This window comes from Grampus griseus (genome assembly GCF_964374135.1).
Source record: "Grampus griseus genome assembly, chromosome: 2".
Taxonomy (NCBI): domain Eukaryota; kingdom Metazoa; phylum Chordata; class Mammalia; order Artiodactyla; family Delphinidae; genus Grampus; species Grampus griseus.
The window spans coordinates 95,708,096-95,996,453 of record NC_139018.1 but is presented as its reverse complement, the minus strand read 5'-3'; the positions used below and the strand labels follow the sequence as shown (position 1 = coordinate 95,996,453).

At 40.5% G+C, this 288,358-nt stretch overlaps 4 protein-coding genes across 8 annotated transcripts; 1 reads left to right on the top strand and 3 right to left on the bottom strand.

Moving 5' to 3' along the window:
• Positions 1-3,125: 3,125 nt before the first annotated feature.
• MAPK6 (mitogen-activated protein kinase 6) lies at positions 3,126-38,875 on the bottom strand (the record flags this gene model as incomplete). Of its 3 annotated transcripts, XM_082649278.1 has the most annotated exons (7): positions 38,731-38,875; positions 17,748-17,970; positions 16,790-17,020; positions 14,633-14,777; positions 12,122-12,286; positions 6,526-6,727; positions 3,126-5,474 (listed from the first exon to the last, which is right to left on the bottom strand). In XM_082649278.1, exons 3-7 carry the CDS (start codon positions 17,012-17,014, stop codon positions 4,373-4,375), a joined length of 1,839 nt encoding a protein of 612 aa, XP_082505404.1. In that variant the 5' UTR covers positions 17,015-17,020; positions 17,748-17,970; positions 38,731-38,875. The 3 variants fall into 3 exon arrangements, with proteins under 3 accessions (XP_082505404.1, XP_082505403.1, XP_082505405.1); XM_082649277.1 differs by having other exon boundaries at positions 16,790-17,970; XM_082649279.1 differs by lacking the exons at positions 3,126-5,474; positions 6,526-6,727; positions 12,122-12,286 and having other exon boundaries at positions 14,628-14,777; positions 16,790-17,970.
• A 32,798-nt stretch (positions 38,876-71,673) lies between these two features.
• On the top strand, positions 71,674-120,883 carry LEO1 (LEO1 homolog, Paf1/RNA polymerase II complex component). Of its 3 annotated transcripts, none has more exons than XM_082649044.1 (12): positions 71,674-71,765; positions 84,819-85,574; positions 88,150-88,254; positions 92,189-92,283; positions 93,254-93,399; positions 94,118-94,202; positions 104,216-104,310; positions 104,853-104,987; positions 106,086-106,221; positions 107,599-107,728; positions 111,182-111,279; positions 120,647-120,883. In XM_082649044.1, exons 1-12 carry the CDS (start codon positions 71,708-71,710, stop codon positions 120,749-120,751), a joined length of 1,944 nt encoding a protein of 647 aa, XP_082505170.1. In that variant the 5' UTR covers positions 71,674-71,707; the 3' UTR covers positions 120,752-120,883. The 3 variants fall into 3 exon arrangements, with proteins under 3 accessions (XP_082505170.1, XP_082505169.1, XP_082505171.1); XM_082649043.1 differs by having other exon boundaries at positions 107,599-107,785; XM_082649045.1 differs by having other exon boundaries at positions 107,599-107,785; positions 120,651-120,822.
• A 19,124-nt stretch (positions 120,884-140,007) lies between these two features.
• Positions 140,008-224,688, bottom strand: TMOD3 (tropomodulin 3). Its single transcript, XM_082647214.1, has 10 exons — positions 224,536-224,688; positions 185,334-185,527; positions 180,351-180,507; positions 160,507-160,629; positions 159,099-159,188; positions 155,306-155,436; positions 153,464-153,571; positions 149,823-149,966; positions 147,863-148,007; positions 140,008-143,023 (listed from the first exon to the last, which is right to left on the bottom strand). Exons 2-10 carry the CDS (start codon positions 185,457-185,459, stop codon positions 142,989-142,991), a joined length of 1,059 nt encoding a protein of 352 aa, XP_082503340.1. The 5' UTR covers positions 185,460-185,527; positions 224,536-224,688; the 3' UTR covers positions 140,008-142,988.
• Positions 224,689-240,457: 15,769 nt separating this feature from the next.
• TMOD2 (tropomodulin 2) lies at positions 240,458-287,031 on the bottom strand. Its single transcript, XM_082647215.1, has 10 exons — positions 286,929-287,031; positions 273,849-274,043; positions 272,227-272,383; positions 267,312-267,434; positions 264,927-265,013; positions 258,694-258,824; positions 257,008-257,115; positions 248,165-248,308; positions 242,528-242,672; positions 240,458-240,603 (listed from the first exon to the last, which is right to left on the bottom strand). Exons 2-10 carry the CDS (start codon positions 273,972-273,974, stop codon positions 240,569-240,571), a joined length of 1,056 nt encoding a protein of 351 aa, XP_082503341.1. The 5' UTR covers positions 273,975-274,043; positions 286,929-287,031; the 3' UTR covers positions 240,458-240,568.
• Positions 287,032-288,358: the final 1,327 nt, after the last annotated feature.

The window sequence follows — 288,358 nt, the reverse complement described above, 5'->3', positions numbered from 1 at the left end:
CAAAGCCAAGAACAGACGCACTGAAGTGCATCATTTGAAAAGCAGTTTTGTTTCAACCATGTCAGCCCCTTCCTCAAGCCAGCACCGCTCATGCTTGGGAGGGAAAGCCCACTTTGAAGCTTCTCCTTTGGGAGGGGCAGGGAGGACTAGAACAGTCAATCAATGTTCCAGGTTTTGGGGGGCTGCCCAAGAGATTGATCGCAGTCTGGCCTGACTCAAAGCACCCCTTTGGCTGCCTGGGGGCTGCTGAGAACAAAAGAGAGCTCAGGGAATTGGTGCAGCACCAGAGAACCTGCAGTACCTGGGACAGACATCGGACAAAGCAAGAGACGACAACCTCCTGGAAAAGAAACTTAGCTGGGGGATGAGGGGTTGGTGGGGTGCGGGTGTAGCAACACACACAAGTACCGAGATTACACAATCCCATAAAAGGTTTGAGAATCTCTAGCTGGGACGATTGGTGAGATTACTCCCCAGTACAAGCCTGTCTGTAAAGATAGGTAGAAACAGCTGTTTTTTCAGATGCAAAAATCAGAACAAAAAATAACAAGACACATGAAGAAACACGAAAACATGGCCCAAAGAAATAAATCCCCATATACTGAAAGGAAATGAAATGGAGATCTATGAATTACCTGACAAATAGTTCAAAATAATCATCTTAAAGAAGCTCAATGACGGGCTTCCCTGGTGGCGCAGTGGTTCAGAGTCCGCCTGCCGATGCAGGGGACACGGGTTCGTGCCCTGGTCTGGGAAGATCCCACATGCCGTGGAGCGGCTGGGCCCGTGAGCCATGGCCGCTGAGCCTGCGCGTCCGGAGCCTGTGCTCTGCAACGGGAGAGGCCACAGCAGTGAGAGGCCTGTGTACCGCCAATAAATAAATAAATAAATAAATAAATAAATAAAGCTCAATGTGCTACAAGAGAACATAGATAAACAACACACAAAATCAGGAAAACAATGCATGAACAAAGTAAGGATACAACAAAGTTTAGAAACTATAAATTCACAAGAGGGGCTCAACAACAGACTTGATCAAGCAGAAGAATCAGTGAACTCAAACACAGTTCATTTGACATTATCAAGTCAGAGAAACAAACAAAAAGAACAAAAGAAGAAAGCCTAAAGGACTTATGAGACAAAATCAAGTGGACAAATGCATATTACTTAGTAAAAGAAGCCAGTCTGAAAAGGCTACATACTATATGATTTCAATATAACATCCTGGAAAAGGCAAGACTATGTACGGAGAGTAAAAAGATCAGTGGTTGTATTGGTTTTGGGGCAGGGCGGGAGTGGAGGAAGAATGAGTAGGCAAAACACACAGGATTTTTAGGACAGTGAAACTACTCTGTATGATACAATGGTGGACACATCATTATACGTTTGTCCAAACCTACAGTATGTACAGTATCAAGAGTAAACCCTAATTAATGCAAACTATGGACTTAGGCTGATACTGTTGTGTCAACGTTATGTTCATCAATTATAACAAATGTACCACTCTGGTGGGGGATATTGACAATGGGGGAGCTGTGCATGTGTGGGGACAGTAGGTTTATCAGAAATCTCTGTACCTTATGCGTAATTTTGCTGTGAACCTAAAATTTCCCTAAAAAATAAAGTCCACTAAAAACAAACAAAAAAAGGCTTCAAATCAACAATCTAACTTTACACTTCAAGGAGCTAGGAAAAAAAAAAAAACTAAACCCAAAGTTATCAGAAGGAAAATTAGAACAGAAATAAATGAAATAGAGAATAGAAAAGATACACAAATTTAACAAATGCTTAGCTAGAGTAAGAGGAGTCAACATAAATCAGAAATGAAAGAGACAGAAATTAAAAAGGGATCATACGAGACTACAATGAACAACTGTATGCCAACAAATTGGATAACCTAGAAGAAATGGATAAATCTCTAGAAACATGCAACCTGTAAGAGTGAACTGTGAAGAAATGGAGATTTAATCAATCATCAAAAACCTCCCAACAAAAAAAAGCCCAGGACCACGTGGCTTCACTGGAGAAGTCCACCTAATATTTAAAGAAGAATTAATATCAATCCTTCTCAAACTCTTCCAAAAAACTGAAGAGGGAATACTTCCAAACTCATTCTGAGGCCAGCATTATCCTGATGCCAAAATCAGACAAAGATCTAAGAAAATAAAACTACAGACCAATATACCTGATGTACACTGATATAAAAATGCTAAAAAAAAATACTAGCAAACTGAATTCAACAGCATGAAGAATTAACATTATAAACAGGTGGGATTCCTGGAATATAAGAATCAACCAACATATGAATATCAATGTAATATAGCACATTTTCAGGATAAAAGACAAAACTCCCATGACTATCTCAATTAATATGGAAAAAGCATTTGACAAAAATTCAACACCTTTTCATGATTAAAAAACTCAACAAAATAGCAACAGAGGGAAATTACTTCAACATAATAAAGGCTACATATGAAAATCCACAACTAACATCATATTCAAGGGTGAAAAACTGAAAGCTTTTCCTCTAAGAGCTTGCCTTTTTAAGGTAACCTGAATTACATTTAAATTCACAACGATATTCATTGAAATCACTGAATTCATTGAAAATATATGCATTTTTAAAACCTTTGTGAATCCACATGAAATTAATAAATAGGTCAGTGGAAAGGTAGAAGTCCAGATATTAAGAGAACTGGCTTTGTACAAAACATGAATGGAAGACAAAACAGAAAAGTGAGGTTAAAGGAAGAATGGTTATATTTGGATAGGTAAATGGGTAAGTTCTTGAGCAAAGGAAAGATGGTGTATTGTAGAGCAAATACATTTAAAGGAGCTTCCTCCAGCTGCATAGTTCAAAGCTTCCACACACATCTTACATAATAAGTTTTGAAATCTATGAAGGCCTTATTCTATTTTAATGTGTGAGGTTAAGTCAACAAGAGATTTTTGTGTGGAGATGAAGAGTTTTCTTTTAAGTCTTTTAGCCTAACATAGTTTCAACTGTAGCCACAATTCAAAGATGCTGAAAAGTGGAACTAGATGAGATTCTGCTAGTGGTTTTCATTCTAGCAGGTAATTATTTTCATTACCTAAAGAGTTAAACAAGAGCCATATTTGCCGGCCATGATTTATTTGTCCTTTTTCTTCAAACAGGATAACCAAAGATACAGACAGTATTCAATAAAATAAAATAGATGAAACAAATTCTAAGAGACTGCAATGCCACATGCTACATTTAACCTAATTTTATTCATGCTTGCCTTGGGATGGGGAATAGATCATTCAGTAAAAACATACAGTAAAAACAAAATATGTCTTATCATGTACAACTTTTAAACTACAATAATGATGTACCTTAATTACGTCCATGCACACAAGTCTAACATTACAGTTCTTTTTCTTAAAATAAACACAATTAAGACTTCTAGGAGCATTTTATAATAAAGTAATTCCTAATTTTTCTTTGTAGATAGATCAAGCACCTCCAAAATACAAATTCCTATACACAGTGAGCGCTTTACTTAAAATGAATACTTAAGTAAATTAAGTACATGGACAGCCTTAGGATAAGCTGACATTATATATTCAGCTAAGTAGGCAACAAACCATAGTGCCAAATGGAAAAAGTGTATTTGCAAATAAATTTCAAAAACTACGTTAACTTTTTATAATTAAATACAGAAAATATACTGATTTGCTAAAATAAATAAGATGTGATGTAGTAACACTTCACTATAAAGAATGCATACCAGAACATTTATAAACGGTGAGTGAATCTTATTTAGTTTACTACAATAAACGCTGGCTAAATAGAAGTGCATATTGTGAAGCACTATGGGTGGTATATGTTTTGCCACATACTTTTGTTACCTTGAGGTAGATAACACATGTGTACCAAATTCGGCATTCATTTTCAGTTGCTGCTGGTATCATGTGTTTTTAAGAAATGTGTACAGTATGAAAAACTTGAAAATACTCATGAATGAAAAATGTTTTAGGAAAAAAATAGATATTTTCATGCAACTATGTACAGTCTCACTGTGTAAATTTCAAGGCAAGATTTTTGTTTCCTGTAAAACAGATCATTGTTCTATGAGAGAATGTTTTTTCCTTGTCTTAGTGCATTTCTTTTGTCTCCTCCTGCATTGCATTATTTTGCTCTATTCTTTATTTTTGTGTGCAAACGACATGCCAGTTAAAACGAAAACCATCTCACATGTAGAAAAAAAGTCTGGATTTTAAAAACCAAGAAAATATCCTTTCTAAATGACACCATCTGATTCAAGTAAAAAAATGACTTAAACACTAGTAATAAAGAAGACAAAACACATTTCATGAAGAATACAAAAAGAAATGTCTGCTGAGTGTTTTAGTTCAGATGTTTCAGAATGCTGCTGTATGTTTTATGAGGAATCTGAGGGGAAGATTTCATAGCAGAAGGTGTTAATGTGGCCTGTATTGACTTAAGTGGTGACCCAACTGGACTGTGAAACTGTGGGATGCCTATGGATTCAAGCTGCTTGTTAAAGAGGAACTCCCCACTGTTGTTCAGAAATCCTTCCTCATTTCCTCTCTCCCCAAGCTTCCCATCCTCTACCGGCTCAGTTTCTAGCATTTCAGTATCCTCTTTCCTGCTAAAGAACTTGTCCAGGTAACTGGTGTAAGTGTTTTCCTTTTCAATTTGCTCATCCTTCCTTACCTCACAACAAAACTGATTTATGAGAAAACAGTCCTCCCCACCTCCCACAAACTGGCTATCCCAAGAAGACTGGTACAAGGCTTCTAATTGAGCCAAATTGGCCATTCCTTTCTCCTGTTTTTCTCGGCTTACTGACTTGGATATCAAACTTTTCAATTCTAGTTGGGACACTGAGCTATTCAAGTCATTTAATTTGTCAACAACATCAGTAGGCTCATGTTGTGAACTAAGTTGAATAGTTCCTGCAATAAACGAATCAAAGTCAAATCCCTGATTCTTTTCCCTTTCTTTTTCAGCCAGTTGCTGTGACGCTTCCTCTAGAGCTATCTGGGCTTTAACCAATCCATTCCTTTCACATTTTGACTTGCCTTTCTTATCAGATTTTTCTTTGCTTTGTTCTTTCCAATTGGAAAGATCTATAATAAGCTTGGGTTCATAGTAATGATTAACTTCACTCTCTCTCCAAACTAAGTTATCTAAGTATGATGATGACCTCGTTTTGTAGTTACAAGTATGGCTACACTCCAGATCACAGTATTTGTTTTCATGATGATCTGAGTATTGCCAACAAGGCTCAGTAGAGTAACTGGTGTCAAAAGCAGGATCCTCCAAATACTTTTCACGATCTCCATCCAAATATTTTCGAGGATCGACTTGTACTTCTTCTTCATCAGTGACATCGGACAGAGCTCTTGGGTCAAGCTGAACTTCATCAATATCAAAGTTGTTATGTATAGGCCAATCATGCTCTGAAAACTGACAATCATGGTACCTGAAAAACATTAATACATTAGTCTTAGTCCAGGTGTATGATTTCATTTTCAAATTCACTGCGTGCCTTTTAGATCAAAACACTGTGCGTGCTAGGTCTATGATGGGATAACAGGAGTGTTAAGTCATGAGCCTTCCTCCAGGAATTTATAATATATAATCTTAACGGATAGGTAAGCTCTGTTACTATATAAAGCAATATGAGGCAATATTTGGTAATTACCAATAAAGTATATAATTATATAAAATGCATATAAACATCTGAGTGGCTGATGTACAGTTCAATTCTAACACAGTTTCACACACACAAAAAAATACTTTATGGCCACAAAATGTAGATCTCTAATTTCAATCAGGTGTCATACAGATTTTCACTCTACTGGTAATAAGGCAGATAAGGACTTGATGGAAATCATCACCATGAATAGAAAAAACAAAAAAACCCAACAAGTATCCATGTATATGTTTTACTGAATGTGGTATCCTCTTACTGACACATTACAGTAAGGTGACCACACCATGCTCAAGTAGAGGCAGACTGAGACACACATGAAAACATGGGGGGTTGAGGAGGAGGGACTAGAAAAGAGATTAGATAACTAATAAGTATGACAGAAAATGTGGAGACTGGAAAACATCCGGGTATGTGAGGAAAGAACTATACACAGATGGTAGAAATGTTCATGTGGAGAAAGAAAATGGTTGGCAGATGTGTGTAAACATACTCTCAAACACCTCAACATTTTAGGAGTAAAAAAAATGCAACAAGTGAACAAACTAATTTCGACATTAACTACTTCTTGTTCCAAAGTAGCATTTAATTTTTCCCATTATGTATATCCTAAGCAGTAATTATTAAATATTTAAATCACATAAAGGCTATTCAAAGACAGCAGTAAGTTCAACAGAAACCCAAGACCATTTCTAAATTTCTAAGACTTTTACATTGTCTTATCATTTATAATTTAAAAATAAAACTCACTATATTATGGTTCATTGAAAATAAAATAATTTTCAAAAAAAAATCTTTTTCTAATTTAGAGTCAATTTACCTTTCCCAGTTATAAATGTGACTATGAGTTTCATCCATAAGCAAAATATCATCAACTTCATCTTCAATATGAAAAGGATGACTTGAAATTGGCTCATCCATTGGAAAAGAGTAAATGCTCATGTAAGGATGGGAAAGCGCTTCTTCTGCTGTCAACCGATCCATGGGGCTGAATGTCAAAATTTGTTCCAGGAAATCCAGTGCTGCAAAACAGAGGAATAAAACACCTTAACTATACTGGAGGTCCACCAACCCATAAAGAACAAAAAGGGATTGTACAATTAAAAGGTAAGTTAATTTAAGTTTTGTCAGAGAAATAAAACTAGCTTTCCTGATTCACTGATTGAAAAGACACGCGTCCAAGAAACAAAGTAAATATTTGAAATATACCCCAATCTCATATTATGGCCAGTTATAAAGAAAAAGGAATATATTAAGTTGAACCATGTGAAACTTTCATTTTTGTCAGTCAAAAATGGTCAAACAACAGCAATTTCATATGGCTCAACCTAATACATACGTCCTAATTTCAGCTCTGCAACTCACTAGCTTAGCTGAATTACTAGCTAAGCGGAATTACTAGCTATGTGGAACTGGACAGGTTATTTAAACTTGCTGAACTTCAGTTTCTTCATGTGTAGAATGGATATATAGATAGATGTCTTACAAGGTGTAAAAATTAAATGTATAGTGTCTAGTGCTTAATATAAAGCCCTTTCTTCCCCTTATCTCACTGACTAGCTGTTGTACTAATTTGTTGATTTCTGTTTCACATCAATCACACTACAGCATATCACACAATGCACTTGATCATTTTAGGGCTATGGTGGAGTTACCAGAAACCCAATTCTTCCCACTCAGTCTTTTAGGCCTTCCTAAGCTCCTTTCCCAGCCTGAACCACTCTGTCACCAGCCCTCCACCACCACACACTTGTATGCCTTAGGACTGACATCAATCTTCAACTCTGAATCATTCCTACCTTCCACTTTCTCCATTTCCTAGCCATACAGTGCTGATAAAAACTAGATGCAAAATCACATGTATATCTAGCTTTCTACAAATTCATACATACTGTGGAATTTCAATTTGGCCTCTGCTATTGCTTAGCAATGTTCCTCACCATCTCTTTTTTTTTTTTTTTTTTTGGCGGTACGTGGGCCTCTCACTGTTGTGGCCTCTCCCGCTGCGGAGCACAGGCTCCGGACGCACAGGCTCAGAGGCCATGGCTCACGGGCCCAGCCGCTCTGCGGCATGTGGGATCCTCCCAGACCGGGGCACGAACCCGTGTCCCCTGCATCGGCAGGAGGACTCTCAACTACGGCGCCACCAGGGAAGCCCCTCACCATCTCTTTATGCTATCTATCTTTCCATTATTCTCAACAGATAAACCTACTTCACATTTATCTCAATCCCTACTTCTTCACTATGGTCTATCACACATCTACTTAACCTTACTTTCTGTCTCAAAGGAAAAGTTAGCTAGCCCTTCTCTCTAAAACTAAGCTGCACTCTAGAAAGGATGCTATTCTCAATTCCCAATCTCTCATTAACATGAAAAATAGCTGACATTTATATAGCCATTTATATTTTCACCTTTTCTCCACTCCTCTCTATTATATTACCCTATCTAGGAAGTCATTTCATGATACAACAAGCTGTTGTTCTTGGTTCTCCTGCAAGAGTCAGTCTTAGGCCAGGGCCCATGTGTCTCAAGGCAAGAGACAATCTGAGGCATAGAGTTATGAATGGTTGACTCAGCATAATCACCATCCTTGGAAGGAAATATATCCAGCTACACAAGAGGAATATACTCTAAAATCCCTAGCATTTGGGAACAGTAGATAGCAGGTAGAAAGAGGCAGAGGTAACAAAGTAGTCAGGCTGATGGACTTCCCTGGTGGCGCAGTGGTTAAGAATCTGCCTACCAATACAGGGGACGGGTTCAATCCCTGGTTCGGGAAGATCCCACATGCCGCGGAGCAACTAAGCCCGTGTGCCACAACTATTGAGCCTGTGCTCTAGAGCCCACAAGCCACAACTACTGAGCCCGCATGCCACAACTACTGAAGCCTGTGTGCCTAGAGCCCATGCACAACAAGAGAAGCCACCGCAATGAGAAGCCCACACACCGCAAGGAAAGAGTAGCCCCTGCTTACCGCAACTAGAGAAACCCTGTGCGCAGCAACAAAGACTCAACGCAGAAAAAAAAAAAAAGAAAGTAGTCAGGCTGAGCTCCCAAATGTATGCAAAGAAAAAACATTTCCATCATTGTTGAAAATGCTATTGGATAGCACTGTTCTGGAGGAAATCGGTCTATTTACTACAATGGTGTTGAAGTATGCTAAGATATAGAAATAAGTGGTAAATCTTTCACCACTCTTATTCAACATAGTTTTGGAAGTCCTAGCCACAGCAATCAGAGAAAAAAAAGAAATAAAAGGAATACAAATTGGAAAAGAAGTAAAACTGTCACTGTTTGCCAATGACATGATACTATATATAGAAAATCCTAAAGATGTCACCAGAAAACTACTAGAACTAATCAATGAATTTGCTAAGGTTGCAGGATACAAAATTAATGCACAGAAATCTCTGGCATTCCTATATACCAACAACAAAAAATTCAGAAAGAGAAACTAAGGAAACACTCCCATTTACCATTGTAACAAAAAGAATAAAATACCTAGGAACAAACCTAAGGAGGCAAAAGACTTGTACTCAGAAAACTATAAAACACTGATGAAAGAAATCAAAGATGACGTAAACAGATGGAGAAATATACCATGTTCTTGGATTGGAAGAATCAATAATGTGAAAATGACTATACTACCCAAAGCAATCTACAGATTCAATGCAGTGGCATTCTTCACAGAATTAGAACAGAAATTTTTACAATTCGTATGGAAACACAAAAGACCCCTAACAGTCAAAGCAATCTTGAGAAAGAAAAATGGGAGTTGGAGGAATCAGGCTCCTCAACTTCAAACTATACTACAAAGCTACAGTAATCAAGACAGTATGGTACTGGCACAAAAACAGAAATACAGATCAATGGTAAAGGATAGAATGCCCAGAGATAAACCCACACACACTTATGGGCACCTAATTTACAACAAAGGAGGCAAGAACATACAATGGAGAAAAGACAGCCTCTTCAATAAGTGGTGCTGGGAAAACTGGACAGCTACATGTAAAAGAATGAAATTTGAACACTACCTAACACCATACACAAAAATAAACTCCAAATGGATTAAAGACTTAAATGTAAGACCAGACACTATAAAACTCTTAGAGGAAAACATAGGAAAAACACCCTTTGACATAAACCACAGCAAGATCTTTTTAGACCCACCTCCTAGAGTAACGGAAATAAAAACATAAATAAACAAATGGGACCTAATTAAACTTAAATGCTTTTGCACAGCAAAGAAAACCATAAAGAAGACAAAGACAACCCTCAGAATGGGAGAAAATATTTGCAAATGAAACAACAGACACAGGATTAATCTCCAAAATATAAAAACAGCTCATGGAGCTCAATATCAAAAAAACAAACAATCCAGTTAAAAAATGGGTGGAAGGCCTAAATAGACATTTCATCAAGGAAGACATATAGATGGCCAAGAGACACATGAAAAGATGCTCAACATCACTAATTATTAGAGAAATGCAAGTCAAAACTACAATGAGGTATCACCTCACGCTGGTCAGAATGGCCATTATCAAAAAAGCTAGAAACAATAAATGCTGGAAAGGGTGTGGTGAAAAGGGAACCCTCCTGCACTGTTGGTGGGAATATAAATTGATACAACCACTATGGAAAACAGTATGGAGTTCCTGAAAAAACTAAAATTAGAACTACCATATGACCCAACAATCCCACTACTGGGCATATACCAAGAAAATCATAATTCAAAAAGAGACATGTACCACAATGTTTATTGCAGCACTATTTACAATAGCCAGGACATAGAACCAACCTAAATGTCCATCAACAAATGAATGGATAAAGAAGATGTGGCACATATATCCAGTGGAATATTACTCAGCCATCAAAAAAATGAGTTATTTGTAGTGAGGTGGATGGACCCAGAGTCTGTCATACAAAGTAAAGTAAGTCAGAAAGAGAAAAACAAATACCGTATGCTAACGCATATATGTGGAATCTAAAAAAGAAAAAAAAAAACGGTACTGATAAACCTAGTTTCACGGCAGGAATAAAGAGGTAGATAACAAGAATGGACTTGACATGGGGTGGGAGGGCAAAGCTGGGGCAAAGTGAGCGTAGCATCGACATATATACACTACCGAATATAAAATGGTTGGCTGGTGGGAAGCAGCAGCATAGCACGGGAGATCAGCTCGGTGCTTTGTGATGACCTAGAGAGGCAGGATAGGGAGGATGGGAGGGAGCTTCCAGAGGGAGGGGATATGGGGATATGTGTTATGCATATGGTTGATTCGCTTTGTTGTGCAGCAGAAACTAACACAGTATTATGAAGCAATTAGACTCCAATAAAGATCCATTAAAAAAAAAGAAATTAAGTGGTAAACTATAGAGAAAGGGAGGATGAAAGGTAAGAATGGAGGGAAATTTAAGACTGGGTATTCATCTAACGACACTAGTGGGAACAGGGTTCCTAGTAGTCTTAATGTGTTAATTCACATGTACTTAATCTTATTTGCTTTTTCCCTCCGATGATCATGAACAGAACGTGAGAAAAGCTTAAGATGTTTAGGAAACTATATATTCCTATCTTTATGATTCATGAAAGAACTATTACAATCCTGGCACCGATGTAGCTAAATACAGTATGATAATTCTTAAAGATAATGAGACACAATCAACTTTTACAAAAGATGTTTTTCATGTCTAATGCTCTTCTTTTAAAGAATGTTATCTTACTACAGATAACTATTACAGGAGTTAGACTTTTGTATCTTATTTATATCAACAAACCCTAAAGATATGTCTTATTTTGAGATATGAAATTAATTACTTTAGTGGTCAACAGTTTTGATTCTCCCCAAGTTCCTACTACTTTCAAGTCTGCACAAACTCTCACATTTAGCACCTAATATTACTAACAGTGATCTGCCAACTTTTATGTAGGAAGTTTGCTCACATGGAGTTTTGATCTCTCCTCCTTCTCTTCCTTGCTCTGAAACCTTTGCTTTCCCTGACTCAATTCCCTCTTTCATATCTAAATCACATTTATATTCACACCCACACTTATGTATCATATAACCCTCACAGAACCCCATTCCAGCTTAGTGAGAGTCAGTGATTAATCTGTTCACCTAGCGTAGACAATCAGAGGTGTAAGCTGGAAAAGTAGATGGAGTTAGAACCAGGAGAGAGGGGTTACTTTCTGGAATCTAGAAAATTATTCAGAGCAAAGAAACAGATCCCAGCCTAAGTGCCAGGCCAAAAAAGGGAAAGCCAGTGCTGAAGTTTTAGGTATACCTTAAAGTGTCTAAAGACTATTTGCGAGAATGCTACATATCTAAGGATAAAAAGCTAAAGCTTCCCTACACAAATCCTGCTTACACACAAACACACCATTACATGATGCCTACTCTTCAGTCACAATACCTTCTCGACTAATTCCCGGAAGCAGCTGAGTTAAAGGTTTGTGTGGCTCAGTCATGTCATTTCTAATGTAAACTGGAATAACGCTGAGAAGCTCCTGACGATCTTCCTCATGTACGACAGGGATAGATTCTAAAATCAGCTGCATCTGTTCAAGTTCATGTGCACCTGAGATCAAAAAAACACCAAATACAACAGGAATAAACACACTGTTTACTTTTTGGCAATAAACATTCTAAAGCTATAGGAGAGTAACTTAAATATTGTAATGAACACTGGGGGGAAAATTGTTTTAACTGAATCATTAATCAGCAGATTTCACTGCACTGAATATCATCATCAACCTGCTCAAAAAGCATATCTATTTCAATTACTGCTCACTGATATGTTTAGTTTTAGCTGCTTTGTTTCCATAAGAAATTGACTTGAAGTCTGGCCTCATATTAAGGTACCATAAAGTAGTGAAAAAAGCAATGAATTGAGATTTAAAGACCTAGAATCTAGTCCTAACTATACCACTAATTAACTCACTGTAACTCTGAGAATACTTAACATGGTGATGACTTAATTTCACTCTCAATAAAACAGAGGCCTGGACTAGATTTGTGAAACAAAAAGTTTTATAGTTATATATTAGGCTCAGTTAACATTTCAGGACCACTTAAAGAAATAAAAGGGGAAACACTTCAGGCTAAATGGGCAACTAAAATTTTAAAAAAACCATTCATTTGCTTTTCCACTTATTTCTAGAAATTCATTCAACATTCAAAATTTTTCTTGAGTGCCTACTATGAGCAAGGCACTTTAGAATACATCTATGAAACAAAACCGAGCAAGTTCCTGCTTTCATAAAGCTCACAATCTAATGGAGGAAGACAGATAATAACTCTGTAAACATTCACATCAAACGGTGACAAATGCTATGAAGAAAAATAGAGTAAGCTAAGGGGGACAGGAGCACTGTTGGGGGTAGGGTTAATTTATATTAACAACCAAGGATGACCAAGGAAGGCCTCACTGAGAAGCTGAAAATTAAGGAAGTTAGGAAACACACCATACATTCATATGGAGGAAAGGAGTTCCAGGAAGATGAGAAAAGGCCCAAAGGCCTACAGGAGACAGTGGGCTTGGGATGTCCAAGAAACAACAATTAGGCAAGTGTAGCTCAAGTAGAGTGGCTCGGGGGGAAGTGATAGGAGATGAGGTCAGTGGTACCAGAACAAAAGAGTTTACTTTATCCTGAATTTGATAAGAAGCCATTGTAGAGTTTTGAACACACAAATGACATGAGCGATGTTTTCAGAGAACTACTACACTGCTATGTGGTAACTAGACCACAGACAGCAAAGGTTAAAGCAGGAAAGCCAGTTAGGAGGTCATGCATTAGACCAGGAGAGGCATAATGGTTTACTGAACTGGCAGGAGGTGGGTAGTGATAGAGATACTAACAAGCAGTTAGATTCAGGACATATTTTGAAGGAAGAGCCTGCAAGATCTGTGCTGAGAGAAGTGAAAGATGATGCCAAGATTTTGGCCTGAGCAACTAAGAAGTGGGTCTGGTTTACTAAGATGAGGAAGAGAGCAGAAAGAGAAAGTATGAGGGAGAAATATCAGGAAGTCAGTTTTGGATAGGTTAAATTTAAGATGCCATTAGACATCCAAGTGGAGATACTGAGTAAGACCGAAAAATAAGGCTAGGACACTTACCATAGGTTAAAAATACACAGATTTCCAATGAATGCTTAGTCCTTGCCTTTATTGCTCTGTTAATATATTGAGGCCTATACTAATCAACACTTAGATCTCCCTCATGTTGCTTTTACTGGATGGATCACAAACCTACCGAAGAGGCTTTAGAAGGGAACTATCACTGAATCTTTCAAATCATTTCACTTGTTTGAGTTCTTGTTAAAATTCTCTTTAATTAAATGTTTAAAGTTTAAAGGGTTTAAGATCGAAAATTACATTATTTAGAGGTTTTTTTTTTTTAAATCCACCTTAACTAAAAACTCTCTCACGCATGTTTTTAGACTCCTTCATAGCACCAAACTCTGCAAAAATTGGTTGTTTCTGAAATATCACAGCAGTCAGGCAACAGGATATGGCAAATCAAGCAACAGGGTTGACAGGGGACACAGAAAGAATTACAGAATTTTCAACAACTGCTAAAAAATTTTACCAGGAAGTGACAAACACTGACAGAATCAGGCAACTCAGGTATCATTTAACACAAATAACCTAACAAATACTATGGATCTACAAAATATGAAATTATGTTTAAGAAGATATATGCTAAAGAACACTAGAATTCTGACTAAATTTACTGAGTGAACAATTCAGTGAATACGTAAGTTTTCTCAATTTTTTAGATATTAAAACCATTTTATCTTTTCATTTTAATATTCTACACTACAATAAATTGTTTTAAATCTTACATAAGTCTTGCTTCATAGATATATACAAAATTATTTCTCTCTGGGATAATTTTTTCCCCTGTATTTTAAAATTTCTAACCTGCAAAGAGGGTTTTACCAGTCAGCATTTCAGCAAAGATGCAGCCTGCAGCCCACATGTCAATCGCTTTCGTATAATTATTAGGAGAAAGTAAAAGACGTGGAGATCTGTACCATTTAGTAACCAATCCTTCAGAAAGATGACCCTGAAAAAGGAACAAAAATATACTTTTTACTTTAGCTGAATAACAGTACATAAAAAACATGATTCACTAAAGAATCCTTAATCTAAAAACAAACTGTAATTGTAAAATCCTAAAACAATACTGTTGATTTCTATGCCTATTTTCAAGTCTCTTGCACTTGTGAGCATGAATGGAGGTTAAACTCCCCCTGTAATGTACCATCTATAAAATTATGTTCACGTGAAGTCTGCTAACCAAAGTATACGATAAGAATTTAGTGTTAGGGCTTCCCTGGTGGCGCAGTGGTTGAGAGTCCGCCTGCCGATGCAGGGGACACGGGTTCGTGCCCCGGTCCGGGAAGATCCCACATGCCGCGGAGCGGCTGGGCCCGTGAGTCATGGCCACAGAGCCTGTGTGTCCGGAGCCTGTGCTCCGCAACGGGAGAGGCCACAACAGTGAGAGGCCCGCGCCACAAAAAAAAAAAAAAAAAAAGAATTTTAGTGTTAACTCTAGGCCACATATTCAAAACAGGTTTCAGAGGAAGAGCTATTTTTCATTTCAAGTCTCAAGTTAATAAAGGAGCAGGTATGCTTTATATCAATGAGAGAAAGGCAGGAAAGAGCACCAGAGGTGCTATTTAAAAACGCATTGCTGGGGCTTCCCTGGTGGCGCAGTGGTTAAGAATCCTCCTGCCAATGCAGGGGACACAGGTTCAAGCCCTGGTCTGGGAAGATCCCACATGCTGCAGAGCAACTAAGCCCATGCACCACAACTACCGAGCCCTCGTGCCGCAACTACTGAAGCCTGCACACCTAGAACCCATGCTCCGCAACAAAAGAAGCCACCACAATGAGAAGCCCACACACCACAACGAGTAGCTTCCGCTTGTTGCAACTAGAGGAAGCCTGTGCACAGCAACGAAGACCCAACGCAGCCAAAAATAAATTAATTAATTTTAAAAATAAATAAAATAAAAATGCATTGCCAATCTCCTTACTGACAATCCAGGAGACCTGGCTTTACTGCATACCCCATTCCTAATCAATTTTACTACTTTTCATTTATGAATTGTTTGACAGAAACAGTTATACATATATTGCCTTATTTCATCTTCAAAACAACCCTGAGAAAATGTGAAGGTAGATATTAACACAGATTAAAGAATCTGCTTAAGGTCATATAGCTTAGTTGGATGTAGAAATTAACTCAATTTTAGATAGTGTAACTTCTAGTTCAGTGTTCCATCTACAATACTTTATACTGTTATCCATAAAGAGGATGTGGTCATCCATTTCATTTTGGTACTCAATTTCTATGTTAAAGTTGTTTTTTTTTTAAATTAATTATACTCAGTGTGAGATGACACATGAAAATGAAAAGATTTGTCTGAAACATGTGCTATGGGAAGCCAAGCAAGCAGGCCTCCCACGGATGCTTTATAACCAAAGCAGCTCCATTTTTACATTTTGAACATCAGGATCCCACATATGATTTCACTTGAAAACTAAAAGACCAGAGTTCAGCTCAGAAAATTAAAGCAAGCTTTTATTTAAGGCAAAGTTACTATGAATCCTTCTGGCTATTCTTATTGTCTACTTTATGCGAATTTAGATTTCAAACTAAACTAAGTTTACTAAACAAGGCAAAACAGAATAGTATACTTGAATGGACCAAAAAAAGGCATAAAAGTTGAAATAGCAACCCCTATTACCTTCAGATAGAACCACCTTCTGCCCTAAACACATAAGGATATATCCTACTTTTAAATAAGGGAGAATTTCAGTTATATAATAAATATAAATATATAAATCAATATAATAAATACCCATACACTTTTAAGAATTTGTATTTAATCAGGATTCTACTCCACCTTCATTTCAAACACAGGGAGACTGTGAATGGAAAAAAGGTACTATGTAAAGTTTAATACAATTAACTAAAATTTCTGCCACAACACACAAAGGAAACATAAGCACTTATATCTGATGATGTATATCAGTTTAAAGGTCTGTCTCAGCTGACTTTCCACATACCTTATGGGAATAATGAGGATCCATGATCCGTGCAAGACCAAAGTCGCCTATCTTCAGCACCAAGTCTTCAGTATTAATGAAAAGATTAGCTGGTTTGAGATCTCTGTGCAGTACGTTTGCTGAGTGAATATATTTGAGCCCACGTAGCAGCTGATACATGAAAAGCCTGGCATGCTCTTCCAGTAACGGGCCCTGCTCCAGGACATTAGCCAAGTCTGTCTCCATGTACTCCTGAACAATGTAAACACTGTTCAGTTCAGTAAGAGAGCCCACATCATCTGTTAACTGGCTTCCACTAGGACCAAGAATTTCAAACACCTTCACAATGTTATCATGGTCAAGTCTTCTAATAATTTTGATTTCACGCAGAGCATGTTTAACACTCTGGGGATCGGTAAGGACAATTTTCTTGATGGCTACTCTTTTGTCACAGTCATTGTCTACAGCAGAAAAAACCAAGCCATTGCCTCCACAACCCAATGGTTTTAAGTCCATATACCTAGAGCCCAGATCAAAACCATGAATGTTCATGAGACTTTCAAATTTCTCTGCCATTCTGAAACCCTTACTATTGCCTTTTCCTTTCGTATTGTTGAACTTGTGTAAATAAGGAAGAAAGCTGGCATCAAAAGGAAAGATCTTTCAAAAAGGTAGAAAAAAAATAATTTTGCTTCCACAGCAAGATGGTTTCATTGCATATGCCAACCAGGCCCGCTGAGTTCCCCTTAGATTTAAAGCTCAAAAAGCTCTACTCATACTGAGAATTAAAAAGATTGCAGTACTCATAGTTCAAGAAAGGGGCAGCAACTCTGCAGACATTTAAAGAAAACACTCAAGAAACTCAAACGGAATGAAATGACATACTATGCACTCAGATTTACTGTGCTGAAGGATTTAACATTTAACAAAAATGTGAATAAATATGCACACAACAGGCTTCTATGAACATTCTCCTCACAGTGCAGATACATTCAGTGTTGGACTGGTCCTGAGCAGCATCATTCTAAGGTGCTGGTAAGCACTATTTCCGTTTTGCTTCTTTTCTTCCTTTGTTGCTGTATATTTCAACAGGAAGCCCTGGTGGCTGTTGGTTAACAGAAGATGTCTTTTGTTAGTGATCAGGTGGCTCCAGCTCACCACAATCACAATCAAAGCTACCGTCCATCTTACTCTGATACAACCTGGAGGATGAGAAAAAAGAAGGAAAAGAGTCACCACTGTAGGAAATGCTTTTTTTTTTTTTGGCTGCACCTTGTGACAGGCGGAACTTCCCCGACCAGGGATCAAACCCATACCCCCTGCAGTGTAAGCGAGGAGTCTTAACCACTGGACCACCAGGGAAGCCCAGGACATGCTCTTTTATTCAACTCTATAAAATGACACAACTGGGCATTTAGCTATAGGCTACTACTGGTACATTAAACTTACGTATTTATAGTCACTAAATGGAAAGATGACCCTCAATCAAAAACAGCTATCCATGTTGTAAGCAATTCACATGTGTTGGCTCAGACTCCAGATCCCACCATACTAGATTCTTTATATTATTTAGGTCATTAGCTTGTATAATTTCTTAAATGTCAATGAGCAAAGGAAGGCTCAGAATATTTTTAAAGAATTCTCTAGAATTTTTGAGGGGTAAAGCATTAGTAACATTTTTCTAAAAATATATATATAATAGCCTGCAATGTGTTAGTTTGTTAAAGAACATGTTTACTGGGCTTCCCTGGTGGCGCAGTGGTTGAGAGTCCGCCTGCCGATGCAGGGACATGGGTTCGTGCCACGGTCCGGGAAGATCCCACATGCCGCGGAGCGGCTGGGCCCGTGAGCCATGGCCACTGAGCCTGCGCGTCCGGGAGCCTGTGCTCCGCAACAGAAGAGGCCACAGCAGTGAGAGGCCCACACACCGCAAAAAAAAAAAAAAAAAAGAACGTTTACTTATTAACTCTGCCTAACAATATCTAATGAACGAAAGTGTAGCAGTACAAATAAGAAATTTGCCGAGCATGTTCTTAAATTTACATAGGAGTGAACTTAAACAGTGAATAAACCTATGAATAAAACCCATGAAATGATGTTTAACTTCACTGGTAATCAGAAAAATTACTTCATGAAGATAACATTTCAGATTGATTAAGAGTCAGCTGTTAATATCAAGTCTGGAGAGCAATGTGGAAAAACAGGAACTTTCATACAATATTGGTGAGAGTTTAAATCAGTAAGACCATCAAAGAGCAATTTGGCATAAGCAAATAAATAAGGATCATACCTATGACTTGGCAATTTTTCTTCACGGACAGGTCCCTAGAGAAATGCTTGCAAATGAACATGCAAATGTTCATTTTCTTTGTAAGGGCAAAATATCAAAAAAAGCCTAAACTTTCAACAATAAGAGAATAAATGAGTTATACTCATATAGTGAACTACTATATAATAGTAAAAAATGAAGAGAGATGGTTGAAATCTCCAAATACACACTAAATTTAAAAAGCAAATGCAGAGAGAAATGTGCATGCTGAAACCAGTTATATCAAGTGCAAAATGATGCTTTTAGGGTGCATACAGATGTAGCAAAAGTAAAAAAAACATAAGATTGATAAATAACCAATTCATAATAATGATTACCTTGAGGAATGAAGGAAGGGATAAGAATCAGGGTAGGATTACACAGCACTCTTCAACTGTATCTTTAATGTGTTAGTTCTTAAAAAAAAACTGAAGTGTGACAAATTATTAGAATGTTACAGTTAGGTGGTATGTAAATGAAGAGCTCACATTATAGTGGGGGAATACAGGCAGACAAAAATGTAAAACACAGATATTAGATGGCAATAAGTGTTGTGGAAAAATAAAACAGAGAAAGAGGACCGGGAGGGTAGTTAGGAAATGCCTCTCTGATAAAGTGTTATTGGAGCAAAGCTCTAAAGGAGGAAGTAAGGAAGTGGGTATGCATTAGGGATGCTATGTGGGAGAAACTGTTGTAGACAGAGGGACTAAGACTGGAAAGCCACTAAGGTGAGTGTCTCATGTCCCAGAAGCAAGTAGGAGGGCAATGTCGTAGCTCATGTACATGCCTATGAGCATGTAATACAGCCTAACTAACCCTTACATGGAAAGGCTTCCTGTTGCTTTAAAAAAAATTTTTTTTTTATTTTTGGCTGTGTTGGGTCTTCGTTGCCGCGTGCGGGCTTTCTCTAGGTGTGGCGGTGCGCGGGCTTCTCATTGTGGTGGCTTCTCTTGTTGTGGAGCACGGGCTCTAGGTGCATGGGCTCAGTAGTTGTGGCTCGCGGGCTCTAGAGAGCAGGCTCAGGAGTTGTGGCACACTGGCTTAGGTGCTCCACGGCATGTGGGATCTTCCCAGACCAGGGCTCGAACCCGTGTCCCCTGCATTGGCAGGTGGATTCTTAACCACTGTGCCACCAGGGAAGCCCTGGCTTCCTGTTGCTGACTTTTGATCTTAAAGCTGGTATAGGGGCATATACAGTGCTATTTTCTGAATGGGTCTGAAGAGATTGGAAATAGGACAGCTGTAATAGTCCTTTGTTCAAAGAGCTAATCGTTTAAAGGCCAGGAGAAAATTTATCATTGTATGAAATAAAGCAGTCCATTCCGAACCTGAACATGTAACAACTTACAATCACCTTCAGGTGTGGCCTAAGAACTGCTAGGACCCAAACACATCAGCTATTTCACAGTGGTGAAGCTTTCGTACAACAGAGGAATCTGCCTTTATTTTCTGCCTGCTTCATTCACATTCCTACATACTTCACATGTGGAAACACAAGGTTCTGAAAAATAAAATAAGGTAACAGCATTTGCCTCAATCTGAGCAAATGCTTCAATTCTGAGAAATCCACAAACATTAAAAATAATGTGTGAAGGAGAAACTGATGACACTAATAACTCAGAGACTAAGTAGATAAATGATCCTAATGGCAATAGCTTATTTAATAAAAACTGATTATTTACTATCCCTGAGTTATTTTAATAAATATGAGTGTTTCTTACATCTACTTAATATTGTGAAAGACGTTAATAGCATAATAGCTTTCTTTGTTTCACTATGACAGAGATGGTTTCTTCTGCATGCAAGTATTTTGTCTGCTTCTCAGAAATAAAAAAATAAACACAGACTCCGCAGACTCCGAAAAATTCTGTAGCTTATCAGTCTATTTGTAGTAAAACATTTAAAAGTTAAATTAAGGTTTACAAATAAACTTTTAAATAAAAAAATACTTCAGATTTTTAAAGGGCTTTAATTAATATTGTGTGCCTCCTCCCACTCCAATTTTTTCTATTTGTATACATCTTGATTCTTCCTGTTCCCTACCAAATATCTTAGGAAAAAATCAGTATATGTCAGGACTTCCCCGGTGGTCCAGTGGGTAAGACTCCATGATCCCTATGAAGGGGGCTGGGATTCAATCCCTGGTTAGGGAACTAAATCCTGCATGCATGCCACTACTATGAGTCTGCATGTGGCAACTAAAAGATCCTGCGTGCCACAACTAAGACCCAGTGCAGCCTAAGTAAATAAATAAATAAATAAATAAATAACAATGATTCTTAAAAAAAAATAATTGTTCATTAAAAAAAAGTATTTTTCAAAGGCTGTCCACTGTTTCTGAAATTTACATTTCTAGTCTCCATGTGAAATAGAATGTTTGTTCACACCTACCTTCTTGCCCAACATAGACAATTCCCTAAAGCTCAGTCAAGTTTTAAGTTTTTGATAAAGGTACATTTTTATGTCAGTTTAACAGACTTGACATAAGAACAGTAAAACCTCTAGGTACTCTCTTAAGCTTCTAGTTTACTAATATAGCAATCATGGGCAAGCAGAAATAAGGCTTTGCTAAAAACACCACCACTGGGACTTCCCTGGTAGTCCTATGGTAAAGAATCCACCTTGCAATGCAGGGGGCGTGGGTTCGATCCCTGGTTGGGGAACTAAGATCCTGCGTGCCCTGGGACAACTAAGCCTGCGAGCCTCAACAAGAGAGCCCACGCGCTGCAACCTACAGAGCCCCCGCACTCTGGAGCCCGTGTACCACAACTAGAGAGAGAAAACTCGCACACCACAACTAGAGAGAGAAAACCCAAGCGCCACTAGAGAGAGAAAACCCGCACACCACAACTAGAGAGAAACCCAAGCGCCGGAATGAAGAGATCCCGCATGCCTCAACAAAGATCTCATGTTCCTCAAGATCTCATGTTCCTCAACGAAGACCCGACGTGCCCCCGCCCCACGAAAAAAAACACCACTATCATCCAAGAGCACGACAGTAGGAACTGCAGCCAGATTATGAGAGAGACATCTTTACTCAGATTATGAGAGATCTCTGCTGAAGACCTCCAACCACAACTGCCCCCTTTCAATTTCAGTGAGACCAAGAAGCACTACAGAGCAGAAACAAGTGGAAGGATGAGAATGCCTCTTCAGAAATCTCAATGACTGGTCAGCATTTACAGGGGTAAAGAGTGGGTAAAAATTCATCTTGGGGAAGGCAGGAGTTTTACCTACGCTGAGAACTGCAAAGTTCTCATTATAGATTCAGATGATGACTATATTGAAAGCCTTAAGCAGACTTTACAGAAATGAGACCAATCTAAAGAAACAAGGTAATATTTATCAACAAAACTGTAATTCCACTAGACAGTGAGGACTGTACCAATAAAAAATTGGCGGGGGGGGGGGGGTAAAGGAGAATATCCCATTATTTACAATAGTGCTTGCTCAGTGAGTTGCCTCACTGTCTGTGAGTAGTACTCTTTGAAGTCCTTCAGTATCTATTAGACCAAAAGCTATTTATTTAGCACCTTTTCATCCAGGAGCTTGAAGAATAAGCTCACCTTAAACAGTAAGTTGGAGGTAATGTTATACCTCTGCATGATAAAGTAGATCCAGTAAATGTTTCCAATTCAGTCCCACTCCATTCAGCAAGTATTTGCTAATTATAAGTTATGTACTTGTCAATATACTAAGCACTGGGGATAAAATGGTAAGTAAAAATAGGCTTGGGCCCTGCCCTCATGGAGTTTATGGTATGGTTGGAGACAAACAATAAACTAACAATATGAAAAAGGAGAATGCAGAAGGGAAAAATGGTTCCAGATGGTACAGGATGGTATGAGAGCCTAGACACTGGGGGATCTGACCTAATTAGAGGTCAGGATATATGCCTATGGAAGCCCTAAAAAGCCAGAGGTCTCCCATGCTCCTCCTTAGTGACCATGAAAACAGCTTCTTCCTTATCACCTTGACCCTCATGGCAGTTATATTCCAAATCCTGATCTCTCCAATCACCTCCATCTTTCATATCCATCAGGGAGTTCCACGGGCATGCACATGCAACTCAACTGGATCAGCAGATTACTCATCAGAGCATTCTCCATCCACATCACCAACCTCTAGAAATGTCTCATTTATACCATTTTCTCCACCATCTTTCATGTTTAACCCCATAAAAGCAAAGTTCAAGGCTTAGACTCTGGAAGGATCTGTGATTCTATATTCCTTTTGCACTTTCCACACACTTCAAGGGAGGAAAGGGAAAACTATGACAGGACAGCAACTTAAAAATGACCCTTCCCACCACCTTTGCAATTTCTGCCTCCAAATATTACCCGTTCCTACCAACATCAGGGTTGACACTGCGTTTGTTGCTTGGAGAGAGATCACTGGTTAAGTTTTAATTAGCTGAATCAATGTTGTTTTGTTTTTAACAATTTGGTAAATAAAATGAAGTACAAAGAATGATTTATAAGGATGAAACTGGCTCTTTGGTTTTCTTTCAGTGATTCACCATAACATGGAAGTAAAAGCTCTCTATGTAGCCCAGGCTGGGTACCAGTTTCCAACATTTACATGCAGTTTCCTGAAGCTGCATTAGCCACAACTGTTGCCTCAAGCTCTCCTTTCTTCCTGAAATTGTCTCCTGCTTTCAGTCAGTTAGCCTACCCCTACACCAAGAGAAATGCAGGTACTCTGAGTCAAGCCTAAGTGTATGAAGTAAAGTTATAAAATGCAAAAGAAAGAAAAGACAGTAGAATAACTTCACTCTGCCCCATCTCCACATTCTACAGAAATTGGATTTTCTTTCCTTTCTTATCCAGGAACAACCTGGTCAGTGTCACAAAGTACAAAGTTTGAGGTGAGGGCCTTAAACATAAAGGTTATTTGTCCGGTTTTCTCTTCCATCTTCTATTCTGCTGCTTCTGAGGTTAAATGCTGACTTGGGTCATCTGGCCTGATCATACTCACTCAAACACCCCCCCCCACCCCACCCCCCGAGCTCTTGCCTATTTAGCTCTTTTCCAGGGTGAAGTGAGTAATTTGAGTTAACTGGCATTCAGCCAGCCTCACATCTCCTCAGCCAAAACCCAGCTGCTTTTGGAGAGAAGGGAAAGGTTGAGTTCTGCTTACATTCACCTACGACTGTCTCCTAACCCTGGCACAGAGAGGTGTTGTTATAGCAAATTCACCCTTCCCGAAGATCATGTTCTCAAGCTCTCATCGAAGATACTAAGTTTCTAGGGCAGAGAAGGCCAAAGGGTACAGCTTAACTGCTTGCTTATATACATTCTTGACAAAGCCCTCACTCCTAATGTAGGGTAGCCCTCAGAGTTACCAGGGATCCCTCTCAGGATTTAGACCTAGAGGAGGTCCAAAGTGCAAACCAGTGTCAGTGAATCATCTTAGGGACCTGGCTGGTGTGGGAAGGAGGACCTTAACACTTGAGCCCTGAAGACTAACAGGCTTTGCCTGCTCTCAGTAACTACTGTAAGCTACACAGAAGAACTCTCAAAGATGGATGATTACATAGCTTCTAATAAAATATCCAGTTTTTTAAAAACTCCTCTTCTACTCCTAACTTCTGTTCTTAAATTGTCTGTAACTTTGCCTAAATAACACTCAGCCATTTAAAAGGCCATTATAAAATAAATGTCATTGTTTACTTTGATGTTCATTTCTAGTTGCTATTTAATTTACTCTAAGTACCTATATTGGAATATTTGAACTTCACAGACCAGATAAACAAGTCAAAGAATCTCTCTAAAGACGCTTCCAATTCTAAAAGTCTATGATTTATGAAAGCACCATATAAGTCTTTTATTTCACTAGTTTTTGCTCCCACTTATTATGGTGGGATGCCCAGAATGGTGGAAATGTGATTGAAATTACTATAAACCTAACATTAAACAAACATGATCCCTTCTAGAAATTTATGGCTGGAAAATTTTTAATGACTGTAATAACCCTTCATTCTTCTCCTATCCTCTTCCTGCCTAAGCCCTCATTTCTAAGACTCCTCTCCTAACTAATGGTAAGGAAACACTTGAGGCAAATATATAAGTAGGAGACAAGTAGGCAGCCTCCTTCTTCAAGTACCTTTGGAAATCTGAAGACTCCAACCAAACAAAAATGAATATAAATTTCTGTAGTAGTAGTCAAGATAGGTTATGCAGTGTTACAGTAACCGATAACCCTAAAATATCAGTGACTTAAACTTTTAAGTCCAGCTCATGCAACAAGACCAACATAGCTGTTATCTAAACTCTTGAAGTAGCTACCATCTCTGTCATTGCCACTCAGTGTGCCAGAGGGAAAGAAGAAGGAATATCGCACTGGTGCCTAAACCTTCGTCTAAAAATGATACACTTCACTTCTACTCACATTTTATTGACCAAAGCAGGTCACACTGTCCCACCTACTTCAAGGCAGTAGGGAAATGCAATCCCAACATGGCCCAGAAGCAGAGAGAACCTAGATTGTTTCGAACAGCTTTCACTAAAACAGCTTCAATTCTTCCATCCATCTGCTACATTTTTTTTTTTTTTTTTTTTTTTGCGGTACGCGGGCCTCTCACTGTTGTGGCCTCTCCCCATTGTGGAGCACAGGCTCCAGACGCGCAGGCCCGGCGGCCATGGCTCACGGGCCCAGCCGCTCCGCGGCGTGTGGGATCTTCCCGGACCTGGGCACGAACCCGTGTCCCCTGCGTCAGCAGGCGGACTCTCAACCACTGCTCCACCAGGGAAGCCCCATCCACTACATTTTTATTCAACAAAACCTTTAGTGCTTACCAAATGCCAGGCATTCTTTTAGGCATTAAGGTACACAAGGGGTCAAAAAACAAAACAAAACAAAACAAAAAAACCTCATGGAGCACATATTCACTCCTAGAGCATCACAGTAACAACACACTCCATTGTAGTACATTCCTCCCTGTCCCACTAGGCCTTCTTTCTCTCTTCTCTTTTCTAATAGCATTTTCCTTCGTCTTTGGCCATCCACCCCCAATCTCATCTAATCTCTAATCTTCAAATCCTATCTTCATTTTCTAGGGCACCACTCCCTTCCCCTTTGTTGTAGCTGTATTTTAAAATAAAAGGTTTGGGGCCATGGCCGCTGAGCCTGCGCGTCTGGAGCCTGTGCTCCACAACGGGAGAAGCCACAGCAGTGAGAGGCCCGCGTACCAATAACTAAAATAATAATAAAATAAAATAAAATAAAATAAAAGGTTTGGAACTAAGTAGCTTTACTGACATTTTCTGATCATAGCTCCTGGTACTTAGTAAGCACCTTAAAAACTACTGAATGAATTAATGTAAATAACATATTCTACTTGATAGTAGAAAGTTTTGGACAAGCTCTACCCTCAATTTTTCAAAATCTGATCACATTCTGACCTACCAAGTGGGAACATCAGTGATGACTCCTAAATATGGTACTTTCCTTTCCATGCATTCCCGCAAGAGCCTCACCCTATGGTGAACACATAGGTCTGCCAACATCTGAAGAAAGCAACTGATTTCAACCCACTCAGACTGAAGAAACAAAAACACTTCAGCTTTGTTATAGCTCCTGGTTTGTTTTGCTGAGGTAGTGGAGAGGGACTGTGCCACTGAAATAGTATCCTATATAACCAGATGAGTAGGATTCTATAAAAAGTCCTACTAGCCTATATGACAGCAAGTAGGTATCATGAAGATATGCAAGACCCTGACATTACTCTGATTTTACTGTTCTTTACTCCATCCTAGTAGGGTCTATGGCATCTAGCACCACAGCTTTCCAGACTATACATCAAATATAACAGCTGTCACTTTTGAGCTAACCCTGGTGAGGGTCTGAAGAAGGCCACATTGTGCAAGACCACACAAAACATTTCTGGACCTCATCAAATGGAGGCAACCACATGCTTGGTTAGAGAGTCCCCAACATTTTTTTTTTTAAGAGATATCCTTTTTTTAATTTTTAATTTTATTTATTTATTTTTGGCTGTGTTGGGTCTTTGTTGCTGCACGTGTACTTTCTCTAGTTGTGGCAAGCGGGGGCTACTCTTGGTTGCGGTCCGCGGGCTTATTGCGGTGGCTTCTCTTGTTGCAGAGCATGGGCTCTAGGCACGCGGGCTTCAGTAGTTATAGCACGTGGGTTCAGTAATTGTGGCACACAGGCTTAGTTACCCGCGTCATGGGGGATCTTTCCGGACCAGGGCTCGAACACATGTCCCCTGCATTGGCAGGTGGATTCTTAACCACTGTGCCACCAGGGAAGTCCCCCCAAATTTTAAAAAAATGATTCAGATGGCATATAACTTTTCTGGAATATCTTTCCTCCTTTGTTTCTCATTTTCTCCAGACTTGAACAAAGCTTGCAAAATAAAAAATCATGTAAGTTTCCTTTCAGATTCACACTATGGTTTGGCACTGCTGAAAAATTCCTGTCTGATTTCACTAACCCCATACTAAAAACAAAAACAAAGAAACATGAAGAGATCTGAAGTCTAGTCCAGGATCTGTGGCTAAATTAGCTTTGTAATCAAAGCATCTCAGATTTCTACATCTTAGTTCCTCATCAGGAAAATGATGGAGCTAAACTACGTGATTTCTATGGTCTCTTCCAGCTCCAAAATGTTTTAAGTTTAGTGAAAGGCTCAGGATTTCCACTCCTGATTAGTATGCAGAAAGTTGCAAGACACCATCACTCTCATCCTATAAACCCTGATAAGTTGAATAAGCTACAAAATTGTAGTTTTTTTGTTTTGTTTTTAAACATCAGGGGACTTCCCTGGTGGCGCAGTGGTTAAGAATCCACCTGCCAATGCAGGGGACACGGGTTCGAGCCCTGGTCGGGAAAGATCCCCCATGACGCGGGGAACTAAGCCTGTGTGCCAAACTACTAAGCCTGCGCTCTCAAGTCCTTGAGCTACAACTACTGAGTCCGCGAGCCACAACTACTGGAGCCCGTGCACCTAGAGCCCATGCTCCGCAACAAGAGGAGCCACCACAATGACAAGCCCCCGCTCACCGCAATTAGAGAAAGCCCGTGCACAGCAACAAAGACCCAATGCAGCCAAAAATAAACAAATAAATTTTTAAAAAACACCAGAAAGGATGCAAAGAACTCTAAATAAATTAAGTTCCAGAAAATGTCGAGCTCTTCATAAGACAAGAGACCATGGCTATTCTCATTCCTGGCAAAGTGGCAAGAAAACAAGAAATTTTCCACTAACAGGACTAAGAAGAAACCAACCAAATTTATAAACAAATTTTACTAGCTGAATGTGGATTCAGGTAACAGATTAGAATTCAGAGGAAGCCCAGTTACAAGCCCCACCTGCCAATTCTTCCCCACGGGTCCTCACTAAGGGCACAAGTCTGAAGTCAAGGCCGGAAAGCTGAGAGAAAATCTCATGAAGCATATAGGTCTCCACTGTGTACAAGACAGATGCCCTCTTTTTTTTTTTTTTTTTTTTTTTTGCGGTACGCAGGCCTCTCACTGTTGTGGCCTCTCCCGTTGCGGAGCACAGGCTCCGGACGCGCAGGCTCAGCGGCCATGGCTCACGGGCCCAGCCGCTCTGTGGCATCTGCGATCTTCCCGGACCGGGGCACGAACCCGTGTCCCCTGCATCGGCAGGCGGACTCTCAACCACTGCACCACCAGGGAAGCCCCAGATGCCCTCTTAAGGTGAAGGCCAAGACAGGAATATGAGATAAACCCCTCCAAGTCACTCTGAATGTAAGGCAGATATTCTTCATTAGAAAATGGGCAAAAACATGAGTTAAATAAAGAAAACCTGAGATGGTACTGAGAAGCAAAGAAAATGTCCAAGCAATCCAAAGAGTTGGCAGCTAGGCTGAAAAGTAGAGAGCCCCAAGGTTCAGAAAGCTGACAGGGCAGAAGTATGTGATGAGAAAATGGACAAAAACTTTCCAAAACTGATAAAAGACATCAACTCACAAACCTGGAAGCTCAATGAACAGCAAGCAGGATAAATACAAAGAAACCCATACTTAGGCACATCATCAACTGTTGAAAACTGGGGAGTGGGAAGGGCGGAAGAGCAACTCTTAAAAGCAACTATAGAAAAGAGAAAAAGTATATACTAGGGAAAAACAATAGAAACAATGGCTGATTTATCATTAGAAACAATGAAAGCCAGAAGACAACAGAACACCACCTTTCAAGTTCCAAAAGAAACTATCAACCCAGAATTCTACATCTAGGAAAACATACTTCAAAAATGATGAAATAAAAACATTTCAAAGAGACAAAAGGGAAAAGAACTTGTCTCCAACAGACTTTCACTACAAGAAATGCTAAAAGAAGTTGCTTACGGTGAAGGAAAATGACACCAAATGGAACCCCAGATCTGCAGAAAGCAACAAAATCCCCAGAAAGGGTAAATAATTGGAAAATACAAAAAGCCTTTAAAACAAAACAAAACCCATGTTTAAATGTCTTTAAGAGACTATTGATTGTTTAGAGCAAAAATAATAATGTGCTGTAGCGGTTATAGCACATGTAGAAGTAAAACATAAGAGCACAATGTGCTAGAAGGGGGTAAACTGAATCATGCAATCGTAAGGTTTGCAGCGTTAGTGAAGTAGTTTATATTATTCAAAACAGACTGCGATAAATAATGAAAGGCTCATGGGTCATCTTTAAACACCTTGTCCCTTTTTGGCCATTATGTATACTTACTAACATGCCCATCAATGGGGAGTAAAGGGAAGGAAAAAGAAAACTAAGTAAATCAACAATTATCAGTAATGATTTATTTTGCCAAGCAGTTGTGTACTTTTACATCAATAATAATACAAACTAATACATTAACATTTAAATACCACAGATTCGGGACTTCCCTGGCGGTTGGGCAGGGGGCATGGGTTCAATCCCTGGCCTGGGAACTAAGATCCCACGTGCCACACGCATGGCCATAAATACATACACACATACGTACATACATACATATATACATACCACAAATTCACTGACACTTCCAAAGAAGATAGAAATTAACCATGTTACTCAAGATAAATACACATTTTATTATTTTTTCCCAAATATTTTAATTGAAATAATTTTGAGGGGCTCTACTTTCTACTTTAAAAGTATATAGTTTTTAAGAATTTAAGGACTTCCCTGGCAGTCCAGTGGTTAAGACTCTGTGCTCCCAACGCAGGGGGAACCGGTTCGATCCCTGGTCTGGGACTAAGATTCTGCATGCCATGTGGTGCGGCCAAAAATTAAAAAAAAAAAAAAAGAATTAAAAAAACTACATTATGGGGCTTCCCTGGTGGCGTAGTGGTTGAGAGTCCGCCTGCCGATACAGGGGACACGGGTTCGTGCCCCGGTCCAGGAAGATCTCATATGCCACGGAGCAGCTGGGCCCGTGAGCCATGGCTGCTGAGCCTGCGCGTCCGGAGCCTGTGCTCCGCAACGGGAGAGGCCACAACAGTGAGAGGCCCGCGAACCGCAAAAACAAAATAAATAAAAAAATATAAAAAAGTAAAAAACTGCATTATGGAGTACAGCTCAAAAGTTCTAAGTTGACGATATAAATAACATTATCTGGTACATATTTATCCTACATTATCAGCTTTTATAAAAGCAATTAATGAAAAACATTTGTATTATAAAGGAAGTCACAGCACTGAACATGAGAATAGAATTTTAATAGTTGAATTTTAAAAGAACTGAATAAACAATAGCAAGCTTAAGAACGTAGTATGTGTGAAGCATACTACTCTTACACTAAATCCTCCTAACAACACTGCAAAATGGGTCCTAAGATCTTTAGAGAATTTAAATAATGCATTAAAAATCACATATCAGTGAGAGCCAGAATTTGAACCTCAGGTTTCAAATCAAAGCCCATGACTGTCTCTCAAATAATAATGTAATTTACTGACAAGTACACTACACATTCCCCCCCAACCCTTTAATAGTACAGTATATTTCTTATAGACAGAACATTCTTCTGCATAACCAAAATATAATCATCAAAGTCAGGAAATTAACACTGGCATAGTACTACTATCTAGTACTCAGATCCCATTTAAGTTTTTACAATTGTACCAATAATGTACTTGAGAGCTAAATAAACCCAGTTCAGAATCACATGTTACAATGACTACAATGCAATCTTTAATGTACTTTTTCCCTATAGAAGTTTAAGGGAGTCAAACAAACATTTTATACCGTGCACAAAAATTTACTGAGCACTTGGCACGTGTCAGGCACTGTTTCCTGGTACAGTGGAGAATAAGACAGTTAAGGTTCTTCTGCTTCCAAAGACTTTACATTCTAATGAGGAAAGATTAACAAGTAAACATAACTTCAGATTTGGCCAAGTGCTATGACTGGGTGACTTGGAAATGGCCATCTAAGGAACTGAAGCCTGAATAGTAAGACAGAACCAGTGTTGCTAAGAGATGGGAAAAGAGTGTTCCAAACAGAGGAAAAAGCAAATACAACCTAGAGCAGGACATAACTTGGTATTCTGGAGGAAAAGAAAAGATGCGACAGTGTCCTGAGCAAAAGGAGCAGGGACTGATGGCAAACACATGAGGCAGGATTCTGAATTTTATAACTAAGAAAGCTACTGAAGGATTTTAAGCAGACAACTGGCATGGTTTCATCTCCATTTTTTTTTTTTTCCGGTACGTGGGCCTCTCACTGTTGTGGCCTCTCCCGTTGCGGAGCACATGCTCCGGACGCGCAGGCTCAGCGGCCATGGCTCACGGGCCCAGCCGCTCCGCGGCATGTGGGATCTTCCCGCACCAGGGCACAAACCCGTGTCCCTTGCATCGGCAGGCGGACTCTCAACCACTGCGCGACCAGGGAAGTCCTGTTTCATCTCCATTTTTTTTTTTTTTCATCTCCATTTTTAAAAGATGATTCTGGCTACCAGGAGGAGAATGCACTGAAGAAGATGGTCAAGTGAAAGCAGAGGCCAGTTAAAAGCTATTTCAGTAGGCCACATGAAATGATGGCGACTGAGATTAGGCTGGTAGAAATGAAGATGTAAAACAGGAGAAATCAAAATCATATTTTGGAGACCAAGAAAACGTGATGATGGATTAGATATGGTGGATAAAGGGAAAAATAGGTTTTAAGGATAACTCCTAGGTGACAATTACTGAGATGGGGAAGACTTGGAGAACAATATGGGAGAAAGAGGTCTATTTTGGACATATTAAGTCTATTTAGGTGAGAAGTCTAAAACAGAAACAAACACTTGAGAATTATTCACATATAGATACTATTTAAAAAACTAAATTGAATGAGACCTCCTATGGAAAGAATCAAGAGAAGGGGGGAAAAAAGTCCAGGACTAACCTCTGGGATATGCCAATACTTAGAGGCAGGAGAGGAGAGAGAAGCCTGTAAAAAAAAAAAAAAGTATGACAAAGTGTGAGGTAGGAGGAATACAGGAATATGTGTCCCATAAACTAAGAGAAGCAGGAGAATAGGCAGAAAACTGTGGTCAATAATACTGAACGCTGCTGCAAGATCCTTTAAGATAGAATTGGTAAATGGATATCACTGGTAACCTTGACTAGAGTACTTTCAGTGGTGAGATGGTGATAGAAACCAGTCTGGAGTTGAAGAGCAAATGAAAGTGGAGAGAGCACACAAAGACAGTTCTTGAAAATCTGCTTGAAAGAGGATCAGAGAAATGAGGCAGTAACTAGAGGAGAAGAATGTGGAATCAGGAGAGGGTTTATAACAGATTTCTATTCTATATCTGCACTGTCCAATACAGAGTCAATAGCTACACATGGCTACCAAGCAACTGAAATGTAGCTAGTATGACTGAGGAACTGAATTTTTTTAAATTAATTTTTGTTTAATTAGCCACATGTGGCTAGCGGCTATATTGGACAGCATAGCTCTAGAGCACATCTGTATACCAATAAAGATGGCCCAATAGAAAGGGCAAAATTCAAGATGCAGGCAAGAAATGAGTCCTTAAGAAGTCAAGAGAAGGAATCTAGAGCACAAGTGGAGGAATGTACAAGGGATATAACATGAATGAAGCAAGGCAGGAAGCCATGTAATCGGTGGGAACCAACAAGACTTAAAATCAGAATATCCCTTAAGTTTGGTTGGAATCTTAAACATAAGACTAAATACAGAAGGCTATAAAAAGCTAATCACAAGGGGAAGGGAAGGTAATTCAAATTTACTATCTATTAAGTGACAGGCACTTTCTAAAACCAACTACTTCTGTTACTCAGAACCAACACCTTGTAAGTCACATTTTACAAATATGAACACTTTTGCTCCGAGAGGTAAATCAAGTTCACTGAAATCACACATATAGTAAATGTCAAGATCTGGACACAGGCCACTCTGACTTACTCTAGGGTTAGAATCTTACCACTGCATAAGGTGGGAGGTTAAGAACCACTCAATGTTTCTCTGCCTGGAAATAACATAACAAATGGCAGATCAATCTGGGAGCTTATCAACAAGTGGAAAAAAGCCTGGAGGTACTAGGCCAGAGGCAAAACTGTCCCCTCAATGCTATCTGCAAGATAATTAAGGAATATTTACTTAACAGGTTATTTTTAATATTTTTAAATCCAAGTGAAAATATCTTTACTGAGACAAATGGGAAAATGCATATTCTTGCAACTTTGAGTGTCTACATTACTGAACACAGGAGTATCAATCAGATAATTGGCATTGTTTTATAATAACTACTAAAATAATATCTGGGCATATTAGAAAAGCAGGTAGTTAGAAACCTACCGTCTCTCCAATTTGTAAATGAAGAGGGAAATTATTAAATTAAGCCTAATCAGTTATTTTTTTAGGGGTGATAAAAATATTTTATATTTTAATGTTATATGAACTCTCAACTCGACACATTTGTCAAAACTTATCAAACTGTACATCTTAGGATCACGCTCACCATGCTATAAATTCATACGTATCAGTTTTAAAATAACTTGCATATTTTTCATAAGTTATCAATTGCTTTTATAACATATCTATTTAATAAGTACCTAATACTTTTCTCAAGAATCAAGGAGAAAGATTAAATTTTTTTCCTTCAAAAAATCTGTTAGAAGAAAATTATACGTTAAAAGCCTAATCAGTTATTAAATTACAGCTTAGACTATTTTAAATTTAGTGTGGGCAAAGATCATCTAAATCTGTGCTGTCCAATATGGTAGCCACTAACTTCATGCAGCTATTTAAGTATAAATTAATTAAAATTACATATAATTAAATATTCAGTTCCTCAGGTGCACTAGCCACCTGTCAAATGCTCAACAGTCACATGTGGCTAGTGGTTATCTCATTGGACAGCACAGAATAAAACATTTCTATCATCACAGAAAGTTCTACTGGACAGTGATTAGATCCTCAATCTTCCTTTTGACTTTTTTTTTCAGGAGGGCCAATGGAAAGAGCAACTCAGAAGACCTGAGTTTTCCAAATCAGTCACTAACCAGCTGAGCAACTTATGTATGGTTACTTAGCAATGCTTCCAGAAATGAATGTGCATTTGAATCACCTAAGAATCTAGTTAAACTGCAGGTTCTAACACAGTAAGTCTTGAGATGGGGTCGAGATTCTGCACTTCCAACAAATTCCCAGGTGCTGCTAATACTGCTTGTCCAGAAATCACCCTGTGAGTAACAAGGTCTTAGATTTCTCTGGGCCTCAGTTTTTTTAGCTGTCAAATGATGTAACTGGGGGAAGATAATACCCATGACCCCTCCATAAAAACTAACATTTTATAGTTTTATAGTTGTATAGAATTAAATGCACACAGATTTCTCATACTCTTGAAGAAGCAGTCTCTTCCCTGAAGTAAATGCTAGGATTCTAACAAACAATTTTCGTGATACCATTTTTTCCCCATAAAAAAATATCAAATTTAAATGAATATCAATGGGAAAATGTGATTTGCTACAGACAATCAGTCTGGGTACTACTTTTCAGAAATGGATTTAAAAGGCTGACATGTATATAAGACAAACCTTTCTAAATGCATCACCTCCACATGACAAGCAACTCCCAGGAAAAAAAAGTAACTACAATTACATTATTGTTTTCATGAAGTCTCAGTCAGGGCTCTGAGCAATAAAACCGACCAAAATTCCCATACCCCTAGCAGGCAGTGGAGTAATGTAACAGGCCCACAAAACAGGCTGAAGGAGCTGACAGTGGGAAGCCAACAATGCCAGAAAGAATTTACTTTTGAGGCATCTTCTATTTTAACATGGGCCCTAGAGCATGCAATGCAAACAAGGAACTGGATAGCAGTGGTGAGGCTCATAGTTTCATAAGGCAATACCTCATAGAAAGGAGATAGGCTAACACACCCAGTTTGTTTATAAATTCTGAATGAAGCATGACAGGTAATTACCTATATTCTCAAAACACACACACTGGAAATACATGTTCAACCTCTAAATGACAGGATGCTTTGAAAATCTATAATACTTTTAAATTTGTATTTTTAGATTTCCTTTAGTGGGAAATACAGTTTAAAGTTTGAATTAAATTTTACTAAAGCTCCCCTATATAAATCATACAACGTTCTTCCAAAATCTCTCCAAAGATCTGATTCTCATTAATACACTTTACTGCCCACAAACCCCTTCAAATAAATCACTGAGAAGATAAATCATATATACAAAGAAAAACTTGGGAGTGGGGAGTTTTTTCTCACTTTTAAAACAAACTGCTATCTCAATCTTCTTTTTTCCCTCAATCTTACTTTAAGCCAACCTGCTAAACAATGGCTTTCTACAATGGTCAAAATTATTTTATTACCAAATTTCAATGTAAGTCCTAAATTTGGAGCTGTACATTCAGCTTATCTTAGAAAAAGACTGATGAAAAAATAGTGCCTATAACAATACCTATTCTAAGTTGTCTTTATTAAAACAGCAAATTCACGTAGATCAGGAGAAAGCACTAAATATAATTCCATCAGAGTGAAATGTTCATATTAAGAGCTTTATCTGATTAAACACTGCTGTGCTTTTACAACACTTATTTAAACTACAGTAATTTCTAGATATTATAAAGATAACTTTTACATTACCAATGAAAACAAAAGGTTAATTTCTATCCACATCATAAAAGTACTATCTGTCCTTTGTAAATAATCCATAAGAAATCTCTCTCAATAATAACCAACGAACTGCTAGTATCAAGTATTTAATTGCAGCAACTAACCAGCAATTAATTTTACCTTTCCTCTCAACAAATATTACAAAATTCCACCTGCAGGATAAATGATATCCTTTTAAAATGCAATTTAAGAAGCCATTACTTTTTTACAGAAACTGTGGCTCCTCTATGAGAGAGACAATTATAATGTGTACAGGAGAATTTTAGCCTATCATTTAAAAAAATACAGTGTGTAAAAAAAAGGCCACGTAGCAGTCCGTGGGCAGGATGAGTCATCACCCAACTCAAAACTTGCAGCACTTCTAAGCTTCCTCCTACCCGACCCCATCCCCTTCAGCAATGTACCCTGAGTCAGCAAACCTTCCTATTTTGTCAGTTATGAATTCTCACGATGCTTAAATGAACTTATGCAAAATGCTGCAACACTTTTAGTACTAACATTTGTCATTAGAACATGTGCTTTTTTCCTATTGCAAAATTAACTGATCTTCAATCTTCTCTGGATTCCTTCTTAATCACAGAAAGTAGCAAACACTTTTAATCCTCTTTTGCAAATAAATGAACTGCAAAATATGGTGATATATAATGGTTTTTCTAAATAATTCTCCATTTCCCAGAGTTTTTTTCTGAACAGTAATACTTAGGTGATTAAAACGTATCCTGCTCAAATCTGGCATATTTCCTACATGACTGCAATTACTGAATTTAGGACACCAATAAGCAATTTTACCAAGTTTCACAAGGCAATTCTTATTAAGTGATGTAACACGTATATGGAAAAGGACTCCACGCTCCTTGGCACATGTAAACATGTTTGAACAACGACCCGTTAAAGAAGTGTAAAGTCTCTGCCACCCAATTAGAAATTATATTTCAAACATAAATATCTGACATTGCTAAGAAGAAACTCTAGAGGCAGTTCCCTTTCAGGGCCCAGTCCTGTTTGGTCCCTTCATTCTTCTAGCTCAGAACACTCATTCTTCTAGTCAGACCATCTCAGTTTCCCAACGTTAGAGAGAATGTGTCCAATCAGAACTTTAAATGACACGGCTAGGGCTTCCCTGGTGGCGCAGTGGTTGAGAGTCCGCCTGCCGATGCAGGGGACACGGGTTCGTGCCCCGGTCCGGGAAGATCCCACATGCCGCGGAGCGGCTGGGCCCGTGAGCCATGGCCGCTGAGCCTGCGCGTCCGGAGCCTGTGCCCCGCAACGGAAGAGGCCACAACAGTGAGAGGCCCGCGTACCGAAAAAGAAAAAAAAAAAAAAAAAAATGACACGGCTAGACAAATCAAACAATCAGAAAACTACTCTGAAGCTGTTTTCGCTCCATTTTGTCCCCTGTTAATTTTTGTTTCCCTTGACAAACCATCTTGTACCTGTAAAAAAGTTAACACTCAGACTGACTTTGGGGAGCATTTTTAGCATTGAAGGAAAGAACATGAATTTTGCTGCAAATGCTGTAGGCTTCTAATTCCACCTCACCAGTTTCCCTTTACTGGACCTTTTCCAATGAGCGAGCAAAGGAAAAAATAAAACAGGAAAGGAATCAAAAATATCCTGCTCCGGGGCGCTCCCACATAACACCTGAACCAGTCTTACTAAGCCAAGGAACAAAAGGCGGCCAAAACGCCCTTAGTTTTCAACGCACCTCACCAAGTCAGGGAAAAATGCACAGCGGAGCGAGGAGGCCCCTTTTCAGTGAACTGACAAAACTAGTTTTCATTTGGGGACCTTCATGGACCACCACCGCTCCACGTCCCGAACGCAGCTCAGACAAGGGTGTAGTAGAGGAGGAGGAAATTAGTAATTCCGATTCAGACGACTTTTTCTGTACCTCCTTTACGGCCACACTCAACTCAGGCAGAGGACTTCAGGGCTCTGAGCCGAGCCGGGTGAGCGGCGCGCTACGCAATTTGCCGAGTGCACTGGAGACTTTGCCCGGCCGGAGTCAGCTGAGGCCGAGTCACCCGAGTGGGATGGGGGAGGAGACGCGGGAGCATTTCGAAAGGCAGCGTGCCAGGAAGGCGAGACTCCGCGCCACCTCACGCTCCCGGGGCGGGCCGCCCTTCCCGGCCGCCGACCCGGGCCCGCCGGCGGGGCCGGGCCGGGCTTCGAACCCGCTGACCCGGGCGCGGGCGGCGGTGCGGTAGCCAGAAAGCGGGGCCCCGGGGCGGGCAGTCGCGGCCGGGCCCGGAACCGCGGCCGGCGAGGGGCGTGCCGGGTGGGAGGGGCGCGCCGGTCGCACTGCCGGCCCCACGCGGGGACCCCGGCCCGCCGCCCGCCGGCCCGCGCCGGCCAGGCCCGAGTTAGCGAGCCGGCGGGCGGGCCGGGGGCGGGCGGGAGACGGAACAAAAGCGCCTTTGTTGAGCGGCTGCAGCCGGAGGGTCACACACAATGGAGGGAGCCGGCTCCGCCGCCGCCGCCGGGCCCGCCGCGGCGCCCTCCCGAGCAGCCCCGCCGGCGCGCCCTGCACACGTACACACACATACTCACGGGACTTCTCCGACTCATCGAGGGAGTGCGGGGCCCACGGACAGCCCCCTGTGTCGGCTCAGGTCTCCGGCTGTGCTGGCGGCAGCGGCGTCTCCGAGGCTCTCGCTTTGCCGCAGTCCCCGCCATGTAACCCCGACCCGCGAGAGAGGGCGAGGAAGGGGGCGGGGTTTCCAGGAGCCACGCCCTCTTACGTCACAGGCTCACTCCACGGGTGCCCCCGCCCCCGCCCCTGCCCCAGACCAGCCCCGCGCGCCGGCCGGCGCCGGAATTTCCAACGTCGGTGTTTGGGTTCCGCGTGGTGCAGGGGCTGCAGGAGAGGCACGCGGGCTCGTCAGGCGTCTCGCGTGGGGTGGGGTGGGGTGGGGTGGGCTGGACTGGGCCAGGCCGGGGGGCTGGCGCGGAGGTAAACAGACGGGCCCTCTTCGCTCTACGTGCCCCAGCATTAGAGGGCGAAGTGACCAAACTTTGCGAGCGTTTACTGCGTACCTACTACGTGCAAGGTACTGGACAACCTAGAGGAATAGGCCATTGTCCCCGTCTCCGGGGAACTGGGAGGATGGACCCGAAGATATATGGGCTAGAAAACAGCAGCCATCGAACAAGGCAAACCGTTAAAGGTCAGGTGCTAAGGAAGGCTTCTAAATGAGGTTGCCACTGGTGACCTTTCAGCTAAATGAGGAGCCCATGAAACCAGAGGAGGTGAGGGGATGGCTGTTCCTTCGGAGGGAACAGAATGAGCAAAGACAGGGAAGAGGAGAGCACCTGGCTTGTTGCAGGAACTGGGACTAGGCCAGTTTGAGGGAAGTGTAGAATTTGAGCAGGAATGTACTGTGAGATAAGTGGGAAACGTAGATTGGTGCCTTCTTGGGCTCACTTGGACGAAAAACAAGCTTATTTTATCCATCATGGCTTACTGAATCCGAGAAGCCATCTAGTGTTTATGTGAATTGTATGTAGGTATTTATAAAATTAGAGACGCAGGTCAACATATTTTTTCAATGACTTATTCACCATTCCTGATGAGAACCAAACGTTTGGCAGCCCTTTATCCATTATTATGCGCATCCTGAAGCTTCAAGCACGAGGCAAAGACCACTTCAAAGGTAACATAGTGGCTTGAAATTAAGTGGTTGGGATGGAGTTTGAATGTTTTATATTTTTTATATTTAAAACAATACCATCTGAATACCAGGTGTGGAGGGCACAGTGAGTAGACAAAACCAAGAGAAAGGGGAAGGTTGTCCTAACCACAGGATTTCTTATTTCTGGATGCAGCCTTTCTGCAACAAGAGCTCCTTCCCTGTGACCATTGTACATCCCTGCAGCCCCTGCTCTAGGCTCCCCTGAGATTCCTAAGACATCTTTTCCTCCCCCATCCATCAATGTTTGATCACTAGGAGGAGGGGGTAGAGGATAAGTACTGTGCCTTCGCTCAAGGAAGTTATAATGTGTCAGCTCTTAACTTCCGTCAAAGACCACCAAAATAACCTGTTGATCAAGCAAAGACAAATGTATTACAGGAGGTAAGAGAAACCACTGTGTTGACAGAGTCTTAGTAGCATCTCAAAGAGGGAGGTCAAGAGTGGGATGGTTTCAGAGGGTCAGGATTAATTTAAGACAGGTCTTTCAATGAAAGCATGATTGAGATGGGACTAAATTTGTTATATAATCTTTTAGGATTAGTAGACACAAGGAGGGAGAGAGTTTTGAAGCAAACCTAGAAAAGTCAACAATGGTTTGATAAACGCAAGAGTAATTTTGTTGAGAAGGGGCTGTTTACCCTGATGAAGGCTAGGTCGGTTGTAGTCTGTTGTTCAGTCAAATGGACTTTGAGGAAGTTCTTGAAACTGCAATAAAGTTACTTGCAACTTCATTTTTTCAGACAAGAATTTCTTGGGATTGAAGTCATGTTTATGCAGATGTTAGGGTTGTAAAGTCATGTTGAGGTAGTCGGTTTTAGTTCTTAATCCTATTGTGCGGCTGTAAGTAGTCTTAAGTTCTCAGTTTTTCAAACTGCCATACACAGTGAAATCATTTTGGTGGATTATGATCTGCATTTTTTTCTTAATGAAATAGAGAAAATAAAACCAAACTAGAGACCATAGTCTATAACAAAGGGTAAACACTTTTGTGAAACTTTTGTTTTGGTTATGTATCATATTCCAACAAATCTAAAATGTCATCAATTATGACAGACCGTTATTTTATGTACTATGAAGAAAGCGAAAACTATCAAAATAATGATACCCTATTGCTACATCCTGATCTCAGAGATATTAAAATGGAGGAAGTACTTCTTAAAATTGTTGAACTATAAGGTATCTATAAATGTGCCAGTTGGATTACAGTGGCACTGTTTATTGCTCATTATTGCTATGAGCTATGTTATTGTTAAAAAGAGTTTGAAAGCCACTGTTGTAGTGGAAGAATGCAGGAAAGGAACAGGTAAAGTACACCATAAGGCAGCTTGAGATTAGTGCGTCCCGAACAGAGATGCAAATTACCTGCTCTTGTTGGAAGGAACAATTCATAAAGGACTGGGAACATCAGGAAAGTTCCAACAAGAAGACAGAGCATTTGAGCTGGGCTTGATTCCATCAGGAAGTATGAGGAAAAAAGAAATTTCAGAATGAGAGGGCAGAGTGTACAAAGTCATGAATGTGCTGGGCACACTTTGGTAAAAAGTCTTACAGGCCTGGGGGAATGAAGGCAAGTTAGCACCAGTTGAGAAAGCCTTATTTGGATGCCAGAACTTTTGGATTTATGCTAAAGGCAGAAGGAGAGGAATTTAGATGATTCACCTAGTATTTTAGAGTGATAATTCTGCTATGAATGGGAAGGGTAGATTAGATGAGCAAGAGGTTGGCAACAGGAAGAGGGCAGGAGGATCCATTGTTGTTTTCTGCTCTGTATCCAGTCTGCTTTACACTGGTAACAATACTCTAATGTCCTTTAAGGAGCCCTTTCCTGTATAAGTCAGAATTCTTTTTGTTACAGTGGCAGAAAACCCAATCCAAACTCTGGTTTAAGCATGAGAGAAAGTGAGAGAATGTGTCTCGATTGGGCACAGAATGGGGATGACAATACAAGTGATATTCTTGGAGCCAGATCAACTGGACTCCATGAGGGGAAAGTCTTGAATTACCCAGTTGCTCCCATTTTGCCTATTTGAGTTTAAATTCCCTCATTAGACTACTTATTTTATCTTTTTCCATTCTGATGACCATCTTCCCATGAAAATAAACTGTCAATATCTTGATTTTCAAGATGAAGGGAAAAGCGGATTTTAGAAATAAGACCACTAAGCTTGATGCCAATTCCTGGAAATTTTCTAATGTAAATCATTGAACATGATATGTTAGGGAAAATATAACAGTTAATAGGAGTCATCATGGATTCTTGTCAAGTAAATCATGACAAAGAAATACCACTTCCTTTCTTGATAGGATTATTACATTACTAAACAAAGATGTTGGTCATTTCAAAAAGTCAAGACACTTTTGTGGATAAGATTGAGAAATATGGGTTTAGATAATTGCAGAGAATTGATTCAAAGAGTGCTAATTACTGGAGTGACATTAATCTTGAGGCCTCAAATTCTCAAGAAGAGCAATGCAGATTTGTCCTCCTTTGTCCAGACCTGAGCAATATTTTTATCAATGTTTTGAGTTAAGATATCAAATTTGAGGAAGATATAGAACTCAGATCAGAATATGATGACAGAATAGTTATTCAAAATCATGATTTTTCTTTTAAAGAAGATGACATTTGGCTGCAATAAATACAAAGTGTAGTATCTTTGTTCAGAAAAATCATTTGAAAGGGGCCAGGATTTGGGGAACAGCTTGACCTGATAATGTAACTATAAGTTACAGATATTCATGCAGTGTGAGCTGTCACCGAACAACTAACAAAATGTAGACTGTGTTAATGCAAAACAGTGTTCAGTTCACGGGGGCACCAGACCTATGCTATTCAGCTCAGGATTTCTGAACTCATGTGTTCAAATATAGATACCACATAAAAAGAGCTACCTTGCATAACAAATCAGAATTCATTAGGAAGAGACATCTAGGAAGAGTGTGGAAACCATTTTTTCTCTGAAGAAAAGATGAGGGAATTGGGTCTGCTTAACGTGCAGAAAAGCAATTTGCTGAAGGCTTGTTATGCAGAGAAGAGAGTAGATTTATTCCATGTTGCACTGGAGTTCAAATCTAAGACCACCAGGAGGGCTATTACAGAGAGAAAGATTTTGAATCAGTGTAAGAAAGGACAGTTTTGGATATTGGAACTGAGCTACAGTGGACAGGACCTCCTGGTGAAGAGCGCTACATCACTGGAAGCATTCAGTCAGAAAACAATGGCCACCTGTCAGGGATGCTATAAAAGAAATTGCTGGGGGGAGGAGGGACCTGCAAAGAGGTGATAACATCCGAGGTCTTCTCTAACTATTGATAGAAGCTTCTATGTGTTGATGTTTATACTCTCAATTTAAAATGATTGCATTCCTAGACATGGTTTCTAAAAGAACACATTGTAATTTGATTTGTAAACAAAAGAACTTTCCACTGAAGAAATTGGTTGCCAAGTACAGTTGATTCTTGTTGTTTGTGGTAATTATGTTCTGTAAAGTCACTTTGAGCACTGAATTAGTAACTGCTGAACCATTGCTTCTAAGGGAAATACAGGATTACTTTCCTGCAAACCTCTGGTCATGTTTTCACCAACCAGTCAATACATAACCTTGTTTTATGTGTGCTTCTTTAAAGACATCTTATTTAATATATGTTGTTGATTCATTAACATTGAACTCTGACCAATAGCACTGTAACTCATGCTGAATGAAGCTTATCTAACACATACTTTCTCCGAAAGGCATATCACAGCTTTCTTACATTTATAGCCAGCACATCAGAACTATGCTTGGGGACCATTTTAAACAGCTAAATCACCAACAAAAAAGCAAAAAATGCAAAAAACATGGTGCTAACTAGACCACAGAAAGGACATTTGTTTATAATGTGAGAGTTGAAACAAGAAGGCAGAGTGTTGCCTCGTTCAACCTCAGTGGGAACATACACAGAGGGCAACAATTTTTTCACCACTCTGCATGTCAGAAATGCTGTGAGTATTGATTTAGGGGTTCCAAATAAATTTTAGCAAGTAGGCAAATTCGCAAGCAATCTGCGAATAATGAGGATTGACTGTAGTTAAAGATTATGAAGAGAATGTTTTCAGTCAAGATCCAGTGAAGCTGTATCTAAAGTTCAATGAGAGGCAGATCACATGAAGGTTTTTTGAAGCGAGAGACACCTGTAAAGGAAGATCAAGGGTCCTACATTTAACGTGATGGGGCAGCAAAGAGCTTACTCCTTGGGAGAATGGTAATAGCATTTATCAAGTAACGTGTTTCAGGTAAACACTTTGTAAACATTATTTCATTCTCTTAGGCTATGGTAAATAGGATTTTGTAGGAAAGCTGCAATAAACTACTTAAATTTTTTAGACAAAACCTGGCTTTCCTTGTAACAAAATCTCTGAAACAATCTGTACACGTACTTTTTATTTATTTATTTATTTATTTTTGGCTGCGTGGGTCTTCGTTGCTGTGCACGAGCTTTCTCTAGTTGCGGCGAGCAGGGGCAACTGTTCATTGCGGCGCACATGCTTCTCCGCGCGAGCTCTAGAGTGCAGGCTCAGTAGTTGTGGCGCACAGGCTCCGAGGCACGTGGGATCTTGCCGGACAGGATCTTCCCGTGTCCTGCACTGGCAGGCGGGTTCTTAACCACCTCGCCACCAGGGAAGTCCCTTCACTTTCTTTTTGAACAATGGTTATATAACTAAATATGTAAATGTACTGGGAAATACCTATTGGGGTAATTTTACAAAAATAGCAAGTAATCAAAGGATCCTCCCTGTAATTTATCTGCCTTGAAAGTCAGTATTTTGTGGAAGTCGGATAAATTTGTGGAAATGGTAGAATTAAACGACTAATACAATAGTTGTAGCTCCCGCCTGCCATACACACACCTACACGCATACTTTTTAAGAGGAGCAGAGAGATGGTGACACTCTTGGCTTTAGGGAAATATGGTCCAAAGGTTTTCTTATTTTCACTCTGTCCATCCTCCTCCTATCTTGAGAGCCCCATTAGCGTAAGGAGAACAGATGCTCCTGAGTTCTGGAGATAGTCCGTATTTTTGAAACTTGAACGCTTGAGACCACAGTCTTCTATAAACATCCTCAGTTTTTGAGAACAACCTGGGCCTCCAGCACATGACCAATGCAAATAAAAGATTAGACAAGGTGTTCCATAGCCCATCCACAGAGTGATAAATATTTTGAGTTGTGGGGGCAAAGCAGCTTTCAGTACACAAGGTCATTTCCCCTCCTTTTTGTACTCCAAAATAGTCAAGCTATCTGTCATTTGGGGAAGAAGGTAATCACTATCTGTTAACTCTAAGTAAACATGCTGAAGGTGTGTTTACATTGGTTATTCTGAGTGCTCAAGTTATCAACCAGTATATAATATGGTGCAGTAGGTCTACCTTCCACAATGTTATCTCCTTCTATTTGACATATTTTGCCAGCTGGCAGTTACCACCACTGGAAGAAACTTCCCTGAAGATGTCATCCCCAGAGACCAGTACCCACCTTGAGTCTTTTGTTTGTTTGTTTGTTTGTTTATGGCTGCATTGGGTCTTTGTTGCTGTGCTCGGGCTTCCTCTAGTTTTGCCGAGCAGGGGCTATTCTTCATTGTGGTGCACGGGCTTCTCATTGTGGTGGCTTCTCTAGTTGCAGGACACAGGCTCTAGGCACACGGGCTTCAGTAGTTTCAGCACATGGGCTCAGTAGTTGTGGCTTGTGGGCTCTAGAGAGCAGGCTCAGTAGTTGTAGCGCACGGGCTTAGTTGCTCCGCAGCATATGGGATATTCCCAGACCAGGGATCAAACCCGTGTCCCCTGCATTGGCAGGTGGATTCTTAACCACTGCGCCACCAGGGAAGTCCCACCTCTGGAGTCTTGACTGAAGCCTTCACTGTTTCTAGCAATACCCTAGGAGTGGTATTCTGAAAGGGAAATGGCCAGACCCTCAGGAGGCTTAAGATCCATCTGCCCATCCTGTGTAGCTCTGTCCCTGTGAATTCCTACCCTAGGCTACCACAGACCTCCCCCACCTTTGGCCTCCACCCCACCCCATATCCAGGGCATTATGCAGGACCACACGTTCAGAAACACCCCATGCTTGGTTTAATACTCTCCTATTGCCATCTTGAAATTCCTAATAAGTTTATCTTTGAACTCATGTTTTGTAGTGCATTTGGATGGGACAATAGAGTATGCATGTGAGCAGAAGAGAGGCGCAATGGGTGTCCACTGTTCCTTGCCACCCCATTCACATATAGCTTTCTTAGGGCCCCATAAGCACAGAATTCTGGTGGACCCAAAAGGCATTGGAGTTCAGTGAAACAAAGCAAGTGAGTATAAGGTTTGTTACATCTACAACTGAGTAACTGGGGGTGCTGATAGCTCTGAGAGGCCATGCTTTCCACTGGAACCAGAACTTGCTTCAAACGCAGAAAGAAGGCAGTGGCGTTCTAGGAAGCACAAATGATCAAGGAACCCTATTGCATCCTTTCTTGCGTTACTTCCCCATATTAGCCAACAGCCTAGGCCAAAACATTTCTTTTGTCCTTTCAGCCCTTATTTACTCCTCAGTAAGTCAAAGGTAGAGAGTGTTGGTTGAATGTGTGTATCAAGAAATGAAATAATAATCGTTAAGTTAGTTTTCTGCAGTGTTTTCCACTGCTCTGGTGAGAACAAAATATATATGCATGTAGGAGCTGCAACATAGAAATTGTGTCATTTTGGTGATTTCACATAGGAGTTAAATACTCATATTTGTATTTCAAACTCTATTTGCATCTTACAATATAAAAATTAATTATAAAAGTCATGCTGACAACTTAAATTTTTAATTTTTCCTTACTTAAAATATTAGTTATGATTATTGACTATCTAAATTAAACACCATAAGTCAAGAGAGAGAGACCAGAAGAAAGGGAAAAGGCTTTATATTTTGGTACCTTTAGCTCCATCCATTTTTTTTCTACTTTTTGAATAAGAGGCCCCAGAAATTATGTAGCCAGCTTTGAACCCCCCATCCCACCCCCCCAAAGAATCCCAACAGCCCTGCTCCGGAGATGGTGGATCAGGGAAAGACTCCACACCTGACCCCACTGTCTTCACTGACAGGGTTAGGTCAGGAGAGGTGAGAGAGTATCTCTGCCCCATGGACCAGGCATCCAAGGCTGCTGCAGTGCCCAGCTGCCCTCAGGCAGGAGCTGCATTTCCTGTAGTAAACACACTGGCTTCTGCTCATGGAGGTAGGAAGTGGGGGAGGAAGGAAGTCCTTATTCTGCTGCTGGGGCACATTTTCCCATGGAAACAATGCTGTAGGTCACAGTTCTCATCCTCTCGTAATCAAGCTGCTTGTGGCCTAAATGGGCTTCTAACAGTCAGCCTGAGGACCTACCAGTATTTGTCACATTGTTTCTCTGGGGAAAATGCATTTTCAGTTTCAAACAACTAAGAAGTCAACTTTTGGGAACATAACTCAGTCATACAGGAACTATCTTTATTTTCTTAGCTCAGAAGAAATGCTGAGAACACAGAGAAGGATGGTGTCTGTAAGACCCAGATAAACAACTCAACATTAACGAGAAGGTTATTAATAGTAATAACTTCACTTTATTCTCTGGGTGGTATGAAGAGTCCAGTCCTAAAGATTTGCAGCTTGAAGAACTTGATTGCAGGTTCACCATGGTTGATTGGTCTCTAGCAACCAACACATACCAACCAAACCCAAGAGACTGCACTATAAACCAGATGCCAATTCATAAAGAACACAAGAAAAGCTGTGCTGAGTTGGACAAAAGATTCGTCTGGTCTGGTATTCTCTGACAATGGCTGTGAATTCTATGTGTTACTGTAAACTCTAGTGTGGGGCATAGTATCTGAATATAGTGTCCTCCCAATAAAATGTTTGTTGAAAACGAAGTGTTTTTGAATATTATAATTGACCTCTATGACATAAACTTCAGAAAGGTAAATAAGAATTTCCTCCAAATATCAACTTATTTACTCCTTTTTTTTTTTTTTTTTTTGCAGTACGCGGGCCTCTCACTATTGTGGCCTCTCCCCTTGCGGAGCACAGGCTCCGGATGTGCAGCCTCAGCGGCCATGGCTCACGGGCCTAGCCACTCCGCGGCATGTGGGATCTTCCCGGACCGGGGCACGAACCCATGTTCCCTGCATTGGCAGGCGGACTCTCAACAACTGCGCCACCAGGGAAGCCCTTTACTCCTATTTTTAAAGCAACTTTCTTCTTAGGGAATCTGTTTGATTATTTTAGTTGCTCTTTTCTCTCACCTGGTATACTGACTAGGCTCTTTTTTAAGGTTTTGGGGCAGAATTAGATGCTTGACCCCAGGTATAGCTTCATTATCATTTTGTTGAATATAGGACAAAACAGTGCTTTCAGTTTTGTTTTCCATGTTTTTAGCAAGGAGGCTAAGAACTTGGAAATTATTGCTATATGACTTTAAGAAACAGTCAACAATAACTCATGGTTCTTTTTCTTGAAATAAAACATAGCTCCAAGCTCATCTTTCAAGTGTCCTTCAGACTAACAACCTAAATGCATTATCCAAAATCAGTACAGAATGAAACTAATTTGCCATACTTCTGTCCACTCACATAGCCTTGTTTATTTATCTTCAATTTAGATTGATCTGCTTGGTGTTTACTACTCTGGAAAGCTTAAGGACACCTCAGCCTAGTGACTTTTCTTTTTTTTTTTGCGTTATGCGGGCCTCTCACTGTTGTGGCCTCTCCCATTGCGGAGCACAGACTCTGGACACGCAGGCTCAGCAGCCATGGCCCATGGGCCCAGCCGCTCCACGGCATGTGGGATCCTCCCGGACCGGGGCATGAACCCGTGTCCCCTGCATCGGCAGGCGGACTCTCAACCACTGCGCCACCAAGGAAGCCCCTGTGACTTTTCTTATATGAGCCCACTTTCAAACAGTCTATGAAAAGTTTTAAGTAAGTCCCCTAGCAGTAATCCTTGAGGACTCTACTCTGAAATCAGAAAAATCCATCTGGTATTGGGGAACCAACAGTAGTCAGCAGACCTGCATACTGGCACCAGTTCTGCCACTTGTTAGGGTACAGGCAAGTCATTTAATCTTATCATAAAAATGCCTCTCCTCCCTTGCAGGTTTGTTCCAAGGATTTCATGAGATAATGTGTGTGAAAGCACTCTGAAAATGCTAAACGACTGTATAAATAAGTGGTGCTATTAATATCTCCACCCAGAAGCTTGCCTGTTTAAACCACGGTTTCCTAAAGTTAAGGCAGCTCTCTCTTTCATTCAATTCATTCCACAGATATTCTTTAAGTGCCTACTTTACCCAACATAGAACTTTGTCCCCATTTTCTGAGTAACTTAGTTAAGTAGGGCTTTTCTTCAACGTTTAGTATGTAAATTTGTAAACACTTTTTTTTTTTTTAAATGTAGCTTTCACTGTTTCTATGCTTATTTATCCCTCAAAGAATTGTGGTCAAATAGTGAAACATGAGACATGCCGTAGCATGCTGCAAAGGTAGAAGGCCAGAAGAGTCTCTGCCTGCATCTCCCACAGAAAACAGGAGTGTCTTCTATGCAGCCCAGGAGAGACGAAGGGAAAGTTCAGACAGGGTATAGCTGATGGCATAGTGAGAAGGGGAGGAGGAGGAACTGTATATAACTTCTCAGATCCCAACAATCAGTATTATAAGAAATAGATTTACTTACATGAAAGCAGCTTACGGAAATCTCCTTTAGCTGGTGGCCCATTCAGCAAAGAAAAATTTCTTCCAGTTTTAGAAGCTTCTGAAGGTTTATAAATACTGTTTCCAAAGGAAATATAAAAGGCAAGTGATTCTTGGAGAAGAGGAAAAAAGACAGATTTAAAAAAAATGATTTAGCTGTACAGCAGGTTATGAAGGAGGGAAAAGGAAGAGATTAAAATGATTCTTTCCCTCCTCCCTCTGTGACTCAGAGATTAATTTTAAAAATAATCTTCATCCCAGTATGGGAAGCTGAGCAAAGACTCACATCTTCACATTCCAAGTTCCATGATGGCCTTGGAGAGGAAAGGAGCAAAAGGAAGAGGGAGGTAGGAAACAGTTAACTATTAAAGATAATCTGGAAGAGGCTTTACCTACTCAGAAGAGGTGAGATGAAATTAAAGGCAGGTCTAGCTGTGATGAAATAGGCATTTTCTGTTATCGCCCTATTCTGAAGTATGTTGTATCAGCAAGGATGAAGCCTCAACTTGTCTTTTCATTCTTACCTCCCACTAACTCTTCTGGTGATCCATATTTTACTCATTCAAATGAATTTTCATCTTTCAACACCATTCCTCTTTCTTTGTAGCAGCAACAGAAGGCTTTTTTCTAGGTGTTTCCTAAGTCACATTTACTTTATGTAAGCATGTTCATTTTTTTAAAGTTTTTTTAAATTTTGAAAGTATTAAAACTTACAGAAAAGTTGTACACATAGCATAATGAACTTTTTTTTAACTGACTAATTTGAGAGTAAGTTGCTGGCATGACACCTGTGGTGGAAATTGAGATGCATTGACCAGATACCCTTCATGGAAGGACTTGTTGCTCAACTGTGGGGTCAACAAGCATCTGTCCACTGTCATTCCCTTAAGGGTTGGCCTCATCTGCAGAGAGCTACCTTGCCCAAGGAGATGCCCCTTTCCCAGGTGGCCCAAATCCAAGGACTGATCAAGGGAAGGATAGAGCGGCCTGACTATTTTGGCCCTGTGCAGGGCAACTTCAATGGGCCATTTCTGCTCAAGAGCTCCCAATGGGGTTAGTTGAGTTTATCAGCCTGTATCTCAGATCAACATCTTCCTCTGCCCAATTCTGTTTTCTTTCCTCCAACCCATAGACATGGATCTCAAGAGCTCGCCTTCATAATTATCCTGAACACTAAAGTCTGTCTCAGAGTCTGCTTCCTGGAAAACCCAAACTGCCACAGTTGGAGCCAGGAGAGATCAAGAAAGCAGATGATAAGATGGGGTTTTGAAGCTGGATCACTACCCGGCTGGTATGAGGACCTCATCACTGGTGATGGATGGAGCACAGATAGTCCTTGGCATAAGGTAACAGTACAGTTACTAACACTTTCACCAGTGGTGAATTGGGATAGTATACTAGTGAAAGAGAATGTATTAGTTGATACCATATATGGAGAAAATAGTAACTATAAGGACAGTGGGATTGGATGGTTATTGCTTAGCTCTATTAAAGCTCTAGGAGAAGAAAACAAAAAGCTAAAAGAGTGGCTAGCAGGCAACTGAAAGCCAAGTATGAAAGCCAGAGGGTCTCTTTGGTAAAGAGGCTTTCATAACCTGCAGAGGGAGTGCAGAGAAGGCTGAGGACCAGACCACACTAAATCATCAGTGTGGCCAAGCTCCAAAGAAGGTTAAACTACTAATAAACTAGGTCTCGTAATCCAAGGACAGGACTGTTGTTGGGAAAGAATGAGACCCTGACACATGGGATGGAGACATTTGAATTGATGCCCCCCAATATCTTATATTCCCAGGTTCCTTTTGATCCTCTGAGCCTGCAGAAGTGAGCCACCCTTTTCTACTAAGAGCCATACACGCCCCTAACTTGAGACAATGCCAGGGCCTCTTCCTGCAATACAACATGTGTCTCCTCAGGATCGTCCGCCACTAACCCTCCTGTCCACTAAATCTATAACTAGGGTTAAGTGGCAGCATAATCCAGCTGGGGGCATGCTAGGCCTGAGAAGGGAGGAAAGAAACCATATCCCAAAGGAGTGAAAAGATTTAACCAGCATGGATTGCAGGAGGTGGGGGAATACACATGGGACTAGATTCTGAGGGTACTTGATCAAGGGGGATAGAACATAAGATTCAAAAACAATTTGGGTACATTCTCCCAAAATATAAGATTTATACTCTGTCAAAAGACCCCAGGAATTGGTGCAAACTTACTAGTAAGATGGCTCCTATGAAGCATGGAAAAAGTGATGACCCATGCTAAGAGATATCAAAATGCCATAAATGTCTTGGCAGATGGTAGAGGAAAGGATTAAAACACTAAGGGAAATCAAAAATAATAAAATACCTAGGAGTAAATTTAATAAGACATATACATTGAAGACTACAAAACTTTGTTGAAGGAAATGGAAGAAGACCTAAATTAATGGAAAGATATTCCATGTTCATTTATTGGAAGATTAATCTCCAAATTGATCTGTAGATTCAAGGTAATCCCTATCAAAATCCCAGCTGGCTGTTTTGCAGAAATTAACAAACGGATCCAAAAATTCATATGGAAATGTCAGGGACCTCGAAAACCAAAACAATTTTGAAAAAGAACAAAGGTGGAGGGTTCAATTTCCAGTTTCAAAACTGACTACAAAGCTATAAAAACAGTGTGGTACTGGTATAAGGATAGACATGTAGATCAAGGGAATAGAATTGAGGGTCCAGAAATAAACCTACACATTTATGGGCAGTGGATTTTCAACAAGAATGCCAAAAAAATACTATGAAGAAAGAATCGTTTTTTCCAGCAAATGGTGCTATCCACATGCAAAAGAAAGAGTTTGGACACTTATCTCCCAAAATACACAAAAATTAACTTAAAATGAATCATAGTCTTAAATGTAAGAGCTAACACTGTAAAACTCTTAGAAAAAAGTAAGTGTGAATTTTTGTGACCTTGTATCAGGCAATGGTTTGTTAGACATGACACAAAACACAGTCAACCAAAGTTGCACTTCATCAAAATTAAAAGCTTTTGTGCTTCAAAGGACACCACCAAGAAAGTCAAAGACAACCTACAGAATTGGAGAAAATATTTGCAAATCATATTCTGATAACAGTCTAGTATCCAGAATTTATATATATATATGTAAACTTTACTCAACAGTAATGACAAATAACCCAATTTTAAAATAGACAAAAGATTTGAATAGTCATTTCTTTTTTTTTTGAATAGTCATTTCTTTAAAAAAGATATACAGATGGATAACAAGCATATGAAAATATGTTCAATATCAGTAGTCATTACAGAAATGTAAATCAAAACCACAATAAGATACCACTTCACACCAATAGAATGACTATAATAAAAAATTTTTGAAAAGAAAGAAAAAGAAGTGTTGGTGAGGTTGTGGGGAAATTGGAACCCTCATACATTGCTGCTGGGAAGGTAAAATGGTGCAGCCAATTTGGAAAACGGTGTGACAACTGCTGAAAAAGTTAAGCATAAAGTTACCATTTGACCCAGCAATTCCACTCCTATGTATATTCCCCAAAGAAATGAAAACATAACGGCCACACAAAAATTTGTACACAAATGTTTAAGGGAGCATTATTCATAATAACCAAAAGGGGGAAACAACCCAAATGTTCATCAACTGATGAATGGGTAAATGAAATTTGCTATACCTGTACAATGGAATACTGTTCAGTTACAAAAAGGAATGAGAGGGCTTCCCTGGTGGCGCAGTGGTTGGGAGTCTGCCTGTCGATGCAGGGGGCACAGGTTCGTGCCCCGGTCCGGGAGGATCCCGCATGCCATGGAGCGACTGGGCCCGTGGGCCATGGCCGCTGAGCCTGCGCGTCCCGCAACGGGAGAGGCTGCAACGGTGAGGGGCCCACGTGCCGCAAAAAAAAAAAAAGGAATGAGACTGATATATGCTACAACATGGGTGAACCTTGAAAACATTATGCTAAGTGAGAGAAGGCAGACAAAATGCCACACATATTGTGTGCTTCCATTTAATGATATGTCCAGAGTAGGCAAATTCATAGAGACATAAAGTAAATTAGTGGTTTCCAGGGGCTGTCAGTAGGGAGAATAAGGAATGACTGCTAATTGACACAGGGTTTCATTTTGGGGTGATGAAACTACTCTAAAATTGTTTGTGGTGATGGTTGCCCAACCTTGTGAACATACTAAAAACCTATAAGTTGTGCACTTCAAAATGGTGAATTTTATGTATGTAATACTATCGCAATTTTTGAAAAAGGACACAGGGAAGTGGGCATGTTGGTATAGCTATACTATGTCAGGCCAGAAAACCCACCAGATGACTCTTCCATAGGAGGACCTGGAGGATACACCATCTACCAAAACAATAAAGAATGTGCTGGTGAAAGGGCACCAGAATCACTATGAAGTTCAGTAGCGGCTCTCTTTTGCAGGCTGGACTGATGATGGTAGGCGATGCTGTTATAAAACTGACTTCCTTATTAGCAATGGAGTTAATACAACCCAGAAATAATTGAACCAGGTGGCGTCACACACGTGTCAGAAACCATGTGGATGCAATTATGATAATAAGCAGCAAGATCAAAGTGGCAACCAGGGGCCCCTGACCTGCAGAGTTATGGAGATAATTAATAAAACATGGTGTCACTTGCTGAAAAATAGATGGGCAGCCAATAAGGGTACTAATCGGTTTGTACAAGCAAAAGAAAACAAAGAGGGTGTAGGGAATGGAACTATTTGGGAGCAAAGTTTTTGAATAGTATTGAAATTAAGTTGGTATTAATCTGAACAACATTGTTATAAATTAAGATGTTAATCATAATCCCAGCAACCACTAATAACTCAAATATATATATGACAGGGAAATTAAAATGTTACATTGGAAAATATCTTTTTAACACAAAAGATGGCAAAATATAGGAATAGAGGAGCAAAAAAGCTATGGCATATGGAAAAGAAGGCAAAATGGCAGTTGTAAATCCTTCAATATAAAATGACTCAGCCAGTTGATTCCCCCTTGGTCAATGACCACACCATTTCTGGCACAATGGATACTTGAAGAAAGTGGCCATGTGGCAGACATTGAGGCTATCCTGGGCCCATTAGCATGGGTTCCCACTTATCAGTTATTGCCTCTGCCAAATGTCTACCTTGACAGCAAAAGAGATCAATGCTGAGCTCCTGATATGGCACCATTCCTCAAGGAGCCCAACCAACAAGTTGGTGGCAAGTTGACTGAAAGGTAGAATGTTTCGTTCTGACAGGAATGGACAAATATTCTGGGTAAGGATTTTTTTTTTTTTTTTTTTAGCGGTACGCGGGCCTCTCACTGTTGCGGCCTCTCCCGTTGTGGAGCACAGGCTTTGGACGCGCAGGCTCAGCAGCCATGGCTCACGGGCCCAGCCGCTCCGCGGCATGTGGGATCTTCCCGGACCGGGGCACGAACCCGTGTCCCCTGCGTCGGCAGGCGGACTCTCAACCACTGCGCCACCAGGGAAGCCCTGGGTAAGGATTTAAAAGTCTTATCTTCAGGCCTCACTCTGGGCTTAAACAATATTTGATCCACCAGCAGAGAACTTCACATAACATTGCATCAGACCAGGGGACCCAATTTACAGTAAAAAGATGTGAGAGTGGACCCATGACAATGGTATCTGCTGGTTGTATCACTTACTGCAACACCCTGAAGCTTCTGGCCTGACAGAGTATTGGGGTGCCATGCTGAAGGTATGGCTGACGTGTTAGCTGAGATGCAATGCTCTGTGAGTGCCATCCCCCTGGATACATTAAACACATTGAATCAAAGATCTTTATTTGGTGCTGTGTCCCCAACAGGAAGAATACATGGGTCTGAGAAGCAAACTATGGAAGTACGAATAAACCTGCTTATCATTATTCCTAATGACCCAATGGGAAATTTATGCTTCCTGTTCCTGCGATTCAGAACCCTGCAGGGTCAGAGGACCTTGCTTCTAAAAGGGGAATATTTCCACCCAAGGATACAGCAAAAGTCCCTTTGAACTACTAGCTTAAACTTCTGCTGGGCACTTTGGGCTCCTAGTATCCAGGGATGAGTGGGCTGGAAGTAGAGGAATCATCTTAGCAGGGGTATTAACCCTGATCATCAGAAGGGCTTAGGTCTGTTGTTATACGATAAGGGTAGGGAAGACTGTTTTAGCACTCGGATGATCTACTTGTGTGCCTCTTGTTATTCTCTTGCCTAGTTGCAATAGTAAATGGATAATGCAGCAAGGACCTGGCGACCAGGAACCCAGACCTCTCTGGGATGTGAATCTAGATCATGACGCCATAAGTCACTGAGGCCAAGAGGAGTGGTAGCTGAGAATGAGAGGAATTTAGAAAGGATGGTTGAGAAAGGAGGCTGTAAGTTTCAATTGCAGCCCCAAGACCAGCTGCAGCAGAGAGGGCTATCGTTTGTTTGTCCTACAAGCCTTCCTCTTCTAAGTTTCCCCAGGAGGAGAGGCTCATCAGAAACCTGAAGAAGCTACTCCTCAATGCGTATGAACAATTAGATCCGGGAGCCGCACAGGGAACGAACGTGGAGATGACCCACTGAGATTTCCCTTTGCAGAGGGACTTCTTGTCCCAGCTACTTGGGGCACTGTCAGCAGACAGCCTTTAGGCTTTTGGCAGCAGAGAGCTGCCTTATCAGAGTTCACACCCCTTTGGAGACAGCTTACATCCATTAACTGATCAAGGCGTGGTTTTAAAGCCCAGCCATTTCAGCCTGGTTTGGCACAATGCTGAAGGACCGTTTCAGCCCCAAAGCTCCTCATGGGGTCAGTTCAGGCTACTGGGCTTTCCTTATATGCAGCCTGCTTTTCCTTCCGTCTAAGCCTGCTTCCTTCTCTTCTATTGCACAGGTGTCGATCCCAAAGGCACTCCCTGATAAACATCCTGGACACTAAACTCTGACTCAGAGTCTTCTTCCTGCAGAGCCTGAACTGTGAAAATGCCCTGTTATCACAAATACTTTTAGTATGTATATTTTACTAGTGAATATTCATCTAGATAACCCCAGTACAATATCGAAATCAGGAATTTAACATTGATACGTTACTGTATGATCCTCATACCCCATTCAAATTTTGTCAATGGTCACAGTAATGTCCTCTGCCCAGAAATTGTGCGTTGTATTTAGCTGTCTCTTCAGTCTTCAATTTTGAACGGTTCCCTAGTCTTTGCTTTACTTTCATGACCTTGATACTCTTTAAGATTACGGCCACTTATTTTTGTAGAATGTCCCTCAGTCTGGGTTTGTCTGAGGTTTTGTGATGACTAAATATAGGTTATCTTTGGTGGAACGATTAGAGAAGTGATGCCATGTTCTCACTGTATCCTATTAGGTGGCACATGACTTCAGTTTGTCGTGTCACTGGTGATGCTAACTTGATTAAGGTGGCATCTGCCTTGTAATTAAGTATTTTGTGGGGAAGTACTTTGAGGCTATGTAAATATCCCATTCTTCATAATACTTCCTAGTTATTCTTTTTAAAATTTATTAGCCAAGGAATTCCTATTTTATTCAGTGGACAGTAACCCATTACTGTCGTTATTTTGACACTTAGACTGTTCCACATTTGGTCACTGGGAGCCTCTTCAAGTTGGCTTCTTTATTCTCTTAACATAACTCCATCATTCTTTTGCACTTCCTTGCTTGCTGCATGAGATAGTCCAAGCTTATTTTGTACTTTTCCTGCTCCAGCCCTGGAATCAGCCATTTCTCCAAGGAGCTCTGGTTCCTTCTGGCAGAGAATGGCATTCAGAAACTAAGATCTTGGCGTTAGATGTGCTCATTGCTATTGAGGTATCAACTGTTCTTAGGCCCTTTCAGCAGACAGATCTAGGGAATATATGAAATATATGTATGTATATGTATTTATGTATATAAATTTACATTTATGTTTACACAAACACATTTTACATCTATATTTCTATATCTATATATATTCAAAATCATGAGTTCACGCTGATACCTCCAATTTCAATCCAATACCAACTAGTTCATTCTAGTTTTTTCATTATTCATATATGTAACTACCATCTCTACCAGTAACAAATGTAACTCCCATTATCCTTAGTATGACTATTATATTTCATCAATCCTTCTGTGCATAAATAATCTCCTGTGATTACCCCTTCCCCCTGTGTGGACACCTCCTCACCTTGCACTGGGCTGCTGCTCTGCCTTGGGCTCCAATGCTTGGGCTTGCTTGGGCTCCAATGCCCCAAGCTGGACCATCCCCTGCACAGTCACCTTCCTCACCCTGGTCTGACTCTGACACCCTGTGCCAGATGGCCTTCCTTCAATGGATGGCCACCTTACCCAGCTTGATCTCTGCACCCACACTAGGCCTCCTTTCTTCCTCTCCCTTCCCCCTTCCCCATGTGGATAGCTATCTTACCCTCATTGGGTTCCAACGCCTGGCAACCACAGGCTAACCCTCTGCAGGGACTCCATTCTCACTATGCTCAGGATACCACACCGGTCTCCCTCTCCGTGGGGGGGACACGCTCCTCATCCCAGTCAGGCCACCCTCCACACAGATGCCCTTCTCACCTGTCTTGGGCTTTGACACCTGCACCTGGCTGACCTTTTACCCAGATGCCCTCCTCACACCTTTCAGCCACCACAGTTCCACACCCCCACCAAGGACACCAATCTTGCTTGGCTCCATGAATTGGCTTTTGGCCTGATTTGTACAGAAAGGAGAGGGAAGAGGATGGGAAGGTAGAGGAAGAAGTGGCAGACCATTAATTCATTCTTTGAAGTTCATTTTTTTAAAGTTTTATTCTATTTATTTATTTTTTGGCCATGCCGCGTGGCTTGTGGGATCTTAGTTCCCCGACCGGAGGTTGAACTGCACCCTCAGCAGTGAATGCATGGAGTCCTAACCACTGGGCCACCAGGGAATTCCCTAAAGTTCATTTTTAATAGAATCATTTTTCTGATATTCACTTCCAGTTTGGTTTGGGGCTCGATTTATTTCTTTTTTTCTTTTTCTTTTTTCTGACTAGATTTATTTCTGACGTCATGTCTGTTAAATTCATGTTTGCCAAAAGAGCCAAAGCTGCCTGCTCAGCCCATTCCTTATCTGTGATGGCCACCATCTCCTCTACCAGAACAAGATGGCTCACACAGGTCAATACACAACAGGTTGCTCACCATTCTTTTCAGTGGGGTTTTTGGGATAATATAGATATGGTTGTGCATATTTAGAAAAAGGGTATCTTGCTTTAATACTTCCAATTTCTTTTCCCTGTTTCCTTTTTTTCTCTTCCTATCAAAACTGTTAATCTTGCTAGGTCAGTTTAAATAGAACCTCAGTTGCCTCTAAATTTCCTAGACTTTTTCCCATAGGAAGATACTTCAGAGGTATCTCCAGATCCCAATAAGAATGGATTATTTGCTATTCTTCAAATATGCCCTCGGCTGTTCTACGTGTGAGCCTTTATTCATGCTGGTGCTTCTGCCTGGTCTGTCATCTCATTGCTTCTCCAAAGGTCAAAGCCCTACATCCTGCAAAGTACACTTCATGTGCTACCTCCTACCAAAGTCTTTGTAAATATCCCCACCTCTGGACCCCAATAGAACTTTGTATGTATTTATGACATAGATCCTGTTCTGACATATTATCATTGCTGGGAGACAGGAAACTTGTTCCTTAGGTACAGGTACCATTCTTTTTCATTTATTTTCTCCCTGGAGGCCTTGCACATAGTAGAGACTACACATGTTTGTTGGATTGAAACATAATCAAGGTTTCTATACTTTATATTAATTTTTCTTTTTACATAGTATACTCTTCAAAACAATTAAACTCCCTAGTAGTTTTTTCTGGCATGAGACCTAAATTTTTTCCCTCATAGAAGAGAATGATATTTAGTTTTACCATCCAAAGGACAAGAAAGTTAATGTGTTTATCTTTTTCCAATATGATGCAATAGGTTGTATTAGTATACCAAGAGGTACAATCTAATCTCAAAGCAAATTCATATTTGCCTATGCAAGCCTATATTTTTGTCCTGCCCAAATGGTACACCATTTTGACTTTTGAAATTATTAAATATTGACATTGTCCTAGAACATATGCATTACTTTGCATAGTGAATAAAATCATATTTTCACCTGCAGAGAGATGGCCTCAATTCCTCACTCCCCACAGGAATTATGTAACTACAGTAGGAGACCGACCTGCTTCTTTTGTGTTGGTCTTAGCCTGGATTCTCATAATCTGTTCCGAAGTAGGGCAGTATCAAAAATCTAGGCTGCTTTGTCATATTTTTTTCTCCATTTAACTGTTTATTGCAAGGCCAATCATTAGATTGTAAACTCTTTGACTTGGAGTTATCTTCCAAGTCTTTTGTATCCTTCTTTTGTAGGAGATGATAGCATACTGTAGATGTGCAATGAATGATTTCACCAAATTAGTCTTAGAGTGCTTGACTTCACTGGGCCGTCACTTCTAAGCTTGTTGTGTTCAGAAGCCAAAAATACGGACTTTTAGTGTTCTTCTCCTGCAAGTTCTTACTGCTTTTAGACCTCTGTTTATCCCTAGTGGCCTGATAGCTATTGCACCAAGTTTTTAGAGTTGGAAGTTTAATGAATTTTAAGACGCTCTCTCTATGTCATGCCTTGAAATTGGAAGAACTGAGTAGAGAAAGAAGGGTTGGGGACCATGAAGAGCTTTCCTGCTTAGAAAGAGAACTCCTTCTGACAGGTGTCTGTGGTAGGCTGAGTTATGGCTCCCCCAAAATGTCCATGTCCTAATCCCCGGACTCTGTGGATATTACCTTGTATGGCAAACAAACAAACAACCAAAAAATTCCAAGACTTTGCAGGTATGACTGAGGATTTTAAAATGGGGAGATTATTCTGGATTATCTGAGCGGGACCTAAATGCAATTCCATGCATCCTTAGAATAGGATAACAGGAGATGTGACACATAGGAGAGAAGGCAATATGACTATGGAGGCAGAGACTGGAGTGATGTGGCCACAAGCCAAGAGGTGCCAGCAGCCACTAGAAGCTGTAAGAGGCAAGAAACATGTTGTCCTACTGTCTCTGGAGGGAGCACAGCCCTGCTGGCATCTTTATTCAACCCAGTGAAACTGATGAACTTCTGGCCTCCAGCAATGTGAAAGGATAAATTTCTGTTGTTTTAAGCCATCAGGCTGTGTGGTAATTTGTTACAGCAGTTACAGGAAACTAATACAGTATCCTATATCTCAAATGTTTCTATATTTTCTTTTTACTGCTCCCCTTATTTAGCCTATATGTATGTATATATCCCATTTTGTTCTTTCTTTTCTTCCTGACAGATTTTTTCCTGTGGGTGTCCCTAAGAAAACAACTTTTCATACCCTTTTCAATTACTTAGATGTTGGGTTTCAAAACAATTTAATAAACATTTAGGGACCATCCACTGTGCCTCTGACATTGTTTAGAGACTTTGGGGGGACATAAAGAATAAACATAAACTCCACCCTCAAGTATCTGTAAATTAATTAAGAAACAGTTTACATAATGTTATGACCCAATGTGCGCTAAAGTACAAAGATAAATACCAAAGACAGGAAGTGCTGTAGAAATTCAGAAAAGTGAGTAACCTGTGAGGGGTATAGAGTAAATTGGGTGGGTTTTATTGAATAGGTGGATTTTGAAGGCCGGCATTTGGACAAAAGGAGAGGAGTTTAGACTTCATCCTCTGGGCAGTGATAATTCATCAAGAATTGCATCCCCACTGTTATTTCTTTTTGCAGTATGAAAGTAATCTAGGCTTTTCTTAAAACATTTCAGTGATATAAAAATTAGAATGTAAATATATCCCTATAATTCCACTACTCCTGGAGAAAAGCTTTGCTATCAACTTGACATATATTCTTCCAGATTTTTTTCTGTACATATGGTAATCTTGCTTATATAATTATTACAGAAATGGGATATGCTGTAAATATTCTTTTGCCACCTGTCATTAAAGACTTTTGAGCAAAATGAAAAGGAAAATCATATTGTAAGATGATTAATCTTACGGCAACATGTATGTAGATCTCCCTACTCTGTTCTAATTACAGTATGGACTGGACTTAGGGGAGAAATGGAAACAGAGAGAGAGAGAGAGAGAGAGAGAGAGAGAGAGAAAGAGAGAAGCTAATGGCTGTTACAATAATGTGGGCAAAAAAAATTAGGGTAATGGCTATGGCAGTAACTGACAAAGTAAGAGATTGGGAAATTTTTCTATTAAGAGTTAGGATATATATATATATATTTCCAGATCTTGGGCCACATAAATAAAAACTAACTACTCCTTTTAGCTTTGAGAGAGGGAAAAAGATGAAAGATTCCATTTATCCACATTTTAAGTTAGTCACATGCTCCGATTGTAGTAATAACAATCCCAAAGGGAAGAAATTGCTTTCTAAGCAGTGACAGCAGGGTTATGTATTTTATATATAATGATGTCTTTTGTGATTATGAAAGCATTATATAATTATAAAAGCATTTGTAGAAAACATGGAAAATATTGAAAAGTAAAACAAAGAATAAAATCACCCAGAACCCCATCACTCAGCCATAACCACCATGTACATTTTGGCGTATTTTCTTTCAGACGTTTTCCTGTGCAAAGGAATGCACATAAATGAAATTGAGGTAATACAGGATACTTCTCTGAAACATACAATTTTTACTTGGCAGTGTCATAAACATCCTCCCATGTCTTTAAATATTCTTTTAAAAATCTTTGTTTTGTCAAATTGGCATTTTTATTCATTTTTGTGTGGATTACAACAGTGGTGCAATTTTGTTGTAAAAAATGCAAACAAACACAGAAGTAAGTAAGGTAGAACATGAAAGTCTTCTCATAATCTCACCTCCGAGGGGTATAGAGATGTGCTGGAGTCTGCTCACACTGGCTCATTAAGCTAATTGTGTGCGTACATCAAGAGCTTGAAATCAGCCATGGCAGGAGTACTTACGCTGTGGAGATCGGCAAACACCACCTATCAATGATTATTTTTCCCCCCTGGAAAACTGGTTGTTAAACTTTTACCAGAACATCACTATGCTATATCCTCCTAGACATTTTCTGTATATTTAAATATATATTTACATAAACATAGAAAACATCCAATTTTCTTTTTCCCCCCAGCTTTATTGATATATAATTAATATATAACGTGTAACTTTAAACTGTATAAAGCAGTAATTTGGTACATGTGTATATTGCAAAATGACTACCACAATAATATTAGTTAACACATCCATCACCCCAAATAGTTACAATTTGTGTGTGTGTGTGTATGGTAAGCACACTTAAGATTTGCAATCTTTGCAGTTTTGAAATATACAATATGGTATTGGTTGTTTTTTGTTTTTTTTTTTTTGCGGTACGCAGACCTCTCCCTGTTGTGGCCTCTCCTGTTTCAGAGCACAGGCTCCGGATGCACAGGCTCAGCGGCCATGGCTTACGGACCCAGCCGCTCTGCGGCATGTGGGATCTTCCCAGACCAGGGCATGAACCCGTGTCCCTGCATCTCAACCACTGCGCCACCAGGGAAGCCCACAATATGGTATTGTTAACTGTGGTCACCATGGGGGGTACATTACATACTCAGGACTTAGCAAGTGGAATTTTGTACTTTTGACCATTCTCACCCACTCTCTCCTTGCTGTGTCCCCTCACCCCCAACCCTGGTAACCATCAATCTACTCTCTATGAGTTCAGGTTTTTTTTAGATTCCACATATAAGGAAGATCACACAGTATTTATCTTTCTCTGTCTGTCTTACCTCACTTGCATAATGCCCTCAAGTTTCATCCATGTTGTCTATAGCAGGATTTGCTTATTTTTTATAGCTAAATAATATTCCATTGTGCATTTTTCCACGTTTTCTTTATTCATTCATCCATTGATGAACACTTAGGTTGTTTCCATGTCTTGGCTATTGTAAATACAATGCAATGAATATGGGGGTACAGATATCTCTTTGAGATAGTGATTTCACTTCCTTCAGATACACACCCAGAAGTGGAATTGCTGGCTCATATGGTAGTTTTATTTTAATTTTTTTTGAGACACCTCCATACTGTAGAAAACATCCAATTTTCCCATTGGCTTTGGCAATCCAACAATATATTATGCCCCTCTACTTCAAAACACATTCATCTACCTAATCCTTGCTACTTAGCACTTCACTCTGTGACTGCATTATAATTTATTTGAACAATTCTCCACTGATGGGTGTTTTGATTGGTTCCAATTTCTGGCTATTATAAACAAAGTTTCAGTGAATATTTTGTCCATATATATCTGTATATTTGTCAAATTATTTTCTTGGGATAAATTTCTAGGCAGGAGATGTTGAATCAAAGAGTATTCCACAATTTAGATAGATGATACCAAAGTCCCTTTAAACGGTTTCTTATTTTTATACTCCCTTCACTGGTGTATGACAATGCCCTGAAAAACATAATTTAAATGATTGCGTAGTATTTCAGTTTATAAATGTCTGATAATTTATTTGATCAATTTCTTACTATGGTGTTTACAGTATTTCTCATTTCTATAAACAATGTTATAACAAACACCCTTGAAAATCTTCAGGTGAATCTCTTATTTTCCTAAGATAAATTCTTTGATATGGAAGAACTACAGAGTCAAAGGTAAGAATATTTTTATGACATTTTTGTACATATTATTAGCTTCAGGTCAGTATTTAGTACTTAAGTTTTTTTTTTTTTAAGAATTTACTTGATGCTAAATAGAAAAAAATTTTTTTTCTAATGACTAATATTGTTTTTGGAAATAAAATCTTATGGCTCTTAAATAACCTTTAGGCTATTTTCCATTTAATTACTTCTTTGGGATTTTAGGCCCAGGATTCTACCCTATTCCCCCATCCAAATTTTGTTTCTGTGTTAAGTAGCAGGTTAAGTAGCAGATAAAAAATATAACATATACATGTGTGTTTGCATGTTGGAAAGTTAAATGTATCCATACATATATATGAATCATTTTTTTAAATTAATTAATTAATTTGTTTTTGGCTGCTTTGGGTCTTCGTTGCTGCGTGTGGGCTTTCTCTAGCTGTGGCAGGCGCTACTCTTTGTTGCAGTGCGCGGGCTTCTCATCATGGTGGCTTCTCTTGTTGTGGAGCACAGGCTCTAGGTATGTGGCCTTCAGTAGTTGTGGCACGTGGGCTCAGTAGTTGTGGCTCGGGATCTCTAGAGTGCAGGCTCAGTAGTTGTGGCGCATGGGCTTAGCTGCTCTGCGGCATGTGGGATCTTCCCAGACCAGGGCTCAAACCCCTGTCCCCTGCACTGGCAGGCAGATTCCCAACCACTGCGCCACCAGGAAGTCCCTATATGAACCATTATTAACCTTACATAGTCGCACCCATTTAAGGTATGGGATTAACCCTACCTGTCATTTCCTTAATGAGTAACGAAATAAATTGCAGTCAAAGAAATGAAATCTTCACTGGACTCTTTAGGGAAATTTCATATTATGAAACCCAAGAAAAAAATCTAAATTTCCCCAGAAGGTACCAGTTACTTTATTTAAATGTATCATTTTATCAGTAGATACATAAAAATCAGAGTGCTTATAGCTGAAAAATATTTCCTTAATGTTTGCCAGTCTTAAAAATACTGCTCTTTTTTTAATTGGGAAAAAAGAGAAAACAAATGGATATTTCTAAATATTTTTATAAGAAGTGTTTTGATTACTATCTAAAGTTAGTGTTTTTCAAATCTCTCCTTCACACCCCAAGTCAATTTTTTGTTAAGGAAAAATTGGTGAGGGTATATGTGGGTGTGTGTGTCTCATTTTGCAGAAGGAGGTCTCTTCAGGGTATACCATCACCACCTTGTGGCCTTTTGCCATATTACTGTTAAGGGGTTTAACACCATAATGCTCTTTTGCAATTGTAAGCATGAAATACAGTGTACCTCCTTTTGGTAATCCTTCTCTGGATTAGATGAAATAAACTGAGGGCCAGAAACTGCCTGCATGTAGGGTTCCCACCCTATGGTGAGATGATATCCCTGCATTTATGTTGTGTTTTCACATGGTGCTAAAACAACCAGTTGAGTAAGGAAATCTAGTGAAGAGATGTAATGAGCAGTTTTACTGTAAAGTGAAATGTTCAGTTATCTTTTGTGTTTTGTGTTTGCCAAATCTGTTTTAGTGATTCCTTCTGATTTGTAAAAATATTGGTTGGCACGGGAGCCTGTAAATCTCCTTTTTTCTCTCTTTGGTTATATTGTTGGAGTGTTTTCTCATTTTTGTTTCAACATTCCCCCCTACCTTTAGTACTATTTTATTATGTTCTTTTTTAAAAAATGTTTTTTTTCATGCTTTTCTCTTGTAGATGATTCCTCCTTTCCCTTTGTCTCATTAATATATTTTTCCTTCTTTTCTCTCCTTCCTCATCCTGCTCATTTTCAGTTTCTTTGGTATCCTTGCTGCAGATCACTTTACTTATTCAGCGGCCTGTACTAACATCCACACCCACAACGCCCCCTCCCCCACTTGTGTCCTCCTTTCTTTGTTCCTTCTAATTCCTTCCCCTAGTAGCTGATGTTCCGGCTTTTCTAGTGCCGTGTGCACCGATCTCATCTGGTCTGCGGCTTAGGTCTTTTAAGGACACGGCTTCCTGGTAACCCTTAAACTTCCGGGAGGAACCTAAATCCTACCTATTCAAGGAAGCCAGTGCCTAAACCTAACCCTAGATTCAAGAGAAAAGGTTTCAAAAGGACAACCTTAGCTTCAGTACTAAGAAATAGTTAGTGACTCACTATCTTTCTTATTCATTTTTCTCAAAACAAGTGCCAATTTTCATAGGAAGTATACTGGGACATTTTCCAAGTTCATATTTGCCTGTCCAAACTCTCGTTTGCATAGGGAACAGTTATTCACTAGTGCTTTGGAGTTGACATTTGAATCTTATAAAAGTGAGTTAGATTAATGATACTGAGAAGAAAAAGATTGGCAAAAGGCTGTGCTATCATTTTGAAAAACAGCTGAAATTGTATTGTGAGATGTATATTTCTGTCTTTTCTTGTCCATCTTCCACCAAAATGCAAGCTTCTGAGAAAAGACACTTGGTCTATTTTGTTCTCTGTTGTATCTCCAGTGCCTAGAATAGCTTCTGGCACAGAGACGGCACTTAAATCCTCATCGGATGAGTGAATGTATCAGGTAGTCTATTAGTTTTGTTTCCATCTCAGTCTGTTCTCTCACGGAGACTTCTGTCCTCTTGTTGCAATCTGGACCAGCATCCCTCTAGGCCTGCAGGCCTAACTATCATCTTGGTATCCTTCTCCCTGTGGCCAATCTTGGGTTTCCTGCCTCTAAACCTTTTCTATTCCTTGGTTTAGTCCTTCTTTTTTGGTGGACCACATTCATCAATTGTACAATTTTTGAATAACTCTTCCAATTGCTATTGCTGTGTAACAAACAACCTCAAAACTTAGTGGCACTCTTCCACAACACTTATTTATTATCTCCTGGTTTCTGTGAGATAGGAATGCAGGAAAGGCTCAGCTGGGCACTGGTGGCCTGCAGACTGGAGCTGGAACTGCAGGAGGTCTACAGAAGCTGAGGGCTGGTCATACATCTCTATGTAGTTTGTCTGCATGGGCTAGTTGGGCTTCTTCACAGCATGGCAGCCTCAGGACTGTTGGACTGCTTACATACAGGCTGGCTTCCACTGAATCTCATTATTCTTCCCTAGTACTAAATGATAGCTTGGGGAGAATAAGATTCTAGAATGGATTATTTTCTTTCAGGACTTCGTAAGCAATTCTCCATTGTTTTATAACTTTCAGAATTGTGGAATGTCATTAAATTCCAGATCCTCTATATGTCAGCTGATTTTTCTCTCTACAAGTGTTTAGAATAATCTCTTTATCACCAGTGTTCTGGAACTTCACGTGAATCAAGGAATAGATTTGATAAACTAACTGAAGTCTTGCTTGGTTGAATTTTAAGTTCCGCTCAATTTTATGTCCCGATAACTGGGTTTCCTCCCATTACTTCATTATTCTAGCTTGAATCATTCTGTCTGCCTTAGTCTATTCTCACTATTAATAACAAAATACCAAGACTGGGTAGCTTATAAATAACAGAAATTTATTTCTCACAGTTCTGGAGGCTGAGAGGTCCAAGATCAAATAGCCAACATGATTGCATTCTGGTGAGAGCCCTCTTCCTGGTTCATAGCCAGAGACTTCTCACTGTGTCCTCACATGGTAGAAAGGGCTGAAGAGTTCTGTGGGGTCTTTTAAAAATAAGACTACTAATCCTTTTTAAATTACCTAATCACCTCCTAAAGGTCCCACCTCCTAATACCATCACTTGAGCATTAGGATTTCAACATGAACTTTGGGGGACACAAACATTCAGACCATAGTACTAAGAAACCTTTCCTGACTAACTTCCAGGGATATTAATCATTTTCTGTTTCCCATTCTTCAGCACGTGAATATAGTTTATAATTTATTTCTAAAACTTTAATTCTTCAGATGTTTTAGAGATTTGTTTCATTTCTCCCAGGCTCTTCTGTATATATGAAAAAAAATCATGTTTGCCATTATTTTTATATCCCTATAGCACCCATTGCAGGGACTCAGTTAAGGCAGATAATTGAATGCTCTGCATCTTCCAAGAAATGAGCTGCCCCGTTGTTCACTTACTGCTGTAGAGAAAGACCTCGGGACTTCTCCTTCTCTTTAGTTCAGATCAATCTGCCCCTTCTAAAAGCTAGCTCCTTCCACAAAGTACTCAGAAATAAGCCACATGATCCTCCCATGGAGTAGCAGTTTACCATAAATGGAGTGAATTTGCAGTTAATGCATTGTTTAATCAAGCTGTTGTTTTTCCTCTAAGTCTTTATGTTATACAATTTTTTTGTTTTGTTTTGCGGTACGCGGGCCCCTCACTGTTGTGGCCTCTCCCGTTGTGGAGCACAGGCTCCAGACGCGCAGGCTCAGCGGCCATGGCTCACAGGCCCAGGCGCTCCGCGGCATGTGGGATCTTCCCGGACCGGGGCACGAACCTGTGTCCCCTGCATTGGCAGGCGGCCTGTCAACCATTGCGCCACCAGGGAAGCCCCCAAGATGTTATACAAATTTTTAAAACACATATTCCTGTTTTAAAACTTGGTGTAAGCATAGATTTCAGACATTTTAAAGATATTTAGTTACCTTATAAAAGTGTTTGTACACTAATTGTGTCGTGTTATACTCTATTGTGTTAATCAACCTAGTTGAATCTTTGTTTTTTGACTGGGGGTATTGATCACTATTTTGAGGATCTTATGAAGGCAGAACATGGGAAAAAGACAAACTCTCAAAAACTGGGAAAAATGATAAAGCTACCCTGGAGATGTTTTATCCAGTTACACACTTAACAGATGAAATTCTCCATCCCTGAGAGCAAAGCAAGAGATTATCTTAATACCCAAAGTTAAATTAGTAAAACACAAACCCAATAGGATAAACTTCTCCATCTCTGGTAGTAAATGAAAAGGTGATTTTAACACTCTAAACATCAATGATAGTGATCTGGGTGTAACCTCAAGCAAGCAGTACCAGAAAATGATTGTGATTGATTTAGTTGAAATCTATTTGAATGTATTATATCCTGTCTGAAGAAAGACAACTTGAAGAGCAGTGGTCAGCACAAAGTATAGCAAAAACAAAGAACCAGAAGTTATTTGTTTTGCACTATTCATATGGGATAAACACATTAATTCTGCTAGTCAAGAATATGGTTAGGGTGATTCAGCAGGCCTCACTGTAATTCAATTTGTTAAGATTTAATCAATGCATTTTTTTTTTTTTTTTTGGCTGTGTTGGGTCTTTGTTGCTACGTGCAGGCTTTCTCTAGTTGCGGTGAGCGGGGGCTACTCTTCGTTGCAGTGCACAGGCTTCTCATTGCGGTGGCTTCTCTTGTTGCAGAGCACAGGCTCTAGGCGTGTGGGCTCAGTAGTTGTGGCTTGTGGGCTCTAGAGCACAGGCTTAGTAGTTGTGGTGCATGGGCTTAGTTGCTCCATGCATGTGGGATCTTCCTGGCCCAGGGATCGAACCTGTGTCCCCTGCGTTGGCAGGCGGATTCTTAACCACTGTGCCACCAGGGAAGTCCTCAATGCACTTTTCAAGGATAGTATTCCAAATGAAAATGAAACTGAATCACAATCAAATAGAATACTTGTTTTTCCAGTATTCCAGAAAGTTTTAACATGATCCCATCTACCTACTCTTACATCATCCACTTTATACACAATAGCTCTAGGATAACATACTCAGTCCCACTTCTTATCCATTTGAACCCTGTCAGTCACTCCTATTTGCAACAAAAATATATCTCATAACCTCCAAACTAAAAATATACTGTTGCTTGTCCAAGATCAAAACCCTCATATTGAAAACAAACCAACCAACCAACCAACCCTTACCTGGGCTAATCAGGTAAGATCTTAACACAGGATGTACATTTTTTAAAAAAATTTTATTTATTTTATTTATTTTTGGCTGCGTTGGGTCTTTGTTGCTGCATGAGCTTTCTCTAGTTGAGGTGAGCGGGGGCTACTCTTTGTTGCGGTGTGCGGGCTTCTCACTGCAGTGGCATCTCTTGTTGTGGAGCACAGGCTCTAGGTGCACAGGCTTCAGTAGTTGTGGCATGTGGGCTCAGCAGTTGTGGCTCACAGGCTCTAGAGTGCAGGCTCAGTAGTTGTGGCGCACGGGCTTAGTTGCTCCGAGGCATGTGGGATCTTCCCAGACCAGGGCTCGAACCCGTGTCCCATGTTTTGGCAGGCGGATTCTTAACCACTGTACCACCAGGGAAGCCCCAGGATGTACATTTTTGACAACTAAAAATTTAAGCTTCCTAAAAACGATCTAGTTGTTTAACATGTGCAAGTCACTTCATTTCTTTGAGCTTCTGTAAAGCAAGAGGGTTTATCTAGCACTGACCTATTATGAAAATTCTATTACTGTCAGATTTTACAAGGTACAAGTATAGCCACATTTCCTAGCAAAATTAAACTTTTTCCCGAAAAAATAAACAAGCCAATGGAACCCTCTGAATAGTGTTTCTCTAGCTGCAAGCTGCAACCCATTCGTAAATCACGAAATCAATTTAGTGGATGCACCACCTGTCAGCATTAAAAACAAGCTGAAATAGAATAAAAGAATAGGAAATCTCAGACTGCATCTTAGTAATCAGTATTGTTTTGTGAATTATTTATTTCAATTTTATACATAAAAGTGTATACCGGCTTAGGATGGGACAATTTTGATGTTTGAAATACACTGCTCTAAAGCTGCAGTTGTTAAAGAGTGGACCGAAGAAGACCCTTTTGGGTGTACGAGAGGCCCTCCCTTTCCCAATCACATACATACGTGTGTTAGGTCTGATTTTCTTCATAAGCTTCAACCAAAACCTTTCTCAAAAGATTGAATATAGAAGCAGGTATGAGAATTCATCTGTCTTCATTTGAGACAGACACTAAAGATATTTTCAAAACTAAAACAATTCCACTCAATTTTTTTTGGTTTTGTTTTAGAAAAAATACAGTCGGTTAAAATTTTTAAATGCTATTTATGTTAACCTGTTTATTATTTTTAAACGAGTTTTAAAAATTTCTGCCTTAATTACTATTACAGTAAATAGCATTAGATATAACCCACAGAAACAAAAGCACTTTGGAGTTTGCAACAATTTGAGAACCCCCTGATCAATACGAAACAAAGGACTTCAGGCCTGACTCCTGGCAGGTTTAACACGGTCCCAGGCCCACTGGGGAGCCCCCAGCTGCGGCCCGCTCCACTGATACCCAGACCGGGTGTACCCCGATGAGAATCCTCACGAATAAGAACAGATATTGACGAAAGGGCAGGGTTGCTGACGTAAGAGAGCCGAGAAGTGCAGCTTCACTGCGCACGCTATACTATGTAGCTGAAAAGCTAAAAGATTTTTAGCGAATCTTTGCGACACTGTCGCGTTTCGTTGGTTCCGTGCCGTAAAGACAGCGGCGGAGCCGCCCCCGGTGAAGACAGCTGACGTGCGCGGCAATGGCGGATATGGAGGATCTATTCGGGAGCGACGCCGACAGCGATGCTGAGCGTAAAGGTGGGGTCATCTGGGCTTGGGTGGAGGCGAGAGTGGCGGGGCTTCTGCGGCGGGAGCTCAACAGCGGTCCGGTTCCGGGTCTGCGAGCGCTCCGGCGCCGCGGGCGAGTGATGGCTCTTCCTGCACTCCTGCCCCAGCTCCCCCTGCACTCCCGGCGGTGCCAGCCTCCTCCCGGAGGGCGGGAATGAAGTGACAGACGCAGAGTGTGTACCTCGAGGTTTTTGGTGTCCATGGAGCAAGCCGTGCCTGGGAGCGTGTGGAGCGAAGGGGGCGCGGGGCAGGGGTGGAGGCCGGGCAAGCCAGCGCAGCCGGAGGAGGAACCTTGGAGTCCTGCTCTGTCCTGCCTTGCACAGGCCAGCGCAGAGTAAGGGCTCTTGTGAATGAATGGAAATTAGGTGTTCAGGAACATGGGGATGGGATGGGCGAATTTGCATAGGGGCTCAGAATGCCCTCTTGAATGAAACCAGAGCGTGGCGTGTTGGGGAGTTTGAGATGTCTGGGTGAGGAGATTGGGACGGATACCGAGGTAGGGCTGCATGTAGGCGTTACACGCAGAAGATAATGTGTCCTCCGAGAGCCTGTGCAGAAACTCTAGATAATTTCTTGAGTCGGTGGTATTAGATTGGAGAGCGTAGGAGGTCTGTGTTTGGAGAGAAGGGATGAAGGATTTGATGCAGAAATGAATTAGTGAGTGTATGTTTATGGTGCAAGGAAGTCTTTCTGGCACAGAGTGGGTATTTGAGTTTGAAATATGAATAGGAGAGATTTGAAGTCAGAAGGGGCCCAAGACCAAGTTCAGAATTCTTGCGAGTCCCCAGGCTCAAAGTAATGTAGTACCTACTTTTTTCCTTAGCATAGTGCATTATCGTGGTTGTTTTTTTCTTTCTCCAGCTTCAGTTTATTAATATTTTTTAGAGTATAGTTAAGGGAGCACCAGGTGGAAGTCTAGTGTGAGGGCTCTACCAGGATGGACATCCAGAATGTTCTTTCTAGTCAGGATGTCTGGAAGTATAGAGCCCAGTATATTCTTGTTCCACTCACTTCGCTGTTGTTTTCCTTTCCCCTTCATCTGTACTTGTCCGTATCCCGTTCACCCTTCAAGGCACAGAACCATGTGAACCCTCCCATGACTCACTTCCATGAAGTTGTTCATTCAGCATTTATAGATCCCCTGTCATGTTTCAGCTACTTTGCTAGATGTAGGGGATATAATGATGAAAAGATTGTCCTCCCCCCGCCCACCCTCAGCTTACGTCAGTGCTTAATGCATACTTGATAAATAATTGGATGGGTAGAAGCAATAGTAGAGGTACCCTGCAGTGCTTTCCCATTGCAAACTCAGGGTATGGGGAAGTGATGTATGGAGATGGTTGCTTCTCTGGGCTTCATGTTTTACCTTCTTGTAAGTCTACTGCTGCATTCTTCTCTCTTACCATTAAATTATAGAACTCTCTAGGATTTACTTCCAAATCTGTCCTTAAAGGTTGCTGTTGGTCCTGAACTTAGGATGGATGTGGCAAGGTAACTCCTGTTATATCATCATATTTAATTATTTCCCTGGGCTAAGACAGACGTAGAAAATAACTACACTTGACAGATTTCTTGGTATAACAGTGGGTAGAATTCCTGCCTAGGCCCAGTGTGTTTCTTTCATGTATAAATGTGCCAGGTCGTCTTTAATTTCTTTCAACAATGTTTTGTAGTTTTTATTGTATAAGTCTTGCACTTCCTAGGTTAAATTTATTCCTAAATATTTCATTTTGGATACTGTTGCAAGTGGAATTGTTTTCTTAATTTCATTCTTGGATTGTTCATTGCTAATTATAGAAATACAGCTGATTTTTGTTTGCTAATTTTGTATCCTGCAACCATGTGTAATATATTAGCTCTAATAGTTGTTTGGGGTGTGTGTGTATTCTTTAGGATTTTCTACATGTAAGATCATGTCATCTGTGAGTAGAGATGGTTTTACTTCTTCTTTTCCAATTTGGATGCCTTTTATTTCTTTTTCTTGATTAATTACCCCAGCTAGAACTTTCTGTATAATGTTGAATAGAAGGGTGAGAGTGGACATCTTTTTCTTTTTCCTAATCTTTGGGAAAAAGCATCCATTTCTTTACCACTACATATGATGTTAGCTGTGGGTTTTTTGTAGATGCCCTTTATTACGTTGAGATAATTACCTTCGATTCCTAGTTTGTTGAGTCGTTTTATCATGAAAGGGTGTTGAATTTTATCAAATGTCTCTTCTGCATCAATTACGATGATCAAAATTTTTTCCTTTATTAATATTGTGTTTCATTTTGATTTTTAGATGTTGAATCAGTCTTGTATTCCTAGGGTAAATTCCACTTGGTCATGGTGTATATCCTTTTAATATGTTGTTGGATTTGGTTTGCTAGTATTTTGATACTATTTTTGCATACATATTTATGAGAGATATTGGTCTGTGGTTTTCCTTTTTTGTGATTTTTTTCGTCTGGCTTTGGTATTGGGGTAATGCTGGCTTAGAATGTGTTAGGAAGTGTTCCCTTTACTCAAGTTTTTGGAAGAGTTTGAGAAGGATAGGGATTAAATTCTTCTCTAAATGTTTGATAGGATTCACCAGTGAAACCATTTTGTCCTGGCTTTTCTTTGTTGGAAACTTTTTGATTACTGATTCAAACTCTACTTGTTATAGGCCTATTCAGATATTGTTTCATCTTGAGTCAGTTTTGGTAGATTGTGTATTTCTAGGAATTAATCCATTTCATCTAAATTATCTAATTGTTGGTATACAGTTGTTTATAGTGTTCTCTTTTAGTCTTATTTTCTGAAAAATTAGTAGTAAAATCCCCACTTCCATTCCTGGTTTTAGTAATTTGAGGGTTTTTTTTTTTCCCTTGGTCAGCTTAGCTAAAGGTGTGTCAATCCTAAGTTTTTAAGGAATGAGCTTTTGGTTTCATTGATTCTATTATTTTTTCTGTATTTTGTTTATCTCTGCTCTAATCTTTATTATTTTTTTTCCTTCTGCTTGCTTTGAGTATAGTTTTCTTTTTCTAGTTCCTTAAAGTGAAAGGTTAGATTATCAGTTTGAGTTTTTGTTTTTTTTTTTTTTGTGGTACGCGGGCCTCTCACTGTTGTGGCCTCCCCCGCCGCGGAGCACAGGCTTTGGACGCGCAGGCCCAGCGGCCATGGCCCACGGGCCCAGCTTCTCCGCGGCATGCAGGATCCCCCCGGACCGGGACACAAACCCGCGCCCCCTGCATCGGCAGACAAACTCTCAACCACTGCGCCACCAGGGAAGCCCTGTTTTGTTTTTTAATGTATGTGTTTACAGCTACAAATTTCCTTTTTTAAAAAAATTAATTTATTTGTTTATTTATTTATGGCTGCATTGGGTCTTCGTTGCTGCGCGTGGGCTTTCTTTAGTTGCAGCGGGCAGGGGCTACTCTTCGTTGCGGTGCACGGGCTTCTCATTGCGGTGGCTTCTCTTGTTGCGGAGCATGGGCTCTAGGTGCACAGGCTTCAGTTGTGGCTTGCGGGCTCTAGAGCACAACCTCAGTAGTTTTGGCACATGGGCTTAGTTGCTCCGCGGCATGTGGGATCTTCCTGGACCAGGGATCGAACCTGTGTCCCCTGCATTGGCAGGCGGATTCTTAACCACTGTGCCACCAGGGAAGCCCTACAAATTTCCTTTTTAGCACTGCTTTCCCTGCATCCCTTAAGTATTGGTAGGCTTTGTTATCATTTTCATTCATGTCAAAATATTTTCTAATTTCTCTTGTGATTTCTTCTTTGCACCCTTGATTGTTTGAGTGCATTGTTTAATTTCCACATATTTGTGAATTTTCCAGATTTTTTTCTGTGATTGATTTCAGTTTCATTCTGTTGTGGTCAGAGAACATACTTTGTATTATTTTAGTCTTTTCAAATTTATTGAGACTTGTTTTGTGTCCTAAAATTATGGTCTGTCTTGGAGAATGTTGCATGTGCAGTTGGGAAGAATGTATATTCTACTGTTGAGTGGAGAGTTCTACTGATGTCTATTATGTCTGGTTGTTTTATAGCATTGTTCAAGTCCTCTGTTTCCTTACTGATCTTCTTTTTGTTCTGACCATTATTGAAAGTGGGGTATTTGAAGTTTCCAGTTGTTACTGTTGAACTATTTCTTCCTTCAATTCTGTTGGTGTTTTTTTTTTTCTTTTGGTGCATATACATATATATATATTTTTTATTGAAGTGTAGTTGATTTACAATGTTGTGTTAGTTTCTGGTGTACAGCACAGTGATTCAGTTATATATTATACATATATACATATACATATATATTACATAGTTTTTAATATTCTTTTCCATTATGATTTATTACAGGATATTGAATATAGTTCCCTGTGCTATGCAATAGGACCTTGTTGTTTATTCATTCTGTTGGGTTGGCCAAAAAGTTCGTTTGGTTAATGAATACATTTAATAAAGTTTTGGTGAAAATGAAAAATGTGTGTTTTATTTTTACTTAGAACCAAATGAACTTTGTGGCCAACTCAGTGTATATAATAGTTTGCATCTGCTAGTCCCAAACTCTCAATCCAATCCTCTCCCACCCCCACTCCCCCTTCGCAACCACAGGTCTGTTCTCTATGCCTGTGAGTCTTTTTCTGTTTCATAGATAAGTTCATTTGTGTCATATTTTAGATTCCACACATAAGTGATATCCTATGGTATTTGTCTTTTTCTTTCTGACTTACTTCACTTAGTAGGATTATCTCTAGGTCCATCCATGTAGCTGCAAATGGCATTATTTCATTCTTTTTTTATATTCCATTGTGTATATATGTGTGTGTGTATACATAAATATGATATTTATATATATATCACATATATATATGTCTCTCACATCTTCTTTATCCATTCTTCTATCTATGGACGTTTAGGTTGTTTCCGTGTCTTGGCTATTGTGAACAGTGCTGCTATGAACATAGGAGTGCATCTATCTTTTTGAATTATAGTTTTGTCCGGATATTTGCCCAGGAGTAGCATTGCTGGATCATATGGCCACTCTGTTTTTAGTTTTTTGAGGAACCTCCATACTGTTCTCCATAGTGGCTGCACCAATGTACTTTCACACCAACAGTGTAGGAAGGTTTCCTTTCTCCACACCCTCTCCAGCATTTGTTATCTGTAGACTTTTTTTTTTTTTTTTTGCGGTACGCGGGCCTCTCACTGTTGTGGCCTCTCTCGTTGCAGAGCACAGGCTCCTGACGCGCAGGCTCAGCGGCCGTGGCGCACGGGCCCAGCCGCTCCGCGGCATGTGGGATCTTCCCGGACCCGGGCACAAACCCGTGTCCCCTGCATCGGCAGGCGGACTCTCAACCACTGCGCCACCAGGGAAGCCCATCTGTAGCCTTCTTTAATGATGGCCATTCTGACTGGTGTGACGTGGTACCTCACTGTAGTTTTGATTTGCATTTCTCTAATAATTAGCCACGTTGAGCATCTTTTCATGTTCCTGTTGGCCATCTGTATGTCATCTTTGGAGAAATGTCTGTTTAGATCTTCTGCCCATTTTTTGATTGGGTTGTTTGTTTTTTTGTTATTGAGTTGTATGAGCTATTGGTATATTTTGGAAATTAAGCGCTTGTTGGTCACATCAATTGCAAATATTTTCTCCCAGTCTGTATGTTGTCTTTTCATTTTGCTTATGGTTTCCTTTGCTATGCAAAAGCTTGTAAGTTTGATTAGGTCCCATTTGTTTATTTTTGCTTTTATTTCTATTGCCTTGGTAGACTGACCTATGAAAACATTGGTACGATTTATGTCAGAATTTTTTGCCTGTGTTCTCTTCTAGGAGTTTTATGGTGTCATGTCTTATGTTTAAGTCTTTAAGCCATTTTGAGTTTATTTTTGTGTACGGTGTGAGGGTGTTGTAACTTCATTGATTTACATGCAGGTGCATATATGTTTTAAATTATATCTTCATGTTGAATTGACCCTTTTATCATTTTATGATGTCCTTTTTTGTCTTTTGTAACAATTTTTCTTAAGACTTATTTTGCCTGATATTAGTATAACTACTAATATAGTTATACTATATAAACAGTATAACTACTGTTATACTGTCCTGTGGACAGCATATAGATGGATCTTTTTTAAAAAAATATATTTATTTATTTTTGGCTGCGTTGGGTCTTTGTTGGTGCATGCGGGCTTTCTCTAGTTGCAGGGAGCAGGGGCTGTTCTTTGTTGCAGTGCGTGAGCTTCTCATTGCGGTGGCTTCTCTTGTTGCAGAGCACGGACTCTAGGCGCATGGGCTTCAATAACTGTGGCCTGTGGGCTCTAGAGTGCAGGCTCAGTAATTGTGGTGCACAGGCTTAGTTGCTCCGCGGCATGTGGAATCTTCCCGGACCAGGGCTCGAACCTGTGTCCCCTGCATTGGCAGGCGGATTCTTTAACCACTGTGCCACCAGGGAAGTCCCAGGATGGATCATTTTTTAAATTCATCCTGCCAATTTCTGCCTTTTCATTGGAGAAGTTGATTTATTTATGTTTAAAGTAATTACCAGTAAGAAGGACTTCTGCCATTTTGATGTTTGTTTTCTATGTCATGTTTTTTCTTCCTCAATTATTCTTATTACTGTCTTCCTTTATGACTGCTTTTTCTGTAGTGTACTGTTACAATTCCCTTCCTGTTTCTTTGTATATTTTTAGTTTTAGTAACTTTCTTAATGGTTACTCTGGTGACTACAATTAATCTTAATTTCTAACAATCTAGTTTGTATTAATACCAACTTAATTTCAATAGTATACAAAAACTTTTTTTCTATATAGCTTCGTCCTCTCAACTTTTTATTGTTGTCACAAGTTACATCTTTATACACTGCCCAGTGATGTAGATTTATAATTATTGTTTTATACAATTGTCTTTTAAATTAAATCTTATGAAAAAAGAGGAGTCACTAACTACAAATTCATTAATACTGACCTTTATACTCACCTATTTAGTTACCTTTACTGGTGTTCTTTATTTCTTCTTGTGGATTCAAGTTACTGCCCATTGTCCTTTCATTTCGGCCTGAAGGAGTCCCTTTAGCATTTCTTGTAGGGCACTGGCAACAAACTCTAAATTTGTTTTTATTGAGGTGAGATTTACATAACATAAAATTTACCATCTTATTTTATTTTTATTAAGGTATAATTGACATACAACATTAGTTCCATGTGTACAACATAATGATTTGATATTTATACATATTGTGAAATGATCACCACAGTAAGTCTAGTTAACATTTGTCACCATACCTTGTTACAGAATTTATTTTACTGTGATGAGAACTGTTAAAATCTACTCTCTTAGCAACTTTCAAATATGCAATACAGTCTATTAAGTCATCATGCTGTATATTACATCCCCATGACTTATTTTTTTTATAACTGGAAGTTTGTATCTTCTGACTCCCTTCACCCATTTTGCCCACCTCTCCCCCTTCCCTCATTTATTCTCTGTATCTATGAGCTTTGTTTTTTTAGATCCCACATATAAGTGATATCATATATACGGTATTTGTCTTCCTCTGTCTGCTTATTTTACCTAGCATAATGCCCTCAAGATCCATGCATGTTGTTGTAAACAGCAAGATTTCCTTCCTTTTTTCTTTGGCTGTGCCACATGGCTTGTGGGATCTTAGTTCCCCAACCAGGGACTGAACCCAGGCCCCCTGCCATGGAAGTGCCCAGTCATAACCACTGGACCACCAGGGAATTCCCAAGCTTTCCTTCTTTTTTATGGTTGAATAATATTCCATTATATATATATGTCATATTTACAGTGGCATGAATAGTATTTTATTGTATATATACACCACATTTTCTTTGTCCATTTATCTCTAGATGCACACTTAGGTTGTTTCCATATCTTGACTATTGTAAGTAATGCTGCAATGAACATAGACATGCATATATCTTTTCAAATTAGTATTTTTGTGTTCTTTGGGTAAATACCCAGAAGTGGAATAGCTGGATCATATAGTAGTCCTGTTCTTTTTCTGAAGCATTTCCATAATGTTTTCCATAGTGACTGCAGCACTTTACAATCCCACCAACAATTACAAGTGTTCCCTTTTCTCCACATCCTCTCCAACACTTGTTACTTCTTGTCTTTTTGAAAATAACCATTCTAACTGTGGTTTTGATTTTCATTTCTCTGATTAGTGATGTTGAGCATCTTTTTATGTACCTGTTGGCCATCTGTCTTTTTTAGGAAAGTGTCTATTCAGGTTTTCTGCCCATTTTTTAATTGTATTGTTTGTTTGTTTGCTATTGAATAGTATGAGTTCTTTACATATTTTGTATATTAACCCTTTATCAGATATATGATTTGCAAATATTTTATCCCATTCAGCAGGTTGCCTTTTCATTTTTGTTTTGTTTTGTTTTGCGGTACACTGGCCTCTCACTGTTGTGGCCTCTCCAGTTGTGGAGCACAGGCTGCGGACGCGCAGGCTCAGCGGCCATGGCTCACGGGTCCAGCCGCTCCGCAGCACGTGGGATCCTCCCGGACCGGGGCACGAACCCGTGTCCCCTGCATCGGCAGGCGGACTCTCAGCCACTGCGCCACCAGGGAAGCCCTGCCTTTTCATTTTGTTGATGGCTTCCTTTGCCGTGTAGAAGCTTTTTAGTTTGATGTGTCACACTTGTTTATTTTTGCTTTAGTTGCCTTTACTTTTGGTGTCAAATCCAAAAAATGATAACCAAGACCATGTCAAGGAGCTTACTTTCTGTTTTCTTCTAGGAGTTTTATGGTTTCACGTCTAAAATTTAAGTCTAATCCATTTAGAGTTAAATTTTGTATATGGTGTAAGATAGTGGTCCAGTTTCATTATTTTGCATGTTGCTGTCCAGTTTTCCCAACACCATTTATTGAAGAGACTATCCTTTCCCCATTGTGTATTCTTGGCTTGGTTCCTTTGTTGTAAATTAATTGACCATATATGTGTGGGTTTATTTCTGAGCTCTTTATTCTGTTCCATTGATTTTTGTGTCCGTAATACAGTTCGAAATCAAGGGCATGATGCCTTCAGCTTTATTCTTTTATCTCAAGATTGCTTTGGCTATTTGGGGTTTTTTTTGTTCCATACAAATTTTAGAATTCTTTGTTCTATTTCTGTGAAAAAATGCCATTGGAAGTTTTATAGGGATTGTGTTCAATATGTAGATTGCTTTGGGTAGTATGGACATTTTAACAGTATTGATTCTTCCAATCCATGAGCGTGGAATACCTTTCCATTTATTTGTATCTTCTTCAGTTTCTTTCATCAGTGTTTTCAGCGTACAGGTCTTTCACCTTTTTGGTTAAATTTATTCCTAAGTATTTTACTTTTTTTGATACAATCGTTAATGGGATTGTTTTCTTAATTTCTCTTTCATATAGCTCATTATTAGTGTATAGAATCACAACTGTATATTGATTTTGTATCCTGAAACTTTATTGAATTTATTTATTAGTTCTAACAGTTTTCTGGTGGAGTCTTTAGGATTTTCTATATATAATATCATGTCATCTGCAAATAGTGACAGTTCTACTTCTTTTCAGTTTGGTTGCAGAATATGCCATTTTTTTCTTTCTCTAGTTGTGGCACATGGGCTCCAGGATGCATGGACTCTGTAGTTTGCAGCATGCATGCTCCCTCATTGAGGCGCACGAGCTCGGTAGTTGTGGCGCGAGGGCTTAGTTGCCCTGTGGCATGTGGGATCTCAGTTTCCTGAGCAGGGATCATACCCGAGTCTCCTGTATTGGAAGGTGCATTCTTTACCACTGGACCACTGGGGAAGTCCCTGAATATGTCATTTTTAAGTGAACAATTCAGTGGTATTTAGTACCTTTAAAATGTTGTGTAGCCACTATCTCTGTCTAGTTCTGAAACATTTTCATCACCTCAAAATAAAACGCCATACCCATTAAGTAGTTACTTGCCATTTGCTCCCTTTGCTAGCCCCCACGAACCATCAGTCTGCTTTCTGCATTTATGGATTTATCTATTATGGACATTTCATACAAATGGAATCATAAAACATGTGGCTTTTTTTTTTGCTGCGCCTCGCAGCTTGTGGGATCTTAGTTCTCCAACCAGGGATTGAACCCGGGCCCTTGGCAGTGAGAATGTGGTGTCCTAACCACTGGACCACCAGGGAATTCCTAACATGTGGCCCTTTGTGTCTGATTTCTATCTCTTACCATCATGTTTTTGAAGTTCATCCACATTGTAGTATGTATCAGTACTTCATATCTTTTTAATGACTGAATAGTATTCCACTCTGTGTATATATCCCAATTTGTTTATCCAGCTGTTCATGGACATTGGGTTATTTCCATCTTTTGACTTTTAAATAGTGATGCTATTTGTGTACAAGTACTTGTGTGAGTGCCTGTTTTCAGTTCTTTTGGGTATATATATAGGAGTGGAATTGCTGAGTCATATGGTAATTCTTTGTTTTACTTTTTGAGAAACAACCAAACCATTTTTTATAGCAGCTGGACCATTTTAAATTACCACTAGCAGTGTTTGAGTGTTCTATTTCTTCATATCCTTGCCAATACTTATTTTACTTCCCCCCCACCCTGCTCTTTAAAATACAGCCATTGCTGTTGGTGTCTAGTGATATCTAATTGTGGTTTTGATTTCCATTTCCTAAAGGCTAATGATATTGAGGCTAATGATACATCTTTTCATGTACTTGTTTCATTTGTGTAACTATGCAGAAATGTCTATTTTTCAAATGGGTTTTTGTCTTTTGGTTGTAAACATTCTTTATATATTCTGGATACTATACTGTAAGTATATACATATACTTGACAGATATATGGTTTGCAAATATTTTCTCCCATTCTGTAAGCTGTTTTTTCACATTCTTGATAATGTCCTTTCTTGCATAAAAGCTTTTCATTTTGAGGAAATCCAATTTATCTTTTGTTGTTGTTGCTCATAATTCCTTCATTTTTGAAGGATAGTTTTGCTGGATATAGAATTCTTGGTTGACAGTATTTCTTTCAGCACTTTGAATATTTCATACCACCGCCTCCTGGTTTTTATGGTTTCTGATGAGAAATCAACTGTTATCTTTATTGAAGATCCCTTTGTATGGAACCTGTTGCTTTGCTGCTTTCAGGATTTTTTCTTTGTCTTAGACAGTTGGATAATGATGTGTCTAGGTGTGGCTCTCTTTAACTTTATCCTACTTGGTATTTGTTGATCAACTTGTATGTGTACGTCGATGTCTTTCTTCAAATTTGGGAAGTTTTTGGCTATTATTTCTTCAAATATTCTTCCTGTCCCTTTCTCTTTTTTCTCTTCTTCTGGAACTCCCATTATGCATAGATTGGTACACTTGCTGGTTTCTCACAAGTCTTTAGACTTTTCATTTTTCTTCATTCTTTTCTCTTTTTGTTCACCAGACTGGATAATCTCAGTTGATGTATCTTTTTTTTTTTTTTTTTTTTTTGCGGTACATGGGCCTCTCTCACTGTTGTGGCCTCTCCCGTTGCGGAGCACAGGCTCCGGACGCACAGGCTCAGTGGCCATGGCTCACGGGCCCAGCCGCTCCGCGGCATGTGGGATCTTCCCGGACCGGGGCATGAACCCACGTCCCCTGCATCGGCAGGCAGGCTCTCAACCACTGTGCCACCAGGGAAGCCCTCATTTGATGTATCTTAAAGTTTCCTGATTCTTTTTTCTTCCTACTCACATCTGCTGTTCAGTCCCTTTAGTGAATTTTTCATTTCAGTTATTGTACTTTCCAACTCCAGAATTTCTGTTCGGTTCTTTTTTTATAATATCTGTCTTTTTATTGATATTCTCTATTTTGTAAGACATCATTTTCATTGACTGGGCTTCTTCAGGGACGGTGTGTAGCCTTTTTTCATATGTATGGGCCATGCTTCCTTCTTTCTTTGCAGGCCTTATAATTTTTTGTTGATATATGGACATTTTGAATATTATAATGTGGTTACTCAGGACAGCACTCTCTTCCCCCCCCCCAGCATTTGTTGTTGCTCTTTGTTGTAGTAGTTATTGTTTATTGACTCTTTTGAACTGATTTTGTAAAGTCTGCAGTCTGTTGTGTATAGCCACTAAAGTCTCTGTTCCATTAGCTTAGTGGTCAGCTAGTGATTGGACAGAGATTTCCTTAAATGCCACAAAAAGAAACAAAAACAATAACGAAAAACTCTCAGCCTTTGCAGGTTGGCTCTGTGTGTGTGTTAGGGCATGCTTTCAACACTCAACCAGGTTGTTTACAACCTGTGTCTTTGCCTTCATTTCCTGCTTGCACAGAGCCTGAAGGTCAGCTGGAAGTGAGAGTTTAGGGCCTTCTTGGTTCTTTCTTGAGCATGTGCACAGCCCTGGGCAAGTGCATGGCTTTTCAGGTCAGTAAGAATATGTGGGTGGTGTTTTTCCTTTTCTTTTCTTTTTTTTTTCGTTTATTGTGGAAACTTTTAAAAACCCTTGTATTTTGTCATTCCTCAGCCTTTTCTCCCAAGCTTTTTAGTTAGTCTGTTGTTTGCCTCAACTGCTTTCCATTTTCCCATACAGAGGCAACTAATACATTTGCCTGTAAATGTTTTTGACCAACACTCTCAGGTAGCTTCCTTAGTAACAAGAGAGTTCCAAGTTAGGTGAGATAAAGTCAAGCCTTTTGAGCCAGTCCTTTCAGTGATCCACCAGACAGATCAAAACTAACAACCATGATTCTTTGCAAATGAGGTGCCTTCTGCTTCCTCCATTAATGGTACATGCACCAGAAATTTGGGCTATTATTGTCAAGGTACCCTTGACCAAGGGGTGGGTTGGGGGTGGGGGGGTATGTTAAAACACCCCTTTTTTCTTACTGAGACTCAGCTTTTTTTTCTTGTTAAGCATTCTCCTGGTTGCTGCAACTTTTAGTTAGTTTCCAGAGTCTGAGAAAATAGATGCTAACAGCTTTTGACAAGTTTTTTCATTGCTTTTATGTTGGGATGGACTTTTGGTGTTCCTTATTCTGCTTTTTTTGCTTACATCACCCTGTGTTTATATGATCCCATAGATTCTGATTCTGGATCAGGCTCAGATTCTGATCAAGAGAATGTTGCTTCTGGCAGTAATGCCTCTGGAAGTGAAAGTGATCAAGATGAAAGAGATGACTCAGGAAAACCAAGTAATAAGGAACTGTTTGGAGATGACAGTGAGGATGAGGGAGCTTCTCATCACAGTGGGAGTGATAATCACTCTGAAGGATCAGACAATAGATCAGAAGCTTCTGAGCGTTCTGACCATGAAGACAATGATCCCTCAGATGTAGATCAGCATAGTGGATCAGAAGCCCACAATGACGATGACGATGAAGGTCATAGATCAGATGGAGGGAGCCATCACTCAGAAGCGGAAGGTTCTGAAAAAGCACATTCAGATGATGAAAAATGGTGCAGAGAAGATAAAAGTGACCAGTCAGATGATGAAAAGATACAAAATTCTGATGATGAGGAGAGGGCACAAGGATCTGATGAAGATAAACTGCAGAATTCTGATGATGATGAGAAAATGCAGAACACAGATGATGAGGAGAGGCCTCAGCTTTCAGATGATGAGAGACAACAACTGTCTGAGGAGGAGAAGGCTAATTCTGATGATGAACGGCCAGCAGCTTCTGATAATGATGACGAGAAACAGAATTCTGATGATGAAGAGCGGCCACAGATGTCTGATGAGGAGAAAATGCAAAATTCTGATGACGAAAGGCCACAGGCCTCGGATGAAGAACACAGGCATTCAGATGATGAAGAGGAACAAGACCATAAGTCAGGTAATACATTTATGAGAACCATAATGGTTTAGTAGAAGCATTCAGGTACAGCAGGGGCTCATTTATTCTTTTCACGTTCCTACTTTTAGTACCCTGTTTTTTCTCTTCTGTCCCTCCATTTAGCCTTTTTTAACTCTATACATTTTGCCTTTAAACATTTTCCTAATCCATGTATTATTTCTCTCTATTCCCCTTCCATTTAATATATGATAGATCAGGAAGAAAAAAATTTAAAGAGGAAAGTCTTAGAGAAAGATGTATAGTGCTAAAGTAGCTAGATATCAAATAGTTAGTTCCATTTTTGTGGGTAACTAAGAGCACGCCTCAGGTGAGAAGAGATTTGCCTGGGCGAAAAAACCCAATACCATTGAACCTCCCCCATAGGGTAACTATAATGAGGTGTGAACACCAGGTTCCAGCTCACTTTATTTGAGATCCAAAATTTCATCCTCCAGAGGTAATCAGGCTCCAAGGAGTTTGCTCAAACTAATCAAATTCACAGGAAACTATAAAAATTGAATTGCAAAATTGTTTGTTTCAAGAGCATCAATTATTTCTCTCTTATCATTGTATCCTTTCCTTTGGGGGAAAATCTACATTGGATGCCAAATTATAACAATCAGGAGGTGACCTGGGGAGCATAATATCCAGAAAGTGAAAACACGGCTGGATGATCTCAATGAGCTATGATAGCTTGACATATGTGTCCTCATCCTGGGGAGATGTGCTTGGATCAGAACATTCATTCCCTAAAGACAGCAGGAAACACAGAGCTGAACTTTGGCTTTTGGACCCTGTTTTATAATAGTCATTTACACTGTTCTCCTGAAGTTAACACGTTCTCATGTAGAATATTAAAACAATTAGCCATCTTCTTTTTTTGTATTATATAAAAGTCACTTTGATTAGGTTGGAAGTCTTCCTGAAGTAATTAATATCTGGATTGCTTCATTTTTATAAATGATTGATTATAATTACATATTGATCCTGTCTTCTTAAGAGCTGCAGTATGGAGAGAGGGGGTCTTTTCCCCTGTAATACATACCTCAGGATAGCATTCAACACCACATTTTAGCATTATTTAGGAGAGGAGATCAGAAAATTTCCAGAGATGGATATAGGTCTATATAGACTATAGGACTGCAGTAAGTACTCAGTAACTAGTTCTGGGTAGAGTTATTTGTACTGTTACCAAAATCATTAAGGCTCATGCACTACTTCCCAAATACTAGCAGGCTAATATAAAACTAGGGTCATATTAGGAATCTTGTAGCTGGTCATTCTGCTTAATTCTTAACTAGTTCTACAATGGTTCTTTTTTTTTTTTTTTAACATCTTTATTGGAGTAGAATTGCTTTACAAAGATGTGTTAGTTTCTGCTTTATAACAAAGTGAATCAGCTATACATATACATATATCCCCATATCTCTTCCTTCTTGTGTCTCCCTCCCTCCCACCCTCTCTATCCCACCCCTCTAGGTGGTCACAAAGCACCTAGCTGATCTCCCTGTGCTATGCGGCTGCTTCCCACTAGCTATTGGGTTTACATTTGGTAGTGTATATATATTCATGCCACTCTCTCACTTTGTCCCAGCTTACCCTTCCCCCTCCCCGTGTCCTCAAGCCCATTCTCTAGTAGGTCTGCATCTTTATTCCCATCCTGCCCCTAGGTTCTTCATGACCATTTTTTTTTTTTTTTTAGATTCCATATATATGTGTTAGCATACGGTATTTGTTTTTCTCTTTCTGACTTATTTCACTCTGTATGACAGAATCTAGGTCCATCCACCTCACTACAAATAACTCAATTTCGTTTCTTTTTATGGCTGAGTAATATTCCATTGTATATATGTGTCACATCTTCTTTATTATAGTGGTTCATGTTTGAAGTTTACAATTAGGTAAATAATTGTACCATCCAGATATATTTGTCTCTTCCATTGCAATATTTTTACCTCTTTTTTTTTCTTCTGTAATGAGTGGTATATAAATTTAATTATAAGTTTCAGTACTGCTTTTTGCATTCTCCCAAGTTTTTCTGCTTACAGAAACCAATGTTCCTTTTATTAATTTTATTTTAAAATTTACTGTAGTAAGTTGATTTTTGTGTGTGTATGTACAGTTCTGTTAGTGTCAATGCATGTATAGATTTGTGTAACCACCACCACAGTCAAGATACAGAATAGTTCTGTCACCCTAGAAAACTCCCTCATTCTGTACCTTCTGTAGTTATATACTTCCCCACCTGTGACCCTTGACAACTACTGCTCTGTTCTGTCACTGTAGTTTTGTCTTTTTGAGAATGTCATCATATAAATGGAATCATACAGTATGTAACCTTTTCTCTTTCACTTAGTGTAATGCATTTGAGACTTACCCGAATCGTTGCATGTATCAGTAGTTCATTCTTACTTATTACTGAGTAGTTTTCCATTGTATGGGTGTACCACAGTTTGTTTATCCCTAATGTTGCTTTTATTTATTTATTTATTTTCCTAATGTTGCTTTTAAAACACAAAATTCTAAGTAATGATATGACTGTGATTATGCAGATCTTCTGATTCTCCTCTTACAGAATCTGCGAGAGGCAGTGATAGTGAAGATGAAGTTTTACGAATGAAACGCAAGAATGCAATTGCATCTGATTCAGAAGCGGATAGTGACACTGAGGTACCAAAAGGTACTCAAATTACTTCTTTTATATATCTGTATTTCCATCCCTCTCTCTGCATTTAGCTGTAGTGCATTCCCAACCCTGGGCACTGGCCCCAGACTGCAAGACGCACAGAAGAGAGTGTGGGTACATTTAGTGTACACAGGCAAGTTGTACAGATATTAGAAACTGCTTGCACTTAATTAGTTGAAGAACCTGCTTCATTTATAGTCAGAGCGAATCTGCTGTTATGGGCTGAGGCTTTGGTTGAGGTGGAGATGGCAATGTCCATTCTTTGGTTTGAATAATGACAGTTGCAGCGCAGCTTGTTAGCTTGTTCTTTTTCTTTTTTTTTTTTTTTTTTTTTTTAGTAAATTTATTTATTTTTGGCTGTGTTGGGTCTTCGTTGCTGCATGCAGGCTTTCTCTGGTTGTGGTGAGCAGGGGCTACTCTTCGTTGCGGTGCGTGGGCTTTTCATTGTGGTGGCTCCTCTTGTTGCAGAGCACAGGCTCGAGGCACGCGGGCTTCAGTAGTTGTGGCATGCGGGCTCAGTAGTTGTGGCTCACAGGCTCTAGAGCGCAGGTTCAGTAGTTGTGGCACACGGGCTTAGTTGCTCTGCGGTATGTGTGATCTTCCCGGACCAGGGCTCGAACCCGTGTCCCCTGCATTGGCAGGCGCATTCTTAAGCACTGCGCCACCAGGGAAGCCTGTTAGCTTGTTCTTAAGTTCTTAATAGGTTAATATCAGATGAAGAACCATATTCTTCAAGCTATGGTTTATTTATTTAAATTAATTAATTAATTTATTTTTGGCTGCATTGGGTCTTTCTTGCTGTGGGCAGGCTTTCTCTAGTTGCGGCGAGCGGGGGCTACTCTTCATTGCGGTGCGTGGGCTTTTCATTGCAGTGGCTTCTCTTGTTGCAGAGCTCGGGCTCTAGGTGCACGGGCTTCAGTAGTTGTGGCTCTCAGGCTCTAGAGCATAGGCTCAGTAGTTGTGGCGCATGGGCTTAGTTGCTCTGTGGCATGTGGGATCTTCCCGGACCAGGGATTGAACCTGTGTCCCCTGCACTGGCAGGCGGATTCTTAACCACTGCGCCACCAGGGAAGTCCCCAAGCTCTGGTTTAGATGAAGAGTTTATAAAACCCCAGTGTTAGGTAATGTGGGTTTGTTGTAAGGTTAAAAGATCTACCTGTTCATCTCTTCATGTGACTACATTTCAAATGGCTAATTACTATACAGTAAAGATAAGATGTTAGTATAAAAGTTACAGCAAACATAAGTTTGATATGCACAACCATTTTGTGCTGAATGGTAATTAGGCATTAATGTTAAATAGTTTATATAAATTGTCACAAGTAACAGTATAACTAAAGGAAACATTTAGAGAGTCAACTAGAGAGAAAAGGAGAGAGCTGGACAGAACAAGCTCTGGGGTTTACTTAAAGATCTTTAGATCTATGTACATGGACTTCGGAATCAGATGATCCAAGTTAGAATCTTTGTGGTTCTTTGCACTTTCTAACTATATGATTTTGGTCAAATTAATTACTTACTACCCTTAAATTTTCTGATCTGTAAGAAGGAGGTGATGCTAACCACGTAACAGCATTGTTGTGAGAATTAGATATATTAATTATTTTATCTGTTTACAGTTATTTATTGAGAATCTGCTTTGTACTAGTACTATTCTGTGCGCTCAGAATGTAGCAATAATCAAAACAGATAAAGACTGCTCCCTTGTAGAACCCATATTCTGGTGGGGTCAGTGTAAGGTAGGGAGAATAATAGCACAATAAGTAAATGAAATGTTAGATGGTGATAAGACCTAAGAAGAAAATAATCAAGTGGGGACGTGTGAGTGTTGCTGGATGGAGTTGTAGTTTTGGTGATTTTATCATATAGATAAACTTTTCAATACTTGTGACCTTCCTCCTTCCTCCTCTTTTTTAAAAAAAAAAAAATTTTTTTTTTAGAGCAGTTTAAGGTTTGCAGCAAAACTGAGGGCAAGAGATTGCTCATATATGCCCTTCCCCCACTCATGCATAGCTTGCCCCACTATCAACGTCCTCCACCAGAATGGTACATATGTTACAATTGATGAACCTACAATGACATATTGTAATCACCCAAAACCCATAGTTTACATTACGGTTCACTTCTTGGTATTGTACATTCTATGGGTTTGGAAAAATGTATGACATGGATCCACCATCTTCATGTCATACAGAATAGTTTCACTGTCCTAAAATTCTCCGTGCTCTGCCTGTTCATCCCTCCCTCCTGCCTAACCTCTGGCAACCAATGATCTTTTTACTGTCTCCATAGTTTTGCCTTTTCCAGAATGTCATAGTTGGAATCATATAGTAAGTAGCCTTTTTAGATTGGCTTCTTTCACTTAGTAATATGTATTTAAGTGTCCTCCATGTCGTTCATGGTTTTACAGCTCATTTATTTTTAGCACTGAGTAATGTAGGCATACCTTGTAATATAGCACTTCAGTTTATTGTGCGTCTCAGATACTGTGTCCTTTGCAAATTGAAGGTTTGTGATAACTGTGCATTGAGCAAGTCTGTTGACGCCATTTTTCTAACAGCTTTTGCTTATGTCATATCTCTGTGTCACATTTTGATAATTCTTGTGATATTTCAAACCCTCCACCAGCAAAAAGATTATGATCACTGAAGGCTCAGATGATGGTTAGCATTTTTTAGCAATAAAATATTTCATAATTTTTAAATAATTTTAAAATTTAAAGTGTTTTAAAATTAAGATGTGTGCATTTTTTTAGACGTAATGCATTTGCACACCTAATAGACTACTGCATAGTGTAAATACAACTTTTATATGCCTTGGGAAATCAAAAATTTCATGTGACTTACTTTATTGCAATATTCACTTTATTGTGGTGGTCTGGAACCAAACCCAAGATGTCTCCGAGGTGTTCCTGTATTCCATTGTCTGGAAGTACCAGTTTATCCATTCACCTACTGAAGAACATCTTGGTTGCTTCTGAGTTTTGGCAGTTATGAGTAAAGCTGCTATAAACATTCGTGTGCAAGTTTTCGTGTGGATGTAAATTTGCAGATCCTTTGGGCAGATACCAAGGAGCACAATTTCTGGGGCATGTGGTAAGAGTATGTTTAGTTTGGTAAGAAACTGCCAGACTGTCCTCCAAAGTGGGTGTACCATTTTGCATCCCCACCATCAGTGAATGAGAGTTCCTGTTGCTCCACATTTTTGTCAGCATTTGGTGTTGTCAGGGTTCTGAATTTTGGCCATTCTAATAGGTTGCCTCTTCTTTTTTTTTTTTTTTGTTGCCTCTTCTTTTTCAGTGATCGGTCCTTCACCTTGTCTCAGTAACTCACTCCCATGGTTTTATCCTAGATCATGTCATTACCAATAATCATAACTCTTTTATAACCCCAATTTCAAGCAGTCTTCTTTTTGACTGCCCTCCTATCTTCCTGTCACCTCCTCTACTACCCCACCTTGATTTATTGATTTATTACAGATGGTTGTTGATGTTGTTGTTTTGCCTATACCTGGGTGAAGTTCTGCTTGAGAGGAGGGGGACCTGGGTAGACATGGACCTGTAATTTTAAAACTTGAGGGACTCTATAGAGAATAGGCCTGTGTAGAGTGCTTAAGCCCCAAATTTGAGTATCTAGATTGTAGGAGGATATTTTTGGGCTCCTGGGGAATAGAGGAAAGTGGAAGAACAAGGATGCTGTGAGTGAAGGGAGAAAGGAGTGCCTCCTGTGCAGCTTTGCCCTTCACTGGATTTGCCCCCTTCCCTCTCCACAGACATTCTTGTCAGATCTTTGAGAGCCAGGCTCAGGGTTGTGTTTGAGTGGTTTCTGGGTGCTTGGTCTAGAAACCTTGGGAATATGTTGAAGTGATAGCTTTGAAGAATCATTGTTATAGATATTAATACTAAGCATTTTTTTCTCCTATATGGAAGATAATAGTGGAACCATGGATCTCTTTGGAGGTGCAGATGATATATCTTCAGGGAGTGATGGGGAAGATAAACCACCCACTCCAGGACAGCCTGTTGTAAGTATAATTACCAGTGAGAATTGGAGGAGGGTATTAAATCTGTCTTCTATGCTGGGAAGAGGAAGTTGATAAATGAATTGCAGTATGAAAATACAACAGACAGATGACATTCTCAGTTAATTAGGGAGCACTTGGTCATAAGGAGGATTAGAAATAACTGCCATGGCATATCCATCCACGGAATACTACTGAGCAACGAAAAGGATTTAACTATTGATATACGTTAGCAACTTGGATGAAGTTCCAGGGAATTACGCTGAGTGAGAAAAAGCCAGTCCCAAAAGGTTACATACTGTATGAATTCACTTATATAACATTCTTGAAATGACAGAATTGTAGAAATGGAGAAGAGATTAATGGAGATTAAGGAGGGATGAGGGCAAGAGGGAAGTGGATGTGGCTGTAAAAGGGCAGCATGAATCTTTGTGGTGATGGAAATGTCCTGTGTCTGCCTGTATCAGGGTCAGTCTCCTGGTTGTGATATTGCACTATAGTTTTGCAAGATGTTATCACTGGGAAAAAATGGATAAGAAAAAGAAAGAAAGAAAGAAAGAAAAAGAACTGCCCAGCATGAGGTTAGCGCCGTACCTTAAGAGACTACTAGACTGCAAGGACCTGTGAATTGAGAACCATTGGTTTAAATGTTTTTTGTGTTTTGTTGATAATCTTCTCTGATTTTAATTGATAGAGTGACTTCATATTGAAGTGCTGATTAATTTCACACTTCTATCAGTGAATATGTGGAAGGTAGATTTATCACAAAAGAGATATTTTCTTATATTGATGCCTTCAAACAGATCTTGTTTTGCATGAGGTTTTTGGGGAGTTGGTTGGTAGGGATGGATGTTAACCCTAAAGTCATGTCTCATTATACTTCTTATCTGCCTAAGCAATTAAAGTGTGGAAGTTGAGCTAGACCACCTCTAAGGTCCCATCAAGATCTAAAATTCTGTGACTCTTTCACTAGGATGAAAATGGATTGCCTCAGGATCAACAGGAGGAGGAGCCAATTCCTGAGACCAGAATAGAAGTAGAAATACCCAAAGTAAACACTGATTTAGGAAATGATTTGTATTTTGTTAAGCTGCCCAACTTTCTCAGTGTAGAGCCCAGGTAAGGGGATCAGTTAATAGTGTTTTTTAATGTTGGATAGAGATATGTAGAATGTTGATATTTTTCTTATTTTGTATGAGTTGACTAATCACAAAATGGAAAACTGGTTATGTAGCTCTGAAAAAATAAATCAAGTATATACTGTGATAGAAAAAGTATGGACTATTGGTAAAGGAGACTTTTAATGCTTGTAATTGTTTTTAGCAGTCTGGTATTTCTTATGAATTAACAGACACCACAAGTCTTTGGTTGTTTCTGACTAATGGATCCCTGAAAAAGCTGGAACTGAGAGTGGTGAAGTTTGCTAGAGAAACTGCCAATGTCTACTGTAGAAGTCATTGTGGATCTAGAAAAACTAATGGTTTTGGACGGTTAAACAGTGTTGATGGGTATTATTCACTAAGTAACATGCAAGCTCTTGTGTAATTTAAAATTTTTTCCCTAAGCAAAATGATGTGGAAAGCTAGAGTATGTGTGGTCTACTCTTCGGAAGACATATAAGAATAAAGAATAGTTTGAATATTTAGCCTTGCTTGCACTTTATTTCAAGCAATATGTATTAACACCAAATTTCAAGAAGGTACAGTAATTTGAATGCTTCCTTATAGTTGACCATTATGATTTTTAATTATTGTGATTTTTTAGAGTTGCATTATATAACAGTAATGATATTTCTTACAGAATGTGATTAATAGTTTATTTTAAAAACAATTTGTAGACCTTTTGATCCTCAATATTATGAAGATGAATTTGAAGATGAGGAAATGCTGGATGAAGAAGGTAGAACCAGGTTAAAATTAAAGGTACTATTCTGTGCTTTTTTTTTCTTTTATAAAGTAAAACCTGGGAATATTAACTTGGGACTTGAGCTTTTGAAAATGATTTTTTATGTTTCTTGTTTTATCAACAAACAAATTATCTACCTTTTCAGAATATCTTTAGAAAGAAAATACGTAGCTTTTTCTCTGTATAAGGTGTCACTTTTCTGTTACTTTTCTCAGTGTTAAACTTTTTTGATGCTTTAAAAAAGTTATTAGCTACTTTCTTCAGAATAAGTTGTACTGGGGTTTGGTGTTTAGAGCAGCTATCGCCATACGTACTGTGGGTTAAGTTCTAACAAATTCCTGCAAGGGGAATTTCTTTAGGCTCTTTGATCTATGGATAAACAAATCAGATACAAAAGGAGAATTTATCTCTAGTACCTAACACTTTACCATATGGCTGTCTTTGTATTCTTCCGATTGTTCTTGTTCACTATTAGAAGAGATTTTTATTGTACTAAATTCCTAATGCTTCTCTTTGATACCTTGTACTATCTGGTTACCTCTATCCAAGGACGGCCTCTAATCTTCCTTTAATCAAGGAGGATGTAAGTTTAAGCAGATGCTTTAGAGCTGAGTTGTAGCAAAGAACAAGGAGCAGTTGGGACTTCCCTGGTGGGGCAGTGATTAAGAATCTGCCTGAGAATGCAGGGGAAATGAGTTCGATCCCTGGTCTGGGAGGATCCCACATGACGTGGAGCAACTAAGCCTGTGCGCCACAACTACTGAGCCTGCGCTTTAGAGCCCTTGAGCCACAACTACTGAGCCCACGTGCCACAACTACTGAAGCCCACACACCTAGAGCCCATGCTCTGCACCAAGAGAAGCCACCGCAATGAGAAGCCCACGCACTGCAATGAAGAGTAGCCCCAGCTTGCCGCACTAGAGAAAGCCCGTGTGCAGCAACGGAGACCCAATGCAGCCAAACATAGATAAATAAATTAATTAATTAAAAAACAAAAAACAGGAACCAGTTGAACTCATGATACTGAAATTGGAGCTATGCATTTAAAATTCTTAAATCTGAAGGATTTCCTGTAAATACTTTTTTTTTTTTTCCTGGTGGATGTTGTACATGGTGTTAAAATATTAAGAAGTGGCAGTCTGGCATTCTTTGAATTCAGGGCTGAAATTTTAGAGTAATTCCGTATCTTCAAGTGTGATAGATCCACAAGCACCTAAAGAACCTTGATATATGATGGTTTCCCTAAAAGCCATGGGCTTCCAAAGCTTTTCAGTGAAATGTCATTACTCCTCCCTCTTAATGGAAATGCAAATCAAATGAAAAAATGGAGATAAACAGGCGCCATTAACTTGGTCAAGGTCAGACAATTAATAAGAATAGTACTTAGACTGTTTTTGAGGTTTTGCTGTTCTTCCCCTTGCTTCCCCTCCCCAAACCCCACCCTGGTCTCCATTAGGTTATCTCTTAATATCTTTCCTCAGAACATGTGTATCTGTTGATTTAGGCTGAGCACTGTGAATTTTTCAAGCCTGTTTTAGTACCTCTGGCATTATTCTGTTGCCTTTCTTTCTCACCATTTATATAAATTAATGTGATCGTGCCTTATTTGTGTACTTTTTATTGATTTTTGCATTTTCCCCTCACGTTGTCATGATACATCAGCAAGTGTCAATGTATCTGTATTTTAAGACCATGTAAATCAGACTGTAGTGTAGGCATCAGAGTTTAGAAATAAGTAGTTTACTCTAAAACCTTGGTGCTTAGAGTACAAAATGTCAGTGTATAACAGACTTTTTTATTTTATTTTAAAAAATTTTATTTATTTTTTATACAGCAGGTTCTTATTAGTTATCTATTTTATACATATTAGTGTATATATGTCGTCAATCCCAATCTCCCAATTCATCCTCCCCTTCCACCCCGCCCCTATGCTTTCCCCCCTTGGTGTCCATATGTTTGTTCTCTACATCATTGTCTTTATTTACGCCTTGGAAACTGGTTCATCTGTACCATTTTTCTAGATTCCACATATATGTGTTAATACAATATATTTGTTTTTCTCTTTCTGACTTACTTCACTCTGTATGACAGTCTCTAGATTCATCCATGTCTCTACAAATGACCCATTTATGGCTGAGTAATATTCCATTGTATATATGTACCATTCGTCTTCTTTATCCATTCATCTGTTGATGGACATTTAGGTTCCTTCCATGACCTGGCTATTGTAAATAGTGCTGTAATGAACACTGGGGTGCATGTGTCTTTTTGAATTATGCTTTTCTCTTTTCCCAGTAGTGGGATTGCTGGGTCATATGGTAATTCTACTTTTAGTTTTTTAAGGAACTTCCATACTGTTCTCCATAGTGGCTGTATCAATTTACATTCCCACCAACAGTGCAAGAGAGTTCCCTTTTCTCCACACCCTGTCCAGCATTTGTTGTTTGTAGATTTTCTGATGATGCCCATTCTAACCAGTGTGAGGTGATACCTCACTGTAGTTTTGATTTGCATTTGTCTAATAATCTGTGATGTTGAGCAGCTTTTCATGTGCCTCTTGGCCATCTGTATGTCTTCTTTAGAGAAAGGTCTATTTAGGTCTTCTGCCCATTTTTTTGATTAGGTTGTTTGTTTTTTTAATATTGAGCTGTTTATATATTTTGGAGATTAATCCTTTGTCTGTTGATTCGTTTGCAAATATCTTCTCCCATTCTGAGCGTTGTCTTTTCATCTTGTTTATAGTTTCCTTTGCTGTGCAAAAGCTTTTAAGTTTCATTAGGTCCCATTTGTTTATTTTTGTTTTTATTTCCATTTCTCTAGGAGGTGGGTCAAAAAGGATCTTGCTGTGATTTATGTCATAGAATGATCTGCCTATGTTTTCCTCTAAGAGTTTTATAGTATCTGATCTTACATTTAGATCTCGAATCCATTTTGAGTTTATTTTTGTGTGTGGTGTTAGGGAGTGTTCTAATTTCATTCTTTTACATGTAGCTGTCCAGTTTCACCAGCACCACTTATTGAAGAGACTGTCTTTTCTCCATTGTATATCCTTGCCTCCTTTATCATAGATTAGTTGACCATAGGTGTGTGGATTTATCTCTGGGCTTTCTAACCTGTTCCATTGATCTATATTTCTGTTTTTGAGCCAGTACCATTTTGTCTTGATTACTGTAGCTTTGTAGTATAGTGTGAAGTCAGGGAGTCTGATTCCTCCAGCTCCGTTTTCTTCCCCTCAAGATTGCTTTGGCTATTCAGGGTGTTTTGTGTCTCCATACAAATTTTAATGTTTTTTGTTCTAGTTCTGTAAAAAATGCCATTGGTAATTTGATAGGGATTGCATTGAATCTGTAGATAGCTTTGGGTAGTATAGTCCTTTTCACAGTATTGATTCTTCCAATCCAAGAACATGGTATATCTTCTTCATCTGTTTGGGTCATCTTTGATTTCTTTCATCAGTGTCTTATAGTTTTCTGAGTACAGGTCTTTTACCTCCTTAGGTAGGTTCATTCCTAGGTATTTTATTCTTTTTGTTGCAGTGGTGAATGGAATTGTTTCCTTAATTTCTCTTTCAGATCTTTCATTGTTAATGTATAGGAATGCAAGAGATTTCTGTGCATTAATTTTGTATCCTGCAACTTTACCAAATTCATTGATTAGCTCTAGTAGTTTTCTGGTGGCATCTTTAGGATTCTCTGTGTATAGTATCATGTCATCTGCAAACAGTGACAGTTTTACTTCTTTTCCAATTTGTATTCCTTTTATTTCTTTTTCTTCTCTCATTGCCATGGCTACCAAAACTGTGTTGAATAATAGTGACAAGAGTGGACATCCTTGTCTCGTTCCTGATCTTAGAGAAAATGCTTTCAGTTTTTCACCATTGAGAATGATGTTTGCTGTGGGTTTGTCATACATGGCCTTTATTATGTTGTGGTAGGTTCCCTACGTGCCCACTTTCTGAACAGTTTTTAGCATAAATGGGTGTTTAATTTTGTCAAAAGCTTTTTCTGCATCTATTGAGATGATCATATGGTTTTTCTTCTTCAGTTTGTGAATATGGTATATCACATTGGTTGATTTGCATATATTGAAGAATCCTTCCATCCCTGGGATAAATCCCACTTGATCATGGTGTATGATCCTTTTAATGTGTTGTTGGATTCTGTTTACTAGTATTTTGTTGAGGATTTTTGCATCTATATTCATCAGTGATATTGGTCTGTAATTTTCTTTTTTTGTAGTATCTTTGCTTTTGGTATCAGGGTTGGTGGCCTTGTAGAATGAGTTTGGGAGTGTTCCTTCCTCTGCAATTTTTTGGAAGAGTTTGAAAAGGATGGGTGTTAGCCCCTCTCTAAATGTTTGATAGAATTCACCTGTGAAGCCATCTGGTCCTGGACTTTGGTTTGTTGGAAGATTTTTAATCACAGTTTCAATTTCTGTGCTTGTGATTGGTCTGTTCATATTTTCTATTTCTTCCTGGTTCAGTCTTGGAAGGTTATACCTTTCTAAGAATTTGTCCTTTTCTTCCAGGTTGTCCATTTTATTGGCATATAGTTGCTTGTAGTAATCTCTCATGATCCTTTGTACTTCTGCAGTGTCAGTTGTTACTTCTCCTTTTTCATTTGTAATTCTATAGATGTGAGTCTTTTCCCTTTTTTCTTTTTCTTTTCTTTTTTTTTTTTTTTTTTTTTGCAGTACGTGGGCCTCTCACTGTTGTGGCCTCTCCCGTTGCGGAGCACAGGCTCTGGACGCGCAGGCTCAGCGGCCATGGCTCACGGGCCCAGCCATGCCGCAGCATGTGGGATCCTCCCGGACCGGGGCACAAACCCGTGTCCCCTGCATCGGCAGGCGGACTCCCAACCACTGCGCCACCAGGGAAGCCTTTCCCTTTTTTCTTGATGAGTCTGGCTAATGGTTTATCAATTTTGTTTATCTTTTCAGAGAACCAGCTTTTAGTTTTATTAATCTTTGCTATCGTTTCCTTCATTTCTTTTTCATTTATTTCTGATGTGATCTTTATGATTTCTTTCCTTCTGCTAACTTTGGGTTTTGTTTATTCTTTCTCTAGTTCCTTTAGGTGTAAAGTTAGATTGTTTATTTGAGAGTTTTCTTGTTTCTTGAGGTAGGATTGAATTGCTATAAACTTTCCTCTTGGAACTGTTTTTGCTGAATCCCATAGATTTTGGATTGTTGTGTTTTTGTTGTCATTTGTGTCTAGGTATTTTTTGATTTCCTCTTTGATTTCTTCAGTGATCTTTTGGTTATTTAGTAACGTATTGTTTAGCCTCCATGTGTTTGTGTTTTTTATGTTTTTTTCCCCTGTAACTGATTTCTAACCTCATAGCGTTGTGGTCGGAAAAGATGCTTTATATGATTTCAGTTTTCTTAAATTTACCGAGGCTTGATTTGTGACCCAAGATGTGATCTCTCCTGTAGAATGTTCCACATACACTTGAGAAGAAAGTGTAATCTGTTGTTTTTAGATGGAATGTCCTATAAATATCAATTAAATCTATCTGGTCTGTTGTGTCATTTACAGCTTGTGTTTCCTTATCAATTTTCTGTTTGGATGATCTGCCCATTGATGTAAGTGAGGTGTTAAAGTCCCCCCTATTATTGTGTTACTGTCAATTTCCTCTTTTATAGCTGTTAGCAGTTGCCTTATGTATTGAGATGCTCGTATGTTGGGTGCATATATATTTATAATTGTTATATCTTCTTCTTGGATTGATCCCTTGATCATTATGTAGTGTCCTTCCTTTTCTCTTCCTTCCTTTTCTGGTAACATTCTTTATTTTAAAGTCTATTTTATCTGATATGAGTATTGCTCCTCCAGCTTTCTTTTGATTTCCATTTGCATGGAATATCTTTTTCCATCCCCTTACTGTCAGTCTGTATATGTCCCTGGGTCTGAAGTGAGTCTCTTGTAGACAGCATATATATGGGTCTTGTGTTTGTATCCATTCAGCAAGCCTGTGTCTTTTGGTTGGAGCATTTAATCCATTCACAATTAAGGTAATTATCGATATGTATGTTCCTTTTACCATTTTCTTAATTGTTTTGGGTTAGTTTTTTTAGGTCCTTTTCTTCTCTTGTTTTTCCCTCTTAGAGATGTTCCTTTAGCATTTGTTGTAAAGCTGGTTTGATGGTGCTGAATTCTCTTAGCTTTTGCTTGTCTGTAATGCTTTTGATTTCTCTGTTGAATCTGAACGAGATCCTTGCCGGGTAGAGTAATCTTGGTTGTAGGTTCTTCCCTTTCATCACTTTAAATATATCGTGCCAGTTCCTCCTGGCTTGCAGAGTTTCGGCTGAGAAATCAGCTGTTAACCTTATGGGGGTTCCCTTGTATGTTATTTGTCGCTTTAACTTTGTTGCTTTTAATAATTTTTCTTTGTCTTTAATTTTTGCCAATTTGATTACTATGCGTCTCGGTGTGTTTCTCCTTGGGTTTATCCTGCCTGGGACTCTCTGTGCTTCCTGGACTTGGATGGCTATTTCCTTTCCCATGTTAGGGAAATTTTCAACTATAATCTCTTCAAATATTTTCTCAGGGACCCCTTCTCCTTCTCTCTCTTCTCCTTTCTCTCTCTTCTCCTTCTGGGACCCCTATAATGTGAATGTTGGTGGGTTTAATGTTGTCCCAGAGATCTCTTAGGCAGTCTTCATTTCTTTTCATTCTTCTTTCTTTATTATGTTCCATGGCAGTGAATTCCACCATCCTGTCTTCCAGGTCACTTATCCATTCTTCTGCCTCAGTTATTCTGCTACTGATTCCTTCTAGTGTATTTTTCATTTCAGTTATTGTATTGTTCATCTCTGTTTATTTGTTCTTTAATTCTTCTAGGTCTTCGTTAAACATTTCTTGCATCTTCTCGATCTTTGTTCCTTCATCTGGTACATAGCCCTCTGCCTTTTCATTTTGTCTTTCTGTGAATGTGGTTTTCGTTCCACAGGCTGCAGGATTGTAGTTTTTCTTGCTTCTGCTGTCTGCTCTCTGGTGGATGAGGCTGTCTAAGAGACTTGTGCAAGCTTCCTGATGGGAGGGACTGGTGGTGGGTAGAGCTGGGTGTTGCTCTCACAGGCAGAGCTCAGTAAAACTTTAGTCTGCTTGTCTGCTGATGGGTGGGGCTGAGTTCCCTCCCTGTTGGTTGTTTGGCCTGAGGTGAAGCAACACTGGGGCCTACCCGGGCTCTTTTGTGGGGTTAATGGCAGACCCCAGGAGGGCACACGCCAAGGAGTACTTCCCAGAACTTCTGCTGCCAGTGCCCTTGTCCCAGCGGTGAGCCACAGCGCCCCCTGCCTCTGCAGGAGACCCTCCAACACTAGCAGATAGGTCTGGTTCAGTCTCCTGTGGGGTCACTGCTCCTTCCCCTGGGTCCCAGTGTGCACACTGCTTTGAGTGTGCCCCCCAAGAGTGGAGTCTTTGTTTCCCCCAGTCCTGTTGAAGTCCTGCAGTCAAATCCTGCTAGCCTTCAAAGTCTGATTATCTGGGAATTCCTCCTCCCGTTGTCACACCCCCAGGTTGGGAAGTCTGATGTGGGGCTCAGAACCTTCACTCTGGTGAGTGGACTTCTGTGGTATAATTGTTCTACAGTTTGTGAGTCAACCACCCAGCAGTTATGGGATTTGATTTTATTGTGATTGCGCCCCTCTTCCCGTCTCATTGTGGTTTCTCCTTTGTCTTTGGATGTGGGATATCTATTTTGGTGACTTCCAGTGTCTTCCTGTCGATGATTGTTCAGCAGTTAGTTGTGATTCTGGTGCTCTCGCAAGAGGGAGTGAGCGTACGTCTTTCTACTCCACCATCTGGAACCAATCTCTCCAGATTGTTTTTCAAAACCTTGGTGTGTGATGGAAAATAACCATGGACGCTTGGTTTCTTGAGTGACGTTCTAGGGAGTAGGCTGACCTTTTTTTTTTTTTTTTTTTCCTGGTATGTGGACCTTTCACTGTTGTGGCCTCTCCCGTTGCGGAGCACAGGCTCCAGACACGCAGGCTCAGCGGCCATGGCTCACGGGCCCAGCCGCTCCATGGCATGTGGGATCTTCCCGGACCGGGGCACGAACCTGTGTCCCCTGCATCGGCAGGCGGACTCTCAACCACTGCACCACCAGGGAAGCCCTAGGCTGACCATTTTTAAAGAGTCAGTTGGTGGTATAATTAACTCTTTAATGGGCAAAAACCAGGTACAGTTTATGTAGCTCTATGAGGTCCTCTGGCTTTAGAAGTACTTTGATGTGTCTTTCATCCCAGTAGGGTAAGACCTAGGAGTGTTTTATCCTTTCATAGCATCATTATTTGAATCACCTTATATAATAGGAAGCATTTTTCAAAGTGGCTTCTCAGTTGATAATGTCCCATATGTGTCTTCATACTTGTATGTGGCTAACCTATTTTGTATGAGAGGGAAGGCAGGAATTGTGACAGATCATTTCGTTTTGTTTCCTTTATTCAGGAAAATTTTAAACATATACAGATATAATGAGAACAGTATAATAAAATCTCATGTACCCATCTCTCATTTCAGTGGTTGTCAGGTTGGACATCTTGTTTCATCTGTATTCCCCACCCCATCTTACCCAGACTATTTGGAAACAAATCTCAGATTTGACATCATATTTAATTCATGAATATTATCGAGTTTTTAATCAGCCAGCTTCATAGTTGTTTGTTTATATAGTGAGGAATAAAGAAGTAAAGGGGGAAACTGGAGGGAAAACATTAGGACTCAGTTGTAAAGACAGTTGCAGTTAACAGAGGAGATCCAGAAAATCTAACTGGGAGTGGGAGCAGGTGCTGTTAGGGTCAGTGGTGAGGGCAGAGGCAGAGGGAAGCTTGGGCTTAGATCTATCGGTTTTCAAAATATTGGCTTCTCTTTGATGCCATCTTAATTCACATTTTCTTTATCCTCGTGAGTTTATCCTTTTTTAATTCTTTACTGTCATTTTAGTGTGTTTCCAGGATGCAGCAGGGATAAACTATGTGGATTTAGTGTGCTGTATTTTCCTGGAAGTCCCACTGAGTTTTGTTTTGTTTTTTAAAATTAATTAATTTTATTTTTGGCTGCATTGAGTCTTCATTGCTGCATGCGGGCTTTCTCTAGTTGCAGAGAGCGGGAGCTACTCTTTGATGCAGTACACAGGCTTCTTATTGCGGTAGCTTCTCTTGCTGAGGAGCACGGGCACTAGGGCACATGGGCTTCAGTAGTTGTGGCACACAGGCTCAGTAGTTGTGGCTCATGTGCTGTAGAGTACATGCTCAGTAGTTGTGGTGCATGGGCTTAGTTGCTCCGTAGCATGTGGGATCTTCCTGGACCAGGGATCGAACCCATGTCCCCTGCATTGGCAGGCGGATTCTCAACCACTGTGCCACGAGGGAAGCCCCCATTGAGTTTTCAATTTCAGTAACAGTAGTTTTCATTTTAGGAAGCCGTTGAATATTTTCCACATCTGCCTGGTGCTCCCTCTCCCCAACCCCAAACCACCTCCTACCCCCGACCCACCCCATAAAGTTAAGATAAAGTTAGACTCTAAACCTGCTCAAACCTGGGGTTTTTATTTTCATAAGGTGCTTTTTTTTTTCCTTACCCATGTGTGGGGAGCTTCCCTAGGCCAGTTGGCAGAGTTTTTTAGTCCCACATTTATTGGAGTTTTAGCTCTGTGAGAGACCCTGCTTATACAGGGAGTCTCAATCCTAAAGTGCCATTTCATATGGCCTCAAGCCTTATTTCTTGTCCTCCTAGCTCTTACTGAGTCTTAAAACTTCTGGAGTTTACCACAGATTTAGCATCTGCTCAGATGCTCTGGCACTGAGCTCTGTCTCTGGTTCTAGCACTGGGAGCTCAGAAATTCACTTAAGCATACTTTCTTTCCTGTTGTTATTTTATGCAGCATCTCTAGGTGATTAAAACAAGAGGGTTTCAGTGTCTGTTTTTCTGTCTCTATCTATGCACGTTCATTCTGTGATTTTGTGTCTCTTGAGGAGAGAAGAAGCACAAGCTACAGTGTTCTGAGGCACTTGTGTTTTAAAACAGGTAGAAAATACTATAAGATGGAGGATACGCCGGGATGAAGAAGGAAATGAAATTAAAGAAAGCAATGCTCGGATAGTCAAGTGGTCCGATGGAAGGTGAGCACAAATGCCTGAAGAGTATGGAAATGCCCAGAATGTGGCTGGGAGAGATTAAGCTTTGGAATATGAGCTTATTTGGGGTACACCTCTTATTAAAGAGTTTCCATTGTTTAGTCCCTGGCATTGCAAAGAAAACCTGAGAGAAATATAAATAGGCAGTTGAGGGTCATACAGGCTGGTGGAAGACATTAAAAGTAGGCCGGAAATGTGACTGTCCTCTTTGGCTCCAGCATAGTAGTCTGGAGAAGTTAGACCAACTTCCCTCCCTCCTTACAAATTGACGCTTTAGTAAAACTGCCCTTCACTGGGAAGGTGGTAGAGGCTGAGTGAATGTCACAGCATGTTTTACTTCTAAGCATAAACATACAGAGTGTTGTACTTCTGTGTAGGTCGTTTTCCACATCACGCCTTCTTTACTCTTTCCTTCCTTCTGAATCGTGTGTAAAGAGAGAAAGCAGCAGCTGAATCACATTTTAAGTAAAGTAAAATGATAGAGTGAAAGCTTTCTGACTTACATGTGAAGTGTTCCTTCTTTTCAGCATGTCCCTGCATTTAGGCAATGAGGTGTTTGATGTTTACAAGGCTCCACTGCAGGGCGATCACAACCACCTTTTTATAAGACAAGGTACCGGTCTACAGGGACAAGCCGTCTTTAAAACCAAACTCACATTCAGGTAATTACTCTCATCAACGTACTATTTGTTACAATAAAAGCGGTGAAATATAGGTGTTGTTCAAAGTGCCTGACTCCTGATTGGCATAACCTTGCAGTATAGTTCCCCAAAGACCAAGATCTGGTTCTCAGCTCTGAAGGTTCAAAGGCTATATTGTCAAGTTGCTGTTTCACAGGGAACCAGGTCATGCTACCTAAACTTCCAAGAGACTGTTATGTAAACCAGAATGTCAGTTTATTAATTCCAGTGATTACTATAACTGCCAGGAGGCCTAAGAATACTTGCAGGTCAGTGCAGTAATTAGAGGTTGTTAGTGTGCATGCAATCAGAGGAAAGGCAGTGAGTTGGTGGGTGTGAAGGCTGAGGTCATCTTGTTCTTTAGGCTGCTACATCCATTACCTCTCCAAGGATGTGTCCCCCAAGCAGCCCAGGATACTCAGGTCAGCTATCGAGAGTATCCCCCTTGTCTAGGCAGCGTAGGCACTACAATGAAACATTCCTGTTTTTCTTTTCTTGATTCTAAGCAGACCATCCTCCTTGGGTAATGCTTATCTTTGGAGAGGGCACAATATTCTTGGTTATGACTTACAGTTTTGAAAATTGTAATGGTCAAGATTATAGGCTTTGGAATCAGATAGACCTGTATCTGAGTCCCATTTCCACTTGCATGACCTTGTGTAACTTTCTCAACCTTTCCTTGCCTCAGTTTCCTAATATATAAAATGTAATAATTATCTCATTGAGGAGCTGTGACAGTTAAGTCATGTAATATGTAAAACATAAAAGTACAGTGCTTGGCACTTAGTATTCAGTAAGTGCTGCTTAAGACCATCCATTTACTGCTTCTAGAGGGTAATTGTGCTGTGCAAACCTTTTTTACTCCAGCTTTCCGTACTTCACTTTACTTGTGAGATAAGAATGTTTTAGTAAGCTACAGAATGAAGAAAGTTCAGAATCCCCATCTAGTATATTGTTTTGTGTCCCTGCCTGTTTTTTTCTAGAGAATAGGAAATGGTCACTGGCCTCCTTTGATGTTGATATGACTGGCTCACAAATGTATTTGCTAAACAATGAGGTATTTTTGTTCATTTCCTGCAGACCTCACTCTACAGACAGTGCCACACATAGAAAGATGACCCTGTCACTTGCAGATAGATGTTCAAAGACACAGAAGATTAGAATCTTACCAATGGCTGGTCGTGACCCTGAATGCCAGCGCACAGAGATGATTAAGGTATGTTGGCTGAGGCTTATCCTGGAATTTTGGAATATTACGAATAGCATTTCCTAAAATGTTGTTCATCATCTCCTACTGACCCACCGTTTATCCTTCCAGCTGGCATGAACACGGAGCTGGTTTCATTTCCTAAGCATTTGGCAAATGGGTAATAGGGTGATAGTCCTAAAACAAACCCTGGCTTGGGTTCTCTCACCAGGTCTTGAGAGTTTGGCAAACAGATGACTGAAAGAATCTGAACTTTCACAGATAATTTCAAGGATGATTAAATCATTTATGAAAACAAACTCTGGCTTGGGTTCTCTCCCACCAGGTCCTGAGAGTTTGGCAAACAGATGACTGAAAGAATCTGAACTTTCACAGATAATTTCAAGGATGATTAAATCATCTATGTCTGGTTTAGAGTCCATGTCAAAAATCAGTGGAAATGCTCGAGAGATTTGGTCTAGGTAGAATATAAATAGACAAGAAGTTTCCCCCCTTTTCTCCTGAAGGTAGGGGAGCTGGAGGGACCTTGAAGACTCCAGGACCACATTGAGAGATGCCCCAAGCCCTCCTTCACATCCCCAGCTTGCATGGAAATGCACAAGGAATCAGCTAGTTTGTTCTTAATCCCTATTCTACTGACAGTGATTTTTACTCTATACTCAGCACAACCACATACTATTTAATGAAACAGTGTCCAGCAACAGAATTAGAGTTGTATGCAGTAATAAAGCAATTAAATGAGGAATCAAAGAAACGCCAGAATACCCCTGACTTCTCATACCCTGGCCCCGCCTAGTGAACCCCAATGTCTAAAAGCCAGGCAGATGGAAGGGAATGAAGGCTCTGCTTTGGGGCTCAGGGACCCTCCCCACCAGAACCTCCCCATCCTGCCATCAGGAGCTGTGGGGAGCTCTCTGGGTTGAGGGCCCCAGACTGGAATATATGAGCACCATGGTAGTTCGGTGGAGCCTGGGCAAGTCAGGTGTCTGTCTCAGGGTGAAGAGAATCCGCCTCCCTCAGGCGTCCACTGGACATGAACGAGGTTCCTCAGGCTGGTCGCCACACTCTGGGCTCTGCCTGGCAGCACAGGGGACGCTGCATCTCCCAAGGCTGTGCCGGTGCCAGTTCTGATGGGGCGGTTGGTGTGAGGGAGGGAGCCTTTGCCTCTTCACCCTGTGTTTTCTTCACGCCTTCGAACGAACAAGATGATGACCATGTGTGGTAACAGAGGTGTAAAATGGAGAGAACTGTACCCTGAGGACATAGGAAATGGTGTTATCCTGGGCGAGGCATTTACGTGTTCTTTACAGTAAAGTAGTTTCAAGGGGGCAGTAAGTGAGTTCATTTTTTGTTTTAAAGTTCAGTAATTTATTTGCTTCTTTACAGAAAGAAGAAGAACGTTTGAGGGCTTCTATTCGTAGGGAATCTCAGCAGCGCCGCATGAGAGAGAAACAGCACCAGCGGGGGCTGAGTGCTAGCTACCTAGAACCTGATCGATATGATGAGGAGGAGGAAGGTGAGGAGTCCATCAGCTTGGCTGCCATTAAAAACCGGTACAAAGGGGGCATTCGAGGTGAGTTTGGGCAGAAATTAAATGTCATCATGTCAGGGTCCAGGAATTTATCTTTGCATTGAGCATACTCTGAATGCTCAGTCACTGGACATTTTGTTTTTAAGGAACCAGTGTTAATGAGTGAGACATTTTGAGGTCTACAGAGCTAAAGACTCATTGTGGAATCCTTTCAGGTCAGCCTGGAAGGGCAGAAGCTGCCTGTGCCCTCTCGCTTTCAGACTCATCCCTTGAGCTTCTGCTTTCTGATTTGAAAGTCTGCCGATTATATTTGGAACTTCTCTCAACTTTTTAAATTACTAGTTAAGAATCAAGAAGTTCAGTTTTTAAGAATCAGGAAGTTCAGTTTTTCAGCGAGTACATGTGTTTTCTTTCAAAGTTCTCCATTGCATATTCCCTTCTTTCACAACCAGTAATTTATAATGGTTAACATTTATTCAGCACATACTGAATCCCAGGCAAATACTCAAACATGCATCCTATTGGATCCTCATAACAATGTTAAGACCCAGTTACTAGTATTGTCTTGTTCTTTTTTAAAAAAATTGATTACTGAACTAATTATATTAGTTTCAGGTGTACAACCTAATGATTCGGTATCTGTATATATTGTGAAATGATCACCATAATAAGTCTAGTTAACTTCTGCCACCAAAGGTAGTTACGGAATTTTTTTTCTTGTGGTGGGAACTTTTAAGGTCTGCTCTCTCAGCAACTTTTAAATATGCAGTACAGTGTTAATACCTTTAGTCACCACACTGTACATTACATGCCCATGACTGATTTATCTTCTAACTGGAGCTCCTACCATTTGACTCCCTTCACCCTTTCCTCCACCCTCCACACCACACCTCAGGCAACTACTAATCTGTTTTCTGTATCTATGAGCTTGGTTTTTTGTTTTCCTTTTTTTTTACATCCTTCATACAAGTGAGATCACAGTGTTCGTCTTTCTCTGTGTGACTTATTTCACTTAGCATAATGCCTCAAGGTCCATTTTTGTCTTGTTCTTACTGAGGAAACGGAGACTTTGAGAGGTTGAGTGGCTTGCCCAAAGACACATAGTTGGTACATGGACAGTTCTTGAACCAAGGCGATCTGACTTCTGACGTGTCTATCTCCAGAAGTTTCCCACAGCCTGCAGCAAGATGTCATGCTTAAAAAAGCAAACTGAACCTGAAGATGGAAGACCTGGGCTGGACTCAGCTCTGCCACTTTTTGTTTAGTTTTGTTTTTGGCCATGCTACACGACCTGCGAGATCTTAGTTCCCCAACCAGGGATCAAACCCACACCCTCAGCAGTGAAAGCACGGAGTCCTAACAACTGGACCCCCAGGGAATTCCCAACTCTCTTACTTTTTAGTTAGATGACTTTTGGAAAGTTACAGTACCTCTTTTCTGTTACCCTTATCAAGAAAAGAACAACCTATTAGTAATAGTATTTATACCATGATGAGGTTGTTTTGAGAATCGAATGACATAATACATATAAAGTACTTCATCCAGCCCTTGGCATATAACAAGTACTAAATAAATGTTACCCCAAACTATTGTCATTGTTCTTACCACTCATGGGCTTTGGGCAAGTGACTCCATGTCTCTGAATACTGAGTTCCCCATCTATAAAATGAGGATCTAATCCCCCCCCAGGTTAGCTTTGATAGAGATTTGGGAATCACTGTACAATGTAAGGTATACCTTGGGTGACCATGTTCCTGGTTTTGCCCTGTTAGAATGATAAATTATAAGAACACCCAATTTTCCCTTTCTCTGACCATCCTGTGAAACTCCCTTCTCCTTTTTCACAGCAACTGCATTTTATTTATTTTGGGACTATAGTACAGAGACTTTTTTTTTTTTTTTTTTGGTGGTTCACGGGCCTCTCACTGTTGTGGCCTGTCCCGTTGCGGAGCACAGGCTCCGGACGCGCAGGCTCAGCGGTCAGCTCCGTGACATGTGGGATCTTCTCAGACCGGGGCACGAACCCGTGTCTCCTGCATCGGCAGGCGGACTCTCAACCACTGTGCCACCAGGGAAGCCCCTAGACCTTTTATTTTTATTTTTATTTTTTTTGTTAGTGCAGATTTCCCACAGAAAATATTAACTGTGGAAATAAATCACATATACACTAAATAAAAATGAAAAAATTGAGGATTTTTTAGGGGAGAGTTATATAATATTCAGTTTCCCAGTGATTAAAAACCTAATGGAGAAGTTCATTAGTGATCAGTTCTGTCCAATAGATAGGCAGGGAATGGGGAGAAGGGGAGAGCATTGGGTTCTGAGGTGAGGGGGTTGGTCTAACATCACCTGTTCTTATTCTACCTGCGCTTCACCTGGGCTGGGGCATCAGCACAGGCTGTTATTCATCTCCATCTCCCTTTGAAATGTCCACTTGGCAACAAACCGTCTTTACAGGACCAGGAAACCACCTCTTGCTTTTTTTTTTTTTTTTTTTGCGGTACGTGGGCCTCTCACTGCTGTGGCCTCTTCCGTTGCGGAGCACAGGCTCCAGATGCGCAGGCCTAGCGGCCATGGCTTACGGGCCCAGCTGCTCTGCGGCATGTGGGATCTTCCCGGACCGGGGCACGAACCCGTGTCCCCTGCATCGGCAGGTGGACTCTCAACCACTGCACCACCAGGGAAGCCCCCACCTCTTGCTTTTATCTTTAAAACTTATTTTGGAATTAACTGTTACCCTGATAAAAGAATGACTCAGACTTTAAAAACTTATTTGGAAATAGTGGTGTCTGTCTCTTTAATCAGCTTGCACAAGCCTTTTTAATATTTAAAAGTGGTCAGATACCAAAAAAAAAGTGGTCAGATAAACCATTCTTGTATTTGAGAGGATAAGTGCTTCATTTCAACATATCTAAACTTACATTTACCTTTTTTTAAAAAATAAATTTATTTTTATTTATTTATCTTTGGCTGCATTGGGTCTTGCTGTGCGTGGGCTTTCTCTAGTTGCGGCGAGCGGGGGCTACGCTTCGTTGCCGTGCATGGGCTTCTCATTGCGGTGGCCTCTCTTGTTGCAGAGCACGGGCTCTAGGCGCATGGGCTTCAGTAGTTGTGGCACGCAGGCTCAGTAGTTGTGGCTCTTGGCTCTAGAGCGCAGGCTCAGTAGTTGTGGTGCACGGGCTCTGTTGCTGCGTGGCATGTGAGATCTTCCCGGACCAGGGCTTGAACCTGCGTCCCCTGCACCGGCAGGCAGATTCCTAACGACTGCACCACCAGGGAAGCCCACATTTACCTTTAAGTTTTAAAAACTTTTAATTATTTGTTTCCTCTGGAAAAAATGTACAAAGGAACTAAAGATATTCATCAGAAGAAAAATCTGGGAATGAATGGATCATTGTCTTTGAAAGTCACTTACAAATCTTCTTCCTTTGCTTTCAGAGGAACGAGCCAGAATCTATTCATCAGACAGTGATGAGGGATCAGAAGAAGATAAGGCTCAAAGATTACTCAAAGCAAAGAAACTCACCAGTGATGAGGTAAACCAAATTTATTCAATTCTAGAGGTTTACCCTGTACCTACAAGTCAACTCCTGGAATGAAGAGGAGCTCACAGCCCAGGAGCACAGATAGATGTCTACACACTTCACTGAAGCTCAGAGAGATAAATCCAGTAACAGGACTAGGGGTGGCCCAGAGGAGGGTCTGATACCTCTGCTCAGAGAAGGAGACCTCTCGTTGGGTGTTGAAGGAATAATGGTAGGTGTGCAGGGCAAACCAGCCAGGGTGGGCATGCCAGGTAAATGGAAAGGCCTGGGGGAAGACACATGGCCCTGAGATACCAAGGCTCGACTAGAGAACTAGAAATCATTAATATGGGTAGATCAGAGCATGTATCTCTTCTTTCTGTTTCTCTTTATATTTTTAATATATTTTTTAAATTACAGAAATAATTCTTATGGTAGAAAAATCTGTTTTTATTTAGATGAACTCATATTTGAAATAGTATTGAGTAATTCAAGAAAATAAATTCCCATCTATTATTGAAATAAATTTCCAAAGGAATTTTAACTTATGTTTTTGACAGTATCCTTTTCAAATTATAAGAGTACAGGTGCTGAGAAATTTTAAGTCTTCTTTCAAAATATAATTGACATGTAACATTATATAACAGTATATTAGTTTCAGGTATACAACATAAAGATTTGATCGATATATGTATATATTGCAAAATGATCACACCACAATAGTTATATGTTTAGTTATAGTTATATGTTTTTTTCTTGTGATGAGAACTTTTAAGATCTATGCTCTTAGCAACTTTAAATTGTACAATACAGTATTTATTTATTTATTTATGGCTGCATTGGGTCTTTGTTGCTGCACGTGGGCTTTGTCTAGTTGTGAGCGGGGGCTACTCTTCGTTGCGGTGCATGGGCTTCTCATTGCGGTGGCTTCTCGTTGTGGAGCACAGGCTCTAGGCACGCGAGCTTCAGTAGTTGTGGCACGCAGGCTCTAGAGCGCAGGCTCAGTAGTTGTGGCGCATGGGCTTAGTTGCTCTGTGGCATGTGGGATTTTCCCGGACCAGGGCTCAAACCCATGTCCCCTGCGTTGGCAGGCGGATTCTTAACCACTGTACCACCAGGGAAGGCCACAATACAGTATTATTAACTGTAGTCACTCTGCTGTACATCACATCCCCATGGCCTACTTATTTTGTCTTTTTATTTATTTATTTTAATTAATTAATTAATTAATTTTTGGCTGCGTTGGGTCTTTGTTGCTGTGCACGGGCTCTCTCTAGTTGTGGTGAGCAGGGTCTGCTTTTTGTTGTGGTGCGTGGGCTTATTGCGGTGGCTTCTCTCATTGCAGAGCACCGGCTCTAGGTGTGCTGGTTTCAGTAGTTGTGGCTCACGGGCTTTAGAGCGCAGGCTCAGTAGTTGTGGCACAAGGGCTTAGTTGCTCTGCGGCATGTGGGATCTTCCTGGGCCAGGGCTTGAACCTGTGTTGCCTGCATTGGCAGTCAGATTCTTAACCACTGCACCACCTGGGAAGTCCCTATTTAAGTCTTTTTAGATTATTTTTATCTTTGCTATTCTTGAATTTTGCTATGGTATGTTACTTAGTGTTTCCTTTTATTTTCCTGATTGGGATTTGTTAGATTTTCTGAATCTGTAGATTGGTATTTTTCATCAGTTCTGAAAATTTCTCAGCCATTAATTCTTCAGATATTACTTCTGTACCATTTTGTCTCTCCTTTCTTCCTGAAACTCTGATTAGATGCATGTTATTCCTTCTTACTTTATCCTCCATGACAGATCCTCAGTCTCCTTTCATATTTTCCATGTCTTTATCTCCCTGCATTCTAGGACAGTTCTTCAGATCCTTCTAGTTCAGTGCTTCTTTCTTTAGCTGTCTAATACATTGTTAATCTCTTGCATTGAATTTTTACTTTGTTTCAGTTTTTTATCTCTAGCAGTTTAGTTTCTTTTTCTAATTGGTCATTTTTTAAAATTCTGCTCCTAAATTATATTTTTCAGTTTCTCCTTTTAATGTCTTTAAATATTTGAAACCTACATGTATGGTCTTTTATGTCTGAGAATTCCAGTGTCTAAAATCTTTACATGTGTGATTTTACAGCCAGTTACTTCTGCTGGCTTTTTTTCATGATGACTTATTTCTCCATGTGCTCTGCAACTGATTTACTTAGCTCAGATCAATGGGAATTTTTGTGGCTTAGATGGATGGATTCCTCCAAAGATGGTATATATTTGCTTCTGCCAGGTACCTTGGGACTACTTTAAATTATATTCTTGGAATAAGGTCTTCTTAGTTTTACTGGAAGTATGGGTTCTGACTTGTGGTTATGAATTTTCCTAGAAATTTTAAATTTTTTGTTTTAATCCCCTGTTAATTAGTTCTAATGTTAGAGATTAGAAATTATCCTGCAGGCATTTAGAACAGGGGTTGGCAAATTACATCCCACTGACCTAATCTGGCCTGCCACCTGTTTTTTCAAATAAAGTTTTTTAGGAATCCACCCATGGTTATTCATTTATGTATTTGTCTATGGATGTTTTCCTTCTATAGTGACAGAGTTGATTAGTTGCAACAGAAATCATACATATGTCTTGTAAAGCCTAAGACATTTATTCTCAGCCCCTTTACCAAAAAGGTTTGCTTACCCCTGCCTCAGAGAAATGGGCCTGGGTTTATTTCTACTTCACCTGAACACTAAAGATACAGTCCTTTGGGGTCTGCTATTAATCTGCTCCACTTGGCCCTTGTCTCCTGTCCTCAGCACCCTGCAAGGCATAAAACCTCAAGCTCATGTTCACACAGTTTGGTAAATGTCTTCAAGGAGAAAGCCTGCTTTCGTGCTGTGCTTATCTCTGTGGGTTCTTGCTTTTGCTTAATTTTAGGTCTCTGATTACACCTTATTTTCTTGCCATCACTTTGGTTTGTTCATAGTTTTTCATCATTGTAATTTTCAATGGGAGGGTTATTCAAAGGATTGTTCTGCCATATTGTGGGAACATTGTTGTGTTCCTGTTATTCATGATTTTAATGTATTTTGATCATTTTGGCCTGTGAACTGTGAGCTTCTGTGAGCTCTTTTCTCATGTGAAACAGAATTTTGTTCTTGCGTTATTGTTAATTACAACATTTAATATTTCCCAGTCTTTCTTGAAAGTGCCATGCTATGGAAGATAACTAGACAAAAATTGTTAAATTATTCTGCAACATACTTGTTTTAAATTAGATAGGAAACATCTTAATCATGCATTTATAGTATGTTGAACTGTTGGCAAACAGGAATCCTCATCTAAGCAGATGCCGTTTTATTTTTTGGCAAGCAGAAACTGTGAATAAAACTTGAAAAGTGCCATGGGACTTCTGTTTATTTCTAGTATTCTCAGAAATGAGATTTCTAAATGTGATCCATCAAACAGTCTTCTTCTAGTCTGGGCGATTGCAAACCTGTAACTTCCTGACTTAAAAATGTCTCTTGCAAATGCCTCCTAGCTGTCTGTTATACAGGCATTTTATTTTAAAATAAATGCCTCCTAGCTGTCTGTTATACCTCTATCTTCCGCACCCAAATACTCGCCGTTAAGTCTTCCTGTACCCCTCCTTTCCCCTTTCCTGACAACAGAGACTTTACTTCTGCCCGGACCTCCCAACCCCTGCCTCTGCCTCCCCTTATTGCCCCAGTTCAAGTCCTGGCATGGGTCACTATGGGAGAGAGGACGAAAGGGGTCAGACCTGCTCTAGGTCCCTCTCCTTATTTGCACACTAAACCCTACCCACACACCATGAGCCTAGTATTCCTCTGAGATAAAGTGAGTTTTCAGACCCCAAGTCCCCACCCCAGAGAAACACCGTTGTCACCAGAGCATTCCTTGATATGGGGAAAGGGCATGGGTCTGGATTAGAATGAACTGGATTACTGAATCTTGGGCTATTTTATACTACTTGTATGGCCTTGAGCAAGTCATCTCACATTTCCAAGTCTGTTTCCTCATCTGTTCTATGGGGTTTATGCTCGCTGCCTTGTAAAGTTGTATTATAGTAAATAACAGATATGAAAGTGGGTGAATGCTAGCTTCCCTTCCCCAACAGGGTCTAAGTTACAAAAAAGGAGAGAAACAGAACTTTTTATCCTCCCTTATTTTTGTAAGCAGTGAAAACTTTAGAAAACCTAAATTACAGCAAAAGTGGAAAGATGGGTAGTAGAAGAAACTGTGGAAAAGGGAAAGACTGCTGTGGAAAGGAACATGCAGACAATGGGAAGGAAGGGCATCACTGCCAGGTCTCAGCTTTCTTGGATGAAAGAGATGACCTGCCAAGGACTACCTAGAATGTGGTGCTGGTGGTCTGGTTCCTCTCCATGTCTCTCTTTCCTCCCCCAGCTCTGCCTCGTGGAGCCTCCCTTCCCCCCTTGTCAGCCCTGCCTTACCTGTTAGAGGCCCCTCTGTTTATGGAGCCATCAGCAACTTGGAACCAGGGTAGTCCCAGCTTCCCCTCCAGTGTGGTTGGGATTCTGAATGTGTTTCCGTGGAAGCCTTGACACTCTTGGTGTTGGTCACTTATACTTTAATACACCCTTATTTGTATATATTCTTAGGTATATTTTGGGTTAAATAAATTCTGAGAGCTGGTTTCTAATGTGAGTTTTACAATCAGTCTAAAAAATAAATTGTTGGAAGACAACTCCAACAATTGGGCTGCCTGTTCCTGTGTCTTTAGGGACCTGCATTCATGGCTGTATTAGGAAGCTTTGTGTTCATCTCAGAGGTCTCTGAGACTGTCCTCAGTTTTTTTCTTTCTTTTTTCTTTATTCTGCTCTGCAGTAGTTATTTCCACTATTTTATCTTCCAGGTCACTTATCCATTCTTCTGCTATCCGTTATTCTGCTATTGATCCCTTCTAGAGTATTTTTCATTTCATTTATTGTGTTGTTCATCATTGCTTGTTTCCTCTTTAGTTCTTCTAGGTCCTTGTTAAATGTTTCTTGCATTTTCTCTATTTCCAAGATTTTGGATCATCTTTACTATCATTATTCTGAATTCTTTTTCAGGTAGACTGCCTATTTCCTCTTCATTTGTTAGGTCTGGTGGGTTTTTACCTTGCTCCTTCATCTGCTGTGTGTTTTTCTGTCTTCTCATTTTGCTTATCTTACTGTGTTTGGGGTCTCCTTTTCGCAGGCTGCAGGTTCGTAGTTCCCGTTGTTTTTGGTGTCTGTCCCCAGCGGCTAAAGTTGGTTCAGTGGGTTGTGTAGGCTTCCTGGTGGAGGGGACTAGTGCCTGTGTTCCGGTGGATGAGGCTGGATCTTGTCTTTCTGGTGGGCAGGTCCACGTCTGGTGGTGTGTTTTGGGGTGTCTCTGGCCTTATTATGATTTTAGGCAGCCTCTCTGCTAATGGGTGGGGTTGTGTTCCTATCTTGCTAGTTGTTTGGCATAGGGTGTCCTGCACTGTAGCCTGCTGGTCGTTGAGTGAAGCTGGGTGTTGGTGTTGAGATGGAGATCTCTGGGAGATTTTCGCTGTTTGATATTACGTGGAGCTGGGAGGTCTCTTGTGGACCAGTGTCCTGAAGTTGGCTCTTCCACCTCAGAGGCACAGCACTGACGCCTGGCTGGAGCACCAAGAGCCTGTCCTCCACACGGCTCAGAATAAAAGGGAGAAAATAGAGGAAGAAAGAAAGAAAGAAAGAGGATAAAATAAAATAAAGTAAGATAAAATAAAGTTATTAAAATAAAAAATAATTATTAAGAAAAAAAATTTAAAAAGTAAACAAACAAAAAACCGGACGGACAGAACCCTAGGACAAATGGTGGAAGCAAAGCTATACAGACAAAATGTCACACAGAAGCATACACATACACACTCACAAAAAGAGGAAAATGGGAAAAAATAATCTATCTTGCTCCCAAAGTCCACCTCCTCAATTTGGGATGATTCGTTGTCTATTCAGGTATTCCACAGATGCAGGGTACATCAAGTTGATTGTGGAGCTTTAATCCGCTGCTCCTGAGGCTGCTGGTAGAGATTTCCCTTTCTCTTCTTTGTTCTCACAGCTCCCGGGCTCAGCTTTGGATTTGGCCCCGCCTCTGCGTGTAGGTCGCCTGAGGGTGTCTGTTCTTCGCTCAGACAGGACGGGGTTAAAGGAGCAGCTGATTCGGGGGCTCTGGCTCTATCAGGCCGCGGGGAGGGAGGGGTACGGATGCGGGGTGAGCCTGCGGCGGCAGAGGCCAGCGTGACGTTGCACCAGCCTGAGGCGCGTCGTACGTTCTCCCGGGGAAGTTGTCCCTGGATCCCGGGACCCTGGCAGTGGCGGGCTGCACAGGCTCCCCGGAAGGGGTGTGTGGATAGTGACCTGTGCTCGCACACAGGCTTCTTGGTGGCGGCAGCAGCAGCCTTAGCGTCTCATGCCCGTCTCTGGGGTCCGCGCTTTTAGCCGCGGCTCGCGCCGGTCTCTGGAGCTCCTTTAAGCCTCTTGTCTCTTCGGCAGCTGCAGACTTTTCCCCGGACTCCCTCCTGGCTAGTCGTGGTGCACTAACCCCCTGCAGGCTGTGTTCACGCTGCCAGTCCTCTCCCTGGGATCTGACCTCCGAAACCCCAGCCTCAGCTCCCAGCCCCGCCCGCCCAGGCGGGTGAGCAGACAAGCCTCTCGGGCTGGTGAGTGCCGGTCGGCACCGATCCTCTATGCGGGAATCTCTCCGCTTTGCTCTCCGCACCCCTGTGGCTGCGCTCTCCTCCGTGGCTCCGAAGCTCCCCCGCTCCGCCACCGGCAGTCACCACCCGCGAAAGGGCTTCTAGTGTGTGGAAACCTTTCCTCCTTCACAGTTCCCTCCCACTGGTGCAGGTCCCGTCCCTATCCTTTTGTCTCTGTTGATTCTTTTTTCTTTTGCCCTACCCAGGTACGTGGGGAGTTTCTTGCCTTTTGGGAGGTCTGAGGTCGTCTGCCGGTGTTCAGTAGGTGTTCTGTAGGAGTTGTTCCACATGTAGATGTATTTCTGATGTATCTGTGGGGAGGAAGGTGATCTCCGCATCCTACTCTTTCGCCATCTTCTCCTGTCAGCCTGTGTGCCTCTAATATATGAGTATTTTTGTTATTTGTTGCATTTACATGGCACAGGGATTTATTCCAGCCAAGTTCACTAAGGCAGAATCCCATACCCCTGCTTTCACAAAATGAGGTCTCCTGAAGGTTGCCACTCAACTTTCTAAGTCCTGGGAGTAGCAGGCTTGCATGCCTTTGCTGGGCTTTACTGTGCTTGTCTGTAGCCACCTGGGAAGTCAGTCCTGGAAGGATTTTCAGAGCAGAATTCCAGAGCATCTTACCCGAGACAGTGGATTAGAACCGATGCCAATTAGACTTCTTTGGGAGAGCTTTGACCTGGCTCCTGACTTCCCAGCTGCTTGGCCCTGTCTAGGTTCCTTTAGGACAGGCTTTACCACCTTTTAGACCTACCATGCCCGTTATTCTTTTATTCACTCAAATTTAAACCTATTAAAGAACTTTAGAGCTGAAGAGACCATACACACTGAAGTTTACTTGGAGAAGGTTGCCACAAACCAGGCTGGCATGTAAATAGTTTAAGATAAGATTCATCAGCTGAAAATAAAGGAAAAGTGGTGGTAGTAGTGAATGTGCTTCTTGCCTTTGCCAGTGTGGGGTTGGGAGAGAAGTGTTTAGGTTTGCTCAAGGCTGGGAAGTAGAAAGGAGGCTTGTCACAGCCTGGGGGCAGGATCCATCCTCCAGGCTTGCTGTTGGGGTAACTTTATTGCTGCCAGCTGGGAAGTAAGTGCAGGAGGACTTCTGGATCTTTTCCTGTGGATTCATAACTTACCCCTTTGAATTCTCCTATGACTTCAGCTCTGTGGGGATGCATTTGGGATAATAAGGCAGGAAACAAGTGTGAGATAGTATTGATATCTTCTCCTCAGAGGGCCAGGCATCAGAAAAAGTGGCTATGCCAGCTTGTATGCTACATCCAGAAGCATTCTCTGGACAGGATAGTAAGATGCTTGGCCTTCCCCAACTTCAACTTTTAAACTTTGTTCACCCTGTTTTATTTTTGGTGAGGAGTCTTGTTAAGGCAATTCTGGAGTATCATATTTAGTATCATTTCATTTTAATCAATTTTTGATATTATTTAATGTTGATCTGTTCAAATTCTATCTGTAAGAAGTGTTTTTAGAAAACTTACCAAATTTTTTGTTTCTATTAGAACATTATACAACGTGACTTTAAGCAGTGGAAACTTGTGTATGAAAGCCTTTAATTTCTTCAAAAATATTTTTTCAAATATTAAAAAAAAAATCTTTATTATGTGAGTTTTTAGTACATCCAAAACAAGAAATAGTTGTTTCAAAAAATTGACAGTCTTGGGCTTCCCTGGTGGCGCAGTGGTTGAGAATCTGCCTGCCAGTGCCGGGGACACGGGTTCGAGCCCTGGTCTGGGAGGATCCCACATGCCGCGGAGCAACTAAGCCAGTGCGCCACAGCTACTGAGCCTGCGTGTCTGGAGCCTGTGCTCCGCAACAAGAGAAGGCCGCGACAGTGAGAGGCCCGTGCACCGTGATGAAGAGTGGCCCCCGCTCGCCGCAACTAGAGAAAGCCCTCGCACAGAAATGAAGACCCAACACAGCCATAAATAAATAAATAATAATAAATTGACAGTCTTTAGGGCTTCCCTGGTGGCGCAGTGGTTGAGAGTCCACCTGGCGATGCAGGGGACACGGGTTCGTGCCCCGGTCTGGGAAGATCCCACATGCCGCGGAGCGGCTGGGCCCATGAGCCATGGCCGCTGAGCCTGCGCGTCCGGAGCCTGTGCTCCGCAACGGGAGAGGCCACAACAGTGAGAGGTCCGCGTACCACAAAAAAAAAAAAAAAATTGACAGTCTTTAGAATGCTTTTTAGGTAACGAAGAAGTGAAATGCTCAGCAAGTGGAGAAAAAAGTTTAAGTAAATGCCTAATTATGCTCAAAATAGTCAGCAGAACAAGCGGTTATATAGGCTGACTTCTTTGGGAGAGCCCTAACTCTTCCCAGGGCAAAGCCCATTTCCACTTTCCTGCAGCTCTTCTCTATATACAACAGCTTCTTCCCCCTGTGAGACTGGGTCATAATTGCTTAGTTCGCCCTCATGGGCCTGAAATTGGGTTTTAGGGTTAGTTTTGTTATTACTCCGTAGTCATTTTGAATGCCTCTAGTACCTGTAGATTTGGAAACTGGCCATGACTTTAACCACTGGTTTTATTCAGCTGGTAAATGTTCTTATTAAAATTTATGTTATTTTTGGGTTTTCAGAGGGTTATTCAGCTCAGAGCTACTTTTGATAAACCTTTCTAGAAATATTCTCTATGAACTTTGAGATTCTTCAAATTTTTATCTGTTTAGGAAGGTGAGCCTTCTGGAAAGAGAAAAGCAGAAGATGATGATAAAGCAAATAAAAAGCACAAGAAGTACGTGATCAGTGACGAAGAGGAAGAAGATGATGATTGAAGTAGAAAATGTGAGAACTTTATATATTTTATTGTACAGTTTGTTTTATAAATATGATGTAAACATGAATTATTTTGACTGAAATAAATTGATTTGCTTTTGAGTAATTTTAATTGTAATAAAAAAATTTAAAAAGCAGGTCTCTGTTCAAGAAATTGACCCCTCCCAAAGCAGGCTGATTTTGTTAATGCCTTACACTAATTCTTAGGTTTTAGTGAATTCCTCCCAGGCCCCACAGAGAAGCCTTGCAAGGGCCAGGTGAAGCGAGTGAGGCATTCTTCTGGGGTGCAGAGTTTTAAAAGGGGCGCAAAAAAGCCTCCGTAATTGTATTCGTTTGCTAGGTCTGCTGTAGCACAGTACCACAAATTGGGTGACTTAATACCACAGAAACACATTCTCTCACAGTTCTGAAGCCTATAAATCCTAGATAAAGGTGTCGGCAGAGCCGTGCTCCCTCTAAAGGGAAGAATCCTTCCCTGCATTGTCCTAGCTTCTGGAGGATCCCACTAATCCTTGGCTCGTAGCAGCATAACTCCAATCTCTGCCTCTGTCTTCACATGGCTTGTTCCCCTGTGTGTCTGCTCTGTGTCTCTGCTCTGTGTCTCCAGATCCCAGTCTCCTTTCAGGACACCCATCAATGGGTTTAGGGTTAACCCTAATCCAGTGTGACCTCATCTTAACTAATTACATCTGCAAAGATCCTATTGCCAAATAAAGTCACATTCTGAGGTTCTGGGTAGATATGAATTTTGAAGTGTCCCTATTCAGCCCACTACAGCAATCAAGTTTAATAATACCGTAATACAACATTTAAAAAAATTAAAATTAATGTAAAAATATGATGAATAAAATGTCAAAAATTTAAATAAAGATGATCTGACAGGGCTGGGATTAGGGTAAGCCAAGTGAGAAGAGTGGCACAAGTACAAAACTGGATAGATTGTCTCTTTATTTGAAATTTTGATGTTTTGTTTATGGGAGTGTTTTGCATGGAGTTGAAAATGTATTGCAATATTATTTACCTTGATCACTAAGATTCTGGCACCACTTATATTTTTCACCAAAGTGAGTATCTCACATGTTGCGTCCTAGTTGTAGCCCTGCTTTCGCACAGCATGGTGGCTGGGTTCTGATGGTGAGCACCCCAAGAGAGCTGTATTATCTTTTTTCAAAATCCACCACATTCTGTTCAATAGAAGTGAGTCACTGATGTGAGCTCATATTCAAAGGGAGGGAAGTTTGACTCCTCTCGATGGTAGAAATGGCAAAGAATTAGCAGATATATTTGAAATCCATATTTAAGATATGTATTTGTCTTTTCTGCAGTGCTCTTCTACACAGCCTAATCTTTCCCTTATGAACGGACTAGGCCTGTTAATACAATCTAGGAGGGGTGGCTTGTGGGAGGCTCTTCTGAAGCCTGGTTATAGAGAAGTGACATTGAAAGAGAATAAGGTCCTAACTCACCACTGTGTCACTCTCCTAAACTCAGAAACCTTCAGTCCCTTGCTGTTTCTTGGTTTATCAAGTTGAAACTCCGATGCCTGGCTCTTGAGAGCCTTCATTTTGACTCTGTCCTTTACAAGGCAACATTGTTTTTTCACTAGCAGACACATATGTGACAGTGATTGAGCTCTTGTCTCTTGTCTCCAAACCTGCCCTTCTCTACAGAGCTTGGCTATGCAGAGCCAAGGCTCTGCAAGCACATTTCAGCTTTGCCAGCTGCCCCCTGTTAGGGGGCGCCAGAGGGAACTGGGAGCCTGAATAACAAAGAAAAGATTCCTCCTTCCTGTTTGTTTATGGAACTTTTCTGGGGGCTTCCTGTTGACCTCCATTGTTTCTGAGGGGGCTCAGCAGCAGCAGTAGTTTCTTCCCACAGCAGCTCAGTCCGGTTTGCAGTTTACCAAGACTTGAAGAGGCAGCTTCATTGTACTCCCGAGAGACATCGGTACCAGCTGGACACTTCCCTTCCTCAGGTATGTTTCAGCTCCAAGGGGCCCTGTCTGTAAGTTTGTAAGTTTAATAATAATTGTAACTTTCCCCTTTGTTCCCTCATCTCTAGGGGTGGAAGTTGCTCTCTGAATTTGCAAATTCTGTGATCCCTTAGGGAGTCCTCTTTGTACTTTTTGTAACCAAATCAACAACTTTAAACCTAATTACAATTTTTAAAAAATACTAAGATCTATCTGTGTAGACAACTGGTATGTTTTCTGTTGCTCAACTTGGACCTGACTGGGTAGTCCAGGAAGCAAATCCTCAAAGATGAGATGTGTAGATTGGTTTGGGTCTGAGCTCCTCACCAATGGGAAACAGGATGCTGGTGGTGCCTTGGCATCATGATGAACCAGATTATCCCCTGTGATTGAGGGCTCAAGCGGCTGCTACACTTGTTAGGCGGTCCTGATGACTAAGGACGGTGGTGTGGGTTGGATGCTTCTGAGTGCCCTGGAGCACTTACAGAAAGTCGACAAGCTTAGGTTAGTTTTGGTTTGTTTTTAAACTTTATTGAAGTAGAGTTGATTTACAATGTTGTGTTAATTTCTGCTGTACAGCGAAGTGATTCAGTTATACATATATATTCTTTTTCATATTCTTTTCCATTAGGGTTTGTCACAGGATACTGAATATTGTTCCCTATGCTATACAGGAGGGCCTTGTCGTTTATCTGTTCTCTATATAATAGTTTGCATCCACTAATCCCAAACTCCCATTCCTTCTCCCCCCACACCTCCTCCCCCTTGGCAACCACAAGTCTGTCCTCTATGTCTGTGAGTCTGTTTCTGTCTTGTAGATAGGTTTCTTTGTGTTGTATTTTAGAGTCCACATATAAGGGATGTGGTATTTGTCTTTCTCTTTATGACTTCACAGAAGCTTAGGTCTTCAAACATTCTGCTCAAGTCACGGTCAGAGAACCAGGGAGCACTTGTGACAGCCCTAAAGGAATCTCATATCTTGTAGTCAGAGGGCTGAGGTAGCTGAAAATCAAACGCATGTAATTGTGTGGTTGCAGAACTACAACATCAGCTGAATTCACAGCCTCTTCAAGTCTCTCATGTGAAAGGGTATTGATTGAGAAAGAAACTAGGAATGGGGATTTCTGTTTGGACTCAGATAAAGCTGAAAAACAAATTTTCTAGTCCCTCTGAGCCTGCCTTGCCTGTGAGAAGCAGTCTGCCTTCCTATATCTGAGGAAACAGGTTTTTTTAAATTGACATATAGTTGATTTACAATATTATATTTCAGGTGTACAAAATAGTAATTCAAATATTTTTATAAATTATATTCCGTTTAAAGTTATAAAATATTGGCTATATTCCCTGTGCTGTACAGTATATCCTTGTAGCTTATTTATTTTATACACAGTACTTTGTACCTCTTAATCTCCTTCCTCTATTTTGTCCCTTCCCCCTTCCCTCTCCCCACTGGTAACCACTAGTTTGTTCTCTACATCTGTGAGTCTGTTTGTTTTGCTATATTCACTGGTTTGTTTTATTTTTCAGATTCCACATATAAGTGATAACATACAGTATTTGTCTTTCTCTGACTTATTTCACTAAGCATAATACCGTGTAGGTCCATCCATGTTGTTGCAAATGGCAGAATTTCTTTCTTTTTTATGGCTGAGTAGTATTTCAGTGTATACATACCACATCTTCTTTATCTGTTCATCTGACGATGGACAGGTTGCTTCCATATCTTGGCTATTGTAGATGTTGCTGCTGTGAACATTGGCATGCACATATCTCTTTGAATTAGGGTTTTTGTTTCAGATATATACCCAGGAATGAAATTACTGGATCATATGGTAGTTCTATTTTTAGTTTTTTGAGGAACCTCCATACTATTTTCCATAGTGGCTGCACCAATTTACATTCCCACCAACAGCATACAAGGGTTCCCTTTTCTCCATATTCTCCCCAACATTTGCTATTTGTAGACTTTTTTTTTTTTTTTTGCGGTACGTGGGCCTCTCACTGTTGTGGCCTCTCCCGTTGCAGAGCGCAGGCTCAGCGGCCATGGCTCACGGGCCTAGCCACTCCGCGGCATGTGGGATCTTCCCAGGCCGGGGCACAAACCCGTGTCCCCTGCATTGGCAGGCGGACTGTCGACCACTGCGCCACCAGGGAAGCCCTTGTAGACTTTTTGATGGTAGCTATTCTGACAGGTGTGAGGTGATAGCTCACTGTGGTTTTGATTTGCATTTCCATGAATGATTAGTGATGTTGAGCATCTTTTCGTGTGCCTGTCGGCCATGTGTATGTCTTCTTTGGAAAAATGTCTGTTCATGTCTTCTGCCCATTTTTTAATCAAGTTGTTTGATTTTTTGATACTGAGTTGTATGAGCTGTTTATATATTTTGGATATTAACCCCTTATCGGTCCTATCGTTTGCAAACATTTTCTCCCATTCAGTAGGTTGTGAAACTAGTCTTCTTGCTTGAAAATGCTGTAATAACATCACTTGGGGCAGTCTGCATTCCCCTCAAGAATCACCCAGCTGAGTGCTGTCTGACCTACTTTTTACCAGCAGACCCATCACTAGGATCTCATCATACTCTGGCAAAGAAAGCACAAACTCTGACTGAAGAAGAAATAACTTACACACCAAAAGAATTGCAAGATTTTGCTATTAAATATGAGCAAAAGCCTGGGGAATGTGTGTGGACGTGGATTCTAAGAATGTGAGATGAAGGACAAACACTAACTACCTTGGGCCAAATTTACTGATACGGGTGCACTTATATCGATATATTCTGGATTTGATGTGTTAGGACATATAGCTGGACATGGCTCTATACTTGACTGGTTCACCAAAAATCTCAGTGGTGGCCTTCATTTAATGAAGTTGAGATACCAAAGCTTCCCTGGCTTTGTGCAGAGGGAATTCAAAGACAGGGAGATAGGAGTGTCAGAGCAGACATATTTTGTGTGACTTGCATACCATCCCCCACCTTCCCTAACTACATTCATTGAGAGCACCAGCTTAAAACAACAAACATTTAATCTATCTCACCGTTTCTAAGGGTCAGGAGTGGTTTAGCACTGGCTCAGGGTCTCCCACAAGGCTGCAATCAAGATGTTGGTTGAGACTGTGTTATTTAAAGGCCTGCCTGGGGCTGAAGGATCTGTTTCCAAGATGGTTCACTCCCATGGCTCTTGGCAGGAGACCTCAGTTTGTCACTGCATGAGCCTCTCCACAGCAGTTTGAGTGTCTTCACATCACAGCAGCTGGCTTCCTCCAGAGCAAGTGACCCAAGGGAGAAAGAGCAAGGCAAAAAAGCCACAATGTCATGCAGGGCCTTGGAAGTGAGGCTGTATTCTATTGATCACATAGACCAACCGTGATACCTGTGGGAGAGGATCACACAAGGGCAAGAATACCAGAGGCAGGGATCCCTAGGATCCACCTTGAAAGCTGGCTATCACAGCAGCTTGGCCTTCCACCAGCTAACTTCGCTGTTTCCCTTCCCTGTAGACACTCTTGTGAGGCTTCTGAGGGCCAGGCTCAGGGAGCCAGTCTGATCATGGTTTAGTGGAGGTTTGGTTTATGAATCTTGGGAATATGTTGAAGTGATGGGCTAAGAACTGTGTGAAGAACTTCAGTGAGAGAAATTAATACTGTGCATTTTTCCCCCAACATTGAAGATTATAGTGGGACCATGGATCTGTTTGGAGACATAGATGACATTTCTTCAGAGAGTGACAGGGACAATCAACCACCCATTTCAGGACAGCCTGTTACTGTAAGTACAATAACAAATCTCAACTGGGCCCATTGTTCAAAGTTAAGAAAAAAGTTTCAGAGGCCGATGGGTCATGTAGGGAGGGGACATGGATAATGAATAGCAGTCTGAAACATCTGACGAATGGGTGACTTTCTTAGCTATGTTGGGAATTTCTGGATATTAAAGGGAATAGAAGGAATTGCTCAGAATGAATTTGATGCCAAACTTTAGGGGCTAGACTGTGAGGATGCATAATTTGAAAACCTTTTATTTAAAAGTTTTTCTTATTTACACATGTGCCAAGTGTGTACTATTTGACATTCTTCTCTGAGTTTAATACTTACTTAGCATTGAGGGGTTGCATAATTTCACACATCTGTTGCTAAATATCTTATGCAAGCTAGATATGTCAACATTTTTTCTGGTAATGCAGGCTAACAGGTCTTATTTTGCATGGTGGTTTTTTTGGGGGGGGTGGGGAGAGGATGAAATTTTAAGGAGAGGCCTGGAGGGGTTGCCAACTGCTTTATCTCTGAAGGGGTGTCCAAGTTTACTTCTGGTCACACCTGCATCTGCCTAGTGCAGAAGGAGAGCTAGAGCATTTCTAATGTCAACTCAGGCTCTCACATTCTGATTCTCTTCTTAGGATGGACGTGGAGTGCCTCAGGACCAGCAGGAGGAAGAGCCAATTTCTGAAACCAAAATAGAAGTAGAAATTCCCAGCATCAACTATGATTTAGGAAATGAATTGTACTTTGTTAAACTACCCAAATTTCTCAGCATAGAACCCAAGTAAGAGGACTGATTAAAGGTTTTTTTTTCCCCCCCAAGATATTGAGTAAAAACATGTGGAATGTAAATGTTTTTCTTATTTATAATGAGTTGGCTAATCACAGAGGTGGGAGATTTCTCATGTAACTCTGAAAAAATAAACTTAGAATGTGCTGTGGTAGAAAATGATGAATTACTGGTGTGAGAAAGTTTTAATGCTAATAATTCTTCTAGCACTTTGGCACTTTCTTATAAATGAGCAGACATAGCTGATGAAGGTATTTTTCACTATCATAAAGCTGAAAAATTGGAAAATGAGAGTGAGAAAGTTTTCTAGAGAAATCACAAATGTTCAATGCAAAAGCCTTTGTGAATCTAGAAACGACCACAATTTTAGACAACAAAATAGTGTTGATGGGTATTATTCACGATGGTGCACTATTGCAAGCTCTTATGCAATTAAACATGACACTTTTCTTAAAAAATATGAAGAGATAGATCATGTGTCACCTATACTTTAGAGGACATACGTCACCGAACAAAAATATAATTTAAAAACTTCGAACTATTAGTCACATTTGGATTTTATTTCAGGTAATATGTTTTAAAATCAAATTTCAAGGAAGTACAGTAATTTGCATACTTTTTGAAGTTTTACATGAAGTTATTTGTCTACTGTGATTTTTTTAACATATTAGTGCATGTTGTAAAGATTATTTTATACATTAATTATATTCAATACTAAAGATGGCTAATACTACATTAAAAAACAACTTTTAGGCCTTTTGATCCTCAGTATTATGAAGATGAATTTGAAGATGAGGAAGTGCTTGATGAAGAAGATAGAACCAGGTTAAAATTAAAGGTACCATTTCACACTTCATTCCTGTGTTTTGTTTTTTGGTTTTTTTTTTGAGTTTTTCCTTTTATAAAGTAAAACACAGGGGTAACAATTTGAGACCAGCTTATAAAATGATCTTTATGTTTATTGTCATAAACAATCAACAAATAACTGCTTAGAACAAGGAATTAAATATCTTTTCAGAATATTTTTAGAGGAGAAGGTATATATCCTTTTTAAAAAATCCTTGTAGAATTGTCACTTTTTTAACCTTTCTTTTGCGGTTGTAATTTTTCGACAGAAGTAAAGATAAAAATTCTTGAAAATTGTTAGCTATTTCCTTCAGGATAAATAATAATGTAGCTAGGTACACCGAACTGCCTCCACATTTTATTGTGGATAGATCCAAGCAGCTTCCCACAATAAGAGTATCTCAGACTCTTTATGGAAATTCAGGTTATGCACAGAAAATAGGCCTTGTCATTAGGTGGTCCCCCTCAAGAAGGCCTGGATGGCAAAACCCTACCATTGCTCTCACAGGGATGGCATTGCCTTTAACCGGGTTTTGAATAAGCTTCTGCCAGAGGCCGCAGTGGTAGCCGTGGCAGGATCCATTTTTATGCTACTTTTGTAATTTGGAGTTCCCCACCATAAGGGTAGGGTAAAGCAAAAGTCTCAGGTTTTAATCTGTTGTTTATTACTTAATTGTATATTCTTTTTAAAATTAATACTCAGAGCTTCTCTATCTTACTAGGCGAATGGGTCCTTTTTTAGTCCTTCTTTCTCTGGGTTCATAGCCTTCAAGTTGGGCTGCAATAGACAGAGATCTCAGTTGTAACCGCCTACCTCATATGGCCCCGAAGTTTTTGCTTCCACTGCCATGAACTGGAGCTCAGAGAAGATTAAAACAAAATGTCTGTTGAGTTCAACCAATATCTCTAGGTATCTGTAGCAGGAAGGTTTCCATGTTGCCTAATCAGCTATTTTGTGGTGAGCTTATTCTCTTACCATCTATGAACTCTTGGCACATGATTATAGGTCACTTGAGGAAAAAAGAGCACGCAGTTAGTAACACTGGTTTTCTAATGCCTTTGTGTTTTGAAACAGATAGAAAATACTATACGATGGAGGATACGCCGGGACAAAGAAGGAAATGAAATTAAAGAAAGCAATGCTCGGATAGTCAAGTGGTCCGATGGAAGGTGAGCATAAATGCCTGAAGAGTATGGAAATGCCCAGAGGGAGGCCTGGGATGAATGAAGTTTTCTGCGTAGGACCGTATTTTAGGATCATCTTTCATTAAAGAATCAACAAGATCTAGGCCTCTGGCATTACCTGGGAAACCTGGGAGAAATAAATAAGGTTAAGATCACAGTGCAGCACTTGGATACTCTAGTCATAGACCCAAGATGTGATCAAATTCACAGTATCTACCTTATTGAGATGAAAGCCTAATCTTAGCGCCCATTTGTGATAATTGGACATTATAAATTGGTATGTTTGAAAAAATGGTTTCTATTTTACTAATGAAATGGTAGAGAGTGGGAAAATGATAAAAACAATTATATTTGAAGTTGAAAGGAAGATGGATTTTACCACCTTTTACTTTGAAAGGTTAGGTTAGTTGTTTCCAGTATCTTTTCTTTGTTTTTCTTATGAATTCATTATGGGGACAGGATGCTGCAGTTCCACAGCATTTTAAGAACAGCTAACAGGGTAGAATGGAAGCTGTAGGATTTGTTAAATATCCACGCTAATAACTGAACTATTTCTTATTTCCAGCCTGTCCCTGCATTTAGGCAATGAGGTGTTTGATGTTGACAAGGCCCCGATGCAGGGCAATCACAACCAGCTGTTCATTAGGGAAGACACTGGTCTGCAGGGACAAGCCATCTTTAAGTCCAAACTCACCTTCAGGTAACTATTCATAGTGACCCACAGCTACTTGGCAGTTAAAGAGCAACAGGGCAGAGAGGTTGGCTGTGCACAAAGCCTGCCTCAGTTCTGATTGACCTGATTTTGAGGTGCAGCTCACCAAGGCCCATGGTTTGGTTCCCATGCTATTGTTCACCTTTGCAACAAGTTGCTGTCCCTCAGGGAGCCAGTTCACGCTATGGAAACCAACATGAGCCCGCCATACAAACCAGAAGACCGGTTATTAACTCACATTGATTGACGCACCTGGTAAGAGCCTGGACTGTCTGTGCTGCTCTGCTGGCCAGCGTGTCCCTTCCCTTCAGGGACATTTACCTGGGAAGCCTGCCGATCGCGAGCATGCTCTTGGTGTGCGCATGCGCCAGAGGAAAGGGCTGCCGCAGGGGCTGCTGTGTCATTGTCCGCAACTGTGTTTGCTGTTGGTATGATTGCCTCCAAATATTCTTTGTAAACAGTGAGACGTTTTCTTCTGTTTCCTGCAGACCTCATGCTACAGACTGTGCCACACTTAGAAAGATGACCCTGCTACTTGCTAACAGATGCTCGAGGACACAGAAGATTAGAATCTTACCGATGGCTGGTCGTGACCCTGAATGCCAGCGCACAGAGATGGTTCAGGTATGTTGGCTGAGGTTTATCCTGGGATTGTTTGGGGTATTAAGAACTGTGCTTTCCAGAATGTTAATTCATCATTTCTTATTGTCACAGCTGTTTTATTTCTTGTGGTTGTCAGGGAGCCTGCTTAACCTTCTAAGCATGTGGTTAACCACAGTAATTGTCATAGTCAATGGCTGATGGTGAGATACAGCAATCCGGACCCTCGGGTGTTCTCTCTCCAATCTATGAGATTTCAGAGGGAAACTAGTAATTTAAAAATATAACCCGGGCTTCCCTGGTGGCACAGTGGTTAAGAATCCGCCTGCCAGTGCAGCGGACACGGGTTCGACCCCTGGTCCGGGGAGATCCCACATAGCGCGGAGCAACCTAAGCCCGTGGGCCACAACTACTGAGCCTGCGCTCTAGAGCCCACGAGCCACAACTACTGAAGCCCACGCACCTAGAGCCCATGCTGTGCAAGAAGAGAAGCCACCGCAATGAGAAGCCTGTACACCGCAACGAGGAGCAGCCCCTGCTCGCTGCAACTAGAGAAAGCCCAAGTGCAGCAACAAGGACCCAATGTAGTCAAAAATAAATAAATTAATTAAAAAAAATCTTTATATAAAAATATAACCCTTGATGTACATCATTAAACTGTGTTAACCAGATAGGAGGTGATGTGGGAAGGTCATGAGGACATTCTGACTCAGTTGACACTGGCTCTGCCTAGTGAACCCCAGTGTGTAGAAGCCAGGCAGATGGAAGGGAATGAAGGCTCTGCTTTGGGGCTCAGGGACCCTCCCCACCAGAACCTCCCCATCCTGCCATCAGGAGCTGTGGGGAGCTCTCTGGGTTGAGGGCCCCAGACTGGAATATATGAGCACCATGGTAGTTCGGTGGAGCCTGGGCAAGTCAGGTGTCTGTCTCAGGGTGAAGAGAATCCGCCTCCCTCAGGCGTCCACTGGACATTAACGAGGTTCCTCAGGCTGGTCGCCACACTCTGGGCTCTGCCTGGCAGCACAGGGGACGCTGCATCTCCCAAGGCTGTACCGGTGCCAGTTCTGATGGGGCGGTTGGTGTGAGGGAGGGAGCCTTTGCCTCTTCACCCTGTGTTTTCTTCACGCCTTCGAACGAACAAGATGATGACCATGTGTGGTAACAGAGGTGTAAAATGGAGAGAACTGTACCCTGAGGACATAGGAACTGGTGTTATCCTGGGCGAGGCATTTACGTGTTCTTTACAGTAAAGTAGTTTCAAGGGGGCACTAAGTGAGTTCATTTTTTGTTTTAAAGTTCAGTAATTTATTTGCTTCTTTACAGAAAGAAGAAGAACGTTTGAGGGCGTCTACTCACCAGGAGACCATCCATCTGTGGGAAAAGCAGAACCAGCGGGGGCCGAGTGCCCCCTACCAGGGCCCCAGCAGTGGTGAGGAGGGAGAAGCCAGCAAGAACCATGGCCGAGGTGAGTAGGGAGAGGAGGTCACGCTTCACCATCTCAGGGCCGTGGGAGCGATTGTGCTCTCGTGGGCTCTTACTGTCTTGCTGTTATTCACTTAGGACAACAGTACCAAGGCCTTTTATTTTGTTTTCCCTGGGACCACTTTGCCACACAAAAGCTTAGCTGGGAAAATAAGGCACCCCCATAATAAGAAAATCAATTAAATAATTTTGTCCTTATGGAGGAAAATGTGTAACAGGCAGTTCTCCTGCTTGTATAGGGACCCAGCGTTTAAACTTTGTAGTTTTAAAATATGTGGGGCTTCCCTGGTGGCGCAGTGGTTAAGAATCTGCCTGCCAATGCAGGGGACACAGGTTTGAGCCCTGGTCTGGGAAGATCCCACACGCTGCGGAGCAACCAAGCTCGTGTGCCACAACTACTGAGCCTGCGCTTTAGAGCTTGGGAACCACAACTACTGAGCCCGCGTGCCACAACTACTGAGCCCGCATGTCACAACTAGTGAAGCCCGTGTGCCTAGAGCCCATGCTCCACAACAAGAGAAGCCACCGCAATGAGAAGCCTGTGCACCACACCGAAGAGTAGCCCTTGCTCACCACAACTAGAGAAAGCCTGTGTGCAGCTGCGAAGACCCAATGCAGCCAAAAATAAGAAATAAATAAAATAAATTTTTTAAAAAATGTGTGCACAAAGCCCCTCGGGTATTTAAAAATGATCAGACAATCTCTCCGAAGGAAAAACCTCTCCAATCTAAGTCATTTAAGCATGTTTGAAAGCTGTACATACTTCTTTATGAAAACTTTAAAAAATTGTTGGCTCCTCAAGGGAAATATATGGTGGGAAGTAGCAATATTCAAGAGTAGAAAAATTCAGGAATAAATGGGTCTTCATCTTTGAAGGTCAATCCCGTATCTAAAGTCCCTTTGCTTTCAGAGGAGAGGGCCAGAATCTATTCTTCAGAGAGTGATGAGGGACCAGATGAAGATAAGGCTCAAAGGTCGCTGAGAGCAAAGAAGCTCACCAGTGATGGGGTAAAACCAAATTTATTCAGTCTGAAGGGGTTTGCCCTGTAGCCACAAGTCAACTCCTGGAATGAAGAGGAGCTCACAGCCCTAGAGCACAGACAGATGTCTACACACCTCCCTGTAACTCAGTGAGATGAATGCAGTAATAAGCCTAGACGTGGCCCAGAGGAGGGCCTGACACCTGTGCCGTCTTGCTGGTTGCAGAAGGAAGAGCATTAGGGTGGACATGCCAGAGGATGGAGAGACCTGTGAGAAAAGACACATGGCTGAGACACCAGGGCTCGACCAGAGAATTAGAAGTAGCTGGGTACAGTAGAGCAAGGGCCCTCTCGCCTTCATCATGGGTATGATAATAGTGGAGGGTTAGATCGTTTCCATGTTGTTAAAATTATTTTCCTTTAATTATTTCCTTTTCCACCTATAAGAGCACAAGTGCAAAGAAAATGTAAGTCTTAATTACACAAGCAAATCACTATGTTGTTGCCATTGTGCCATATTCATTCATCCAGTGTTTTCTGAACACTTAACATGCATTGCTATGGGTTTGGAGTTACAGATCAGAGGAAACATCTCAGTAATAGAAATTGGCCTTACTAAAAAAAAAAAAAAAAAAGAAAGAAATCGGCCTTACTGTGTAATGGAAGCACTAATTTTTCATGTGAAAAAAATATATTTAAAACTTGGAAAGCATACTGAAAAAGCACATAAAACACAAGCAGTCCTTTTAAAAAAATTGACAGGCTTTAAAATACTGAATTTTAGGTAGAGAAAGTGAAGTACTGAGGAAGCAGAGGTATGTATTTCAAGTAATAATGAGCAGAATCCCCGTCAGGATAGAGTGAGGTGTCCCTGAGCCCTGACTGCTGCCCAGGGAAGCCCGGGCTCCCCTTGTCTGACCTGTAGAGACAGTGTTTGTGGACAAGGTCGCCGCTGGTGGGTAGGGTTCTAACATGAAGGGCTAGCTCCCCCATCAGCTCAGAACTACTTAAGACAAAATTTCCAGAAACGTTCAGTATTAAATTTTACACCTTCTCTCTCATATCTGTTCAGGAGGTGAACCCTCCAGAAAGAGGAAAGCAGGCAGCGAAGAAGAGGATGACTGAAGTATGAAACGCGTGCTTGCTGTAAGTATGGTTTTCAACTGTTTGTTTTAAAACAATGATGAAATGACTTGTTTTGATTGAAGGGGGGAATTGAGTTGCTTTTGCATAATCCTAGTTGTGGTTAAAAAATGTTCAGAAGCAAGTCTGTGACTTTAGAAAATACATTCTTCCCAAATGAGAAGTTTATTTTGGTAACTGTTTGCTCTGGGTCTTGGGTTTCCTTGTCCGAGCAGGTACAGCACGGGAGGGCTCGCTGGAGACTCGGTGCTTTGCCAAGTGCTGCATGGGCCTTACCAGTTCTAATCCTCAGAACAACTCAAAGGGCAGCTGCTGTTATTCTCATTTTACAGACATGGAAGCTGAGTTAGAACTTAAGACCTCTGTCCAAAGCTTTTTCTTAAGTTAAAAACAAAAACAAAAACATTTTTGAGACAAGAGTCGGGAACTTATTTGCACAGCAGTCACACTGCTGAACAGATACATTAGTGACCTTATGGAGAAAGACACCCAAAATATCTGAGAGAAATGGTCACCAAAAGGTTTAGAGAAAAAAGAGCAGTGGGAAACAAAACACTAGATTTGACTTCTAGCTTTGTGACTGGTGCAGTAGCTGGAACATAATAGGTGCATAAAAAGTATTTATTGAATGAACAAGCCAATGATATTATCTTGGGGAAGTTATTCAACTTCTCTGAAGTCAGTTTGCTCAACTTGATGGGATTTGGACTTGACCATGTAAACTCTTCATGATTTAATGTTTATATTCCTCTACCTCTGAGAGTTGATTAGATACGTTTTTTTAGAAGTCTTTTGTTAAATAGAAATGGTCAAAGGAAAGGAAATGGCCCATCATCTTACCACGCAGAAAACCTGGATATATATTATATTTCCCTCCCTTTTATATTTTTAAAGTATAATTTCATAGTTGTGCAGTAAACACAGACATAATTAGCACCCGCTCCAGAAAGGCCATTTAGAGACTCATCCAGAATGCTGAGAAGTACTAGCACAGTTCAATCATAAAGTCGGCTGTTCTTCTTTTTTTTTAATTTTATTGAAGTAAAGTTGATATACAATGTTGTGTTAATTTCTTCTGTACAGCAAAGTGACTCACTTATACATATGTGTATATATACTTTTTCACATTTTTTTCCGTTATGGTTTGTCACAGGATATTGAATATAATTCCCTGTGCTATACAGTAGGATCTTGTTTTTTATCCATCCTATATATAATAGTTTGCCTCTGCTAATCCCAAACTCCCATTCCTTCCCTTTCCTATCCCTCCAAACCCCTTGGCAACCTCAAGTCTGTTGAGCTGCAAATGGCATTATTTCATTCTTCCTGATGGCTAATATTCCATTGTATATCTTCTTTATCCATTCATTCATTTAGGTTTTTCCATGTCTTGGCTATTGTGAATAGTGCTGCTATGAACATAGGGGTGCATGTATCTTTTCGAATTAGTTTCATCTGGGTATATGCCCAGGAGTGAGATGGCTGGATCATACATCAACTCTATTTTTAGTTTTTTGAGGAAACTCCATACTGTTTTCCATAGTGGCTGCACCAGTTTACATTCCCACCAACAGTGTAGGAGGGTTCCCTTTTCTCCACACCCTTTCCAGCCTTTGCTCTTTGTTGACTTTTTAATGATGGCCATTCTGACTGGTGTGATGTGGTACCTTACTGTAGTTTTGACTTGCATTTCTCTAATAATTAGTGATCTTGAGCATCTTTTCATGTGCCTATTGGCCATCTGTATGTCTTCTTTGGAGAAATGTCTATTTAGGTCTTCTGCCCACTTTTCGGCTGGGTTGTGTTTTTTTGTTGTTGTTGTTGTTGAGTTGTATGAGCTGTTTGTATATTTTGGAAATTAAGCCCTTGTTGGTCACATCATTTGCAAACATTTTCTCCCAGCCCGTAGGCTTTTTTGTTTTGTTTATGGTTTCCTTTTCTGTGCAAAAGCTTTAAGTTTGACTAGGTCCCATTTGTCTATTTTTGTTTTTAATTTCTGTTGCCCTGGGAGACTGATCTAAGAAAACATTGGTATGATTTTTGTCAGAGAATGTTTTGCCTGTGTTCTCTTCTAGGAGTTTTATGGTGTCATATCTTATGTTTAAGTCTTTAAGCCATTTTGAGTTTATTTTTGTGCATGGTGTGAGGGTGTGTTTTAACTTCATTGATTTACATGCAGCTGTCCAACTTTCCCAGAACCACTTGTTGAAGAGACCATCTTTTTCCCATTTTATATTCTTGCCTATTTTGTCAAAGACTAATTGACCATAGGTGTGTAGGTTTTTTCCTGGGCTCTCTGTTCTGTTCCACTGATATGTATGTCTGTTTTTGTGCCAGTACCACACTGTTTTGATTACTGTAGCTTTGTAGTATTGTCTGAAGCCTGGGAGGGTTATGCCTTCTGCTTTGTTCTTTTCCCTCAGGACTGCTTTGGCAATTATGGGTCTTTTATGGTTTCATATAAATTTCAGGATTATTCTAGTTCTGTGAAAAATGTCATGGGTAATTTGATAGGGATCACATTAAATCTGTAGATTAGGTCAGCTGTTCTTTATAAGGGCTGGCCTTGAGGCTCTGCTACTTCAGCAACAGGGCAGTTGGGCCGAGCCTAGAGGCCCTCAACCCTTGTAGACATGGTGGAAAGCTTAATATTTGAAGGCCAAAAGATGTTTGGGGATTTTGGATCCTCCCATTGTTTGGTGCTTGGAGCAGGGTGCCACTGGGCTGAGCATGAGGGCATTATCTCCCACAGCCACAGCTCCTGGCACCACGTCCACTCAGACTCACAGGAGCTAGAGTTACCTGACAACCCAAGCACCCGAGCCTCCAACAGGCATCAAGACTTCCCATATGTGAACATAAGCCCGACAGCCATCCTTGCTTGGAAGGCCAGCCAACACTAAAGATTCAAGGGGAATTTCATTATTCCTTAAGTTTCAAAATTCAATTATTTGATGTTTATCCCTAAAAGTTTCCTCAAACCCATTACACGTTGCGCTGATTTTCTTTTGGTTGGTGGATATAGGTGACTGATGAGAGATGTATTTGTTTTACTGCAAAACTAATCTCTAGTTTAATAGCTGGATTGGCTCCCATCAGGCCCAGAACGCACTGTATCATAGGTCCCTGTTTCTTCATATTTGTCAATTTAAAAAAAAAAACTCAATTTTTTTTTTTTTTTGCCGTACACGGGCCTCTCACTGTTGTGGCCTCTCCTGTTGCAGACGCACAGGCTTAGCGGCCATGGCTCATGGGCCTAGCCGCTCTGCGGCATGTGGGATCTTCCCAGACTGGAACACGAACCCGTGTCCCCTGCATCGGCAGGCGGACTCTCATCCACTGCGCCACCAGGGAAGCCCTTTTTTTTTTTTTAATTTGATTTTATGGACAGACCAGACGGAGTACTGATGGTATGAGATTGAACCGTATGAACTTACTATTTTTATGGGTATAAATGGTCACGTATTGACAGTTTTATATGGTTTAACTTAATAGGGTAGGAAAGAATAACTCAGGGAAATTAATAAACTTGTTCTTAAGAGGTGTGTAAGGAATGAACTTTAGAACATAGGCACTAAATGGATTTTCCAAAAAGTCCAAGTCTACAGTATATTTGATAAACTTTAGTGAAATTATTTATTCCAATATGAAGTGGTAAATTCTAAATGCCTATAGTCCATATTTTTCAAAAGAACTTTCACTGTGCTAATAAGAGCCAATAATATTAATATTTTGTAATATTTAAGTATCAGTATTATAAAATTCAGTTTTTATATTTATAAAAATTGAAAAAGTAAAGCATTTATAGCATTTTGGTATTTTAGAGTTAAAAAATGTATTTAAATGCCCAATTTCATGTGACAAAGAATGATGCACTGTTATAAAGGTAATTTTCAAGCTTTTAAACATAACTAAAACCAAATATAATTCATCCAAAAGACTGAAAAAAATGTGGGCATTTATTCAAAATTACAAAGGTTTTTATGCTATGTGTGTGTGTAAATGCACATGTATGCATGCAATTTTTTTTTCACGATTTTTGTTTTATAATTCTTAAGCAGACAGATCTAAAAAGTTTAAACTGAATCAGACTTTTTTTCTTTTGTGAGTTAAGGTGAAATTTAAACTCCTAAAAATTGCTATACACAGCTACCAAGAAGCACCCAGAATCTGTTCTTAAACCTTACTCTCTGAGTGGACTACAATATCTGACAGAAAAATTTTAGGCCTATTAATCGCTTTGCAGCACTTAAAGCATATTGATAGTCTGTAGAAAAGGGAGTTAAGCCTCACATATGTAGACTCCACGGGAGTTTATCTTAAAAGTGTACAAACTTGAACAATGCTAACAAGATATGGCTGGTGGTGTTTCACAGTGTTACAATCTATTCTTATCTAGCCACTAGAGCAGATGTCCTAAGTAAAAGTCTTTATATGTCAATGAAGGCTGTCTAAAATACTTGGTTGACAAGATTGGCTCCTCTGAATGATCAGACTGCAGGTTAGAGTTCAGCATTAACAAACTGTTATAAATGTTTTATTATAAAAAAATTTCCAATTTTTCAGTTTTTATAGGGACTTACGGAACTAAATTATAATGCAGAAAAATCAATATGACATAAGAAAGAATGACATTAAAATGACATAAGGGGCTTCCCTGGTGGCGCAGTGGTTGGGAGTCCGCCTGCCAATGCAGGGAACACGGGTTCGTGCCCCGGTCCGGGAAGATCCCACGTGCCGCAGAGCGGCTAGGCCCGTGAGCCGTGGCCGCTGAGCCTGTGCGTCCGGAGCCTGTGCTCCGCAACAGGAGAGGCCACAACAGTGAGGGGCCCGCGTACCGCAAAAAAAAAAAAAAAATGACATAAAAATATAAAAATCTTTGCTTATTGTAAATATAATTTTCTCAATTTAAAAATTTGTGAAGAGTTCCTTTGAGAAGTAGCTAGAAACATTAACTGTCGTATGGTGAGAAACAGCCAGAAACATTAATGTTCAGTGGGAGCTGATGGAAAAGATGGTTCTATAGATGTTTAGACTGAAGAACTCACGCCCCTTGATAGGAGGTGCTCTGACACATCCAATTTGCTTGCTTCTTGTGGGTGCCATGTCTTTAGTTAATACTGTTCGAAAATGGAGTGGTCTTGAGGGCATTATGCTAAATAAGTCAGAGAGAAAGACAAATATTGTATCATCTCACATATCAGAATCTAAAAAAACTAAATTCATAGATACAGCAAGCAGAGTGTGGTTGCCAGAGGTGGGGCATGGGGAGTGCGTGAAATGTGTGAAGGTGGTCAAGTGGTACAAACTTCCAGTTATAAGAGAATGTCCTACGACTAATGTACAGCATAGTTATGACAGTTAATAATACTGTATTACATATTTGAAAGTTGCTAAGAGAATAGATCTTAAAAGTTCTCATCACAAGGAAAAACATTTTTTAAAACTACGTGAGGTGATGTTTAACTAAACTTATCGTGGTAATCATTTTGCAGTATGTGCATATATCAAATCATTATGTCGTACACCTTAAACTAATACAATGTTATATGTCAATTATCTCAATAAAAATAGAAAAAAAAATTTTTAAGTGAAGTGGCATTTGAAATGAAGGAGCAAAACTGGACAGTACTGAACTTACAGAGAACGGAAATTGCTATGGATTCTAGAAAAACAGTGATCCTTGTATCTGCTGGGAGGTAACAGTGATTCCTGATTTTATAAGGAAAAAGTGAGGCAGTCCTGGGACCACAGAGCGAAAATTTAAAGATTTTATGAAACCTCATGCATTATTTAATCTTATTTTAATGGTAGCAAGGGTTAAATATAATGTACAATAGAACATGACTAACATTTTATCAAAACATTTTTTCTTTTATAATTTTCAGTATACCATGGACTCCCCTTTTTAAATGAAAAAATATCAGATGCTGTCAACGGAAAAACAATATACAAAGCTCTATACATGTAACTTTTCCAGAGGACACCTACTGTACAAAGCAAGTATATGGATTATTTCATTCAAATACGAGAATCTGCAATTTAACTATCAAGATGTAATTCTCCTTAAGATCTCTAACAATCTGCTAATTTCTTAAACACAAAATGTTTATTTGGTCTTTTAAACGACAGGCACCGCACTGTTAGAAAATGTATTTCACCTATGAATTAGACTTCTACTAGGCTTTAGCTCCAAGTGTACAGCACCAAAATCCATTTTAATAATATCAATATTATTAATACTGATTTTTTAATACATACAATTTCATGCAAACTGGAAAAATTAGAACTTCCAATATGAATATAAAATTTTATAAAATGGGAAATTAAAAGCTTTTTAAAAAACAGCAATTTAAAAATGCAAAGAATAGTCTTTGCTTAGGTAACCAGATAAGTTTACATTGGTTACACTATAAAAACTTAAAGTCTTAGAAAATCTTTGGTTTAAAAATCAAGAGTATTTCACAACTCCAATCTGTTATAAAAAAATTTTAGATAAATACAGAAGTACTGAAAGTTATTAAAAGGGTAAGAGGTGCCAGATTTTTAAAGATCAAAGTAAACATCAGTTTTCTCCCTTGTCATTACAATTCTTGAAAGATTTTCTGCATTTAATCAGATCAGTGTTCACCCTTATTTATTAAGAAATCTTTTCTTCAATTATATAATGAACTATTGTAGCTCAGAACTGGAATGGTACAAGGAAATCACTCAACTTCTTCATACTTTGATAAATAATAAGTGGAAAAGGTATTACCCCAAGTATAACACACAATTTTAGGTGGGGCCCACCTACCTATATTTAAAAAAAAGCTTTGGAGAGGAAAGGGTAACATACTTAGCAATTTACTGACTGACTTACAGGGCAGGGCAAGCAAGGAAGCCTTGCTAAAAGTGTACTGGTAGCTCTGCACAGCTGCTCCATGCTGACTCCCCACCCTGCTGGAACTGTGCAGTCTCTAAAACCAAGTGCATTTCCAAAGTCATTTATGAAAGGAGGGAGAGAGCGAGCGAGAGTGAGCTTGACTTGCTAACTTGGAAAAACCTCCAGCACCCTATAACTGAAAGGGAATAGCAGTACAGTGCAAAGCCAGTCTTTGGCCCCTTTCAAACAATGGATACTGATTCCAAAAAAACACACACTCAGTCCTCATGAGGAAAGCTTTTGCCTGTTGTTAAGAAGGCTTATTACTGTAGCATGCAAGGAGTTGCCTAGCTCATTAGATAAACTGTCCAACCCAAGACAAAGGAGCAGACATTTTATAATTCAATTTCAAGAAGTTTAAAAAAATTAACAATAGACCTCTCCCCTATTCTGGAAGGAGATTCCTCCTTTAGAAAAATCTCCCTGTAAGGGATACACCCAGGCCTGAATTGTCAAGGCCAGGACTGCTCAGACTCCTTTGCCCCTGTCGTCTGCAGCTGTAACCCCTCTGCCATCTCCTGCTCCGGGGCTGCCCTGAAATAGGACATGAATGCAGGCCCAAATTATCGATCATACTATTGGATCTGGAGTAGTCTTCCCACCACAGGACTACCGTTTAACTGTTCACCTTAATACTTTGAAGGATAGGAAGACAGCTTGTGTTATGAGAAATTGCTTTTATACAATGTAGACCAAAAAGTACAAGATGAAAGGAAACAGATTTATCTAACAGCCATTTTCCTTATTGGTTGGGAAAATCTGTAGTGAGTGGTGATTATATACCATTCAGACAATTCTGTGTTGCATGTAGGAACGTCTCACTATCCTGTGCAGCTCTTAATTTATACCCAGGCCAGTTTCTAATTTACCATCAGTAACCATCAATTTAAAGGACCGTTTTGCATGCTCCTCAGACTTAATCTCCACCATTTATTAACTTTGATTTCATGTGTTTAAAAACAGCTTTCTTTTTGCTTTTACCCTAAATAACTGAGAGCTGGCTATATGCCTTTTACAGGGAAGAAAAAAATAGCTTTCCTACTCAGATGCTTTTTTTTTACTATGAGCTTTCACAAAAATTTAATAATGCCCACGTTATTGCAATGAAAAACGGTAACGAACTTAGACCTAACTACTTTTAAACAAAGTGTGTAACCTGGCTAAGCTGATGACTTTGTTGAAAAAAACTGTAGGTGTTGCTGAGACACCTTGGACAGGTGCAGTGCCATGGAATGCACAGGAGACTGCTTCCTCTCTCCTAGAGATCTGCTTTGACTCCAAAACAGATGACCAGGTTTTGAGTCATCTGTTTTAAAATGCTGGCATTTTGCTTTCTTGATAGAAGCAGAAACCATACTCTTGCCAAGTTCATGTGTTCTGAAACTTGGAAAAGTCTCCTTGCCGTGGAATAAGGAAAGCTTTGAAGTTCCTTGTACCTAAGAGGTGCAACAACAATTCTGACATCAGCAATGTCCCTTTCTGACTTAAAAAAAGATTGGTCCTTAGAATGTTCATATTACTCTACATAAATGACTTCCTAAACTTTTTTATAATTGTATTTTTTTAACCCAAGACTCATCATAAACCATTTAATTAAGCTAAATTAAAACTGATTTTAGCAGAAAGTAGAAATAATGCTTTAGAATACAAAATATCACCTACTAGTGATTTACAATCTGAAACTGGTAACAACTTAAACTAGATAAAAGATACATGTAGTTAAAAAAAAAAAAAGAATTTCCAGTCTTTTCCCTTCTCCCGAGGAAAATTTTACATCTGATATCACAACACGGGCCCTTGGCAAACTTTCAAAGTCTTCCAAAGATTACATGTTGGCAGACTTACTGGTGGTCTCCTTCAACTCGTCTCTTGCGAACTATGAGAAAAAGAATGTTAGAAATCCCTGTTAGTTTGTACAATGTTAATTTGCTTGTGACAAGTTTCTGTGTGATCCAGTTAGAGTTGTACAAAAATGGATTGTCCATTTGCAGTTCAGACGGCCATTAAAATAAAAAACTCACATCCTTCACCATGGTTACTTACCTGTTAAGAACTGAGGGGCTAAGCTCAGCTGTGCTTACACTGCAGTAACATTAGAAATCTACAACAGAATGGTCAGCAGTCACCTTCAAGCCACTGTGCCTGTCTCATTTGTGTATTAAAATTTATACCTCCATTAAAAAATGACTAATAACTTACTGTATTAAATTTTGAAATGACATTCAGGCAGCTGGGATTAGAAAGTATTAAACGTAACTATTTGCATGCTCTTCTGATTAATTCCTCAGTTTGTGCAAGAACATACCAGAAATAGTATTATCAGTTTCAAAGGTAAGTGACTTGCTGCTACTGCTCTCCAAATTTTCCTTCTCTTATCTCCTACAAAATGAGCCACTTCAGGGCTCTGAGAAAACAACAAATGCAAAGTAATGAAGATCTTAGACCCTGGTAATGTGGTGATGTCACATCTCGCTACCAAAAACTTGGGAAGCCACAGTGGTTGGGTGCACATCTGAGGACCCCCAGCTTCTTCCCGGGCTGGTGACCCTGAGCCGCTTGGCTGTGCTCACTAGCAGCAGGGCAAAGTCTTCAGTATCAGGGTCTTGCTACCTTCACTCTCACCTGTCAGCTACCAGAGAATATTTGCTGAGAGCCACCAGGTCAGGGCTCCTCAGCATTGTGGCAACTCCTATTTAGAGAAGAAAACGAACACAGGTTCTGGAGTCAGCAAGAGTGGGAATCTGTTGCTTTTTGTGGTTTGCTCTTTGGCAAGTAAGGTAACCTCTCTGAGCCCCAACTCATCCTCTGTAACGGGATAATGATACCTGTACCTCACGGCTGTGCGAGTAAAGTCTGCTTAGTGTAGTGTTAATATAGAAAACATTCAGTGAGGGGTACTCAGCCTCATGACCCACCACAGTGGGGTCACGGGATGGTCCTGAGGTCAGCCATCTTTTCGGGATGAGGAAAGTCAATTTAGCTTTTATAAAGCTAGAGGATTTGCATGTATACATAATTGGTTTTGATACTCTAACCAGTAAGTTCCTCTGTTTAAGTTACATTGTTGGTCTATTAATTTCTATACTCTCTTCTGTGGAAGCAAGTAGGAAGACACCTGCCTTTGTTCAGCCTGAATTGGCCGTTTTAACAGAGGAATGAAAAGCTAACAGGTGCACTGGCCTCCTGGCCAGGCTACGAATTCTGCTCTCATGCTGTTCTGACTGCTGGCTTCTGTTCACTGGCCTTCAAGAGATGAGACTGGACAGTCAAGTGATGCACATAAAAGCTTGTCCAGAAAATAAAAACCAGGAGGACTGAAGTATCAGTTCCCCATGAACATTTTTATACTTATTTAACTAGGCGCACCCCAACTCTAATTTCAGTCCATGTTAATGAACAAGTTTCATGTATTTACTGAAATATTAGGGGAAGAAATCAAATGGAGAACTGAGTCCTCAAATACAAACTTAATTCATGTACATGGATCTCTGAAGAACATGGATATATCTGAAAGGCAAAGCACATAGTTCTTTAGGGTAGAACATTTCCAAGAAAATTCTGAATTGCAGTAGTGTTTGGATGTTATTGGCAGACCATTTCAGATGTTAAAAAGCATGTTATTAAAAAAATGCACATTATAAACAAGATCAATAGGACAGATGGAACAAACAAAACAAGTATAGAAAATTAATCATGTAGTTAGCTAGTGTAAAGGTAGTAACGTGAGACAAAGTTCAATTGAATACTGCACGTACACCATATAACCTCTTTGCTGTTATAGCCGTGATACTCCTTAGCTGAAGAGATGGCGCGTAGGTAGGATTATTTCAATGAAAAGTTGAGACTAAGAAAACAATGAGAGAGGGAAAGACAGTATCAAAATCAGAACACTAAAGCTCTGATGTAGCCCCATTTGCAAGGTGAAGAAAAACTATATGCCCCAGAGATGCTGTACAAGTTTCAAGTCTTGTGCTCCAATATCTCTGTCCAGTTACTGCATACTAGAATGCAAGTAAGAAGACGGTTTTTAGGCTTGCCACCTTGATCCACAGGCAGAGATCAAAGTGCAGGGCTAAGAAACAAATCCAGCTGAGGGTGGATGGAGGCCCGGCTGCTGTTGCTGTGACACAGCACAGCAGAGGGAGGCGGCCAAAGAGCACTTCTGACCCCTCTTCCTCACTTTGTGCCCACTTGTTACCTCAGCAGTTCTTCAGTTCATCCTGTGGATGAAAGCCTAATAAATTCGGCCCTATTAACAATTCTTTGGCAATTTCTTTCCAAAATCCACTCCACTAATATAAGTTCTCGATACTTCATGATTAGTCCATTGCCAATAAATCCTAACTAATCTCATTTCTTCTCTATCTCCAGAAGAGTAATTAGAATAGTGTTTTTGAAGTATCATTTTAATCATGCACTCAGTGGCTTACAATGGCTCTCAAATGCCTCCACATAAAGTCCAAAGGAAGCTAAGTTCCTTACCACGTAATTTTAGTGCCTCCTATCAGCATTCCCTCTTAATCCGCTGAAATAATTTTTTTTATTCTGTTAGCTTCAAATAGCAAGTGCTTGTTGAAAGTTTATTCTGGATCCTGCATCCTGTTATGAGAGTCACTTCTCAAAATCTGCAGGCTGTCTTCAGCATATAAATAACTTGCTTACTCCCAAATCTGAGCTTTTATTCATGCAATTCCTCACTCCAGGAATGTCCTTATTCTCATTTCATGCCTAAGACCCATGTCTGAAGATCTGGTTTGGATCAGAGTGAACAGCATGGGGAGGGCGGGCAGCTTGTCTAGAGAGCTGCCAGCACACAGCTGTGTGCCGTTTCTCACCTCTGCTTCGTGTCAGACTGCACCTTCTTCTGCACGGCCTCCTCATCCTCTATTACACACGCCCATGCACAGCAGCTCCTCGACTGCTCAGTGTTGACATAAAGCAGCCGAGGGAACTGTTTTCATCTGCTCCCCTCACCTTCCATCTGCCAAAATCTTCCTTGCTCTAACATTAGGCCCTCTTTTCTTAGAAAGATCTGGGCAAAGCACCTGCCATAACAGGCTCACAGAAGAGCACAACTGCTGAGGCCCTGAAAGGCTGGCGTCCCTTTCACATGCAGGGATGTGCACGTGCAGACTCTCACTCTGCTGCTTGCCGGCACCGCCTCCTCGGGGAGGGGCACAGCTGACAGACATGGCTAGGGCTACAAATCCGTCGGTGGGATCCTGGGACAGCTAAGGTGGGTTCTGAGGAAAGGAAGAATGGAGACACTTCTGGCTTAAGTTTATAGCTGCTTAGTTACCAGAAATCTCAACTTTAACCAGGATTCAAATTCTACTACTTTTTTTTTACTTAATAAATATTAAGTACCTACTATTGTCACACATGGTTTTAAAGAAAGCTGTGAATTCACCAGATACACATGGCCCCTAACCTCCAAAAGCTTAAAGTCTTTGAAAATAGGCTATTACAAGGAAGTATAACCTAGTAAGTAAAAAACTAACTTTTTAGAGCCAACAACGTATACATTCTTAAGGTTCTCTATTTATGAAGTTCAGTTAGACTTGAGAAACACTGCTCTAAAACGCAAAATTAAATTCCTGAAGGAAAAAAAATAGAAGCCAACAAATGAAGCAACACTAAAATATTAGCATGACCTTGCAAACTACATCTAAAATCAACAATACACCAAAACACACCAAATTTCTCTTTTAAAAAGCAAGACGCTAAAATCTTCCATGGGAAACTACAGTCATCAAAGGACAGAAAGGGTTTGAACTAATACTTTTCACAGTGATCTGGATTAAAGGAATGAGGCTGTAGTTCTGCTCCAGAAATCTTTAAAACACTGCAAACTCAAATATGGCCAAAGCCTAAAAGAACTGCATAACGGTGAAATGTGACTCGGTTTAAGAAGTATTATTTTAATTCTTGTCTAAATGCATTTTTTAAAGTATTTCAATGACAAACACCAAACTTAAAACTCAGGTTAAAACTATTTTAGGGACTTCCCTGGTGGCGCAGTGCTTGGGACTCCACGCTCCCAATGCAGGGGGCCCGGGTTCAATCACTGGTCTGGGAAGTGGATCCCACATGCATGCTGCAGCTAGGAGTTCGCATGCCACAACCAAGGAACCAGCGAGCTGCAGCTGGGGAGCCCACAAGCCGCAACTGGGGAGCCCGCTTGCCTCAACCAAGGAGCCCTCGTGCTGCAACTGGGAGCTGGGAGGCCAGCAAGCCGCAGCTAAGGAGCCCTCCTGCTGCAACTGAGACCCGAAGCAACCAAATGGATAATAATTTTTTTTAAAAAACTATAATTATTTTATATTTTACCATATAAAACTGAATTTCTATCTAGGCCTTTGATCAAAAGGGCAAAACTTTCCTATAACATTGAAATCTTTGTTTTACTAACTCCAAGAGGTGACTTGTAATTGAGAACAAAATATTTTTTAGGGAAGCATTTTTTATAATGTTTGTTGTAGAAAACTATTTCACTAAAAGCTGTGAAATAGGTTGTCACCCACTAACCTATAATCACTACAACCTCATTTAAACTGAACTATAATTCAGTGAGTATTATAAAGGACTGTGTGGATTTTAGAAACAAAAGCCAAATAATCTTCCTGTGTAAAAATGTATTTTAAAAAAAGTCCCTCCAATACATTAGCTTAATGATACAATTCAGAAATTCAGTTTCACACCGAATATGTCTTACCTAAGTCATTATTTTTTGTTATAGCATTAGCTGCCCTGGTTCGGGGTCCCTGCTGCGTAAACTGATACCCAAATTTAAGGATATTGGTATTTTCCTCAAGCATCTTGGCCATTTCCAATTCTACAGCCGTCCCCAACTGCTGCCTCTGGAATAATTGAAAATAAAGAATAGTATTAATGAGCTAGATCAAAATACTTTTTCAGGTACATGCTGATTCCTTAAAAATTTTCCCAAGTCTTACACCATACATAAGAGAAACAAAAATGTAAGTTTAGTGTATGATCATACAGACATAAAAAAAATGTGGATTATTACAGTGAGAAACCACTTCATACCCACTAGGATGACTATAATCAAAAAGACAGACAATTGGGGCTTCCCTGGTGGTGCAGTGGTTGAGAGTCCGCCTGCCGATGCAGGGGACACGGGTTCGTGCCCCGGTCCGGGAGGATCCCACATGCCACGGAGCGGCTGGGCCCGTGAGCTATGGCTGCTGAGCCTGCGCGTCCGGAACCTGTGCTCCGCAACGGGAGAGGCCACAACAGTGAGAGGCCGCGTACCGCAAAAAAAAAAAAGACAGACGATAGTAAGTGTTAGCAAAGATATGGAAAAATTGGGAGCTTTAGGCATGCTGGCAGGAATGTAAAATGGTACAACTGTTATGGAAAACAATTCGGCTATTTCTCAAAAGGTTAAACACAGAGTTACCATATGACTCAGCATTTCCACTCCTAGGTATATACCCATGAGAAGTGAAAACATATATTCATATAAGAATCTGTACATGAATGTTCACAGCAGCATATCTGTACAATTCGAAAAGTGGAAACAACCCAAGTATAATAGATTATTCAGCCATAAAAACGAACAGGTACTGATATATGCTACAACATGAATAAACCTCCTTAACATTTTGCTAAGTGAAAGAAGGAAGACACAAAAGGTCACGTATTACATAACTCCACTGATATGAACTGTCCAAAATAGGCAAATGCACAGAGACAGAAAGTAGATTCGTGGTTGCCAGGGGTTGGTGGGAAGGGCGACTAGGAAGTGACTGCTGATGGCTGTGGAGTTTCTTTTTGGGGCGATGAAGATGTTCTGGAGTTAGACAGTGGTGATGGTTGCACAACTCTATGAATATACTAAAAAGCATTTAATTGTATACTTTAAAAGAGTAAATTTTATGGTAAGTGAATTATATCTCAATAAAAAAACTGGAAACATTGATTAAATAGCATTCTGGTTAAATTTTAAGATATAACTCTTCTTTCTACCTTCATAATCTACAAAATGTACTTACTTTGAAGGATTAAGGGAGTCATTTACCACATATTTTTTTAAAATAACTGAAGTTATTTTTCAAATAAAATAGACTGAAGTGTTTTAGTCAAATGTGTAATGTTGTTTTATTTTTAGTTCATTACCACTCTGTATGGAAACACCTCTAACATGTATATTTCTCTGCTTCTTTAAAGAAAAGTGCATCTGGCATGGGTGACCCAGCATTATCTTACAGTGTCAGCACTGAATGTGGCTGCATAGGAGTATGTGTCTCTGGGTAACCTGGGTACTGGAGTTTTCTGTTTTTCACCGAGCCTGTTCTGTTCACCTACTGTGTCTGGGACTGACATGCTACAGATGCAAAAATTCTATTATGTGGATCTTGCCACTGAAGAGCTGAAAAATTTGAGGATGGACTGTCACCTGTAAGAATTATTCCAGTTCAAAACAGCCAGCCATCTAAATTCTCTTAAGACCAACCAGGGAGAGTTGCTTGTATACCTTTCTATACATTAAGTTAATATTCTGGATGCCCCAAATGTTCTCTCATCCCTTTTCAGGACCACCTTCCAAAGGGTTTCCTGAAAGCCCTCCTCCCACCCACCTCCTGAGTCCCCAAGCCCTGCACAGAGTGTGGGCTGTAGTTTCCTCAAAGCTGCTGCTGTACATCACCGACCTGATTGTCGATTTTCAGCTCAGCCAGGGTTTCATTATCTCTCAAAGCATCAATCAGTGCTAGAATCCCAGCTCCTGTAATAAAGTTGGACTCCATATTTAAGCTCTTCAAATTTTTGTTCACTCTTAGCATCTCTGCAAAAGCCTGGAAATTAAAGAAAATATTTGGAGATTACAGTTTGACAGCACATAGTAAATAAACACTGAACAAGCCTGAAAGAAATATGCAAATCAATACAACTGCTTTAATGTTTCTTATTAGATTGTTTTAGCTTGACACACTACACCTCACAGGTCTCACATGTATCTGTTTTCACATGCACTTGGTCACAGACTTTAGATTTTTTTTTTTGTCATGTGTAATTCCCCATCGGTAACATTCTCTACCGCTATTCATTCCTACTTCCACTTCATGCTTCTTTCTCCTGCGTCTCTCATACTTTCTCTGAGTCTCTGTGTAGGAGTAACTTCATCAATGTCTCTTTGCTTTTTTACTTCCCTTTGCCGGCACTGTACAGCATTCAGGATCGTAGTTCCCTGACCAGGGATCAAACCCACACCCCTCTGCAGTGGGAGCGCAGAGTCTTAACCGCTGGACTGCCAGGGAAGTCCCGTCAATTTCTCTTTGGAACATCTTTTCTTACTTGCGTCCTGCTGCAGCTGGGTTACTGTGAAGCCCAAATGAGGGTAAATTATGGACTAATTTCCAAGGCAGGGACCAAAAGGACTGCCTAAGGCAGAAGGCCAGAAAAGATCACAGATGACTGGAACTGAGAGAGCACAAAAACTATGGAGAAGGGGCTAACTAAATATTCAAAGAACGGTATGTTTTCCATCTGCTTCCATTACATTTCTCACAGGATATGGCAGTGCTAGGCATGTGACCCAGTGCTTAATAAGTGCTATACTGATTAATTAACAAAGCCTGTAAGTGAGCAGAGGTGAAAGAGAAGGGAGGGGGGAGGAGGAAGAAGAGGAGTGTGAGTTTATTTACAAAGCCCTGCAGAGGCGTCAAAAGAAAGGCCAAACTCCAGAGAATATGGGTAAGATCAAGCTTAAAATTAAAGTCAAGTTAAAGAACAGGCAATACTGCGCAGTGATACTAGAAAGAACTGGGGACAGATATCTACACACTTGAACATTCTAATAGCAACAACTGGCTGTGTGACTTGGAGCAAATCCCTTATCCATCCATCTGTACACACATTTATTAAAATATTACAATGGCCTATTTTTGATAAGTACTGTTCTATAAATTCAGAAATAAAACATACAAGTCTCTACCTAATGGAAGTTACATTTTAGTGGGGGGCCCACATAGTAAGTAAGCAAAATGTAATGTCAGATGGTAAAAAGGGCTATAGAGGAGGAAAAAAAGGCATAGCAGGGTGGATGGGGAGTGCTGGGGATAGGAGTGGGGTTGCTGTTTTATATATGGGGGTCAGGAAAGGCCTCACCTGGAAGGTGACATCTGAGCAAGGACTGAAATAATTTAAGTGATGAAGTAAAATTATGTGGAATATCTTCAGGGAGAAAGTTCTAGGCAGGAGGAACAAGTGTAAAGGCTCTCAGTTGGGAGCATGCACGGCATGTTTGAGGGAGAGCAAGGAGGATGTGTGGCTGGAGCAGAATGAAAGAAACAGCAAGAGGGGAGATGAGGTCTGCTCATGTAAGGCCTCATTAGGCCACTGAAAGATTCTGATTTTTACTTAGTGAGACAGAGAACTGCTGGAGGGTTCTGAGTACAGGAATGAGAACATTTAAGTTTTAAGAGTCACTTCTGATGCTGTGTATAGAGATGAAGCAGGCAGCTCAATTAGGATAATCCAGGTGAGAGAAGTCAGTGGCTTGGACCAGGGTGGTAGCTGTGAAAATGGTGAGACGTGGTTGGATATACAGGAAATATTTGAAGACACAGCTGGATATACATTTAAAGTTGTGAGAAAGGGAAGTCAAGGATCACTCCATTATTATTATTTTATTTTTTTGACTTGAGCAAATGAAAGAATGAAGTTGCCATTTAGTGAGATAGGAAAGAGTGTGAGAGAGGCAGGTATGGGACGGAAGTCAGGAGTTTGGTTTGGGACTTGGGTTTGAGACATCTGTTAGATATACAAGTAAAGTTGTTAAGCAGTAGCTGGACATGGGTTTGGAGTTGAGGGGAGAGGTGTGAACTGGAGATAATAATATTGGGAGTCATCAGCATGCATAGATAATATATAGCAATGAAACAGAATGAGATCATCCAGAAAGTGAGTGCAGATAGAGAAAAGAAGAAGGACTAGAACTGAGCTCTGAGCCATTTAGATGTTTAGATGTTGGGGAGATGAGGAGGAACCAGTGTAGGGACCAGAGAGGTAGGAGGAGAATCAAAGGAAGTGCTATCCTCAAAGCCAAGAAGAAAAGGGTTTATACCCTGATCAAGTGGGATTTACCCCAGAAATGCAACGTTGATTTAACATATAAAAATTAATCAGGGGCTTCCCTGGCGGTGCAGCGGTTGAGAGTCCGCCTGCCGATGCAGGGGACACGGGTTCGTGCCCCGGTCTGGGAAGATCCCACATGCCGCGGAGCGGCTGGGCCCGTGAGCCATGGCCGCTGAGCCTGCGCGTCCGGAGCCTGTGCTCCACAGCGGGAGAGACCACAACAGTGAGAGGCCCGTGTACCGCAAAAACAAAACAAACAAACAAAGTTAATCAATGTGGGACTTCCCTGGTGGTGCAGTGGTTAAGACTCCGCCTGCCAATGCAGGGGACACAGGTTCGATCCCTGGTCCAGGAAGATTCCACATGCCGCAGAGCAACTAAGCCTGTGCGCCACAACTACTGAGCCTGCGTTCTAGAGCCCACGAGCCGCAACTACTGAGCCCACGTGCCTAAAGCCCGTGCTCCACAACAAGAGAAGCCGCTGCAATAGAAGCCTGCGCACCGCACTGAAGAGTAGCCCCCGCTCGCCACAACTAGAGAAAGCCCATGCACAGCAACGAAGACCCAATGCAGCCAAAAATAAAAAATGAAATAAATAATAAAATAATTATTAAAACAATTAATCAATGTAATATACCATATTAACTGAATAAAGGACCACATGAATAAAACCACATGATCACCTTAACAGACACAGAAAAAGCATTTGATAAAAATTCAACACTATACATCCATAAATGGAACCCTCTGCAGGTGTTAAAAGAATGATGTATAACTTTATATGTTGATATGAAAAGATCTCTGAGATACACGGTTAAGTGAAAAATTAAGTTGCAGAACAACTTACACTGCATGACTCCATTTATGTTTAAAAAATTTCATAGAAAGGAAATACCGAAAAAAGTAAACATAAAATGGTAGTAAATAATGTATTGCCTAATAGTAAACATCAATTGAAAAAGAGTAAATTTTTTTTTTTTACTGATATTTGCTTTTATTGATTGTTGCACATCATGGTTACTAACAGTTGATCTTAAAACACAGTTTTGAAACTACATTAAAAAATTATTTTAGTTTTTAAATTTATTTTTTATTGAAGTATAGTTGAATTAAAAGAGAGTAAATCTTGTTCATAAAGTCAGTTTAAGCACCTTTGTAACATGCCCTGGTATTACACAGCCATAATTTCGATAGTATTAGTAGTTAGCTTACTTACAACAGCAACGGGGTCATTGCTTCGGGTGGCTGCAAGACTGAAATATTTCACATGTGTGTTGGTTTCCAAAGCCTTTGCAAAATCTTTTAGGGTTGGAATTGGGATATTCTTGAAAGACAAAGAAAAATGTGAAACATTATTACATTTTAGGTTTCAGGAAATTCAGTCCATTAATCAAATACATCTGTACTTTCTTTTTTGCATTAAAATGTATTCAGAAATTATGTAACATACAACCGCTGGTCTACAACTGAAAACAAACAACTCAGCCTCCTTCTTACTTCTTTGATTTCTCTATTATGGTACAAACTGTTGGCATAGAGCAGAGCATACATCACTGTTTCTCTAGCTTTGAGGTTAAAGAAATTCTTTTTAATTATTTGTATTATGAGAAGTCAGCCCTTGAGTACTCAAAGTGGATCCACTTTTCTACAAAGAGAAAGATGTGGGAATCTACTTATGATGATTCCTGAGGCAGATGACATACTGTTTTCAGTCACTCAAGCTGCAAGGTATTAAGAGAGATTAACTCTACATTTCTTGAAATGAGGAAAGAGATAGTTTTAGGAGACACTGATCTTTCCCCTTGGTACCAAGACTTCAATTTCCTGTAGCCTGCCTATTTTCAGATTGTTACTATTGATTTAGAGACAGACATACACTGAATTGAACTGAATTTTTTTTAAAAATAAGACTAGTGATCAACTAGGGATATTAGCTTTCCCCAAGGCTTTTCCCCCTCCACTCACAGGAAGGAACACCCACAAAAAGAGCACAGAGGTCTTATTCCCTAGGTTCTTGTAATTTCCACATGTTCTCCCTTCCTCCAATTCAGATATATTAAGATTTAAAATGAGGAATCTGTAATGAAGCTATTATACAATGGCTAATACGTTGAGATCATCTGAGTTTACTCTTTGGTAATTAATTATCCCTGTGCCCTCCTAACTCATTTCTTCTTTCTTTACTCCAAGGAAGAGTTGCATTTTAAAAATTCCAGTGAGATCCCACAAAGCCCAATTCTAGGTGTTTACTCAAGAGAAATGAAAACATACATTCACACAAAAACCTGTATGTGAATGTGTATAGTGGCTTTATTTATAATCATCCCAAACTGGAAGCAACTCATATGTCTATCAACTGGTGAACGGACACACAAACTGCAGCACATCCAGACAAAGGAATGCTGCTCTACAACACGAAGGAGCAAACCACTGAGACACACAACAGCATGGACGAGTCTCAAATGTACTGTGCGAAGTGAAAGAAACCAGACTCAACGGCTACACACTATATAGTTCCATTTATATGAAATTCTGGAGAAGGCAGAACGATAGGGAAAGGAAACAGATCCCTGGTTGTCAGGTGCTAGAGCTGGTGGCAGGGAATGATGACACAGGATTGTGACATGTTGTTCTACATCTGACTGTGGTGGTAGTTGTACAACTGTATCCATTTGCTTTAACTCATAGAACTGCACACTAGAAAGGGAGAATTTCACTATATATACCTTATAGCTCAAGAGAGCTGATTAAAAAAGCAAAACCTGAAAGGCTAAAATGCTCCTAGAAGTGGGCAGTACTTTGGAAGCCCGAGAGGTATACTCTGACAGTCTGTAGAGTTTATATTTCTATGTGATAGCCTTTAAAAAGTAAATCAGAAAAATACTATAATACTTTAACTTCTAAAATCGAAGGAATCTGTGTTAGTATACTACTAGAAGTAAAAACTTTACTATTAAGTAGAAAGGATTAGACTGTATCAAAACTGCCCAGCTCTCATCCTAGATCCAACTGACTCAAAGCAATTCAAAACAACTTTTTGTTTGCTTATCACACCTACCTTTATGTTATTCAAATTAACTTCAACAAGACGAACATCATTTTCTTTAATTCTCTGTAAACTCTCTTCAACATTGGTTGGATTTGGGGGCTCATCAAATACTGGAAGAATCTTTTCACCTTTTACAACATCTGTAGCAACAAATGAAAAGAGCAAGAGTGTAACTGGTTGATACTATTACAGTGAATGCATATATTAACTTGGAAACACACAGCACACATACACAAACATGTTCAGTAGAACAAATTTATAAGTTTCTTTCCCCAAATTTCTTTTTTTTTTTTTTTTTGCGGTACGCGGGCCTCTCACTCTTGTGGCCTCTCCCGTTGCGGAGCACAGGCTCCGGACGCACAGGCTCAGCGGCCATGGCTCACGGGCCCAGCCGCTCCGCGGCATGTGGGATCTTCACAGACCAGGGCACGATCCCACGTCCCCTGCATCGGCAGGTGGACTCTCAACAACTGCGCCACCAGGGAAGCCCTCCCCAAATTTCTAAAAGATCCTTTATGTGCTCCCACATAAAGCACTGAAATAAAATTTTACCGAATATAAATACCAAACATAATTCATTTAATTTGTTTGCAGTGTATCAGCCTTCAAAAATGAGTATTTTCACTGCCTCTTGCCTCGGTGTATTACAAGATATCTTTACCATGAAAATATAGTTGATGACACAAGCTGGTGATCCCATTTATTTTTAGCAATGTTCAAGATAAAGTTCTCATATGACAAAATCTAACAACTCATCAGTTTCTCTGAGGTTTGACTAGTAATTAATTCAAAGGCAGTAAGAATCAGAGACATGAACAAACACAGCCTCCACAAAGAGTGAGTTGACAGAAGGACACACTGCCTGTTCCTCCTGTGGGGAGGACTATGCAATGGGAAAGGGCAGAGGACTCTTACCAGGAAGAAGAGTAGAAACAGGGAATGGGGAGACAGAGAAAGGTAATGGTGCATAGAAGAACTACTGAGACAGGAATTCCCTGCCCTCCTTCATCCTACAGCCCAATCCTTCACCATTTACACCCACACACATGGCCAGAATACAGCTATTCAAAACTGAAAGAGGACCCAGAAGCCTTGAACCCTCTAGTGAGATGTAAATGCGCTCTGAGGTATGTGTGGAGGTCCATGAACACCTATAACAGATAAACTTTTATGGATATATTTTCTGGGGAGAACACCTAGAGCATCAGATTCTTAAAGACGAGAATGACCACAACATTAAGAGCAAGTGACATGGAAAGACTGACAGGGTCACAGTGAGTCTGGCTTAGTTATTCCCTGCTGCCCTCCTCTAGCTTTTAGGAGCAAAACTCACCTTAAGACAAAGTATATTGCTTACTCATCCAATAAATTCCCTCTAAGAGTACCTTGTTCTTTTCAAATATCACACACACACACACAGACACCCTCCTACACACAGCATCCTGAAGAGATCAGCTCAGACAAAAGTCTGAAAATTAATTTCCTGAGGACAGTTGAAAGATCAGCAAGGCAGTCTTCTTCAACATGGTAGATCAAGGGGACTGGAGAAAATCTTCCTCACTGAATGGAAAATTCAATGAGCTCTTCCTCAATTCTAAATTTTCTACAACCAAAAAATTCCTTTTGTTCTCTGCAGAATGCGTATAAAGAGCCTTGCTCTATAATGAAATAATGGATCCAGTCAACAGGATGTGGAAACCATTAAGAAAGGTTCATGGGGAACTTTAATTGGATGGATCAGGTTGCCAAAATTTGAGTCCACTGATCAATCTTAACACATTCCCCAAAGAGGAAGGACCAGACTTGATATACTTCCTAATGTGATTCAATCATTACCCAGGAAGCATTCTTGCCAAAAAAAATTAAAAACTGCACCTGAATTTGATCAAGCTTCTAGAAAACAACAGTTTACAGAAACACAGGAGGTAGAGAGAAACAAGTAAAATGATACCACAAGGTTGCAATCAGCCAAATCCAGAATGTGGAAGATTCTACATGACAACACAGTTTCTTCAAGGGCTAAATGCCATGAAGAAAGTGGGAAAGAAGCTGAGGAGGAGAACTGTTAAGAAATTAAGAGGAACTTAAACCAAACGACAACCAAATGCAAAATGTGACCCTTATCTTGATCCTGATTTGAACAAACCAGCTGTGAAATGACGTTTTTGAGAGAAAATGGGAAATCTGAACGTGGACTGGGTATTAGATGATATGAAGGAATTGATGGTAATCTTTAAGTTTGATAATGGCATTGTGGTTATGTTACAAGAAAAGCCTTTGTGAGAGACACATATGGAAATATTTATGGGTGAAGTAATACAAACAAACAGGATTTGCTTTAAAATATTCCAGGGAAAAGAGCAGAAGGGGTGGGAGGGAGGCAGACGGTGGATGAAACCCAGCTGGCATAATGTGAAAAACAGCTGAAGCTGGACGATGGATATATTATTCCCTCTTCTATAATGTATGCTTGAACATTTCTACAATAGAAAGTAAAAAAATAGGGGAATGGCCAATTATAGAACATTCATAAAATGGAATGTTATACAGATGTTTGAATGAGGTAAGTCTGTATGTACTAACTAGGAAATGTGATATATTGCTAAGTGATATCCTATATAGCATGGATTAAAATCCTCAACACCGATTTCGTGGGATATTGAAGCTAGTTACTTAATCATTTTAAAACCTCAGCTCCTTCAAAGGCATATATTAAAGATAATAATAATACTTGTTTCGTAGAACTGTTGTGAGGATTGAGAACAATTTACATTCAAGAGCTGTGCACAGAAGAACATGGCCCATGGTAAGCATTCAAAAAAATCAGCCAACAGTATTATTATTGAAAAATTCAGGGACAAGAAATATTTCTAGTATGATCCCAATTTTGTAAGAAAAGAAAAGACAATTCGTGTATAGTACGTATACATATGTAAGTTTATATAAGCATAATACAAAGTCTGGAAGGATATATTCCCAATTGTTAACAGTTAGGGAGGGGGTGGAGGTAGGGTACGGGGAGTAGGAGGCATAACGGCTGTGAATAGAGACACTTCTATTGCTTACCTTGTGTCCTCAGGTCTCGTTTAAATTTATTACAAAATAGGCATGACTTTGGTGATTTTTTTTTTTTGCGGTTCATGGGCCTCTCACTGTTGCGGCTTCTCCCGTTGCGGAGAAACAGGCTCCGGATGCGCAGGCTCAGCGGCCATGGCTCACGGGCCCAGCCGCTCCACGGCACATGGGATCTTCCCGGACCGGGGCACGAACCCGTGTCCCCTGCATCGGCAGGCGGACTCTCAACCACTGCGCCACCAGGGAAGCCCAACTTTGGTGATTTTAAGATGTCTTATAAATAAATTTTTTTAAAAGCTTTGCTTTATGTTATTTAATACTTTGCGTCAGACTAAAAGGTTTAGGGGCTGAATAGTTCTTTGCTTTCCCCTGAATCTGATTTTATAATATACTTTCTTTGCCAGCACTGTTGGGGGTTTCTTGAAAATCAGGAACACTGAAAACAAAATATCAGTAAAAGCCAAGTTTGACTAGTTTTTATAGCGTTTACCATTAGTATTATTTAGTGAGGTGAGAGTAGTTCCTATTACATTTGCTGACACATTAAGCATAAAATATTTAATATTCTATTCTCAATGGTTTTCTAGGTCAATACCATCTAACTGGAATCTTAGGTTTCAAGTACATATGCATAACATTTCGTATGCAAATACTGAAGCTATTACATGGAGAAAACAAAACATAATTAACAAAGGATTGGAATTCACAAAGCATTATAATTACTCACTTGAAAAATGTTCTTGGTCGACACCATTACTACTTCCCACTATATTGCAGAACTGTGTATTCGTTATCAAATTGTGCATCCCAAGAATAGCTATAAATATAGAAAAAGAAAATTATTTTTTTATGTCCATCAATTTTAAACATAAAGAATTAATTTTATGCCCCCAAATTTCTATCAACGATTTTAACACTCGCTGGGCTTTTTCCTACTCAATTAAATACACATTTCATAGCTTAAAAAAAAAGAGAGAAAACATGATTAAAAACCACCTACAATCTCTTTCTTATCAATACCCTTGTAATTTCTCCCCACATTTCTGAATTTAGACACGGCTGGAGCCAGCTTAACCCTAAACCTAAGTCTATGCTTTGCTCCATCTGGTGGCCAAGAGAGAAAATGGAAATGATCTATTGTTGCTGTTCATCCTCAGAGGGTTTCTCCAAACATAATGCGATAAAAGGCAGATTTTTCAACTTAACCTTAACTCTCATATTAATTTACATTTGTATTTTAGCTAAGAGTAGAATACTAAAAGTATTGTTGAATTCTCATATTTAAGATTAAAGTAGCATCCCTCAAAAATGACACGTAGGAGGAGAAATAGATTTGGTTTTTGATGGCCTTTTGCACAAATAAGGCAGAAGCTACAGTATGCCTCTGGCCCATTCCACTCTGATAAATGTACCATTTATAAATCCATTAGCCCTCAGCCCGCCCCAAGGAATAAGATACCTGCTCTAGCTGTGGTACCACACCTTGACTGTCCCTTCCCTGGGTCCTTCCCAAAGAACCATCATTGCTCCTTTCAAACATGTTAGTTCTTAAAGTTATTTGGTACTAACCTCTCCCCATGTGTCATATTTTTCTATCTAGAAAAATGGGTGTGGGTGGAGGCAGCTGGGGGCAGATACTGGTCCAGATAACAAACTGGTAATGATGAAAAGCACAGGGAGGTTTGGAATGTTCCATATATCTTCAGAAAAGTTGGGAAAGTGGTGAGTATAGCTCAGGACTATTTTATCTATGACTATGACTATTTTATCTAATTTCCAGTTACCCGTTTCTGGGTCTTCTAATAAAATGGGATAGCAGTAGACCCTGGAGACAGCTTCTAGCTGAGCACCAGCTGATGAAAGATTTTTATAAAGACTTTCAAAGATGGCAACATGGGAAAAGACATCCAATAATCAATAAATTCCATTAATATAAAAATTCCACCATTAAGAGAATTTAAAGAAACTAAATCCTTTATGTCAGATTTATAGTGTAAAAAACAAAGCCAAATGTACAGTTACTTATTCAACAGCGCTCTGCTGGGCAAAGCAAGCATTTGTATAGTGTGTATAAGGCGTGTGCTGGTATTTTCCTCCCCTCTACACCATTCACAAATTAATTTTTTAGGAGATACCTGCGAGATCACACAATTCTGTATCAGAAGCACTTGTCAAAGCTTCTTCTAGTTCTGGATCAAGAGATACTTTTTCTTCTGTAAAAGTCTGTACAGGTTTCTGCTTAGGGATAAATATTTTCCCTGTAAAATAAAGCAGTTTGTTAGTTTCATTACTACTGCTAGTAACTCACCATTTTATTCTTACAAAAATTATTAGAAGTATGTGCAGCTGAAGCTGAAGTAAAAGGTCAAGATTAACATCTACAATAATTTTGTTTCATCTTCGGTATGTATTTATAAGTTTCTAAGACAACACTTTGGCCATATAAGTTGGAACAAGAGAAAGAAATGAACCGAGAAATTTTCCCATTTGTGAAAGTAAAAATAGGCTCTTTTTGGAGTAATTATGAGTTATTCTACAAATACTAAATCAAAAAATAAATGAACAAAAAAAATCTATAAATTAAGGAAAAAACAGAATTCATTTTCTTATTCTTAAGCAAGGAACTGCTACAGTCCCTTGGGGGATGGCAGAGGCAATTCTAATTCCAGAAATTCAAGTTCTAATTGCGAAGAAATTCCTGTATGTCCTGAGTGGTAGTCTGAACCTTTCTGTCACTGTTCTTCTAAGCCTCTATGACACTAACAAGGTTACCTGTTAAGGAACTAGTTATTCTAGAAACCTACAGTATTTATTATGTGAAAATCATATTTTATTACCATATGTTCAATGCAAAACTGAAAACATGAAGGGAATGGAAAATGATGATATAGCTGCAGCACAAGCCAACCAAACAAGAGGTACTTACACGTGGTGGGACTGTTACCAAGATTGACTCTGGTTTCCCCCCTGAGACAGGTGAAAATCCTAACTAAGTGATCTAGGAAGGCCTATGTGTGGATTCACACAACCTCCAATTATTTTCTTTTCTATCAGAAAATTACCAGGAAAATGTGTGAGAATATGTGACCTGATGAATCTATGTAGTGTTCTAACAAAAGAAATATTTGTGGGCTTAATAATCAGTGTAGTGAATGTTGTACAATTCTTGTTCAAGGTAAATATCAATCAGTGTAACTCATAAGAAATCCTTCCACAATACAGATTGCTCCCAGGAATCTGACCAAAGCTGGTCCGGTATTTTCAGCTAAGCCCATCTAAAAGATTTAATTTCTGATATTATATTTCTTTTTTTATTATTTCCACTTGGTTCTTGTTAAAAAAAATTAGCTTCCATCTCTCTGCCAAAATTCTTCATCTCTTCACACATGCCTTGTCCACCAGATTTTCTGAGATTTTTATTATAAAGTTCCTGACTGATAACACCAATACTTGGGTCATCTCTGGTCTTCTATTGACTGTTTACTTTTCTTGACTATAGGCCACATTTGTTTTAAGATCTCTGACTTCGTATTGGGCATTTTTGTATAAAAGTATAGCAGAGACTAAAGCAAACGACATTTATTCCTAGAAAGGAATGTGCCACTCAGGTCAGTGCTGAAGTAACATGCTCTACAGTTGAGCTGAATCTGGGCTTTTTGTTGCAATGTTAGTTTGATTCATTTCCTCACTGGCTTCAAACATTTTTTTTTTTTTTTTTTGGCTTCAAACATTTTGAGGACAGGATCAGGACTTAATCTTCAGCAAGGCCTAGGATTAGAACTCTGGTGAGGTTCTGGAGGTCTGAGCAGCCACTGCCTACTGTTTTGAACTGTAAAGTAGCCACATTGCTCCTGATGTGTAGTCCTGGCTGCCAGATTTCTAGGAGCTCTGTTTTCCAGTTCCACCCCCCACTTTCCCACTTTTGGGGCCTTGGCAGATCTTTCAGCCCGATGCTTATGTTGTCTGCTCTACACTTTGTGAAGTGGGAGATGGCCTGAAAGGGATTTCTCGCAGCTCTCCTGTCTCTCTCTCAATCTTCTGAGCTAAAAACCTATGCCTCAGGAGTTTTCTCTCAGCTCTGCTTCACTGCCTCAGTTCTTGGAGTAGTATCCCTCGCACTAAATGAAGGCCTGAAGCAAAGAACTGGAGGGTAGTGCAGTCTCACCCTATCTCTAGAGCTGCACTGTTCAATATGATATGTTCAATACGGTATGTGACTATTTAAGTTTAAATTAGTTAAAATTTAAAATTCAGTTTCTCAGTCACACTAGCCGCATTTGGCTAGTAGCTACGATACTGGTTAGCGCAGATACTGAATATTCCCATCATGGCATAAAGTTCCAGTGGACGGTGCTGCTCTAGGGATTCTCTAATTTCTAATCTACCATGCCGGCCCATACACAGCCATTAAAAGTTTAAAAGTTAGGTTGACTTCTCCTTACTCCTCTCTATGGTAGTTTCCTCCTTTTCCCTATATTTCAGTCAGGAAAGAACGCAGAATGGATCACCTTTTTCTTTTTTGGATCACCTCTCTTATGGAGGGCTTGCCACTTTCTGGAGCCACTAAGATTTGTGTCTTCAAGCTTTCTGATTTTTTTTTTAACTATGATTAATGTAGCTTATATTGCTTGTTTTGGTGAGAATAAGAGGTCTCTTGCAACTTCCTACATCTGAATCAGAAGTCTTTCTAGGCAAGTATTTTCTTATTTAAAAAATGGCACTTGGCCAGTCTACAATGTATTTATATTAATAAGGATGCTTTTAACTGCATATAACAAAATACCCAATTTAAAGTGGTTTAAACTGGTGCTTCTCAAGCTTTAATGTGCATGTCATCTACCTAGTGATCTTATTAAAGTGCAGATTCTGATGTAGCAGGTCTAACATGAGCTCTAAGAATCTGTATTTCTAACCAGCCTCCCAGGTGATGCTGATACTGCTGATTCACAGATCACTGTCAAAGCGGCATGGGTTTAAACAATAAGTTTTTTTGTTTTGGGGTTTTTTTTTTTGCGGTACGCAGGCCTCTCACTGCTGTGGCCTCTCCCGTTGCGGAGCACAGGCTCCGGACGCGCAGGCTCAGCGGCCATGGCTCATGGGCCCAGCCGCTCCGCGGCATGTGGGATCTTCCCGGACCGGGGCACGAACCCGTATCCCCTGCATCGGCAGGCGGACTCTCAACCACTGCGCCACCAGGGAAGCCCAACAATAAGTATTTTTTATCTCACTTAATAACTCCACAGGTAGGTGGCTAAAGGGTTGGTTCAGCAGCTCAATGTTGACGTCAAAGATCCAGGGTCTGTTTTTCTCTTTGTCTATAACTAGCATGGAAGCCTCTGTTCTCAGGCCATTAGTCTCAAGATGACCATTGTAATACTACGTATCACATCCTCATGCGGCAAGGTCAGGGCAGGAAGGAAGGGCACTTTCTCAACTGCTGACTTTTATAAGGAAAACTGTCCGATAGATTTCTTCTCTGGTCTCGCTGACCAGCACCAGGTCACATGTCCATGCCCCACCTGCAAGGGTAGCTTGAAAAGCAAGCATCTGGCCTTTTCAGTCTATTTCAGAGATGGATTCTGCCAGTAAGGAAGAAGGAATTTTGTGAATGGTTGTTAAACAGAAAACTACCACATTTGTCCCAATGCTGAACCAGATGAAGTACACTTCTGTGCTCCCTTAATTCCCTGAACATTTCACTGTGGCTACACTTACTCATTTTGCATGTTTGTCTGTCCTCTGTGAGCTTTTCAATGTTCTGTTCCATCCTTACATTTCCTAGCTCACAGCAGGCAATCCAATTAGTTGAATAAATAATCTGGTGATCACCTCTAGCTCAACTACTTCATTGTATAAAGTATAATATAAATACCCTGGTTCAAAGTTACACAGCAGAGTTAGCACTAGAACACAGGTTCCAAACTCTCAACCCAGTAATTTTTCCAATAAACTGGTGGCTTTCAAACTTAACTCTTTAGCAGTGGACTTTTCAACTCAAACAAATGCTTATCTATATGGTGGAACGTAACTGACCTTCTTAGTACCAAACTTTGGAGTTCTGGTGATTATTAGATAACCTTTTATCATTAGTTCACAGATGAAGGCAAATCCAAATCATTACATTCTGATAATTCCTTAATACTTTTCACAGTGGCTGATATAACAAAGCGGCATACAATTCAGATGGCATGCCTTTAATTGCCATTTCAGGATAATTACGTTTTCCTGAGCAAAATCTTACCAGCACTTTCAGGTGTCTATCTCCGTGGCTAATGTTGGCTGCACAATGGATTCACCTGGAAAATTTTAATAAATTCTGATGTCCAAGTCCCACCCCCAGAGATTCTGATTTAACTGGTCTGATGTGCTGTATGGGACATCTGGATTTTCAAAAGCTCTCTAGGAATTCTAATGCATAGCAGCCAAGGTCAAGAAACATTGGATTATGGTATTCACTTAGTAAACAAAACTGTATAAACTATCAAAAAGCTGCCTATGTCTTATTCTAGGGACCAATGGAATCTAAAGTGCTATAAAAATCTAAAATGTTTATTTTTGTAATCCTCATCCACAGTCCATAGAGACATTATTCTTTTTCTTTTTTTTTTTTGCAGAAGGGAGTTCCAATCCCCCATCAGCATGTTCTTTCTTTCTTTTTTTTTTTTAATGTTTATTTGTTTGGTTGCACCAGGTCTTAGTTGCGGCAGGCAGGCTCCTTAGTTGCAGCTCACCAGCTCCTTAGTTGTGGCATGCAAACTCTTAGTTGCAGCATGCATGTGGGATCTAGTTCCCTGGCCAGAGATCGAACCCAGGGTCCCTGCACTAGGGGTGTGGAGTCTTAACCACTGCGCCACCGGGGAAGTCCCGAGGCATTATTCTTATCTAATTTTTCCCCATACATAAACTTTTGCTAATACTTACAAATACAAAATGGATCTCATCAGAAAAAACAACAAAGCAAAACAAAATTTCCAAGGGCTTATGGAAATGCTGTGACACAGAAGTTTGCTCTATTTATACAGCTGTGAAATAATTCGGTACCTCTTCTGATACTCTTTATAATTTCTCTGTACGAAGAGATTTTTGTTGCAAAGGTATTTAGCTTATACAGTATTATGTTTTTAACACTACAAAAAGTAATCACTTCATATTTCTTCATGATTAAACATGAATACACTGTAAGAATTATACTTCAATGCGTATATATAAAATCTTGTTATAGAAAATTAAAAGTAAAGAAGATTACTTTTGTAAGAAAGGATAAAATAGGCAGAACTTAAGTTTAGTATTATGAATACAGTACTGTTCTATTATGAATACAGTACGGTTCTCCTCAAACTCTTTATAGACTTAACCCCTTAAACAAATCTCAGCTATTTGCAGAAAGTGACAAGGTGATTCTAAAATTCATGCGGAAATCCAAGAGACCCAGTATAGCCAAACAATCTTGAAAAAGAACAGCTGAACGACTCACACTTCCCAATTTCAAAACTTAATACAAGACTTCACTGGTGACCCAGTGTCCACCTGCCAGTGCAGGGGACACGGGTTCAATCTCTGGTCCGGGAAGATCCCACGTGCCGTGGAGCAACTAAGCCCATGTGCCACAACTACTGAGCCTGCGCTCTAGAGCCCGCAAGCCACAACTGCTGAAGCTTGCGCGCCTACAGCCCATGCTCGGCAACAAAAGAAGCCACCACGATGAGAAGCCCACGCACCGCAACCAAGAGCAGCCCCCGCTCACCACAACTAGACAAAGCCTGCACGCAGCAACGAAGACCCAACGCAGCCAAAAATAAATAAATAATTTTTTAAAAAACCTAAATACAAAGTTACTGTAATCAAGATAGTGTTATGGTGTACACGGAAAGACATTTACATCAATGAAATAGAATTGAGAACCCAGAAATAAACTCATATTTATGGTCAATTGAATTTCTACAAAGATACCAAGACAATTCGATTGAGCAAGAGTTGTCTTTTCAACAAATAGTGCTTGGACAGTTGGATAGCTATATGCAAAAGAAGTTGAAGTTGGACCCCTATATTTCATACCATACACAAATATTAATTCAAAATGAATTACAGACCTAAATGTAAGAGCTAAAACTATAACTGAGAAAAAAAAACCCTAAGAGTAAATATCCATGGCCTTGAGTTAGGGAATGATTTCTTAGATATAACAACAAAATTACAAACAACAGGACTTCCCTGGTGGCAGAGTGGTTAAGAATCCACCTGCCAGCCCTATTTACAATAGCCAGGACATGGAAGCAACCTAAGTGTCCATCAACAGACGAATAGATAAAGAATATGTGGCACATATATACAATGAAATATTACTCAGCCACAAAAAGAAACAAAATTGAGTTACTTGTAGTGAGGTGGATGGACCTAGAGTCTGTCATACACACTGAAGTAAGTCAGAAAGATAAAAACAAATACTGTATGCTAACACATATATATGGAATCTAAGAAAAAAAAAAAAAGGTCATGAAGAACCTAGGAGCAAGATGGGAATAAAGACACAGACCTACTGGAGAATGGACTTGAGGATATTGGGAGGGGGAAGGGTAAGCTGGGACAAAGTGAGAGAGTGGCACAGACATATATACACTACCAAACGTAAAATAGATAGCTAGTGGGAAGCAGCTGCATAGCATAGGGAGATCAGCTCGGTGCTTTGTGACCACCTAAGGGGTGGGATAGGGAGGGTGGGAGGGAGGGAGACGCAAGAGGGAAGAGAGATGGGAATATATGTATATGTATAACTGATTCACTTTGTTATAAAGCAGAAACTAACATACCATTGTAAAGCAACTATACTCCAATAAAGATGTTTAAAAAACCCAAAACAACAACAACAAAAAAACCCAAAAAACTAAATAAAAAATAAAAAGAATCCGCCTGCCAGTGCAGGGGACACAGGTTTGATCTCTGCTCCAGGAAGATCCCACATGCTATGGAGCAACTAAGCCCGTGTGCCACAACTACTGAAGCCTGTGCACCTAGAGCCCACGCTCCACAACAAGAGAAGCCACTGCAATGAGAAGCCCACACACCGCAATGAAAAGAGTAGACCCTGCTCCCCGCAACTAAAGAAAAAGCCTGTGTGCAGGAATAAAGACCCAATGCATCCAAAATAAATAAATAAATAAAATTTAAAAGGTTATTGTAAAACAAAAAAAATTACAAACAACAAAAGAGAAAAATACATAAATTGAACTATATCAAAATCTATAATTTTGTGGGACAATGATACCACCAAGAAAATGAAAAGACAAGCTACAGAATGAGAGAAGAAAAATTTCAAATCATATATTTGATAAGAAACACATCTAGACTATATAAAAAGTGTTTATCAATAATAAATCAAATATTTTGATTAACTGACAAAAATCAGTAATAAAAAGACATCCCAATTTAAAAATAGGCAAAGGATTTGAAGAGACATTTATCCAAAGAAGATATAAGATGTCTAAGAGCACATGAAAAAATGCTCAATACCATTAGTCATTAGGGAAATGCAAATCAAAACCACAAAGTATGTTATCACTTCACACCTACTAAGATGGCTATAATCAAAACGACAGACAAGAGTAGGCCAGGATGTGGAGAAATCGGAACCCTAATACATTGCTGGTGGGAATGTAAAATCGTGCAGCCACTTTGGAAAACAATTTGGCAGTTCTTCAAATTGTTAAAAAATAGTTACTAAATGACCCAGCAATTCCACTAGTAGGTATACATAGCAAACTGTACACAAGTGTTCACAGCAGCATTATTCATAATAGCTAAAAAGTGGAAACAATCCAAATGTCCATCAACTGATAAATGGAGAAACAAAGTGTGTGTTTCCATACAATGAAATATTATTCATCCATAAAAAGGAATGAAACACTGAAACAGGCTAAAACACAGATGAAACTCCCAAACGCTAGGCTAAGTGAAGGAAGTCAGTCATAAATACATACTGTATGATTCCATTTATTTGAAATGTCCAGAATAGGCAAATTTAGAGACAGAAAGTTGATTAGCGGTTTTCTGGGGCTGGAGAATAGAGTGAGGAATGGAGACTATTCATAGGTACAGCGTTTCCTTTCGGGATGATAAAAATGTTCTAAACTTAAGATTATGGTGATAGTTATACAACTCTGTGAATGTACTAAAAACCATTGAACTGTACACTTTAAATGGGTAAATTTTATGATGTGGGTTGCACCTTAAACGCATTCAGCCAGACAATGCTTGTGCTTCTTAGTTAAAATCAGCTGTTCTCTGGGAAATACATAATTAGCAAACTGCTTGACTGATTCCATATTAACAGAAAATGCATTTCTAAACATGTGTGTTAATTTAAATTAGTCTCATATAAATTAGATTTAAGTTACAAATCTTAATTACTAAGAGATGCTGATAAATAGATCTCCATTATAATGGTTAATGTGATTTGTGCCCTCAATGTCTTGCAGGATGAGTGAAATGTTCAGCTTTTACTCGACGTATAGGTATTGTGTGTGTGTGTGTGTGTGTGTGTGTGTGTGTGTGTGTGTGTGTGTGTGTGCGCGCGCGCGCGTGTGTTTGCAAAGGGTAGGGAAATGTGTAAATTTGATACTGCTTTTATCCAAAACCATCTGTTAACAAAATCAGTACACCATTTTATTATGATCATCTTTCTTCTGATATGTTTTTTTAAAAATCATGGATTATTCTTTATAGAAATTTCAGTCTCATTCTGATAAAATGATTTAACATATATAAAGCAACTGGTATACAGTAAACGCAATAGACACATGTTAATTAGTTATTCTTATTTTCTCTGGAATTTCTTGCATGTGTACGTGAGAGAGACACAGAGAGTTTTCCAAAACAAACAACCCAGGAGGACTGGAAAACCATAAAGTTCCAAGTATCTATATCAGTGATTCTTTTTTTAAAATTCATTCATTCATTCATTCATTTATGGCTGAGTTGGGTCTTTGTTGCTGCGCACGGGCTTTCTCTAGTTGTGGCGAGCGGGGGCTACTCTTCGTTGCGGTGTGCGGGCTTCTCATTGTGGTGACTTCTCTTGTTGAGGAGCACAGGCTCTAGGCGTGCGGGTTTCAGTAGCTGTGGCTCACGGGCTCTAGAGCGCAGGCTCGGTAGTTGTGGCACATGGGCTTAGTTGCTCCGCAGCGTGTGGGATCTTCCTGGACCAGGGCTTGAACCCATGTCCCATGCATTGGCAGGTAGATTCTTAAGCATTGCCCCACCAGGGAAGCCCTATATCAGTGATTCCTAAACTCAGAAAATGAACACTGACTAGGCATGGATATTTTTGAAAAAGCTCCCTACATGATTCTGATTTTTACCTACTCATGTTGATAAAGTGCTAATCTGTATAATTACAGCTCTGAAAAGATTAGGATGAGTACTCCTGTACTGATCTAATTTTACTTTTCCTCTCCTTGAAATATGTTCTAAAAGCTCTGACTTATAACTTTTAATATTTGTATTTATTTGAAATAACATAATGTCTTAAAAAATGGTTATTCACTTCTATTCTTCAGTACACAGCATTCTATCTAAATACCTTATTTAACAAAGCAACATCTAAAACTGGATTTTTTAAAAACTGAAATTACAGTTCTTTACAATGTAGCAAAATACGAAAATAAGCAATGATAAGATCAGAAAAAAATCTCTCAGACAAGTATGAAAAGATATGCTTGCCACCCCCAAATGAAACAAAACAAAAACAGGGCTATGACTCTTGGTTGCTAAGAATGTTGAAAGAGTTCAGTAATGTTTCTGTAACTACAAAATGGCAGCTAAGGAAATAGAATAAACCAAGATAAGAATTCATATAATGGTAGCTTAAATGCATGGCATTTATCCAAACCTGTGTTTGTGCCAAGAGGAGAAAAAAAAAAAAGGAATATCTTGCCAAGATCCTTGTTATTGTTCTAAAATAAGTAAGATAGTATGAACCATGTTAACAATTTTATTGCCAGGACCTTTCTTCACAAGTCTTCATCTCTTTTGCTCTGATATCAAGTTACAGCTACCACAAGGTTAAGAATTATCTTAGTCATGGTCCCATCCTTGCTAAGTATATAAAATGTACAATAACTAGGGGCTTCCCTGGTGACGCAGTGGTTGAGAGTCCACCTGCCGATGCAGGGGACACGGGTTTGTGCCCTGGTCCGGGAAGATCCCACATGCCGTGGAGCGGCTAGGCCCGTGAGCCATGGCCACCGAGCCTGCGTGTCCAGAGCCTGTGCTCCACAACGGGAGAGGCCACAACAGTGAGAGGCCTGCGTACCACAAAAAAAAAAAAAAAAAAAAAGTACAATAACTAGAAACAGAGCAGTCTCTTAGTTATTTCATTTCTACAGAGGTGAAAGGCGCTAGCTAATTTTACTATGTGTATGTTTATAAGCTACCTTGTTCCAGAAAAGATTTAAGGGAACTAGGCCACTATAATCTCCACAGGGGGCTTTGGGATATCCTTTTGACAGGAAGAGCACAAACCTCAAATCAACCCAACCAAAGGATGAGGGGGCAGATACTGGAAAGGCATTTTTGGTTTGACCCAACAGCACACATGACACCTGCTCAATACTACAATATGATCACCAAAAAATGCTTCTTTATTCAACAAATGTTTAGTGAGCCTGTATATACTAGATAATGAGCTAGAAAGATAACATAAGGAAAATGAAATATGAGATTCTTTACTTTGAGGAGCTTATACTCTAGTTGGGGAAACAGGATATCTATTGTATATGATTCTGGAGACTTCCACTTCTGGCCAAGATGGAGTAATAGGGTCAGGATTTACCCATGACTGAAACAACCCCAAAATGGACAAAATATAAGAAAGTTTACAAGACACTGATCATCAGGCAAAAAAGAACAGTGATTCCTGAGAGATGAGAAACAAGGTGAGCTCCATGACTGCCCAGGTTACTGCCTGGAGAAAAGTGCCCAGGCTGCAGCACAGAGAACAGAACCCAGGCAGAGCCTGGGGAACTACCTGAACCAAAGAGACACAGCTGAGGTCCAGAAAGACAAGGGCAGCCAGCGTTTATAGAACAGAGTGCCAGAGAGGACAGAGTTAAACAGTGCACTCTGGAGACCTGCAGAGGGCTGCCTTTTAGCGTTCAGCAGAGCAGCACATGTGTATGATGAAACTACCTTGGGCGAAGGAAAAAAACCATCTGAAAAAATCAGAAATAACAGTGCACAGGCTCGTGCAGGCCTGGGAATAGAGCGTGCTCCCACCAGCCAGACTGGAAAACCTCATAATTCACAGGGCACTGGGTAGAGAACTCAGGAGAGTCTTGCCTCAGTAGTGGAGAAATAATGAGCCCTAGACCGAACTGCTGCAGTCCCACCTAACAAATCTGAAAAGCAAGACCCTAAAGGATCAAATGACCAAATTGTTTCCATATAACTTAATCTTGTCTCAGAATGAAACTCAAGACTATTTATAGGGGTATCAAAATATCCAGCATCCAAAAAGTTAAAATTCATAATGTCTGGTATCCAATAAAAAAATTACCAGCACGCAAAGAAGCAGGGAAATTCGACCCATAAGGAAGAGAAAAAAAAAAATCAATATATCAAAACTGACTTAGCAATGACAGATGATAAAATCAGCAGGTAAGGATATTAAAACAGTTATTATAATTATATTCCGTATGTTCAAAATGTTATATAGAGACATGGAAGATATGAAACAAACAAACAAAAAGTTGGAAAGAGAACAAAGAACTGACGGGACAAATAGAAAAGATATACTATGTTAACACTAATCTGAAGAAAGCAAGATCGGTTATATTAATATCAGACAAAGTAGATTTCAGAGCAAAGAATATTACCAGGGATAAAGAAGGTCATTCCATAATGATAAAATAGGCAATGCATCAAGAGGATATACAAGCTTAAATCAACTAAAAAGAAAAAACATGGGGGGAGGAGTCAAGATGGTGGTGTGGGAGGACAAGGAGTTAGCGTCTCCCCACAACTAGGGCATGTGCCGGCCGCTGATGGAGGACTCTAACCCCCAAGGAGATGGGAGGAACCCCAGAGTGAACCAGTAGGATGTAGGGGGACTTAGGGGGGAGGAGAAGTAGAGGCCAGACAAGATCGGCAACCCTGAAGCTGGAGAGATCAGGAGAGGCAGGTGGGAGGGACTCTCTGGGAAGAGCGGGAGAGGAGTGGAGGGTGATCGCCTGCACCACTGGGGCCAGGGAGCCTGCTGAGCTCCCAAGCCGGTTCCCCACCTTTTCAAAGCCCCCTCCAGGCCACATGGGTCCTGGGGGCATAGGAGGGAGGCCAGGGAGATCAGGAGACGCAGGTGGGAGGGGCCCTCCCACACCCCAGACCAGAGGAGCAGGAGAGGAGAGGAGGGCATTTGCCCCACCCACTCGAGCCCAGGAAGCCTGCTGCACTCCCAGGTGAGGTCCCCTGCCCTCTGAGACTGGGACCCTTCAGTTCCTTGAGCCTAAGCCCCACCCCACACAGCCCCCAGGGCCTTTTCCAGTGCTGTGGGTCCTGAGCATTGGCCCTGCCCACCACCCAAACCTCGCCCTTGCTTAGGCCCTGCTCTCCACAGCCAAGGCCTTCCCCCGCTCCTCTTATTATTATTTTTCTTTTCCCTCCTCCTCTTTTTTTACTATTGTGGTACTGATGTACCTTCCACTTGTTGATTCATCTATATTTTTATTTTTACATCCTTTCTAACATATCTGTTAGTTTCCTAATTTTTTTTTGTTGTTATTGTTCTTTTTTTTTTCGGCACCCCATGCGGCTTGCAGGATCTTGATTTGCTAGCACGGGGTCGGGTGGAAGCTCCTGCGGTGGGAGCTCTGAGTCTGAACCACTGGACTAACAGACACCTTCAGACTCCAGGGAATATTCATCGGAGTGAGATCTCACAGACTTCCTCTCTCAGCACCAAGACCCAGCTCTACCCAATAGCCTACAAACTCCAGTGTTGGAAGCCTCAGGCCAAACAACCAGTAAAACAGGAACATAATCCCATTCATTAAAAAAAAAAAAAAAAAAGATGGCAAGAAAATATGTCACGGATGAAGGAGCAAGGTAAAAACCTACAAGACCAAACAAATGAAGAGGAACTAGGCAATCTACCTGAAAAAGAATTCAGAGTAATGATAGTAAAGATGATCCAGAATCTCGGAAATAGAATGGAAGCATGGATTGAGAAAATACAAGAAATGTTTAACAAAGATCCAGAAGAACTAAAGAACAAACAAACAGATGGACAACACCATAACTGAAATGAAAAATACACTAGAAGGAATCAATAACAGAATAACGGAGGCAGAAGAACAAATAAGTGAGCTGGAAGACAAAATGGTGGAAATAACTGCCTAGGAGCAGAATAAAGAAAAAAGAATGAAAAGAATTGAAGACAATCTCAGAGACCTCTGGGACAACACTAAATGCACCAACATTCAAATTATAGGGGTCCCAGAAGAAGAAGAGAAAAAGAAAGGGTCTGAGAAAATATTTGAAGAGATTATAGTTGAAAACTTCCCTAACATGGGAATGGAAATAGTCACCCAAGTCCAGGAAGCACACATGGGGACATGTGTATGCATATGGCTTATTCGCTTTGTCGTGCAACAGAAACTATCACGGTATTGTGAGGCAATTATACTCCAATAAAGATCTATTAAAAAATAAAAAACCTAATAACAGAGCCTCACAGTGTATGATTGTCGAACAATTAAAATCAAACTTCTGTGGTATGCAAATTATATACAGACATGTTGGAGGGACAGGAATATCCAGAGTGGGTATGTTTATGCAGGGAAAGTTTCCCATAAAACATGAACAATCCATCAGGCTAACTCCCCACCCCAAAGGAGTAGTGAGTGAATCATTCAAAAGATACAGTGACTAGTCTCCAAAGGAGATGCCTGCATCTGCATGACTAATTTAAATAGCCCAGTCTGCGTATCAGTGCCTGATAAGACCACTTTTTAGAGGTATATAAAGGACATTTAGAATTTATGAAATTTGAGTACAAAAATAGATCCAGTCTTTATCTTGAATGTAGTGGAAACCAACTGCACACTCGCAGTTACATAATCCTGCTGATTTAGGCAGTTTATAACTATGATCCTTCTGGTTTAAGGAATCAAGTCTGCCTTTCCTCCAAAAAGAAATCATGTACTCAGAAAGATGAGGGAAGCATCTTTCAGAAGAGTGACTATAGTAAGTTTTCTGGAAGGCTAAGGGAACTGTGAATAAATAATCTAGAACGTATATGAGAACCCTTACTTTAAGGCAATCTGGTTAAATTCACCTTTAGTTAAGCAGAGCAGGGCATAGGAGATTCTTGGGAAGAAAACCCAAGGGCATTCCTTTATCCAGGAGGGGAAAGGAAACCACCAGAAAGAATAGGTGGCTCTACCCCAAGGGCCAACTGGGAGCACAGGCATGCTCTTCAAGGAGGGGAGGAGCCCAACCTAGGAGTGTCAGTGGCTCGAAGGGAGGGGTTCTTTGGTGGTGCATAGGAGAGAGTGTACAAGGTACAGCAGGCTCTAGTCTATGAAATAAGGGACAATGAGGGGAAAAAAAGTCTTAGGCTAGGTAAGGGTAAAGTGTGATGTTAGACGTGGGGAGGAAGACTCCTGGCAAAGCAAAGCAAAATGAGAGTCAGTAAGAAGTATTAAAAACTGGGCCCAATTATTTCTCTAAGTGTCAAATCCATGGCAAGGCTCTGAGCCTTATCTATCCTGGAGACAGAATATTCAAGATATGTAAAAATATGATGAGAAATAATAACCAGTCAGAACTCTGCATTTTCACCATTCTCAGGAATGAGAAAGAGCTGGATAAATACTCTCCTTCACCCTTGGTCTATGCCTCAGTTACATCTTCTGCAACATTTCAAGGAGAAAAGGGTAAAAAGCTTCCCAACATTTTAATATTATATCTTCAAGCAAAAGGAACATTATATTGCAATTATCTTATTGTTTTAATTTTCTTAAACACTTAGTTTCTCAACATTTTGAACACAGTAGGCTCATAGCAAAGACATTTCCATTAATCTCTACCAAGATTACTTGATACCATGATACCATTCCTACCATGAGCTTGTTAGATTTAGATGAACTTAACAGATGTATATTGTGGATTCTACTGTAAACAATGCACTTAAAAACAATCCTTAATATATCTTTTCTCAGCTGTGCCTTATTAGCTGCCTAATACCTTCTTTTTTGCTGTCAACAAAATTACAGTTATTAAAAGGAGAACATTTATTACTGTAGGACAAAATGTTCCCAAAATGCATCGAAGACATAATGCCTTGAATTTCACCTAATTAGGATGAATTCCTCCTTCTCAGATGTTGACATATGCTTTTAATTCTGTAAAATGTACAATTATAAACAACCATTTCACAAATCACAAAATGAAATTACTAATATATCTCTATAATAACAACCCTCAAGTGCCTTTTCGAGGCAGTCAGAGATGATCTAGAAAGATGAAATTTGGCATGAGTATGTAGTTTTTGTTCATGGTCAAAAAGAAAAATCATGAAATGTCCAATTTTCAGTTTTATGGGTATTCCCTTTTGTCATACCAGTTCTGTATAATTTTAGCTCCGGAAGGAGTGTGTCTTTAAGTTAAAAAATAACAAGTATAATTAATCATCATTCAGTCTCAGAATATAAGAAAGTAGTTGGATAACTATTCCTTTTAGTGGTTCCCAATTTTTCTTTTAAAAGAGAATTGAGTAGTCATCTTTAAAAATAATTTACAATGAGAGATCCCTATGAGATTCTGGCATATAACTTGGAAGGAGTTCAAGGAACTGAGTGAATCGCTATAACATTCCCTGGTACAGAAAACTAATACTGCCATTGGGGACTGAACTCTGAAACCAGTCATCTTAGTATGAAAAATGATTTAGTTTAGAGAACAATGGCACATTTTACAGATTCTAACTAGTCTGAGCACACCAAAAAAGGAAAATGCTTTTATTTCTTAACAGGTTTGCAAACTGTTTTAAGAAGAACCAGGAGAAACTCTTCTGTCTGGGAAGGCATCCTCCATCTGAAAGTCTATCTCCTGTGAAATAAGCCATTAAGTGAGAAACCTGGTACTCAACCCAGGTGTTCAGGTAAAGGGTCATTGGAGCGGCAGCTTAAAAAAACAAGCTTCTGAATTCTCAGAGCTAAGGAGGGGATTCACATTTAGCTTGATTGGAAGGTATGTTAATACGATGTACATGAATTATTCTGAGGGTCTTCTGGAATGTGATCAAAATCTTGGGGATGAGACCCAAAGAAAGGAAGGCATATTAGTGACTACGAATAACCAAGGCCAACCAATTTAAGACTGAGCTCCAGGGTGGCTTTAAGAAGTCAAGAGCCGTCTTTTAGCTGTATTTCAAAACAGAGCTCTGCAACCAAAGTTCTCCAGTTGTTGAAGGTAAACTTGCCCTTCTTCATGTCTACAATACTGTAACATGGCTTTTAAGGCTTGGCCTGAGGAACATGACACATAGAGGGCCCATAAATAAACCCATGCACCTATGGTCAACTCATCTATGACAAAGGGGGCAAGAATATACAATAGAGAAAAGACAGTCTCTTCAATAAGTGGTGCTGGGAAAACTGGACAGCTACATGTAAAAGAATGAAATTAGAACATTCTCTAACACCATATACAAAAATAAACTCAAAATGGATTAAAGACCTAAATGTAAGACCTGAAACCATAAAACTCCTAGAAGAAAACATAGGCAGAACACTCTTTGACATAAATCTTAGTATTTTTTTGGATCTGTCACCTAAGGCAAAAGAAAAGCAAAAATAAACAAACGGGATGTAATTAAATTTAAAAGCTTTTTGCACAGCAAAGGAAACCAAGACAACCTACTGAATGGGAAAAAATACTTGCAAATGATATGACTGATAAGTGGTTAATACCCAAAATATATAAACAGCTCATAAAACACAACATCAAAAAAACTAACAACCTGATTAAAAAATGGGCAGAAGACCTAAAGAGATATTTTTCCAAAGAGACGGCCAAGAGGCACACAAAAAGGTGCTCAACGTCATAATCACCAGAGAAACGCAAATTAAAACCACAATGAGATATCACCTCACACCTGTCAGAACGGCTATCATCAAAAAAACCCACAAATAACAAAAGTTGGTGAGGACGTGGAGAAAACGAACCCTTGGTGGGAATGTAAATTGGTGCAGCCACTGTGGAGAACAGTATGGAGGTTCCTCAAAAAACTAAAAATAGAACTACCATATGATCCAGCAATTCCAGTCTTGTGTATACATCTGAAGAAAACAAAAACGCTAATTCAAAAAGGTACATGAACCCAATGTTCATGGCAGCATTATTTACAATAGCCAAGATATGGAAGCAACCTAAGTGTCCAACAACAGATGAACGGATAAAGAAGATGTGGTATGTATGTACAATGGAATAGTACTCAGCCATTAAAAAGAATGAAATTTTGCCATTTGCAACAACATGGATGGACTTGGATGGTATTATGCTTAGTGAAATAAGTCAGACAGAGAAAGACAAATACTGCATGTTATCACTTATATGTGGAATCTAAAAAATAAAACAAACTGGTGAATACAACAAAAAAGAAATAGACTCACAGATATAGAAAACAAACTAGTGGTTACCAGGGGGAGAGGAAAGGGGGCGGGGGCAAAATAGGGATAGGGTATTAAGAGGTACAAACCACTATGTATAAAATAAATAGGATAGGGACTTCCCTGGTGGTCCAGTGGGTAAGACCCCGAGCTCCCAATGCAAGGGGCCTGGGTTTGATCCCTGTTCGGGGAACTAGATCCCACATGCATGCCGGAACTAAGAGTCCACATGCTGTAACTAAAGATCCTGTGTGCCGCAACTAAGACCTGGCGCAGCCTAAATAAATACATATTTAAAAATAAATAAATAAATAGGGTACAAGGATACACTGTACAGCACAGGGAATATAGCTAATATTTTATAATAACTAAATGAAGTATAACCTTTAAAAATGTGAATCACTGTGTTGTATACCTGAAACTTATAAACTGTACATCAACTATACCTCAATTATTACAAAAAGGAATGAACAAATGAATGAATAAATAAATCGGTCTCTCTCTACACACACACACACACACACACACACACACACACCCTTTTGGTTCTATTTCTCTGGAGAACCCTGACTAATACAAGTATCTAAGGTAGTGATTCTCAACAAGAGATAAGGGGAAGTGGGGTCGATAAAAAGAGCAGAGGGGTTAGGGATGATAATTTTGAAAAGGCATGGGCAGACCTTGTGGAATACCTACTCAAAAGCCATTCACAACCTTCGTCTATTACAGAGGTGGGAATACTAAAATGAATTTCCACCTTCCCCTGCAACTAAGGGATAGCCATGTAACAGAGTTGTGGCCAGAAGGGCTTCCTTCCCAAATAAAAAGCTAAAGCCTTACTAGGAAAAAGCACTATGCTCTAACCATTCTCTCCGCCTGGCCTACTAAGGATTCAGATGTAAAACCAGTGCCTGGAAGAGCTGAAGATCAACTCTACTGCTGCCACCATTCCCCAGTGTTCCATGCACAGCATTTTAAATAGGAGTGCAAGCAGAATCTGGCTTCTTAGGCCAACCTGTATTGAAAGCTGAGAAATTTAACCTACTTCATGTTAAATGTTATTATATAGACAGCTTTTAAAATTATAGCTGTACTCCTTCTCCACTGAGGCTAGCTAAGGTCAAAATCTGCAATGGGGGGCTTCCCTGGTGGCACAGTGGTTAATAATCCGCCTGCCAAATCAGGGGACACAGGTTCGATCCCTGGTCCGGGAAGATCCCACATGCTGTGGAGCAACTAAGCCCGTCTGCCACAACTACTGAGCCTGAGCTCTAGAGCCTGCAAGCCACAACTACTGAGCCCACACACCTAGAGCCCGTGCTCTGCAACAAGAGAAGCCACCACAATGAGAAGCCCACACACTGCAACGAAGGGTAGCCCCCTGTTCACCACAACTAGAGAAAGCCTGAGTACAGCAATGAAGACACAACACAGCCAAAATAAATAAATAAAATAAATTTTTAAAAAAATCTGCAATGGGAAGGACTTGGACTAGAAGAATTTCCTGAAAGTAATGATTATGAAGCACTGACAATTATAATTATAATGGTTATGAATCACAATTAATAAGGAAGGCTGTAGGGTAAGAGTCTTTGAAAATATGTCCTGAATTCTTTTATGGCATTCCACTTTAAAGACAGGAGTTAGAATTGAGTGGCACTTTGACATCACTGCATTTTGTAATACAGTAGTGCATTTAAAATTTTACCTCAGTACACTTTTAATATTTGTTACAGTTGAGAACTAAAGAATTCTAAAGAGAACTAAAAATCACTGTGTAATAAAATCCCACTAACAGATCATTAACAAGGAACTTATTGGCCAAGTAGGTGAATGTAAAGGAAGTGCCCAAATTACCTAATAATTATTTTATTTATTTATTTTTGGCTGTGTTGGGCCTCCGTTGCTGTGCACTTGCTTTCTCTAGTTGTGGCGAGCGGGAGCTACTCTTCGCTGCAGTACATGGGCTTCTCATTGCAGTGGCTTCTCTTGTTTTGGAGCACGGGCTCTAGGCATGCGGGCTTCAGTAGCTGTGGTTCGTGGGTTCTAAAGTGCAGGCTCAGTAGTTGTGGCACACAGGCTTAGTTGCTCCGCAGCATGTGGGATCTTCCCAGACCAGGGCTCGAACCCATGTCCCCTGCATTGGCAGGAGGATTCTTAACCACTGCGCCACCAGGAAAGTCCCCTAATAATTTTTAAAGTCAACAGTATCATATCTTTGAGGCTATCAACGATGCACCTTTAAAAATATTTTCCCCAGTCCTACCTGTAAGAAGAAAAATCAAGTGCTGTCAAATAATGACTTCAAAATTCGTGCTTACCTTTTTTTTCTCCAGTGTAAGGCACATAGTCTTCCCTGTCCTTATGCTCCAAAGCTTCCTTCTCCAGATATGAAAGGAGGTGTTCTCTATCAAATGGCCCTGTGGCAGACTTTGATGTCTGGTTCTTCTGCCGGAACCCTGCAGGCAGAAGGGCATTCTGCCAAAGAGAATGAATCGGCCATTATGACCAGCAAGAATCATAATGCTATATACGTCCAGATGTTACCATCTAAGAAAGATTTATAGACTAGAATGGGATGTAGGCATTAAAGACTTCATTACAGGGTTTTAGGGCAGCAACATAAAAGTGTTCCAAACAAAGTTTTTTAAAATTAGGTAGAATTCACTTACATTATTATTAAAATAGGCACATTCACCTTTTCTTCAGAAAGTATTCTACTAGCAGGAAACACCCTTTACTTTTTAAGTATCCTGGGACAGTAATGAAAAATAGTTTGTAATGCTTAATAACAGCTCAGCATATATGTATACATAGAAAATAATTCCACTGCAAAAGAATGTTAAATGACTATATACATCATAGTCCTTCATAATGTCTGCTATTTCATCATAAAGGCTTTCTCAGAAGAAAAACATGTACATCATACAGTAGGCTATCAGGATATTAATGTTTACTTGTTTGTGTTTAAATGCAAAGGTTCAATTTCTGTGTGTATGTATGTGTGTATATATCAGCACTAGGACGTATCTGCAGCAACCACCGTCATTGCTACTCAAGACACTCAGAGACTCTCACGGCAAGAGTTATATCCCTAGGTTTCCACCTGGGTACAGCCTTTTTGAGTGCATGGAGTAACTGAGAGTGGGGGAGGGGTGAGAGGCAATGGACTAAAGTTGTCTCTTTTAGTCCCTACTCTGTATTTTCACTAAGCCCAGGAATAACAAGCGGTGACTAAACAATGTGAGCTGCATCTTTTTGCTTGTCAAAAACCGAAGAGTATCGTGATACTACCTTGTCTCACAATTCCCAAGTATTCTTTGCTTTGAAAATGGGAGGCGGCCAGAAAAGTTACACAAAAGGGCCAACTCTGTTCTACAACACCTCACAATATTGGCAAGGATGCTGAATCTCCTAGGTGTTATAAGATCATTTTTCATTACAAAGAGGGATCTTGTATGGATAATGATAATGAGAAATACTCATTTTATAACTAGAAAATATGGCACTTCAACTTTGGCCATTTGCTGAAATCCACAATAATTTTCATAAAATTCGCCTTTGTGTTTTCCTCATGTAATGCTGTATGCATAACACAGAAAGCTCACCTATCAAGATGAAATACAAAAGAGGTTTTTCCTAACCATTCACCAAAAATGCTTCTACAACACAAAATTGTCTATAGGAATATAAAAAAGAAACACAAGATTTCTACCCTCAGACTTTGAAATCAAGACAAGACTTGTACATGAAGAATCCATTCTCAACAAACCATCAAGTCCTATCCATTTTTACTTCCTAAAAACTGTCTAACTTTTCTCCATCTCCAATACCATTACTTTGGTCTACACTATGATCCAAGCTGGGATGGACTATTACATTAGCCTCCCAACTGGTCTCCTTGGATCAGTTGCTGATACTCTTCAACCTTCACTCCCACCCCCTAAGGTTATCCTAGCCTCATCTCACACACCCTCCCATTCTAACCACATCAGCCCTTGTTCCTCCCTTGTACTTGCCATATACTTCTTTCCCTGGAATGCTCTGTCCATCCTTTTTTGCAACTCATTTTTCAGACTGCAGCTCCATTCCCCCAAGGAAAGCTTTTCCTGACCTCCCATTATATGCTCTTATATATGGCACGATTATTTGATTAATGTCTAATTCCTCACACTCCTACCAGACTATACATCAGGAGGGCAAAGACCACATTTGTTTTGATCACTCACATATCCCTAATCCTAGCATAGTACCTGAGATCTATAGGTTGCCCCCCACCCCAATACTTATTGAATAAAGATTTGAGAATACTTTTAAAGAAAAATGCTCGTTAAGGCAAATTAATATAAGTTACTTTCCTTCACCATCAAAAAGGCACATGTATACATACTGCTACTTCATGGTGGTAGCAATGGAGTTGCATTATACCACCTGCCTGTTCAAGCCCGTGTCAAACATACAGGTTTTAAATGATATGTTAGCTGGAATCCTGGCCCTTAAAAACAGTCTTTGACCACAAAATAAATGAGAGCTAACTGGCTTTGGAGGCTATGAGCTAAGCTTTATTAGAAGCACACTTTAATCAAGAAAGTTAATGGATCATAATTACTTAACAAATAGATTAAAAATCTCATTAAAATGACTGCCACTGAAAATTACATGCTTCTCCCTTGCAGTGGAATTTTGTTGTAATAATTTATTCCCAGTCTTAGAAATGTAAAAATACCTTTTGCCTAAGCTGGCTGGCTGTCTTTTTGAGACAGAAGTTTTGAGAAAACACAGTTAAGTTAACAAATAAATATATTGAATGCAGAGTAAGGAAAGTAAAATAGCCCTCCAAAATACAACGAAATAGCACCATATACAAACTTCATCTGCTCTTCTCTTATCTACCTTCTGAGACTTTGGAAGGTACAGTGTGTTCCTCTGGTTGAAGTAGCTGCTGCTACCCTGGCCCTCTTGTCTCCCCTGGTCCTTTACTGAAACACTTTCCAAAAACTTCACCCAACGAGTGGCAAGCTGTCAGTAAACACCACTGTTCTTCTAGTCTCAACTAACAGTATCTGAGGTTAGGGACGTTACAACTAGGGTTGGGGAGTCTGCAAAATACATCCAGAAGTTAGAACCCAAGCCTCCCCATACAAGAAGCAGGCCATGGATTTCCAAATAAGAAAATATAAGCCATCAGCTTTTAGACCTATAGAATAAAGCACGAGTTAAAGGGGATTCACTGTAGTTTAACAGAAAGACCACTAGACTCGGCCAGGGATCAATCAGGTAGTAAAGGATCTAGTCTCAGTTCTTTCCCTAATTGTAATAACTGAGGCAAGTCACCTAACTTTTGTTTTCCATCTGTGAAACAGAGGGCAAGCGCTATATCAATGTTTCTCAACAGGGGGTGTTTTCATCCCCCAGGGGACAATTGGCAACACCCCGAAACATTTTTGATTGTCACAGTTGGGGGGAGGGCATATTAATCACTTTTTAAATTTTCTGTATTTTATGATGCTTTGACATCTTGGGGGCCTTGCTAATTCTGGAAAGACTGCCCCTCCCAGGGCTAACTAATTCCTAGGGATAGCAAACAACTCCCCCCCAGCCCCTGCCATGTGCCTCTCATATGAAAACCAGCCAATCCAGAGCCCACACCCCTGACCACCTCTTTCATCTTTCACACACCAAGCCAATACTTCCCCTGCCCTAAACTGCCCAGGGCCAGGAACTGGACAACTAGAGACCACTCCTGTAGCCCAGAGCCACTGAAATTATTCAAACTATCCAATTCTAAACTTGCTCAAATCTGCCCACCCTGCCTCACCTATTCCTTCCCTTGGAAACCACAAGAAAAGTTCTGGGCCACACTTGCACCTCACTCCTACCTCCTGACCAAGCCAGCTGCTCCCCCATGTGGCCCTGCGTGGCTTGGTGCGCCTCCTGCTGTTGGGAACTGAAAGTAATAAACTCTTCTTTCAAGGAACTTTCCATGTATGGTACCTCACCAGACCAGGTACATTTTAAATCAGGAGGGTATTCTATTAGTATGTTGTGAGTAGAGGCCAGGGATGCTGCAAAACACCCTACAATGTACAGGGCAGCCCCACAGCAAAGAATTATCCAGCCCCAAATGTCAACAGCGCCAGGGCTGAGAAACCCTGGACCAGATGAACTCTTATGCTCCTACCATTTGATTCAAATAGGTCTGATAGGCTGAATTGCCTGGAGCAGATACCACTGTGACATGCAAAACAGCACTGTTATTCTGAGTTACCCCACAGACTCAGGTGCACTGAAAAATCTTCCTTATAGTAACCATTATGGTTAAGGGATTTGATCAGTGGTACTGACACATTACCCAAGTGCTAAAGTAATGCTGAGAAAAGGAGTATAATTCTCAATATAAATTAGAAAACCTTCTAGCAGGAAATAAATGTGTGGTAGTGACAAGAACACTTTCATAAAACAAACTCTTACCACAGTCCTTAAAAGGCACTAAAAGTCAATGTCTTTTTTTTTTTTTTAAAGTCAATGTCTTGTCATAATAAAATGTGGTAAAGAAAAGCAGCCTAGCAAATAGCCATTACCTTCAGATCAAGCAGCCACAACCTTAGTGTTCTCCCCTGACTGCCTCCCAGCCGCACACGCCCTGCCACAACAACCGCTCCAAACATACCAGGGGTTAACAATTCCAGGGTCAAGGGTCTCCACCTTAGCCTTATGTAATGCATAAGGTCAGCAACAGCCATATTGCAAAATAAAACATATATACATATATTCAGGTCTGCTCTACATGGATTGCAGTATTGCCCAGAGTCTGCTTAGATCTATTCTACCAATAACTAGACACTTTGATCCAATTTGGTCAGCATCTTTCAGAAAGGTAATAATTAGATTTAAGGTCATGAAGGACCCTCTAGAGACACTCTCTACACTGCAGCCATCCTGGTACAGAAGCCCTGAAGAGGCATATAGGCTGGCGTATGTCAAAGAGCTAATCATCTGCTGCATTTTACCAAAAACATTCTTCCCAGCCCAGAGAGAAAAGATTTCTTAAAGGGAAGAAAATTTCAGGAGATGTTTGAAAATAAAAATGTTGGAGAAAACAGTTTAGAACAGTCATGTCATTAGAGATACCAGGCAGAAGTGGGGGTACTGGAAAGGAGGCCAGAAGTTCATTTGGATAAAGAGGAGGAGGGGGACAGCAGTGTCAGGGAAAAGTCATGGAAAAGCTAACTGTTCAAAGGCAGCTACTTAGTATCAAAGGGTTTGAAAAATTATTTCATTTCTCTTTATTGCCTAGCACCTACCTCAGGGTCAAGATCATCCAGCACAGTTTCCAGTTGTTTCAGTTCTATTTCTGATAGATTCCCAAGGAGTTCATCTTCATCAACATCCTTGTACTTTTCTAAGTCCTTCCGGAACGATAGTGCCATGGTTTGCAGTCACTTAATTTTTGCTATTCAGTACAGTCGGAAGTGACTTCTTATTTTTTTTCTTAAAGCTATGGAGAGAAGAAACAAAAACATTTAAAATATTAAGTCATCCCCACCTAGTTAGATCTATTTTAGGTTAAATGAAATGTAATTTCCATGTGTCATATATTCTTTGACTACGTATCACACACTACCCTTGCCTATGAATCATTCAATGTCTTTACCTTTTGTCTTTTGTTGACAAAAAGCAACCAAACAAAAACAAAAAGCCACACTGGGAAAAAAGAGGGGGAGGAGAGAAGAAAATTGAAATCCATTAAAACAGCTATTTGACAGAATTTAGATTCCTGATAACTGAGTTTTAGGGGGGAAGAACTATGTACCAAAATATAATTTTTTCCATCAATTGCTTTCAAATGATTGCTACCAGTACCAGAATACTTTGTTTAAGCACAGTATGTTTGAGGCATGCTTGTTTTCCTATAAATTGCTTAGAACATTATTTTCTGACTCAATATTAATATAGGGGAGATATTAATATACTCTCCATGGGAGGAATGGCCATTGGAAAAAACATTTTTTGAAAAGGTTCATTTAAAAAAAATTTTGCATTTTTTCTTCTAATTTATATTTTGTTGCATTATGAAAACAATACATTTATTTGGCAAAGTAATCTAGGTTACAAGTTGAAATAAAAGAAAATTCTGAAGAAAGTGCACTGATTTTTTAAATATGAAATATTCGATGTATTCTAACGAACACATACTAGCATTCTTATTAGGAAAAGGCATTTTTAAAGGAAAAAAACATAGCATTCTGAAAAGGTTTCAGCAAAATACTCAAAACCATGCTGGGATATGTCATCCACTGACTGGCAAGATTGGTCAGGAGGGTCTGGTGGTAGGAAAGGATCTTCACCATTTCCTCACCATGTTCATCCCTCCCAAACAGCTATGAAGCGACTCAAAAAGCAGTATCTTTCCAGATATAGCAGGACTATTCTATAGGAAAAAAAAAATACTTAAAATAAGTACTGCAAAAAGCATGAAGTAAAAATGAAGTATTTCTATAAATGCTAGCCATATATGTAGATCATTTGCCTCATAAAATGTTCCTATGTGAATAAGAAATAATCCTTAGACTTCCTGATTTGGCTAAATTTTTCTTGGCTGTAAAACGCCCAGCACTTCAAAGTTTGGATATACTTTCTACTCCCTTCTCCCAAGTTTTCCCAACTTAATATTTTAACTAATACATTTTCCTCCTCAAACTAGTAACATTTTATGGACCCTTTTATGTGTTTTCATCTCCTATGAAGACAGGAAGGTTCACCACAGGGGTCTGTCAGCTAGCAAGCATCTGGGACCAATAACAAGCAAATTATCAGACCTGTGCTTATGCAGATGTTAAATTGCAGGCATTTTGTGTAATTGCCCAAGACAGGTCTGGCTTACACCTGTTCTACTGGCACTTCATTGGTTGAGCAGTTACCCTGGTTTTTTTCGCTTTTTTGAACACATAATTATCATTGTTGTCATTACTAAGTTTGGTAAACATCCTTTGTATTTCCAACTTTAAGACAAGAAGCTTACCAAGTATCCTGAGAGTGAATTTTCTCAATTAAAAATAATACAGTCTGAGGAGAAGATTCAATAGAAGGTACCAGCACTTTCAAATATATTAACCGTAAAATGCAATTTTTTTTTTTTTTTTTTTTTTTTTTCCGTAAAATGCAATTTTAAAGAAGGTGGCACAGGACTTCCCTGGTGGTGCAGTGGTTTAAGAATATGCCTTCCAATCCAGGGAACACAGGTTCGAGCCCTGGTCCAGGAAGATCCCACATGCCACTGAGCAACTAAGCCCATGAGCCACAACTACTGAGCCCATGCGCCACAACTTCTGAGGCCCACGCACCTAGAGCCCATGCTCCACAAGAGAAGCCACCGCAATGAGAAGCCCGCGCACTGCGATGAAGAGTAGCCCCCACTTGCCACAACTAGAGAAAGTCCGTGCACAAAAATGAGGACCCCATGCAAACATACATACATACATACATAAATAATTCACTTAAAAAAAATAAAATAAAGAAGGTGGCAGGCAATTTTAGGAGAAAAAATAAATAGAACATTTTGAAAAAATACTCCCTTTATTAAAATACCAATGATATGGTATTTGAGACAGATAAGGGTAAGAAATTGATAAAAGTACATGAATAGGTACCATGAGTAATTATTTAGTTTTCACTATTTTTTAATGTTTGGACAATCAATCCAAAAAGTTTTTAATGTAGTTTAATATAATTTATTTTTGAGGTTTGTAACACAGAATAAAACCAACTTCTTGTTCAATAAACATTTCAAAGAAATACATATTATTTTGAGCATCCCCTCACTTTACTCTCAAGTGTTCCAGTTTGGGCCATAAATTCAACAGTCATCCTATTAATAAGGTATTATAATGGGCAATATGATAGGAATGAGGTGTTAGGGGCAAAGGCAATGTTATATGCCACCCAGGGTCTATAGGTTTGGAACATGATATTCCTTAGAGTGACTAAACAGGTTACTCCAAGAGATGGCTCCTTATTCCAAAGTAAAATCTGTCACACAAAGCATGTTTACAGTATTGCTTAAAGATCAATAAAATGAACACCATGAACACACCACCCAGCCTCAGAAAGAAAACATTACTTTGTACTCTCACGTTCCCCTTTCCAGGTTGCATCTCTTCCCTCCAAAGAAGTAGCCATTGTACTGAATTCTGAATTAATCATTCCCTTACTTTCTTTACAGTTTTACCTTAAATGTACATATCTTTAAACAGTTTTAGTTTTGCTATTTTTGCACATATATATATATATATATATATGGACTCACACAGTATGTATCCTGTGACTTGGTTTTTACACTCAGCATTGCTTTGAGTTCATGCTTAGAGCTGAACTTCTTTCATTTTCATTTCTATATCATATACTGTTATATAAATGAACATCTGAATTACTTGTAGTCTTTCCTTCTCTACTTTTCTGCTGTTACCTATTTCCTGGTATACATGTGCAAGAGTTTCTCCAAGTTGTCCAAACCTAGGAATGGAATTGCTGGGAAAAGGGTATGGTATTACTCAAGTTTACTAGGTAACGTCAAACTATTTTCAAAGTGGTTGTACCAATTCACATTCCTAGAAGATTCAATGCATGACAATTTCATGTTGTTCATCCTTGCTGATTGTTGATATTATCAGTTGTTGTGGGGTTTTTTTGCCCATTCTGGTGGATGTGAAATGATATTTCATTGTGGTTTTAATTTGCATTTTGCTGAGTTATGATGAGGTTGAGTATCTTTTCATACGTTCTTGGCCTTAGTCACTTAGACATAGTGGTATTCCTTAGTCTGTGAAGAATCTTTGTCCGTTTTATTTTAATAAATTTATTTAGTTTATTTATTTTTGGCTGCGTCGGGTCTTCATTGCAGCGAGTGGGGGGCTATTCTTTGTTGAGGTGCGCGGTCTTCTCATTGCAGTGGCTTCTCTTGTTGCAGAGCACAGGCTCCAGGCACATGAGCTTCGGTAGTTGTGGCAGGAGGGCTCAGTAGCTGTGGCTCCCAGGCTCTAGAGCGCAGGCTCAGTAGTTGTGGCGCATGGGCTCGTTGCTCTGCGGCATGTGGGATATTCCCGGTCCAGGGGTCGATCCTGTGTCCCCTGCACTGGCAGGCGGATTCTTAACCATTGCACCACCAGGGAAGCCCTCTTTGCCCATTTTTGTATTATCTTTAAAAAAAAATAGATGCTCTTTACTATATTCTGGATACTAATCTTGTCAGTTATATGTTAAAAATCTCTTCCATTTTCTTTTAACTCATTAGTTTATTAAGGTATTTCCAGGGAGAAACGTATCATTTAATTATTTTCATTTAATTATTTAAGGAATTTACTTCTTTGGCTTGTTTTTTTCCTTTTCAAAGCAATGGAAAGGCATTTCCTTCAAGTTCGGATTATGAGATCTTGCCAAGAACTTCCAGGTACTATACCAGAGTTTCCCAGAAGCTTCAATACTGCTTCAGTAAAAAGCAAACAACTGCTGCTCATCCTATTTAATGCTGCTCAAAACTCACCACAAGTGTTCACATGCTCAGAGTCTCTAACTTGATTGTACCTTCTCTCTCAACTCTCATCCTTTACTGAGGATTATCTGTGTGCTGACACTGTGCCAAGTATTAGCAAGAGAAGCTCAGAACTCCTTAAGAAGGGAAGCTCTGGAAGCCGTGCTTTGCTCTGCTTTCTGTCCCATGGATAACATGTCCTCTCTTGCTTGTCCTCTGCCATCTGTATCTTGGAAGGGGAACAAATTCTGAATGGTTTCAACCAGTGTGCTACAAAAGTTATCTTAAATCTACACTGGGTCTACAAGAACTTTTTTTCATCTCCAAGCTAATGTAAAATACATTTCATAAAAATACACTTCATAATCTACACAGCACAGGAATAGATTTTTTTAAGCATAATATTCTCAGTCTTTTTTTTTTTCTAAAGGTTGTATATAAGCAAAAGTTAGTTTTGCCAGATAAGTTAGGTAAACTTTCAGGCAGATGTAGAAAATCTTCTAACTTGAAATTCTGGTATGATCAGACTGTTTAATTCTCCATCCTTAACTCACTTTTTAGAGCAGTGGTTTTCATGTTTTAGACTGAATCAGAACCCCCTGGAGGGCTTGTTAGGACACCACCCGTGGGCCCCACCCCGTTTCCTGATTGAATAGGTGTATAGGGTAGGGCTGAAAATCTGCATTTTTAACCAGCTGCCAGGTGGTGCTGATACAGCCGGTCAGGAACTAGGCTTTGAGAGGCACTGCTCTAGAGGAACTGACTTCATAAATTTGTAAATTCTGACAACTAGGCCTCACATTCTTGCGGCAGTCTATCTTGTCCTACCCACTGGCTGAAGAACTTTGTTAAAATAGTCCCCAGAGTCTATGGGAACTGTTGCCGTGGTACGCTTTCCTTTTCACTCTGTCACTGCTTCACGGGATTTCAGTTAGCGGAGGCAATACCGAGGAACATAAGGAAACTCCTGGAGTATTCTGGGCCAAAAGCTTTCATTCCATTAACCAACTTCCTTTTCATGTATTACTAGTCTCTAGAATCCTCCTTATTTTTCACACAAGACTTTCAGGACCCTGTTAATTTCCAGGTGGATTCTCAGCCATCTCATTTCACAGATGTTTTAAATTTTAGCTTTCTATTTAGATACTTTTTAAATAGCTGTATTCTAGATCTTTGGGATCACTTTAAATGAAGCACTGTTGTGAGATTTCAGATGCCATATTTACATTTATATTTATCATTGCATCAGCACCAGGTAGAACTGCCTTAATTGTTCTAAACTAATACAGAGGCAGTCTTAATACCTAAATGATGCACTTGCACAAAATGGAGACACAGCACTACGTAACCAAAGGTTTCTCTGAGATTCAAACATAGAAAAATAGTAGAAGGGGACTTCCCCGCTGGTCAAGAATCCGTCTTCCAATGCAGGGGACACAGGTTCAATCCCTGGTCAGGGAACTAAGATCCCACATGCTGCGGAGCAACTAAGCCCATGCGCTGCAACTACTGAGCCCATGCGCCTTAACTACAGAGCCCACATGCCTCAACTACAGAGCCCACGCACTCTGGAGCCCACGCGCCACAACTAGAGAGAGAAAAACCAGCATGCCACTAGAGAGAAGCCCGCACGCTGCAACGAAAGATACAGCATACTGCAACGAGGATCCCGTGTGCTGTAACTAAGACCCGATGCGGCCAAAAATAAATAAATAAAATGTTTAAAAATCTGTACAAAAAAGAAAAACAGTAGAAGAGCTTTACCTGCACATGGTAGATGGTCAGAGAGGCACAGTGAACTCAGAGAGAACTTGTACTGAAGCAGTCAGTACCATATTCCCATCGATGCCAATTTAGTTTTCATGAAAATCAATTAACACTAGGATCCACAACAATTTTTTAAGAGAAATACTTCTCTATTTAACCAATCTCCACTTATTTGCCTTCAGTTTCACATTTTTTTATAGAGTAAGGTCTTGACACTGACTATTAAGAAAAAAACTGGAATTACGTGATTCAAAGTTACATTCTCTCAAAATATGAGGTGTTAACCCCCATTTCATCACTATTTCAACAGGGCAGGCTCAGAGTTCAGACTCTTATCTGTTCTCTCTTAAATGCACACATGTGATCATGTTGTCCTCTAGTTCAAAAATCTAAAATAGACTCATAGTACCTTCAGTGGGGTTAGGCAAAGTACAGTGTCAGTGGGCCAAACTCAGCCTGCTGCCTATGGCTGTAAATGACGTTTTAACGGAACATAGTGCCATTCACTCACTTACGTATTGTCCATGGCTGCTCTTGTGCTACAATGGCAAAGTTGAATAAATGCAACAGAGACCCATATGGTCTGTAAAGCCTAAAGTATTTACTATCTGGCCCTTCAAAGAAAAAGTTTGCCAAGCCCTGACCTACAAGATAAAGTCCAAATTCCTCAGCATGATATATGTAGTTCACAACCAGGTCCCAGCTAGCTTTCTATTATAATATTATCTCAGGCTGCTCACCATCATATAGTCTATAGGCCAAATAGGCCCCAAAGTTTTAGGTCTCTAGGCCATTTGCTTATTTCATTCCCTCTCTCCACAATGCATGCACTCTTTCTCATTTACCTCTGTCCTCAAACCCCTACATATTCTTCAAGGCCTAGCTAAAATGTCATACATATCTTCCCTGAAATTTTCCCTGCTCTCCTGTTTGATCGGACCCCCAGGAAAGATTAGTATCTTCAACTGATAAGATCAACATACAACAAGAGAATGTTTCCCAAAAAAGTAGATAGAACAAATGACTATAGAATGATGGTAACATAACCATGGAAAGAAGGCAGTAAGCAGGCAGATAGAAGATGGGATTCATTAAGCAAGATTTGGCCATGTTCATGAAGCACAAAGGAGGCATGATATCCTGACCAGCAGATGTGATTGGCTGGTTCCCACTGCAGTTATATGTCCCATCTGAAGAAGCATCAGATGGCCAATGCCTGATGTCATTCGACATTTACATCACTCAATTCCCCTTGTTCCTCTCCATGCTCACACCAAGTAATCTTCTAATTAAAACTTGGCTATTCATGTAGTCTTCCTCACTGTAGATTAATAAACTGATGTTTTGACTTATGCACCAGTCTTTTATGAGTGTGGTTAGTACGGGTCACTTTTTAAGAAATTAGGCACCTATTGGTGGATTGAAATCAGGTCTCTGCAAAAGCAAAGCTGAGGACCATCACATGAAATCCTATCCCAAGGATGGCTGGCCAGCTACTCCTAAAGACAACCTCTATCTCATGTCAAACCAACAATGACAGTGAATTAGGTCATCTTCTGTCTCTCTTGCTGGACACTGTAAGCCCCCTGAGGAAGAGAGATTCTCTCCTAGATCGCATTTCTTACTGGGTTGCCATCAACAGGTGCAGTACATGGTTATACATAGTTAAGCCAAACTTGATTTAATTGGATCATATATCAGTCTCTCCTTTCCCTTTTTTGGTAGTTCCCTCTACCTGCCCCAGGTATCTAGTATCTCTCTTGCTCCCTCACTCTATTTCCCTTATCACAACTAAAAAGGCACTGATAATCAGTCCTTGATACTTCTGCTAATCCTTTACAGCCTCTGCATTGTTCATCTTTTCTTCCCTCAGTGTCAAACCATTTTGGCTAAGAGTTCTCTGCTGTCTAATCTTCCCTAGTTAAAACTAAAGAAAAATATCTGATTATCAGTCACCAGACCTCTGAAATTAAATACATGCCCCTGATGATGATTTGACTTTCTTTTGAGTAGAAATGAATTTCCTCCTTGGGAGATACCAAGCCTTACTCTTCAGATGTGCTGGGCTTAAGACTGCGTGTCTTTTCCTCACTGGCTTCTCCTAGGACCCCTGGGTACTAAACCAACCTGACCCGCCAGATCAGAAACTTCTTTCTGTCACAAGATTCCCAGGTGATTATTTGTTTTCCAATATATTTACTGGTCATTCAACAAATATTTTTGAACATCTTCTGTACCAGGAATTGACTTGTTCCAGACAATAGGCATAAGAAGTATACAAGACAGACAAGTTCCTTGCTCCAGTTTAAAGGTGGTGGAAAGACAAAAAACAATGAACAAAAAACCAAGGTAATAACAGATAGCAATAAATATGATAAGGAAAAACCCAGGACAATACTATAGGAGAAGTGAGGGTTGGGAAAGTTACTTTAAGTGGTTCAGATACTGTTCTGAAAGGTGACTTTTAAGCCAAGATCTAAAGGTCTCTCGCAACTCTCTCAGCCTAGGACTCTGCTAACAGCAGCAATCTAGGTGAAAAACAATGGTGGCTTTGCTTGAAGTTGTAGCTGTGAAGACAGAAGTGGGAAAAAACATGTGACATATTTCAGAAGCAAAGCCAAAAGGACTTGTTCACAGATTGGCTGTAAGCAGATAAGGACAAAAGATGCCCTAAGGGATGACCTCTGTGTTAATTTCAGTTAGTATTTAATAATTTTTGTTGTTGTTGTTCCATACCTATTTTTTCTGAAGAGCTGAACATGGCCCTATGCCACCTCTATTTCTAGGTCTGAAAAAAAAATGGTTCTTGGTTAATATTTTCATAATCGTTTGTTTTGAGATCCACATTGTAAACTGTTCTCATATGACAAATCTTGAACACCCATAATAATAATAACCAATTAATGAAACAAAATAAACCAATTAAAACTTACTAAATAAAACAGTTGCTGGCTATGGCCTTTAAATATATTTGTAGGCTAAACAAAAGTGCCTGCCTATGTTAATACTATTTCTGGCATCATCTTTTGCAAAGAGCTGAGACTAAAAAGTGAAACAAGCAAATGTTCTGTCATGATTTTTTTAAAAATATTATACAATTACTGTTCCAAACTTATTTTTCTCTCCAATATTTTTAATACTTATAGTCAAACTGCTGAAGAAGAGATGATCATGAATTTGGCACCCAGCAATCACTGATTTCAAGATCCACACTGCTGACCCTCAACACCTAGTCTCTGAGTTCCTTGACCTTCTCTCTTCTGATGGTCCCGTCCTCTGCCCTACCTCAGCTCTACATCCCTATGGTTGTAACCTAGCTCTAATCATTACCAATAATTGTACCCCTCCATAACTCTCAATTTCTTTGGAAATTCTCTGGAACTCCTCTAGCAAAACCCCAATCCTGCTTAAAACGCTCTTCCTACTTCTCACCTGTACCAGGGTGACAGTTTAAAGCAGGAGAAAAACACACCAACTGACCAGCCATATTTAATATTTATCACCACTAACATCAAAGAGTGCTGCCTACTAATCTCACTGCATTTCCCTAGTCCAGTCACTCTCCCACAATCTGACTATTTTACTTCTTCTTTTCCCTCAGACCTTTAATATTTCTTATCTATCACTCTCAGATGAAGAGCCTACCTTAATATTTCACTGACGATATAGAAGCAATCATAAAAGGATAGATAACTAAGCTCCCACTGCTACATCTACCAACCGACCTAAATTTGTACCCATATACTCTATCTTCTCTCTTGTTTTTATAGATAAACTGTCCAGACTCTCATCTAAGGCCAATCCCACTGCCTGTGACCAAATCCCATCCATGCTCATTTATACAAGATCACTTCAATAATTGGGCCCTTTTTCTACAGGATCATGCCCATCAGCATACAGACTGTAACACACCTCCCAAATTAAAAACAAGCATTCCTTTGACTTCATATCCCCCCCTCCAGACACTTTGCATCCCCCTCCCGACAATTTCTTGGCTCCTCTTTATAGCAGAATTCCTTGAAAGAACTGTTTTTGGTACCCCAAGTTCCCTCCCTCTTATTCTCTTATACCTTCTCCAATTTGGCTTTTGTTCCCAGCATTTACTCCACCCAAACTGACCCTGTCAGCAATGACCTGCATGGTGCCAAATCCAGCTGTCAATGCTTCTTTTTTAAATTTTAAAATATTTTATTAATTATCTATAGTATATTATTACGTTTTATAAATTACATATAGAACTGTACATCATTCTGATGTACAGTTCTGTGAGCTTTGATAAATGCATAGAGTTGTACAACCACCACCACAATCAAGATACAGAGGCAGCTGTCAATTCTTAGTCCTCACCTTACGAGGCCTATGAGAAGCAGCATCTGACAACAGATCCCTCCTTTATCCTAAAACACTTTTCTCACTTGGCCATGGGGACATTATTTCCTCTTGGTCTCCCTTTATCTCTCTGACTCTCCCACCTCATTCTCCTTTGCTAGTTCCTCCTCATCTTTCCTACCTTTAAATGTGGGAGTGCCCCCAGGAGTTAAGTTCTTTGGACAGCTTCTCTTTCTATATTCACTCCCTAGGTGATTTCATACATTGACAACTCTTGGATTTATATCTCCAATTTGGACCTCTCTCCCCAACTCCAGACTTAAAAATAACTACCTATGTAACATCTCTACTTGGACGGCTAACAGGTATCTCAAATGTGAATGAACAAAACAGACTCTTAATTTTCTCCCCCAGACCTGCTCTTGCCATGTTTTTATCATTTAATAAACAGCAACTCCATTCTTTTCGTTGCTCAGTCCACAAATTTTGGAGTTAACTTTGACTTCTCTCACACTCCGCATCTGATCCATCAAACATTTGGCTCTATCTTTAAAACACCATGGACTTACCATCTCCACTGCTTCCACTCTGGTGCAAGTCATCAACATATCATTCCTGGACCACTGCAATCTCCTCCTAACCGGGGCTCCTCCTCCCACTCTAATGCCCATATAGTCTATAGTCTATTTTCTGCAAAGGTACCAGAGCTATCTTATTCTTTTTAACTTAAGTTTTTATTGAGATAGTTATAGATTCATATGCAGCTGTAAGAAACCACACAGAGGGGTCCCCTGAACACGTTGTCCAGCTCCCCCTGATGGCAACATTTTCCAAAATTATAGCACATCACAATGAGCATACTGACACTGATATAGTCCACTGATCTTATTCTGATTTCTCCAGTTTTACTTGTACTCATATTTGTGTATATGTGTGTATAGTATGTTCCATACAATTTTATCACCTTTTAGGTTTGTGTATCCACCACTACAGTCGAGATACTGAACAGTTTCAACATCACAAAGATTCCCCATGTTGTCCTTTTATAACCACACCCATCTCCTTCTCTAACCCCTGGCAAACAACTTATCTGCCCTCCATTTCTAAAATTAAGTCATTAAAAAAATGCTATATACATAGGATCATACAATATGTAACCTTAGGGATCATTAAGCATAAATTCCTAAAGATTCGTCCAAGTTGCTGTGTATCGATAGTTCACTTTTAAAATTGTATTCCATGGTATGTATTTTCTGCAGTTTAACCATTCAGATGTTGAAAGACAGTTCCTGACTACTACAAATAAAATGTCTATTTGTGTACAGGTTCTTGTGTGAACTGACCAGATTCCATTACTTCTGCTACTCACAATCTTCTAACGGCATCTCATCTCAATCAGAATAAAAGCCAAATGGCTTTACAATGGTCCACAAGGCCGTACACAATGCCCACCACCCCACTAAGCCTCAAATCATCTCCAACCATTCTCCACTTTGCTCACAGCACTTCAGCAACACTGATCTTCTTGCTCTTCCTCCAACAAACCAGGCATACTCCTGCCTGAGGGCTTTTGCACTTGATGTTCCTTCTACCTGGACAACTCTTCCCTGAAACAGCTAAATGACCTGTTCCCTCACTTCTTTAAGATCTCTGCTTAAATATCAATTGCTTAGAGAGGACTTCCCTGTTCATTATATACAAAATATCAACTCCCACAGGCCCCTCCACTACTGCACTAGGCAATCTCTATTTTCTTACCCTGTGTTTCCCTCTATATTATTATCTGACATGCTATATATTTATTGATTCATCATCTATATCTTGTCACTAAAATCTAAACTATATTCAGTCAGACAGAGACTCTCTTTTGTTCACTACTACATCCTCAACAGAGAATAGATCATGCCAAGTACTAAAAAACAGCAGATATATCTAATTTCAAGGCTAAGTGTAAACTTATTAAAGTCACTTAAGTTAACCTGTAGTCATTCAAGATTATTGAAACACTAACCTCTTACCTTTATATGACAGTAGCTTTGTTTATGATGTTTCTTCCTAGATCAGATCTAAGTTAAGAAGTTGTTTAAGAACTAAATCGAGGCTTATCTATTAAGAAGTAAATAAATTAAGCTAAGAATAGGAAAGTTAACACTCGACTGAGCTGCCTAACTCTGTATTTTTAAGTTTCTCATATTAAATTGCTGAGATGGCCTGGCTTTTTTTTTCTTCATAACTTGTCTTTTTAAAAATAAAAATACATATACCTACCAGCATGGCTAAAATGAAAAAGAATGACAATACCAAGTGTAGACAAGGATGTGGAGCAACTGATACTCATAATTTGCTAATGGAGTGCAAACTGATTCAACCACTTGGGAAAAGTATTTGGTAGTATCTACTAAAACTAAACATACTCATACCACAATGGTGTAGCAATTTCACTCCTAGCTATCTACCCAAGAGAAATAGTGTTTGTGTTAATAAAATAAGATGTACAAAAATGCTCACTGCAGCTTTACTCATAATATCTTCAAACTAATAGAAAATGAGCCAAATGTCCACTATCAGGAGAATACACAAATGAACTGTGGTACAGTTATAAAAGACAATTCTACATTAAAGAGCAACTATGATTATGTGCAAAAACATGAATGAATCTCACATGTATTATGTTGCAGCCAAAAAAAATAAAATAAAATAATAAAATAAACACGCAAAAAATACTTATAAAATAAGTTATCTCTACCTGGAGATTTTAACATTTAAAGCATCTAAATGTTGTCCCATTTAATGTCGGCCTTTAGTTTCATCTCTGCTGGTCTGAGGAACATTCTCTTTGATGGAGAAGGCTGAAGTAAAGAAAGTAATCTATTTATTCCTGGCATTGCTAAAGCACAGGCTGAGTATGAATATCTGTCTGGGATATTGTGCAGCAGATTCCTCAACTGCAAGGGAGTTTAAGAGTCTCATAAGGTCATTTCCTTCTTATGAGCTTATGATTCTAATTAGTGATAACACTAATTATAACCAAAAAATGTACTTAGTGCTCACTGCGTCCAAAGCACTATGCACACAGTATTTACCTTCTAAAAACTAAAAACCATTTTATTTTAGTTGTATATTATGTATATTACTTTTGTAGTAAATAAGACATTTTTAAAGGAAATAAGTTGGATGCTAAATCTATCCTTCTGTTCACTGCCTCTTCTATACAATGAAGTGTAAAAGGCAGTGCATTAAGTAATGATTTTTGCGGAGTTCTTAGGACGCTATGGTTGACCCAGATGTGGGCACATCTGAGTGAGGTAGGTGCTCAGCACACAGAAGTTTGAGAAACTGGTGGTTGATTATTCTGTGTAAAAGTTCCATGGAAACTTACCAACCTTCACTAAGTATGAGATTAGCTAAGCAGCCCCGTCTTTCCTGTCACTGCAACTGATGCCGTCTCGATTTTTTAAAAATGAGATCTGTAGATCCCAAAAGCACAAGGAAAGAAAATAAAGTCTGAAGTCTGAGGGCAGTCTGGAAAAACTTGTTAGGGCCAGAACAGAGAAGAGATTTAACTGGAAGCAGGTTACTGAGGGCAACCTTAAAGTAGAAAGCAGCAAGGTCATTTCTGTGACTATTAAGAGAAATACTTCATAGGTTACTCATAGCACTTCAAAAACAATCTTTCAACAAGACTCTACCGAGAGACTTTGTGGCTCCCATGTGAGTACCCCCATTTCCTTTTCTGGCTCAAAGCAGCCAAACCAGCTCCCAGTCGTAGCCCACCTCCTCTCTATTTATTCTTTGTGGAGTCGCAGCAACAGAGGTACAAGGCAAGGTCAGAGAGGAACCCACTCTGTGCTGGGATGAATGCCACACCAGCCACACCCTTAACACACCCGTTTCTCAGTACCAAATGTTTTCCAGCCTTCTTTTTGGTTTGTTTGTTTAATAGATTGCGCAGAGGAGGAAATACTCAAGCTTTTTTAAAAGTTATTGCAAACTCAAAAAAATCTTAAAATAGGAATGACATCATAAACAAGTCTCTCACGATAATCAGGTTACAGAGCTCTTTATCTCTGATGGTTAACCTAAAAGATTCTTCTACCAGTTATACTGTGGACAAAATCAAATATGACATGAGGTGGCTTGCAGGAAAAACTTATCAGTGCTCAGCCATCAATCAAAATGCTGAATCCATTCCAAGTATATAATGGAGAGATTGAGGGTTTTCTTTCTCCTTCTCTACCAACGGAAGTATCGCTATGACTCATTCTTCCTCTTGCAAGAATTTTCTTAATATACTGAGTTAGTAAAACTACATACAAAATCCTAAAATAAACTAGGCTAGATCTTAAAGAAATCATACTGAGATCAAGTTGAGTTTTATGCAGTGAACAAACGGTGAACGGCAACATCTTGCCGCAGTTTCACCCTTATGAATTTCCTGGGCTTCAGACCAGAATTCTTCCTTCATTCTGAAAAATTCTTTTCAACCTTACCTATTTCCCCATCTTCAGATCAATATGTATTTGTATATATTTATTAAGTGCCTATTACATTTAACGTGCTGTCCTGGGGAAAGGAGACATTGGACTGGAGCGGGGTAGGGCATAGGGAGAGGAAAGGGACCACGGGAAGGAGAGGAAAAGAATTTGAGAAAATTGTACAAACAGATTGTTGTTCTCTCTCCCAACTTTATAAGTGTTTCTCAAACTGGAATTTAAACGATTATAAGAATCAAAGACATGGCAAAAATAGGGCAGAGAGATTGTAATATTCAACTGTAGATGTAATGTTAAATGCAGATTCAATCTCAACACTTTAAAGTTTTCTTTGGATACACTGTTGTGCTGTCTCAATATGCAACACTGGTGATCAGCAAAGCTGGGCATATAGTGAAAGCAAATCTGATTCTCCCTCACACCTTCTCTTGCCACCTTCCATCATAAGACTACAGCCCAGGTGGCACACTGAAAAGAATCCTTCACTGGCATGTCTCTTCTCTTCTCCACTTCCTTTTTACATCCATGGGTATGCAGAACCCTATCCTCGAGCAATGCTGTGTATCAATAATTGTGCCACAAAAAAAGGATTAAGAAGTACATCACTGTTCAACTGAAAATGTGTTTATATAGAAAAATATACCTCCAAATGAGGAAACGATCCCGGGCGAAATCAACTATTCTCAACAAAATGTGACTTGATGAAGATGTACATAACTGTCGTTGGCAATACTTGCAGACCTGCTGGTTAACAGTTAATAAGGCATCAAAATATTTTGTGTGGGGCTTCCCTGGTGGCGCAGTGGTTGGGAGTCCGCCTGCCAATGCAGGGGACATGGGTTCGTGCCCCGGTCTGGGAGGGTCCCACGTGCCGCGGAGCGGCTGGGCCCGTGAGCCATGGCCGCTGACCCTGCGCGTCCGGAGCCTGTGCTCTGCAACGGGAGAGGCCACAGCAGTGAGAGGCCTGCGTACCACAAAAAAAAAAAAAAAAAATTTTGTATGAAAGCTGTCCCAGCATTCTAGAGTCTTAAAAAAAGTTAAGGTTTTGGTAATACATGGGACAAAGTGCTCTAAGGAATTACCAGAACTATTCTAAACCACCAAAATAAGCCCATAAGATGTAGAAGATGTCAGAGAACATATATATTTTTTAATATGAAGTTTTCCCAAATCAATGATCATAAAATAAATACTAACATACATACAGAATATAGCTACTATTGTTATTTGTCTTGTGTATTGTGTTACCTGTATTCGTAATTGCAAAATAATGCATGATCTTGGCCAAAATGTCAAATAGTACCGTTGATAAATGTTGAAAGTAAAATGTTATTAAAGGACCTCCCTACCCTGTCTCACTCTGCTAGTGTTTTAATCCTTCTACACCAGATTTTGGTTTGAACCAACAATCTCACTCTAATAAAATTCACTCTTTCTCATAAAATTCTACTTTTCCTCCCTTTTTGGGTGGGTGGGTCTGGTTGGAGAGTAATGAGGATAAGTTTTAAAAGTTTAATGGGAAAACTTTCAGTCTTAAAAATAAGTGAGGACTTCCCTTGGTGGCACACTGGTTAAGAATCTGCCTGCTGGGGCTTCCCCGAAGGCGCAGTGATTGGGAGTCTGCCTGCCAATGCAGGGGACGCGGGTTCGAGCCCTGGTCTGGGAGGATCCCACATGCCGTGGAGCAGCTGGGCCCGTGTGCCACAACTGCTAAGCCTGCGCTCTGGAACCCACGAGCCACAACTACTGAGCCCGTGTGCCACAACTACTGAAGCCTGTGTGCCTAGAGCCCGTGCTCTGCAACAAGGAAGGCCACCCACAATGAGAAGCCCACCCACCGCAGCAAAGATTAGCCCCCGCTTGCCGCAACTGGAGAGGGCCCGTGCGCAGCAATGAGGACCCAACGCAGCCAAAAACAAATAAATAAATAAATTTATATTTAAAAAAAAATAAGTGAAAAGAAAGTTCTCGGTTTTAGCTAGACTATGTAACTCAAGGCCCTTTCTTTCCTAGAATAAGGAAAAGCCTATTTTTAAACTGCCAGATGAATACTTCTGAGTCTTTCCTGAAGATACAACAAACTGTGACAAGTTGATATACTTAATATAATTCAATTATGACTCGCAGAGGAAAAACAAACCAAAAAATCCAGAAAGAAATCCATAATTCTTAGGGAGAAAAAAGGCCTAGCACTTAGCTCCTAGCATTGGGGGTCAGTAGATCCATGGACTCAAGGGCTCTGTGACTTTGAGCAAGTTACTTCACTCCTCAGTTTTCTGGGCTAGATGAGGAATAACCAAGATATGTCCTAGTTCTGACAGTAGACTTCTCCAGGTCCAGACACGGGAAATAAAACAGCCTTTTCCCCAGTCAGGGTAAATTCTGCCTCAGTTTTTAGGCAGCCACTATCAACAGATGAGAAGTGGCAAAGGGATGAAGCCTATTCACTTCATTCCCAGGCTCAATGTCCTCAGGTCTCTTGTAGCTCTAATGTCTATGATCTTAAGGAAACACTAACTCAAACTTGCCAACATGAACAATGTATAAGTAGAAAGAAAAATATGAGAGCTGAATCATGCTAGGTAAGCACAAAAACAATAACGTGAAATACTTTAGGAAAGTGACTTGAAAAACCAGAACAGATTAAAGAATGAAAAAAAGTAAATAATGGGCTTCCCTGGTGGCGCAGTGGTTGAGAGTCTGCTTGCCGATGCAGAGGACGCGGGTTCATGCCCCGGTCCGGGAAGATCCCACATGCCGCGGAGCGGCTGGGCCCGTGAGCCATGGCCGCTGAGCCTGCGCCTCCGCAACGGGAGAGGCCACAACAGTGAGAGGCCCGCGTAACGCAAAAAAAAAAAAAAAAAAGAAAGTAAATAATGAAGTCAAACATGGGCCTATGTTGTTATGTACTAGAGAAAAAGAAGTTAAAGTGGAATGACCATATTAATAAATGCTTTCTTGAAAGTTGCCAAATAAAGCAAATTTCTACAGATCATTTCCTATTTTCCCATAATAAAATTAGAACTGTTTCTATGAAAACATGAATTCCCAATACATCATAAATCATAAGAACGAATGCAAAAGAATTTTAATCACAAAATTAAATATAAATTTTACTAATACAGTAAAACTACTGAAGTATAAAGCAGCTCATGCACTTCTGTCTTGTTCTTTATTTCATTTTCTTTTTTAAAAATAAATTTAAAAGTATCTAATTACTGTCTCTATTTTAATTAAATATTAAATCCAAGACAATCAAGAGTAGGACAGTACTGGAAGATATTAGGAAAAAGACTTTAGAACAAGGAAAATAGATTGGAAAAACAGATTTGGAATTTAGGAAAGAGACCTTTGGGAAACAGGCTTCATAAAGGCTTTAGTTTCAGATGGTGATATTCTAAGAAATTTTAGAGGAGTCACTCAACCCCATTAATTCACCCATGTCCATTCCTCAAATCTGGCTCACTTTTCTCTATACCACAAGAAACACTAACGGTTGACAAATGACCCCTATGGTCCTTCCAAATCTAAAAGTCTAAGATCACTCAACTTTTAAAAATAAGTGCCTTGGGAATAACTCTGGAAAGATCCACAAGAACCAGAGACAAACTAGAGAGCTAAAGATACAGGGAGAGTGTTCACCAGATATCCAGTAGTCACTTTTGAGCTTTGTATCATGTGCATTTATTTTATTTTTAATTTAAATAGTAACTCAATCATTTGTTGCACTTGGTTGCTGTGTATGAAAAAACAGTAACAAGTATTTTCTCTGACTTTATGCATGCCACCCCCAGATAATAGCAAAAAGTGCTTTGGTGGAAAAGCAAAACAACGAAAAGCATCAGCCATTAGAGAGTCCTATTAAAAGAATTTCAGAACATTAATTAAGGGGAAAAAAGACTAACAATCTATGAGAGCAATAGTAAGAATCATTTAAAGAGATACATAATTATATATTCTCCAAAGCTCCACAGCTTGGGCCCAAAGGCCCTATATAACTGAGACTCTGAAACTGGGATGGGGCCAGTTTTGGGGTGTTTTATTCCTTTTCCCTAAGGAAACATAAAGAGAAATAACTTTTCTGAAGTTCTGTGCAGGCCTTCAAAGCCTTGAGTTTTTGGACCCTGCCCCTTCCCAGGAACAGTTCCAGTACCTAGGGAAACTTCTGGAGTCGCATAAAGAAAGGAAGTAAAAAACAATGCTTTACCAAGCCCTTCCTCCTAGGGGCAAGCAAACTCCTTGCCTGACTGAGCTCTTGCCTTCCTGCTCTAACGATCTTGATCACAGTCACCTGACTATGCTTCCTGAAACACTGCTTTTACATTTCATTCCTTTGCTAAGAATTTTTTTCTTATTTGTTAGGTGCTTGTATTTTGACAGTTTCTCCTGTGATTTTGATAAAACTCCACTTTTCTACTTTCACTACGAAGTACTAGGAATCCTCAGCTCTAATCAGCCTGGTTTCCTCAGGGTCTCACAAATATCCTAAGTTCACTTTTACCTTTTTGCCTCATTTGTTTCCCAAAATGGTCTGCACTTCTCTTCAACAATCCTCCCTACCCCAACCCCATATTTCACTTCTCCATCCTATCCAAACTTGCATACCCTTCAAAGACTAGCTCAAGTCCATCTTCTCCAAAGCCTTTCTTAGCTCCTCCAACCCTACTTGGCCTCTTTTCCACTCTGCAGGTCAACAACACTCAGGATGCACCACACCATTTAGCCCCAATACTTGCCATTGATTCAGGTGTCTGATGCCCCGCCTGCTATGAATGCATGCGCCCCAGTGGACCATGCCCCACTCCTACACGGTGAAGTATTTCATATACACCTTTGGAGAAAAAGCACACTTGTGACTTTTAGGGATACCATTCGTTCTACCCTAATCAATTTCAGGGGACTAGGGGCATACCAAGTTTGCTATAGCAATTATTGAATTAATTTTCAGAGTAACATGGAGAAGCAGTTATGTTTGGAGAGGCACATGCCTAAATTTACATAATGTCTTTATGTCTCAAGGGGGAAATGGGGACTACAGAACCAATCAGAGAGATTTGGAAGGCCCTGGAGTATAATTCTCATCAGGTGGAGAATACCTAAGATGAGAGAATGAGTTCCCTCAGTTAATGCCCAAAAGGAGCCATTCTTCAACAAAATGGTAGTGTCCCACCACTTTGACTCAGTGTCCCAACTATAGAGAACCTCACTGTTAATGAAGTACTATGATATCCAGAGTGAATAACAGAAGCAATAACCAACAGATGGGGTACGTGTATGTAACCACATGGCAGCCAGGAGCAAGACCACACAACCCACCATAAATGACCTTGGGAACAAAAAGATGACTATCCTCTTATAGACTAAAGACAGCACTGAAGATTTTTTTTTTTTTGCGATACGCGGGCCTCTCACCGTCGCGGCCTCTCCCGTTGCGGAGCACAGGCTCCGGACGCGCAGGCTCAGTGGCCATGGCTCACGGGCCCAGCCGCTCCGCGGCATGTGGGATCTTCCCGGACCGGGGCACGAACCCGTGTCCCCTATATCGGCAGGCGGACTCTCAACCACTGCACCACCAGGGAAGCCCGCTGAAGAGTTTTTGATAGGAAAATGTTATTTGCTATTACTGAATTGTACACTTAAAAAGGATGACTTTTATGATATGTAAATTATGCCTCGGTAAAATTGTTCAAAAACTTTTTTTGGTGACTTGAGCTGGAGTACTTGCATGTGGTGAAGCATCTGACAGTCCAGTAAGGAGCGGATATCACGGTTTTTACTGGAATTTCAAGACAGAAGGCAAAACCTCTGGTGCCAAATTTTTTATCATATTAAGATAGGAGAGTTCCCTATAAATAATAAAAATTACCAAAATATAGCCTTTGAGAAATACATATACACACACAATAAAAACCAAACCATATAAAACTAGTGAAATAATAACCATACAGCTAATGTGGATAGTTTCTGAGAAGGGAGAAATGGAAGGGGGTGGGGCTAGAAAGAAAAACAAATTCATATTTAAGATGGAGATAGCTGAAAAAAGCAGAACTGATGAAAGAAAGGAAGTCTCAGAAGTCACTGATATTGGCCAAGAAGCTTGGTTTATTGCCCCCAGTGTCATAAGGTCTGCCTTGGCATAGCTTCTTTTGAAAAGGGCTAAGGGACATTTTTCCTTTAATAGCAAACAAGGAAAATCAAGAAAGCCACCTAAAAAGAAGTAAAGGCAACTTAATTTAAAGCAGAGAAGGAGAGGAGGTTACTGAGAGCTTAGTACAAGGACCCAAAACAGAAGTTTAGGGTAATACTCAAATTAACACTTATGACACCAACTGTAAACTAATATTTTTAAGTGATAGAATAAAAGTGTCTACATCTTTCTTACATCTTAGAAACAAGTTTCTTTCATTTACCTGAGTTTCTCGGATTAACAAAGAGGCCATATGCCATATTCCAACATAATGAAGAGAAAAATAAAGGTATCAATTTTTATTTGCATACCTATTATTTGCCAGGTATTTACTTTACCAAATACATCTCCTCATAATAACTCTGCAAAATATTGCTATCCCCATTTCATAAATGATGAAACTAAGGCTCAAAATAAAGAGACTGCTCAAGGATATATAACTTCTTTCTCAACAGTAGATGTGAGATTTGAACCTGACCCTAAAATCCATGCTTTTTATACTATATCATACTGCCTCTATAAAATACTTAGTTTCTACCATGCTTTTACTTTTGTTACTACACACCACACATTAACAGAAACAAGTTACTGATATGACAGTAATTGGTAATTAAGAAGCCGCAGCTGGAGGCAAAAGCAAAGGAAAAACTATAAAGTAACTAAAGCCCTAAGGTGTGGGACAATTTAATGTAATTACCAATAGTCCATGAACGGCAACAACCTCCGAAGGCAATTCAGTAGCACAGAATAATACACCTGATGCATGCAATGAATTCAAAATTCTATATCCTCCAAATCATCTTGGTTAAATTAAGTTTGAAGAACTTCATTTAAGAAGACCAGGAAAAGTTTTATAATGCATTTTACCAAAAATGACATTCAAAATAGATTTTTTAAAAGGATCTCAATCTTCTTACAGATATTTCACTTTGTAATCTTAGGCAAGACAGTAAACTACATTTTGTCTCTCTGTTTTTAAAATGATAATAATAATAGTACCTATCTCATGGGGCTGATACATTAATTCATTAAATGAATACACATAAATCAATTAGAACAGTTTTGACACAGAGCAAGGGTTCAATAAATTTTAGCCAATAAAGTCATTATCTTCAAAATTCATTTTTAAGGAATACTTCATTATTTCATACTAGGTAAATGAGATATTACCATACTGAGATGCATATAATCCGGACAATTAATTGCAAAGACTGCGTGAGAGCAATGAAGACTAAAAAAGGGAATATAAAAAAATGAGAGACAATGAATGTACAAAGAAAGCAACAGAAGAAGAGAGGTGTTAAGTCACCACTTTGCCTACACTTCTATCAACATTTATCTCATCATAATCAGTTGCTTAATACATATCTTCTTCATAGACTGTGAGTCCTTTAAGGACAGGAACTTATTTTTTTTATTTTATTTTTTTTAGTATTTATTTATTTATTTATTTGGTTGCACCAGGTCTTAGTTGAGGCAGGCGGGCTCCTTAGTTGCAGCTCATGGGCTCCTTAGTTGTGGCATGCGAACTCTTCGTTGTGGCATGCATGTGGGATCTAGCTCCCTGACCAGGGATCAAACCCAGGGACCCTGCATTGGGAGCATGGAGTCTTATCCACTGTGCCACCAGGGAAGTCCCCAGGCACTTATTTTTATATTATCAGCCCAACATAGTACCTGCAACATAGCAGATACTAAGTATATAACAAAATAATAAGGAGGTGGGACTCAATAAGATTTGAGATCAATGATGGGAGTACCTGATTTTACCATATCCTAATAGGACTGGGGGGCAGAGTCCGTAAAGACTTATCACTTTTTATTTAGTTGATTATCAATATTCTTTTTTTTTTTTTTTTTTTGCAGTACGCGGTTCTCTCACTGTTGTGGCCTCTCCCGTTGCGGAGCACAGGCTCTGGACGCGAAGGCCCAGCGGCCATGGCTCACAGGCCCAGCCGCTCCGCGGCATGTGGGATCTTCCCAGACCGGGGCACAAACCCATGTCCCCTGCATCTGCAGGCGGACTCTCAACCACCGCGCCACCAGGGAAGCCCTGATTATCAATATTCTACTCCTCTATTCTTTCTGAACTAGAAAATAAATTTCAAAAATGTTTAAAAAAATAGTTAATTTGCTCTAAAATTAGAAATCTTTCAAATGATGATAAAACAAATTTTGGTAATATTTTTAATATTAAAAATATCTCTGGGGGCTTCCCTGGTGGTGCAGTGGTTGAGAGTCCGCCTGCCGATGCAGGGGACACGGGTTCGTGCCCCGGTCTGGGAAGATCCCACATGCCACGGAGCGGCTGGGCCCGTGAGCCATGGCCGCTGGGCCTGCACGTCTGGAGCCTGTTGCTCTGCAACGGGAGAGGCCACAACAGTGAGAGGCCCGCGTACCGAAAAAAAAAAAAAATCTCTGGGACTTCCCTGGTTGCCCAGTGGTTAAGAATCTGCCTGCCAATGCAGGGGACAAGGGTTCAATCCCTGGTCCGGGAAGATCCCACTTGCCGCAGAACTAAGCCTGTGCGCCACAACTACTGAGCCCGCGCACCACAGGTACTGAAGCCTGCATGCCTAAAGCCCAGGTTCCGCAACAAGAGAAGCCACCGCAATGAGAAGCCCATGCACCACAACGAAGAGTAGCCCCCGCTCGCCGCAACTAGAGAAAGCCCACATGCAGCAACAAAGACCCAATGCAGCCTAAATAAATAAATAAATTTATTTAAAAAATATTTCTCTGATTAGCCTGTTATGCCCAAAAGGTAATCCAAATGGTCAGGGAGTCATAGCAATAAACAAGTACTAAAGAAGCACACCCACGTTTCAGCTGTTAATCTGCCAGATGCAGTGCAGATACAAAAACAATGACATGGTCACTTCCCTCTCACCTCTGGTACTAAAGTAAGCATGTTTGGGGATGACCAACCCTAAACCGCCTTCTCTGGGACCCTTACCCCAGGCCCTGTGAAGTACACAACCATAACAATGCCCCTCCCTCACAGATATCCAGTACAGGCAGTACCCCTAGCCCAAGCAAGATACATCAAATCCAGTTCTTCCCCAGGAATTTGGAAAGCTGAGAAACAAAACCTAAGCCGAGAGATCATATATCATCCAGTCTGGAGGCAGCATCACAGCAAGATAAAGTCACATTTAAGCTGAACCTAAGGTGAAAGCAGAAGAGAGAAAGAAAGCAAGAGAGAGTAGAGAAAGCCAGTCTATAAAGGAGAGAATGGAGCAGCGCTGGGGCATTTGCCTCAGGTGCAAGATTTAACAGGATGCCAAGAAACTCAGTAATCAAGATAGATAATAGTGTTATGCACAGTATTTAAAAAAATCCAAATTACTGTTCTGGAATGAAGCAGAGGCACAGAAAGAAGCCAAAGACAGTCCATGCAAAACTGCAGGCAGAGGGAGAAAGGACAGGGACTTTCCAAGTGCCTGCTCTGGGTTCCAGCTGTAGTTCATTTTAAGGAGCACAGCTGCCTTAACAGGGTAAAAACCCACTACAACTCCCAGCCCTGCTGCCATATCTTCTAGTAGCCTAGCTTAAATGCGTGGTGTTCCCTGAGACCTAAGAACCTTGATTAATAAACTCTATTTGGGAAAATGAGACATGCACATAAAGCTTTTTTTTTTCCTTTTTAAATCAAGGCAATACATATTTAACTGACAAAAGAATGGGACTGGCAACTAGTGATACAGAAGTTCAGAGATCACTATGGGTGGTCAGGGAAGGATAGATTTAGCCAGAGAGAAGTGGGGAGGAGCAATATCTAAGCAAAGACATCAAAGGACATGCTAAAAAGGGGTGGAAGGAGAATGGGAAGGGAGCCAGGGAAAAGAGGAAGAAAAGTCAAGTAAAGGGGAAGGCATGACCTTCACACACCCTGGATCATAGCCAAAGAAGTAAATACAGTTCCCTGCTCTTCTGCCTCCAGCCCTCAGACTACACTGTTCGTTACACGTGAAATATCCTTTTCTACCTTTTCTCATGTTCAAATCCTTTCACATCTTTCAGGGACCAGATAGAACATTTCTTTGCAGAGGCTCCCCTGGTATCCCATTCAAAAGGAGTTATAAGCCAGAATTCCTATCTGGCAGTGGGAAAAGATAGAAAAGAGAATATGTCAGATGGGAAGGCTAAGAAGCTGAATGCAGTGACAAGGGCTGTCCTGTGGTGGGGAGCAAACTATATCCAGCAGTTCACTTGCGATGTCGTCTGATATCTTAGGAGAGTACGAAGTGAGATCATTTGACGAGGAGTAATGGGGGCTCCAGAAAAGTGGCAAAGAAAAAGCAGCTGTAGAGGGTGTGCTGATAGCTGACAGAAGGGCCGAGCTGCACAGAAGGCTTTGCAGAGATAAAAATGTGCAAATCTGTCGAGGTCCATTTCTGTGTATGGTTCTGTGATTTTCTCTAAGAAACTGTAGATCTTTGGGACAAAGGAGTGGAAAAAAAGTGGGGGGGCTGACTTTTAAATAATCATTTATTGATATTTCCCAATCAAATTAAACTTTCTTCCCCATCTCCCCACCCCTCTAATCCCACCCTCAAGCCAAGCAAGCATCCCAGTGGCCATTAAAGACAAAAGAAAGAAAAAAAAGGAACAATTCTTTAAGAATACTAACTTGGGTTAATAATCGCCCACCACAAACAAAAATAAATCCTGGGGTTATATCAAATCTTGCCACGCTTGCTCCAGGGTACGGGTTGCCTGAAGATGTTAGACTTATAATGTATACGTTTGTATACATTACACTGTATCCTCTTTTCACTGGTATGCATATCAAGGAAATATTCCTTAACAACTCCTCATTAAAATGATAACACCACACCCAGGGAACTAAAATATTTTGTTGGTTATACTTTTCCATGTGCAAATCCCCTATTTTACAGTTAATAACATCCTGCTCAAAAGGACTGCTATATAATAAGCTAATTACAACAATCTTTCCTACAAGTCTATATACGTATTAAATAATACAAACATATCAGACAATTCGTACTGGTTTAAAATATGAAGAGCTCTAGAAAGTGTTTTAAACACCAGGAGAATACACTTTGAAATAAACACAACTTGCCATCACACTCTCATTCACTCTTGTCCACTCAGGCCTCTTTTCCTCCCAGTTTATCATATTCTCACCCATTTTCTCACATATGCTTCAGGAGTTGTGTTCACATGTGCGTACGTGTAGTGATATTAGTGCTTAGATATGCCCAGATATGAAACTGTTTATTTGTAAAGGGTTATCTCCATGTATGAATTACCTTAGTTTGTAAGTTCGTCTTGGTGTGTTTGTGTTCCTCCCTTAGTGAGTAGGGGTAAGTGTTTGAGCATATGTACCAAAGGGAGTGTATCTCTCTACAGGTCAAAAAGTGTGCACATCTGTGGAGGAACCTACCTTGTAATATGATTCTCAGAGCAAACTATAAGAGTATAATGGTGAAAGAGGCCCGTCACAAAAGACTATATATTGTATGATTCCATTTATATGAAATGTCCAGAAGAGGCTAATTCATAGAGACAAAAAGCAGAATGGTTGCCTATGGCTAGGGGTGTTGGGAGGAAGTAGGTAGTGACTGTTAATGGTCAAGGGGGTTCTTTTCTTTTCTTTTAATTGATTGATATTTATTTATTTGGCCATGGCACGTGGCATGTAGGATCTTAGTTCCCCGACCAGGGATCAAACCCACTCCCCCTACATTGGGAGCTTGGAGTCTTAACCACTGGACTGTCAGGGAAGTCCCAGGGGTTTCTTTTTGGTGTGATGAAAATGTTCCAAAATGAACTGTGGTGATGGTTGCACAACTCTGTGAATATACTGAAATCCATTTTCTTGTACGCTGTAAATGGGTGAATTGTATATGTGAATTATATTTCAATAAAGCTGTTATACATTAAAAAAAGAGAGAGAGAGAGAATAAGGAAACCAAAGTTGTCCCGCATTTGCATGGAAGGGTAACCCTGTCTTTGAAAATCTTAACTTTGTTCGACTTCAATTTTAATTAAGCTTTGGATTCAAGATTTCCCACTGCTAAGTCCCCTAGTGGTCTCATCTCCACCTCCAGCTTTATTTATCTTTACTAACAAGGGTGACCCACATACAGAACACGATGTCCACTGGTTATCACAGAAAAGCACATGTACACTATGATTTCAACCATACAGAAATAGGTATGTGGATGAACAAAGCCTGGAAGGAAATGAGGAAAAATGAAACAGTTACATTAGAGTAACATGGTTAAGCTGACGTTCTTTTAAAAATGTTATCATTGTATTGTGTTATCAGTCAATAAAATCTGGAAGAAAAAAGAACCAACCTGTCTCCTTAGAAACTGTTCCAAGACAAATTCAGGAACTGTGTCAAAAAGGATTGGACTGGGGCTTCCCTGGTGGCGCAGTGGTTGAGAGTCCGCCTGCCAATGCAGGGGACACGGGTTCGTGCCCCGGTCCGGGAAGATCCCACATGCCGTGGAGCGGCTGGGCCCGTGAGCCATGGCCACTGAGCCTGCACGTCCAGAGCTTGTGCTCCGCAACGGGAGAGGCCACAACAGTGAGAGGCCCGCGTACCGCAAAAAAAAAAAAAAGATTGGACTGGAGTAGTGCAGTAGAAAGATGAAAACTAAAATGCATGGATTTTATATGTATATATATGTTTACATCTATTTTGACCAAGTCAATAAACAGGAAAATATTAAGCTCTCTGTAGCTTGCTCAGGGTGCAACTTCTACTGAAATGAGATCGGCTCCATTAACTCAACCAACAGAAAAGCCATTTAAAATTAAAACTTAGAGACTTCCCTGGAGGTCCAGTGGTTAAGACTCTGTGCTTCCACTGCAGGGGGCGCAGGGATCGGGAATTAACATCCCACATGCCCCGTGGGGTGGCCAAAAAATAAATAAAATAAAATTCAAATTCATTATTAGCACCTCCATCAGGAAATACATGGTAACTAGCCCTAGATCAATCTCAGTCTAGCTGCAGTATGGAAGAGGTGCATAAAAGTTGTTGCTTTGTTTGTTTTAAAGATACAGGACCCTTCTTAAGAAATTGACAATATAAGCAAAACTAAATTACACAGTAGCTCATCTTATTTTCAATTAAGTTGCCAAGTCAATCTAATGGCAAAGATTTTTTAACCTATGTTGCTGCAACGACTGGATATCTGTATGAAAGGAAAATAAACCTAAACCCCTACCTCCCATCATAACACAAAAATTAATCTGAGATGGAACAAAGATCTAAAACCTAGAAAAAGAAAGCTTTAAAGAAGAAAAGCTTTTTTTTTTTGCGGTACGCGGGCCTCTCACTATTGTGGCCTCTCCCGTTGAGGAGCACAGGCTCCGGACGCGCAGGCTCAGTGGCCATGGCTCACGGCCCAGCCGCTCCACGGCATGTGGGACCTTCCCAGACCAGGGCACGAACCCATGTCCACTGCATCGGCAGGTGGACTCTCAACCACTGTGCCACCAGGGAAGCCCATGAAAAGCTTTTTTTAAAGAAAGCTTTGCAACCCTGGGGATTGGCATAAAAAAACACTAACCATAAAATTAAAAGTTAATAAAATGACTCCATAAAAAATTTCTGCTCATCATATCATTAAGAAAACAAATAGAAAAGCCAAAGCCTAGGTTAAAAAAAATCTCCAACACACGTACCAGACAAAAGACCTGTACTCAGAATATATAAAGAACTCCTGCAAACAACAATAAAAAGATGAACCACCCAATGAAAAAACAGGCAAAAGACTTGAACAGATGCTTCACAAAAGAAAATAAAGTATAGCTAATTAGCACATGATAAAGCATTCAACGTCCTTAATCGTCAGGAAAATGCAACTTAAAACCAGAATGAGGTACCATTTTACATCCTCTAGTATGGCTAAAATAAAAAAGGCTGACAGCACTAAAATTTGGCAACATTAAAAATTAAAATTTGGGGACTTCCCTACTGGCCCAGGGGCTAAGACTCTGTGCTCCCAATGCAGGGGGCCTGGTACAATCCCTGGTCAGGGAACTAGACTCCACTTGCAGCAACTAACAGTTCATGTGCAGCAACTAAAGATCCTGCATGCCACAACCAAAAGATCCTGCACGTGGCAACGAAGATCCCGCGTGCCGCAACTAACACCTGGTGCGGCCAAATAAACAATTTTTTTAAAAAATTGTGTAGGGTTTCCCTAAGAGTGGAGTGGTTAAGAATCCGCCTGCCAATGTGGGGGACACAGGTTTGAGCCCTGGTCCGGGAAGATCCCACATGCCGCGGAGCAACTAAACCCATGCGCCACGGCTGCTGAGCCTGCACTATAGAGCCAGGAGGCACAACTACTGAAGCCCGCGTGCCTAAAGCCCGTGCTCTGCAATAAGAGAAGCCACCGCAACGAGAAGGCTGCGCACCACAACGAAGAGAATCCGCCGCTCACCACAACTAGAGAAAGCCTGCACACAGCAACAAACACCTAACGCAGCCAAAAACAAATAATAAATAAATAATTTTTTAAAAAAAATAAGATAAACAAATTGTGGTATATTCATACAATGGAATACTATTCATCAATAAAAGAGAACAAACCACTGATACACACAACACAGATAAATCTCAGAAACATCATGTTACAGGAAAGAGTCAGACACAAAAAAGCACATACTACTGTATGACTCTATTTATGTCAAGTCCAAGACTAAGCAAAACAAACCTATGGTGTCAGAAATACAGAGTAAGAAAGTGGTAACCTTTCGGAGGGTGGGTGAGGAAAATGGCTGGAAAGAGGCATGAGGGTAGTTTCTATGGTGATAAAAATATTTTCTATCTCTTTTGGTAGAAGTTACAGTGTATAAAATTGGCAGAACTCCTTGAACTGGACACATGATATGTGCATTTTACTGAATGTTAATTACACCTCAGTAAAACAATACAAAGTAGCACCCTGCTTCAAGATATAATGATTTTGTTTCAAATGAAATTCTAGAATACCACCCTCCACATGTTCAATTACTTTCCACTTTGGATTACTGACATCTCTATTCCTTCATTATTGCAAATCACCTAATGGATTACAGATGTACATAGGTACATAGATATAATTGTATCTGTTCATGTTTAATTTTTCATAAATGGCAAATCAAGTTTGATTCTTCACAATTTCAATACATACCTAATGGACTATGAGAAGTTCAGTACAATTTTCTGTTTTCTTTACCATTTTCCTCCCAATGATTTTATAGTTGTCATTTTAGAGGGTCAGATATAAAAATGACTGAGAAAGAGTAAGGCATGTAAATCGAATGTCAGCAAGGAAGGACAACAGTGCTTTGACCACTATCACAGCCTAAAGAAAAAGGCTCTCAACTATTTTTATCAAGACAGAGTCATATATATTTAAATTTAAGAACAACTGAAGGGGAGACCTTCAAGATGGCGGAGGAGTAAGACATGGAGATCATCTTCCTCCCCACAAATACATCAGAAATACATCTATATGTGGAACAACTCCTACAGAAAACCTACTGAATGCTGGCAGAAGACCTCAGACTTCCCAAAAGGCAAGAAACTCCCCACATATCTGTCCATGTGGCTGATAGGGTCTTGGTGCTCCATCTGGCTGTCAGGCCTGTGCCTCTGAGGTGGGAGAGGCGAGTTCAAGACAAGAATTCAGAGTAACGATAGTAAAGATGATCCAAAATCTTGGAAATAGAATGGAGAAGATACAAGAAACATTTAACAAGGACCTAGAAGAAATAAAGAGCAAACAAACAATGATGAACACCACAATAAATGAAATTTTAAAATTCTCTAGAAGGAATCAATAGCAGAATAACTGAGGCAGAAGAACGGAGAAGTGACCTGGAAGATAAAATAGTGGAAATAACTACTGCAGAGCAGAATACAGAAAAAAGAATGAAGAGAATTCAGGACAGTCTCAGAGACCTCTGGGACAACATTAAACACACCAACATTCCAATTATAGGGGTCGAATTCGAATTATAGAAGAAGAAGAGAAAAAGAAAGGGACTGAGAAAATATTTGAAAAGATTATAGTTGAAAACTTCCGTAATAAGGGAAAGGAAATAGTCAATCAAGTCCAGGAAGCACAGACAGTCCCATATGGGATAAATCCAAGGAGAAACACACCAAGACACATATTAATCAAACTATCAAAAATTAAAAACAAAGAAAAAATATTAAAAGCAGCAATGGAAAAACAACAAATAACATACAAGGGAATCCCCATAAGGTTAACAGCTGATCGTTCAGCAGAAACTCTGCAAGCCAAAAGGGACTGGTAGGACATATTTAAAGTGATGAAAGGGAAAAAGCTACAACCAAGATTACTCTACCCAGCAAGGATCTCATTCAGATTCAACAGAGAAATTAAAACCTTTACAGACAAGCAAAAGCTAAGAGAATTCAGCACCACCAAACCAGCTTTAAAACAGATGCTAAAGGAACTTCTCTAGGCAAGAAACACAAGGGAAGGAAAAGACCTACAACAACAAAACCAAAACAATTAAGAAAATGGGAATAGAAACATACATATCAATAATTACCTTAAATGTGAATGGATTAAATGCTCCAACCAAAAGACACAGGCTCACTGAATGGATAAAAAAACAAGACCCATATATATGCTGTCTACCAGAGACCCACTTCAGACCTAGGGACACATACAGACTGAAACTGAGGGGATGGAAAAAGATATTCCATGCAAATGGAAATCAAAAGAAAGCTGCAGTAGCAATACTCATATTAGATAAAGTAGACTTTAAAATAAAGACTGTTACGAGAAACAAGGAAGGACACTACATAATGATCAAGAGATCAATCCAAGAAGAAGACATAACAATTATAAATATATATGCACCCAACATAGGAGCACCCCAATACATAAGGCAACTGCTAACAGATATAGAAGAGGAAATCAACAGTAATGCAATAATAGTGGGGGACTTTAACAACTCATTTACACCAACAGACAGATCATCCAAACAGAAAATTAATAAGGAAACAGAAGCTTTAAATGACACAACAGACCAGATAGATTTAATTGATATTTATAGGACATTCCATCCAAAAAGAGTAGATTACACTTTCTTCTCAAGTGCACACAGAACATTCTCCAGGATAGATCACATCTTGGGTCACAAATCAAGCCTCAGTAAATTTAAGAAAATTGAAATCGTATCAAGCATCTTTTCTGACCACAACACTATGAGATTAGAAATCAGTTACAGGGAGAAAAACGTAAAAAACACAAACACATGGAAGCTAAACAATATGTTACTTAATAACCAAGAGATTGCTGAAGAAATCAAAGAGGAAATCATAAAATACCTAGAATCAAATTACAACAAAAACACAACGATCCAAAACCTATGGGATGCAGCAAAAGCAGTTCTAACAGGGAAATTCAGAGCAATAAAATCCTATCTCAAGAAACAAGAAAAATCTCAAATAAACAATCTAACCTTACAACTAAAGGAACTAGAGAAAGAAGAACAAATAAAATCCAAACTTAGTAGAAAGAAAGAAATCATAAAAATCAAAGCAGAAATAAATGAAATAGAAACAAAGAAAACAATGGCACAGATCAATAAAACTAAAAGCTGGTTCTTTGAGAAGATAAAATTAATAAACCATTAGCCAGACTCATCAAGAAAAAGAGGGAGAGGACTGAAATCAATAAAATTAGAAATGAAAAAGGAGAAGTTACAACAGACACTACAAAAATACAAAGCATCATAAGAGACTACTACAAGCAACTCTATGCCAATAAAATGGACAACCTGGAAGAAACGGACAAATACTTAGAAAGGTATAAGCTTCCAAGACTGAACCAGGAAGAAATAGAAAATATCAACAGACCAATCACAAGTAATGAAATTGAAACTGTGATTAAAAACCTTCCAACAAACGAAAGTCCAGGACCAGATGGCTTCACAGATGAATTCCATCAAACATTTAGAGAAGAGCCAAAACCCATCCTTCTCAAACTCTTCCAAAAAACTGCAGAGGAACACTCCCAAACTCATTCTATGAGACCACCATCACCCTGATACCAAAAGCAGACAAAGATATTACAAAAAAAGAAAATTACAGACCAATATCACTGATGAATATAGATGCAAAAATCCTCAACAAAATACTAGCAAACAGAATCCAACAACACATTAAAAGGATCATACACCATGATCAGGTGGGATTTATCCCAGGGATGCAAGTATTCTTCAATATACGCAAATCAACCAATGTGATAAACCATATTAACAAACTGAAGAATAAAAACCATATGATCATCTCAATAGATGCAGAAAAAGCTTTTGACAAAATTCAACACCCATTTATGATAAAAACTCTCTAGAAAGTGGGCATAGAGGGAACCTACCTCAACATAATAAAGGCCATATACGACAAACCCAGAGCAAACATCAGTTCTCAATGGTGAAAAACTGAAAGCATTTCCTCTAAGATCAGGAACGAGACAAGGATGTCCACTCTCACCACTATTATTCAACATAGTTTTGGAAGTCCTAGCCACGGCAATCAGAGAAAAAAAGAAATTAAAGGAATAGAAATTGGAAAAGAAGCAGTAAAACTGTCACTGTTTGCAGATGACATGATACTATACACAGAGAATCCTAAAGATGCCACCAGAAAACTACTAGAGCTAATCAATGAATTTGGTAAAGTTGCAGAATACAAAATTAATGCACAGAAATCTCTTGCATTCCTATACACTAACAATGAAAGATCTGAAAGAGAAATTAAGGAAACAATTCCATTCACCACTGCAACAAAAAGAATAAAATACCTAGGAATGAACCTATCTAAGGAGGTAAAAGACCTGTACTCAGAAAACTATAAGACACTGATGAAAGAAATCAAAGATGACACAAACAGATGAAGAAGATATACCATGTTCTTGGACTGGAATAATCAATACTGTGAAAATGACTATACTACCCAAAGCTATCTACAGATTCAATGCAATCCCTATCAAATTACCAATGGCATTTTTTACAGAACTAGAACAAAAAAAACTTAAAATTTGTATGGAGACACAAAAGACCCCGAATAGCCAAAGCAGTCTTGAGGGAAAAAAACGGAGCTGGAGGAATCAGACTCCCTGGCTTCAGACTATACTACAAAGCTACAGTAATCAAGACAGTAGGGTACTGCACAAAAACAGAAATATAGATCAATGGAACAGGACAGAAAGCCCAGAGATAAACCCATGAACCTATGGTCAACTAATCTATGACAAAGGAGGCAAGGATATACAATGGAGAAAAGACAGCCTCTTTAATAAGTGGTGCTGTGAAAACTGGACAGCTCCATGTAAAAGAATGAAATTAGAACACTCCCTAACACCATAAACAAAAATAAACTCAAAATGGATTAAAGACCTAAATGTAAGGCCAGACACTATCAAACTCTTAGAGGAACACATAGGCAGAATACTCTATGACATAAATCACAGCAAGATGCTTTTTGACCCACCTCCTAGAGAAATAGCAATAAAAACAAAAATAAACAAATGGGACCTAATGAAACTTCAAAGCTTTCGTTAGCAAAGGAAACCACAAACGAGACCAAAAGACAACCCTCAGAGTGGGAGAAAATATTTGCAAATGAAGCAACTGACAAAGGATTAATCTCCAAAATTTACAAGCAGCTCATGCAGCTCAATATCAAAAAAACTAACAACCCAATCCAAAAATAGGCAGAAGACCTAAATAGACATTTCTCCAAAGAAGATATACAGATTGCCAACAAACACGTGAAAGGATGCTCAACATCACTAATCATTAGAGAAATGCAAATCAAAACCACAATGAGGTATCACCTCACACCAGTCAGAATGGCCATCATCAAAAAATCTACAAACTATAAATGCTGGAGGGGGTGTAGAGAAAAGGGAATCCTCTTGCACTGTCGGTGGGAATGTAAATTGATACAGCCACTATGGAGAACAGTAGGGAGGTTCCTTAAAAAACTAAAAATAGAACTATCATATGACGCAGCAATCCCACTACTGGGCATATACCCTGAGAAAACCATAATTCAAAAAGAAGCATGTACCACAATGTTCACTGCAGCTCTATTTACAATAGCCAGGACATGGAAGCAACCCAGGTGTCCATCAACAGATGAATGGATAAAGAAGATGCGGCATGTATATACAATGGAATATTACTCAGCCATAAAAAGAAATGAAATTGAGTTATTTGTAGTGAGGTGGATGGACGTAGAGACTGTCATACAGAGTGAAGTAAGTCAGAAAGAGAAAAACAAATACCATATGGCAACACATATATATGGAATCTAAAAAAAAAAAAGAATGATTCTGAAGAACCTAAGGGCAGGACCAGAATAAAGACGCAGATGTAGAGAATGGACCTGAGGACATGGGGAGGGGGAAGGGTAAGCTAGGACGAAGTGAGAGAGTGGCATGGACATATATACACTACCAAATGTAAAACAGGTAGCTAGTGGGAAGCAGCTGCATAGCACAGGGAGATCAGCTTGGTGCTTTGTGACCACCTAGAGGGGTGGGATAGGGAGGGTGGGAGGGAGACGCAAGAGGGAGGAGATATGGGGATATATGTATATGTATAGCTGATTCACTTTGTTATACAGCAGAAACTAACACACCATTGTAAAGCAATTATACTCCAATGAAGATGTTAAAAAAAATAAATAAAGACCTCTGGATGGAAAAAGAACAATTGAAAAGCTGGCATAATTTTCTAGCTAATTTGAACTTTAAAAGATAATGCATCCTAAATAACAAGAGCACTGTACGTCAGACAGACACCTGAAAACCACCGAGATCCTTTCTATTGTTTTACTGAGTCCTCCTCTGTGCCTCTATCCAGGTTTATTTTCATCTTCACCACCTCTCATCCTCCCTAGAATACTGCTCAGACCTAACTGATTTTCATATAGCCAGCTCACTCTAAGTTCCAAATAAATTAATTTATGAAATTGTACTATATTCTATGTAGATATGTCATAAACACACTCAAACAGTACAGAGAGTACAGCCTGGGGGAAAACAGATGACCAATGAGTGGGAAAAAGATGACTTCACTTGTTTCCTACCCCGAAAACTGCAGAAGATCTCTCCGTTTGAACTCCTACCGCAAGACTTTATTCCCTACAGACAACTCTTACAGTGCTCTGAACTATAAACAAGTACACATGCCTAATCTCAGAGGGAGTAGGCTCCCAGACAAAAAACATGTCTTCTATGTCTGTATTCACCATGAGCCTAAGACAATACCTTGAACAGGATGGGGCAAAACACAAGTTGAATTACTGAATTAACGTAAATGAAAACAGTTGAGGGTGGAAGAGGAGGAGAGGGAAAAAAAAAGCTGAGAGGATACATCAAAGAGAAAGGAGAAGGGAAGGAGCAAAAGAAGAGAAAAAAGAAAACTTGTGAAGGAAATTCTTTTTGTTAGAGTAGGATTACTTTTTTTAAATTGAGAGTTGGAAAAAGCCATTGCTATGCACCTCATATCACAGCTATCAACACTAGTCTTTTTTGTGTGTGTTTTAACATCTTTATTGGGGTATAATTGCTTTACAATGGTGTGTTAGTTTCTGCTGTATAACAAAGTGAATCAGCTATACATATACATACATCCCCATATCTCCTGCCTCTTGCGTCTCCCTCCCACCCTCCCTATCCCACCCCTCTAGGTGGTCACAAAGCACCTAGCTGATCTCCCTGTGCTATGCGGCTTCTTCCCACTTGCTATCTATTTTACGTTTGGTAGTGTATATATGTCCATGTCACTCTCTCACTTCGTCCCACCTTACCCTTCCCCCTCTCCATGTCCTCAAGTCCATTCTCTATGTCTGCATCTTTATTCCTGTCCTGCCTGTAGGTTTTTCAGAACCTTTTTTTTTTTTTTAGATTCCATATATATGTGTTGCCATATGGTATTTGTTTTTCTCTTTCTGACTTACTTCACTCTGTATGACAGCCTCTAGGTCCATCCACCTCACTACAAATAACTCAGTTTTGTTTCTTTTTATGGCTGAGTAATATTCCATTGTATATATGTGCCACATCTTCTTTATCCATTCATCTGTCGATGGACACTTAGGTTGCTTCCATGTCCTGGCTATTGTAAATAGAGCTGCAGTGAACACTGTGGTACATGCTTTTTGAATTATGGTTTTCTCAGGGTATATGCCCAGTAGTGGGATTGCTGGGCCATATGGTAGTTCTATTTTTAGTTTTTTAAGGAACCTCCCTACTGCTCTCCATAGTGGCTGTATCAGTTTACATTCCCACCAACAGTGCAAGAGTGTTCCCTTTTCTCCACACCCTCTCCAGCATTTATCAACACTGGTCTTTAAACTGTCATTATAAACACCTTAAAATATCTCCCAACCCTTGATATTCAAAGTGTGGCCTCGCACTACAACTACAGTATTCCCTTTCTGACCAGCAGATTCCAAGCCCCCACTTCAAACCTACAAGTTTCTGGGTGATTTATGGCTGTTAAAGTTTGAGAAGCACCACCTACACCTTTCAAGTCCTTTCTGTTGTACTGAACGTGTGTTTTATTTAAATGGACCAGTAGCTAACAATTGAAAAATCTCTGATTAGAGGAAACTGATCATTGTAATTGGATTTGATCTGTATGTATTTAACTTTAGGTTAAGTTATTAATTAGAGAGTAATCTGGCCTGGAAGGTATGCCACAAAACTTTGTAACTAGTCATAACAACATGATTAAAAGAAATTGAGCATTAGGTCAGCGACATCCTCAAGAACTCAGTTTTGTTCCTTCATGCCTAGCACTGGGCTTGGAATGACAGGTGTGGCCAGTGTTTCCTGACTGAATAAAATAAATGAATTTTTACAATCAGATACCTAGGGCTGACAATCTTGGGGTCATCTGGCCAAACAACCTCATTTTAAAGATGAGCAAACTAGAAATCCTGAGGGATTCAAAAGCAAGCAAGCTAAACGAGCCAAAATATGCTGCATCTCACTGTTTCCCTTTTTGTTCCTTTCCTAGGAATGTGTTAGAAAAGTGATTCTAAGTATTCTAATAAAATGACTGTGGGCTCCTAAAGAAGTGATAGGGTAAAAAGGTGCCTAGGACTAGGAAGAAGAGACTGGCAAAGGTAAATGAGGTTGGACACAACTATTTTTCTAAGCCTAATATACTTTTGGTCAGGCCAATTAATTAATCAATTTAATCTGCTGAAAAATAAATCTGAAGGAATTCTCAGAAAAAGAAACATGAGCTGCATGAAAATGTTACAAACCAAGGGAGACCGCACCTAACTAACTTAAATCTCCACAGGCTTATTTCCTGTTCAAGTATGACCTCCTGGGATAAGTTTTACTGCAGTGTTCATTACCAGATGACTTTTGGTTTTAAGAGAAGCCAAGGGCAAGTTGGAAATATGATTCTTAACTAAACATAAAAAAAACCAAAAACCAGAACAAAAATCCCCCTGCGGCTGTTTCTCATTTGTTTGTAATCAGAATGCGGGCTTGCAGAGGAAACACACCAATTTCTGTAAGCAAAAATGTAACGACCCAGTCACGTCCTCAAAACAAACCAACATACAAACTTCACAGCCGGATCCAGCTGTGCTGCGCAGGAGCCAGGAATTTATTCTAAGAGCAGATAGGTCAAAACGGCGAACGCAAGACAAGCCAGATTTCAATCAAAAAGAAAAGGGTGTGCCCCACTTTTTTTTTTCTTTTTCTTCTTTGCAACTTTCACCCAGCAGAAACCTTTGAAGGAGTCTTGGTGAAAAAAACCTTTTCAGACGCTAGTCCCCAGAGCTACACCTTGGTGGGGTGGAAAGGGTAGGCACCGCGAGCTCGCACGGTCGCGGCCCGCGCAGACTCCAGCCGGGAGGGGAAGGGTCCGGTCCCGAACCCGGCAAGGCCGGGCCCCCGAGTGATTCATCAGCAACTCGGGATTCGCGCGCCTCCACCGCGGGCAACGCCCAGCGCGTCCCACGGCTCCTACCCCGGCCCGTTAGCCCCGAAGCAGACCCCAGCGTCCCCTCGCTCCCCGAGAGGGACTGGTAGGGAAGGAGCTCACAGCCTGGCAGTTGGAAGGCAACCTCTCCCGCCTCAGCCACCATGGCCGGTGCGACTCCCTGCCCGCGCCCGCAGACGTACTTCCTGGAAAGCACGGGCTTGGCTTACCTGACTGGAGCCCACTAGGGCCACCGACCTCCTTCACAGACCCACAGGGACGGCCTGCCGCTCAGTTCCCAGTACCCGCCCGTCTGCCTGCTGCCGCCTCCCAAGGAGTTGTCTGAAACACCGCCGGCAGCTCCCCCAACTCGACGGCCCTGGTTCCACTCCGCCGCCTATGCGCGTGCGCACTCCCTGGTCGCGGGGCATCCTGGGAGTTGTAGTTCGAGCGAGGAGGGCGCGTCTCAGCGCAGACCCTGGTCTTTTCTACGTGCAGGACTTTGGAAGTGGCTGCGGATACCAAGCCTTACACCAGCCTGAGAAAACGTAATTTACTAGTGGAAATATCTACCTTGCACCCTTTGGGAGCTATAAACAGCAGCTATGAGGCTCCTTAGTATAGATTTCCTCTTTACTTTGACTTTTAGTCCAGAGGGACGCAAGGCAGGACTTGTGTTGTACCCTTCGTTGCTAATGTGAGGACATAACATCGAGACCTTTAAACTTGTCGTGAAAAAATGATAGAAAAGGAAACAGGCCAACCACGAGAGTGACGTAAATCAGGCGGATGTCACCTCAAGCGCATAGTGGCCCTAGTGATTTCCTTAGGTTTGCAACCAGGGGTGATGTCGCCGCGATCAGTTTCCACCCCATCCCATCTTTGCATTCCAGCTTCAAGCTGCACAACAGGCAGTGGAACTGGGCTGATGTAAGTGGGAGAAAAAAGTAGAAGCGCTGCTTAAAGGGGGGAACTGGGGCAGGTGGGCACTCTGAAGGCGAAGAGGAAGACAGCGGGAATACTTCAGATGGCAGCTCTAGGGTGGCCTATGAAATGGATGCCTTTTGTCCAGGGCTCTGAGGATAGGGGACAGCCACGGCCTTGCATTCATTCCTTTAATCACTCACTGGTAATTTTCCTGGCCTGCTCTTCAGGAATAAACCATTCCCCGGGGTAATGCTCAGCTTTGATACGCCTTCTCAAAGAATACAGCCAGATAGAGGATTGAAGTGCCTGCTTGAGACACATTCCAGCTACACCCAGTGAGGGAGCTGACTAATTGTTAAGCCTCCCCTGGCATTTACTTCTTCCCCTCAGAGCAGGGAGCACCCCAGGTAAACACCCTGGAATTTCATGCAATTAACATCCACTAATTCTAGCAATGAAGATCACTGATGATTTGGAGTTCTTCAGGAAAAAGAAAGAAAGAAAGAGGAAAAAAAGGAAAAAAAAACCCTCCAAAATGCAAATACACTTAGAAGGCAATTAACATTAAATTTTGTGCCATTGCATCTTATTTTCTATAGCATCTTCGTGGGAATCAATTTCTCAAATATTCTTGGAGATAATAGCTGAGAGCAATTTCCTACAGAATTCAGAATTCAGGTTCAACTAATATTTATTGAATATTTAACCCACGCCAAGAACTGTGCCAGCACTCCCTTTATAATATCTCATCCAATCGTCTAAATAACCCTGCAAAGAATATATTAGTATCCTCCATTTCTACAGATGAGAAAACTAAGACCCAGAAAAGTTAAGTAATCTGTGCAAGGTCACACAGCCAGTAACTGGAGATCTAGAAATGAAGTACAAGTAGCCTGACATAAATTCTAGCATGCTTTCCACTGTTGATCAGACTGTCTCCTAAATTTCATCAAATTCTTTAAAGTAAGATCATCTGTGACCATGTCCAAGGTACATAAAAAAAAAATTCTCTAACACAGTCCAGGGAGATGGTGTTCTGACTGGATGAGCTGAATATCTGGATTCATTTGGTAGTTCTGTATTTCATTATAAGTTAATATATAGGTGTTATGCTAACTGGCAAGTCTCTTGTGAGTTCCTACACCTCTGGGGAAACTGACAAAATAGAGTTCCTGAAAAAGCAAAGCAGAGAACCATGGTTATCCAGATATGGTTTATTTTAAGAAGGACTTTCCTTTACAGCAATATGGCTTCTTCTGCTTTGCTCTTTAAGAAGCAGAGAGGGCTTTTAATTCAATGTCTGACTGATTTAAACTATGACACATTTCCTCCCTGACCTTCCAATATGGGGTATTAGGCATACATTAAATTTTTCTTTTTTAGCTCTTTAAGTTTTTCCTAACAAATGTCTTCATCTTATTCTAATTCTTTTTTCTAAAATAAAGTGATGTGATGATGGATTCTTTCCTTTTCTTCAGACAAGTGTTATCATATTGTAATCACAAGACTCACAAATATGAATCGCCTAAACCCATATACATTAAATACCACATATGGTAGCAGACGTATTAAGAATAACATCCTAGTATTGGATAAAACTGTAAAAAAATAGAACCTTCCTCACTGCTTTCTCTCTCTAACTACAATCTATTCTGTGTACCAGTGCCAGAATGACCTTTTTAAAATAAATCAGATCATGTCACCCTCCTGCTCCAGACCACTTAGGGCTTCCCAACACATTTCCTTTGGAAAGGAAAGGAAATTCCTTTACAATTAAATCCACCCCCATCAGTCCTTACATGAAAATTTTTATTTCCCACCACACATACACTCTTTTGCTCTACTCCAGTCACAGGGGCCTCCCTGAGGTTTCTCAATCCTGCCAAATATTTTCTCACTTCAAGTTCTTTCTACTACATAGGAGAATGCTTTCCTCCCAAATACTCGTGGCTCACGCCCTCATTTTCATGAAGGTTCTGTTGAAATGTCACCTCTGAAAGGTCTTCTCTGATCCTCTTACCCTTTCTCTTTACTTGCTTTGTCTTCTTAGCACCTGTCACTCCCTAACATCTTGCTTTATTTACTCATGTAAGCTTAAGGAGTTTGCATCATTTACCCCTCTCTCCCTAGCATCTGCAGCAATGCTTGACATACAATAGGTATTCAATAAATATTTGTAAATAAATGAATAACTTTCCCTCCCCTCCTGCGCATGAGTGGGATACAGATCCACAAGGTTCATGGTAAATGCCAGCCAAGGTCCTGATGCAGCTATAAACAGCAGCTGTGAGAGGGTTTGGCTCCACAGGACAAGATCCAGTGAAACTCGTCCTGAAGTGGAGACAGAGCTCTCTTAAAAGGACTACACTTTATGGGTTGCCATTATTAGCTTACGGTTAGAAAAAGCAGAGTTCTAGAAGAGGGAAAAAAAGGCAAAACCTCAAAATTATATTTACATAAATAAGTGAAAAGGTTAATCCACTAAATGCCTGTGGTGGATTGCGATATTGTTCCCAACTATTTGCTCTCCCGTAGAGGAAAAGACTACCTTACCCACTGTTATATGACTTGCAGTGCCTCTCTGTAGATATTTTCAGGCTTCTTTTCCTTCTTTCTTCACAAAAATACTGTCATATTGTAATCGCAAAGCTTACAAACATGAATTTGCTTTGGCCAATAAAATGAATTGAAGCGACAATACGACAGCTTTGAGTGGTGGCTTTAAGAGTGCCATTTCCTACTCGTGTGCTTACTCTTTCCTTCTACCAAGAGAATGGCACGTCCCAAATAGAGTCTTGTCCTTCTGCCTGGGTTTTAGAACGAGAAGTCACATGGAATCAGAGCCTCGGCTGAACACAGGTGCTGATGTGTAATGCGAGCAAGAAGTAAACAGAGATTTAGGTTTGTTTGTTACTATAGACTGACCTAGCAAAGCTGACTACTGCAGTGCCTATTCCATGACAGGCGATCCTCTGAAATAAAAGTGGTCTGGCACCCCTCCCCCACACATTTAATCCCACTTCAAGTAATGGAAAACAGTTTGTTTAAGTTCAACATAGTAAAGAGAACATATCTGAGACTGTTAGGTAAAATATTTGAATAAGGAACGGAGTACACATCCTGTTAGTTTTCAGGGTTTTGTCAGAGTGAAAGTGATTGACAAAATGACACTGTGACTTTACTTAATGTATTACAAGCCCTAAGTTGTGTTATATTTAAACTTCCTGCCAGAGTAACTCATAAAGCGTGTCACACTGAATCATCATTTGCAAATTAATGCCAGCAGCAATTTTCTTGTTATCAAAAGTTCCTTTAGGAAATAGTTTCCTTGATATACTGAAGTGTTTTTTTTTTTATGTGTTTTATAGGAGAACTGAGAAAACTTAAGCTAAAGACATCAAGTTGTAACTAAAAGGTAAGGATTTCATTCCTGGGAGCTTGGAGTTGGTTAAAGCAGTGGGAGGGAGGAATCAGAGAAGACAAACACCATAGCTGGGGTGCACAATTTTATAGAAAGGATTCAGGCAAAGCCTTTAGCTTGAAATATCTTGCCCTAGCACCCCATCTCTGCTTGTTAGAAGCTTCCTCATGTTTCATTGCCCGTCTCAAATGCCTGTTTCTGACTCAAACTTCCCTAAGGCCATCAGCTGGAATTGATTTTGCCATTCCTCATATTTTCACACCCTACTGTGCCTCCGCTGAAGGTGCATTAAATGCATATTTCAGCTAAGTGCCAAAGGGCTGAGAATTTAAATTTTCAGCTGAAGCCAAGGCTGCTCACAGATATCACTATCAAAAAAATAAACTTCTGGATACACAAATAAACTTAAATTTTGATGCCAAAATTTAAATTATTGTTTTAATATTATTTAAAATGTTAGTGCTAAAATAGTAAAGTTTAACATAGTATAACATAGGAACAATAATTTCCCAGTTCTGTGAGCTGTTAGAGAGCCAGATTTCAGCAGAGGCGAGTGGATGAACAGAGCCATGTCCTAAATGGAACTAAATAAGAATTAAATTCTGGTTTTAAATTATACATGCTAGGTACACCAAAGATTTCTATAAAGAATAATAGTATGGGCTTCCCTGGTGGCACAGTGGTTGAGAGTCCGTCTGCCGATGCAGGGGATGCGGGTTCGTGCCCCGGTCTGGGAGGATCCCACATGCTGCGGAGCGGCTGGGCCCGTGGGCCATGGCCGCTGAGCCTGTGCGTCCGGGGCCTGTGCTCCGCGGCGGGAGAGGCCACAGCAGTGAGAGGCCCGCTACCACCAAAAAAAAAAAAAAAAAAGAATAATAGTATGATGTAATCTCTACTTATCTTTCCTTGTATTATTATTTTAAAATTTTAAGCATATATTGACTAAAAAAGATATTGTTGTTCCTCCTAAGTTATCTAACTAATGCACCCTCTTTATATTTGTAGTAACTGTCAACCTATTTCCCTACTTATCTACTTGAAAGTCCTTAATACTTTTTAATAATTTTTGAATTAATTTATTTTTAATCAATGTTGAAGACAAAAGAAACCTTTCACAGTCAGCAATTATTACAGCATTTTACTTATCCAATTAGCAATATACATTTATATTTGATAGAATTTCAAGAAATAAATAACAGATTTTTCACTCAATCTAGAATACCTGCCTATATCTGAAAATCAATGTTCATAAAATAATAGCAAATTTAAATGACATACTTTGTTCTTATCAGTGACACTGTTGACTGATTATATATAAGAATTACCTTTAAAAATACCTACCACCAACCATGCCAAAGTTTAAGGATGATGGGAATAATATTGAAGTAGGCATTCCAAAAGCTGAGGCCCAAAGCCCAGGACAAATAACAGATTTTTGGACAAATATCAAGACTCTTTGTCTACTGTCACGGAAGCTAGAGTTGGCTTTTAGGCAGACACATTCTACTTCTTACAGTTAAGCTTTTCGTCAACACCAAAGTCTTTATCCACACAGATGGCAATTAACTCACATTTTTCCCATTCTATCTTTTGTAGTTGACTTTTTGGATTAAAAGTAGAAAACTAGAGACTTCCCTGGTGGCATTGTGAATAAGAATCCGCCTGCCAATGCAGGGGACATGGGTTCGATCCCTGGTTCAGGAAGATCCCACATGCCACGGAGCAACTAAGCCCACACACCACAACTACTGAGCCTGTGCTCTAGAGCCAGCGAGCCACAACTACTGAGCCCGTGTGCCACAACTACTGAAGCCCGCGCGCCTAGAGCCCGAGCTCCGCAACAAGAGAAGCCGCCGCAATGAGAAGCCCGTGCACGGCAACGAAGAGTAGCCCCCGCTTGCCATGTGCAGCAGCCAAGACCCAACGCAGCCAAAAATAAATACATAAATTTATGTATATATATATATATAAAAAAGTAGAAAACTACTATTGTTTCTATTCAATTTCATCTGATTAGATACAGGCTTGGATTTTGGCCTGTCCAGATAGTTTTGAACCTCTCGAAGTATTCCTTATCTCTCCCAGTGCCCATTAGTTAAAGACTCAGTCTGTATTCTATGGGTATCACATCCAAATTACTGATGAACTGCTAACCAAAACTCATCAAGGAAAGACCAGTGTAGTGGCTAAGCCCTCCTGGTTGAAATTCTTCCATTCATCAGCCTTTACTTATGATCATGAGTCAAAAAAAAAAAAAAAAAACTGTTTAAACCAGTCATTTAACTATTTAGTTAAACTGTTATACAGCCCACATTTCTCAAGGGTGTTGAGATTTTCTCAAATGTCTTGATGAAATCCAAACACAGTACGTTCTTTTGACTGTACTCTCATGATTTCCTATCATTTAATATAAGTGAATCTGTGCTACCTGTTAGAGATCACTGCTTCACTTCTAAGGGCTTACAAACCACTAAAGTGGAAATACTTTTCTAAAATTTTGCTCAGGATTGATAAGTTCAGTGGTCTACAATTTGGAGACCTCCCCCACCTCCACCTGGCCTCCACCACCACGCCTTTTGAGTCATGCATTGATTTTCCTACATCATCTCCCTTCTTAGGTTGGTTGGGCCAAAGCACAGCCCCGCCTCATTCAAGCTCATGTACATCTAGTTCCTACAGAGGCCCTGTGATATGTGGGATACTTGCAGGAAGCTGTGGGCATCTGATTGTGTTCCCTGACTGGTGGGCTGGGAAGTGAGCTGTTAGCTGAGGCAGGGAGGGTGTGGGGCACCACTTCTTACAGCCCCAGAGAAAGGCTGAATGATCAAACTGAGAGAGGGTGGTCCATAACAGAGTCAAGTCTAATAGACAACAGACCCAAAGTCAAGGAGTCACTGCTCAAAGCCAGATTGCCAAATCCAAAGGAGGGCACCCAGAAAGCAGGGCAAGTACAAGCAAGTTGAAACATCAGGGAATTCATGAGGAGCTAAATGAGAGGGTGGGTCAGGAGTAACTTCTGAGTCAGCTGTATCTAATTTATATTTGATTCTTGGAGTGATGGGGGAGGGCCTGTCTGCCAGAAGGGAATGGACAGTGGAAACACAAAAATGAGTAAGATTCAGTCCTCCTTAAATTCCTGACATTGTCAGCATTAAACGGAGAACTTTGTTGCTGTTGATATCCATGGATATTAATTTAGGTTAGAATTTAGGATACTAATACCTAAGTGCCTTCTGTATGCCAGGCACTGCTCTAAGTATTTTTACACATGAATCCTCATAATAGTCCTACTGTGAAGTACGACTGTGATTCCTATTTCAGAGGTGAAGAGACTGAAGCTAGGTAATTTGCAGAATTTCACACAACTAACAGAAGTGAGATCTGAACTGGGCAAGTCTGACCCCAAAGTGCACACCTGTAACTCCCATTCATTACAGCCTCATAGACTGAGAGTCTGACCCCAAAGTGCACACCTGTAACTCCCATTCATTACAGCCTCATAGACTGAGAGAATTCTTCAAAGAAAATAATTACTTTACCTCCTTGACCATGAAAAGGTGTGAGACAGCAAATATAGAAATTAGATACAGGCCTTCTATGCTTCTTCTTGGACCTCATCATCAGTCTAAATGACAGAGTTCGGGCAGAGTTCAGCAGGGTGGCAGAAAGAGTAGGTTTTCTTGTTTTTCCAGGACAAGCCTTTACAATGTAACTTTATTTTTAGTGTTCCCTGTTTTGAATCCCAGCATAGCTTACAAAAAATTTAATTCCAAAGTTAATATAAAAAATTCAAGGTAAAACACTTAACCCATTTGGGGTTAAGTATATCTGTATTCTTGCTCTCATTTATTCTAACAAATGTTAACTGTTTAGCTGAATGTGTGTGTGTGTGTGTGTGTGTGTGTCTGTGTGTGTATTTTCGTTTTAATAAGGAGGTCTTGTTTCTCCTCTGGCTACTTCTGGCTGTCTGTCTACTTCTTATCTTCCTCATAATAAGGGCACTCTATGGTCCTTTCTAGCAAATGTACTTTTCTAATATGAGAACATGGTGCCAATCATTTATTTTAAAGAGACAATGTGTCTTAAAATTATCTAGATTAAATCAGTCTTTACTTTCATTTTAAAAGAAAAGTTTATTATTCCTAATGTTCTGTACACTTTCACTTGGAAACTTCATTCCAGACACAAATGAATACATTACATCTTTGAAAGCAGAAAGATCTTGATTAATTAAAACAGTATACCTTTACCTTAGCATTAGGTCAGGCTGGCAAATTCCAAAAGGTCAAACACTGCACCTATCTGTGCCGACTGGGATCCTTATTAATTATCATGGTAAAAGTATTTCACGTTTCATACATTTTGCTTTTTTACACATTTATTTCCCACATAATGTTCAATTTCACATTTAAAAGGCAAATTAATCTTTAATTTCCTAATGAATATAATCAATGTCTACCTGTGAAAAGTTTCAAAATGAAAAATAAAACTATGTGGATTTATCAATAACTGCTTAGCCAGATAAATGTTGCCAATATAAGTTTAAATAGCTTACAAAGTATTATTTCCTTTGTTCTCTTCAAAACAATACAGGTACACATAAGGTCACACATTACAGGCATCTGAACTGGTAAGATATTACACATTGGTGGCATGCAAGTATTTTACATTTTTAAATGCAGTGAAAAATGCTGCTTATTTGTTTTCTTTAAATAGATGAAACAGAATTAAGATAAAGTTTTAATTAAAATATAAATATTATTCCATGAATATAGTGGGGTTTTTTTAAAACCAAAGTGGCAGAGATGAGAATTTTAGTTCTGAATAATTTCTTTCTTAACTAAAGATTGTCACTGGCAAAATTTGGTACTAAAATAAAATTTCCTTAAAAAGTACATTTTCTACCCATCTCATTTCACCATATGGCCAATTCTTATCTATCCACATTTAGATTATCCATGGGAAAGTTTTAATCCTGGACCAGCTTCTCCCAATCACACAGTGTACTTCTGATTCTGATTGGCTTCTCTCTGTTATCCAGACAATATGTGCTCAGTCACACACAGACACACACACACACACACACACACACACACACTCTCTCTCTCTCTCTCTCTCTCTCTCTCTCTCTCTCTCTCTCTCTCTCTCTCTCTCTCTCTCTCTCTCTCTTCCCCTGAATAAAAACCTATGAAAAACATGCCATGTTTACTGTGTTCAGTTTCTTTCTTTGCATTTCCTCCTCTCTTTCTCCACCATGAGAAATAAAATATGAGGAGAAAATATCATACATTTTAAAATGTCAAAAAGGCTGCTCCTCAAGAACTATTCTGAAAACAGTAAAAACCGCTGCAGAGGAACAAATAACTCTGTGGATTGTTCAGACCTCTTCCTCTGAACAAAGCCTATGGAGGAGAGATGGAGCCACAAGGGAGGCATTGCGCACCCGCACCCACGTTCAGAGGCAATGGAAACATTTAGAATCACAGGATTGTAACATCTGGGGGCTGGAAGGGACCTTAGAGAGCATCTAACTCACTTCATTTTACAAATGAAATGAAGACAAGATAGATGGAAAGACCTGCCCAAAGAAACACATTAGCTGACATACAAATCAGTACTATTTTCCAAAAATATCACTTGGTGGAAAATTGAGCATAATTCTTGAGGGGTTGGAGGATAATTCAATTCAAGCAACATTTATTAAGCACCTATTATACACAAGGCACCTTACTAGATGTTACTGAAGATGCAAAGATTGATGAGACAGTCCCTGCTTCCCAGTGCTTATGAAAGTTCCTTGAGGCTATGTTTCAATATCTTTCTTAGCAGAAAATAATACTGACCAGGACTAAGGTTGCTGGTGATAACAAAGCAGCTGATGCCCAGGAGAGCTGATCTCACAAGTAACACTTCCCTTCACCATCAGGGCTCGAGCCTCTTACACAGCTGTTGGGGCCCTAAGGACAGTCTTCTTTCCTAGGCCTCCAATCACACCTCAAATCTTAGCCTACCCCACCCCCTGAGTAGTGACAAAGCTGACAGGAGGGCAGCAGTGCGCCAGACCCTCCTCTCAACTCCTAATCACTGTTTGCTTTCCCCTTAGTGTCTCTGCAAGGGTCCTGATCACATCCCAGGGTACTGTCAAAGTGGCCCAGGAAAATGCCCACCCACATACTTCACTGGTATATCTAACACCCACTGCGCCCATCAACCACTTCTCCCACCTCTATGTGGAAAGTAAGATAATTCCAGTCCCCTACATCATACCCATGTTTTAATTCCTCATATTCAAAAAGGTGTGAGAGATGTAATTGTTGGTTAGAATAAAATGGATTCAAGAGGCAGTGGAAAACATTAGTGAATAGATAATAAAAATGATCTCCCACTTTTGTATAGCCCTTTCCAGTATAGTGTTTTCATCCCATTATCTAATTATATTCTCACCACAAGTCTGTGAGGTAGTTAGTGAAGTTTATTCCCATTATAGTATAGCTGAAGAACCTAAGGCTTGAGAGACTAAGCGGCTTGCCCCAAAGTCTCCCAGCTAAGAAAGTATGGAGCCAAGTGTCCAAGTTTCTTGACTCCAAATCCAGTGCTCTTCCCCCTATATAGTCTATAATTGTCAGGCAATTGAATGAATTGCCCATGATCATATACCTGCTAAGTGTTGGTGATGGGATTAAGAGTCAGCCTCCAAACCTGTTAGTATGGTGCCCTTCCACCATACCAACTAGCAGAGCCAATGTGCTCAGAATGACTACCATGGAAGATGTCAGAGAAAAGTCTAGTCTCCTTCACCCTCTCCCAAGTCAATGATGCATCACAAAACTGGGATAACCTCTGGTACGTGTACAACCTTCCTAGCATAGTGCCCAGAGGCAGGTTATAAATTCGAACCTTGCAACTCCTCCATCCATCTAATGAATGTTTAATTATAGCTGTTAGGGGAAGATGGGAAAGAGGTAAGCTGAGCAGAGCTTACTCCTACCCTTAAGCAAATCAAAACCTTTAATTTCCATCTTCCTTCCCCACAGCACTTAGCCCCTCCACTCTACTAAACTCCTGAACCACAAAACAAAATTCCATCTGACCTAGAGTTGGGAGCAAGGACAATGAATACGTCCTTAAGGTTCTGGGTACTTTTCTCTCTCCAGCTTGTTACCAGGGGGACTGATCATGTGATTTTCATCCAGAGGGCTCACCTGAGGCTCCCAAGCATTCTCACACTTTTCCTTTGCGTGTGTCTCAATCCTTGAGCATTGACGATGGCATGGTGAGTGGTGGGGATATTTTACATGAGGAGCAATAAGGGGAAACTGCTACTGGAAGGCAGAGCTAAAATATTTCTTCTTAGTTCTCTATTCATTAAAATGAAAATAGCCGTCATTGCTTCATTAGTGGAACAGAGGAAGGAAGCTTCAGAATCATGACTTAAAACCCAACTCCAGAAACAGTTCCACCGAGTACAGGTAACATAGCACAGAACAAAGTATTCACAGCTTACTGCCCCCTGCCCGTTTTTGCTTATGCAATCAATACTTGAGCTAACGATGGTATCCGCTTTTCAATAAGGCACTCTACCCCAAAACCCAGAAACACTGATCAAATTATATGAATCCAGAGTTCTTTCACTTCCTGTCTCCTTCACAGGGCCTAGAAGAGGGCTAAGTACATCATGCCCACAAAAAAAGGAAAATATCCCCAAACTCTTTTGTAAATTTTAAAGGGCTATCTTACATTTAAAACATGTTGATGCTTAAACTGGTTTCACGTTTGACTGTCTGAAATATTCTCACGGTAGTTATTCAGAACACACTGGTTTCCCTAATGCTGGTGACCTGCCAGGGGCCACCTTTCTGTCTGGAAGAGAAGCAGCTGTTCTTTTGGTATGATGTGCCAGGCTTCCCTTAGGGAAATTGTTTTGAGGAGTATAGGCATTGGGATGCTTTCTCAGTTTTTAAATGGAGATGGGCTTTTACTGTAAGATGAACTGCATGCTCTAAGATGGGTGAGTTGCATGAGCCCCTCCAGGTTGGTGATTCTCTACCTAACCTAGGCCCGCAGCAACTCTGAGAAGGAAAGGGGAGAGGGACTGGGAGACAGCATCTCCCTTCAATCAGGAGTCCAGCTTTGGCCAAACACCTCCTTACAGTATTTGGCGATATTTATGTACAAAATATTTATATACAATATATCCTACAAAGATGGAAGGAAGGGGCTTAATCATGTGGATGAAGATGAAAGTGCTTTCACCCATACACTTCAGGCATATGGAGAGATTTGGTGCTGGAACAATGAAATGATTTCCAGGCTTCTGATATTCATTCCCTAAGCGTTATCTTCCATACATGCTGGGAAATTTGGTGGTTGGTGACATAAGCCACAAACTCTAGGGAGTGATTTCACATTTCACCTGGGCCTGAAGCAACTCTAAAAAGGACAAGGGAAGTGGGTCTGGGGAGAGAGTATCTCCCTTCAATCAGTGGTCCAGAGGCAGTCAAATACCCAGTTAGATATCTGGATATTTGGCAACATGCACACACACACACATACGCGCGCGCGCACGTACTTACATTATGCCCTACCGAGATTAAAGGAAGGGATTTAATCATGCTGATGAGGATAAAAGTTTCCCTTATACACTTCTGGCAGATGGGGAGATGTAGTGCTGAACTAATTATATGATCTCTCTAGACTTCCAAAATGTATCTCCTAAAAGTCATCTTCCACATATGCTGTGATGGGTGTTGGTGATAGGAGCCTGCGAGTCCAGGTGAGTGATTTTAGACTTAGGGTGGGCCTGTACAAGTCTAAAAGGGGAAAGAAGGTAGTCTGGGGAGAGATGATCTCCTTTCAATCAACTGTCCAGATGTTGCCAAATATCTTGATATAATATTTGGCAAAATGCATACATATAAAAATATTTTATATACATTATGCCCCACCATGATGGATGGTAAGGGATTAATCATGCTCAGGATCACGAAAGAGCTTCTACTTACACACACTTGGCAGACAGGGAAATGAAGTCCTAGGCTAATTAAATGATTTATAAGCTCCCCGAAATGTAAGTTTATCTTCTAATAGTTATATGAATACTCATGGAAATGTCACCTTTCGACCTACTACAAAAACACAGGTAATGATAAGATAAACTGATTAATAATAAATATTTGATTTAACACTCTATATACATGTGACCCAACTATTTTATAAGCTAAAAACAGTGCTAAATTTTGACAATATCCCATTATCTTGCTTTAATACTATCGATAACTGCAGCACAGTCACTATCAAGTCCTGATTTTTTTTCTTGCTTTCTGACACGGTTTGCCAAGAATCGCTTTAGCCCCCGGTCCACAGCACCTTGGGGCTGCAGGGAACACTCCGTAGGATCCAAGATTTCTTAGGGGTGAAGGCAAGAAAGAGAGTAAATGAGAAAAAAAAGGAAAAAGCCTTACTTAGAGGGGCATGTCAGCGACTCTGCACTTAAACATATTTGCAACAAATCTAAAGGGATAGGAGAAAGACAACTAAGAGATGTGTCTTCCCTGGCAACATGGTAACCAAAACATGTATACAAAAAGAAGAAGAAGAGGGAGAGGGAGGGGGAGAGAGAAAGGGAGAGGGAGAGGAAGAAGAGGAAGAAGAAGGAGGAGAAGAACTGTATACATTTTACCCAGTGGTGCGCTGCTGAATGTTTATTAACCAGCAAACTGGGGGTAGGGGAGATGGGGTGAAAGCCCTGATTTGTAATCTTTGCTAATTTCCATGGTATAAATACTCCCACCAACAAGAAGTACTGAACTTCTGAGTTGGGAAGAACTACTGAGTTGGGCAGAGATGTTTAAGACCACATCATGATACAGTATTTCTGCCATACAGACACAGTAAGTGCAAATACTCTCAGGAGTATGAAAAATAGTAAAGTGTATTTTTGAGTATTACTTTTGTTTTTTAACATAATTTATTTAATTGTAAGTGCATGTCATTTACTTTTTAATAATGGTTGTGTTTCACAACCAGTTTACAAAATTCTTGATAATTTAATAATGAGTAAGCCTGTGAGCTGACTCTAACATACCACACCTAAATGAGTAAGAGGGAAAGAAAAAATCAGACTGAACACTGTCCAGTAGTAGTTGCTACATAGATAGATAGATGATAGATAGATAGGGAGATGCAGTAGAAAGCTAGTTAAAGGATTTTTAGGGTTTCCAAAATTCAACATGCTCTGCTCATTATTCCCTCAAAAAGTATAAAATATTCTTATGTCTCAAAGGATTTTATTTTGTTTTCTTCTATTTTCTTTTCCAAAGGATTTTAGAGATAGAGATGTGGGCACTTATAATACAGGTAAATGTTCAATTTTATAAGGGCTTTCCATCCTAAACAGTTTCCACGTGCTTTATAAACTAACTAGAATAATATATGAATTGTTTTTTCATTTATTTGTTTTACTGCTATAAGCAACTCAGGAACACTCAATTACTTAGTAAATTCTGGATTGGGCCCACCTTCTGCCTGAGTCAGCAACTTCTTTAGATCCAGTTGTCACCAGGACAAAGGATGTCACCTTTACAAGGCTCAGAATTATAAGGAAAAGAAGAAGAAAAGAGAAAGAGTTGGAAGGAAAGGAGGTGGGGAAGGGAGGCAGAGGTGCCTAAGGCAATGTCAGAGGGTCACCAAGTCCAGCCTCAGGCACTGACAGTTGTGAACTGGTGTCAAAGGCTGCAGTCATATGTTTCCTTAGCTTAATATCGCACTGGTGCACTGCTAGACGAAAAGATTCATGCATCTACCATGCAATCATCTCAATTGTACTTTCATAGGCTTTGTCCTTGGGATGACAAACATCTGGATAAACGATAATTCACATTTTTTCCTGATGTTTGAAAATGTCTGGATGGATCATGCCATGTGGACAAAATCTGTATAATTAACTTGAATGTTCACATTTCATCCTGTGATCTTGTTGCCCTAAAGACAAAGCAATAAATGCTTCTAAAATTTGCCAAAATAATGCAATCATGTGTAACAGACAACCTTAAGGTGTGATTATTATCGTTTTATTTAGGAATGTACTATTTTAAAAGCTTCCCTCTTGCTAAAATTTAAAAATTTGCCATCATGGCTGGAAAACTTTAAAACATCTTTGTAAAAAGTTATCCACAGAGTGATGTTAAAGATCGAATTACGTGGAATAATCAGTAAAAGTAGGCATGCTAATTCATTTTGCTACTTGTGAGTCTGGTTTGAAGCTATTTTTGTGGGTGAAAGAATATTTCATACCTATTTGCTAAAGCTACGCTTACGTATCTTAATGCTGTCTTCTTTTTATGAAGATGACACCACTGATCTTCAACCAGTAGGGCATGTGCATTTAGTGATTTTTCTGGAACTAAGGGAGAATTTGTGTTAAGTTGGTCACATTTTTTCACCCAGTGAAAGATTGGCAATACTAACTTCGTATGTGGTCAGCAGAACACTTCTGATGTATTTAGCCTAACTCAAAGCTATGCATGTAAACAGAGATAGGCCTCTATCTTAATCACAGTTACAAACACATTTATATACTAAGTTCCTTTCCTTTAAAAAAAAAAAGTTCATGTAAGAAAGCAAGACCACCCAATATGAAAGTCACTAAACCATTTTCAATTGTCACCCACTAAGATCTGCATAAGTCCATTGGTGCAAGTTGCCAGAGGTGCCCATGAGCAAATAAAACAATCGTATATGTTTAAAAATCCAAGACAAATACGTAGTGCTAAAAAAGAATAACAATTAAATTATTAGTTGTGTGGTTAACGGAAATGAACAACCTTTGATAAAATGGTCCCAATGGAGAAGGAGAAGAGCTTTTGTTTTGAAATTGCCACCATGGTGAAATTGCCACTTCCTCTTCTTGTGGAAGTTTATCTTCGGTCTCCTTCAACTCGCTTTTTACGAACTAGGTGAGAAAGAAAGGTTTAAAAAGACAAAATGAAGGCATATTCCTTAAACTTCAGACAAACAACAATAATCACACAGAATAGCAATCTCACACATTTGAGAACACAGTTATCAAAAATTTCAACATTTAATTACCCATGGCAATAAATGGAAATGACAGACTAGTCCAGGGCCTTTTGTAATTTACTTTCAAATAAAGCTAAGTCTGATAGTTGGGGACTTGAATGTTAGAGCTCTCCCATTTCTATGGAGTAGAAGGTCCAGAACAAACCCACGGAACAGTGAACTTCTAAATATTTTCATGTTTACTTATCCACAACACATCTTCTCAGCTTCTGTGTAACTCAGTCACCAACTGGCTATAACTAACTCCCCAGGATGACACATTCACAATTCTGATTTTGGATTGAAAACCAAGAGGAGCTGCAAACAGAAATTTAAAGTTTCTAAATCTGTTTTAAATGGAAACTTCGAAGTATCAACCTCCAAGGAAGGTAGGATTCAGATGGCTAGCAAACTCAAGAGATTAAGCGTCCTTTAATCTGGTACTTAGTATCAAAGAAGCTGCCCTGACTGCCTTCCCAGTTTCTGCAACCCTCTTCTTCCCCCTTTCACCTCCCCACCTGCAGGCTCTTCTGGTGGATAGGAAGAGGGCTGCTCCAATCTTCCTGGATTTGGCAAAAAAAAAAAAAAAAAAGTGCCCTGGCTATGGCCGTGCCTCAACTTCCCACTTTAAATAGCCCAGCCTGCTCCTGCTCGGCTGCAGAAAATTCAACAAAAGCTGTTGTCCACAGCTGCCGCTCCTGGCCTCAGGACTGCCTCTCCATTTCCTTCAGACCTCTTGTTTTGCCTTTTTTCTTTGCTCTCCGTGTTGTTCAGATGAGGACCCATGTGTTTTCCCAGGAATCTTCCAACTGCTGCTCTAATCATTCCCCAAAGCCCTGTTTGCTGGGCTGCCCCCTGAGCCTCACTCTTTGCACCTTGGAGGCAAGCATTGTCATATGCCTGGCCAGCCTCTGGGTGCCATACACTGCACCTTTGCTGGGCCTCAGGGTCTTGGGCAGCAAACTGGACACTAACATGTACCTGCCCCCTTCCGGTTCTAACCCTTAACTTCCATCTTGTCCACCATCTGAACCCTCTCCATGGCCAGCACTATACTTGGTGGGACACCTTGTCCAGTTTCCCTGTCCAAGGTCTGGCATTCTGTCCCTGAACCTCAAACTGGGGACTGAGCTCTGTTATTGGTAGACTGCTTGCCAACTGGACTATCTGCACCTGGATGGTCTTGCTCCACACTGCTTCAGGTGGCTGGGACGTCCCCAGAACAAGCCTTCCCAATCAGTCCCATTCTTCTTTGCTGTGGTCGACCAGGACATGCCCCACCTCATTCTAACAGAAGTCCTCAGCAAAGAGTGGGTAGCAGGAAAGATTCAACAGAGGCTAACTGAAAAAGCTACTTCTGAGCTTAACCTTTAAAAAACATAGCTCTGTTAGGTCATTTCACATGTAAATCACCAATAACCATATTTAAACCCAAGTACAAAAGCACAGTCAGGAGTCAAACATAAGTGAATTAGGAATTTCCATGTCACTGTGTCCATCTTGTGGTGTAGATAACAGAGGGTGATTACATGTAAGAAGTAAGTAAAGGAGAAGTAAATGCACAAAGGAAATCAAGCAAAAATCAAAGCCTGTCTGGAAAAAAAAAGAACAGTTCCTCTTGAAAGAATGCTACAATAAAACTTAAACACTGTGAAGATGATGAGGATTCCTATGACCATGTAATAATGTGCTTCTGATGAAGGGCTGACACCAAAGGCCAGTGGAAAGGTATCTGTGAGATGTTATATCTGAAGTGGAGAAATGAATGGTCATCCTGCTCTTCTAATTGCTAACAGCACATATTGTGGCTGCATTACCCAGGTCATTATTCTTTGTGATGGCAGCTGCCACTCTTGTTCGTGGTCCTTGCTTGGTAAACTGATATCCAAACTTGAGGATCCTTGAATTCTCCTCGAGCATCTGGGCAATTTCCATCTCTACGGCTGTTCCCAACTGCTGTCTCTGATTGCACGTGTGGACACATACAGAGAATGGCCAAGAAGGAAGAGGAAATAGTTACTCGCATGGGAAAGATGCATGGCTATTTGTTGGACAAAAAGGCAAAAGTCTCAAATTGAAAGGGACAAAATCACTTGATTTTCTCTCATACAGTTATTTGAGACCTGTTCCTTGTGGAGAAGCAAAATCTAACAGACAGCTGAATCTGCTGGCATGTTAAACTGAAAAGACTAAGCAAATTATTTATGAAGGAAAAGGCAATTCCAGATGTAAAATTAAAGCAAAACTAATACTTGGTGTTTCCAATTACCCCAGTATCTGCTGTTTGAACAAAGGGTATTATTTTTTAATAGTGACACTGTCTTATAGCAATCAATTCAATTACAGAATTTTCTACTCTGGGGTCCATATCCAAAAATAACTGAAGATGGGCCATTCTCTCCCAACAGTCTCACTAGGAGATCCTCAAGAGGCTTTATTAAAGTGGTTTGAACTGTAGCTAGTTGAATTATCGAACACTGAAGGGGTTATTGGACTACAGGAAAATCCCCTAAGTTTTTTGAGTTGGTGGAAAGAGGTTTTTGTCTGTTTGCTTTTTAAGTTGAGACATAGAATAATAATTTAAAAAGTAGAGTTAAAAAATGGGGCATGTACATTTAGGATTTTACAGTTAAATTTAAGGAACATAGTATATTGTTTCATACTATATTCATTAATTTTTTTAGAAAGTATAAAGAAAAGACAAACAGAAAAAGTATATAAAATATAAAAGCTCCCTTTCCCCAGTATTCCCACTGCCCATACAGAAAGCCAGTTCGGCATGTAGTCTTTGAAACATTTTCTGTGCATTCATACGTCTACATGATCACATGTACATCTACGCTTTTTTTCACATAAATGGGTCACACTAGCATATTGTTCTGAAACATGTTTTTATTCTTCATTTAACATTAAGAACATCTTTTCATGTAGGTAAGTATGTTTCCCTCATCCTTGTAAACAATTGTGCAGCACTGTATTGTAGTAAGTGATCATAATTTATTTAGCTTTGCTCTACTGACTGCTACATTCCTTTCCATTCTTATTCCAAACTATGCTATGGTGAACTTCCCTTGCACACAAAGTATGTCCTGGGGCATTTCTGCCAGTGTGCCTGTAGGGCAAATTATAGCTGGGCCCAAGAGGAAGCATGTTTCAAATTTTGATAAATTACTGACTTACCCTCAAAGGTTGTGACAATTTTTACTCCTGCTGATAGTGTTGGAGAGCTAGTGTTCCCTATTTTAGCCAACATGGGATATTATGAATCTTTTTCACCTTTTTCAATCTAAGGGGTAAAAATTTATTTCACTTGTATTTATTTAATTAATTTGCATTTCTCAAATTATGACTAAGAACAATTAATTTTCTTTTGCATTTGTATTTCTTTGTTTGGAAACTACCAACCTCTATCATTTGTATATTTTTCTACCAGCTTGTGGTCCCTGTTTTTAAAATTTATATATTAGGAAATTAGCCCTTTGTCAAACATGCTAAAAAGACTTTGCTCAGTTTGTCTTTTGACTTTCTGATTAAGACCTTTTTTCATTTTCATACAGTCAAATTTATTAGTCTCTTAGATTTTATGTCCTGTTGAGGAAGCCTCTCTACTTCTCATTTCTTCCATTTGTTTTATGATTTCTTTTATTTTAGTATTTAAATCTTCATTTTACCTGGAATGAATTCTAGTAGAAGAATTAAGATACAGCCCCAACCTAATTTTGTCCAAAATGCTAGTGAGTCACAACATTGTAAATCAACTATTCGCCAATAGAAATTTTTAAAAAAATGCTAGTGAGTAGACCCACCATCTTTTACTTCATTCTTTCCCCGCTGAGTTGAAATACTACCTTGCTGCAAAATTCTCAGGTGTACCTGGGTGTGTTTCTGGACCCTATAGCTTTGCCAAGTCTATGTCTGTGCCTGAATCATGCAATTTTGATTAAATATATTAAATATATATATACACACACCTTTTAAATATATTAAAATGTGTAATACATTAAAAGATATATTTAAATACATATATTTTAAATTTGGGAAATTTAAGTATTGGGCAGATGAAGAAGAAAAGTTAATGGAGGCATTTTTGTGTTCTAGGCAAGTTCTAAGGTTTAACTCTGTTCCTCTTCTTTCTTTTCATCCAGCAACCTGTCAAACGAGTCTCTCCCCAAGAAATGAACAAAATGTGACATTTCAAGTCAGAAAATAACAATTCTGGGTATCCAAAGTATAGAGGTTACTGTTCTCAGCAGTGTAGGGCCATGGGAGCGAGAGGCAGCAAAAAGGTAAGTGATACTGACCTCAAAGTTTCATGAGCAACTTTAGTTCATGACACACTTTCAAACAACAGGGCTGTATTAGAGATTGAGACTTGAGCTAAGGTCGGGGCTGCCATAGTTATGGCTTACGCCCCCGGGGTGGGCCAAAGGTGCTATCCAAGGGCAGAAGGAGCTCAAGATGGATGTAGCTGACTGAAGGGGATGACATAACACCCCTCTATTTCCCCTCACAAATCTTAGGCATTTGGAGTCTTAGATTTGGGTAATATACAGCTTGAGCATGCTGTGGTGATAAAAGGATATAAGAGCCAAAGAAAATTATATTGGGAGGAGGGCATATAAAAGAAGGGGAGAAAGTAATATAGCATGGAGCATCTTTCTTTCTTAGCCTGAGTCTTTTTTTTTTTTTTTGATTTGAGATCTTTCGTGTTGTATAAACCCAGGGCAACAAATGGGCACCAAAATTTCTTATAATTTGGATGTTTCTCTTTTTAATTTTAGGTCACTAAATACAAAGAAAAAGAAACAAAAGTTAAGCACATAGTCCTTCAGATCACCTTTTTTGTGACCTTTTTTCTCTACTCAAATTTATTTAGCAGTTACCCATTTCATTAATATGCATCACTGATTGCTCTTCTCACAGGGGCACCTGATTAAATCATCACTTGTTTACCTGGAGCTTAGTTATGGCAGCTCACGCCAGTGCTGGATTCTCAGCAGGCCTTCATTTTGGTGCAGCTGCCTGCTGCAATGATGCTAAATTGGTCTCAGCTGCTGGCCCTTCCCGAGGAAACTGTCTTAGAGATTATTTTATTTCAAACCCTTCACTGTACAGATAAGGAAACTGAGGTCTACTTCTAACAGTCTATGAGTCAATGAAGAAAATATGGATGGAAGAGAAGTTTTGAGTCTGAATTTCCTTTATTGGAATAAAGCAAATAATTTTTCCAGTTGCTTTAGAACTTAACACTCTTTCTTATCATAAGTAAAGTGAAGCCATTTCAGAGGCATATTGCGAGTTGAAAAATTACACAAATCCACCCCTAGATGACTGAGGACGGGAGATGAGGTTTGATCCTTCAGAGGGATTCAAGAGGGCAGATTTTATATTTCAGGGTCTTCTTCACATGCATTCTAAAAAGCTACTCTATTCTAAATTTTCAGGATTTCAGCTCATTTAATAGGTATAAGGTTGCTAGATTTAGTAAATAAAAATACAGGACACACAACTAAATTTGAATTTCAATAAATAACAAATAATTTTTTAGTATAAGTATGTCACAAATGTTTCATGGGACATACTTGTACTAAAAATAATTCACTGTTTATCTGAAATTCAAATTTAACTGTATTTTATCTGGCAACTCTAACTAGGTAGTATCTTACAAGGAACTGGTAACAAATTACCTGGAACATTATTTCAGATATGGGGTTTCACAATGGCCTGAACCAACACAGAAAGTTAAACATACTTTGGAATGAGGTATCCAATTCTGTCTTAGCACTCCCGGAAATATTTACGAAGAGTCCTCATAACTTCCTCCTGACACTAGCCTATTTGATATATATATCCCTGAGCTATCACTTCTTTTCACTCACTTAATATTTCCCTCTCTTGTTTTCCTACTCTCCCACTCCCTAATTTACTAGCAGCTGGACACATTAGGATACACAGGAGCAAGCTTCCTAAGTGTGTACAGCCACGTGTGCACATTCCCAGGGATTCACTCCACATCTCTGCAAGGGAAAGCTGTTTTGATAATGCATCCCTTCTAGGGAGGGTGAGAGTGAGGGAGTACCTGTCTCCTGGTGGGATTCCCCTGCTCCCCCGGCAACAAGGCTCAGGAGGAGTCTAGGGACAGAGGACCTGCACTGAAACAGCCCACTTGTTCTGGTTAGAAAAAAAAAAAGGAGAGTAGAGGGCTTCCCTGGTGGCGCAATGGTTGAGAGTCCGCCTGCCGATGCAGGGGACACGGGTTCGTGCCCCGGTCCGGGAAGATCCCACATGCCGCAGAGCGGCTGGGCTCGTGAGCCATGGCTGCTGAGCCTGCGCGTCCGGAGCCTGTGCTCCGCAACGGGAGAGGCCACAACAGTGAGAGGCCCGCGTACTGCAGGAAAAAAAAAAAAAAAAAAAAAAAAAGGAGAGTAGAACTATTCATGTGATCTTCTGGGGGTCTCCAGGCTTAGGCAATAGTCTTGGGTGGGACCCTGGGGCTTCATTACATCTTGGAGGGTCTAGACCAGGGATTTTCCTAGACATGCAGGGGTCACTCACTTCCCCTACTGCCCGTCCCGTCACCCCACAGGGGAATGCTCACAGCACAAGTCTCCTTGCTTTCTCCTCTTTCTGGTCCATTCCAAGGCCCTTTATTCCAACTATACAGTGTCTAGACCTCGCAGATTCACTGAATCCCACTGCAGACACGTCCCTGTAGCCAAAGGGGAAGGGCACAGCATCATGCTGAGAACTGAGAGTTGCTGTCTGAGAGCAGCAACCAGCTGAAACCAGTAGAGCGACTACAGCAACACTGTAGGCTGATGCTGGGAAAAAGAGGTCTTCGGGGTTACAGGAGGGGGTGGCTCCAGGGAAAAGCGGCTTGCTTTGGTTGTTGGTGGGACCTGGAGCAATGCTGCAGCAGAGCCGGGATTGTGATCACACTGTGCATGTGTCCTACTACTCTAAGCCAGGCCATCTACTAGAACCCCGAGTCCCTGAAACAAGGCTCTGTGTCCAGCACCAGACAGCAGGAGCTTGGCTCTGGCAGCCTCCAACCAAGGACAAGGAGTCTGTTTCTGGGTGTGGCCGTTCTGCTTTTCTCATAGTCCCAGTGAGAGGCAAGAGCAAGGCTGGGGCAGGACTGCGCTGAAGTTCCTGCTAAGAGGCAAGGATGATGAAGGCTGAACAAAGCAGCTGTCAACACCTCTGCCCCCATCTCCTCTTTTTCCTCCTCTGGTTCCTGACTAGCGCAGGGCTGGGGAGAGCTTTCTGTCTCAGGCTTCCCCACTGTGCACCGTTTAATTATTAACATGCTCTCCCACACACCCTCCACACGCCGGAAGCTGTCAAAATTTACCAGAAAGCCAGAACATCAAGTTAAGTCACAGAACTTTGTCTTTTAACTCCCTCCATTGTGGTATTCCTCCCTTTCACATGTACCCTGTGCATTAACTCACCTGGTTGTCGATCTTGATCTCTGTCAAGGTGTCATTTTCTTTGAGTGCCTCTACAAGGGCCAGGATCCCAGTACCAGTGATAAAATTGGATTCTATGTTTAGACTTTTCAAGGTCTTATTTACTTTTAGCATATCTGCAAAAGCCTTATTATGTGAAAAAGAAAATAACCATTAGGGTTTCTGAAGATTTATTTACTAAGCTTCCCACTCCCACATTAAATACATATTTTTTACAGTACTTAAAGAAAACCTTAGTTAAATCATACTTTCACCTCCAAGTAACAAAGATAATAATTAAAAAATGCAATAAAGATAGTTCAGTTCAGCAGTCCAGGCTTATGAATTTCACATACATGCAATACTAAAAAAAAAAGGATACTGACATAGAATTAACAACTTTGTTTTATTAAGTAAGGACATTAAAAAAAAACTCACTACCATCTGTTATCACTGTCAATTTTTTTTTTGAGAAAAGGCATTTTAACATTAGGAAAAGTGTAGAAAGGATATCATCTCAGAATTATTTCATTTTTTCCCTTTTACTATGAATGGATAAAAAATTTTTATCATTGACTAGCATTTGGGCACTACTTCAGGTGGTCACAAATCAGGATTTTTCAAAGATAACTTTTGGAACAAAATCAACACTCAGAGTGGTAGAACCGCTGAAGACTCGTCCCAGTTCAAGACAGCAGACTGCACACATGAACCTGTCTGCTCCCTTTATTCCCAAAGTTTCCCACTGTCATGAAGAAAAGATATAATTTTTAAGTGGCTGGAACTCTCACAGTGCAAGAAAACAAAAAAAGAGGGCCATTATCTTGAAGAATTGCTAAAACACAGAAAACAGAAAGATTGGTGGAGAAATTAGCATAAAATTGCCTGAGATGCCAGAGGTAAGAGCTGATTAGGGCGCCTCATTAAAGAGCTGCCTTAGGAACAGGTGGATCAGCTAGAGCAGGTGGCGAGCACACCATCCCTCCCTGTCGCTTCCCTGAAAAAGAGCAACTGCCTGCATAACCATCAGTGAGATATCTCCCAGGAAGAGGTTCTAGTGAAGGTGCTAGGTCCCAAGAGAGATGCAGTGCAGAAACTGAGGCACCTCCAGATCTTCCACCAGATACTGTGTCGGAGAAGGGAGAGGAGAGGCGGCCATTGCCCAGGAAGGAAATATACTGAAATGTATCCCTTGCACAGTGAAGCCCTACAACCTGGAGCACTTGCAGAGTACTACCTGGTTGCCTGCCAGCTTCTCATGCACACACTGCAGAGAAGTCCACCTATCAATTCACCTGCCTGCTTATAAAAGCACTCACTCATTCATTCATTCATTCAACCAGAAAAGACTATTTATCAGGCTTCTACTGTGTGCAAGCAGTAGAGAAAACAAAAATCCCTGTTCTAGGGAGCTTATAGCTGAGTAGGAGGGGCAGAGTCAGTAATTAATAAATAAAATATATGGCCTGTCAGTTGGTAACAAATAGAGAAACATAAAGGGGCTTCCCTTATAAAGGAGAGAGCTGTTGGTGAACCAGATTGACATAACAGGAGAGGAAATAGTCCTAGTTTACACAAATCCGTTTTGTTCTCTAACTGAAAATATGACCAGGCAACCAATGATTACTAGACATATTAGGAAAACCAACACCATGAAAGAGAAAAGCCAAGTTGACCAAAAAGGAGAACATGCCATACAGGGAACAGAGATTATTCAGAAAACATAAATATGTAAAACTTCTAATTGCTATAGTCTCTCTCCACCCTGCCCTACTTCAAAAAAAAAAAAGAAAAGAAAAAGGAGAAAGAAAAAACATTGTAGCCATAAAATAAATAAATGGGGCTTCCCTGGTAGCGCAGTGGTTGAGAGTCCGTCTGCCGATGCAGGGGACACGGGTTCGTGCCCCGGTCCGGGAAGATCCCACATGCCGCGGAGCGGCTAGGCCCGTGAGCCATGGCCGCTGAGCCTGCGCGTCCGGAGCCTGTGCTCCGCAACAGGAGAGGCCAAAACAGTGAGAGGCCCGCATACCGCAAAATAAGTAAATAAAAATAAATAAATAAATAAATACTGGCTATTACATATATTTTAAAAAAGAGGACAACAAATAAGAAAAAGTTTTGAAAATCTGTACTACATTGAAATGTTAAAAAGCAATGGGCATTTAGAATTATAAAATGATCATGGCTGAAGAGCAAGTTGGTGATCTAGAATACGGAACTGAGGATGTTTTAAAAAATGTAGAGTAAAAGACAAAGAGAAAATACAAGAGAAATGTTAGGAGGTGCGGAGGGAAAGATCCAGAAGCTCAACATTCATCTTATTGGAGTTTCAGAAGGACCATTAAAAAAAAAAGACAACAGAAAGGAAGAAACTATAAAATAATAGGGAAAAATTTCCCAGAGTTGAAGAAAGCTTCAAGTTTTTATCTGAAAGAACCTGCTGGATGCTCAGCAGACTAAATAAAAGACTATGTGGGCACATACAGATGAAATTTCAGAACTCCAGGAGAAAAGAGAGTCCTAAAAGTTTTTCGCAAGAAGAATTTACTCACAAAGGAACAAGAATCAGGCTGCCATTAGTCACCAGATTTTAAGGCCCATGAGAACAGAGATTCATATATTTATACAGCCAGATAATTGTAAATGCTGGTGATGTTTTAATGTTTTTGGAGTCAATCTATATACATAACAGAATATAATGACATAAAATGTATAAAGCTCAAATGCGTGAAATGATAGAATAACTACAATTCAGAGGTAGAAAGGAAGGAGGAATAGAAGGTAGAGTGGGTACAGAACTGCCCTCATCTTTTCTAATGGAGAATCAAAAATTGTCTAAGATAATTGATCAAAAATATAAGTGCAGGGCTTCCCTGGTGGCACAGTGGTTGAGAGTCCGCCGGCCGATGCAGGGGACACCGGTTCGTGCCTCGGTCCGGGAAGATCCCACATGCCGCAGAGCGGCTGGGCCCGTGAGCCATGGCCGCTGGGCCTGCGCGTCCAGAGCCTGTGCTCCGCAATGGGAGAGGCCACAACAGTGAGAGGCCAGCGTACCAAAAAATAAAAAATAAATAAGTGCATGTATATTAGTGCTTTTCTACCCTGGTTGCATATTAGAATGACCTGGAAGCTTTAAAAAATATAGCAGTGCTTGGGCCCCACCCCAGAAGAATTAAATCAGAATCTCAGGCTGTGGCCTGGACAGTTGCTTTTTTTGTTTGCTTTGTTTTTTGTTATGGAAGTGTAGTTGATTTATAACTGCATTTTTGAAAAGCTCTCCAGGTAACTAATGTTCAGCAAGGATTGAAAACCACTTTAATTAAAGTCATACAATGAGAAGAATGAAAAATAAACTGCTAACAGTGATTGCTCTGGGGAGTAGAACGAGGAACTTCTGAACTATTTTAACTGCTTTTATGGCAGAAAAGACAAGAAGAAGGAATCCAACTTGGGACAAGAACAGGGTTTCCAACCTCGGGTCTACTGACATGAAGCTGGATAATCCTTTGTTGTGGGAGGTTGTCCCGTGTATCGTAGGAGGTTTAGCAGTCTCTGAGACCCACGAAATGCCAACAGTACCCCTCCCAGTCATGACAACCCAAAATATCTCCAGACACTGCCAAATGTTCCTAGAGGGCACAATCACCCTGAGTTGACAATCACTGGACTAGAAGAACAATCCTGTGTATTAGTCAAGCAGCTGCTTGAACTACCAGGAAGCTCAAGGATTTGGACTGATGCTATTGTACACCATGTAAAATTAAAGTGCATTTATTCAGTGCTAGGTCTTTAGTTAGAATTAAGTGTATGCATTTTAATTAGAGCCCCAGAAGGGAATGCATCAAGCCTTTCCTTATGGACGCTGCAAGCTTTGGGATTTACTTCTATTACTAGAATAACAAAATGTCAGAGCAATTAGGCCTTTGTAAAAAAGTTGCAGGACCTCCTGGCAAGTAGCCACGATCCTGCCAATTTCTTTTAAACTTGAGAAAACACTTTTCACATACTGAACAAAACAGGGAAGAGAGATCCAGCCAAACATAACCCTGGGCTGTACGCCCAGGTTCACTACAGTTCAGCAAATATTTGAGCATCTACTACATGTGCTGGGGATAATAACATTAGTAAAACGAAGACTAGATTTCTTAAAGGTTACATAAATAATTAGAGTAGAAATACATTTTTAAAGAGAAGGTTTTGCTTTCAGTACTTTATAGAATTGCCCGGAAAAGCAGTTTCATGCACTGTCCAAACCTGTACTATTCCAGTGGTAGCCACAGGACACAGGTGGCTATGAAGCCCTTAAATAGCACCTGTTCTGAATCAAGATGTGCTTGAATTTTAAATGTTTTTAAACGTAAAACATGCATTGGATTTCAAAGATGTAGTATGGAAAAAATACTGTAAAAGACCTCATTACATCTTCACATTTTGAAATGATGATATTTTGGATATGGTGGTTTGAATAAAATACATTATTAAGTTTAATTTCACCATTTTTTTTTAATGTGGTTACTGGAAAATTTAGTTACACATGTGGCTTACATTTGTGGTTCTCATTTTATTCCTATTGGACAGTGCTGTCCGAAACTTCTGATTTTTATGTGGCATACCTGTTAATAATATGTAATAGCATTTTTTTTTACATATTTGGGCCTTTTCTCTACATCGGCATTCATTACTATGGCAAGTTTCATTAATACTCCCTGCTATAGGTGTGGTTATATGGAAGTGCTTGGAGCATGGCAAACTGAATTTGATTACAGGTCACTTAAGTTTGCTTCCTGGCTTGGCCACATGCTGTGTAATCTTAAATTACTCAAACTCTGAGCCTTAGTTGCCACATCTGTAAAATGGGGATAATGTCATCTCACATACACATAGCTGGCCTACATTCACAATAATCCCACAAGTACTTTGTTGAATCTGTTTCTGAACCTTACATAGAAAAGTCTTGAAGTTCTTGCTTTAATGCTGATTTGTAATTCTCAACAGCAAGTTGTTCAGCCATAATAACAGTCTGAATATCTCTGTTGCCTGTGGGGTAATCAACCAAATTACAACCTATAGAAAAGTTCTTTCCTGACTATAGCATAGCTGAAAGGGGAACCACCTGGGGTCAGCCAGGTGAGGGCTGGACCATGTGAAGCCATCCAGGCATAAGGCTGAAGGAGGCTTTTCTTTTCACACCCTCAAGGATAACAGTTTTTCCTTGAAGTTGTATGGTTTGCTTGTCACATGACATACATACAATACATAGTTGTTGGATTAAAAACAGTAACAAAGAGATTATTATATTTGAAATTTATTTAGTCCATTTAGCAAGTTATCTATTTGACTTAGAGTAGAAGTTAGACTGCTTACTAGTAGTGCTGACAATGAACTATACACTATTTGCATCCCTGCCATTTTACTGTAAATAATATATTAAACAGAAATGACAAATCATTTCTTTATTTATCCCTTTAGTTACTTACTTACAAAATGTATTGTGAATATTTTTGCTTTATTGAAAACAAACCTACTAAAGGGCAGAGATTATACACAAAATCATACACAGATAAGAACCCTTAAATTGCTAACTTCACCTTACCAATAATCTAGCTCTGCTTTTTCTATTTTAATGATAGGTTTCAAATTCAAAACTGCTTTCAACCTACAAATTTAGATATGTAAGAATTACTGGTGAAAACATCAGTTCTGTAGCTTAGCCCCTCTTTTACATGAGTGCTTAATTCAAATTTGCTGTAGTCATCATGGAAATATTGTCTAATGCTGAGAGGTTGGAGGGCAGGTTCATTCATTCATTTAACAAGTATTTTTCAAATATCTACTCTGTGCCAACACTGTGATGAGTAGTCATTACTTTCATGTTGTCCGTTTTTAATGCTATTTTTTTTTAACTTATTTTTGGCTGTGTTGGGTCTTCATTGCAGCACACGGGCTTTTCTCTAGTTGCGGCGAGCAGGGTCTACTCTTTGTTGCGGTGCGCAGGCTTCTCATTGCGGTGGCTTCTCTTGCTGCGAAGCATCGGCTCTAGGCGCGCAGCCTTCAGTAGATGTGGCACGCGGGCTCAGTAGTTGTGGCTCGCGGGCTCTAGAGCACAGGCTCAGTAGTTGTTGCACACAGGGTTAGTTGCTCCACAGCATATGGGATCTTCCCGGACCAGGGATCGAACCTGTGTCCCCTGCGTTGGCAGGCGGATTCTTAACCACTGCGCCACCAGGGAAGTCCCTAATGCTCTTTTAGATCTTCCAAAAGACATGTTACTTTAAATCGCATCATCAAGTCAAGAAAACTTTCTTTTTTCTGGCTTAATTCGAGTGCTGAGAATCAGATGCTGTAGAACCACTGATGTAGCCTGATGCTCAGGCTTCTGACAACTGCCATAGTTTAGCAAATGTACGACAGTGAGGCACAGTATGTAAATATAGCATAGCTTGGTGGTTAGGCATCCTGGTTGTGGAACAAGAAAGACCTGGTGGTGAATCCTGGCTCTGCCACTTGCTGGTTGTGTTACTTTGGAAAAGTTACTTAACCTTTCTGAGCCTCAAATTGCTCATCTGTTAAGAGTGGGAACTAATAATAGTACACACCTCACTGTATTATAGTGAGGATTAGGTGAGATGACGTGAGTAAAGCACAGAGATCAGCAGTGGCATTTACTAATTGTTCAAGAAATGTGAGCTATTAATAGGAGGGTTAACGCTGATAATGGTAATGGCAGTAGTATTTCCTTGGGTTCAGGGGCTTCCTTATTTACCTGAATTAACTGAAGTGCATAGAAGGAATAGGGCTTTTGGTTGTTTTTTATTTTTTTCATATTCTGGTTAACAGTATCAAACAAAAATTGTTTCAAGATTCGGTTGTTTAAAATATTTTTGAGACACATTAATCCATTTTATTTTTTTAACATCTTATTGGAGTATAATTGCTTTACAATGGTGTGTTAGTTTCTGCTTTACAACAAAATGAATCAGTTATATATATATACATATGTTCCCATATCTCTTCCCTCTTGCGTCTCCCTCCCTCCCACCCTCCCTATCCCACCCCTCCAGGCGGTCACAAAGCACCGAGCTGATCTCCCTGTGCTATGTGGCTGCTTCCCACTAGCTATTTATCTTACGTTTGGTAGTGTATATATGTCCATGCCTCTCTCTCGCTTTGTCACAGCTTACCCTTCCCCCTCCCCATATCCTCAAGTCCATTCTCTAGTAGGTCTGTGTCTTTATTCCTGTCTTACCCCTAGGTTCTTCATGACATTTTTTTCTTAAATTCCATATATATGTGTTAGCATATGGTATTTGTCTTTCTCTTTCTGAGTTACTTCACTCTGTATGACAGACTCTAGGTCTATCCACCTCATTACAAATAGCTCAATTTCGTTTCTTTTTATGGCTGAGTAATATTCCATTGTATATATGTGCCACATCTTCTTTATCCATTCATCCGATGGTGGACACTTAGGTTGTTTCCATCTCCGGGCTATTGTAAATAGAGCTGCAATGAACATTTTGGTACATGACTCTTTTTGAATTTTGGTTTTCTCAGGGTATATGCCCAGTAGTGGGATTGCTGGGTCATATGGTAGTTCTATTTGTAGTTTTTTAAGGAACCTCCATACTGTTCTCCATAGTGGCTGAACCAATTCACATTCCCACCAGCAGTGCAAGAGTGTTCTCTTTTCTCCACACCCTCTCCAGCATTTATTGTTTCTAGATTTTTTGATGATGGCCATTCTGACTGGTGTGAGATGATATCTCATTGTAGTTTTGATTTGCATTTCTCTAATGATTAATGATGTTGAGCATTCTTTCATGTGTTTGTTGGCAATCTGTATATCTTCTTTGGAGAAATGTCTATTTAGGTCTTTGCCCATTTTTGGATTGGGTTGTTTTTTTGTTATTGAGCTGCATGAGCTGCTTGTAAATTTTGGAAATTAATCCTTTGTCAGTTGCTTCATTTGCAAATATTTTCTCCCATTCTGAGGGTTGTCTTTTAGTCTTGTTTATGGTTTCCTTTGCTGTGCAAAAGCTTTTAAGTTTCATTAGGTCCCATTTGTTTATTTTTGTTTTTATTTCCATTTCTCTAGGAGGTGGGTCAAAAAGGATCTTGCTGTGATTTATGATAAATAGAGTATTCTGCCTATGTTTTCCTCTAAGAGTTTGATAGTTTCTGGCCTTACATTTAGGTCTTTAATCCATTTTGAGCTTATTTTTGTGTATGGTGTTAGGGAGTGATCTAATCTCATACTTTTACATGTACCCGTCCAGTTTTGCCAGCACCACTTATTGAAGAGGCTGTCCTTTCTCCACTGTACATTCCTGCCTCCTTTATCATAGATAAGGTGACCACATGTGCGTGGGTTTATCTCTGGGCTTTCTATCCTGTTCCATTGATCTATCTTTCTGTTTTTGTGTAATCCCTTTCAAAGATTAAAATGAAATATATGTTAACATTTTTTATATGGGCCGAGTTCCTGTAGGCTTTGGCCGGGGGGGTCTCATAATATCCATTTACTGGGACAGAATGTTACTGTAGATACAAACATTTCAGAAAATTTGTACTAAGCACAGAACAAAATCTAAATATTTACTTAGCTAAATACCAAATCTAATCTTGTCTCTTTCTCCAAAAAGTGTAGTGCTAACAAAATTCTAGTGAATTCAAAGTGCCTGACAGTTGGGTTCTTGTTTTACTGTCTCATTATAACTAATTTTGTTTATTAACTATACAGAAAATAAATTTACCTGATCTGAACATTGTTAATTGATAAAAGAAATTTAAAATAGCTTCTAATGAATTAAATATTTTCACGTTATAGTTGTAAGAATTTTACTCACAATCGCCACAGGGTCATTGCTGCGGGTTGCGGCCAGGCTGAACTTTTTCACGTGAGTATTGGTCTCCAGAGCCTTTGCAAATTCCTTCAGGGTTGGAATTGGAATGTTCTAAGATGAGGAAGACACAGATCCTTGATGAATCATTCTGCAGCACCTTCACCCCAAGCTAACGACCAACAGCTTTTAAATACCTTGTATGTTTAGATGTTACCCTTTCTAAAAGACTTTCATCACCCATTCTCTAGCAACCAACCTATCCTAAGCCAAATAGCACCACTTAGTGTCCAATAAGGGAATCTAACACAATGTGACATTCTGGTATCACTTCTGTTTACCCTACTGTCCAAATTATGCATAGAGCACACTTTCCTCTTTCTTTCTTTCATTGTCTATATTTTAGCCAGACTGACCTGCTTGCCATTCTTTTACTATCCCATGGTCTTTCTTTCGTCCATACCTTTAGATATGCTTTTCCTTTTGCCTAGAAATTCCTTTATCCTTTGCTCTAATTCCTACTCAGCCTTCAAGACCCAGCAGAAATATCACCTCCTTGGTTTATTGGCTCTCCTAGGCAGGATCAAAATTTTCCTTACCCACAATTCCACATGTGGGGGCTGACCACATCATGTAATTATTCGCTTAGTGTTTTTCTCGTAATTTAAGTTCTTCAGAATGAATACCGCGTGACTCTTACTTCCTCTTCCACGGCACTTAGCCTAGTACTGGGCACTGGGGAGGCAGACAATATAGGGCACAGCTAGAGACTAATGTGAGTTTACAGAGTACTACAGGCCAGCTCTGTGACTGTGGGCAACTGAACCTCTTTAAGTCCCACTAAGGATTCAGTGAGATAATGAATTTCAAGTATTTAGCAAAGGATATGGCACATAGCGAGTACTTAATAAAAATTAGTTAATATTATTAAATGCTAGAAACTGGCCCAAAAAGAATGAACAAAAAAGATGTCAGGCAGTGCTCTCTCTCTCTCTCTCTCTCTCTCTCTCTCTCTCACACACACACACACACACACACACACACACATCTTACCCTCCCTTTGAGAGTGACATGACTTATGGTCAAAGGAGAAGTGACAATGTGTGACTTCAGAGAATAGGTCATAAAAGGCACTGTGGCTTCCAGCTTAGTCTCTCTTTTTTTCTCTTGGATCACTTGCTCTGAGGGAAGCCAGTTGTCATGATGTGAGGACACTCAGGCATTCCTACTGAGAGATCCACGTTCTGAGAAACTGAGGCCTCCTGCCAACAGACACATGACTGCGCCATCTTGGAAATGGATTTCTGTGCCCTCGTCAAGCCTTCACACAAGTGCAGCTCTGGCTGACAGCTTTACTATAGCCTCATTTGAGACCCTGAGCCACAGCAACCCCGCCCAGTCACTCCCATATTCCTGACACTCAGAAATTATGTGAAATAATAACTGTTTGTTGTTTTGGAGTAATTTGTTACTCAGCAATAGCTAGCTAATACACTGTGTATAACACAAGTACTGTGATTCTTTTCAAAGAATTCTAGGAATCACTTTTTTTTAAAAACCCACTTCTTTCAAATAGGATATTGTGCCTCAAAATCCAGTGAGTACAAAGGATTTTAAACAGGTGTAAAACAGGCAATCAGTCATCTCCAGTAAGTTTTCTGACCTCAACGGATGACAATTGTAATGAAATACCTTAATGTTGTTGAGATTGACCTCTTGCAGGCTGGGGTCATTGGCTTTCATCTGCTGCAGACTTACTTCCACATTTGTGGGATTGGGTGGTTCCTCAAATACTGGCTTGACCTTTTCACCTTTGACCACATCTAAGACACAAGTTTCAATTTTAAAAATAAAACGTAAGGGCTCTCCCATAAAAATCAGAGATGACGTCCCCCAAAATGACCTTCCTTTCATATGCTCTGATTCCAATAATACTCCGATATCAATGACAGTAAGCTTACTCTCAACTAAGCAAGCACAGGAATGGTATGATTCTGAGTTACAGCCTCAAAGGTGGGTGTTTTTCACCTGCAATGAGAAGTCTCAGCGGCTGATGCTCCATGGGGCCAAAAGTGCAGGAGGCCCTACAGCAAACTCCAACACCCAAAAGAATATCCGTGGGTAGTTACTGCTGCTCCACATGGACCTCTTTCAGACTATAATAACCAAACCAAAGAATCTAAGATGCAAAAATATGAGTCTCTTTTTTTTTTTTTTGCGGTACGCGGGCCTCTCACTGCTGTGGCCTCTCCCGTTGCAGAGCACAGGCTCCGGGCACGCAGGCTCAGCGGCCATGGCTCACGGGCCCAGCCGCTCCGTGGCATGTGGGATCTTCCCGGACTGGGGCACCATCCCGTGTCCCCTGCATCGGCAGGTGGACTCTCAACCACTGCGCCACCAGGGAAGCCCAAAAATGAGTCTCTTTATTTCCCAAACCTTAATCCTCCCCTGGCCCACCGTCCTCTGAGTTCCACTTTGGAGCTTTAATTTTGAGGATGGTATGGGAAGAGAAAGGAATAAAAAAGAAGAATGGAAGAATTCTCAAAAGCAGTTAACAGAAAATGTTTGCAATATGTGTAACATACAAAGGGTTCATATCCCAAGATACATAGAGCTCCTTCAAGTCAATAATACAACCCAATCGAAAATGAACAACTAATGATCAGAGGAATCTCTATCAGTCAACCAAAAAAGATAATAAGTAATTAAACTCTGAAATTTAAAAATGAGATACCATTTGATTAGCCAAGAAATGTAAAAAGGGAATATTCAGAGTTGGCAACAATGTGGAGGAAAAAGCATCCTCATACATTGTTGGTGGGAATGTAAACTGGTACAAATTTTCTGGAAAAATAATTTGGCATTATCTATTTTTTTTTAATTTATTTAATTTATTTTTATTTTTGGTTGCGTTGGGTCTTCGTTGCGGTGCGCGGGCTTCTCATTGCAGTGGCTTCTCTTATTGAGAAGCACGGCGCGCGGGCTTCAGTAGTTGTGGCGCACAGGCTTAGCTGCTCCGTGGCATGTGGGATCTGCCTGGGCCAGGGCTCAAACCCGTGTCCCCTGCATAGGCAGGAGGATTCTTAACCACTGCACCACCAGGGAAGCCCGGCATTATCTATTAAAATATAAAATGTGGATACTTTACGACCCAGCAATTCTATATCTAAAAGTCTAATCTACAGAAAAAGTAGCATGAATATATGAAGATGTATATTTATGGATGTTCACTGATACGCTACTCATGACAGCAAAACATGATAAACAAAATGTCCATCAAGGGCTTCCCTGGTGGCGCAGTGGTTGAGAATCTGCCTGCCAATGCAGGGGACACGGGTTCGAGCCCTGGTCTGGGAAGATCCCACATGCCGCGGAGCAACTAGGCCCGTGAGCCACAACCACTGAGCCTGCACGTCTGGAGCCTGTGCTCCACAACAAGAGAGGCCGCGATAGTGAGAGGTCCGCGCACCGCGATGAAGAGTGGCCCCCGCTCGCAGCAAGTGGAGAAAGCCCTCACACAGAAACGAAGACCCAACACAGCCAAAAATACATAAAAAAATAAAATAAAATAAATTTTTTAAAAAGTCCATCAATGCAAAAATGGTAAACAAGTTATAGCATAATCACATAATACAAGGCTATCTATTCATTAGAAGAATGAGGTAAACCTACAGGTATTTATAAGAGAAGAGAATCACAACTTGAAAAAATGTTAATGAAAAATGAAATACTTAGGTATAAATCTAACTACATATATGTATATATATACATATATATGTGTGTGTATGTATGTATATATATATATATATATAAAATCTGCATGAAGAAAACTACAAACCTGTACTGAAAGAAATAAAAGAAGAACTAAATGGAGAGATATTCCATGGACAGATTCAATATTGTCAAGATGTCAGTTCTTCCCAAATTGACCTATAGATTCAATGGAATCCCAATCAAAATTCCAGAATTTTGTAGATATCAAAAAACTGATTCTAAAGTTTATATAGAGACGCAAAATACTCAGAATAGCCAACACAATACTGAAAGAGAAGAACAAAATTAGAGAACTGACACTATCCAAATTCAAGACTTAAAGCTACAGAAAGCAAGACAGTGTGATATTGGTGAAAGTATACAAATAGATCAATGGAACAGAATAGAGAATCCATAAAGAGACCCACATAAATATAGTCAACTGATCTTTGACAAATGAGCAAAGGTAATACAGTGGAGAAAAGAATAGTCTTTCAACAAATGGTGCTGGAACAACTGGACATCCACATGAAAAAAAAAAGTGAATCTAGGCACAGACCTTACACCCTTCACAAAAATTAACTCAAAATGGATCACAGACCTAAATATAAAATGCAAAACTATGAGATAGATAACATAGGATAAAATCTAGATGACCTTGGGTTTGGAGATGAATTTTTAGACACAGCCCCAAAGGCATAATCCATGAAAGGAAGAACTGATAACCTGGATTGCATTAAAATAAAAAATTTCCGCCCTGCGAAAAATACTCTCAAGAGAATGAGGAGATGAACCACAGACTGGGAGAAAATGTTTGCAAAAGACATATCTGATAGAGCTTCCCTTGTGGCGCAGTGGTTGAGAGTCCACCTGCCGATGCAGGGGACACGGGTTCGTGCCCCGGTCTGGGAAGATCCCACATGCCGCGGAGCGGATGGGCCCGTGAGCCACGGCCGCTGAGCGTGCGCGTCCAGAGCCTGTGCTCCGCAACGGGAGAGGCCACAACAGTGAGAGGCCCGCATACCGCAAAGAAAAAAAAAAAAAGACATATCTGATAGACTCACAAAACGACTAGCGAACAGACTAGTGGTTACAAGTAGGGAGAGGGAAGAGGGGAGGGGCAATATAGGGGTAGAGGGGAAAAAAAGGGTTATTATGGGATTATTTGAAATCGTGTGTACGAAACTTCTGAAATTTGTAAAGCACTATAGAATTTTTAAAAATCTTTCATTCATTAAAAAAAAATCAGAAAAAAAGACACATCTGATAAAGGACTTATCCAATATATACAAAGAACTCTTGAAACTCAACAATAAGAAAACAACCTGATTTTTAAAATGGGCCAAAGAACTTAACAGATATCTTACCAAAGAAGATATACAAATGACAAATATGCATATGAAAAGATGTTCCACATCATATTTGTCAGGGAAATGCAAATTAAAGTAATGAGATACCACTACACATCTATTAGAATGCCCAAAGTCTGGAACCCTGGCAAAACCAAATGCTGGTGAGGGTGTGGAGCAACAGGAACTCTCATTCTTTGCTAGTGGGAATCCAAAATGGTACAGCCATTTTGGAAGACAGTTTTGTGGTTTCTCACAAAACCAAACGCCTTGCCGTAAGATCCAGCAATCAGGGTCCTTGATATTTACCCAAAGGAGCTGAAAATTTATGTCTAAAACCTGAACACAGATATTTATAGCAGCTTTATTCATAATTTCCAAAATGTGGAAGCAACCAAGATGTCCTTCAGTAGGTGAACTGATAAATAAACTGTGGTATATCCAGATAACAGAATATTATTCAGCATTAAAAAGAAATGATCTATCTCTACCATATGACTCAGCAATTCCACTACTCGGTATATGTCTGAAAAAAACAAAAACACTAACTTAAAAAGATACATGCACCCCAATGTTCATAGCAGCATTATTTACAATTGCCCAGATATGGAAGCAACCTAAGTGTACATCAACAGATGAATGGATAATATATATGGAATACTACTCAGTCATAATAAAGAATGAAATTTTACCATTTACAACAACATGGATGAACTTGGAGGGTATTATGTTAAGTGAAATAAGTCAGACAGAGAAAGACAAATCCTGTATGATGTCACTTATGTGTGGAATCTAAAAAATAAAACAAATTAGTGAGTATAACAAAAAGACAGACTCACAGATACATAGAACAAACTAGTGGTTACCAGTGGGGAGAGGGAAGAGGGGAGGGGCAAGATGGGGGAGGGGATTAAGAAGTACAAATAAATAAACTACAGGGATATATTATACAACACAGGGAATATAGCCAATATTTTATAATAACTATAAATGGAGTATAACCTTTAAAAATTGTGAATCACTAAGTTGTATACCTGTAACATGTAATATTGTACATCAACTATATCTCAATAAAAAAAATAAATGATCTATGAAGCCATGAAAAGACATAGAGCAACCTTAAATGCATATTACTAAGTAAAAGAAGCCAGTCTGAATAGGCTACATACTGTATGATTCCAACTATATGACATTCTGGAAAAGGCAAAATGATGGAGACAAAAGATCAGGGGTTGCCAGAGGTTAGCAGGGAAGGAGAAGTAAATAGGCAGAGCACAGAGGAATTTTAGGGCAGTGAAACTACTCTGCCTGATACTGTAATGGGAAACATGCCATTGTTAATTTGTCCAAACCCAGAGAATGTACAACTCCAAGAGTGAGCCCTAATGTAAACTATGGACTCGGTGATAACGATGTGTCAACGTAAGTTCATCAACTGTAAAAACCATACCACTCTGTGCAGCATGTTGATAATGGGGGAGGCTGTGCATGTGGAGGGTCAGGGGGTATATGGGAAATCTCTGTGCCTTTCTCTCAATTTTGAACACAAAACTGCTCTAAAAAAATTAAGTCTTTTAAAAAGTTAATGATATGTGTGTGTATAAAAACCCAGAAGGTTATGCACCAGACTTTTAATAACAAACATGTTGTCAGAATGTTACCCTTTGATACTGAAATTAAAAGGATGAACACTTTGCATCTGTATGCATAAGAAAACAGAAGGTAAATAAAAGGAATATTGCTCATTGTCTGGGTAAATTACCCTGTATAAACAGCAACTGATAAATAGACTGCTGAGACTAGAAAGCATTGCCCAAATCACCGTCAAAGAGAATAAGATATAATTAATCTAAGAAAAGCTGTGATCTTCTGTGAGTTTTCATAGTACCTGGATCACACTGTACTGAAATTACCTCATTACTGATCCATCCCTCCCACGGATAGATAAGTTCCTTTGGGCAGGGACCACCTTTTTTACCTTTGTACCTAAGCCTAGAACATTCCTGCAACAGCAGGTATTTAGTAAATGACTGACGAATGAGTGAGAGTCTAATGAATTGTACGTTTCTCCAGAAAACGGTGACATAGAAGATAGCGGTCTGGTACATTCTGTGCCAGCAAGTCCATGCCAGTGTGTCTTTCATGCTCTCCGGGGGAAGCAGGTATTCAAATTCTAATGACAAACATCCGTTACTGAGACAAAAAGGCACTCGAATAGAGTAGGAAACTTATCTGATGCCAGAGTTGATTAAAACATCGTTAAGAACATAAAACTCTGCATTCTGTGCTAAGAAACCTTTTTGTTTGTTTGTTTGTTTTTGTTTTTTTTGTGGTACGAGGGCCTCTCACTGCCGTGGCCTCTCCCGTTGCGGAGCACAGGCTCCGGACGCGCAGGCTCAGTGGCCATGGCTCACGGGCCCAGCCGCTCCGCGGCATGTGGGATCTTCCCGGACTGTGGCATGAACCCATGTCCCCTGCATCAGCAGGCGGACTCTCAACCACTGCGCCACCAGGGAAGCCCTAAGCAACCTTTTTTATCAGTAATTTTCTCTTTTGACTGAACAGACCTATCAAGACAGTGTGTTCTGGGCAAAACACTGATTGGTACTAGTTACGCTGCCAGACAGAGCTCCCAGTATTGGCTAGTCTATCCTGGTTTGACTGCTCAGAGCCTAGTGATCCTTGGTGAACTGGCAAAAACCACCTTCAAAGCCTAAAAGAATTCTGGACTCCCCAGGGGGCCCAGTCAACAGGCCTCTTTCCTACCAGCAACACCCGGAGGCTCCCAAGTTTCATAAAACCACAGATTTCACGTCAGCTTACTTCTCACATGCCCTTTGCCGCCTTTCGTGCTGGCCGTTTCTTCATCAAACTTGGGATTGTTGAGCAAATTGTGTACTCCAAGAACAGCTGAAAGCAAAGATAATCAGTGAATAAACCTTAAGTTTGAGAAAGCGTGTTAAGATGTCCACATTGTTAATTTGCCCCTCGAAGAACAATTCTTCATATCATAAAGATAAGTCTCCAGACCCTCTTGCCTTGCAAAGTGAATGACAGGTGTATAGTATGAAATAAGCTTATTTAAAAAAAAAAAGAAACCCTCCTCCCAAGACCACTGGCAATCTTCACATGTCCTTCTACATCTATACGTGTAGAATCATGTAGGATCTGAGGGACAATGGTCTCGTCATAGCTCCACACTGAAAATCTGCATAGATGTCCTAGTTAAGTAGATTCATCCCTTATGTTTTCTCATCTGTAAAATGTGAACGCAGGACTGAGTCTAAGGATAGTTTAAGATCTAACATAATACATACTATGGCATGTAGTTTTTCCAGAGACAAAGAGCAGAAAGATCATGGGCCTTTTCCAATGTAGGCCTCCCCATCTCTCCCATCTGTCAGTACCAAAAAGAGTGGTTCTTTTCCCATCTAGAACATCCCAGGGTGGGAAATAAGAGATGTCAACAATAAAAAGTCAGATAAGCAGGCTGAGATTTTTGAGTCTCTTGTACTACATGGAACTTACACCAGGGGGCAGTACAGTATGCAGGGGACAGCACGGGGTGACAACACTGAGCATGCTCTAACTCCAACTGCCCAGCTTTCCCGTTGCTAAGGAAATTCCAGGTGAGAAATTACAGGTGGCCGCCTGGGGAAGGATCCCAGAAGAGTCTGCCAACAGGTGGCAGAGGCGCACCTGAGCTCCTCACGCACTGTAATCTATACCTTAGAAGGAGGGGGGCAGCCCGTACAGCTGAGAAAGGGCAAATGCTCAGAACCAGCGAGTCTAGGGGTTGAGAGTGACAGTCAGGAGCAGTCAGCCAGAGCTTAAATCCAAGCACTGTCACGTACTATCTGTATGACTTGAGAAGTTGTTAAATGCCTCTGAGCCTTAGTTTCCCCATCTGTAAAATAGGGATAATAATTACACTTTACCTACCACAAAGGTTAAATGACTTCCTGTGTGTTAGATGCAGGTGCCTCAACTCCTGCAGTGACTTCTGAGAGGGTTTCAAATATGTGAGCTTAATACTGACCACTGATATCATCACAGAAGGAATGAAAATGTAGCTGAGATGGTTGGCACGCTATTAGAATAAGGCATAACTGGTTCTCCTGGGAGGAAGGAGATTATGATTACTTACGTATTCCAATGGAATAACAATGTGAGAATTCCTGCCAAAGCTGTGGACTGTTTCTCAAAGCGCCTCTATCCTGGGAGGACCTAATGACCCTAATAATCCAAATTTCCACCCAATGAGTACACAACTATGCTGGTACATGCATGGAATCTTTTTCAAGGGAAATGTAAGAAACGGGAGGGGACTTAGGAACGAGGGTGAGAGACTTTTCATTACATATCCTTTTGTACTATTTGGGTTTTTTTTTCTATCTGTACGTATAACCAATTCACATAATTATTATAATTACTGTGTTGTTGCTATTGTTAAGAAAACTAGAAAAAATCAGCAGAGTGGGCTGAATATGGATTTACTTTACTGGGGAAATGTAACAATAAATTGGTCCTGTTCCATGGTTAGGCTAACAGAATCAAAATTGAACAGTGACTGTGGGGAAGAACAAGAAATTTTGTGATGGAAATGGAAATTCTGTGATGATAAAATGCCAAATGGGGAGCTTCCCTGGTGGCACGGTGGTTGAGAGTCCGCCTGCCGACGCAGGGGACACGGGTTCGTGCCCTGGTCCGGGAAGATCCCACATGCCGCGGAGCGGCTGGGCCCGTGAGCCATGGCCACTGAGCCTGCGCGTCCGGAGCCTGTGCTCCGCAGCGGAAGAGGCCACAACAGTGAGAGGCCCGCATACCGCAAAAAAAAAAAAGCCTAATGTGAAGGTCTTTAGAAAGCATAAGCACTGTAATTTTATTCAGTTCTGAATACTCCTTCATATTTATTCTCTTTGATTTCTCACAGTAACTCTCGGATTTTGTACGACCGGTACTATTGGGAGTATTTTACAGCTGAAATATGATTTTACATTTTATAGCTGAGATACAGCAAAATGTTTGCTCAGAGAGGTTTCAGTCACCTTCATCCAGCCTTATAGCTGTCTAATGGCTGAACTCAACCTGGTATCACAGTAACAATCAATAGTTACACAGGAGCTCAAAAGCTGCTGCCAGGCGGGTCAGTGCCCGTCTGGAGGTCACAGAGCCAGACAGGAAAGTTTCCCAGAGCTGAGGACTAACCTGCAAGATCGTAGAGTTCAGTGTCGGAGGCGCTGGCCAAAGCTTCTTCCAGTTCTGGGTCAAGGGTCACTTTTTCTTCTTTATGAGTTTCTATGGGCTTTTCTTTGGGGATAAAGACTCTCCCTTTAAATCAGAAGAAAAACAAAAACCATTGTGTGCTGCTGCCTTGTTGTAGGGTAAGTGAACTAACCAGAGAACGTGCAGCTCTGGCCATTAAGAGCTGAAGCATTAGACCATTGCACATCTAACTGGGACTCCTTAATTTCTGGGATGATGCCAATATCAATAATCCACTATTAGAGGAAGGAAGGTCAGAGGAGGAATCCTGCATTCCGCAACACAGAGATCTGAGGCGGCAGAGAGGGAAACAGGGGCTTCTACCTCCCTATTATGGGCAGCATTGCCCTTAGACCTGGGCAAGAGGGGCCCTGCCATGAGCCCTCTGCTCTAGAGGGGCCCAACTCTGGTCTCTTCTGGATGTACACCCGTCCTCACTGCCTGCATCCCACTGAGGGAGGAGTCACGGGGACAAAGGGACATTCCATCCAGAATACAGGCCACCTGCTAGACTATACCCCAGGCACCTGGGGCCCTGCAATTCCCTGCCAAAGAGCCCTGAACCTGCTTCCAGGGCCTGCATGAGTCCCTTCCCCATGTCCATCCTCCTGAAGGCAGGTCACACTGCGGGGGCATGTACCCACGGGCCAACAGGATGCCGTCTGTGAGTGAGTATGGATGAAGCTTGGATATGTAGGCTGGGGTGTCAGCCATGGTGCTTGAGGCCTTATCCCTATGTGGAACTCTTGGAAGTCCAAGAATATTGGCCTAGGTAGGAGGACAGCACATATTTTAACAGCTTATTAGCTTTTACATATTTATAAAAATGGCACATGGACTTCTATTTGTATTCTTGCCTTGGATCCTGCATATGGGGGGCAGATGCGTCCAAACAGCCCCAGGGGCTCCTGAGATTCCCCTCGTAGGTTTTCCTCCTACCAACTGAGATTGTAGGCAACCAGCATGCTCTATCTAGGGTACCTGACTAGTGTTGTGACCTGGAGACACAGTCGCCTTTCTAGAGCACATCCAAGTCTGCCTGACTTAAAAGGAAAGATCAGGGTTGTCATATTTAGAGATGTGGAGTTCTGAGCAGCAACACACTGTGCTACCCAAATACGCATTCTCTGCCACCACCTCCCACTTCATCCTGTCAGTCTGATTCCATTTATTTTGCCCCCTACTCACTTCTGAATATGCTGAAATCTATAGCACCACCACCGCCCGCCCCCCGCCCCCCACCAGTCCAAACCTCTGGACTGATGATCGCAGTTCTGGGAGGATGGCACATGACCTTCTCCTAACTTCCAGCCAGGGCAACACAGCCACATCCGACGTGTGCAGTGGCTCCTCGAGGTAAACCCAGGCCACTACAGAGCCACCACAGGATACCCCAGACCTACTCACACTCTTTTCCAATTCCTCCCAGCTTTGACTCTTGGTTTCCCTCTTTGTTGGAGCGGCTCTTACCTCTTGGCATCATCTTTGAAATTGGCCTCTTCCATTTTGATTGCCGGAGGTCCCTGAAGACTCACCCCTCTATTGCTTTTCCTCTTTGTCACCTTAGAACAGACAGCTGGCTCCAGCTTCAGACAATCAGAACCCAAGCTCTTGCCAGGTCTCCTGGGCTAGCCTGGCCATCCCCACTCTCATGGGAAAGGAAAGGGTCATAACCCAAGCCAAGTACTCCCTCATGAAGACTCTCCAGGAGCGTCCCCTGGTTACAGGGCTACAGACTTCCTGCTGGTTTACCAGACCTTCAAATGGTTGGATACATCAATGGGGGCCAGGCAGAACTGGGCACCCCAAAGAGGCACCACGGCTGTGGTCAGTCTGGGGTATCCTGACCACAAGGTCTCTATCACTGACCATCACATAAGCTACCACATTTCCCAGAAAGAAGGGAAACAGACTGGGAAACAAAACAGGAAAACAGCCAGAGAACAGAAAAGGAAAAAAAATCAAATCAATCAATCAATAACATCTCAGACACCGAGCCTCCTCCCAGACTTTTGCATAGTGTCTGCAGCCCGAAGTATGTTCTTTCTGGTGCCAAGATCTTGGATCCAAAGTCGAAACAGGGTTTCTGAGTTCCTAACTCCTTGGTACCATTTAGGATTACTCTGAACGCTAGGTGCGCAGGTGGCCCAGCTACCAGTATTCAGGAGAACTGCTACTGCATATCCATTCCTGGGGTCTCACCGAAAGAGAAGCTCTAAATGAATAATGTAGCCTAGCAACCTGAAGGCCCAGGGCACCTGGCATTCAGAACTGAGGCTGGGCAGTCCCTCTCCCAAAGCCCTCACCACAGCTTCTGCATCACCGCTGTCCTTCCAGGGGCCCTGCACATGCCTCACTCTGATCGTTCCGCTCTTTCTGGAAAACCTGCTCTCTGCTCATTGAGCTCAATCATGCTGCTTCTCAGCCTTCTCCTAAGCTCCCTGGTGCAGCTGTGCACCCCTTCTGTACCCCCATTTATTACTCTGACTGCTCCTGTACTCCTAACCCCCTAAGAACCATCTGTAGATTAACCCGGATCAGGAGGTAATTTACCATAGCTGTTCCTCAGACCACTGCTCTGAGAACAGAAGACAGCAGCTTCCCTCTTATTATTCTTTCACTACCCTAACACTGGATGTTAACTGGGATTTTATGGAAGATTTGACATTATAATTTATTTTTTCCTTCACAATTAAATTAGTCTAACAATAACCGTGCTGCCACAGAAACAGCTCCGTATTTCTACAGCAATCCTCGGTTATTTGCCCAGTGTGTCAGTGCCCAACTTTACCTTCTTAATAAAATGACATTATGAGTGGTGCACAAGCCATTGGATGTGCATGATTCAGAGCGGCTGGGAGGCTGCATAGAGAAGGCAGCAGCCAAGCAGCCCGTGCTTCTGCTCCCCGTGGCCACGGCACAAAAGCTCAGAGATGGCATTTATTCCAATCCACGTTTATCTAGTGTCCCCTGTGTCAGTTTCTGTGCCGTGATGCAAGAGAGACACAGCCCCACTGCTAATCTCAATCTCCTATGGAAAACACACAAATCCTAAAGTAAGTAAACAAAAGGATGAACACTGTCACAGTGCTAAGAAAGCGATAAATGGGGTCTGTTTTAGACAGAGAGGTCAGGGTAAACTAGAGGCCCTGACATTTAAGCCGGAGCTTTTAGGAGGTGAAAAACGGGGACGCAGGTCAGAGGGAAGAAGACCCTGAGATGGGAGAAGAACTTGACAATTTTGGGAAACGAAGTGAGGACAGTGGGGCCCAGGCTTAGTGAGGGCAGGAGAGATGCAGTCAGAGAGGTGGGCAAGGTGAGCTCTGCCAGGACTCTATGGACCATGGCAATGATTTGGGACTTTAAGCAGGGAACTGACATGATCTGATTCGTGCTTTAAAAAGACCGTAGTTACTATGAAGTTATCAGTGATTCCAGTCATATCTTTGGGCCCAAGTCACTGCTTATAGCTGAGGAACCTGGACAGGTGACTGGTATTCACTTTTCCTCCAAAAAGGAGCTCAGGGTCAGGAGGTAGGGAGGAGGATTTTCCTTGTCTTAGTTCAGAGCTCACCCCCTGTGTGGAGAAACATCCCCTTACTCCTCAGGCCTTTCCAGATCTATCAGTGTTTCTTGCTGGACCACATGCTCCTTGAGGGCAGGGCAGGGTCTCATTCCCTGTGATCCCAGCACACGGCACAGGGCTCTGCACCCAGGAGGTGGTTGGTACATGCTGGATGAACAGATGATTGACTGCAATGGCCTCTAATGGTAGCAACTGGAATAGAGGCAGCGCCTCGACCTGGAGTAGACCCCTGAAGCTAGGAAAGCCCCGGGCTAAGAGGAACACGCCAATGCCGTGAGACCCTCTTTTAAGTCCGACGCTACTTTACACTTCCAAAACTGTTTCTTGGGGCTTAAGATTTTTTTACAAAACTAATGTGAGTACCATTACACTCTAAGTATTCAGTTAATTAGCCTACATATTCCTTTTTCTTTCCCCCTTACTCAAGCAGATTATTTTTATAAATTATGGTTACCTGCATGTGTTTCAGAAGCAAGATTCATACCTTTCTAAGGACAATTTTCTTCCTTTTGAACTGGTAGCTTTTTTATTGTTGTTGGCTATTCAGATCTTTAACTTCTCTGCACAACAGTCTGTGTTTTTTTTTAAATTTTATTGAAGTATAGTTGATTTACAATATTATATTAGTTTCAGGTGTACAACATAGTGATTCAATATTTTTATAGATTAATTCCATTTAAAGTTATTAAAAAGAATGTTTATATTTCCCTGTGCTGTAAAATAGATCTTGTTGCTTACTTATTTTATACATAGTAGTTTGTGTTTCTTAATCTCGTACCTCTGTCTCACCCTTCCTCTCCTCCCTCTCCCCTCTGGTAACCACTAGTTTGTTCTCTATACCTGCAGCCTTCATATTCTGCCACAGTTCTTTTTTTTTTTTTTTTTAATTAATAAACTTTATTTTTTGGAGCAGCTTTAGGTTAGCAGAGGAAAGTACAGAGAGTTCCTGTGTCCCCCCACCCTTCCCTACACTCACAGCCTCCTCTCTAATGACAGCCCGCAGCACAGTGTACATTTGTTACAACTGATAAACCCACACTGACATCATTATCACCCCAAATCTACAGTTTACATTAGGGCTCACTCTTGGTGGTACACAGTCTGTGGGTCTGGACAAGTGTACACAGACATGTATCCACCAGCCACGGTTCTTTTTCATACTGAATCCAATTCGTGGTCTTATTTCCCCCTTTCAGGCCAGTTCTGTTACTTGACCTTCCATGACAATACCTTAGGAGTACCTACATTCCCAGATGCTGCCTGTGGTCTTACCTTTCTTTTCTCCAGTGAAGGGCACAAAGTCTTCCCTGTCTTTCTGTTCTAAAGCCTCCTTCTCCAGGTACATGAGGAGGTGCTCGCGGTCAAACGGGCCGGTGGCTGCTTTCTGTGTCTGGTCTTTCTGTCGAAATCCAGCTGGCAGCATTGCGCTCTGACAAGACAGAAGCGTGAGCAGGAAGCAGGGTGTATGCCTGACTGACACCTGTTACCTCCCCTACCCCTGCTGTGTATGGTGAGATGTGGGTGTGAGCTGAGGGCTAGGGCTCTGGCATATCTTTGAGGCCCCACCTGCTCTAACATTCTATGCTGAGACGGGGGCTCCTGGTGAGCTCAGGCAGAACACACATGGCTGGAGCGGCCTGTCTCCTGCAGCTGCCTTCTAGAATGTGGTAGCAAAGGCCAGCCACCCTTCACAACCTTTTTCTTCGTAGATCCCTCTTAGGTTTGGCCAGGTCTGCATCCAAAGTGCTCCCAGGCAGGCGTGTGGATGAGCCAATGAGACCACACTCTGTTATTTCTAACCTCTCCTGGGAAACATCCAAGCTGGTAAGTGAGTATTATGGTAGATGCTGATACTTCCTTGATTAAATATAGAGGTATCCTTCTCAAGTTTAAAAAAGTAAAAAAAGGATACTAGTATTTTTTTAAAGTAAAAACAATATCCAAATTATCTGGCATAACGGAATATCATATAAATATTTTAGTGACATTTTTATTTATAGTAAAATCACTATTTTAGATGCCTCCTATTCTATGTCTGAGATAATATTAGCAGGGCTGAAGAAAGTGCTTGCTACACAATCACTATAACAAGGTAATTACCTTTTCAAGAGCTCATAAAAATATGAGAAGCTCCATTTAAATTTACCTGATATTATGGTTACATTTATTTATTTATTTATATTTTTTTAATACTTAAAAAAAATTTGGTTTTGGCCATACCATGTGGTATGTGGAATCTTAGTTCCCTGACCAGAGATCGAACCCGCACCCCCTGCACTGGGAGCGTGGCGTCTTAACCACTGGACCGTCAGGGAACTCTCTCATCACATTTACTCTAATCTATCCACTGTTGTGGGATCATCAAAGATTTCAAGTTGTTTATACATGTTAAAGAAACAAGATATAAAAAAGATCTGCTTTTGTGGTTAAAGATCTGGTTTAAATACCATCTCTGACATTTACCAGTGTAGGATCTTATGTAAATGACTTCTCCTGGTGTGTCTCCTCATTTATGAAATGGGGATAATACAATTTATCTTAAGCGCTTCTGGGCCCAGCAGAGTATATGAATCGTAGAGGAAACTCAGTCATATTTGTTTCCTCTCCTTCTTCCTTTCTTTTTCCGTAAGTCAGTCTAGTCCTTCTTCAGCCAATGGAAAATATTTTCCCCCATTTACTTTAAACTGGTTTTTGAGAAATACAATTGCTGTATCATAGATGTGGCTACTGAGGTTCTCCATGGGTTTATAAAAGTAATGACCCACAGCCAACCAGGGAAGAACACATAATTTGCATTTAGAGATCAGGAATTTCTACACTATTGTTTAAGGACCACACCACACGGTTTATCCCATCCTATCACTAATCACCTGCTTCAGTTCCAGGTCACTAACCTCGGGATCTAGGTCATCAAGAACATTTTCCAACTGTTTCAGTTCGTCTTCTGAGAGTTTGCCAAGAAGCTCATCTTCATCAATGTTCTTGTATTTCTCCAGGTCTTTTTGAAAGGGGAGTGCCATGGTTTCCTATACGCCTTTCTCATGGGCCATGAACATTTAACCGCACCAGCTTCCTGAGACTTCAGAATACTGCTGAGAAGAAAGAAACACTGTTATCTCCTTTGGGTGAACAGGACTTATTAGCAGGAGACAGGGCTATGCTATGTGCCGATGGGGTCTCTCCCCTGACGAATAACTCAACAAAGTAAGTAATATCACCTTCATTCGCAGAGCAGCCCGACTGCTTATAAAGTATTTTCATATATGTTATCTCACTTATTTAGATCTTTACAATGACCTGGAAAGGAAGCCTGGACAGATATCGATATGAAGATTCTGAGGTCGAAGGGGCTGAGCGCCTTGCTGGAGGGGCTGGAGCTGGGATGTGCCAGGCCCTTGAGTCCCTGTGTAGTGAGTGCCTTCCCACCAGAGGACTCTGCCTCCTGCTTTCTACAGAGAACAATGAAGAACAATGCACTAATTGTCAGGCAGTGTAAGGAGCAGACTTGTGTCTTTTCAGAGGGAGAGTGATGTGAAGAATACAAAATGGGGTTCATTCAGGAAAGAGTTTGGACGTCCATGTGAGAAAGCATCGTCCAGAAACTCCCTGGCAATTAAGCTAAGTAAGAGTCTAAAATCCTGGTACTCTCTCCACTTTTCTCCCCTCTTTTCTTTTTTCTTCATCTCCCATTCTCTTTCTAGTCCCATTTCCTTTTTGTTTCTTAAGCCATCCTCCCTAATTCTTTATACCCCTAGTCCATTCTTTTTTTCAACCTCCTCTTTTTATATCATCTGCCTCCTAAACTTCCACTCAAAACAAAATTTTTCCTCAATCCCTTCTTTCTGGCAGAGGATTTTACAGATCTTCCCTCAAAAGATAATATTGCATTCAGGAAATAGCAATGTACTTAACTGATTGTGTTTCTCCTTTGGCCGTATTAATATCAAGCAGATCTTTCAAGGCAATGAATACTTGCTGTCAACCTACTATTTGCCAGGTATGGTTCTAAAAAACAGGAATACACAGATAAAACAAGATATGACCCTTTCCCCAAGGAGAACACAACTCAGTGAGATATACATACATAGGGATAATACCACTGGATAAGTGTGTGGACTAAGAATGCCGCCTGCCATATCAGCAAAGGATGCAACCCTCAAACACTACAGCCACCCCCAATGGTGCACCCTCAGGGGACTCAGGATGGGAAAGAACAGAATACTGGCCCTAGACAGTTAAGGTGTATATCACAGGAATTACTTCAGTGAGCCCAGACTTTTGCATCTTCCCCTTGTTGACTTAAAAAAAAAATACATGCACAACGTGAGAGTTGCGAGTTAAATTTTATTTGGGGCAAAATGAGGACTGCAGACCGGGAGAGAGCGTTTCAGATAACTCTGAGAAACTGCTCCAAGGAGGAGAGGGGAGGAGCTAGGATATGTAGGAGTTTTGCAACAAAGAGCAGGTAATTGGGAACGTCAAAAGATTATTGTTAAATAAAGAAAACCAAACATCTCAAGTTAAGGAATTTAGTGCTTTTCTATGTATGGGAAGATGCAAGAGTCTGGGCTCACTGAAATCATTCCCTTGATATGGACCTCAGCTATCTGGGGCCTGTATCCTGTGTTTTCGCATCCTGAGTTTCCTCAGGGCTCACCGCAGGGAGTGGCTGCAGTCTGCTGGCTGCTAGATGGCAGGTATTCTTTTCAGCCCTGAGTTTCCTCAGGGCTCACCAGCTCACGTTGGAGGGCTGCAACCATTGGTGACTGTGACATCCTCTGTTTATTGATATGGCAGGAAATATTCCATTTATAAATATTCCATTTATCATCCTACACAGAAAAGTGCTGAATTCATTAACTTGAGATGTTTGGTTTTAACTAATAGTAATCTTTTGATGTTCGGACTCCCTGGGTTTTCTAGCAAAAACCCCTATACATCCCGGCTCCTGTCATACACAGCTATCTGAGAAACTGCCTCCTGGGCTTGAGTCCTCAGAAAGTCCGCTGAAGAAAACATAATTCTCAACTTTTAGGTTGTGCGCTTTTTTTTTTTTCAGTTGACAAGTGTTATAACAGAAGTCATGTCCACAGTAGGTTTAAAACACATGAGGAAATAATCCTTGGATGGGGATGGGGGTTTTGAGTTGACACTGAAAGAAGTTGTGTTTGAGCCTTGAAGGAAGAGGTCCTAAGGTGGATGTGGGCAGGGAAGGCTCCTTCCAGGAAAATGGAACAGCATAAACAAAGGCACAAAGATAAGAAAGTACATGATGCTTGGTGAATGGCTGGTGTGGCTAGAGGGGAGCAGGGGGAAGAGGAGAGGAAACAACTAAAGATGAAGAAGGGACAACTGTGAAGGGCCTTTCCTATACGTCTTGCCAAAGAACCTGGGCTTTATTCTGTTGGAGATGGGGAGTCACCACAAATGCTTAAAGTAGAGGAATTGATCTGAGAAGACCTGTTTTCAATAAGGTAATTCAAATGGTAAGAATGAAAAACAGGTTGTCATGGAAAGAGAATGGTTGTGGGTGGGGCCACTTAAGAGCTATTGGAATGTTGTTCCTCCGTCCTTACTTCAACTGCTCACCATTTTCCAGTTTGTGATTCTTTATTTTGGTGTCTTTTCCATATACAATGTAACTCTCTTTCCCTTCCATCAACCCACCTTCTTTTAAGCTTTAATTGTAATATTCCAGTAAAAAAAAATAAAGCCAAACCAAAACAAACAAACAAAAATCCTCTCCCACTAAAGTCAAAGAAACCAGCTGGGTCATATACACTTTGTTCTGGTCCCAACTACCACTAATTTATTGTGTGAGTCTAAGAATGTCGCCTGCCATATCAGCAGAGGATGCCCTCAGCCACTTACAGCCATCCCCAGCAGTGCACCCTGAGGGGACTCAGGATGAGAAAGAACAGGATACTGGCTCTAGATAGTTAAGGTGTATATCTGCCAGGCTCTTAGCCTGAACTGACTGAATTACCCTAACCAATAGATTCTAAGATGCACAGTTTCCCACACTTAACACTCAGAAATTGTGTGTCCTGCAACTGATGGTCCTACAATTATTGCCGACCCAGGAGCAGTCAAGATGTCATACTTGTCATTGCCTGTGTATGCATAAATAACAAAAGCACCGGCTTCAAAGCTAGCAAAAGGTGTGTCAGTAGTTTGGAAAATATCTCAGGGACTTTTTAAAATAGTGGAATACTCTTTTAAAACCTAACATAATTTACAGAGTAGATTTAAGAGCCAACATCAAAGGCTTTTAGTTCTTTTACAGATTTTTTTTTTTTAATTACCACTCTTGATGGCACAGAGGAGATACTGTGTGGAAAAGACCAGACACTGATGAATATGAGTGATTCCAAAAGCTGGAGTCTGAACATGAAGGAGCTTTAAGAATATTAACCAGGGGCTTCCATGGTGGTGCAGTGGTTAAGAATCAGCCTGCCAATGCAGGGAACATGGGTTCGAGCCCTGGTCCGGGAAGATCCCACATGCTGCAGAGCAACTAAACCTGTGCGCCACAACTACTGAAGCCCGCGCGCCTACAGCCCGTGCTCCGCAACAAGAGAAGCCACCGCAATGAGAAGCCCACACACCGCAACGAAGAGTAGCCCCTTCTGGCCACAAGTAGAGAAAGCCTATGCACAGCAACGAAGACCCAACGTAGCCAAAAATTAATTAATTAGTTTTTTTAAAAAAAGAATATTAACCCATTCATTTCCATTTCCCCTTTTTATGTATGCACAGAGGTGATATATTTTTTTTAAGGTATGTGTATTCATAGCAGCTTTATCTGTAATAGCCCAAACCGTAAATAACCTGAATGATCATTAGTAGGTGAGTGGATAAACAAATTGTGGTATATCCACATAATGGAATCTACTCAGAAATAAAAACTAATGAACTATTGATACACACAGTAACATGGATGAGCCTCAAAACAATTATACTGAACGAAAGAAGCCCGATCAAAAAGAATGTATACGGCATGATTCCATTTGTCTAAAATTCCAGAAAATGTAACCTGCTCTATATGACAGCAAGCAAATCAGCTGCTGCTTAGGGATGGGAGAGAGGTAGGGAGGGGAAGAGGCTCACGAAGGGGCCTGAGGAAATTTTGGGCGTTTGATTGTGATGGCTTCACAGGTGCATGCATATGTCAAAATTCATCAAATTGCATCGGTTTAAATATGTGCAATTTGTTGAATGGCAGTTCAAAAAATCTATGTGTAAGTCTAAAACAGCTCTTCAATAAAGTAAAAAAATTGTATTTTTAAGAAGGGTCACTTTTTTTTTTTTTTTTTTCTTTTTGGCCACATCGTGTGGCTTGCAGGATCTTAGTTCCCTGACCAGGGACTGAACCTGGGCCCTGGCAGTGAAAGTACCAAGTCCTAACCACTGGACCGACAGGGAATTCCCAAGAAGGGTCACATTTTAATTGGCAGCATTTTTCTTCTCGGTGGTATGTAAAATACTGGTGCATTTGACAACTGATGGTATCTTAGAGTTGATAAGATTCTATTTGCAGTTCTATTCCAGGATTCTACAACTATACCCCAACTTCTTATCTTCCCCTGAAACAGACTTGCTCTCCTGGTTTTCTGGATCATACTATTAATCTACCAGTCAGTCACTGCCAAAACTCAGACCACGTGAGTTTCTTTTCCTTCGTTCCCTGTGTCGTTGGTTAACACCTCCTGTGGATTCTTATTGCACAATACTTTTCACACCATCTCTTCCTGTCACTCTTGCTTTAGATCTTTGTTCTTTCAGACCTGGAGTACTCTCATTGCATCTTGAAAGGATTCTATTCTTCCCTCTAAGCCACCCAGAGCACCATGGTTAGATCATCTTTCTTCACACTGCTAACAAGCCACTTCCCTGATTAAGGACTTACAAAGGCTCCCTCTTGTCTACACAATGAAATTCAGACAGTCTAGCATCCCAAACTCCTACTATTTGGCTTTGATCTGCACTTTCTGTTTTCTGTCTTCATTACTTTCCTAGGGAGCCCTCCAACCCAGCCAAAATTGTTTATTCGCTCTCTGTGGTCGGCAGAATAATGGCCCCCTAAAGATGTCCATATGCTAATCCCCAGAACCCGGGAATATGTTACTTTACATGGCAAAAGGGACTGCGTGTGATTAAATCAAGGATCTTAAACTAGGAGACTATCCTGGATTATCTGGGTGGGTGCAATGTAATCACAGGGCTCTTAAAATATGGAAGAGGAAGGCAGAAGAGTCAGAGAATGAGATGTGATGACCAAAGCACAGGGACAGAGTGATGCAATTGCTGGCTTTGAAGATGAAGGAAGCGGCCGAGAGCCAAGAAATGTGTGCATCCTTTAGAAGCTGGAAAAGGCCTGGAAATGAATTCTCCCCAGAGCCTTCAGAAAAGAATGCAGCCCTGCTGACGCCCTCATTTTAGCCCAAAGAAACCTGCTTTGGACTTCCAACCTCCAAAATTGCGCGATAATAAATTTGTGTTGTTTTAGGCCCCTGCATTTGTGACAGCAGCAACAGGAAACTAATATACTCTTTTATTCATAGACTTCCATTTTCCGAGATAATTGTTCTGGATATCTCGTTTGCCCTCACAATTCACTTCCCACCCTGCTGTGTACCCTAGGAAGACGTTGTATTTACACGGCATCAAGGCTCCCTTGCTCTCTGGCTTCTGTTTGGCCAACAGGAGGCACTAGCAGGAAAATAGAGGGCAGGCAGAGAGGGAGGTTTGTCCAGAAGGGCCACATTGCCTACCAGGAAGCCCCCTCTACACAGCTGTCCCTACGCCCTTGCTGACTTCAGGCCTGGGGGTGGTGAAGGGTTCCTATGTGACTAGTGCCAGATTTCTGCCTTGTTGGATTCCTCAAACCCTCCCTACAACTTTGTAAATAGTCTCTTTATTAAAATTCCCTCAAATTATTCAGTTCGAGTGTGTCCTCTATTTCTTGTTGGGACCTTGGCTGATACGGTAATATTACTTGGAATGCCCTTCTCTATTCTCATGGTCAATCCATGTGCTCTGCTTTTGAGACCTGGCTCAGATCCCAGCTCTGCAGGACCACAGAACATTAGGGCTGAGTGAGGCCTTAACGATCATCCAGTCCAGTAACACAGATGGTTTTTCTGATGCCTCTCTGATCACTCCTTGGTCTCTTTTGGCAATTCTTCTTCCTCTACCTTAAATACTGGCATGTTACAAGATCCTGTCTTAGCATTTCTTTTCTTACACTGTAAACTTTTCCTGGGGAAACTCATCCCCTCCAAAGTTTTCATTATAATCCATAACCTGAAGACCCCCAAATCCATATCTTTGATCTAGACTTTGTTCCTTGAGGGTTACATCCATATATTTCCACTGCCGAACCAACATCTCTACTTCGCTGAATCAGCCATCTCAAATGTCAGAAGTATTCACATCATCTTTCCTTCCAAATAGCTTCTCCTCTGGAACTTCCAGTTTTAGGAATTTGGCCAAGAAACCAGGGAGCCATCCTTGACATCTTCTCTTCCTTGTCTCCTCCCCACCCACCAATAACCAAATCTGGTCCATACCTAAACATGTTGCGAATCCGCCTACGTCACTTGCCTGCACTGCCTCATCCAGCCTTAGTCCATCTGCATCCATTCTCCATACAAATGGCCAAAGTGATCTTTTTAACCAACTCTGCCCTAGTTACTTAAAATCCTCCAGTGGCTTCCCTTTGCTTGGAGGGTAAGGTTCAAATTCACAGTCTGACCTCTGTCATTCCCATCAGCCTCATCTTGCACTGCACTCCCCATCTCCTCCTGGCTTCAGCCCCCTGGACCACTTCCAACTCCTGGATCATGCCTTATGTTGCTTCCTCTGCTCAGAGCACTCTTACCCCCTCTTTCTCTGGCTGACTGGTAGCCAACTCATCTTCCAGTCTCAATGTAAGCTTCAGTTCCTCAGAGAGGCCTTGTTCAGACCCCCAGGCAGGTCTGAGTCACTCCCCACCCCATGGCACACCCCTTATTCAGAGCTCTCCTTGACTTTATTACAATTGCTCTGTCGTCCTTGCTAAGCTCTGTGAGGGTAGAGACTGTATCAGTTTTAGTCACTGTTATAATCCTGGCTCCCAGCACAGGTCTTGACCCAGAGAAGACATCCAACAAGTATTGTGCAACAAATGTCAAAAGAAGGAAATGAGCTCAGAGAGGTGAAGTGACCCGTTGGTCCAGAGATCATTCCACCATATCCACAGCCTGCACTCTCTGTCACGGAACATTCTGAGGCCACCTAAACGCACAGAAGTTGCTCTGTTTCCTACATCTCGTTGCCTACGTCACCAGTTGAGTGTTCTTCCCTCTCTCATTATTTTTTATGTATGCTACATAAATGGTTCTCTCTCCAACTACACCACCAACTCGTAGAGGACAGGGATGATGTCATAATTCTTTATATTCCTGGGCTTCTTGTATATACAGTCAACAAGTATCTACTAAAAGTCCACCTTTTCCAATGCTGGGACAAAAGCAGTGAACAGAACAGATGATATCTTGTGCCCTAACTGAGCTTACAGTTTGGCAGTGAGAGAGACTTTAAGTAGTTACAATAACATGTTAATACTATGTAACAGTACCTGTTAAAACAAATTGCATATGTTGTGCCAGTGCATGGTGGGGGGGGGGTCTTAAAGCCAGAGGAGAAAAAAAGTGTATCCTCCGGGAGCACAACTCTGATTTAAAGATTTGGGGGAAAGCTGGTTTTATTTTTAATAACAAATATAGATATATGTGAAAACATTATTCACATAGCTTTTAAAGTCAAATCACAGATTTCTAGCTCATGGCTAGCCTGCTTTAGCCCCTACCCAGGCCTCCCAGAGTTCGTATTTGTCCTCTTCGGAAAGTTTCCAAAGAGTTGCCGCAGCCTCACCTCCGGCAGACTGTGTCCCATGGCAAGCTCTCAACATGCAACGAGAAACTAATATGCACACTGCAGTGAAGCAAGCGCCAAACAGAGCTTCCAGGAGTCCAGGTAGGCATGTACAGACACCAACCGGTTAGAAAATGGACAAGAGGAGCAAGGACTTGAGCTGAAGGGAGGATGATTTGGGCCCTCTGATAACTCTTCCTGTTACCAAAGATACAAGCCCGGAAAAGGAAAACAAGCAGTGTGGCTTCCTTCGCTTCTCTTTCCGCTACCTTATTTGTATAACTGTGGTATGAAAGAGGAAAATCAGATACAGCACGAAGTGCCCAGCCTTTGGCCCTCCCTCGCCACACGATTAGAACCAAAGCCAAAACAAGCAGCCTTATTTATTAAATCTGATCCAAACCAAAGACCAATTTTTACAAAAGAGTAAGAAAAAAATACTTGTAAAACCTAGTGAAAAGTTTTTTAAATGGGTAAAACAGTGCCATAAATTGTTCTGGAGTACATATATATCTGGGAAAGCTACAAAGGACTGCACATGGAAAAGACAGACACCACGTAGCAAGGGGAGGGGGAGTTAATTGGGGAAGGAGGACTTGGGCTTCCACCGCACTGATGATGATTTAGTCCCAAGAGGGGTAGTCAGTAAGTGAGAAGTTCTTATTCTGTATTATATATCTTCAATATTTTATAGTAATCTCTAAACAATCGGTGAACCAGTTTGCACAAGAGCCAAATCTACATTTTCTAAAACTAGTAAATTAGAAAAAAAATCAGCTTATCAATATATCCTCCAACAAAACAGGAATTGATCCTATATATTTAATTCCTTTCTAGCTGCAGGGAAATACAAAGATGTGTACAAAACACATAGCCTGTGTTTTGGAATCTAGCTATTTGAAGATGGCCCATTCAAGTCTGTTTGTTTTTTTTTTAAATAACCAAATGGCTCCTGCCATATCCTGGGAAATACCTGCAGGCGATGCAGGACAGAGACTGGGGTGTGATGAGGAGGAATTTCAGGCAAAAACTATGAGAAGGCAATTGGAAGGGGCAAGCTGAATGGGGAATGAGGAACACATCTTACCAGAATGAAGAGTTTGTCTCTGAGATCATTTGTTCTTAACTTCCCAATCTTACAACGCAAAAGTTGCCATAGCTCCAACTGTGCTTGAAAACTGTCTCCTTTTAAAACAATGTGCCCACCAGTAACCACCCCCTCCAGGTTCAGAGAGCACAGAAGACAAAAAGCATGGGCCTTGGAGTCAGCCAGCCCTTGAACTGATGGTTACAGATCCACGTGTGAGTGACAACCTCTCCAAGTCTCTGTCCCTTCCTCCGTAAAACAGGCAAAGAGCAGTACTTATTTCAGAGGGTGGTTCCCTCTGTTAACCTTGTCAGGATCTGTTGAACGTGGAGAGGCAGCACCCTATAGGAGCCCTGGGTCAGCACTGCCAGGTGTAGCAAGCCGCCATGGGTAGGCTGGCCAAAGTATGAGATAGGTTTCCACCTGGGCAGGAAGTTGCCAAGAAGCTTCCTGGCGGGGGCAGAAGGGCTCTAGCATGGAAGTCTCACTGTCTGCCCAGACTGCCACCTGGTTTCTAATTATCTTGGCAGGTCCTATTCCCTGCTGCTGCCCTACCCCTTTGTCAGGCCCTATTCTCTGTTTTCTGAGGAGTTCTTGTTTCTTGACTTCTAACTCCTTGCCTTCCACATGGGTGTTTGGGTCTTTTTGGTTTTCAACTGCATATTGGTTCTAGCCATGTCCCCTCATCTTGGTTTCAGGAAGTTATGGGCTTCTCACTTCCTGACTGGCACTATGGGTTCTCTACTTTTTGTCTTTTCTGCCTGCTTATGCATCTTTGACCCACCTACCTTCTCTCCTTCTCTGGCATCTGTATCCCAGCTAGGTTTTGATCAAAGCTTTGTTATGACTTACAGGTGCTATGTGCACCTTGACTCATGACTGCTTATCAAGATGATATGCAAAATATTTAACTGGTATGAAATGGGCACTGTCCTATCAGAATGGTTGTCAGCTATAAACGACAGGGATGGCTGACCCTGTATATACTGGCTGAACAGTAGCCCAGCTCCCTAGCCTCAAGACCCCTCCCACTGCTCTGACAAAGAGGCCTCCTGGTTCTTTCACTGGGCTGGTGCCTCAGATTGGCTCCTTACTCCTCATGTCCTGGCTCGGCATGGCTGGCCTTGCACCTTGTTTCATGAGCTCCTATTACCCACAGTCCTAGAGCTGACCTTCTCATTCCTACTCTACTCAGCCGTCACCAGGGAAACCCAGGAATACTGGCGACACACAGGAAAGAAATGGGGTAGCCTTGATGCCAAAACAGGGGAGCAAAACATAAAAGCATATATATATATATAAATCTCAGGTATAGGAAAAACATCCTTGCAGCAAAAGGTTCTGTATAAAATTAAGTGCTGTATCTTAAGAATTGGTTCTGTTTTCTTGGTCTGGTAATAGGTAACAATTCTCTTCTCCATCTGCCTTCTATGAGCCTCTTTGAGCCACATGGGTGCAGATCTTGAACGGAGAGAGGAAAGGGATAGCACTTTCAGAATGGTTCTTGGGTAAGGCTAGAATTTCTAAGGTTTGGGAATTATTAATACTTTAAGGTTGGAGTTAGGGGATGAGATGTCTTAAGAATAAATGATTCATAGTAGTCAAGACAAACCAAAAAACAGAACTTCCCCTGACCCAGCTCACACCTCCAATAGGATTTAAATCTTGGGAACCTGAAGCCACAGACTCACTGTGAGTCCCCCGCGGATCCACTGCTTTTTTCTGTCACTAACCACGCTGTCCTCTACAATCCTTTCCTTTGTTTACTTATCTATTTTATTGATCACCTCAATCTTTATTTAAAAAGTTCAAATCTACAGAAAACGTAAAATAGTACAATAAACACCTGTACACCACGCTCTTTAATTCACCAGCTGTCACCACTTAGCTGCATTCTGGAGTGTCCTCCCCAACTCTTCAAATCCCCCTCCACCCTGAACCCACTGAAAGTTGCAGATGTCATGACACTGTGCCTCAAATACCCACATCTCAAAAGAGAAAGACAGTGTCCTACATGATCACAGTACCATCACTGCACCTAAGAAAATGAAAAGTAATCCCATAATATTACCTAATATGCAGTCCGTATTCAAATCTCTCCAGTTGTCCCCAACTCATCGTTTATAGCTATTTTTTATTTATCTTTTCTGATCTAGGATCCAAAGTTCATACATCCTGATTGGTTATTACTTGAACATTTTAATCTACAGTAATCCATTCCCACCGTCTTTTTGGCAGGAACACCACACACGTCAAGTTATGACCTTCTTATTGCATCCCAACAAGAGATGCATGATAGGTGTTGGGAAGCTTGATCATTCAGCTAAGGTGATGACTTCCTCATCTCTCCATTGTAAGGACACATTTTCCCTAGGTAATCTGTGCTGAGATACTTTGAAAAAATGCCGAGATACTTTGAAAAAATGTGAAAATCCTATTCCCCAACAACCTTTTGCTCAAAGGTTTTGTACCCCTGGATGAATCCTTGCCTGAATCAGTTACATTAGGGTTGCATAGCACTGGTTTTCTGGTTCTCTCATTCCTTCTATTGTGTATTTATTATTCAAACAATGACCCATCAATACCCATCCTCTCTATCCTCAGTGTCTGTACTCTCTGCTTACTTTTTGCTGCGGTTTCCTCCCCTCCTCCTTGCTGACCACATCTGACCACTCTGCCCAGCACGGGGGAGCCATTTGCTTCTCCCTTTACCTGCTGATCCCATCACTTCACCTTCAGCAAATTAAAAACAAACACGGAACATCCACAGCCTGTTGTTGTCTACCAATTTATAGTAATTTACAAAAAATAAAAGTTGTAATGCATATTTATTGGGTTAGACTGCAGAGAGTAGATAGAGGAAATTGGTTTTATTTTTTTAAAAATCAAGTTGCCTAAACCCTGAAAAATCTTTCCTCCTCACTAGGTAAAGCCGCTTGCTCTGTCACAATCAGGTTTTTGTAATGGTGTTGAACACCAGCACCCTCATCTCCTCAGTTCCCCGATAATGAGAGTCTTGGAAGAACAGACGTTTAGAAATCATGTGACCCGAATGCCCCGTTTTACCATGGAGAAAGAGGATAAGAGAGATGAAGGGACTTGTCCAGGGTCCCTCAGCTCCTTAATGGTAGAGCTGGAAATGGGTTTTATAAATACCTTCTCCGATGTTCTTTTCATTCCCTTCCCAAGGACCTGGTGATTCAGATGTTTAGTAGGCAAGAGGAAGCCCGTAGCATTCACAGCCTCCTTCATTGCTAATTTGCATTTTGCCCGCATCACCTTCCCACCTTTGAAAACGTTAAGTAAAAACTCCCTTTAGGAGCCATTATTATTATTATTATTAAAAAGCAATTTTCATTTCTGCAGGTCAACAGGGAAAATTTTGGAAGACTCAAGGGAGCACATGCTACCATTACTTTAACCAGAAAAAAAATGAGTCCTGAGAACCTGCATCAGGCCGCTCTCGGAACGCTGCTTTCTCGGAGGCTGAAACGCCCTGCGGGTGACAGCTCCAGCCGGAGTCTACCCTTCCCCGTCGCCTGCTCTAACGCTGCAGTGACAGGCATTAGGCTCCAGGACCTTGTCAAACGTTAACAAGAGAGGATAAAATGGGGAACAAAGCCCAGCGTAGAAAAACCCGGCCCCGCAGCTCAGGGAGGACAGAGACCGCGCCCTCACTGCGGCGGCCCGGGGGCTGCAGAGACTGCGGAGCCGCAGTGCGGGGCGTGGGACCCACACCCGCCGGGCGCCTCCGGCCCGCGCCGCCCTCTCCTCCGCGCCGCCCTGAGCCGCCCGTCGAGCCGAGGAGGCCAGAGGCGGCCCCGGCCTCGAGCGCCCGCCCGGCCGAGCGCCGACGCCGCGGAGCATCCTCCCGAGGGCAGGGAGGGCGCGGCCGCCCCACGCTGCGGGCCGGGGGCTGCGGACGGCGCCTCGCCCGGGCGGGCTCCCATCCACCCCTCGGCGCGCTCACCAGTCAGTGCGCCCATCCCGGAGCCGGCGGTGCTGGCAGTCAGTCCGTCTGCCCCGAGGTAGAGGGGCCGGCGAGCAGGGCGGCGCCGTGGCCCGGGCGAGCGAGGCAATCAACAGGCGGCTCCCGGCCGGGCGCGGCGCCGGGGCGCGCGGCTGCTGCGGAGCAGGCTGGGAAGCGTAGTTCGAGGCGGCGTGCGGCGGCCGCGCGGAGGCGGGACCCCGTGCCCACTGGCTGTCACCCCGGGCCTCCTCACCCCTCCCCTGAAGGTGTCCTCGCCCAGAATCTGCGTCCCGACCCCGTAACCGCTGTGCAGGCGAGGAGGACCTCAGCCTTGGGACCAAGCTGTGCGGGCTCTTTGGAGAAGCTCGGGGCTACGGATAGGGTGGGTGGCAAAGGCTCTCCAAGCTCGTGAGGAGCTGTTGGGTGAGTGAGCATCTTTAAGTGGAAGCCTTGTTAACACCGGCTCGGAGATAGAGCAGGCCTGCCCTAGGTTTTATTGGCTTTACGCCGGCCTAGGGCGGGGCGTGGGGAGGAGTACCTGGGGTACATGCCTGGGGGTAGGGAGGTGGGGTGTAGCGAGGCCGATCTAAGGGTTGTGGGTGAAAATGTTCGAGAGCCCACGCACACGCAGTGGCGTCACTAGAGGAGAGGCTGGCTAATTTAGCCTCTCTGTGCCTTAGCATCCTTATCTGTAAGGTAGGCTTAAAACTTGAAGACATGTTGTGAGGACTAAACGCATTTTAGTACAACAAACGCGCGGGTGCATATGTGAAAGCACCTGTGTCTGGCACTTAGCACATACTCAATAAATGTTCCTTCCTCGGGAGTTGCAGGGGAGACCCGGGCACACTCCTGGCCTCGAAAGCCCTACGTATAATGCTAAGCTAAAGATAGTCGGCCTCGTTGGTCTAGATAAATAAATGTTACAACCCGCCGGGTTTGCTATTGTCACACGTTTAGCAGGCTCACTTCATCCGGAATGTAAACTGTGATGTGTCCTCTATGCCAGGTTCTTGGGAACTACAAAGATAGAGAAAATACTGTCTGGTCTCTGAAGCATGAAGTGGGGTGGGGTAACATTGGACAAAGATTGAAATTATGAAAATATATGGCATAATAGGATTACCTTCCAGAAACGTTTTCTAATCAGATGTGATCTCTCTTTTTGAACCCTTGCTGCATATTTTCAGTGCAATATTTCACATTATGGTGGGATTTGCATCTTCCAGATGTGGTGGAAGGAAAATGAACCAAAGAGATGGATGCACCATTGCTGGCATAATCTCTGAAATAGGCAAAGGGTGAATGGAGGTGAAACAGTATCATAAACTGGCATGACCTGTGCAGTAATCATGTGACCAAAAAGAAAAAGTGCCGCAGAGAATTCCATGTTTGAAAATAGTAGCATCACTTTGCATTTGTGGAAGTAC

Bases quoted from the DNA above. Each gene is read 5' to 3' on its own strand.
- LEO1 (XM_082649043.1), top strand. From the start codon at position 71,708: ATGGCGGATATGGAGGATCTATTCGGGAGCGACGCCGACAGCGATGCT. The intron at 93,400-94,117 runs GTAAGGGGATCA...AACAATTTGTAG, and splicing joins TTTCTCAGTGTAGAGCCCAG to ACCTTTTGATCCTCAATATT. The intron at 107,786-111,181 runs GTGAGTTTGGGC...CTTTGCTTTCAG, and splicing joins GTACAAAGGGGGCATTCGAG to AGGAACGAGCCAGAATCTAT.
- TMOD3 (XM_082647214.1), bottom strand. From the start codon at position 185,459: ATGGCACTATCGTTCCGGAAGGACTTAGAAAAGTACAAGGATGTTGAT. The intron at 160,630-180,350 runs GTAAGCACGAAT...TTTATTTTACAG, and splicing joins TTACACTGGAGAAAAAAAAG to GGAAAATATTTATCCCTAAG. The intron at 143,024-147,862 runs GTAAGACATATT...TTTTTCTCATAG, and splicing joins AACAAAAAATAATGACTTAG to TTCGCAAGAGACGAGTTGAA.
- TMOD2 (XM_082647215.1), bottom strand. From the start codon at position 273,974: ATGGCACTCCCCTTTCAAAAAGACCTGGAGAAATACAAGAACATTGAT. The intron at 267,435-272,226 runs GTAAGACCACAG...TCTGATTTAAAG, and splicing joins CTTCACTGGAGAAAAGAAAG to GGAGAGTCTTTATCCCCAAA. The intron at 265,014-267,311 runs GTTAGTCCTCAG...CTTTGCTTTCAG, and splicing joins TGAACTCTACGATCTTGCAG to CTGTTCTTGGAGTACACAAT.